The sequence below is a fragment of the Heterodontus francisci genome, chromosome 13 (genome assembly GCF_036365525.1).
Source record: "Heterodontus francisci isolate sHetFra1 chromosome 13, sHetFra1.hap1, whole genome shotgun sequence".
Lineage (NCBI taxonomy): Eukaryota > Metazoa > Chordata > Chondrichthyes > Heterodontiformes > Heterodontidae > Heterodontus > Heterodontus francisci.
The window spans coordinates 85,875,222-86,152,683 of NC_090383.1; the positions used below are offsets into that span (position 1 = coordinate 85,875,222).

Below are 277,462 nucleotides of genomic sequence, written 5' to 3' on the forward strand. Positions count from 1 at the left end.
TATAATAGAGGTACTGGAAACGGTGCAAAAAAGATTTACAGGGATGATACCAGAACTGAGGGGTTATACCCATCAGGAAATATGGAACAGGCTGGGCCTCTTTTCAATGGGAAAAAGGTTGAGGAGTGACCTGATAGAGGTCTGTAAAATTATTTAAGGGTTTAAGAGAAAAAATGTTTCCACTTGCTGGCAAGAGCAGAACGAGGGGCCATAGTTTTTTAGATTTTTTAGATTAGATTAGAGATACAGCACTGAAACAGGCCCTTCGGCCCACCGAGTCTGTGCCGAACATCAACCACCCATTTATACTAATCCTACACTAATCCCATATTCCTACCAAACATCCCCACCTATATTTCCCTACCACCTACCTATACTAGTGACAATTTATAATGGCCAATTTACCTATCAACCTGCAAGTCTTTTGGCTTGTGGGAGGAAACTGGAGCACCCGGAGAAAACCCACGCAGACACAGGGAGAACTTGCAAACTCCACACAGGCAGTACCCGGAATCGAACCCGGGTCCCTGGAGCTGTGAGGCTGCGGTGCTAACCACTGCGCCACTGTGCCGCCCTAGTTATAAGACAGTCAAGAATAAATCGAAAAGGGAATTCGGGAGAAACAAATATTTTTTTTACCCAGTGAGTAGTTATAATGTGAAACTCGGTACCAGAGGAATTGTTGAGGAAAATAGCATAGATGCATTTATTGGGAAGTTAGATAAACATGAGTGAGAAAGGAATAGATGGATAAGTTGCTACGGTTAGATTAAGTAGGATTGGAGGAGCCTCTTATGAAGCGTAAACACTGTACACACAAAGTAATCCTGCGTGTGTAAATGGGTGAGCAAAGCCTTTCAAAAGTAATAACAGACTTTTCTTCTCTTGAAGATTGTCAATGGAAATAAAACCCAACCCCAACCCCCACCGCATGAAACAAAAATTTGTTGGTTAAGGATTGTTAAGCCCATTTTCCAAGCCAACTTACATTGAATATTTCAGAGTTGCACGGCTTGGGCTAGAAGAGGAAGTTGAGCTGTGCACTCACATTCGGAAGTGTGAAAGACAAGCAAATATAACATTTATCCACAGAACTGTCAAAAGTGAATAATACAACAGAGTTTTTATGAGCACAGCACTTGGCTCATCAGACATCAGAAAAACCACAGCGGCCACTGCACAAAGTTTACTTGATGCATTCCATCTAAAAACAGTTGACATAGTTGCCAATATGTTATTGATAGTTGCTACTGACTGTTGTACTTTAGAACAAAAGCAGATTCAGCCCATTAAAAGAATGACAGATTACAATATATATTCCAAATGATGTAATTTACTTTGCGATTGAATGGTTGCGATCCTTATGAGCGTGAGACATTCCTCTGCATATACGGGAGTATTCAATGTATTTTTCCAATGCTATCAAGTACCCCTTGTGATTTGTAAACTTCCAGATTTGGGCGGCGCAGTGGTTTGCACCACAGCCTCACAGCTCCAGCGGCCTGGGTTCAGCTCTGGGTACTGCCTGTGCGGAGTTTGTAAGTTCTCCCTGTGACCACGTGGGTTTCCGCCGGGTGCTCCAGTTTCCTCCCACAGCCAAAGATTTGCAGGTTGATAGGTAAATTGGCCATTATAAATTGCCCCTAGTGTAGGTAGGTGGTAGGAGAATGATGGGGATGTGGTAGGGAATATGGGGTTAATGTAGGATTAGTATAAAATGGGGGGTTGTTGGTCGGCACAGACTCAGTGGGCCGAAGGGCCTGTTTCAGTGCTGTATCTCTATTTTTTTAAAATTTATTTTATTTTTTATTTAAAGATGCTGAGGTGCTTGTCTAAATGAGGGGTAAATGGTTGAATGAGTGTGCTACCTGAGATTCATATGACCCACTTTTTGCATGCGCCACTAACTGAGAAGTGCTTACTAAGATGGTGCCTGCAGTTACTTGTGCAGGTCAAAAAGTGACTGTCACTCAGCTGCTGCTATGCTGCTCCACAGATGGTACTCCTGGATGCAATTCAGACCTAAAGATCTGCTAGAGTACAGGTAGGCATCTACCAGGTCTTTGAATTCTTCCCTGTTTTGCTGTCTTTTTTCCCTAAACAGTTGAAATCCCCATAGTAGCAGTGCAAACATTCATGTAAAATTTGTCTTTGGTTTGCTTTACTGACCCTAGCGCCACTTGTCACTTGTGTTTTTTTAATTATTCGTTCATGGGATTTGGGCATTGCTGGCTAGGTCAGCACTTATTGCCCATCCCTAATTGCCCTTCAGAAGGTAGTGGTGAGTAGCCTTCTTGAACCACTGCAGTCCTTGGGGTGTAGGTACACCAACAGTACAGTTAGGAAGGGAGTTCCAGGATTTTGAACCAGCAACAGTGAAGGATCAACGATATAGTTCCAAGTCAGGATGGTGTGTGGCTTGGAGGGAAACTCGCAGGTGGTGGTGTTCCCATACGTCTGATGCCCTTGTCCTTCTAGGCGGTAGAGGTCACAGGTTTGGAAGGTGCTGTCGAAGGAGCCTTGGTGAGTTGCTGCAGTGCATCTTGTAGATGGTACACACTGCTGCCACTGTGCTTTAGCGGTGAAGGAAGTGAGTGTTGAAGGTGGTGGATGGTGTGCCAATCAAGCGGGCTGCTTTGTCCTAGATGGTGTCAAGCTTCATAGATGTTGTGTTTCTTCCTGCTAAGTCTGAATGAAATTCTGAAACCTTCTTTCATCAATTGAATTATTGTCTTACATAGCTTTTCCTTATTTTGTTAAATTTTATTCAGGAGCATTTTTGAGACCTCCACCCAGATTTGGAGAGTAAAGCTGGATCTGATGTTTATAGTGTCAAAAATTTCCTACTCCCAGTATTCATTGGCCAGTCCCTGAACTGAAATTGCAGCATGTCTCTCAGTTACAGATACACATATCTCAATGAGGTTCACTTTGCAGGAACTATGCTCAGTCACTGCCTTTAAGATTTGTGAAATGTGAAATCCAATGGTTGAAAAAATATTTTTCCATTTTAAACATTTGAAGCTTTTGGTTGTCAAGACATTAAAAGCAACACTTCAAGTGGATGAGGCTACTGGTGCCATTCTTGACTAGCTTTCCAAACTGCATTCATCACCCACCTGCTTAAAAAACTCACTCACAAGTCCCGTTCTTGCAAACTACTACCCCATCCCAACCTCCCTCTCCTCTCCAAAATTCCTGACACTGCTGCAGACTGAGCTGTAGGTAGGAAAAGTGCTCTCCGACAACCCTAGGTGTGTAATGCTTCCTGCTCAGAGCCCTCCTCCTCCCTCTGCAAACAGCTTCTCCTCTCTGCTGTCTCTGCTCCATTTCCCCATGATGCTGCAGTCCAAGATGAACTGCAACTAAAGCCTCTATGACTAAGAGCAAATGGTGCAAATGGAGGCATTTTGAAACCACACCACTCCTTCCAAAGGTCCAGCACCACTCCCTTCTGATAAAGAACTCCTGCCAAGTTTTCCAACAATTATAGTAAGCCCACTAACTCTGCAGTGGCAAAAGGAAAGTCAAAATCACCTCATCTGAAAATTGAATGGTAATGCCTTTAAACAGCACTGGTTGGGAAGATCCAAATGGCAGATAGGGCACCAAATCAGCATTATGATACTGACTAACATCACAATCTTTCCATTCTGCATGCTTCTGGCCAATACAGGAGGCATCCACACCAATGCCCTTCAAAACTGCACTAGAAGTTAGCATGTTATCAGGAGTGGACCTCCTGCCATTTTTTTCATTACCCAGCTTCTGTCCAAATTTTGCAGCCTAAGTGTTTACCCACAAGCTGCCGGGAACAAAAATTGGTCAAGATAAGGGAAAACTTGCAGTTATATTGCACTTTTCATAACCTAAGGCTGCAGCAATCAAAATGCATGCAGCAAGATCCCACAAACAGTATCGAGACAAATGACCAAATAATTGGTCCTTGGTGGTGTCAGATGAAGGATAAATGTGATAAGAACACCAAGAGAACTCCCCATCTCTTCATGGGATCTTTAACAATCACCTTATACAGAAGACTTGGTCTCCATTTCTGAGTTCCCACGAAAGATCATCAACCTGAAATGCTAACTATGTATTTCAGATTTCCAGCAGCTGCAGTATTTGCTTTTGCCTCAGTTTAATGTCTCATTCAAAAGATGGCATCTTCAACAGTGCAGCAATCCCTCTGTACTGTGCTGAAATGCCAGGCGAGATTACGTACTCAATTAACTGGAGAAGGCCTTCAGCACACAACCTTCAGACTCAGAGGCAACAGTGCTGCCACTGTAGTAGTAGTTGAACCCTTAAAGACATTAATCTGAAGCCAGAAAACATACCGAATATGACCTGTATGGATGTTGAATTGAAAAGCTCTCCTAACGCAAATGGTGCCTCACACTTTCACAGTAACAATGGTTTATAGATCCTGAGTATTTTCACTACGTGCTCTGTAAACCAAAATGCCATTTTCAACCAACATCAAGCCTCATTCTTTTCAGAGTTACAGTATATACAGGCTTGGCATAATTAACTATGGCTTCAAAAGGAGTATTGTAACATGGAATTTGGGACTTACAACCTAGAGATTACTGATGAAAGGGGCCAATTGGACAGCTATCAAAAATGGCACCAACCAACCTAACTTTTACAAAAACATTTTTTTTTAATATTCCAATTTCACTTAACTTCGCTTAAGTCTGAGAATGTAGTCTTGAGCACTTTCATTTACACAACCCTATAATGCATGAGGGAGATAGAGACCATATCATCAAATTAGGGAGGATTCAAGTGGGCCAGAACTTGAGAGGATCAGTTTTGTGCTGAGATAGAGTACAAATTCACTGTGCTATAGTGGGATAGAGATGAAAATTTATTCCCACATTACCTTACACATGAATTTCCAATCTGAACTGTGCTGTCAAGATGGCCATAAGAAAAGTGAAACACTTCCCACCAACAGGAATGATTTATATAGAGTTTTCCTCCAAGTACATCTCAGAATAAATAAGTGAGCCCAGTAGCCAGTTTAAGATGAAAAGAAACATTAAAATCTTGAATTTTGATTCCACTAGTACTTCATAATGTATAAAACTGAATCGGCAAATGGTTGGTTCACACTGAGTCATAGTGCATGGAAAAATATCTGCTTGCCAGCCAGTTACGAATGGAGTACCACAACGTTCGATGTTGGGACTGCTGTTGTTGATAATTTTTATATATGATTTAGAGGAAGGAATTGTGTTCAAAGTGCCCAAATTTGCAGACGATTCCAAATTGGGAGCAGTGGCAAATGATAATTATCAATGCAACTAAATCCAAAAGCTCAGTCGCTAGTGAAGAAGTGGCAGGTGCAATTTCATGCTGGGAAACGTAACTTTAGGAGCTATTGCAGTGGAAAGCTTGATGTGGGTAATAAAAATATGCTTGAGGTATCAAAGGAGGAGGAAAAGTCATTAAATAGACCAGCATAATGACCCAGGCTGTCGAAAAAGCAAACAGGATGTTGGTACATAACAAGGGATATAACAGAAAAATCCAGAGACTCATTTTAAAACTGTATTTGGCCCCAGTGAGACCATGTGTGAGTTTTTAAACTCATTCAAAACCCATCCACTTTTAGAGTGGAAATTGAGCCCTATAGTTGCAGTACTGCATGTAATTTTTGTTGCCCGAATACAAACATGACTTTCAGTTATTGGAGTGGGTACAAAGAAGGCCGACACAGTTGATCCCAGAAATTAAGGAAATGACTCATGAAGAAAGCTTGACCACCCTTGGTCTTTTCTCTATTGAAAGGAGAAGACAGAGCGGGGATATGATAGGATGTTTAAAATAATGACAGGTTTAGACAAATTCATTCCAAGTAAGCTTAGACTCATTGTTTTATTATTAATATTATGACACAGAAGGAGCCATTTGGCCCATCAAGTCCATGCCAGCTCTCTGTAGAGCACAACAGTCAGTCCCACTCACCGGCTCTATCCCTGTAGCCCTGCAAGTTTATTTTCCTCAAGTGCCCATCCAATTTTTTTTTTAAATCACAGATTGTCATCCCTGCCTTATACAGAATTTAAGCACAAGGGACCATGATTACAAATTAAGGACAATAAAATGAAATTGGAATTTCAGAAGGCACTTTTTTAACTAAAAGTGTGATAAGGATGTGGAACAAGTTACTGGCATCAGTGATCGAACAAAAAAATGGATTTTTAGGAAAGAACTAGGTAAGTTCTTGTCAACATTCAGGGCAATTAGGAATGCACCAATGGATAGGCGGGCCTTTTGAACAGGAAGTCTTCTCCTGCCTGAAGCTGTTACTATTTTAGTGCAACGGTATCCATCACACCTTGTAACATACAAATGTTTTAAACATTTAAAACTAGCCCCTGTTTTATATTCATAAAAGAGCAAAGAATCACAACTGAATAGGTATGGAACATGTCAAATAAGGAAAATTAACTGTCACTTTCAAAAATACTATTAATCAAATATCAGCAGTCAGCAACAGCTACTAATAGTAGGGCAGCCAATCAAAACACTTTACTGAAAATAATTTCATCCGTTACCTTCAATTCTCACTTTCTAGAATCTTTTATCACAATAAGCTTTATAATCTATAAAATTTTACAAAAAGACTAAATATTTAAAAGTTACCCACATAGTAGGATTTTCTGTTTGCAATGTCTGTAATAATGTTTGCAATGGAGCCTGTGTCCACGGGAGCATAAGCCTTGAATTCATGCAGTTCCCAGATCCTTCATTGTTAGCTCAAGAGATTCATGCCAGTCGACTACAGCTCCCAGCATGCATGTATACATAAAGCAGACTTTTTTTTTAAATGACTGACAGACATTGATAAAACATGTTATGACTTGGTATGTTTAGTTTAGAGATACAGCACTGAAACAGGCCCTTCGGCCCACCGAGTCTGTGCCGACCATCAACCACCCATTTATACTAATCCTGCACTAATCCCATATTCCTACCACATCCCCACCTGTCCCGATATTTCCCTACCACCTACCTATACTAGGGGCAATTTATAATGGCCAATTAACCTATCAACCTGCAAGTCTTTGGCATGTGGGAGGAAACCGGAGCACCCGGAGGAAACCCACGCAGACACAGGGAGATCTTGCAAACTCCACACAGGCAGTACCCAGAATTGAACCCGGGTCACTGGAGCTGTGACCAGGCAATGGAAAACAACTAACAGAGCCAAGACAGGGAAATATTTTTTGAGCTTTGGTGGTTAAAAAAAAAAAGTGTAAAAAGCATGAACTTTTGTACTTTTTGTAAGCTAAGTTTGTGAAAGGGAAAACCATTTTTTCAATGAAATGAAAATCGGGCTGATTCTATAAGTAGCCAGATTACTGCCTCGGCGTTGGGAGATGAAAATTTACCCCGATGTATATATATGAGGGGTTGTCTTTCAAAGCTGCCGTATGTAGTGTTACTGTTCCATAGACAAATCTCTCCCAGTCACTATCCTAATGCTCCCTCAGGAATACAACTCAGGTTTGGTTTTAACTCCTGAAATGCAGGGCTGGATTTAGGTATCCACACTCCCAACACCCGTATTCCTATTAAACCAGATTAACAATTGAACATAACAAAAAATTACATTGGCATTTCTACTTTGCTCTGATCCCCTACATCACACTACTAGTCAAAAGAATCACACAATCACTAAATCCTGATTCAGATGTTATGGTATGTTTCATGGTATAAGATTCCTGTCGTAAAATAGAATAACCTCCGACATGAGATCTACTATTTTGTGATTAAAATTAGAATAAACTCACTCAGTCACCAATACTTATGGGGATTTTTAGCTTGCAAAGTGGAACCAATTAATATATGAAGCACTGCAAGAACTATTAACACGTCACTTGCTTTATTGACATAGTTATCAATTATGAATAAGCTGCTTTAAATATAATTGTTATGATAAGATCCATGTCCACCCCATTCTTAATTACTCATTTGTATATTTCCTGTTTTGGACAAAATTACTACAATGTCAATTTATAGAAATAGCAAAATAAAGCCTGCTTTCCCTGCACTAAAAATTAAAGCACTTAATAAAGTCACTTATTTCCCATAACTTTACTGGCAGACTCAAGGAGCAATATTTGCCTCTAGTACATAATCACAGAAATATTCATCTTTTCTACACTTATATATCAATACAATCTTTCAGAAAATGTATGACGGTGCTTGACAACTGAGGAAGCAAGAAAAAGCTGGAGGTAAGCGTACTTACAAATGATAAAAATAAAAACTGTAGCCTGATAATACTCTTGATCGAAGAAGATAGCAGAATGGTTCACAGAATGAACTACTGAACAGATATTGCTGTAACTTAGAGTAAGTACAGTTTATGGGCATTAAAAAAATTCTTCAGTATTTTTGGTATCCATCAACTAAGCATGTTGTGTGACCAGGGGGCTTTTCGCTGACTGGCTCTCTGCCTCTGTTAGTACCATTCTGAATAAGTTCTTTTGTGAATTTCCCCTCCCAAAGTGCCAGAGCTAAAACTGGAAACTCAGTGACTAAGGGGAAATCCAATGCATGTCCTCAACATCATGCTGTTGATACTCAGATGGTGTGTTGGTGGACTTACTTCTGTCACATCCCGAGTGAAAGGTAAATACTTGATCACTTGCATTGGCTTCAAACATAGTTAACAATAATGAAATTTCAAACTTATACTGAAAAATTTCTGGTTCTGTTTCAGTCCCAGTATGGCTGTTCAATTTTATGTTCCTCTTTTGACTGTGTTTTGTGACACATTGTTTTATTTTTCCTCTCATCCTTCGATCATTGTGTGCTATGTACCATTCTTCAGTCCTGAGGACAGTGTCAGCACTCAATCTTCCCCCTAAACTCTATTAATAAAGAAAATAAAGAATTTGCATTTTCTGTTTCACACCTCAGGACCTCCCAAAGCATTTTACAGCCATGTCTTTTGAACTGCAGTCGCCGTTGTAATGCAGGAAATGTGACAGCCAATTTGCACAATAATGAGGTAATGACCAGATAAGCTTTTTTCCCCAGTCATGTTGGTTGAGGGTTAGGTATTGGCCAGGACACCAGGAAAACTCCCCCGCCCTGCTTCTAAATAGTGCCAGGATATCTTTTACGTCCACCTGAGAGGGCCAAGAAGGCCCTGCATTAACATCTCATCCAAAAGAATGCATGTTGGGAAATGCAGCATTCCCTCCGTATTCCACTGAAATTTCAGCAAAGATTATATACTCACGCCCCTGGGTGGAGCTTAAACTGATGATCTGACCCAGAGGCAAAAGTACAATCATTGAGGCAAGCCTGATCACTGGCTACAACAGTCTGAGCTATTGTAAAAGACCAGAGAGATTCAGGCTTTTCCACTGAAAAGGAGGCATATGAGTGGTGATCTTGTGGAAATACATAAAATAGTCAATGGAATGGAAAAGGTAAGTACTACAGTACTTTAAAATTACAGTTTAAACTAATAAAAGGTAACCAAGACTGCTATCGGGAAGTTGTTCTTCATATAGAAAATTGTCAACACTTGGAAATAATTTCCAGATAGAATGGACGCATTTAAGCAATTAAATACTGCAATGGGAGGACTAGAAGGCACTTCTGGATCAATATTTACCTTGTGATTTCACAACAGTTTAGTTAAGGAAAAGGCGGAAAATCAGTCAGTACGCCAGTAAAGTAAATTCATGTCGACCACAGGCAGGGATGGGATTGGGATCAGCTGTGAAGTCCCAAATGAGTCTGAATCATCTGCTGACAATCATTATTCGAGCTCACAGAAGGATAATAGCCAACTTAGATAACAGAGGGTGGCCATGGACCTTTCTTCCACGAAGATGGAGACAATGCTCAATCATTTCACAAATACATAAATGCCAGGCTTGAACAGGCTACTGCTAGAAAACAGCCTTGGGTGACACTTGCTCACAGTGGGGGACAGCAGGCTTCATTCAGCACTTTCACAGGATGCTTGAGGGGACAATGCATTCGAACACCAATTTGCTAAACTGTTGCGCTCAAGTACGGATTTGTGTCTGTGGAACTTTGGCCAAGCAGGATTCAAGATCTTGGGGAAAGCATGTGCCCCCAGCTCAGCAATTTGAAAATCTTCATCTATATTTCCCTCTGTGGGCTCACTATACCTATCTCTGTACCCTACTCTAGCTGTAGATCAATACCAGGGATTCATCTTCCCGCCTCTCCCTCTACTCCAGCATAGGTGGCAGAAGCTTTGGGTATCACTGCCACATTCCGGAAATCTCTTCCTATATTGCTCTGCCTTGTTAGATCTCTTCCTACCCTGAAAAATGCCCTTAAAACCCAGATCTTCAACCAAACTTTTTGCCATCTCCACTAATTCTTCTTCTGACTGAGTCTTCTCTTTCCCCAACCCTTTTCACTACACTAAAGGCACTATAAAAGTTATTGTTCAGAGAAAAAAATGCAGTTTAGATGCTTTTAAGCATCTAGATCTCATAATTTGTAATGTTTTCATCACAATATTCTTTCAGTATTTTTCAGATAATTTGTTTCTTATTACCTACATCACTGTTTCTAAGAAACTAACTACTGAATCCCATCCTTTTGACTACAACATGCATGGTTCCTTGGGGCTTATAGTCAGTCCATCTGTGCAATTTAGGACTATTTGAAATTCAGTGACACTCCATAAAAACAGTCCCCATCTGATCCCTATAACTGACTATCTTTTGAGAGACGTATCAGACCAAAAATATGTTTTTAATAATTTTGAAAAGCTAAAGTAATATTATGACTTTACAATGCTTATAGGGCTTAAATGGAATGCATGGAATGTGAGCACAAGCCTAGAATATGGAAACTAATCCACACTCACCACTTTGTTTTTTGAGTGTAGGTGGTTTGGTCTGGTCATAGAACCATAGCAGTTTGCAGCACAGAAGGGGACCATTCAGCCCATCATCTCTTGGTCAGCTCTTTGCTGGAGCAATCCAAAACTACTCTTGCTGCCCTGCTCTCTCCCTTTGGTACTGTATCTTCCTCTGCTTCAAAGATTTACCCAACTTTTCAATGATGTCTGTCTCAAGCATTCCCTGTGGCATGCTTCAACAATCTGCTACGTAAAGAAATTTCTCATAACCCCTCACTCTTTTATTGATAATTACCCATGCTTCATGATGAATCAAAACAAAAATTACATTACGGGCATATTGCAGGTTTCACTCTGCATCCAACTCACACTGTATTAGATATGAGTGTTTTTGATGTCATCATTCGGCACAAAAAGAAGTGTGCTCATTCACCTTCAGAGTGCAAAGAATTTGAAGAAAACTGCTGTAATTGTCCCATCATGGTGTACCACGCTGCTTGGCAGTGCGTGAAGTAAATTAGGTGTTGTGATGCATTAAAATATATTGAGCTGAAATAGTGAGATATTGCAATCAATTGTTAACTTATTGGTGCAACCATACATAAGATTACTGTCTACAGTTCTGTCCACCTCAGCACAGAAAGGATATTGCAGCGACAGAAAGGATAAAGGAGAAGGCAACCAGAATGATAATGGGTATTTTGAGACTGGATTATGAGAAGTGATTATGTAAATTGGGCATGTTCTCACTGGAAAAAGTAAAGAGGTGATAGGATTGCTGTTTTAGGATTCTAAAGGCTCTAGGTGACATAAAGCATGACAAACCATTTCACCTTTTTCAAAATTGTCGAACCTGAGGACAAGGCATGTGCTTGAAGGTGGATAAAATTCAAAACTAATCTGCAGAAATATTATGTCAGCGATTAAGTGGTCAATTTCTGGAGACAGTGGAAGCTGATAGTATTGATTCATTCAGATGCAAATCAGGTAAGATTTCCTCCAAAAAATATTTTGGGATGAATTATATAAGTGATTTGAGACATGACATTGTAATTGTCGGATGCTTGGGAGGAAGAGGTGACTTTGGACCTATGGTTCCCAAAGTTTTCGACTACTGGGGTGGGGTGGGGTGGAGTGGGGGTGGGGGGGGTTCCTCTCCTCATGTTTGGGTCTGTTGTAGACAAATTGATAGATTCCCATTATTAGGCAACAACTCCATTATTGTCGTATCATGTGAACTAGATGGTCTTTTTTCATCTTAGTAATTTCTGCATTCGATTAATCCTTAACTAGTGTTTTAAAAAACATTTATTTTCATGGAACAGTTTTTCACTTAAATACTATTATTTCCATCAATTAATACAATTATCCAGAAAAATGTATGCAGTGTACATTTGTCCTCTTTTCTTGAAAAACAATGACCTATTTGTTTTCTTCTCCTGGCTAACAATTCACGAGATAATTGCAATGTGTGATGTTACACAGGTCTGATACACAGGCCAGGAAGGTTGTACATTTGACCCCTGCTGAGTCAAGTGACCTCATCAGGATGGGGTGTGGTATTACAAGTATCCGATATATCCCTGGGCTAAGGAGGCAAAAACTGGCAGGGTTCCTGGTCTTACATGGATCTAGCAATACTTCCTGGAAGTACACAATCAGGCTTGGCTGTGATAACCTCATGGGAGAATCACTCACTATCCAGACTATTAAGAACAACCACTTGGCTGAGGTAGCAGCTGATCGTGAGTGTGCGTGAAAATGTAGCTCAATATGATTCACTAGCTTCAAGAAAAGATTTTTTTTTAAAAGTAGTTTCCCAACAAACTACGATTCATCTTCTGATCAAACAAAACAGCTTCACACACCACTGTGATCAGGAATGGATTCTCAGCAGGGGCAGTATGTCTGACTTGTCCAATCATCAGCACTGCACTGCCCTTCTTTGTTTGTAATCCTTCGATTGTTAGTCCAATACACTGATCCCAGAACAGAATGCTGCAACAGCAACATTATCCAGACACACATGCACATCATTATTGTCAAACTGGATCACAATAAAAAGCAATTTTCATGGCTGTAACAGAATTGGATTTCCCGGTCAACAATAGATTAAAAATAACCTAAAAAAAGTGACATTTTTGCCTGCTCCTTTTTATACCTTTTATTTCCCTTTTATTCCTCCATAGAGTAACTGAAAACATGAACAGTAGTTTGAAATAATTTTATTAAATAGCAGTCATCGCCTCAGACACAATTAAACAATGAATCTAGAAATTAATAATTGCAGAATATGATAAGTAACTTGTTCTCAGTTACTTTTCCCACATCACAAAGAAATTTAAATGCAAAACTCTTCAGTAAACAATGAAACAGACAACATCTAATCTGAGCCCCATTCATTCACTAGATAATTGCAATGTGTGATGTTACACAGGCCTGATACACAGGCCAGGAAGGTTCCACATTTGATCCTTGCTGAGTCAAGTAAGCTCCGTCAGGATGATTTGTGGTATTACAAGTATCTCTGGGCTAAGGAGGCAAAAACTGGCAGGGAGTACTCTAAGCGTGTTCCAAGATAGTATGCTTAACTCTTTCACAGCCTGACAGATGAAGATTTACTGATATCTTCAGATGCTTGCACATAGGGTGGGAACAGAGGTGGACAGGGTCTGAAAGCACCAGTGCCGGCCAGCATGCTGGTTTCCCAACGCTAGAGGCGGCGGTTTCAGGGCCGGCAGGGCTATCCACCCCATGTGGCGGGTAGCCAAGTAGGCTCGTTAAGAGTTTTGTTAAGCCCACTTAAAAAGGCCTACTGGGATTTTTCAGTCGGTCTGTTTCCCGCAGTGGTGGGGGACAGTTTAGGTGCCTGGGTGGGCACCTGGCGGCAGACCAGGGGGCCAGCATTCCAGGCAGGCCTGGAGGTCATCCCTCACAAAAACAAAATACTGCAAATGCTGGAAATCTGAAACAAAAACAGAAAATGCTGGAAATACTCAGATCAGGCAGCATCTGTGGAGAGAAAAAAAGGAGTTAATGTTTCAGGTCTATGTGACCTTTCATTCTGCCCACCACCCTTAATTGGATGGAGAACCTGTCTCGGTGCTAGTTAAGGGGGCACACCTGTCAAAATCCCAAGAAGGACTGCTTCCCCTCCAGGAGTGGGGTCAGGATCTGGAAACAGAACTGGCAGTTTCCCACCCACGGAGGGAAAATCCAGCCCATAATCTTGCAAGGATGATTGTGGCTTCAAAGGGAACGGAGATGCCTGCCAAAAAATTAATTCAAAATGATGAACAAATTCTGTGAAATATAGCAGATGCTAATAATTTTCAGCATATATGCCAAAACTTATGAGTTACTCCACAGGCCGATGATCTCTGAAACTGCTTGAATTTGTTCTTTGTACATTTTGACACTGCCATTGAAATAAATCTCCTTACCTTTCCTAATATCACTATTAATATCTTCCATGCCAGCCACCACTAAGCTTTGACCTGCAAATCTTAGAGCTGTCACTATTTTAAAGGACTGCCCTGCGCCCTCAGTTTCCATTTCCCCTTGGTCCTGAAGAAACATTTTTCAATCCTCTGTGTTTCCCTCGTGAGGAAATGATTTCCTCCATCCTCTGAAACTGCATTTTTTCCTCCTGAAACTGAATTCAACATATCTGGTAATAGACAATATACGGACTAGAATCAGGAAAAATGACCACGAAAGCTTCTCGATTACCGTATATACTCATGGAAAGGTCGAATACGAGACCAATCTTTGAGGCTAAAATTTGTGGAGTTGACTTTTACATATATTTTCGAACTTCTATTCACAAAATAATAGCCACCATGGAGACAAACAGACAGATACTGACATCTAATGGTTGGATCACACTGGTAAGGCTGCTGGGAATCACTGCAATATCGGTGTTATGTGATCAAACCTCAGTGACATCATCATCCATTAGGTGCAATTTGAACATGTCCCATATATGCCAAAACTTATGAGCTACTCCACAGGCTGATGATCTCTGAAATTGCTCCAATTTTTTCTTTTTACATTTTGACACAGCTATTGAAATGAATCTCCTTACCTTTCCTAATATTACTATGACCACCTTACATGCCAGCTATCACAAAGCTTTGACCTGCAAATCCTACATAATCCATCTGGTCTTTGTTGTTCTTCCTTGGTGCCATATTGAAAAAATGTGGGGGTCCTAGCTGAATATTTGGGTCTTTATCCTAGCGCATGATCAGACTGTTCTGTCTGCGCTCTGAAAGTTAAGAGATTTTTTGGCCGAAAGTCATGGGTTGACTTTTACACGAGTACATATATGGCATTTTAAAAACCCAACTGATTCACAAATGTCCTTTAGGGAACAGTACCTTCTGGTCTGGCCTATATCCAAGCCCAGTCCCACATTATGAGGCTGACAGTTAATGCTCTCGGGGCAATTAGCGATGGGCAATAAATGCTGCCTTGCTAGGGTCATCCATACCCTGACAGCAATTTTTTTTTTTTTAAACTCACTGCCTGTCCTGGATAGATGCTGACAGCTCTGGACATGTAGTCCAGCATCAAGCACCCAATTTAGGAAAGTGGGGCGGAGGGGGGGGGGTTGTTGCAAGGGACAAAACAGCAGATGCATTAAAAGGAGTACCCGAAGCCACCTGAAGTGATTTAAAAAATATATATTTACAGTCTGGAGGGTCTCAGGTGGGAATAATAATTGTATTTCACAGGTTAGCATTTTGAAAATGTTCAAGAACAGAATTTTAAATTGTGATATATTTGTGTCTATCACCATAGCTTGATGCTGCCTCTGTTCAATCATCCCCTCACCTAATTTCTACACACATTCACTTCCCAGCAGCAATCACTGGACAGCTTTCAGTGGCAAGACCATAATTGATTTATTTTTCACTCCCTAATCCAGGAATACGGAAATCAATTCCAACAATCCCATCTGAGATCCACTGCAGGTCAAGGACTGAACCAGAGAATTCCTGGTCTGTATTCCCCAGTACTACATCACACACATATACACTGAGATAGCTCCAAGATCACACGCCTGGCAATGGAAATTCAGAACCATCAACCCAATGCAGCAAGCTGAGTAACCCAACTAGGCAGGTCTGCAGTACACCAGAGCACAGTTAATGACTGACTATCCAGTCTGGCTGACTAATGGAACCTGAAAGGACTGAAATTCTTCCCACTTAACTTCAGATAATCCTGCAAACCAATGCCCAAACAGTTAGGTTAATCCTCGTTGGACAAACATCAAGAAGTTGAGCAATGTCCTGGATCAGTAAGCTGCACATTTTCAAATGTTAGACTCCAACAGTACCCAAATGTGTAAGTACATAAGCCTTGGCTCTACCTACTTTCACCTAAGCTCTCTGGACTTGGCTAAATGGTGTGTGCACATTTTATCAGACAAACAGAAATTTTATAGATACAGCTGAGGTTGGGGACTGTTAAATATGGCGTCTCTGTGCATATCCGACACCCAGCTGACCAAATAAAAAACACTGAACAACTGGAGTTCTTTTTGCTTTAAAAGGTTGGAACGCATTATTGGAGCACAGTGGCGCAATGGTTAGCACCGCAGCCTCACAGCTCCAGAGACACGGGTTCAATTCTGGGTACTGCCTGTGTGGAGTTTGCATGTTCTCCCTGTGTCTGCGTGGGTTTTCTCCGGGTGCTCCGGTTTCCTCCCACATGCCAAAGACTTGCAGGTTGGTAGGTAAATTGGCCATTATAAATTGCCCCTAGTATAGGTAGGTGGTAGGGAAATATAGGGACAGGTGGAGATGTGGTAGGAATATGGGATTAGTGTAGGATTAGTATAAATGGGTGGATGATGGTCGGCACAGACGCGGTGGGCCGAAGGGCCTGTTTCAGTGCTGTATTTCTAAAACTAAAACTAAACTAAAACATTATGATGTTAATGCAGTGGAAGAATGGAGTTCATACCCATGCTTCTCTACATGCTAAGGTTGCAACAGTAGATTTATTCTACACAAACATTCAATTAGGAATTTTCTAATTCCTGGAGGATTCTGGAGCAGAATTTGGAGAAGGCCTGGGGGCAGGTCACACCCCTTGTGGGATATGCTACACCAGACACAAAAAATCTCCATGCACAAAAAGAAACAGGAGGGCATTTTTAAAAAAAATTCTTAAAGGGCACAAACTTTATTGAAAAGTGTTTGAGAAACTGAAAAGATTTTCTCATGAAAATGCAGAAAACTTTTCTAGTTTCAAATTGGAGTTAAATAACATTAGGCTTTCCTATGAAGATGCAACGTTTTCTCTTGGAGAGCTGAATTTGACGGGATTTCAACAGCAAGCTTATTAAACTGCAAGCATAAAAATCTAGATTTAAATAAAAATACTTTCAAAGAACCATTCAATACTGTGCACTATTCTTTCTTTTCAACCTTAAATCAGCTGGGACCCATCAATTTACTTTAATTTTCATATTAATGAGATGCTATAGGTAATTCCTTTCAGCGTGACTATCTTGGCAGTCTCTGATATTGGGTCATTTAGTCATTCATCATTCTAAAACAGTGAAGAATAATTCCTGCGTAAGACTGGCAATATCAACCCCAGTCATCTTTTTTCATCTAATTTTGCATTAAGTAATTTAAATGAAGTAGCCAAGTAACATAAAAAGCGTACAGTTAATTCATTAAGTAAAAGAAAACTTTTCAAAATATTTTTTTTTAAATCGAACAGGAAGCTTGGAAGAGCCATCATACCCCAGATAGCTTCCATGGATGCAGTTATCAGTATCAGGTTTGATTAATTCCTCTTCTTTCTACAAACCCCACCCATCCCCAATGCTTGAGCGATGCCGGATATTTTCCCCACTGCCCCCATTCTCTTCCTACCAACAAGTCAAAGTGCTTTCCTTTATAGAAGCAGCAGTTACAGCATGAATGTGGAGGTCAGGATTGATCAAATACAACTTACCAGTAGAAATGACCCCCGATTCAACTTTAAGCACTTTGACGTGGGGCGTAGTATTTTTCCAGGATAATTAGAAAAGATAATTTCGGTCTGGTTGCCCTATCAGCCAGAGAAGGGACCATGCAGTTCAAAGATCTGTTCCTAAAAAAGACAATGACAGAATGAATCTTAAGAATTCAGTTCCCTGCACTGATAATTTAATTTCAAGCAGTTGCGCAGACCTTCACATTAAGAGTTTATATATTAGGCCTTAATCAACAATAAATATGGGACGTCAGCAACACCCCTTGAACCAAATTCTGGTCCATGGCGACACAGCTATTAAGTTAAACAATCTCGGGCCAAACACACTGTAGTTCAAATAATTTTCGCTTTTAATCTGGTGCATGGTCTATTTTCGATAAAGTTCAGTATTGCCTCAGATCGTGTCACCAATGTGCGCTGTGTTTCAAATATAAACTCCAGAAACGAAATTTAGAAGACAACAGATTTTGTAGTGGGGGGGAGCTTAATCGAGGCAGAATTGTTCTAATTTAACACTGAGTTACTAGTGGTCGTTTTGTTTCCGTTATTAGCTGAATACAATTTTTCATAGTGGAAGCCCTGAATGTGTAAATTACAGTTACTTTGCAAAACAATTGAACCACTGCAACTGGGATTTCCATGTTCATGTGATGCATTAGTTTTGTTCTGGAAAAAACCCCCCAGCTTTTGCAAACATACCATCAGGTCGGCGTTCGGAGAAAGCACACTGCGCGATCAATAGCTGAGCAATTTAAGTAAATGATCAGGCGAAACAAACCAGCTTTATTCTATCAACACATTGCACCCCGAAACTCAACCATCCAAGGTCACCAAGCAAAATTACTCAGCTGCTGAACGTTTAGCAGCATCACTCATTCCACTCTGTATAATACTGGGCTTGTTTTCAAGACTTTGGGATGCAGGGAGAAAAAGTGAACTTTGCATTAGTTTAAACAGTTGAGGCCTCTCCACACGATGCACTTACAGCGATCACTTACAGACTGTAAAATCTGATAGTACCCGACTTATGTTCCGCTGCAAATAGAACTCAAGCTCCCTGGAGTATTCTTTCTCCCTTCATGAAACATTGGACCATGACATGTCCCTGTACTACCAAGCTGCAACGTGCATTGTCTTAAGGGTTACATTTTTCGACGCAAGTCAACCAAGGATTAAGAAAGTTTAAAATGATAAAAAGGCATATTCCACGCTTAACGAACGCGCTTTAACCAAATTAACGTAAACATATTCAAGTGCTACGTTGCATGAATACTTAATTAAATAGTTCACTCAGCACTGTTAATGTTGTAAACTACCCTGACGTCCCCTGGCTATGCACAATGCAGACGTACAAGACTAAACATTCACAGTGCATGATCCCGCTGATCACAAACTCTGCTGGCAGCTCTTTTTGGCAATGACACAACTCCTGGCACTTGCATGAACGCTACAGGCCTGCAGATCTATTCCAAGGCATACACGTATGAAAGGATAATAAATCACTTAATGATTGGGCTCTGTTGCCCACTCTTCTGCAATGACCTCGAAGAAAGCGAGTAACCTATGCAGTCCATTGACAAAATTATGCATGCACAAAAGCAATGCAATCATTTAGTTTTAAACAAAGTGCTGAACACTTCTTACCTTGCAGTTTTCAAATACTGACGTCACTCGGAGAGCATACGGTATGCAACTGCACCCATAATCCTGCAATGCCTTTAACAAATTAAAGGGAGCCTGTCACAGAACGGCGAAATCTGTGACATTTAATCAACCTATTCATTGTACATTATTATAATACTTGCTCGGGTTTCAGAGCCGCTGCCACGTTTCTCCGTGTTGTATGAATTACTGAGCACATCCAAGATTGAACTCAGTTAATTACAGTCCATGGAGAGAAATTATGACCACATATTGTCAATTCCGAACTCATACACATGATCATATTAACTTCGTGAGCACAAATGCACGTCAGTTAATCATTTCTATAGCAAAGCGTCATTTATATCCTTTAAGATAAAATACATACCAACTGCTAATGAATTTTATTTTTTGGAAAAACATGAATTATGGCTCAGTTGATAAATGTGCCAATATTTCCTTTGGAACGCTGCAAAGACAATAAAAAGGCTCTGATTTGTGTACAGATAGCTCAGTGTTTTTGGAATAGAATTACAACTGGAGAGTACCAAATAAAAGCATACAATGACAAAGGTTAGGAACTGGGAACAGCAGTAAGCCATTCAAGCCCCTTGAGCCTGTTCGGCCGTTCAATGAAATTATGACTGATCTGTATCTCCATCCACCTGCCTTGGCTCCATCTTTTGGAACCTTGGCTAGCAAATATTTATCAATCTCAGATTGAAAATTATTAAATAAGCGAATAGCTATTGTGTTTTGTAGGAGAATGTTCCACACTTCTACCACCCTTTGTATGAAGAAGTGTTTTGTAACTTCTCTCCTGAATGGCCAAGCTCTAATTTTACCCTTGCGTTAGACGCCCCCAGCAGCAGAAAATGTTTCCATGTACCCTGTCAATTCCTTTCAAAATGCTATAAACTTCAATCAAATCACCACTTAACTTTCTATATTCCAGGGAATACAAGCCTAGTTTATATAAGTTTTCTTCCTAATCTAACCCTTCGAGCACAGGTAACATTCTGGTGAATTCGCACTGCATTCTTTCCAATATTTTCTTTCCTGCCGAGAACTGTACACAGTACTCTAACTGTGGTCTAAGCAGGGGTTTGTATAGCAGTAGCAATATTCCCTCCCCTTTATATTGTAGCCCCCTAGTTATAAAGTCTAATATTACATTATTATTAGTAACTGGCGACTACATTTTAGTGATGTGTGTACACGGACCCTTAAATCTCTTTGGGTAACCACTGTTCTGAAATTTTCACCGTTTAAATAATACCCAGATCTATCCTATTTTTGGTTTAAAATAGAGGACCTCACACATAACTGCATTGAAATTCATCCGATGCAGTTTTGCATACTCACTTATGTGTCAACATCTCCTTTTAATTTTTATGCTTCTCTTTCACTACTTACGTATCACCAATTTTATCTCATCGGCAAAGTTGGATACATGGCTCTCTATTGTGTTAGCTAAGTCATTAATGAATATAATGAATATTTGAGGTCCCCACCACAGATCCTTATGGAAATCCACTAGTCACTTCTGCTATGAAAGTGCTTTTTAAAAATATTTTTGAGGACTCATCTTTTAGAATTGTGGAGATGGATTCCTTGGAGGACTGAAGTGATGCCATAGATGCTGGACTTTGTTTTTTTTTTAAGGGTCACTGGAAGGAATCTATTTAAAAACAAAATTTACTGAATGTCACATGTCTTCAGCTAAGTGAACAACAAGTGCCATCTGACTACGGGAGTTGTGTACAAGAGAAGTGACATGTCAAGATTTATGGTGCTCAAGAGTAGGTTTCATTTTTGAATACTGTTTTGAGTCAGCCTGCTAAAAGAGAAGACCAGTTCATCTTTTCTCCACCTCTTTGAGAAGCTCTGAGAATAAAGTGTAAGAAATAGAGAAACTGAAGCAGCATTTCTCCTAAAAAGCTTCCGGAAGACTTCCTCTTGACATCATCTGAACATACTGCTTCTGAAAAGATCCCAGTGACCCATCTACGTGTACTCGGATGGCAGACTGTATGCCATCTGGAACATAACATATCTTATCCTTTTTCTTCAAGAATTAACAAGTACTTTGGCCAAAGCATCTTTATTTTCCCTTTTACCAGTGTGTGTGTGTATTGGGTATTTAGAAGGGAAGATATATATTTATTGTCATATTTCAAACTGTGTTAAAGCTTTGCATCTTTATTACTAAGTCTTTTTTTATAATTAATAAACAACAAAAGTATTAATTTAAGAAACTTTGTGGGTGGATTTTATTCTGAAACTAAAATAGATAGAGTATATAATTAGCCACATCAGTAACTAGGTACACATTTAAATATATGTTGGGACCTGTGGAGAAGTGGAACTGGAGAAAGACAGTGCACTCCTCCCACCTTGCTTCCTTCCTTCCTATTCACCCATTAATTTCTCCAGTACTTTTTAAAACTAATATTAATTACTTTGAGTTGCTCACTCTCATTAGACAACTTTTCACATTTCCAATATGTTCTTTGTATTTTCTACTGTAAAGACAAACACAAAATATTTGTGTAACATCTCTGCCATTTCTTTATTGACCATTATAATTTCTCCAGTCTGTGCCTGTAATGGATCCACATTTACTTTAATTAATCTCTTCCTTTTTACGTATTTGTAAAAGCTCTCACAATCTGTTTTAATATTTCTTTCTAGTTTACTCTCACATTCTATTTCTTCCTCTTCTTCATTTTCCTGTCATCCATTGCTGATTTTTAAAACCCTTCCCATCCTCAGGTTTACTACCCTTTCAAGCAACATTGTAAGCCTCTTCTTTTAATTTAATACTATCTTTAACTTCTCTAGTTAATCATGTCAGTATCACTTCTTCAGAGGAGCTTTTATTCTTTGAGGGAGCATATATTTGTTGTGAATTTATGAATTATTTAAATAACAACTTATATTTATATAGCACTTTTAATGTAATTAAAATGTCCCAAGGTGCATCACAGGAGTGTTATAAAACAAAATTTGACACCAAGCAGCATGAGGCGATATTAGGGCAGATGACCAAAAGCTTGGGCAAAGAAGTAGATTTTAAGAATCACCTTAAAGGAGGAAAGAGAGATTGAGAGGCAGAGAGGTTTAAGGAGGGAATTCCGGAGCTTAGGGCCCAGCTGGCTGAAATAATGTGTGCCTCAGTCTTGGCAGGTGGGGGGTTTGCCTGACAATACCATCCCCTTCCACTAGCTCATTCCTTTCCACTCCCCCCACTTGAATGGTGTCTGTACTATGATGCCATGATCCATTTGCCCATCCTCCCTGCAGAGCTGGTTCTTATCGACATCAGTAGCAAGTATCTCAAAGCTGTTGGACAATGGCAAAGGCTGAGACTCCTTCACCACTGCATCTGCAGTCCCCTTACCTGTCTGAATTGCAGTAAAATTCTCCTGTCACTCATCACGAACTAAGTCTAAACCATTGCCTAACCTAAGCAGTGCGTCTGCCTCCTGGATCAAAATGTCCAGGTAACTCTCTCCTTGTCTGATGCATCACAATTTGTGTACCTTGGACTCCAGTTCAACAACTCTGAGCCAAATTTCCTCAAGTTGCAGAGACTTACTGCAGATGTGGTTGCCTGGGATCATGCTGTTCTCCACAAACTCCCATCTGCTGTAGATGTGGCACACCATGATCATCTCTGTCTAACCTTGTTTGATATATTTAATTAATTAAAGTTTTATGTAATTAATTCACTTAATTTATTGTTATTCTTTTTAAAAACTAATTCATTTAACTATTTTAAATTATGAATTTTATCAACAGTTATAGGTTCCTAGTTTTAAATACTTAGTGCCTCAAGCTTATAAAACCACTACGTGTTAAAAGGCACAAAGCAGCATCTCTTTCCCCTTCTGCAATGAATTCCTACTCTCACCAAATTCTCAACTTCCGACTCTGTTTACGATGCATTCAGTTAACATGGCAATCTGTGGTTAAACTCTGTACCCAATGTATATAAATGTACTGCACCAGAAATAGCTTTTCCTGACACTTCATCTATTCCTGAACTTAAGTCCTTATTTTTTGGTTGACATCCAATCTCTATCAGCAAGAGTTTACAAAAATGCCTGGACTATGAAGTTTGAACCTTATTCATTAAGAATGCTTTTAGATAGGATTTGGCCACCTAAGTCCTCTTATTGTATGTTTCCTTTTTAGAAGTGACATGTCTGCAAATATATTCTTTTATCCTCTACCAATCATCTCCAGAAACCTCTCTTCCATGCCCTCACCACCATCACCTCTAACATCAATTAGACAAAGAGGACAGGTAAATACATGTTTTGGGTCAGTTCCAGAAAGCCTGCTGAGAAGGACAGGCAGGAAGTAAGCCTGTGTCAGCCATGGCTCAGTTAGGAGCACTCTCACCTCTGAGTCAGAAGCTGCACTCCAGAGACTTCAGTGCAGTACTGAATGCTGCACCGTCAGAGATGCCTTTATTCGGTAAAACGTTAAACCAAGGCCCCATCTCCTCATCAGGTGGACTTAAAAGATCGCAAGGTACAATTCGAAGAAGAGCAGCTGTGTTCTCCCTGGTGTCCCAGCCAATATTTTTCTTTCAACCAACATCACTAAAACAGATTATCTGATCATTATCACAATGCTGTTTGTGGGACCTTACTGGAGCAAGTTTCCTACATTACGACAGCGACTACACTTCAAAAGTTCTTCATTGGCTGTAAAGTGCTTTGGGACATTCTGTGGGTATGAAAGGCATTATATAAAGTCTTTCTTTCTTATCTCCCTTAAGATACACACAAACATCTGCAGATGTGAGATTTTGGCATCCACTTCATATGACAGGGCTTTTACTGTTACAGACCTGGGTCGTGCAAGTGTATAACCAGATATTGGGCAGTGAAGGTGAAGTCTTTTTTGAAATGAGCATAGATCTGCTTATTGGAGAAACCAGTGACATCGAACCAAAATAATTTCTAGAGCTGACTCAAAATTTGTAATTAATGGTTCATTTATTGCTACTCTTGTAAAATTCCATGATCTGTCCAAAATTTCAAAATATTTCAAAGTGTACTGATTTTTTCACAAAGTATGTAATGTATGTAATGTTTTACATACAATTCAAGTTCAGTTTTGAAAATACATACATTGTATTGACTTTCAAATTCAACTGTATGCATACAGTTTGAGGATACTGTAGCTGTTGTTAACCAACACTCATTTCAGCTTATAAATAACAAGGAACAATCTTTGTTCTTGCTTGTAACTTCTGGGAGCTCCAAGCATTTGAAAATCAGTGACTTAGGCAGGCTATTGTATCATGGAAGGCACAATAGCAGATCTAAATCGTGCCAATGCAAGCACACTTTCCAATACAAATCAATGGAATCAGCTATGAAAAACCTGGTAACTGTTTTCTCTTTCAAGCCCATTGGTTTTATGGTCAACTTTATGCTCCTCCCTCATCCCATTGCTATTTTGGCTGAGGTAACCTGGGACCTTCCTGGGCTTTGCGACTCAATAGTATACAGGATAGTGCATATGCCTACTAAATCATCAGGGGATTTAGTATTTACTTTTTTTTTTAAAAAGCTGAGCTATCAGGCTATAATAATCATCATTAAGACCGCTTATTTCCATCTCCAGAACATTGCCCTCTGCTCATCTACTGCTGAAACCCTCATCCATGCCTTTGTTACCTCAAGATTTGACTATTCTAATGCAATCCTGGCTGGCCTCCCATGTTCTATCCTTCGAATACTTGACATTATCCAAAACCTTGCTGTCCATGTTTTGATTCACACCAAGTCTTCTTCACCCATCACCCCTGTGCTTGCTGATCTACAATGGCTTGTGGTTAAGCAATGCCTCAATTTTTAAAAATCTCATTCTCGTTTCCAAATCCCTCCATGGCCTCCCCCTCCTTATGCCTGTAATCTCCTCCAGCTTCACAACCCTTTGAGGTATTTGTGCTCCTCTAATTCTGGCTTCTTGAGCATGCCCGATTTTAATTGCTCCACCATTGGCAGCTATCCCTTCAGCCACCCGGACCCTAAGATCTGGAACTCCCTCCCTAAACTTCTCCACCTCTCCACCCTCCTGTAAGACACTACTTAAAAACCTACCTCTTTGACCTAGCTTTTGGTCATCTGCCCTAATAGCTCCTTATGTGGCTTGGTTTCATATTTTGTTTTATTATGCCCCTGTGAAGTGCCTTGCAACTTGATATTACATTAAAGGAGCTATATAAATACAAGATGTTGCTGTTGTTGTTATTCGAAGTTTGATCCATTGTATCTGTCTTCTGCTGTCACATTTTTTCCATCAGGTGTGAAGACAAAATAGCTTCAACCATCGGCAGGCCCACAATTACTGTTAATAGGCATTCTCTGCTCAGTGAATATGGAATGAAAATTTTCAGCACGGCCATTGTCCTGTTTGGACTTTTTGAGGTCGAGCACAGGACAGCTGGACAGTGCCCCACCTAGTGGTTTGGATCAGGAATGGACCGAATGCCTGGAAATTCAACAATTTACCTTTTGGAACAATGGAACAGGAGGAGATTAGTTAGCCCCTTGAGCCTCATCTACTATTCAATAAGATCAGGGTTGATCAGTGACCTAAGTCCATACAGCCACCCATGCCCCATATCTCTTAACCTTTGGTTAACAGAAATTTATCAATCACAGATTTCAAATTAACCACTGATCCAGAGTTAACTGCTTTTTGCAGAAAAGAGTACCAGCTTCTACCACCCTTTGCATGTAGAGGTGTTTCTGATTCTCAGTCCTGAAAGGCTTGGCTCTAACTTTTAGGCTTTGTCCTAGATATCCCAACCAGCAGAAATTGTTTCTTACTATCTACCCTATCAGTTCCCTTAATATCTTGAGAATTTCGATCAAATCACCCCTTAATCTTCTAATTTCAAGGGACTATAACCCTAGTTTGTGTAATCCTTCCTCATAATTTAATCCTTGGAGTCCAGATATTATTCTAGTAAGTTTACACTGCACTTTCTCTGAGGTCAATGTATTCTTCCTAAGGTGTGGTGCCCAAAACTGAACATAGTATTCAAGGTGTGGGTTTAACCGGGGCTTTGTATAGGTGTAGCACAACTTTTAAACCTCCTGTATTCTAGTCCTCCAGATATAAAGGCCACAATTCCATTCACTTTGTTGATTTCCTTTTACCTGTCTATAGCATTCTACGGTCATGGACCCCGAAGTTTTTTTGGGACTGCACTGCTTCTATCTTTTCACCAGTTAGAAAGTACACTGATCTATCCTTTTTAGGTCCTCACACTTACTTATATTGAAATCAATTTGCCACAGTTTTGCTCATTCACCTGATCTATTACTCTTTCTTTGTAATTTTATGCTTCCATCTACACTACTTACAAGCCTGCCTATGTTTGTGTTAACGGCAAACTTGGATATGTGGCGTTCTATCCCGTCATCTAAATCGTGAATAAATCCAGTGAATTGTTGAGGCCCCAAAACAGATCCATGCAGAACACCACTGGTCACATCCGGCCAATTAGGGTACCTGTTAATTATTGCTACTATCTGTTTCCTGCTGCTCATCCAATCTCCTAACCAGGTCAATAGTTTGTCCTGAATTCCATGAAGTTCAACTTTAGCCAACAGTCTTTTGAGAGACTTCATTGAATGCCATCTGGAAGTCTATATAAATAACACCCATCGACATTCCCCTCTCCACTACTTTAGTCAACTCTTCAAAATAGTTAATTAAGTTCACCAGGCATGACATACCCTTTACAAATCAGCTAAATATTTTCAAGGTGTTCAGTCACTCCCTCCTTAATTATAGATCTAGTAAAGTCATAACAACAGATATTGTGCTAACCGGCCTATAATTCTCTGGTTTCCCTCTCTCAGGAATGGTTTCTGAATCAATAGAACTTTGGAAGATTATAATCAGGGCATCTGCAATGTTCTCACCTACTTCCTTTAAAACCCTAGGATAAAAACAATCTGGTCTTGGGGATTTGTCACTCTTTAGTGCCATTATTTTCTTCATTACTTTTAACTTGCTTACGTTAATTTTGGTAAGTCCCTATCTCTGATTCAGTATTAGATTCCTGAGGAAGTCTGGCATGCTATCCTCTTCCTCTACTGTAAATACTGATGCAAAGTAATTATTTAACATGTTAATCATTTCCTTATTTTCATTTATAATATCACCAGTCAGTTTTTAATTGTTGTTAAAATTGTTTATTTTTCCTAGTATAGTTGTAGAGGTTTTTTGCGGTGATTTTGATATCCCTTGCAAGTTTATTTTCATACCTGCTTTTTGTAGCTCTTACGATATGTTTTGTCACCCTTTGATGTTCTTTGTACCTTTAAACCGGTTCTGTATCACATTAAATTCTTTTTTGAATGCCAACCATTGATCCATTGTTGTTTTACCCATTAACAGATTTGCACAGATCATGGTGGACTGTCTCTGTCTCATCCCATTGAAGCCATCCTTGCCTAATTCTATAACTTCAGTAGCTGTTTCACGTTTCTCCCTTTCAAACAGAACATTGAACTCAATCATACAATGTTTGGTGTTAGATAAATGTTCATACACCATTAGGCTGTTCACTAAATCTGGCTCATTGCTCATTATTAAATCGAATATGGTCTTGCCCCCTTCTTGGTTCTAGGACATATTCTTGCAGAAAACTATCCTGAGCACACTCAAGAAAATCTGCTTTTCCCAATTTATATGGAAGTTAAAATCCCCCAGTAAACCACTCTGGCTTTACTACTTGCTTGTCTAATCTCTGCATTAATACATTCTGTCACATGACAGCTGTTATCAGATACACTACTCGCACTACAGTCTTAATATTTCTTAATTCTATACATATAATCTCATTGCCTGCAGACCTCTCATTATATCCTCTCTTATCATGGAAGTAATTTCACCCTTAATCATTAAAGTTACTCCTCCTCCTCTACCAGATTCCCTATGCTTTCTGTAGACCTTATAACCTGGTATATTCAGTTCCCAATCCTGACCATCTTACAGCCACGTCTCAGTAATGGCTCACACGTCATACTCTCCAAGTTGAATTTGCACCTGCAATTCATTCAATCTGTTCCTTATACTCTGTGTATAACAAACCCTTATTTGGGCCATGCACCTTAACCTGTCTTGCTGCTCAATGTTCATTTTCTCACACATTTCGTATTTCTCTTTCCTGATTTTATTACTTGAAATATCTTAGTTTTCCCTTTACCTGTCATTCCTAATGTCCAATTTCCGACTATTATTCTATTTTCAGCTGTGGCCCAGTGGGTAGCCCTCTAGCCTCTGAGTGAGAAGGTTGTGTGTTCAAGTCCCACTTGAGGACTTGATCACAAAAATCAAGGCTGATACTCCATTGCTATCTTTTGGATGAGATATTAAACCAAGGCCTTGTCTGCCCTCTTAGGTGGATATAAAAGATCCTATGACATTATTTCAAATAAAAACAGGAGAGTTATCCTTCAATCAACATCACAAAGAATAGATTGTCTGGTTGTTATCACATTGCTGTTTGTGGGAGCTTGCTGTGTGCAAATTGGCTGCCACATTTCCTATATTGCAACAGTAACTATACTTCAAAAGCACTTCATTGGCTGTAAAGCACTTTGGAATGTCCTGTGGTCGTGAAAGGTGTCATATAAATGCAAGTACTAATTTCTTTCTTACTTCCTTTTCAATTGTTTTAAAATTATTATTTATATGATGTCATGGAACATTTTTTTCTCCTCTGTTTAAAAACAGTATGCCTTTAAAAACTAAGGGACACAGTGTGCCAGCAGCTGTACCTGTTTCCTAGGCAACAGCAGGAGAGAGAGGAGGTCACATGTTGTAATGTAACTTGTGACTGTGTAAAGATTGGCCAGAACTAGTTTGAACTGGAGATCAGCGAAATGTGCTCTATATTGAAGGAAGAATTTTGTCTGTCTTAGAAAAAGTGCATTGATCTACAGGCTGTATTATTGCCTAAACAGGAAAAAAAAAACACTGGAAAGGAACATTTGCATTGTTGGAGGTAGTAAATTCCTTTTTTAACTTCCAAACTCTAAGAAGTCTCTGCTTCAGGAGTGACTCTGTTGTCCGTTTGTGTTTGCTGGAATTCTCAGTAAAGTTTCTACTGTAAGACTACTAATTTCAAAATCCAAATAGACTTGTTGCTATACTTCTTGTTGAAAGAACTGTGTGACGCCTACTGCAACCGAAGTGCTTTGAACACCTATCCCTTAAAGACTGTTCGTCCAATTCGCCTGGAGACTTCAAGTGGCATCTGATTATTCTACTCTGGGACATCTCACCAACCAGGAATGTAAATCACCAGGACTTACAACCCAGCTAAGAAACATTATTTTAAACCGGTTAACCGTTGATTTCTGAATGTATGCATTAGGGTTAAGAGAAATATGAAGTTATAAGGTCTTTTAGACATAGGGTTATCTCAATTGTCTTCCAGATTTAGTTTATTAATAAATAGTTAATTTGTTGTTGTTTAAAGATACTTGGTTTGGTCTTTTTTATTCTGGGTGGATAATAAAGTGTTTAATTTGGCTAATTTCTGGGAGGTGGGAAAACTTTAATAATATGCTATGACCTGTGGAGTAAAGGGGCTGAATTCAGAGTGCATTACTTCGCTTTGGTCATAACAACGACCTTTTCCACCTGAGCCTCCTGGCATCATTTACTGGTTTAAAGTCCTCGTGGCTGCTCTCTTTACACATTTTGCTTGGACTCTGGTCCTAAGCCCAGTTCATGTGGAGCCCAGCCAAATGGAACAGTTCATTGCTGTCTCAGTATTGGTGCCAGTGTTCCATGAAATGGAAGTTCTTTTTCCCACACCACTCCTCCAGCTATGTGTTCACCACCCTAAGTGCTTATCCTTATTGAAATTTTTGCATTGCTCAGATGATAACCCTTGAGGTCCTGTTTTATAATATAGCTCCTATCTTCTGGGTACACTTTCAACAGGACTGTTAATTGTATATTAACTGTGTTTAATTGTATGCAGGTAGTGGGCATTAACTGGGCATTCACTTGAGCTCACAGTAAATAGACACAGACTAAAAGTGTTTAGTTTGTTAGGTGGTGTAAGCTTGTAAACCTGTAACTCTGTAAATAAATATAAAAGTGTGTAAAGATTGGCTTCAGTTCTATCCTTCATCAACTGCCTTTCTGGAATAGAACATGGTATCAGAGAATGTTGCCTAAAGGTGAAGGTTAGAAGCTAAGAAAATAAAATCCAGACAGAAAACTACAATCCTGGTAGCCATTGTGAAAAATGGCAAAAAGCAAGTGGGAATTGTCTGGGTCTGATTATCCTCCAACGGTCTCGGAGTCTGAACCATATGACCAGTGGAAGAATATTGTGGATAAGTGGACACGGGTTCTGTCGCTACCAAAGAGAAAATAAGGTATGGCCTTGGCATTGTTGCTTCTTACCAGAAATAAAATAAGAAGCAAAGTACTTTGTGAGGCGGATGCCTATGAGTTGGATAGTGATGAAGGTTTGGGCCTTCTATTAGAGCTCTTGGATGAAATTTACAAAAATAAATGATCTGTTAAATGCCTATAAGGCATGGCCAGATTACGATAGATTTCAAAAAACAGATGGTGATTCCATGGCGGAATATATCATGGACTTTAACAGATTGTATAAAAGATTGGCAAAATTAAATTTGGAGATCCTTGGATCAGTACCAGCATTTAAATTTCTGCATTGTTCTAAGATGTTTCATTTGGACAGGCTCCTGGTTCCAACTGGTGTTCAGTTCTCAGAGAGGGAAACCTGTTCGATCAGATGTCTGCTGCCTTCAAAAAATCCCTGGGGAAACAGTCATTTCCTTCAGCCTTCATGGAGCAGATGGGACCTTCCAGAATGTCACAACAAATAGAAGACTCAATGATTGCCAAATTTCAAAATGGTCCAGATATTGAATGCAGTTGTCAATGTAATGGAAGGATTAAAGACAGGCAGAATTAGGATGAAAGTGCCTACAACAGATCTGGCTATTACAGCAGAGGACAGAATTGGAACAGCAATAATTAGCAAAATGAATCCCAGGAATACCCAAAGAACAGTTAACTAGTGCTTCAGATGTGACTCCAAGTATCGCTATGTGGTGAACTGCTCAAAGCGGAGAGGCAGGGTCCTCAAACTGACACATGATGCAGAGGATTCTGAGGAAGAGGATGGAGAAAATGATGAATCTGAACAAATTATACAGGTCACAAGGAGATTTAGTCCTGTGATGAATGTGCTAATCACAGACTTCATAACTGTGGAGCGCTAGGTAGTTATTGCACTTCAACAGTATGTAGAACAGATTAGTTAAAATGTTATCTTGATTCATGAAGTAGTGGGATTGATGCAAGGTTAAGGAATATAAACTTGACGAGGGAGCAGTACTTTCAGGAAATGCGCGATGCCAATATCATCACCCTCTATAAAAACAAAGGTGACCGCGGTGACTGCGACAACTACCGTGGAATCTCCCTGCTCAGCATAGTGGGGAAAGTCTTTGCTCGAGTTGCTCTAAACAGGCTCCAGAAGCTGGCCGAGCACGCCTACCCTGAGGCACAGTGTGGCTTTCGTGCAGAGAGATCGACCGTTGACATGCTGTTCTCCCTTCATCAGATACAGGAGAAATGCCGCGAACAACAGATGCCCCTCTACATTGCTTTCATTGATCTCACCAAAGCCTTTGACCTCGTCAGCAGACATGGTCTCTTCTGACTACTAGAAAAGATTGGATGTCCACAAAAGCTACTAAGTATCATCACCTCATTCCATGACAATATGAAAGGCACAATTCAACATGGCGGCTCCTCATCAGACCCCTTTCCTATCCTGAGTGGCGTGAAACAGGGCTGTGTTCTCGCACCCACACTTTTTGGGATTTTCTTCTCCCTACTGCTTTCACATGCGGTCAAATCTTCTGAAGAAGGAATTTTCTTCCACACATGATCAGGGGGCAGGTTGTTCAACCTTGCCCGTCTAAGAGCGAAGTCCAAAGTACGGAAAGTCCTCATCAGGGAACTCCTCTTTGCTGACGATGCTGCTTTAACATCTCACACTGAAGAGTGCCTGCAGAGTCTCATCAACAGGTTTGCTGCTGCCTGCAATGAATTTGGCCTAACCATCAGCCTCAAGAAAACGAACATCATGGGGCAGGATGTCAGAAATGCTCCATCCATCAATATTGGCGACCACGCTCTGGAAGGGGTTCAAGACTTCACCTACCTAGGCTCAACTATCACCAGTAACCTGTCTCTAGATGCAGAAATCAACAAGCGCATGGGAAAGGCTTCCACTGCTATTTCCAGACTGGCCAAGGGAGTGTGGGAAAATGGCGCACTGACACGGAACACAAAAGTCCGGGTGTATCAAGCCTGTGTCCTCAGTACCTTGCTCTATGGCAGCGAGGCCTGGACAACGTATGTCAGCCAAGAGCGACGTCTCAATTCATTCCATCTTCGCTGCCTCCAGAGAATACTTGGCATCAGGTGGCAGGACCGTATCTCCAACACAGAAGTTCTCGAGGCGGCCAACATCCCCAGCTTATACACACTACTGAGTCAGCGGCGCTTGAGATGGCTTGGCCATGTGAACCGCATGGAAGATGGCAGGATTCCCAAAGACACATTGTACAGCGAGCTCACCACTGGTATCAGACCCACCGGCCGTCCATGTCTCCGCTTTAAAGACGTCTGCAAACGCGACATGAAGTCCTGTGACATTGATCACAAGTCGTGGGAGTCAGTTGCCAGCGTTCGCCAGAGCTGGCGGGCAGCCATAAAGGCGGGGCTAAAGTGTGGCGAGTCGAAGAGACTTAGCAGTTGGCAGGAAAAAAGACAAAAGCGCAAGGGGAGAGCCAACTGTGTAACAGCCCCGACAAACAAATTTTTCTGCAGCACCTGTGGAAGAGCCTGTCACTCTAGAATTGGCCTTTATAGCCACTCCAGGCGCTGCTCCACACATCACTGACCACCTCCAGGCGCTTACCCATTGTCTCTCGAGATAAGGAGGCCAAAGAAGATAAACTTGCTTTAGGTTTGGCGATGACAACACATTGAGGTCACCAGAGAGAGTTATAATTGCATAGAAAATGGCTGGAGTAAGCTATTTTATAAGTGGTGATAGAGTCTCAAGTGAGATATCTGTGCTGTTGAGTAAACCTTCGATCAAAAAGCAACAAATGGAACTTGACATGGAGCATGATAAGGCAATTATTTTTGGAAATTCAGTGGACCTGCAGTTTATCCAGTAAGGATATTATTGTATCACCTAACATGAAGATTCTCATCTGAGTGTTCGACATGTATTAATGGCATCAGGTGATAAGAATTAGTGAGAAAAAATGCAAATTGTCTTAAAGTCACATCAACAATTTTCTCACCCTACTTGCCACTCAATGTACAATTAAAAATCCTGCCAAAAGAAGCAGGTGTGGTTGATGAAGAGTATATGAGGCTAATAGAAGAAATTAGTGAGAAGTGTGCAATCGGCAAAAAATATCACGCCTCGTGACTTTAACAAGCTAGTTGCCATGGATCTAAAGGTATGGAACAAAGACAGAAATATTTTCATTCAACATTTTGTAAACCTTGTGACCAGATTTAGTCTCTCTACAATAATTCATTGTAAGAACAAAAGGGTTATTATAGACAGTATCATGGAAAAATGAATAGAGACAGAACTTAGGACACCAGTGAATTTTCTGACTGATAATGATGGGGAATTTGTCAATGGCGAATTCAGACACATGTTCAGACAGTGTGAAAATATGAACATCGTGGCCATGAATACCGCAGTTGAAGATCCTTTCAGCAATGAATACTGTGAAACAACTCACGTAGTGAAAGAAACATAGAAACATACATAGAAAATAGGAGTAGGCCATTCGGCCCTTCAGGCCTGCTCTGCCATTCAAAAAAGATCATGGCTGATCGTCTAATTCAGTACCCTGTTCCTGCTTTCTCCCCATATCCCTTGATCCCTTTGGCATTAAGAAATATATCTATCTCCTTCTTGAATATATTTAATGACTTGGCCTCCATTACCTTCTGCGGTAGAGAATTCCACAGATTCACTACCCTCTGAGTGAAGAAATTTCTCTTCATCTCGGTTCTAAATGGCATACCCCCGTATCCTGAGACTGTGACCCCTGGTTCTGGACTCCACAGCCATCGGGAACATCCTCCCTGCATCTAGCCTGTCTAGTCCTGTTAGAATTTTATAGGTTTCTATGAGATCCCCTCTCATTCTTCTAAACTCTAGTGAATATGGGCCTAGTCGACCCAATCTCTCCTCATTTGTCAATCCCGCCATCCCAGGAATCAGCCTAGTAAATCTTATTTGCACTCCCTCCATGGCAAGAACATCCTCCTCAGATAAGGAGACTAAAACTGCACACAATACTCCAGATGTGGTCTCACAAAGGCCCTGCATAACTGCAGTAAGACATCCTTGCTCCTATACTCAAATCCTCTTGCAATGAAGGCCAACATACCATTCGCCTTCCTAACTGCTTGCTGCAGCTGAATGCTTGCTTTCAGCGACTACTGTACAAGGACACCCAGGTCTCATTGCACCTCCCCCTTTCCCAATCTATTATCATTCAGATAATAATCTGGCTTTCTGTTTTTACAAACAAAGTGGATAACCTCACATTTATCCACGTTATGCTGCATCTGCCATGCATTTGCCCACTCACCCAATTTGTCCAATTCACATTGCAGCCTCTTTGCATCCTCCTCACAGCTCACAGTCCCCTGCCTCCAGCTTTGTGTCGTTTGTATACTTGGAAATGTTACATTTAGTTCCCTCACCCAAGTCATTAATATATATTGTGAGTAGCTGGGGCCGAAGCACTGATCCCTGCGGTACCCCACTAGTCACTGCCTGCCACCCGGAGAAAGACCTGTTTATTCCTACTCTCTGTTTCCTGTCTGTTAACCAATTCTCAATCCATGCCAGTATATTACCCCCAATCCCATGTGCTTCAATTTTGCACACTAACCTCTTATGTGGGACCTTATGAAAAGCCTTCTGAAAATCCAAATACACCACATCCACTGGTTCTCCTTATCTACTCTACTAGCTACATCCTCAAAAAACTCTAGTCGATTTGTTAGGCATGATTTCCCTTTCGTAAACCCATGCTGACGTTGCCCAATCCCATTTATGCTTTCCAGGTGTTCTGCTATCACATCCTTTATAATACTCTAGCATTTTTCCGACTACTGATGTAGGCTAACTGGTCTGTAGTTCACTGTTTTTTCTCCCCCTCCTTTTTTAAATAGTGGGGTTACATTTGCCACCCTCCAATCTGTAGGAACTGCTCCAGAGTCTATAGAATTTTGGAAGATGACCACCACTGCATCCACTATTTCAGAGCCACTTCCTTTAGTACTCTGGGATGCAGATCAGGCCCTGGGGATTTGTCAGCCTCTAAGCCCATTAATTTCCATAGCACTATTTTTTTTACGAATACTGATTTCCTTCAGTTCCTCCCTCTCATCAGACCCTTGGTTCCCTAACATTTCTGGGAAGTAATTTGGGTCCTCCTTTGTGAAGACAGAACCAAAATATGTATTTAATTGTTCTGCCATTTCTTTGTTCCCCATTATAATTTCCCCCGTTACTAAGTGTAAAGGACGGACATTTGTCTTCACTAATCTTTTTCTCTTCACATATTTATAAAAGCTTTTACAGTCAGTTTTTATGTTGCCCGAAAAGTTTACTCTCATACTCTATTTTCTCCTGGTTAATCAACCTCTTTTTCCTCCTTTGCTGAATTTTAAACTGCTCCCAATCCTCAGACTTGCTGCTTTTTCTGGCAATTTTGTATCCCTCCTCTTTGGATCTAATACTAACCCTAATTTCTTTTGTAAGCCACGGTTGAGCCACCTTTCTGGTTTTATTTTTGCGCCAAACAGGAATGAATAATTGTTGTAATTCATGCACACGTTCTTTAAATATTACCCATTGCCTATCCATCGTCAACCCTTTTAGTAAAGTTCTCCAATCTACTGTAGCCAACTCACACCTCATACCTTCATAGTTTCCTTTATTTAGATTCAGGACCCTAGTTTCGGATTCAACTACTTCACTCTCCATCTTAATGAAGAAGTCTATCATGTTATGGTTGCTCTTCCCCAATGGACCCCGCACAACAAGACTGTTAATTAGTCCTTTCTTATTACATAATACCCAGTCTAGAATAGCATGTTCTCTAGTTGGTTCCTCAACATATTGGTCTAAAAAACCGTCACGTACACACTCCAGGAAATCCTCCTCTACAGTATTATTGCTAATTTAGTTTGGCCAATCTATATGTAGATTAAAGTCACCCATGATTACAGTTGTACCCTTATTGCATGCGTCTCTAATTTCCTGTTTTAATGCCATCCTCTACATCACCACTGCTGTTTGGGGGTTTATATACAACTCCCACCAACGTTTTCTGCCCCTTGGTGTTTCTTAGCTCCACCCATACAGATTCCACATCATGATTTTCCGAGCCAATATCCTTCCCCACTATTGCATTGATTTCCTCCGTTACTAACAATGCTACTCCACCTCCGTTCCCTTTTTGCCTGTCCTTCCTAAATATTGAATACCCCTGGATGTTCAGTTCCCATCCTTGGTCAGCTTGCAGCCATGTCTCCGTAATCGCTATGATATCATAACTGTTTATATCTATTTGCACTGTTAATTCATCTACTTTATTGCGAATGCTCCACGCATTAAGACACAATGCCTTTAGACTTGTCTTTTTAACATGGTTAGTCATCTTAGCTTTATTTTGCACTATGGCCCCATTTGTTTCTCGCCCTTGTTTTCTCTGCCTTCGACTTTTGCTTCTTACCTTTCTGTCTTTCATTTCTATCCTTGTTTCCCTCTCCTCTGTCTCCCTGCTCAGATTCCCATCCCCCTGCCATTCGAGTTTAAACCCTCCCCAGCAGCACTAACAAACAGCCCCCCAAGGAAATTGGTCCCGGTCCTGCCCAGACGCAACCCGTCTAGCTTGTACTGGTCCCACAATCCCCAGAACTGGTCCCAATGTCCCAGGAATCTGAATCCCTCCCCGCTACACCATTTCTCCAGCCATGTATTTATCCGATATATCCTGCTATTTCTGCTCTTGCTCGCACGTGGCACTAGTAGTAATCCTGAGATTACTACCTTTGAGGTCCTATTTTTTAATTTACGTCCTAATTCCCTATATTCAGCTTGTAGGACCTCATCCCTTTTTTTACCTATGTCGTTGGTACCGATATGTACCACGACAACTGGCTGCTCGCCCTCCCCCCTCAGAATGCCCTGCAGCCGCTCAGAGATATCCTTGATCCTAGCACCAGGGAGGCAACATACCATCCTGGAATCTCTTTTGCGGCCGCAGAAACGCCTGTCTGTTCTCCTTACAATTGTATCCCCTATCACGAGAGTCCTGCCACTCTTCTTCCACCCCTCCTGTGCAGTAGAGCCACCCATGGTGCCATGAACTTGGCTCTTGCTGCTTTCTCCTGAGCCATCTCCCCCAACAATACCAAAGCGGTATATCTGTTAGAGAGGGGGAATGGCCACAGGGGACTCCTTTACTACCTGCCTTCCTCTACTCTACCTGGTGGTCACCCATTCCCTTTCTGCCTCTGCAGCATTTGCCTACGGTGTGACCACCTCGCTAAACGTGCTATCCACGACGATCTCAGCATCACAGATGCTCCACAGTGAATCCACCCGCAGCTCCAGCTCTGTAATGCAGGTAGCCAGTAGCTGCAGATGGATACACTTCCTGCATACATGGTTGTCAGGGACATTGGAAGCGTCTCTGAGTTCCCACATAGCACACGAGGAGCATATCACGGGTGCGAGCTCTCCTGCCATGACTTACTAAGATTACTTAGTTACTCCCTTTAATTAAAAAATACTAATTACGCTAGGGGCCTTGTTCTACTCCAAACACTACCCATTACAATCTAAAGTCCTTAATAAATTACACTAATTAAAAAAAACACTTTAGTAGGACTAGCCTTATCATTTATAAGTTAGGTTTTGAGTTTTTTTTAATAAAAAAAGAACTTTCCCCTGATTTTGTAAGCACTAACAGCTTTACTTACCCAACTAATTACCTTACAGATTTCCCATGATGTCACTATGTCTTTTTTTCAACTTTTGAACCTCAGTGCGCGCCAGCACAGAGAAAGCCTGCCGCCGCTCCAGTCTTCAGGTAAGAAAGGGCCTCGAGCACCGCACTCTCTTTTACAGGCACCGCTCCGGATTCGCCTCCTCCCAGGTCCGCCTGCCGCCACTCCGGTCTTCAAATGAAATACTGCATAAAATTTTAGTTGATCAACCAGATTGAAAGTTGACAACTGCCCTGGCATGGATGGTTCATGTAAAAAATTCACTCCAGATGGTTGGGAGAGTATAGTCCCTACTGATTGGTCAATGGGTGAAATCCCAAATTGCCTCCTGTGCTATGCAATCGCCCTCCTGCTCAAGAAGGTACGACAATGTCTACAATTGTTTTCTGCACATATGAATTCTTTACCTGTAGGGAGACAGGCTTTCAACAAGGCTGAGGTCTCAGAGAAAATTCAGAGAGCACTGAGGCATTGTATAAGACCATCTGAGACAAACTTCAATTCAGGAGATTTAGTATACGATGAAAGAGAGGGTCATAGGGGACAGAAAGATCCTGGTAAGGTAGGACATGATGCTAAGACAGTTGTTACAACCAGGTACGAAAGGTATCTAGGGGTCTGTTACTATCTTCACCTGGTCTTATTGTAACAGGGTTTAATTTTAAACATACTGTGTTTCGAGCTCCCCCTTTGTGAATCCTTGTTCACAGCTTTCCAATTATAAGACAAAGAAACCAATTCACACAGGTTTTCTGAGATTTAAAGAAAAAAGATGAAATTTTATTAAAACTTAAACTCTCATATGGTTAACGCTTACAGATACACGACGTGCCCCCACTAGCATGCACACACGATGCACACATGCAAATAGGGACAGAAAAGAGGAGAGGAAAATATAGTAGAGAGGGGTTTGAGGCAATATCAAAAGAGTTTCTTGTTTACTGTGCTTCAAGCTCACTTGATTGTAGGTAGTCTTGCTGTTCGTCGGGGCCCAGTGTTCTTCTTAAACCTTGCTCACATAGGAGACTTTTCTCTCTTTGAGGTTCACATGTTTTCACAAGATTCAGGTCCGTGGGAAAGAGATGGAGGCAGGCAGGACTGGAGAAGAGGCTCTCTTCCAGCCGGGAGCACACGGTTTTCTGAGTTCAAATCCTCTGTTGGAAGTTCAAATTCAAAACCTCCAATAGTCCAATGTGACCAAAACTGGTCTGACCACTTCTGTTTATTGGGCAAGCAATGACTGGGTCCCCATCGTTCCAACATTGTCGCTTATGATGCAAATGTCTTTCCAGTCAGGGGCTTGCAATTTTAAGTTTTAATGTTCATGTGGCAAAATCATGTTTGCCTCAGTCTTGGCAGGTGGGGAGGTTTGACTGACACCTCCACACCCAGGGAATGAAAAGCGATCTGAAGAAAAATGGCGCACTTCATTACAGAGTTTGAGAGAAACATAATATACAGAAAGAAAAACCATGCATTTCTCTCATTCATTTACCAATCATAAAACCTACTAAAAATGATCTGTTCTGGGTGCCAGGGCTGCTTTAATTTTCTCTTTTTTTCTCAGGAGAGTTAGTGGGGGCGGGGGGCGTCTATCCTGAAGGGTTGGCCTACATCCAAGGGTTTTAAAGGAAGTGGCTGCAGAGATAGTGGAGGCATTAGTCGAAATATTCCAGAATTCCGGGAGGGCCCCAGCGGATTGGACAGCCGCTAATGTGACGCCCCTGTTCAAGAAGAGAGGGAGACAAAAAGCAGGAAACTATAGGCCAGACAGCCTAACATCGGTTGTTGGGAAAATGCTAGAGTCTGTTTTTAAGGAAGTCATAGCAGTACATTTAGAAAAGCTTAATGCAATCAAACAGAGCCGACATGGTTTTGTGAAAGGGAAATCATGTTTGACAAATTTGCTACAGTTCTTTGAGGATATAACAAGCAGAGTTGATAAAGAGAAACCGGTAGATGTAGTGTATTTAGATTTCCAGAAGGCATTTGATAAGGTGCCACATAAAAGATTATTGCACAAGATAGGAGCTCAAGGTATTCGGGGTAATGTAATTGGGCATGGATTGAGGATTGGTTAACTCACAGAAGACAGAGAGTTGGGATTAATGGGTCTTTTTCAGGTTGGAAAGACGTAACTAGTGGAGTGGCACAAGGATCAATTCTTGGGCCTCAATTATTTACTATCTATATGAATGACTTGGAGGAGGGGGCAGTGTGTAATATATCCAAATTTGCTGATGATACAAAAATAGGTGGGAGTTCATGTTGTGATGAGGACACAAGGAATCTGCAAGGGGATATAGATAGGTTGAGTGAGTGGGCAAAAACTTGGCAGATGGAGTTTAATGTAGGAAAGTGTGAGATCATGCACTTTGGTAGGAAGAATTAAAAGGCAGACTATTATTTAAATAGAGAGAGACTCCAAAAAGTGCAGCACAGAGGGGTCTGGGTGTTCTTGTGCATGAAACACAAAAAGTTAGCATGCAGGTACAGCAAGTAATTTAGAAGGCAAATGGAATTTTGGCCTTTATTGCTGGGGGTTGGAGTTTAAAAGTAGGGAAGCTTTGTTACAACTGTACAGGGTGTTGGTGAGGCCACACCTGGAGTACTGTGTACAGTTTTGGTCCCGGTATTTAAGAAAGGATATACTGGCATTGGAGGCAGTTCAAAAGAGATTCACTAGGCTGATTCCTGGGATGAAGCGGTTGATTTATCAAGAACGGCTCAACAGGTTAGGCCTTTATTCATTAGAGTTTAGAAGAATGACGGGTGATCTTATTGAAACATACAAGATTCTGAGGGGGCTTGACAGAGTAGATGTTGAGAAGATGTTTCCACTAGTAGAGGAATCTCAAACTAGGGGACATAGTTACAGAATAAGGGGACACTCATTTAAAACTGAGATACGAAGGAATTTCTTCTCTCAGAGGGTAGTGAATGTCTGGAATTCTCTACTCCAGAGAGTTGTGGAGGTTAGATCACTAAAAGTATTAAAAGCGGAGGTAAATAGATTTTTGAAATATGGGGGAGTTGAAGGCTATGAGGAGTTGGGACGAAAGAGGAATTAAGGTCTGGGGGGCAGATCAGCCATAATCCTACAGAATGGCGGGGCAGGTTTGAGGGGCCGAATGGCCTAATCCTGCTCCTATTTCTTATGTTCTTATGAACTCTGAGTCATGCAAAGACTTTTGACCTCAGGGGATGGATGGTTCCCTTTCCTCTGACTGTGGGCGGGAGGAGTCTTTGTTACTCTCCTCTTTGTTCTCTAGGACACTCCTACCTGCAGGTATTTGTGCAGACTTCACTGCATTCTCCTGTGACACTTTGACTAGGTGAGGCATCACTCTCACAGTTTCTCTGCCCACTAGAAGTCGCTGTTTGTCTCTGCAGGTTCCTGTAAATGCTGTTAGCAACTCTGGTGGGGTGCTTCAAGAGTCTGCATTTACATAGGAGGATGTGGGGTCTAACTTTTCACTTTTTTCGGAGTTGGTTGACCGGACGGTAGGGGTTTTCATCTGGGATTCTTCCCAGACTTCCTTTAGCCTGCCCTCTGGGTCACTTTTTCCCCTTCACTTTCTAAACTTTTGCCAGCCGTGTGCTTGCCTGTCCCCCTTTTGTTCTCGGCGGGGGTCCCTTACTGTTCACCAGCCCTCTGCTGGAGGGTCCTCCTAATACCAATACAGGACTGAGTGGTGCAGGTTTCACTGTAGGTTCGGGTTTCCCCTCAACCTGGCACATGTGGCAACTCCTACAGTACTCCACCACATCTTTGTGGAGTTTTGGCCAATCAAATTGCTGTCTTACGCGGGTTTTGGTGTTTCGTATACCAGCATGTACAGCCACTGTAGTCTCGTCGGCTCTTCTTAATATTTCTCCCCGGTACCCCTCTGGGACCACTAACTGGTGAACTACTGTCCACTCCTTGCTCTCAGGTCTGTGAGGAGAACTCCATTTCCTCATCAGTACCTCATTCTTTAAATAGTAGCAGTCAGGGTCTCCCTCTGCTTCAATTTCAGACTGGGATGCCTGTGCTAACTCTTGCAATACTGGGTCAGCTCGCTGAACCTCAACTAGAGAAAATCCATTTAATTCATTCCCTGGGTCACCTAACTTTCCAAAGAAAGTCTCGGACAGGCCGACCTCATGGTCATTTGCCTGTAGTGTCAATGCAGTCTCCTCTGGGGGAGTTGGTTTGATTATAGCCTGATCCACTACACATTCAGGGACTCTGCAGTTGACCGTCTCCTGCCACTGCCCTGTCTCTCAGACCTCCTGTGGTCTTTCTTTCACTACTGGGGGAGCTACCACCTTCACCCCTGCCAGATCATTACCTAGGAGCAGGTCAACCCCATCCACAGGCAAACTAAGGACAATCCCTACAGTCACTGGTCCCGAAACTAGATCGCACTCCAGGTGCACCCCGTGTACAGGTACAGGCATACACTGCCCTCCAATAATATTCACCACCATTCTGGTGTTCACTGCACTCTCTGGGGGAAAGGTCAGGCCTTTTCCCAGTAATAGAGATCTGGTGGCCCCTGTGTCCCTGAGAATCACTATGGGCTTGCATGCCCCACTTCAAATACAAAACCCTGATAACCTTCAGGAATCCTATTAACTTTTCTTGCACTAGCCAAAGTAAGCTTCCTGGGTTGCACTCTTACTGCAGTTAAAGCCACAGCTTGTTCTGTGTTTTCCATCAGGCCCTCATCTTCACTGAGCGGGTGTGCCCTGACTAACCCTACCGGTTTCCCCTTTAGTTTCCAGCAGTCAGCTTTTAAATGCCCGGCCTTATTACAATGGAAGCACACAGATCTCCAGGTCTCACTCTTGCTCACATCACCTTCCTTTTTTGCTGGAGGAACCCCCTGTGTTTCCTGCTTTCCTTTCTCTTCCAGGACTGCCTAGGCAGATAGTACCTTCCCATCCTTTGTCCTTTTCGGATTTGTGGGTGTGATTAGGAAAGGTTCTCCCCGGGAAACCGACTTATAAATTAGAGCAAACTTATAGGCCAGAACGGCTGCTTGCCGGGATCCCTGAATCCGCTGTTCCTCTACATGGGTCATTATTGAGAATGGGAGAGAGTTTTTTTAAATTCCTCTAACAGGATTACTTCGCTGAGAGTTTCATAGCTGAGCTGTATTTTTAAAGCCCTCAGCCACTGGGCAAAAGCCAGCTGCTTTCTTTGTTCAAACTCCAGATAAATTTGATTGGCTTGCTTTTGGAGGGTTCTAAACTTTTGGCAATAGACTTAGGGTACTAATTCATATGCCCCGAGGATCGCAGTTTTAGTCAGTTCATAATTTGATGAACTCTCATCTGGCAACAAGGAATAAACTTCATGGGCTTTTCCGGTTAGTTTGCTTTGCAATAAGACAGACCAGGTCTCAGCTGACCATTGTAGCTGCCTTGCCTGTTTCTCAAAAGACACAAAAAATTCTTCCACATCTTCCTCATTGAATTTTGGAATTAATTGAATGAGTTTTAGCAATCTTGTACCCAGCCCTGAATTCTGCTCCTCCATCTTGGCCATGCTTTCACTAGGGTTACTCTGTCGCCCCCTAGCTAACTCAAGCCATTTCAGCTGTCTCTCTTCGGATTCTTTCTGGAATTTCTTTCTCTCTCTCTCCTGCCTTTCATTCTATTCATGTTCCCTTTGGAAGGCTCCCTCTTTCTCCCTCTCCTACCTCACTCTCTCTTTTTCCTGTCACTCTCTCTCTCTCTTTTCCCTTTCCTCAAATTCAAGTTTCCTTTGTTCCAATTGTATCTTTGCTAACAATACCCTGTCGGATTCTGTTTCTAACACTGCTTCTGTTTCTTCAGATTAAAGGGCAAAAGGTTGGCTAAAGTTTAAACTTCCTAGCCTTGCTACATACTGTGATCCCACACTCCTCAGCTATTTTTCTCAATTCCTCCATAGACAGTGCTTTTAACTTATCCCAAGTTACTTCACCCTGGCTTGGAGAGCTACTCGCTTCAGTTATTTAATCGCACACAACAACAAGAAAACCTGTATTGATTTTTTTGCCCTTTTTGATTGGGAACAATTTGGCTTCCCACTTCCAATTTCACTCGTTCATCTGTGGGTGAAATCCCGGACGAGCCCCCAAATTTCTGTTACAACTAGGTGCGAAAGGCATCTTGGGGTCTGTTACTATCTTCACCTGGTCTTATTGTAACAGGGTTTAATTTTAAACACTGAGTTTCAAGCTCCCCCTTTGTGAATCCCTGTTCACAGCTTTCTAATTATAAGACAAAGAAACCAATTCACACAGGTTTTCTGAGATTTAAAGAAAAAAGATAAAATTTTATTAAAACTTAAACTCTAATATGGTTAATGCCTACATATATACGACGTGCCCCCGCTAGCATGCACACACGATGCACACATGCAAATAGGGAAAGAAAAGAGGAGAGGAAAATATAGTAGAGAGGGGTTTGAGACAATATCAGAAGAGTTTCTTGTTTACTGTGCTTCAAGCTCACTTGATTGTAGGTAGTCTTGCTGTTCGTCGGGGCCCAGTGCTCTTCTTAAACCTTGTTCACGTAGAAGACTTTTCTCGCTTTGAGGTTCACGTGTTTTCACAAGATTCAGTTCCATGGGAAAGAGATGGAGGCAGGCAGGACTGGAGAGGAGGTTCTGTTCCAACCGGGAGCACACGGTTTTCTGAGTTCAAATCCTCTGTTGGAAGTTCAAATTCAAAACCTCCAATAGTCAGTCAGTCATGTGACCAAAACTGATCTGACCACTTCTGTTTATTGGGCAAGCAATGACTGGGTCCCCATTGTTCCAACATTGTTGGTTACTATGCAAATGTCTTTCCAGTCAGGGGCTTGCAATTTTAAGTTTTAATGTTCATGTGGCGAAATCATGTGTGCCTCAGTCTTGGCAGGTGTTGGGGTGGGTGGGGGGGTGCGTTTGCCTGTCACAGTACTTATCAAACATGGCAATCAAACTGTTAAGGTTCATTCCTCATGGTTAATTAGAATTAATTACAAAATCCCAGACTCTGAGCAGCTGATACAAGTAAACAAGGAACCTTGTACCTCAAATGCTTTGTGTTTTGTGATGAAGATCCTGAGGAGCAGAATGCAGTAGATCAAGTGCTGGATAGTGGTAATGTGAGTGATCAAGACAGACATGACAGCTCTATCACATCCACAGGCCAATTATCCAGAGTGGGTACTTGGGTGACGTATATTCCAGTGGGATCAAGTGAATGTAGGGATGTGACAATCGTGGAAAAGCTACTGGGAAGTTTAAATATTGGTTGAATGTTCAGGATAATGGTCAAGAAGTGAGGCCCATGGAGAGGCAGAATGGGATACAAGAGTGGAGAGTAAGAAAGTGCAGTGCAAGTATTTATAGTGAGTTCGGAATTCACTCTTGCATCAGAAAACTATCACATATCGGTTAAAGACCTTCTGATAGTGCAAAACAGCAATCTGACAGTAGTAATCCCGACAGACATAAATGTGCAAGTAGAGGCCATAACTTGAATAGATTACACAATGAAATAAAGGCTACAGAGCAGTCTGGGAACAGATCTAGAAGCCGAGTCCGCATGGTCGTGAAGTTTTGGTTGCTGCCAATAACCTTGGCAATAAACTAATAAGAGAGGCAAAACAAAGGGAGTTAGATAGTTGGAAAGAGTTTGGAGTTTATTCTGAGGGACCAGGTAAGGGTCAACCACCCTTGTCACACAGGTGGATTTGTATTGAAAAAGTCCTTGCAGACAGGACTGTTCAGGTAAGGCTAGTTGCAAGGAGGCCGGCAGCTCTGCAGTACCAGCAGCAGCACTGGGAGCAGTGACCATTGCCGGTACTGCAGGAGGCCCTGCAGTACGAAGACAGGAGGAGACCCTGGCAGAGGTAAGTAGGGTCGGGGTAGGCGGGGCGATTTAGGCAGGCCCCGGTGATGGGATGGGGGGGGTAGCGGCGGGGAATGAAGCTGGTTAGGATGGAGGGGGGGGGGTGAGGGGGGTATCTTTCCGGGAGGGCCAGTGAATGCTGCCGGGGGCTCTGGATTTCCCCCAAAGGAGGGACCCGCTGACCCTGCTAGGAAGGCACCAGGTTTTACCTGGCAGCGTCTCCCTGTGGCAGTGGGCCCCTCCGCCCTCCATTAAATCGAGATGGAGGCGGGAAGACCGTCCTCGGTCTTCCCCGCCCTGCACTAAATTGGAAGGCAGCGGAAAGGTGACGGCACGCCACTCCTCTGTCTTCCGATGAAATTTTATGGGCCCTCCACCTCTGTTCCTGTCCCTAGGAGGCCAATAAAATTCAGCCCAAATGTTTCTAAAACTGACAAAAGAAGAAGAAAATGAAGAAGGAAAACTATGGAAACTCAACAAATGGACCTCTGGCCTGAATGATGCTTCTGGGGTGTGGCATTTTTTTTAGTCAGATTAGTTTTGCTGAAAATAGAATGTGTTCAACTAAAATTAGATACCTGATGGTTTTATTGGTACCATAAAGCAAAACTTTCAGGCATCTTCATGATGCACACTGATGATTTCTTATGGGGTGATACTGTAGAAGGTTTAAACTTACCTTTGTGGGACCAGGAGGAGCATATGATGAGATATACTTTTGTTTGCCCATTTATATTTTAATCCGTGTCATTAGAAAGCCTCATAATGAATGACACCTTTGCTGTTGTGTCATTTTACAATTATCCATTCCCATTTTGCTTTATTGCATTTGTGGCTTTGTAGGTTTGCCTAAGGAAAAGAATTGTTCCTTTTATTGATAATAAGCAGCTTGTTTATAACCTCAGTCCTGCTCACTGAATTGCAGACTTAAAATATAACATAAAAGATATCTTGGGCATCTCATTAATTTTTAATCATGTGTCATGCATTTTGTTTTAACTCATGCAGGAGAGGGCCTTTTAAGAGTGGTAAGTTTGGGAATGCAGTTATTGCATGAGTTCCCCCCTTCTTTCTCATCGACTACTTCGAATTTTGGTTGTCTCCAGCTTTAGAAATGCATCTTCTTTGACTGACATAATAAATCACATTAAATTGCTGCCTTAATGCCAGTTCTTTAAAGATAAAAAGAGGGGTAATCAAGGCAATTATTTGTATGAAACTATTCACATCAAAACATTTTGTCAAAAGAGGGCAGTACATTAATGGAAATCCAAATTGTAACAGGCTTAAATTCAGAGAAACTGAAAATAAATTGCAAAAAGTTTTGTGGTAAATATTTTTCAGATCAGAACTTTGATGAAAGGTCATCAATGTGAAATATTAGCTTGGTTTCTTTCTCCACAGATGTTTCCAAATCTGCTCAGTATTTCCAACATTTTCTGTTTTTATCTCAGATTTCCAGCATCCACAGTATTTTGCTTTGGTACTCTGTTTGATGATTAGATGGAAGAGCAAAGTCAATACCAGTCTACTATCAATACCGATTTTGACTGGTCACCAGAACTTGTGCAACAGTCGCCTGATTTTCACACTCCGACTGTGTCTGCTCACTGCTTTCAGTGAATTGTACCCATGTCCTTCCATTCTATGACACTGCATGCTTATGCTGTACCTTCCAGATAAGCTTACTAATTCATCAGTTTTTTGCAAATTTGGGAGTGTGGGAGAAGGAGAGGTAGATTTAGTTTTCAGTTTAGAGGCAATAAGAAGCTGAGAAAGTATGAAATGATGTAAGATTTTTTGGTCTGCCAAGCCTGATTCTTTCACTGACCAGGGACATCGGTTCGATCATGACTTCACCAAAACCATTTAACCCCTTGAAAAATGTCCTGAAAAAGGTGAATGTTTTAAAATTTTCTTACATTTTATCTTGCCTCTACTGAAGACACTGGGCTAATAATTGATTTGCTTCCGTTTTGGGCAGTGATTGCTGATCAGACCGTGCCTTGCTCTGTTGAGGCAGGCAGCACACAAACTTGGATGTGTTGTTGGATAAAGTTGCTTTGGAAAGGGTTTTGTTGGGGGCTTTCATTGCAGGGTTTTGACCAAGAGGATGCTGTGATGAGACAATACAGATTGACGGTAAGGTGGGGAATTGTGCAGCAATGATGGTGAAGGGATGATGTCCTAAGGGAATCAGAATCTCAGTAGGCACACATGGACAGCTTGTCCGGAGCTGAGGAGTCCCAGATGCTTCCTCCTTGACTCCTCCTCTTCCTGCTTCCAGGGTAGACTCCGTATGCCTGGTGGCAATGGCTGTGCCCTCTTAATAGTGATGTTGTGGAGGACGCAGCAGACCACCATGAACTTAAAGACATATTCTGGCAAATATTTTAGGGCTCCCCGTGTACGGTCCAGGCAGTGGAGCAGTTGCTTGAGAACATCGATGATCTGCTTCACGATGTTCCTCGTGGCAGTATATCTCTTGTTGTAGACCCACATGGCCAGATGGCGGAGGGGAGTCATCATTCATGTGTATCCCTTGTCTCCAAGCAGCCACTCTCTGGTTCTTCATGATGACCCAACAATGGGAACAACAGATGAAAGTGTTGAGGCTACTGCCAGGAGTGGGCATTCACCAACACGATGGTTTGGACATGCTCATGCACTAACTGCATGTTAATGGAGTGGAACGCTTTGTGGTTCCTGTACCTCTCCCTGTTTACATGTGGGACCTGCAGAGCCACATGCGTGCAGCCAATGGCTTTCTGCAACTTTGGAAAACCCATTACCCTCGCAAAGCCACATGCTCGCTCATCCTGCTTCTCTCCAGTGAGACAGAAAACGATGAACTCTCCTATCTTTGCATACAGTCTCCTTACCGCTCGATGCAGTGACAGATGGCAATCTGGGATATGTTTGCAACATTGCCTGCTCCCATCTGGAAGGATCCAGTCGTGCAGAAGTTGGAAGCAATGGTGACCTTGACACCCTGCTTTAAGGCAGTGGGTCATGTTGAAGGAGGTGGCACAGTTCAGTGACCGCCTCCTTAGTGAATCTCAAGCACCTCAGGCATTGCTCCCAGCTGAAGTAAAGGTAGAAGTGCTCCCTTAAAATGCTTTGTGGGTAGGCCCTTCTGTGGAGAGCCCTCCTCCTCCTCTTCCCTCTGCATAGCACTTCTCCTCTCTGCAGCCTCAGCTCTATTTCCCTGTTGTGTTGCAGACCCAGAGGCACTGCAAACACAGCCCTCATAATTGTAACAGCCTTTCTGTGGACAGTTCAATAAACTCCTCTGCCCGCCCTGTCATGATGCAGCAACACTCCTTTTAAATTCCAGCAACTCACCAGAACACCTCCAAAAGCACATCACAGTACTTCCACAAACTTTACAGGAGTAACTGTAAATTAACAGCACCTCACCCACAATTTGGATGGCTGGATCTTAAAATAGCACTCATATTCAGCTGTGAGTGGTTAGCACAAGGTGTTCACTGGACCTGCCATGGTCCAAGTTTGCAGAATGTGCATCAAATCAGCCTGAGAGACTGTTTGACATCACGATCTGCCCACTGCGAAACCTTCTAACATGTGCATAGCACACCCATGCTAGAGCCCTTCCCAGCACTGGGCGCAGTGCGGACCATGTTGGAATTGGTCGGAGGTGCTGTGCCCGTGATCTTGAGGGCCACCAGTGTCCGTAGTGTGGCTTCAATGGTGCTACCAAGCTGAACTTTGCGGCCACTGACTCTTGCAGGAGCGGTGTTAGCCTTGTGTGGTTTGCTTTGGGATCTCTAAATTTTACGAGACAATTATACTAAATACTACCTACTTAATCTGGTACAAATCTGCACACATATGATCGTGAAAAGGCATGTTAGCAATAGGGAATATAAAAATAGTTGACAAAATGATAAGTGATAGATAATATAGAGCAAGTGACATCAAACAGTTATAAAGGCCCTCAGAAACTAACATTTCATACTTTAGCTGCACCAAAGTCTTGTATAATACCTGAGTAACCGAGTGATACTTACACTTTGTGAGAACTGAATTTCATCTTCTTCTCCCACCTCAGCCATGACCCTGGGAGGCGACTGGGTTAAGTGAGAATACGAGTACTGAGGTTTTGTATCTGTAGGTCTGGCATGTTTTCCACTGAAAACAACTTTGATTTTGTGAGTCTCTCATCATAACGTAAAGCCTTCTTACATTTACCTTCTCACCAATGCATCAAAATACTTTTCAAGGCCCAAGCTCCATCCAGCATTCCAAATGTGACTTCAGCAGTGACCTGTATAAGGTTTGAACAACTTGTTTCAAATTATAGTCAAATATCCTTCCGAATATTCCAGATATGCCCTCACCAGTAATCTGCACAATGTTAAAATATCTTGTTTCGACTTATAATCAAATGACCTTGAGATGCATCCTACAATATGATCGGCCACATTGATAATAGTTCCAGAAAGATTAGAACTTACATTATAGTTATGAAAAGGTGATTCATCATAGAATCCTACAACACAGAAAGAGGCCATTCGGCCCATTGTGGCTGTGCCAGTTCCTTGAAAGAGCTAGCCAATCAGTCCCACTGCCTTGCTCTTTCCTCGTAGCCCTACAATTTTCTCCCTTCAAGGATTTATTCAATTCTCTTATGAAAGGTACCATTGAATTTGCTTCCACCACCCTTTCAAGCTGTGCATTCCAGATTATAATAACTTGCAGTGTAAAAAAAAATCCTCATCTCACCTGTGGCTCTTTTGCCAGATACTTAAAACTGTGTCCTCTGGTTACTGACCCTAAGGCATCTGAAAACATTTTCTCCTTATTTACTCTGTCAAAACCATTCATAATTTTGAACGCCTCTTTTAAATCTCTCCTTATCCTTCCCTGTTGTAGGGGAACAATCGCAACTTCTCTATTCTCTCCACATAACTGAAGCCCTTCATCCCTGGTACCATTCCAGTAAATTTCCTCTGTACCATCTCCAAGGCCTTGACATCCTTCTGAAAGTGTATTGCCCAGAATTGGACACCCTACTCCAGCTGAGGTCTAACCAGTGATTTATAATGGTTTAGCACAGCTTTGTTGCTGTTGCACTCTATGCTTTTATTTATCAAGCCAAGCTTCCCATATGATACTTTCACAGCCTTATCAACTTATCCTGCTATATTCAAAGATTTCTCTACATAAACCCCCAGGTTTCTCTCTTCCTGGACCTGCTTTAAAATTGCACCAATTAGTTTATATTGTCTCACCTCATTTTTCCAACCAAAATGTATCACTTCACCCTTCTTCACATTAAATTTCATCTGCCATGTGTCTGCCCATTTCACCAGACTCTATGTCCTCCTGACACCTGTTGCTATCTCCTCACTGTCTCAGTTTCATTAAGTATGACACAAAGCTTGTTGTAATGGATGTTCTTCCATTAATTTTATTTTTAAAAGGTGACCCAACAGTTTCCAGTGTTGGGCAATTTCAGCAAGAAAGGCAGTCCACTGCAATTAATTCCAGTGTTCTTGGGCTAGGGAGGAGAAAAAATGTCAGAGTTCTACTGATAATTCCTACCTAATGAGCCCACATGCTGGAAAGTTCACATGTGTGTATGTCCAAATAGGAGAGAATTTACTGATAAGTGATGTCCTCTTCCATGTAAAATGGCCAGTTAACAACCATTACCTTGACTTGAATGTAAAGAGGAAATGCCAGAATTTTGTTTATGTAATGTTATGGATAGCAAAGAGAAATTTCTTCTATTTTATCTTGCCAATTTTCTTTCCTCTTCACCCCCTCTCCTGTCCACTGCTTCAGGATTATCCTGGGGCTAAGGGCAACACCAACTTCCTTTCCTTCCATGACAGACCAATCATGACCTTAAATGTCAGCTTGGCTCAGTGGTTTTTCATTTATTCACTGGGTGTGGGCATCACTGCAAGATCAGAATTTATTGCTCATCCCTAATTGCCCTTGAGAAGGCAGTGGTGAGCAGCCTTCTTGAATACAAGTGAGAGGCTTGCTCGGCAATTTTAGAGGGAAGTTAAGAGTCAACTACATTACTGTGAGTCTGGAGTCACATATAGGCCAGAGCATGTAAGGACGGCAGATTTTCTTCCCTGAACAAAGAACAAAGAACAGCACAGGAACAGGCCATTCGGCCCTCCAAGCCTGCGCCAATCTTGATGCCTGTCTAAACTAAAACCTTCTGCACTTCTGGGGACCGTATCCCTCTATTCCCATCCTATTCATGTACTTGTCAAGATGCCTCTTAAACGTCGCTATCGTACCTGCTTCCACCACCTCCCCTGGCAGCAAGTTCCAGGCACGCACCACCCTATGTGTAAAGAACTTGCCTCGCACATCCCCTCTAAACTTTGCCCCTCGCACCTTAAACCTATGTCCCCTAGTAACTGACTCTTCCACCCTGGGAAAAAGCTTCTGACTATCCACTCTGTCCATGCCGCTGATAACTTTGTAAACCTCTATCATGTCGCCCCACCACCTCCGTCGTTCCAGTGAAAACAATCCGAGTTTATCCAACCTCTCCTCATAGCTAATGCCCTCCAGACCAGGCAACATCCTGGTAAACCTCTTCTGTACCCTCTCCAAAGCCTCCACGTCCTTCTGGTAGTGTGGCGACCAGAATTGCACGCAATATTCTAACTGTGGCCTAACTGAGGTTCTGTACAGCAGCAGCATGACTTGCCAATTTTTATACTCTATGCCCCGACCGATGAAGGCAAGCATGCCGTATGCCATCTTGACTACCTTATCCACCTGCGTTGCCACTTTCAGCGACCTGTGGACCTGTACACCCAGATCTCTCTGCCTGTCAATAATCCTAAGGGTTCTGCCATTTACTGTATACTTCCCACCTGTATTAGATCTTCCAAAATGCATTACCTCACATTTGTCCGGATTAAATTCCATCTGCCATTTCTCCGCCCAAGTCTCCAACCGATCTATATCCAGCTTTATCCTCTGACAATCCTCATCACTATCCGCATCTCCACCAACCTTTGTGTCGTCCGCAAACTTACTAATCAGACCAGCTACATTTTCCTCCAAATCATTTATATATACTACAAACAGCAAAGGTCCCAGCACTGATCCCTGCGGAACACCGCTAGTCACATCCCTCCATTCAGAAAGGCACCCTTCCACTGCTACCCTGTCTTCTATGACCGACTCAGTTCTGTATCCATCTTGCCAGCTCACCTCTGATCCCGTGTGACTTCACCTTTTGTATCAGTCTGCCATGAGAGACCTTGTCAAAGGCTTTACTGACGTCCATATAGATAACATCCACTGCCCTTCCTTCATCAATCATCTTTGTCACTTCCTCAAAAAACTCAATCAAGTTAGTGAGACACGACCTCTCCTTCACAAAACCATGCTGCCTCTCGCTAATAAGTTCATTTGTTTCCAAATGGGGGTAAATCCTGTCCCGAAGAATCCTCTCTAATAATTTCCCTACCACTGATGTAATGTTCACCGGCCTATAATTTCCTGGATTATCCTTGCTACCCTTCTTAAACAAAGGAACAACATTGGCTATTCTTCAGTCTTCTGGGACCTCACCTGTAGCCAATGAGGATACAAAGATTTCTGTCAAGCCCCCAGCAATGTCTTCCCTTGCCTCCCTCAGTATTCTGGGGTAGATCCCATCAGGCCCTGGGGACTTATCTCCCTTAATGCTTTGCAAGACGCCCAACACCTCCTCCTTTTTGATAACGACATGACCCAGACTATCTACATTCCCTTCCCTAGACTCATCATCCACCAAGTCCTTCTCTTTGGTGAATACTGATGCAAAGTACTCATTTAGTACCTCGCCCATTTCCTCTGGCTCCACACATAGATTCCCTCTTCTGTCCTTGAGTGGGCCAACCCTTTCCCTGGTTACCTTCTTGCTCTTTATATACATAGAAAAAGCCTTGGGATTCTCCTTAATCCTGTTTGCCAATGACTTTTCATGACCCCTTTTAGCCTTCCTGACTCCTTGCTTAAGTTCTTTCCTGCTTTCTTTATATTCCTCAAGGGCTTCGTCTGTTCCCAGCCTTCTAGCCCTTACGAATGCTTCCTTTCTCTTTTTGACTAGGCTCACAATATCCCTCGTTATCCAAAGTTCCCGAAACTTGCCAAACTTATCCTTCTACCTCACAGGAACATGCTGTTTCATGGTTACTATTACTTCAAGCTTTTTATTCCGAGTTGGAGGCACAACTACAGCTTCAACACTGGAAGTCTGGATGAGGCAGTGTCTCACATGTCTCACTCGATGAGCCGCCTCTGCTTTGCAGCTTATTACACAACGAAGGGTATCACTATTGAGACTGGTTCTGCCCTCCTCACTCACACAAGACACTCGCAGGAGGGATTGCACTGTAACCCAAGAGCACTGAGATTCAGATCAACTAACACGACATTGAGGATTCAGTTTTTGTTTTGACATTTCTAAATAGTCCAAGCAATAATTGGCAAATCTTATGCAGAAACAAACAAATATAAACACAGATCCATTAGGAAAGGTGTGATCTATTCGAAAAGCAGTCTGATCAAGACAATGATTTTTTGGTAAATTTAATAAAATGTAAATTGGTCTTTTATCGTTAAAGGGTTAACAAAACACAAGTAAGAAAAAAAATAAATAGTTTTGTCTTAACTTAGCATCCTGATCACTGGTGGTGATAATAGAACAGTATCATTGGCTGAGAACCCATGCCCAAGTAGAGCGGATGTTTGGCCTTGGTGACGATCATTTCCGGTTGGAGAGTTGGGGTCCCGTTTTTCGGCCTAAAATCCAAGATGGCGGCTACTGAATCGGAAGAGGTTCCGTCCATACCGAAGTTTTTAATGGACTGTTCGGCGAAGGACATAGCCTTGGTACGAAATATAATGCAGATTTTGTTAATTTCCCTCTAACTAATACGGTCGGAAACCAGTGTTCACTTTGATTTCCTCCCTAAGGAGCTGTTTTTTCTCAGACGGGGGAAGGTTGTTAAGTAAAGACCTATCCCAGGCCTGCGGCGTTGTTTTCGGATTTGCTGAGACATGGTGTCCGTGGGTCAAGTGAAAGGGTGGTGAAAACATGAGCAGCACTTCGGCTCTTGTGTGGATCTCCACGAAATTCAAGAATTTTTTAAAAATACTTGTTTTACAGCTGAAGGTCCATTCGTGGTGTTAACTTGTCGGGACTCAGCACTTCCTGCTGTCGACGTGAAGTTACAACCTCATCTGAAGCAAATTCTTTGACATCCATTCGAATGATATGTAGCTAATATTTAAATATCCCGAATCCGGAGCTCGAGGAGCAGGTTGATTTCAGGAAATGAGCGTTAGGAGTTAAAATATTCACGAAGAAATACCAGCTGTTATATTTTGTGTTAATTGGCCGCACTCCAAATGTCTGAACGTTACAGAAATTTGGTAGTGTACAAATTGAATCTTATCGCCTCTCGTAAGCATGTACTTCAGTTATGAAGTTGTTTTTATTTTTGAGATACATTTGAATGTGTTTAAAACCTGTCAAATAATTAGGTCTGGTGTCGGTATTCTACAAATGATGGTTCATAGGGTGTCATTTTCCCCAAACTAAAGAAAAATTACAAGTGTCATAGAAATGGAAGACTTCATATCCACAGGATGTGCTAAGTGTTTCATAGTTACTTTTTATGCCAGTCATTTTATGGTAGGTGAAAATAGCAGCCAATTTGGTGCGGTTGTCTGAAGGATAAATGTTGGCCAGCAAATGGGGTTAGTTCCCCTGCTATAAAGAAAAAAAAGAAAAGAATGTGCATTTATATACATGAGGATGTCCAAGTGCTTTGCAGCCAGTTAAGTACTTTAACGGTGTAGTTACTTTTGTAATGTAGGGAAAGGTGGCTGTCAGTTTGCACACAGCACTGAAATACTGAACCAGATAAACAATTTTATTGTTGAGAGATTAATATTAGACAAGACACTGGGGAGAACACGGGTGTCTTTGAGAAGTGCCATGGGATCTTTTATGGCCACCTGAGAGGGTATACAGTTTAAGTCCTCATCTGAAAGAGGGTACCCCTGACCATGCATTCCTTTCTCAGTACTAAAAGTGTTCAATGCTCTGGTGGAACTTGAACTGCCAACCTTCTGACTCAGAGGTAAAAGTGCTACCACTGAGTCAAAGTAGACAGCTTAAGTTTAACTTCTCATTCGAAAGACAGCATTTCTGACCATCAGCAGCGGTACCTTAGTGCAAGACTGCAGATCAGTTTAAGTCAAGGGTGTCGATGTACCGTCTCCGCAACAGTTTAATTTGGCCTGTGGTGTGCTGCGTTTAGGGTCATCAAGTCTGATAGAATAAGAAGTCAATCTCTGGGCATTGCTTCTTAGTCTGGGACTCCTGGGAAATGGGGTGGTTTGAAAGATTGGGTCATTGCGGGTGGGGGGGGGGGTGGGTTTGGTGGTGGTGGGGTGATGCTGGTGGGGGGGGGCGGGGGTGGTGCTGGTGGGAGGGAGGTGTCAGTTGGGAGATTGGAACTCTTGAGAGGAGGGATATAGAATTGTTCAAGGTACTGGGACTCCTGGGGTGGAGGGGGAAATCCACCATGAGTTTGGGATTCCCTGGACAGGAAGGTGAAGGAGAGTCAATTGGGACTTGTGTGGGGGGGCTAGTCAGGATATTGGGACTCCGTGGATGGGATGGAGTTCATTCAGAAGAACAAAGAACCGTACAGCACAGGAACAGGCCATTCGGCCCTCCAAGCCTGCACCGATCTTGATGCCTACCTAAACTAAAACCTTCTGCACTTCCGGGGACCGTATCCCTCTATTCCCATCCTATTCATTTATTTGTCAAGATGCCTCTTCAACGTTGCTATCGTACCTGCCAAATATTGTTATAATTAGCCTTCCCCCAATTTAGCACCTTCACCCGAGGACTATTATGCTTATCCACAAGTACCTTAAAACTTATGGAATTATGGTCACTGTTCCCGAAATGCTCCCCTACTGAAACTTCGACAACCTGGCCAGGCTCATTCCTCAATACCAGGTCCAGTACGACCCCATCCCTAGTTGGACTATCTACATATTGTTTCAAGAAGCCCTCCTGGATACTCCTTACAAATTCTGCTCCATCTTAGCCCCGAGCACTAAGTGAGTTCCTGTCAATATCGGGGAAGTTAAAATCACCCACCACTACAACCCTGTTACCTTTAGATTAGAACTTCTGGGGAGTGGTGGGTGATGGACATGTGGAATTGCAGGAGGTTCAGGATGGTGGTATTGTAGGGCTTAGAGAGTGAGAAGTGGTGAGGAAATGGGTTGGAGCAACGTCAGCAACATAATGAATGGGATTGATGCTTAGACTAAAAAGGTGACTAAAACCTGGGGGCTTTAGTATGGGTAAACAGTGGAAAACTGTTTGCAGTAATGTAGGAATGGGGAACAAGGAGATGAAGACTGGGAATTCTTGCTGCATACAGAGAGCTGCACGTCCCTATTTTACGTTGCAAGCCCCAACGTACGCCGCACAAGTCTGGTTGGAAGAGGAGGGATGCAGCCACATCCCCACTCCCTTGCCTTTTTTCTCGACAGCAAACCCTGGGCCTGATGTCCCCCATCTTGTCTGTCAGTTCCCCGCTTGGGATTTCAGAGTATGCAACATGAGTTTGAGCTTCAATCAGCAGCGAGGGGAACAGCTGAACAATGAGATTTGAGATGAGCGGTCTTGTCTGTGAGGATTGTTTTTCTAAATTACTTACAAATACCACATTTATAATAGTTTGAAGAGTATTTCACTCCATGTATTGTTTTGGTTTTAACTCTTGGGATCAATAGTGAGGTGGACTGAATATCTTTTTTTCAAAAATGCAATGTGAATGGATTTGTTTTTTTTATCTCCTGTAAATATTAATGCTGTATAGCCTACTTTGAAAGTCAAATTAGCTTTTTTTCTGGGTAGTTGCCTTGTTCAGTCTAGGCGTCAACTGTTTTTTGGTGTTGGTGATAAAAATCACTACAGTAATGTAACGCGGTTTTGTACAGTGTGTTGAGTAGCAGCACACTACATTCTTTGGCATTACCCATTTTTGTTTGATTTGGAGGAGGAATAAAATAAGGAAAATGAGAGTTTGTGAAGTAAGACCATCCAGAACAAACTTGAGCTGATATAACTTGGGCTTCGTGGCTCAATAAGCCCACTCTTGGATACAGAATCCAGAGAGAGGGATGGAAGCAGAGACTGCAGATAATTAATATAAAGAATGCTGAAGTTGCACTCTATAGTTTGAAAGAGAAATGCTATTAATTGGGGATTTTTTGGTGATGAACAATTAGGATTACGTAAGCATGCAGGGTCTGACAAAAAGGTGCAACGAAGATGGGATTGGCGGTTGAGATTATTCTGGTGGCGAGTATTTTAATGCCATAAATTTATAAATCTTGGAGAGGCAGATGTGTCCATGCCTAAATCTGTGATTTGCTTCTATTTCCATCATTTAATGAATGGTGATAAATGTTATGCTTTAATTTTAAAATTGAATTAGTTATTTTGCCTTAGCAGAACCCGTGCAACTGATTCACTTGAGAAAAACAGCCAGCTTCAGTGCCTTTGACATGAAAGAAAATTACCTATTTTCAAACAAATATATTTCAAGTTCCTAGAATAGTCTTCAATATAATTTTTGTACTCTCCCTCTTAAACTGTGCAGGTAGTAATGCAGAATGCAGTTGACACCAATTAGGTAAACTACCAGAACATTCATAAATTATGAAATTAATTTCCTATCTCTGCTTGATTTTGTAAGCAACAGGTAATCATTGTGAAAGAATAGAACATTTTCAAACACTGAAGCAAACTATTTTGAGAAATAGTTTAGTTTAGAGATGCAGCACTGAAACAGGCCCTTCGGCCCACCGAGTCTGTGCCGACCATCAACCACCCATTTATTTTAATCCTACACTAACTCCATATTCCTACCACATCCCCACCTGTCCCTATATTTTTCTACCACCTACCTATACTAGGGGCAATTTATAATGGCCAATTTACCTATCAACCTGCAAGTCTTTTGGCATGTGGGAGGAAACCGGAGCACCCGGAGAAAACCCACGCAGACACAGGGAGAACTTGCAAACTCCACACAGGCAGTACCCAGAATTGAACCCGGGTCGCTGGAGCTGTGAGGCTGCGGTGCTAACCACTGCGCCACTGTGCCGCCTTATAAGATAAGTGCAGAGCAAAGTTACATAAAGGTAAATTTTCTGAATTAGCACTATCATTAAAAAGCAGCACGGTTTTCTAATAGCCACGATGTACATACCACTGTGAAGACATGCTGTGTAATTGCCTATGAAATAGCTGTGTCAGCAAAACCATATTCTGAGGGAAAACCTTTGAAGAAAGGCATACTAAAATCTGCCAGAATAGTGCAGTGGAAATTCAAGTGGCATGTCTGCAATTGGTGCCTCAGTCCTCATTTTAATAAGTCATTCCTCCAGAGGCTGCTTGCCCAATATTGGGATCAAATTTGGGCCTGCGGCATTGCTGGTAAGTCCTGTAAAGTGGAGTGGAGGAAAATACAGGAATGCCTAGTGCAGGTGGCAGTGGCCCACAGTCATGGAAAAATGAGTCGGAGCTTGCACAGTTTGTACTCCACCTAGTTTTTCAAGAATTCTGCAGACAGGTCCTGAAGCAGGCATTAGACCCTTCTTTACATTCAGTTGTCAATTTCAGGAGGCCACCAGGATCACCTCAAAATCGTGAGGGCTAATATGGTGGCACAATCTCAGGCCCAGAAACTAGTATATGTTCCAGTTTTGCACTCAAAAAGTGGGCAAAATGTGTACGAATGTCTACCCAAGTGTCGAATGTACCCTGGGCCAAGATGTCAGATCAGACCCAGTGTTTAAAATAAGCTAGTCATCCCCAGCCTAGATTATCTTTTCAAGTTGTGGAGAAGAGGTCACATCTGTAATCTTCCAGATCAGATGAGTACTGTGTATGAGCCAAACTGATATGCTATAAATGTAGCATCACCTTGGAAGTGACACTTGGAAGTTCTAGTGTAAGTCTTGAGCCAGCATCTGACCTGACTCCAGAATAACGTTGTGTCAAGGGAGTTTCTCTAAAGTTTGTTAAGCCCCTCATGAAATGCCACTTGAAATCAAAGATTTGATGTCATTCTTTGTCATGCTGATCTTTGCACCATTTGAATTCCTCCAGTCCAGCTTTCAGTCTGCCCACACCACGTAGTCAACTCAACAACAATATCATCTTATGACCATTGTTATGATCAAGTGAGGAGTGGTGGAAGTGCTTCCTTCTTTTCCCTCCTTGTTTGACCACAACAGGTTTAATTCTTTCTTAAAGTGGATACACTGGCCAGTTCAGTAGGTGTTTAAATTCCTTTCTTGCTGTTATCATAACAAGAACCAGACAGGTTTTCTTGTATTTAATGAAGAGGTTAACTTTTTATTGTACCTAAAATGAACTAATAAAAATAATAAACTGTGCACCAAATTTCACTCGCACACATGCGCAAATAAAGGTAGATTGTTTGGGTTAGAGTACATAGTAAAATGGATTATAAAGTCTGTGGCATTTGATGATGTGGCTGGATTCAGTGGCCCTGAGGCTTTCAGTTTGAAGAGGTAGATGACTGGTTCAGTGGTTCTCTTGGAGACTGCGATGCAGAGGACTTCCTCCAACGGGGTTTCTGATTGTAGCCGGAGTATGCAAAGATGGTCAGTCAACAGGCAGAGTTCCAACCTTGTCGGCTGAGAGAGAGCGAGAGACCCCCACCCTCATCTACACGTGTCAGGAGTCCAGTAGCATCTCCTTGCTGCTGCAGAGAAACACGAGCTTAAAACCACAGATGGGGAGGGGCGTGTCACAAGACAGTCACCCAGTGATTCAAACATGGTTGCAGTGTTTCTTACTAAAAAGAACAGGTAGTTCCCTTAAACCTGCTGGATCTTGGTGTTTGCTGAGATGAGCAGCCATTTCATCTCCACCTCACAGGCCTTGCAATGTAGGATCCGGTGTTGCAAATTTAGTGGCCATCCTAAGCTGCCAAAATCATCCTTCATCAGCTGTTCTCTTAAATTTCTTCAAAAAATATAATTTCAGATCTCCAGTCAGTGGATGAAAGAAAATTATCATTCAACAAAGCAACTTGGTGTGATACCATCGTGATTTATTTCCCTTTGTCCTCATTGACCTGTCCAAGGCATTGACTCAGTTGACCATATCATCCTCCAATGCCTTTGCAATGTGGTTTACCTAAGCAGAATTCTTTGATCAGTTTGATTTGTACATTTTAAGCAATGGTTTCTTGTCCAGCCCCTACACAGTTACCTCATCACTGGCGCACACCGATGTTCAGTCCTTTGTTCTTTTGTTTTCTTCATTTGAATGGGACTCCTTAGTGACATTATCCATCACATGGTGTCAGTTTCCAGCTAAAGGCTGACGATACATGGGTTTACCTCTTCACAACCATCTCTACACTGTCAGATTGATTCTCTGAAATCAAATTAAATCCAAGGCCAGACATTTGTCAAATAGAATTTCAGGCAGACCAAAGCTGTTAATTTGAATATGCCAAGAGGTTCCTAACTTAGTTTCTCCCTGGCTGCTCACTTAGGTTGAATCAGAAAGTTTGCAACTTAGGTGTTCTATTCAGCCCTGAGCTGGTCTGCCAACCCCACATATTGGCCATCACCAAGAGTGCCTGCTTTCACCTCTTTTACATCATGTTGCACCTTTCACCTCACCCCACCACCTCTGTTACAAATATCCACATTCTATTTCCCTCAAGACTCCACTTCTGCAACATGTGCCACTATCCTTCTGAATTCCATGCTACACCAACTTCAGCTTACTGCCTGAACACCTGTCATGCAGTTCATTATTCCTGTCCTTGCTGACCTTTTGGCTTACTGTTTAACACATCAATAGACCTGTTATTTGAATTAAGCAGTATGAAAATAATTGAATTCAGATAACTTATTTATAAATGCTTTTTAAAAAAAGTGTTATATAGATACAAAATGTATAAGTTCACTTGCTATTGAGCCTGACTCTGGAAGGAGAATAAAAGGGGCAGGAGGGTATTTGGGTATGAGGGAGGTAGAAAAGGCAGCCAAGAAAATGACAAGGGAAGGGTAAAAAGAGGGTGACGAGAGTGGGAGAGCTAGTAATGGGGATGATTGGCAGTTGCCGTGCATTCTCCTGGTTACTAAGCAATCACAGTGATAGGGTGGTGAGGAGTGGTGGCCTGGCATTCTTCCAGGTGTTAAGACAACCAATCTCAGCAAGAGGTGGTTGGGTGTGGGATGATTCTGGACAACATTCTTTGTAAATTATAGGATAGCTGACAGTAATGATGAACACCATTGCATGGATCCATTTTCTTTCCTGTTTTGAGGCAAAAGTTCATGGCCTGGAGAGTGTTGATGTGTTCAATATTCTTCAAGTGGAGAAGACTACTTTGGGATGGTATGGGCTACTTCAAGTTCTAAAACCTGAGGGATGGGCTCTGATCATGCATCAAGCATCAAATCTGAAGGAAGTGATGGATGTTGTGCTTGTTTTGAATATGTAACAAATGTTGGCTTACCTTAGAGGGGTGATATGGCAGATGCATCTGGGTATAACTTTTGTTTCAGTTTTTTGCTCATTAGGTGGTGAAGGTAGCTGACAAAAAATTTGTCTTTGCACGGCCAGGTTAGCTTTTAACTTTCTGAAAAGAACTGGGCTATTCATTTTTTTTGTGTAGAGATAGTCAACACCCAGTTGCTTCGAATCATGCTGTCTTGATAATTAAGGAACCAAAAGTTGGATGTTACTCACAGGATCAGTAAGATCATAGATTTAAAACTAGTTAGGAAGAATCATTGCACACTCACTCAGCAATTGGGGAGTTGAGAAGTCAGTTTGGCAGGCCTGTTTCTGATATTGTGTTGAAGATGGCAGTGTGCAGGGCAAGTTATTAAGTGAATCTCACTGTACTTAATGGGTCATTTATGATCCTTAGCTTTACCTCCAATTGCAATGTTGCACCTATTCACAGGTTTTTAACCTACATTATAGATTGAAAAGAAAAGAATACAATTTTTTAAGTGCAAAGAATGACAGAATTATCAGGGGTAGACGTAAAGTATATTGGATATAACTAGTAGTTAGTGCCCATACCAGTACAAAATTTGACCCAAAAAACAAATTTGCATCAGATAAAACTGTTAGGACTGAGGCGGGAAGAGTGCACTGTCCTTCTCTAGTTCCCTTTCTCCACGGGTTACAATATATTTTTTTATTTTATTTAGAGATACAGCACTGAAACAGACCCTTCGGCCCACCGAGTCTGTGCCGACCATCAACCTCCCATTCATACTAATCCTACACTAATCCCATAATCCTACCACATCCCCACATTCCCCTACCACCTACCTATACTAGGGGCAATTTATAATGGCCAATTTACCTATCAACCTGCAAGTCTTTGGCATGTGGGAGGAAACCGGAGTACCCAGCGAAAACCCACGCAGACACATGGAGAGCTTGCAAACTCCACACAGGCAGTACCCAGAATTGAACCTGGGTCGCTGGAGCTGTGAGGCTGCGGTGCTAACCACTGCGCTACTGTGCCGCCCGATTTACCCAATTACTGATATGGCTAATTATATACTCTAATTTTATTTCAGAATAAAATCCAACCAGGTTTCTTTAATAAAGAAATTATAATAAAGACTTATTCAGTAATGACACAAAGCATTAACAGATGGAAATATGAAATTTCCCTTGTAACTTAGCCCAACATATACTGGTTTAAGAAAAAAAAGTCTTTTCTGCAGAGATCTCTTTACAAAGAAAAAATTTGGCCGAATACTTGTTTATTCTTGAAGGAAAACATGTGGAATGATATCCTTTTCTGGTCTCCAAATACGCATAGATGCCGGTCACTGGGATCTTTGGAGCAGTTCTCTTCAGGTGACAGGATTAGTCTGGCTGGCTTTCCAGGAGAAATACAGCATTGGGGTTTCAACTATCTCACACTGGCTTCTGAGAGGTGGAGAAACGATGAACTAGTGTCTTCAGTCGCTGAACACCCCCCACCCCCCCGCCAACTGTCTCAGCGTTATTAAAACAAAAGCAACTCTTGACCACCATAATTCTTGACATGTCACTTCTCTGTAAACTCCCCCTAGTCATCAAGGCTGTTGTTATTTACTTAGCTGAATATATGGGACTTCCATTAAGTGCTTTTTTAAACCAAGTCCCAAAAACGAAGTCCAGCAGCTCCTCAGATTTCCAGACTTTTACACACAAGTCCTCAAAAATAGATTAAAACATGGAAACAGCTTCATAACACTGTATATCTTTTAAAGGTGTATTGGGTCCAAGGACTGTAGGTTAAATATTGGGTTCATATGATTTTTCAGGTCTAACTGAAATCTAATTTATCTATTTAAATGTATAAGCGGCAGACAATATTAAGGGTGTTATAAGCACTGAGTTTCTTGCTAATGATTGCTAATCAGTGAACCCTGCTGGAATGTGTGTTTATATCTAAGGAGACTGATTTAGATGTGATGTCAATATTGTCAAATTGTCTGACCAGGCTCATAAGATATCCTAGAGGGCTTTAATGCCATTATAAAATATGTGAGGCGGTGAATGGAGAAAGTTTAAAAGTAATACTAGGGGTAAAATGGACTTTGAAGTTATAGTAAATGAAGTATAGATCAAGATAAACAGATATTCGAGAACACTGTGGTTCGAGTACTTTCTTTGGCCTCCTTATCTCGAGAGACAATGGGTAAGCGCCTGGAGGTGGTCAGTGGTGTGTGGAGCAGCGCCTGGAGTGGCTATAAAGGCCAATTCTAGAGTGACGGGCTCTTCCACAGGTGCTGCAGAAAAATTTGATTGTCGGGGCTCTTACACAGTTGGCTCTTCCCTTGCGCCTCTGTCTTTTTTCCTGCCAACTGCTAAGTCTCTTCGACTCGCCACACTTTAGCCCCGCCTTTATGGCTGCCCGCCAGCTCTGGCGAAAGTTGGTAACTGACTCCCACGACTTGTGATCATTGTCACAGGACTTCATGTCGCTTTTGCAGACGTCTTTAAAGCGGAGACATGGGCGGCCGATGGGTCTGATACCAGTGGCGAGCTCGCTGTACAGTGTGTCTTTGGGGATCCTGCCATCTTCCATGCGGCTCACATGGCCAAGCCATCTCAAGCGCCGCTGACTCAGTAGTGTGTAAAAGCTGGGGATGTTGGCCGCCTCGAGGACTTCTGTGTTGGAGATACGGTCCTGCCACCTAATGCCAAGTATTCTCCGGAGGCAGCGAAGATGGAATGAATTGAGACGTCGCTCTTGGCTGACATACGTTGTCCAGGCCTCGCTGCCATAGAGCAAGGTACTGAGGACACAGGCTTGATACACTCGGACTTTTGTGTTCCGTGTCAGTGCGCCATTTTCCCACACTCTCTTGGCCAGTCTGGACATAGCAGTGGAAGCCTTTCCCATGCGCTTGTTGATTTCTGCATCTAGAGACAGGTTACTGGTGATAGTTGAGCCTAGGTAGGTGAACTCTTGAACCACTTCCAGAGCGTGGTTGCCAATATTGATGGATGGAGCATTTCTGACGTCCTGCCCCATGATGTTCGTTTTCTTGAGGCTGATGGTTAGGCCAAATTCATTGCAGGCAGCCGCAAACCTGTCGATGAGACTCTGCAGGCACTCTTCAGTGTGAGATGTTAAAGCAGCATCGTCAGCAAAGAGGAGTTCCCTGATGAGGACTTTCCGTACTTTGGACTTCGCTCTTAGACGGGCAAGGTTGAACAACTTGCCCCCTGATCTTGTGTGGAGGAAAATTCCTTCTTCCGAGGACTTGAACGCAGCAGGGAGAAGAAAATCCCGAAAAGTGTAGGTGCGAGAACACAGCCCTGTTTCACGCCACTCAGGATGGGAAAGGGGTCTGATGAGCCACCATGTTGAATTGTGCCTTTCATATTGTCATGGAATGAGGTGATGATACTTAGTAGCTTTGGTGGGTTTGAGTACTATTGATGGAGGTATTGAGTGTAGGACAGTGGTTTTCAAACTGGGGTCTCAATAGACTGCGCTGGGGTTCATGAAATGAATAAGTGCTTACAGAGCAGAGCCCACCTTATGGGTGAGCAACAGCGCAAGGCATTGTGGTCAGGGCTTAAATTTAGATTTGCCACAAAGTAGCAACTTGGAACTGCCAACTGCTGCTTAAGACCCTCAACTCTTTGGTTAAAAGCCCTGCATGGTGAGTCTGCAGCCTCTTGCTTTGGTGCACTGTCACTCCAGTAGATCCACAAATCTGTCATTGGTCCCAGACTGTTCTTCAGCTGGTCTTCCAGTACTTCAGAGCCATTAATTTACCAGACTGCGTAAAACAAATTACATTTGTGTTTTGTGGGACCATATTCTGAAATTACGTCCACTTTTCCCTGAAAAAAAGCATTGGTTCTTATATAGAATGACTTCACGAATGCCATTGTCAAATATCACACAAGGATAGACTGACAGTAGTGAAGGGCAGGCACACCCATCTCACTGATCTGTAAGTAAAGACTTGTTTACTTGGAAGCATTATTGAAATTATTATGCAGCACTTTCATGAGTATTAGGAAGTATTACAAAGGTAGGGAGGTCTGTGATTAATCCATTTGAAAAGAAGTCCTTCAACCATCAAAGTTTGAGACCCACCAGTGTAAAAGGCAAATGGGGAAGTTTAAATCCTGTTTTTTGTACTGTTGCACTGGTTTCTCTGTTCTCCAATTATGTTTGATCAGGAAAAACTAACAGTTTGTTTTCCTATGATACATTAAACTGACACCCTGTTTCAGTTCAGGTGGTCATAAAAGGTCTCATTAAAAAAATTAAAACAGACGCGGGGAGTTTTTCTGGTGCCCACACCAATATTCCCTCTATCAACACCCCCAGAAGTTATTAACTGGCCCTTTATCATATTGTTGTGTATGAAATCTTACTGTGTGTAAATTGGCTGCTGTATTTATATACAAAACACCTATGCCAAGTCCCCCTTTGGCATTGAGAGGCCCCATGAACATAAACAAAATACATGCTTATTTCTCCCCCTCTGTCACCCTGGAGATTAAATGTTTGCGTTTCCAGGCTGTATGTGGCATTTTGGATGAAAAGCACTCTTGCCCATATGGCCTTTTTTTCTGCTACACTTTATGAATTCCTGACACTTGATTGTCTTAGAATTTATTGAAAATCTTTCAGAATACTGGTAAAATTACTTTCTAGGCATTGCTGTTGTACCTGTATATTAATGCTTTTTTCGTTAAGCAGAACCACAAACAAAGGGAGTAGCCATAATGATAGATGTTAACAGTGTTGTATCTTCAGATTATGTTCTAACTTTCAACATGCTACAGAATTGAGATTTGTATGACTGCAAATTATTCTGGTGTATCATCTAAACTCCTCAGGTGTTACTGTTTGTAATTCAGTCTCAATATTCATTTTTCTGCAGTCATTTTCATTCATCTGTACGCTTTATTCCAAAGTCTCTTATCCACCCTTTCATGGTTAGGGTGGAGCAAAATAATAATGAGTGCAAATAATCACTGCTTATTGACTTAACTTTTAGTCAGTGGGATATTTAAGCCAATCAGTAATCTAGATAAATATAAAAATGATCGAAGTATAGCAATGGAGTCCCATGTAGGCCAGACCAGGTGCGGCAGGGTCCTTTTCCATGAAGGACATTAGAGAGTCAGTTGGGTTTTATGTATGACAAAAACAGTTTGTGGCCGTTTTTCTGGCACCAGCCCAAATAAATGATCACATCACATTTATTAAGATTATTATTACCATCTACTGCATTTGGAGCTGATTAACCCTTTTCTGTTAGCTGCAAGTTTGTATGTTGGATAAGGGAGTGAGATCCACTGAAATGCTGATGCATAGCTGTTGTCTCTCTCCAGTTTTATTTGCGGTTTTATTGTTCATTGGTGGCTGTGGTCTGGACCTTAGCCTCATGTTATTTCACTAGTCAATTTGAAGAGTTTGTGCCGATAACAAAATGCAGTATGTATCTTTAATTTAAAAAGTGAATAGTGACAATTCCACTTTGATTAAGGATATGGTAAGCACCAGAGTAGGAAGTGGCAAGAGCTCTTGGAGTCCTTCAGAAACACCATTTCCTTAACCAAAATGGAACTGTGGATTAAGCCAAATTAATTTTGTTCAAACCGCTCAGTTGCACAGCACAATTTTTTTTAAATCATAACTTTCATCAAAATTGCCAATTATGAGAAGCACATTACAGGAGCTGCATATTCTTTACTTAAAAAAAAAAGTTATATATTGCACTTTCACTGGTCACCTTCAAGAGCTCGAGATGATTGATTACTTTAAATTTGTGGGTGCAGCCTTTGAAAGAACCATAAATAATTTGTACTTTAGTACTTCAGAGTTGGAGTAAATTTTTGGTGATGTCAGTTTTCCAGGTTACAGCAAGCTAAAATGGGCTGGTACTGACAATGCAGTCACAAAATATTGAAATTCTTGAATATTGTGGGTTTGGAGACTTCAAAGGGTTGTTCTTAGGGCTGCTACTTCATTGGATATCCAACCCCTTCTCTGAAGCCTGCCCTAAATCTTTACAAGAATAAAGGAGGATCACAAATTGAGAAGAAAATTGATCCACTGAGTCAGTGGCATTTAACTTGGTGGACGGCATCTGCTTCTGAGAAGCAGAGTTGATGAAAACAGCATTGAGTACTTTTGAAGTGTGGTCACTGTGCTAATGTAGGAAACAATAGCCAATTGTCATGCTTCATCTAAGTGGCAGTTAAAACATGGTAACAGTTAATTACTAGCAAAAGTATTCAAATATCTACTTTTACAACAATTAATTAAATCAGTAAATGTTTTTTAAAATAATAACAAGAAATGCTGGAACCACTCAGCAGGTCTGGCAGCATCTGTGAAAAGAGAAGCAGAGTTAACGTTTCGGGTCAGTGACCCTTCCCGTTAACTCTGTTTCTCTTTTCACAGATGCTGCCAGACCTGCTGAGTGGTTCCAGCATTTCTTGTTATTATTTCAGACTTCCAGCATCCGCAGTATTTTGCTTTTATTTTAATGCTTTTTTAAAAGCAGTTTCATTGTTCTTTTGCTATTTGCTTTAAGAGATGTCTAGAACAAAAAAAAGGGAGAAAAGACTCTTTCGTCTATCAAGCCTGCTTTTTTTTTAAATTTACACAATTTATTCTATCCAATTGAATTATTACCCAAGTGAGAATTTTGCAAAATTTCTCTGGCTAAAGAAAATTAACATTTTACAATGTGCCTCCATTATCGAGAGTTGGCCAGTTAAAAAAAAACTTGTGACCAATCCATGATCTCAGGAGGTACAGAAACCATTGTACTGTTGAATATTGTATCATTTTCCTCTGTACACCTTACAACCTTTCTTCATACTCATTTGTTGGCAGCATTTAATGAGTTAATTGACAACAGTACAAACTACTTTTGCCAGTTTTTTAATGCAATTTGAACTGTTAAACCTGACTGTACAGACTTGACTAAAAGGATCATGTAATAGATGTGATTTCCCCCAATTTCCTTTTGAATTTTTTCCTGAACTGATTTGTGCATGAATGTTATTGCAAAGGTGCCATTGACTCAATGTGCAAACTTCAAGCATGCTGTGACAAAGATATGTCTTAGGATATTATTTGTTGCACAAAAAAAGTCTGTAAGCCATTTACTAGAATCACAGCCACAGGTCGGCCCATCTTGTCTGCATTGCCTCTCCGAGTAAGCAATTCAGTGCCATTCCCCTGCCTTCTCCCCATAACCCTGTACATTATTCTTCTTCAGGTAACTGTTCAATTCCCTTTTGAATGCCTTGATTGAACCTGCCTCGGTTGCATGTCTGGCAGTGCATTCCAGATCCTAACCACTTGCTGTGTGAAAGTATTTTTCCTCATGTTGCCATTGCTTATTTTGCCAATTACTTTAACTGTGCCCTCTTGTTCTTGATAGTTTTACAAGTGAAAACAGTTTCTCACCATCTACTCTGTCCAGACCTCATGATTTTGAATACCTTTTGAATGGGCGGCTAGTTTTTTCAGCTGGTGCAGTCATGAAGGGCTGACTGACTTCTTTCTGTGCCATAACTTTATGGTTCTATCAAATCTCCCCTCAGCCTTCTGCAGTCTGTCTTCATAACTGATCCTCATCCCTGGAACCACTCAAATTTTTCCTTAAATGTGGCACCCAGAATGGAATGCAGTACTCCAGCTGAGGCTGAACTAGTGTCTTGTACAAGTTCACCATAACCGCCTTGCTTTTATACTCCTATGTCCCTATTAATAAAGCCTAGGATACTGTGTGCTTTATTGACTGCTCTCAACCTGTCCTGCCACCTTTATTTAATGCCTTATGCACATGTACACCCAGGTCCTCTGTTCCTGCACCACCACCCGCCCCCCCCACCGCTTCATTTTATATTGACTCTATGTTCTTCCTACCAAAATGAATCACTTTACATTTCTCCACCTTGAACTTCATCTGCCACTTGTCTGCCCATTCCACAAGCTTGTCTATGTCCTTTTTCCTCCTCACTGCTCTCCTGCTTCCAAGTTTCGTAAAGTCCACAAATTTTGAAATTGTGCCCTGTACACCAAGGTCTTAGTCTTCAATATCCAGAAGAGCAAGGTTGCCAACACAAATAAAAACAGCATGTGTTGGAAATACTCAGATCAGGCAGCATCTGTGGAGAGAAGCAGAGATACTCTCTGCCTCTCTCCACAGATGCTGCCTGACCGGAGTATTTCCAGCACTTGCTGTTTTTAATTTCAGATTTCCAGCATCTGCAGTTTTGCTTTTATTTTAGGTCCCAATACTGACCCTGGGGAACTCCACTACAAACCTTCCTCCAGCCCAAAAACATCCATCAATTTCGGTTTCCTGTCACTCAGCCAATTTTGTATCCACATTGCTACAGTCCTTTTTATTCCGTGAGCTATAACTTGGCTTACAAGTCTGTTGTGTGGCACTATATCGAATGCCTTTTGAAAGTCCAGGTACACATCAACCCCCTCAGTTACCCCTTCGAAAAATTCCAGCAAGTTAGTTAAACGTGATTGTACCTTTACAAATCCATGCTGGTTTTCATTAATTAACCTGCATTTATCCATGAGGCCATTAATTTTGTCCCGAATTATTGTTTCTAGAAGTTTCCCCACCTCTGAAGTTAAGCTGACTGGCCTGTGGTTGCTGGGCTTATCTTGACATCTTTTTGATGAGGGTTCAATGTTTGCAATTCTCCAGTCCTCTGGCACCACCCAAGTCTAAGGCAGACTGGAAAACTATGGTTAGTGTGTCTGCAATTTCCACTCGACAATTGAAGCCAAATTCTATTTACTAATCAGAATAGTTGGAGCATACACGATAAAATTTAAGACTGCTTGGCAGGTCCCAGAAATTAATAACACTCAACTGCCTCCTCTTAATATTTACCCAATTCTCTTGTAACTTTTTCCAAACTGTCTGCCTCACACCTCTCTGGGTAGTTCATTCCACACATTCACCATTTTCTGCTGTACATCAGTTAACTCAACTCTTCCTTTTAAGCTTGAGCATTTCACTACCTCGAATGCCTAGACATCTTTGTTATAATACAGCAGACGTGTGGTGTATAGTACTCCAAGTATGGTCATACCGGTACCTTGTGTTAGTGGTAGACTCTCGTGTCTGAATTGAAGGTCATGGGTGCATGCCCCACTCCTGGAACTTGAGTAGATAATCTAGACTGACACTTAAGTATAGTGCTGAGGAGATGCTATGCTGTTGGAATTGCCTTTCAGATGAAACATTGGAACTAAAATAATTCATGCCGCTATTCGAGAAGGTTTGGGAAGTTCATTGTGCGTGCTGGCCAGCATTTAACCCTTGATCATTATTGCCAAAGCAGATGAATTGTTTGCAAATTGACTACACAAGTGACATTTCTGGATGTCATGAGTACAAGAAATACGCTAAATAAATACAAGTTTGTTCTTTGTAGACTTATCATCTACTTGCACTGGTCTTCCACAACCAGAGGAAAACAACAGCTTGCGGTAGGGTATTTGAGTGGTCTGAAGTAACTAATTTTGCAAGAGAAGACTACAGTGGTTCAAAAGATGAAAGATGACGGTCAAATGGATAGACAAGAGAAGCAGAGGTTCTCCTTCAAAGCTGAGGAGGACAAGAGGAGAAGAGACAGTAAATAGGAAAAAATTGTTTCTATGTCTGAAGGGTTGATGACCAGAGGGCACAGATTTAGGGTGATTGGCAAAAGAACCAAAAATACTTGGAAAAAAATTGCTGGGACATGGGGAAAGAGCAGATGAGTGGGATAAACTAGATTGCTGTTCGAAAGAGCCAGTGCAGACTCTGGCCAAATAACTGTCCTATACTCTTGTATGATTCATAGTGTCCCTTCAGCTTAGAAAAATGCCTCAAGGCGCTTCAGAGGTGTAATGGGGCAATTACATTCAGAGATCAGATAGCTTTTCTTAATCCTGCCATGCAGCTTGCTGTTGGTTCCTTGAGCTACCCACTAGAGCTCAACTCAAATCCATTGAATATGGAAGAAAAATTGCTTGATTGGCTATGCAACGTGCAACTCAAAGTTCATATGATAAATATTTGTCTCTTCACCCCTGATACTGCTACCTTTGTACACTTCATGTAATTGCTGAGATTAAATTTCACATTTGCTTTTTCGATTGTGAATATATATTTTAAATATCTACTGCCAGAATCAAAATTGACATTGTCTTCTTTCTTAGAGCTGGCTTCAAGCAACAGAATTGACCAGGGATGTGTACCAGCACCTTGCCTATTATGTACCAAAGATTTACTGTAGAGGCTCTAATCCTACTCCACTTCATGAAGAAATGTTAGCTCAGCATATTCTGCTCGGGCCAATGGAATGGTACCTGTGTGGAGAGGATCCTGCAGTGGGAATAACCAAACTTGAAAAGGCTAACAAGTCATCACAGCTTTGTGGGCGTGTTTTTAAAATTGGAGAGCCTACCTACTCTTGCAGGTACAGAAATCCAAACAAGTTAGATACTGTTGAATTCTGCATGTTTATAGTATTGTAGCCAGTATTGGTGATAACCTAAAGTTTTTGAATCATACCACAATAGTGTTTTAATTTTGATTCGGTCAGAATTTTGGAGACAGTGGTTAAGGAATGGCATTTGCCATTCACTATGCTGACAGCTGTTGAGAGTTTGTGTGCTTTTGAATGGAGACTTCTGTAATGTGTTGTCTGATGCAATGCAGAATCCTCGTTACAAGAACACAAGAAATAGGAGCAAGAGTAGGACATATGGCCTATCAAGCATGCTTTGCCATTCAAAATCATGGCTGATCATCCACTTTAGTGCCTTTATTTCCACCCCCCACTCTCCCCATATCCCTTTATGGGATTGGCATTTAGAAATTTGTCAATCTCTGCTTTAAACATACTCAATGACTGAGCTTCCACAGCCCTCTGGGGTGGAGAATTCCAAAGATTCCCAACCCTCTGAGTAAAGAAATTTCTCCTCATCTTGGTCCTAAGTGGCTTCTCCCTTATTTTGAAATTGTGTCCCTTGGTTCTAGACTCCAACCAGGGGAAACATCTTACCTGCATCTACCCTGTCTATCCCTTTAAGTATTTTGTAGGTTTCAATGAGATCACCTCTCATTCTTCAAAACTCGAGAGAATACAGGCCCAGTTTCCCCAATCTCTCTCCATAGGACAGTCTGGTGAACACCTTCTATGGCAATAACATCCTTGCTAAGAGGACAAAAACTGCACACTGTACTCCAGGTGCGGTCTAACCAAGGTTCTATACAATTGAAGCAAGACTTCACTATTCCTATACTCAAATCCTCTTGCAATAAAGGCTAACATACCATTAGCCTTACTAATTGCTTGCTGCACCTGCAGGTTAGCTTTCAGTAACTTATTGACAAGGACATCCAGGTCCCTTTATACATCTACACTTTCTAATCTCTTACCATAGATTTGTTCCTCCTACCAAAGTGGAGAACCTCATTGTTCCGCATTCTATTCCATCTGCCATGTTCTTGCCCACTCACTGTCCAAATTCCCTTGAAGCTACTTTGCATCTTCCTCACAACAGACATTCCCACCGAGTTTTGTGCCACCTGCAATCTTGGAATTACTACATTTGATCCCCATATCCAATATATATGGGGCCTAAGTACTGATACTTGCAGTGCCCCACTCACAGCCTGCCAACACGAGTATGACCCATTTATTCCTACCTGTTAACAATCCTTAATCCATGCCAGTATATTACCTCCTATCACGCGTGCTTTAAATTTGCTAACCAACCTCCTGTGGGGGACTTTGTCAAAAGCTTTCCGAAAATCCAAGTATCTACATCTACCGACTCCCCTTTATCTGTTCTGTTAGTAACATCCTCAAAACATGATTTCCCATTCATAAATCCATGTGAACTATGCCCAATTATCCAAGTGTTCATTTATCACATCCTTCAGAATTGATAACATTTTTCCTGCTACTGATGTAAGGCTAACAGCTCTGTATTTCCCAGTTTTCTCCCTCCTTCCCTCCCTTCTTAACTAGAATGAGGACATTTGCTGCCTTCCAATCTGCACAAACTGCTCCAGAAGCTATAGAATTTTGGACGATCACCAATGCATCCACTATCTCCATAGCTCCCTCTTTCAACACTCTGGAATGTTGGATATCAGGTCCCGGGGCTTAATCTTCAGCCCCATTAATTTCTCCAATACAACCTTCTTACTAATAATTTCCTTCAATTCCTCATTCTCCCTCGTCCCTTGCATCTCTAATTCTGGGAGATTTCTTGTATCTTGCTCAAGAAGACAGACACAACATAATCATTTAGCTTCTCTGCCATTTCGCTATTCTCCATTATAAATTTTCCTGTCTGCCTGTAGTGGATCCACATTTGTCTTAGCCAAATGTTTCCTTTTTACGTACCTATAGAAGCCTTCACAGTCAGTGTGTATTCATATTCTATTCCCCCTTTCAGTTTCTCGGTCCTCCTTTGTTGTATTCTAAAATCCTCCTAATCTTCAAGTTTACTACTTTTCTGGCAATTTTATAGGCTTTTTCTTTTAATCTTATACAATCCTTAACTTCCTTTGTTAGCCACGGTTGATTTTTCTTTTTGGGTTTTTGTTCCTTGAAGGAATGTATAGTTGCTGTAAACTATATTATAATTGTTTGAAGACTATCCGTTGTCTATGCACTGTCATACCTTTTAATGTATTTTTACGATCCACCTCAGCCAATTTGCCCCTCATAACTTCATAATTTCTTTTGTTCAAATTTAACACCCTGGCTTCATACTGAACTACCTCACTTTCAAACATAATGTAAAATTATCATTTAATAGTCACTCATCCCTAAAAGTTCTTTTGCGACAATATTATTAGCCCTTTCTCATTGTGTATTACTAGATCTAAAAGAGCCCGTTCTCTGGTTGGTTCCTCAACATACTGCTCTAGAAAACTATTCCTAACACTCCAGAAACTCATCCTCCGCAGCATTAGTGCTCATTAGGTTTATGCAGTCCATGGATTGCTAAGCGAACAAGTTTTGACTTTTTTTTTCGTTTGGTTTTTCAGTAGATTTATTGGGAATCTAGAATAGTGGGAATGGAGGTAAAGGCAGTTGTATGTTCCTCCTGCAGAATGTGGGAGGTAGGGGTCGCCAAGAGTGTCCCTGCTGACTGCATCTGCGGGAAGTGCACCCAACTCCAGCTCCTCGCAGACCGCGTTAGGGAACTGGAGCTGGAGCTGGATGAACTTCGGATCATTCGGGAGGCGGAGGGGATTATTGACAGGAGTTATAGGGAGGCAGTCACACCTCAGGTAAAAGAAGTAGGTAGATGGGTTACCGTCAGGGGAAGGAAAGGGAACCAGCAGGCAGTGCAGGGATCCCCTGTGGCCGTTTCCCTCAACAACAGGTATACCGTTTTGGATACTGTTGGGGGGGACGACTTACCAGGGGTAAGCAATGGGGTGCAGGTCTCTGGCACAGAGTCTGTCCCTGTTGCTCAGAAGGGAAAAGGGAAGAGGAGCAGAGCATTAGTCATTGGGGACTCCATAGTTAGGGGAACAGATAGGAGGTTCTGTGGGAACGAGAGAGACTCACGGTTGGTGTGTTGCCTCCCAGGTGCCAGGGTACGTGATGTCTCCGATCGTGTTTTTGGGATCCTTAAGGGGGAGGGGGAGCACCCCCAAGTCGTGGTCCACATAGGCACCAACGACATAGGTAGGAAGAGAGATGGGGGTTTAAGGCAGAAATTCAGGGAGCTAGGGTGGAAGCTTAGAGCGAGAACAACCAGAGTTGTTATCTCTGGGTTGTTGCCTGTGCCACGTGCTAGCGAAGAGAGGAATAGGGAGAGAGAGGAGTTGAACACGTGGCTGCAGGGATGGTGTAGGAGGGAGGGTTTTGGTTTCCTGGATAATTGGGGCTCTTTCTGGGGTAGGTGGGACCTCTACAAACAGGATGGTCTTCACCTGAACCAGAGGGGTACCAATATCCTGGGGGGGAGATTTGTTAGTGCTCTTCGGGGGGGTTTAAACTAAATCAGCAGGGGAATGGGAACCTAAATTGTAGTTCCAGTGTACAGGCTGTTGAGAGTAGTGAGGTAGGGGATAAGGTTACAGGGACGCAAGAGGGCACTGGCAAGCAAGAACTTGGTTTAAAGTGTGTCTACTTCAACGCCAGGAGCATCCGGAATAAGGTGGGTGAGCTTGCAGCATGGGTTGGTACCTGGGATCCTGATGTTGTGGCCATTTCAGAGACATGGGTAGAGCAGGGGCAGGAATGGATGTTGCAGGTTCCGGGATTTAGATGTTTCAGTAAGAACAGAGAAGAGGGTAAAAGAGGGGGGGGTGTGGCATTGTTAATCAAGGAAAGTATTACAGCGGCAGAAAGGACGTTTGAGGACTCGTCTACTGAGGTAGTATGGGCCGAGGTTAGAAACAGGAGAGGAGAGGTCACCCTGTTGGGAGTTTTCTATAGACCTCCGAATAGTTCCAGAGATGTAGAGGAAAGGATAGCGAAGATGATTCTCGACAGGAGCGAGAGTAACAGGGTAGTGGTTATGGGGGACTTTAACTTTCCAAATATTGACTGGAAATACTATAGTTCGAGTACTTTAGATGGGTCTGTTTTTGTCCAGTGTGTGCAGGAGGGTTTTCTGACACAGTATGTGGACAGGCCAACCAGGGGCGATGCCACATTGGATTTGGTACTGGGTAATGAACCCGGCCAGGTGTTCGATTTAGATGTAGGTGAGCACTTTGGCGATAGTGATCACAATTCGGTTAGGTTTACCTTAGCGATGGGCAGGGACAGGTATATACCGCAGGGCAAGAATTATAGCTGGGGGAAAGGAAATTATGACGCGATTAGGCAAGATTTAGGATGTGTAGGATGGGGAAGGAAACTGCAGGGGATGGGCACAAACGAAATGTGGAGCTTATTCTAGGAGCAGCTAATGCGTGTCCTTGATAAGTATGTACCTGTCAGGCAGGGAGGAAGTTGTCGAGCGAGGGAGCCGTGGTTTACTCAAGAAGTTGAAGCGCTTGTCAAGAGGAAGAGGGCGGCTTATGTTAGGATGAGACGTGAAGGCTCAGTTAGGGCGCTTGAGAGTTACAAGCTAGCCAGGAAGGATCTAAAGGGAGGGCTAAGAAGAGCAAGGAGAGGACACGAGAAGTCATTGGCGGATAGGATCAAAGAAAACCCTAAGGCTTTCTATAGGTATATCAGGAATAAACGAATGATAAGAGTTAGAACAGGGCCAATCAAGGATAGTAGTGGGAAGTTGTGTGCGGAATCAGAGGAGATAGGGGAAGCGTTAAATGAATATTTTTCGTCAGTATTTACAGTAGAAAAAGAAAATGTTGCCGAGGAGATTACTGAGATACAGCCTACTAGACTAGATGGGATTGAGATTCACAAGGAGGAGGTGTTAGCAATTTTGGAAAGAGTGAAAATAGATAAGTCCCCCGGGCCAGATGGGATTTATCCTAGGATTCTCTGGGAAGCCAGGGAGGAGATTGCAGAGCCGTTGTTGTTGATCTTTAAGTCGTCATTGTCGACAGGAGTAGTGCCGGAGGACTGGAGGATAGCAAATGTTGTCCCCTTGTTCAAGAAGGGGAGTAGAGACAGCCCTGGTAATTATAGACCTGTGAGCCTTACTTCGGTTGTGGGTAAAATGTTGGAAAAGGTTATAAGAGACAGGATTTATAATCATCTTGAAAAGAATAAGTTCATTTGCGATAGTCAGCACGGTTTTGTGAAAGGTAGGTCGTGCCTCACAAACCTTATTGAGTTTTTCGAGAAGGTGACCAAACAGGTGGATGAGGGTAAAGCCGTGGATGTGGTGTATATGGATTTCAGTAAGGCGTTTGATGAGGTTCCCCACGGTAGGCTATTGCAGAAAATACGGAAGTATGGGGTTGAAGGTGATTTAGAGCTTTGGATCAGAAATTGGCTAGCTGAAAGAAGACAGAGGGTGGTGGTTGATGGCAAATGTTCATCCTGGAGTTTAGTTACTAGTGGTGTACCGCAAGGTTCTGTTTTGGGGCCACTGCTGTTTGTCATTTTTATAAACGACCTGGATGAGGGTGTAGAAGGGTGGGTTAGTAAATTTGCGGATGACACGAAGGTCGGTGGAGTTGTGGATAGTGTCGAAGGGTGTTGTAGGGTACAGAGGGACATAGATAGGCTGCAGAGCTGGGCTGAGAGATGGCAAATGGAGTTTAATGCGGAGAAGTGTGAGGTGATTCACTTTGGAAGGAGTAACAGCAATGCAGAGTACTGGGCTAATGGGAAGATTCTTGGTAGTGTAGATGAGCAGAGAGATCTTGGTATCCAGGTACATAAATCCCTGAAAGTTGCTACCCAGGTTAATAGGGCTGTTAAGAAGGCATATGGTGTGTTAGCCTTTATTAGTAGGGGGATCGAGTTTCGGAGCCACGAGGTCATGATGCAGCTGTACAAAACTCTGGTGAGGCCGCACCTGGAGTATTGCGTGCAGTTCTGGTCACCGCATTATAGGAAGGATGTCGAAGCTTTGGAAAGGGTGCAGAGGAGATTTACTAGGATGTTGCCTGGTATGGAAGGAAGGTCTTACGAGGAAAGGCTGAGGGACTTGGGGTTGTTTTCGTTAGAGAGAAGGAGGAGGAGAGGTGACTTAATAGAGACATACAAGATAATCAGAGGGTTAGATAGGGTGGATAGTGAGAGTCTTTTTCCTCGGATGAGGATGGCAAACACGAGGGGACATAGCTTTAAGTTGAGGGGTGAAAGATATAGGACAGATGTCAGAGGTAGTTTCTTTACGCAGAGAGTAGTAGGGGCGTGGAACGCCCTGCCTGCAACAGTAGTAGACTCGCCAACTTTAAGGGCATTTAAGTGGTCATTGGATAGACATATGGATGTAAATGGAATAGTGTAGGTCAGATGATCGGCGCAACATCGAGGGCCGAAGGGCCTGTACTGCGCTGTAATATTCTAATGTGCAGATTGAAGTCACCCATGATTACTGTATTACCTATGCTACATGCTTCTCTAATCTCCTGATTAATACCATGCCCCACACTACCACTACTGTTTGGTGGCCTATAAACAACTCCTACCAATGTTTGTTGTCCCTTGCTGTTTTAGCTCCATCCAAACAGATTCCACATTTTGTTCTTCCAATCAGAGATCCTCCCTTACTAATGTACTGATCCCATCCCTTATCAGTGCAACACCACCTCATTTTCCTTTTTGCCTGTCCTTCCTGAAGGTCAAATATCCTTGAATATTCAGTTCCCAATCTTGGTCACCCTGTAGCCATGTTTTCGTAATGGCAATTAGATCATACCCATTTACCTCTAATGATGCCTTTAAAAAGGGTCTACTTTGTTGTGAATGCTGTGTGCATTCAGCTAGAGTGCCCTTAACTTTGTCTTAGACATTATTCTGCATTCTAAACCTAGTTGATGCTCGCCTTTGTTTCGCCTGCCTTCTAATGTCACTTGCTATTTCTCTGCCCCCTGTTACCAGCTTTACATTTTTCAAATTTGAGCTACGCCTCAGGTTCCCATCCCCGACAAGCTAGTTTAAACCTTCCCCCAACAGCACTAGCATATTTCCCTGTGAGGATATTAGTCCCGGTCCTGTTAAGGTGTAACCCATCCATCTTGTTCGGGTCCCATCTACCCCAGAACTGGTCCAAATGCCTCAGAAATCTGATACCTTCTTCCTATACCAGTTTTCCAGCCATGTGTTCAATCGATCAATCCTCCAATTCCTATGCTCGCTAGCAGGTGGCACTAGGAGTAATACTGAGATTACTGCTTTTGAAGTTCTGCTTTTTAATTTCTCTAACTCCCTAAAATCTGTTTTCAGGGCCTCATCCTTCTTTCTACCCATATCATTGGTACCAAACCCTCTCCCAGAAGTATGTCCTGCAGCTGCTCTGTGGCATCCTCTTGCTCCTAATTCATATGTTTATATAAGCAAGGGGGTGAAAGGTTATTAGGGGTAGGTGGAAATGTGGAGTAATCAGTTCAGTCATGAATTTATTGAATGGCAGAGCAGGCTCAAATGGCCGAGTGGCCTACTCCTAATTCGTATGTTTGTATGTAGACCCTGGCACCAGTGAGGCAACACACCATCCTGGAGTCACATTTACTGCTGCAGAAATGCCCGTCTGATCCCCTGTCAAATGCCCCATCACTATTGCTCTTGCACTCCTCTTCCTCCCCTGCTGTGCAGCTGAGTCACCCATGGTGCAACATACTTGGCTCTGGCTGCACCCCCCTGAGGAACCATCACCCTCACCAATATCCAAAATGGAAAACCAGTTAGCAAGTGAGATCATCTCAGGGGACTCTTGTACTGCCTGCCTGGTTCTCTTAGACTGCCTGGCAGTCACCCATTCCCTCTCTGCCTGCATGCTCCTAACCTGCTGTGTTACCTCCTCCCTAAACATACTATCCACGTAATCCTCAGCCTCACTGATGCACAACAGTGACTCCAGCCACCGCTCAAGTTTCTGCAGCTGGTGACACTTCCTGCAGATGTGTTCGCCTGGAACACATGGTACATCTATGACTTCCCCCATACCACAAGATGTGCATTCCACTTGGCTGAGCTTAACTTGAAAAACTCTATTACAATTAGAATAAGTAGAATAACTTAGCAGTTATTAACAATCAGCTTCTTCCCCTGTACTGAAGTAAGAGCCAGCTACAGTGGTGGGGGAGGGGGGAAGGGCTGAAAAAAAGGTAGAAAAAGAAAGAAAGGAGCATCAAACTCTCATTTTACTCTCTGTGCAGACAAAGCAGCACTGAGGAAGCCCTGCTTTTATACTTTCTGAAAACCAGTTAAGGCAGCTTCCTAAGAAACTAGCTGCAGCTGCTCCCATAGAGCTTATATACTCCTGTTTTAAGGCTGGAATAAAACTCAACTTTTAACTTAAGGAGTAATTTTTAGTTAATTGCTAAGTTAAAGAGAAAACTAGACTTTAGGTAGAAATTAACCCTTAAAACTCCCTCTCAACAGCTCTCCGTGCAGACCAGTGTTATTCTCGATGTTTAATCCCAGGCCACTGTCAGAATCTTGTTTTCTCCAGTGAAATTGCAGTGAAGTGTATTGGCAAGATTGAGATTTTGTTATTGTGTTAAAAACTAGAAACTGCCAGTTTTGGGTTTTGTGCTTCCAAATGTACCTTCAATTACTCCATGGAGGCAAGTCGTTAACAGGGTTGGATTTAGCAATCTCAGCAATGGCACTGACCTTGATGAAAGTTACTCACAAAGATCTAATGATCACTGTGGGGGGATCTTCCCCTTTCCCAATGCCAGTTTGAATCTGGTGCCAAGTCAAGGGGATCTCCAGCCATCCAGCAAGTGATGTCATCAAACAGGGTAAGCAACCAATCATACTGAACTATTCTCAGCAAACTAGGGAATGAAAACACTAAATCCTTTCCCTTTTAACTTTTAAATTTTATAGATAACAAAATAAATGATTGGGTCATGTACACAGGATTAAGGTAGAAGTTAAAATATCAAGCTAAAACAAGTGAAAAATATGTGGAATTTCTTAGCATAATGGAGAAATTGGACGTTGAATAAATATAAAATTCTTTCAGGACCAGTAATTATGAAATTACTACGCTGTTAAAAACCCAGGTACACTTCATTCAACAGATGTAACTTTTTCAAGGGCTTTTACAGTGAGATTAAGAGCGTAAGAGTGGAAGTTCTAGTCGGTTCAGTGATTTCTAATTGCTTTCTGGGGGGGGGACATTAACAGTGCGTACGCTGGGGAAGTGTCGAGTCACTGACAACTTCTGGATTTCAGCATTGTATGGACTCCAGAAATTGCTGTCAATTTCAGGGAGTAATGTCAACAAATGCTGACTATTGCGCCTTCATTACCACAAAATTTGGGCCTCACGGTTAAGTATTGGTGCTTCTATGTTTGCCATTGTTTGTAGTGACAGAAGCAGTTTGAATTGGCAAATTAAGGTTATTGTGCTACATTCAAGAAGATTAGTTTAAATGAGGCTAGTGACCATGTTGCCAGAGTGTTATGTTTTTATTTGTTCACGGGATGTGGGCATCACTGGCAAAGGCAACATTTATTGCCCAACCCTTGAGAGGTGGTGGTAAGCCACCTTCTTGAACTGCTGCATAGTGCTGTTAGGAAGGGAATTCCTGGATTTTGCCACCGTGACAATGAAGAAACGGTGATTTATTTCCAAGTCAGAATGGTGTGTGACTTGGAGGTGGTGATGTTCCCATGCTGTCCTTGTTCTTCTAGGTGATAGAAATTGCAGGTTTGGAAGGTGCTGTCAAAGTAGCCTTGGCATGTTCCGTCGCGCACTCTGCGCCGGTGGCAGAGGGAGTGAATATTTAATGTGGAGAATGGAATGCCAACAAGTGGGCTGCTTTGTCCTGGTTGGTGTTGAGCTCCTTGGGTATTGTTGAGCTGCACGAGGCAAGTGCAGAGTATTCCATCGCACTCCTGTCTTGTGCCTTGCAGATGGTGGACAGGCTTTGGGAAGTCAGGCACAATTCCCAGTCTCTTAACTGTTCTTGCAACCACAGTATTTATGGTCTGGTCAAGTTAAGTTTCTGGCCAATGGTAACCTCCAGCATGTTGATGGTGGGTGATTCAGCAATGGTAATGCTGTTGAATGCATGGCACAATGCTCAGGGGGGCTATCTGCAATATATTTCAACTTGATACACCCACAACACAACTTGCATTCATATAGCATCTTTTAATGTCATAAAATGTCAGAAGGTACTTCACAGGAGCATTATAACACAAAATATAACCGTGAGCTGCATAAGATGATTTTAGGGCAGATGACTAAAAGCATGGTGGAAGAGGTAGGTTTTAATGAGTAAGAGAGGTGGAGAGGTTTAAGGAGGGAATTCCAGTGCTTGGGGCCCAGGCAGCTGAAGTCTGAGCCACCACTGGTGGAGTGATAAAAATCAGGGATGCTAAAGGCCAGAATTAGCGAGTGCATATAGAGCAGATATTTCAGAGAAATGTGGGGCTGCAGGAGGTTACAGAGAGCAGGGAGACCATGGAGGAATTCGTAAACCAGGAGAAGAATATTAAAATCGAGGCGTTGCTTAAACGGCTACCAGCCAATGTCGGTCAGCGAGCACAGGGGCAATGAGTGAATGGGACTTGGTGCGAGTTACAACAGTGGCAGCAGTGTTTGGATGACATCATATTTTCGGAGGGTAGAGCCTAGGTGGCTGGACAGGTGTACGTTGGAATAGTCAAGTCTAGTACGTAACAGTGTTTGTGCAGCTAATCCTGAATTTGCAGTTCGTGATGTTCTAGGTTTTTGACTTGTAGATATCACAACAAAAGAAAATAATATCACTTAATACATTGAACAAGTTGCAGTATAGCTATTCCCAGATTGCATTGCTGGTAGGCCCGATTGTGTTGCTGTTTCCTCAGAGCAATGACCATTGAAATGAGTTGCTCCTCATTGGTCTCTGAAGACAGAAAAATGTTCCATGCCCAATTTGCCTTCTGGGCAGAAATCCCAACATTTAAATGCACTCCTACAGTCAAACCTGAACAGCCTGTGCTTCCATCTTATTGAAGGCTTATATGATTGTGACATTATTGGCATATCTCAAAATTTACTGGTGTGATATAAATTTTGGGTATTTTAATGTGCTATTCCCTCTGGCAACAGTCTTGCTGCACTTTTTAATTCTCAGCTTGAACTTGACATTTTTGTGATGCTCAAAGCTGAATTTGGAATGTGGAGTCTGAGCATGTGGAGCACACAATTGCAAGGTGCATGAGTACCAGTAAACTATAGAGAGATTTTTCTTTTTGTTTATGTACACTTTATTTTAATTATTTTTAGAAAAAACAAGTGGACAAATGTCAAGCTTTACTGAGGGAAATTTGTCATGTCTTAGAAAAGAAAAGCAGTTGGAACCTTTTGTTTTGTATTCCATAAACTGCAGAAAATGAAGAGGAGGATGTGCACAGAAGGAGGACAGGCAGACAGTGAGAGAGTGAGGAAAGAGAGAGAAATTTACCAGACTTTATTCCCCTCGAATTGACTTTGTTTTCACCTGACTTTTCACCATTCCCACGAGGTTATATGACTGCGGGTGGGGAGTTGTATGTATTGTGATGCAGAAGGAGAGAGAGCATGAGCAAGAGGAGTTCATGCATTGTGTTGCATAAAGCATTTCAATTTTATGGGACTAGTCTTTATGACAGACGAGATAGCCAATAGTTCTTGGTCTTTACATCCATAAAAGCACAGGAACCTGGTTGGATCTGAGTGAGACAGTGGTAAAGAGGGTCTCCCTATCTTGCTTGCGGTGACGGGCAGAGTCTAGCTTTAAGAAAATCAGGCTTTTTATTGCTAATGCCGTACGTAAGCTTGTGCTGAGTTAGAGCCTTACATCTTGAATTTCTATTATTAAATATTAATTAATACAGATTTCTGGCCAAGCTCAAGTGCCATGTGGTATTACTTTCCAGAGTGGTTTGCACAAATATAATTTACAGTCGGCACTTGTGATCTCTGATCTTGCTTTCACCTAGAACAGTACAGGTTGCGATTCTAGTGTTTTGGTTCGCTGGTTATCTTGTGACATTAGATTTGATGCCACTGCAGTTGGTTGTGGTAATAAGTTTTACAGTGCCTTCTGCAGTGTAAATTCTTTCCAATTTTGTCTCACGTTTAAAAAAGAATAGATCCGTATATTGTTACAACCAAGGCAAGGTAAAGCACTGTTAATTCAGTCCCACTACTCCACAGGTATTATCATATCAAATAAAGTTTCCCACCTACTGGAAATTAGCCAAATTAAACACAGTATTTATTCCCCAGAATAAAGCACATCAAACCAGGTTTCTTTAAACAACAGTAAATTAACTATTTATTAATAAACCAATTTTAAATCATAATGAGATAAATCTATATGTATGAACAGATTTTATAACTGCTTATTCTTCCTAACCCTCATGCGCGCGTACACATTCAAAAACCAGCAGTTAACTGGTTTTAAAAGATTGTTTTAAGTTAGAACTGTTTCTTGGGAATAATAAAATAACTGGGTTGCAACTTCTGGTAGAATAGTTGTGGATCGCTGAGGTGTCCCAGAGTTGAATAGTCAGATGCCACTCAGTGTTACCACTCTGTGGTGGATAGGCGTTCAAGACAATTCATCTGCAGCAGGCATCACACAGATCTTTCAGCAACAAGTTGTCGCAACAGGTCTATTTAAATTTTAAAGTAGCAGTCCAACAGTAGAAATTTCTCGAGATTTCAGAAGCTTCCAAAAAAAAATTAACTATGCAACAGAATTCACAATTGAGGTAGGGATTTTTCAGAGACTGGAGACTACCTTCAGCAGTGCAGGCTTCCTATCGGCAAAGGAGCCTTTCTCCAGAGCAGTGATTTTCTACAGTGTGTTGCAACTCCTCTTCCTGGGTCTTTTCTCTCTCTTCGGGCATAAGCTGCAACAAGGATTTTAGCTTCCATGCCTTCGATTTGTGACTCCTTCAAAGTTCTTGTAACTTGATGAAGAAATTAGAATTTCCCTTGATACAGGAATTATTTTTTCATGAGAAAGAGTTTCTGGGCTGTCGTCCTACCCCTTCGAGCAGCAAACTGGTCTTTTGATTTCTTTCAGAGACTTCTCTTGCTCTGGACTCCAGAATGGGTTCCAGTCAAAACTCTCTTTCTTGCAAAAGAGAAACTTAAAAACTCCCCAGCAGCCAGTCATGTGACAGTCATTTCTCTCACCTGAGTGGCTTGGAAAAACTGATTGCCTTGCAGTCTGTGCCCCATCGAGTTCAGCATTCACTGTTCTCAGAGAAATCCTTTTCTCAGTTTTAAAGACACACACCTCTTTTTAAACAAACCAAGCACTTGTAACAATATCAATTGCTGTGGTTTCAATCCAATGTTTTTTGTGAAAAGTAGCTAGTTTTATGGTCTTCGCACATGTTTCCAGCAGCATTGAAAGTAAGATCTAAATGTCATCTTGCCACAGTTGGCAGCACTTTCACCTTTGGGTCTGAAGAATTGTAGATTTGAATTCCGCACTGGGAGTTTCAGATTAAAAATCACTCTCGTTCAGTTCTCTGAGATTACTGCATTCTAAGAGATGTCTGTCTGATGAGATATTTAATGTAGGGCTTGTTCCATTAGTTTAAGTAGATAATGCAATGGAATGTATAACATGTGGAAAGCAACAACTTGTCCTGATATCCTGGGCAACATCAGTTCCTCACAAAATATCATCCAAAACAGAATAACTGGTCATCTCATTTCTGTTTATCAGAATTTTGTTATGCTTGCCGATGTAACCGTCACTGCGCTTCAAAATTATTTATTGTATGTGAGGTGCTTTGAAACATCCTGGAAAAATGTGATGAGGTGCTTGCTTAATTGCAAGTCTCTTTTTTTGGTTGGAGCCAGGAAGAGAAGTTTGGCAGGCAAGTTAACCTGTGCAACTGATAATGTTCTCAGAAGTCTGAGAACAGATTGTTGTTCACATTTGTCACATGGGGAATTGTCATGTGCAACAAGAAACCTAAAAAAACAAATGAAAAGAAATTAAAAAGCAGTTGATCAGCTTATCACAACACAACTAATGGACAAGTTATTGCTCTGCTGTTACATTCTTATAGTGCACTTTTTGTGTGAGACTTGAATAGCCATGAAATTGAGATGTATGTGTGACATTGATCACATTCCTGATCTACAGAGTTAACTGCAGTTAATTATCACTTTAAGTTTTCAGTGTGGAACACGTTTGCAAATGTGTTCAAAAGCTAACCTACTGTGAGGAATAAATAGAACGCATTCTGGAGCATTTAATTTGTGTGAAAGATTACGAGACACACATTTAGGTTTTGCAATTTGGCTTTAACCCTGTCCGCTCTGTTTTTCAGTATACAGGGCTCCTTCTGTAGCACAATAACATTAACCAATGTAAAACTGAGCTAGATAAACCAGAAGGTGCCAGGGTTCTTACTACTTGCTGTCTGGTGACTCCTTTTGGAAGTGGTGTCTGTGGGGACATGGGGCAGGAAAATGACCTGTTGCCCCTGTCTAGATTTGTCTGTAAAGAATGGCCACTTATATGAGTTACTGGATGACTACTGATAGCTGTGGAACCAAAGAACAGCATGACTCTAGCTTTGTGGGGGAACAAACCTGAAGATGGCACATCTCATTCGTACTTGGGTTGTTTTATGTTAATATTGCTGGTTCTCTTGTTCTCAAAGATTCCTGCTGTTGTTGCCCACCTGTTTGCTCAATTAGGCATCATTCTTAGTCCAAAGGACAAGAAGGTGTAAAATGTTCCTTCCTTGTTAAAAGAAATAGTAAAGGGGATATGCCAAAAATTATGGTCCACTTATTTTTGTCAGTTATCGATAGCTTTTATGATCCATACATAATCCTGAAATTAGTCAACACTTCGAAAGATGTGGGCTATTCAATGCTGTCATAATACTTGAAAGTTATGATAGTGTGGTGGTAATGGTACAGAACTTGCTTTCCAGCGATTGAGTTCAGATCCCACCATGTGAAATTAAATACAACAAATCTGGTAATAATGGCTGAGCAGCATGAAAAATAACCATTAAAGCTGCTGGTTTGTCATTTAGAAAAATAACTCAATTGGTTGACTAATGTTATTCAGTGAAGGAGCCCATTATCTCTACCTGATGTAGCCAATATGCGACTACAGATCCACAATACATGGTTGACTCATAATGCCTTCTGCAGTGACCTGGAGTCATGTATAGACCAGACCAGGTGAGGATGGTAGATTTCATTCCCTAAAGGGGATTAGTGAACCCGATCAGTTTTTACAACAATCCGGTAATTCCATAGTCACCGTTACTGATACTCGCTTTTTATTCAAATTTATTTTATTAACTGAATTTAAATTCCCCAGGTGCCATGTAGGGATTTCAACTCTCTGGATCATTAGTCCAGGCCTCTGGACTGTCTGGATTGTCTTTCGAAAATCTCCAGATTGTCATAAGTAAGGCTTTGCCAGCGTTGCTCACATTCCGAGGGGGAAGAAAGCAAGTCCACATGAACTTGTATAAAGCCAGTTCTGCATGACGAAGCTTATTGAACTTTTAGAGGAGTACACAATGACAAAGTTAAGGTACTGAAACTAGGAATGGGTAATAAATGCAACTTGTCAGTATTGCTTACATTCCCAAAGCACAAAAAGCAGGGCAAATCCAATCTGACCAATTCCAGCCTAATTCGTCTATTCTCAAAAATCAGCAAAGTGGTGGAAGGTGTCGTCAACAGTGCTGTCAAGCGGCACTTACACAGGAATAACCTGCTCACTGATGCTCAGTTTGAGTTCTACCAGGACCATTTGGCTCCCGACCTCATTGCAGCCTTGGTCCAAACGTGGACAAAAGAGCTGAACTCGAGGTGATGTGAGTGATTGCCCTTGATATCAAGGCAGCATTTGACTGAGTGTGGCATCAAGGAGCCCATGCCAAATTGAAGTCAAAGGGAATCAGGGGAAAACTCTTCACTGGTTGGAGTCATACACAGCGCAAAGAAAGATGGTTGTCGTTGTTGGAGGCCGATCATCTCAGCCCCAGGACGTTGCTACAGGAGTTCCTCAGGGCAGTGTCCTTGGCCCAACCATCTTCAGCTGTTTCATCAATGACCTTCCCTTCCTCATGAGGTCAGAAGTGGGGACGTTCGCTGATGATTGTACAGTGTTCAGTTCTATTTGCAACTCCTCAGTTACTGAAGCAGTCCGTATCCAGAGGCAGCACGACCTGGAAAACATTCAGGCTTCGGCTGATGAGTGACAAGTAACATTGTTGCCACACATGTGCCAGGCAATGTCGATCTCCAACAAGAGAGAATATAACCATCTCCCTTCGACATTCAACGGCATTACCATCGCTGAATCCCTCCACTATCAACATCCTGGGGTGGCAGTTGGGGGGGGTAGGTTACCAGTGACCAGAAACTGAAGTGGAGCAGCCGCAGAAGTACTGTAGGTACCAGAGCAGGTCAGAGGCTGGGAATTATGCGACGTGTAACCCACCTCCTGACTCCACAAAGCCTGTCCACCATCTGCAAGGCACGGGTCAGGAGTGTGATTCAATACTCTCCACTTGCCTAGATGAATGCAACTCCAACAACACTCGGGAAGCTCAACATCATCCAAGACAAAGTAGCCTGCTTGATCAGCACACCATCCACCACCTTCAACATTCACTCCCTCCACGACTGACACACAGTGGCAGCAGTGTGTACTATATGCAAGATGCACTGCAGCATCTTGCCAAGCTTACTTTGACAGCACCTTCCAAACCCATGACCTCTTCCACCAAGAAAGATAAGGGTAGCCAATGTGTGAGAACACCACCACCTGCAAGTTCCCCTCCAAGCCACACACCATCCTAACTTGGAAATATATCGCCGTTCCTTCACTTGCTGGATCAAAATCCTGGAACTCCCTCCCGAACAGCACTGTGAGTGTGTAGCTACACCAGATGCACTGCAGTGGTTCATGAAGCTCACCACCACCTTCTCAAGGGTAATTAGGGATGGGCAACAAATGCTGGCTTTGCTAGCGATGGCCACATTGCATGAAATGAATTTTGAAAAAATTAAATTCCTATTTAGTTGAGGAGAATGAGGTGAGTTGTGTGTATATGAATTTTCAAAAGCCAGTTGTTAAGGTGCCACAGATCAGATTTGATTTAACTGTTTGAGGCACATGGTGTTAAAGGGGATTTCATCTTTCGGCTACAGAATGGCTAGGAACAGAAAGTCAAGAGTGGGGTAAATAGGTGATTTTGGATAGGCAGATTGTGGGGCTTTTTTTTTGATTCATGGATGTCATTTGGACATGGGTTCCAAGAGGCATTATGTTTTTGATGAGCTGGGAGGAAAATTGGAGGAGGGTATAGGCTAATGAAATAGACAGGTGACAGATGCAATTCATTGCAGAGAAGTCTGAAATAATAGATTTGGGAAAAGGAAGTGTACCCTATACAGTAAAATGCTTAGAGTATTGGTTGATCACTGGGTATAAATACGCAGATCTTTAAAAGTGGGAATGCGAATAGAAAAAGCCGTAAGAAGGCAAACTGAATTCTGGCTTTGTGCAAGAGCACTGAATGTAGAAGCAAGGAACGATGCTAAATTTGTACAATATTAGTTAGACCACAGTTGGAGTCTTATGTGGATTTCTAGACATCCATTGTAGGAAGGGCATTAGAACCACAGAAGACCTACAGCAAATCTTTACCAGAACTATATCAGGAAATTAAAAATTATATCTATGAAGAAGGGATTTTTTTTTTTAAAGAATGGACTTTGTTTGTTTAACAGGTCACAGGAGCTTAATCCAGGTTTTCTAGTTGATAAATTTTGAGAGGATAAGTAGTGCAAGATTGTTTCCCTCAACTGGTGAATTGGGGCATAGCCTTGGGATGATCATAGGAAGGATAAGGTCAGAGCCATTTCTTCAGGGGGATATGAACAATGATAGATGGAAAAAGACAGTCTGATCCATCCAGCTTGTCCCACACCATTGCAATACTTTGTGTATCACAATATATAGACACTCCGCCCACCTGAAACCAAGTGATCTCGAGGGAGACGTAAAAAAACAATAAAAGCGCAGAACAATTTGGGGAGAAAAAAGTTCTAGGCGATCAAAGCTCGTCCAGAACATCACTCTAGCCCTGAAGTGTCTACCTTTTGTAAGAGATAATGTTGACCCCAACCAGAAACAAGTCCAGCTCATTCAACATTGGCACCCACTGTTCTCTGGATATTGAAAAGTGGAATGCTTTACCACGAATAACTATTGAGGCAGAAACTATAATCAAGATGTTGAAAGAAACTAGAGAAGTATTTGAAGTTTGAATGTAAAAGGATATTTATAAAGGGCAAAGAAATGTGATTAGAGTAGATAAGTCCAGTTTAGGAACTAGAAATGATACAGGTGTTTTGGGCTGACTAGTTTTCTGTACTGTTATTTCTGTGATTCTATATATTGTTATGAGCGACTGCTCCTGTGAAAGCCCCCAATCAAAATATACGATTCTGATTGTGGTGGGACCAACGCACTGTTAATTCAATCCCATCGCTCCACAGATCGGCAAACATATCATTTAAAACTTTCCAAATTAAAGAAAGACCCAGCCAAATTGTACCATCTATTAGCATCCACCCCCCCCCCCCCCCCCCAACCAAATGAGGCTAACCAAACTAGGTGTCTTTAAATCAACAAATTAACTAATTAGAAAAACTAAATTCTTAAACACATGAAGGTATAAACAACATTTAAAATAGAAAAAATTAGAGTCCTTGCAAATTTACAGTCCAATGTTGCTCAAAGCCCTCGCAGGATGTTGCTTTCCTTCTCCAGCGAATTTCAGCAATTAACGACTTGCAAACACTTTCAACAGAATCAATCTGACTTTAGAGTTTTTGAGGGATAAAGATTGTCAGTCTAACTTCCCTTTCTTCAATTTAAATTACCAGAGATCTCTCTTTTGGCTTGACTTTTTCTTATAATTTTGAGAGATAATAAACAGACTAAAATCCTCTTCCTTCAGTTTCAATGTTTGAGAGCTCTTTTTCAGGTGTCTGAACAGCACAGCTGTCTGCGTCTTCTGTCTGTGTGTTCTGTTAGAACAAACTCTCTTCAACTCATAAGCCAGTTCAAAACTGAATTGTAACAAATGTATCGCATCAGGCTCACTCCCAGTGGCTATATCTATGGTAACAAGAATGCACCCTTTGCATTACAGTCTCCAAATGGCTGTTTCTAAGGCAACGAAAATGCACCTTCCTATAACTCCTAAGGCTTGCCGGCTCTTAAAGCAATACTGATCTTTGGCAAGCCTTGAAGGCAAACCATATATTCCCGAAAGAAAACCTACAGGACCATGACAATATGAGCATTGATGATGAATAATGATGGGCTATTGGACCCCAGGAGCAATAAAGCTGGGCATGATCTTGTTTTCCATTTAATGCTCCCACGCACCTACACTTCCAGCATGCCGACTGGATAGCTTTCTGTAGTGGAAACCAGCTCAGTTTTCCTGTCTAATTTACAGATTTTAAATCAATTGAAGCTCTCAAGTGACAGCCCTGCTAATGTCATGTAATTTAGCACAAGCTGGTGATATAGCCTGGGACCCTTTTGGGGCATACAGCTTAGCTGTACACTCAATAAACTTGCTGAGGCAGTCAATGAAGTAGGTAGGTTATGATATTAACTTGAAAGAGTAATGTGCGACACTTGGGAGGAGATTTGTTAAGCAGTGAGGATTATTGAAGGAGTCATTCAACTTTGGAAAGGTACTTTGGAAAATAGCTAACGTGCCAATAATCAAAAAGGTTAATAAAGACACAAACAACTATGGTGCTATTTGTCTAACCAAGTCTGTATAAAAATAATAGAATGCTGATCAGGAAGAAACCTGAGGAATATCTGGACAAAAGTATCCTGGTTGGAGACATGGGGAGATATAAAGTGTGGTGCCCCAAACATCAAAGTCAAGACCACTGCTGTTTGGAATTTTCATCATTGATTCAGAAGCTTAATCAATTTGGCTCCCTAGTCGGAATCTATCAAACTAGGAAAATAGTGGAAATAACCATGTGAGTTTGGCAAAATATATACATGATAAAAAGAATGGCAAATGAAATTTAAGGTGGGCTAATATAAAGTGTAAAATATAAGAAAAAATTGAAGAATAGGACAGTGTCGAGGCTTGTATGTAAACTGTAGTCACTTGGGCATGGAACTGTACGCCAGTAAGAAGTTGTTGCTTTCCAGAGCAAGAATACAAATATTGGCAAAAATTTATAGTCATTGGGAATTTCTATCTGGTAGGACTGCAGGAAAAGCATTCTTCATGTTGCACAATGACACCTTATTTGACTTTTTAATTAAAAAAAGAAAATCCCCAATTATTGCTGCCTTCCGCTTCCTTCTTAGCTGGGAGACAGGATTGCTGTGTGATCTGTGAATTAATTTCCAGAAGGTATGTTTAAATAATGTGAAGAGACTTGTTCACAATTCTCCTATTGTTCTGGATTGTTCAGCTGAGATTCATTCTGGAAGAAAAGTTTTTATGTAAAAAGCACATGATACCCAAGTATAACATGAACTTTTTGTTCCTTTATTAAAGGGATTGTGCAGTAGATCCAACCTGTGTATTATGCATGGAATGCTTTTTGGCCAGCGTGCACAGAGAGCATCGATACAGGGTAGGTTGTTTTATGTACTCCCACTCTTTTAGTTTTACTTTTCTATTTGTATCAGGTAATGTCGGAAGCAGTGCACTGAAATTTCAGGTGCCCAGTTCAAGCAACTACTTGACAACAAATAGATGTTGAGCTCAAACCCTCCATTGTATCTGAAAATTGTTGATATTAAAATAGAAATGTAGTTTTTCCTTGGTGGCTTAGTAACTTAATGTATCATATGGATAAGTACTAAGCCATCAATGCAGGTTGGATTTCACATTTGATTGCTAATTTGTGCTAATATACCTAATCTCAGCTCAGGTGAATGGACATTATAGCAAATGTAAAAGTGAAATAGAATTACAAATTGTGGAGTCCTGCCACTTAGTGTCTCTGCATACCCATTTGTACCTCACCTCCATTGCTGCTGAAACTTTTGTTAATGTCATTCTCAACTTTTCCATTGCACTTTTTTCTTGCCTCAAACTCCATTCGACAAAACTTCCAAAAAATCCAGAACTCTGCAGATCTTTCCAAGTCTTAAAACGTATTTTTTTCAACCTCGACTTCTGCTGCCTCCTCCAATCCCCTGCTAATTCTGATGGGAAATATGACTCAACTGTGAAGATATTTTACTTTGTTAGAGGTGCTGTCTAAATATTTGTTGGAATAGTACTGAATGTAAAATTAGATTTTGTTGCATTTTGCAGGACAGGCATACTTATTTGATATGCAAACAAGGCTGCTCACATTTTCAAATCTGAAATAATCCAAAATTTTAAATGTGAATAACAAGGTACAAGTTATGTGATCATGGTGCTTCAAGTTGTCCTTGGTGGATATGACTAAGAACTTGAGCTTGTCTGCAGTTGCATAATAGCATTCTTCAGGCACATTTTTTAGCTCCTTTGAATTGCTTTCCTAATCTACATTAACGATGATTTGAATTTTAATATGACTATGCTTGTTTTTGATCTAGATGACTACGTCGGGTGGAGGGGGTTTCTGTGACTGTGGAGACACTGAAGCCTGGAAACAAGGCCCCTATTGTCTGAAACATAAACCTACTGTCTCAGGAGCTATGGAGGAGGTATAATATACTTTCTTGATCAGTTATTTAAAATGATGTTACTTATTTTATCTGTCATTTTAAAAAAAAATCATGCTTAGGATGTGGGCTTTCCTGGCAAGGCCAGCATTTATTAGCTTTCATCCATTAGCTTGCCAGGCCATTTCAGAAGTCAGTTAAGAGTCAACCATGTTGGTCTGGGACTGGAATCACATCGACCAGATCTTGTAAGGATGGCAGATTTCTTTCCCAAAGGGCACTAGTAAACCAGTTGAGTTTTTGTGATAATCCAACAACTTTATGGTCACTTCTACTGATGGCAGCTTTTTATTTGCAGATTTTTTTTTTAAGCAGAATTCAAATTCCCAAACTACCTGGGTGAAATTTGAACTTTTGTATTTGTACTGGAGTATTAGTTTGGGCCCCTGGAAATAGTCCAATAACATAACCTCTACACTACTGTAACTGCTATTTTCACATACTTCCTCATATGTCCTCAGTGTTACTTTTAGAATGTCCTTTGAAATTAACTTTATGCACCAGATTCTGTCTCTGAAATTTACTCTGATGTTTCACTGCTCACACAGTTTATAATGTAATCCTTGTTAGTTTGCAATACTTTTCTCCTCCGATAAAGCAACTTAACTATTGGAAATAGGAAGAAAAATACATTTTCAAAAAGGACTTTTACATCCAAGAGATGTAAATACACTACATATTAGACAAAGGGACAGAGGTGGATTGCATTTATTATGTGAAAGATTTTACATCAAGTTACAGGACAGAATCAGCCCCGTGAAATTGCACAGGCATTAGTTCTTGTGTAGCTATCTCATCTTATTACTTTGCAATTTTCCCATATCCCTTTTTTTCCCCACTGTTTATTTGGTTCTCTTTTAAATTATGTTGCACTCTATCTCAATAGCCACTTGGTTACACAAAGAGAGTGATTAGAACCATTTCTTCTGTCTTCCCTTTCATTCATTTAGTAATAATTCTGAGTCTCTATCCTTATTTTATTGATTCAAATATCAGTAGAAACAATGTTGTGCTACTTAGACTCAAAATCTTGTACAATTTTGACCACCTCTGCTGATGCTCCTTAATTTTCTCTTTCTAGTGAAAATGCCCCAATTTTTCATTCCTGATATTCTTGTGAATTTTGGCTGTTCGCTTTCCATGTTGCTAATATCATTCCTATTGAGGGGTCACTTGAACAGCACACAGTATTTCCAATTGTGGCCAAACCAATGTCTTTTGCAAATTCAACAGTTTTGTCGCTTTTACGTAAAAACAAAATCAAAATTATATTTGGATCTTGATCCCTGCCACACATACTTTTTTAAAGATCTATGCATCTGTTCCTGCACTTGTTAAGAATCTTACCACTAGGCTTTACTTTCCATCATTGCTTTTCCCAAAACATGCTATTTCGCATTTCTCTGCATTGACGTGCATCTAGCAGCTATCTGCTCACTCATTTATCTAATTATGCCCTTCTGCAGTCTTATGAGTAGTTCTTGCAGATTGCCTTATTTTGGTATCAGCAAATTTTGATATTTCTGATGTGCTGATGTCTAAGGTATTTATATAAATGGAATATGAGAGGTTCCAACTCATCCCTGGAGCACTGAATAATCCACATTCCTCCAAGGAGCTGAAGATTCATGTATCACTACTGTTAATCCTCTTGCTCCTAGCCATCTCTAACCATATAGTTTAATTCTCTCCAATATCATGTACCTTAATATTTGTAACCAAAGGTCTTTTGTAAATCTATATATAAGTCCATAAAGACGGGGCTAAAATGTGGCGAGTCGAAGAGACTTAGTAGTTGGCAGGAAAAAAGACAGAGGCGCAAGGGAAGAGCCAACTGTGCAACAGCCCCGACAAACAAATTTCTCTGCAGCACCTGTGGAAAAGCCTGTCACTCTAGAATTGGCCTTTATAGCCACTCCAGGCGCTGCTTCACAAACCACTGACCACCTCCAGGCGCGTATCCATTGTCTCGAGATAAGGAGGCCCAAAAGAAAAAGAATATATAAGTCCACTGATTTCCCTTTCTTTTAGGTATTGTGTTTTTATAAGAAAAATCAATCAGTCAAACATGACTTTCCCATAACAGACACATATGAACATAGGAATTAGGAGCAAGAGTAGGCAATTCGGCATCCTATCGAGTCCCCTCAGGATCTTATATTTCAATAAGATCGCCTCTCATTCTTCTAAATTCCAATGGATACAGGCCTAACCTGTCCAACCCTTCCTCACAAGATAACCCCTTCATCCCAGTTGCGTGAACTTCTCAACTGCTTCTGATGCAATTATATCCTTTCCAATTTTTCTCAATTTTCATCCCATATTATAGACTTTAGAAATCTACATGCAACTGCGGTAAGAGTAATTGGCCTAAAATTTCCTGTTATATCCCCTTCCATTTGTTGAACAGAGCTATAAAGATTGCCATTGTGACACAATTTCCAAATTGACTATGTAGTTATTGCCTTGGCTATCTATTTTCTGTTTTAGTTATTGACCAGTATTTGAGTGGTCTAAGTGTTTTCAGCCTTTTTTTTATTCTTTCATGGCATGTGAGCATTGCTGTTGCCCATCCCTAATTGCCCTTGAGAAGATGCCTTAACAAAACTGGAGTCAGTGGGAATCAAGTAAAACTTTCTGCTGGTTGAAATCATACCTAGTACAAAGGAAGATGGTTGTGGTTGTTGAAAGTCAATCATCACAGTCGCAGGACATTACTGCTGGAGTTCTTCAGGGTAGTGTGCTAGGTCTAATCATCTTCAGCTGCTTCATCAATGACCTTTCCTCCATCATAAGGTCAGAAGTGGGGAGGTTTGCTCATGATTGCACACTGTTCACCCTTCGCAACTCCTCAGATACTGAAGCAGCCCATGCACAGATGCAGCAAACATGGGCTGGTAAGTGGCAGGCAATGACCATCTCAGTCAAGGGAGAATCTAACCATTTCCCCTTGATGTTCAATGGCGTTACCATCACTGAATCCTCCACTATCAACATAATTTGGGGGGTAACCAGTGACCAGAAACTGAACTGGACCAGCCATATAAATGCTGCGGCAAATAACTCACCACCTGTCTCCCCAATGCCTGTCCACCATCTACAAGGCACAAGTCAGGAGTGTGATGGAGTACTCTCCATTTGCTTGAATGAGTGCAGCTCCAACAACAGTGAAGAAACTCAACACCATTCAGGACAAAGCAGCCCACTTGACCCCATCCACCACCTTAAACATTCATTCCTTGCACCACTGACGCAGCATGGCAGCAGTGTGTACCATATACAAGATGCCCTGCAGCAACACGCCAAGGCTGCTTCGACTGCGCCTTCCAAACCCGCAACTTCTACCAGCTAGAAGGAAGGCAGCAGATGCATAGGAACGCCACCACTTGCAAGTTCCCTCAAAGCCACACACCATCCTGGCTTGGAACTATATCGCCATCCCTTCACTGTCGCTGGGTCAAAATCCTGTAAGTCCATTCCAAACACCCCTGTTGGTGTACCTACACCCCAAGACCTGCAGCGGTTCGAGAAGGCAACACATCATCACCTTCTCCAGGGCAATTAGGGATGGGCAATAAATGCTGGCCTAGCCAGCGATACCCACATCCCATGAACAAAATTTTAAAAATGTCTTCTTGAACTGCCGCAGTCCATCTGGCGTAGGTACACACAGTGCTGTTAGGGAGGCAGTTCCAGGTTTTTGACCCAGTGACACCGAAGGAACAGAGGCATAGTTCCAAGTCAGGATGGTGTATGGCTTGGAGGGAAACTTGCAGGTGGTGATGTTCCCATGCATTTACTGGTTTTGTCCTTTTAGGTGGTAGATGTCACAGGTTTGCAAAGTGCTGTCGAACAAGGATTGGTGAGTTGTTGTAGTGTATCTTGTAGATGGTACATACTGCTGCCCCTGTGTGGTGGTGGTAGTGGTGGGAATAAATGTTTAATGTGGTGAATGGGGTTCCAATCAAGCAGGGTGCATTATCCTGGATGGTGTTGGGCTTCCTGAGTTGTTGGAGCTGCATCCATCCAGGCAAGTGGAGAGTATTCCATCACACTCCTGACGTCTGCTTTTGAGATGGTGGAAAGGCTTTGGGGAGTCAGGAGATGAGTTACTTAATGCAGAATTCCCAGTTTTAGTGGCCACAGTATTTATATGGCAACTCCAGTTCAGTTTCTGGTCAATTGTAACCTCCAGAATGTTGATAGTGGGGGATTCAGCGATGGTATACTGTTGAATGTCAAGGGGAGATGGTTGGATTCTCGCTCGTTGGAGATGGTCATTGCCTGACACTTTTGTGTTGCAAGAATGTTTGTAGTTGCTGCTCATCAGCCGAAGCCTGAGTATTGTCCAGGTGTTGCTGCCTCTGAACACTGACAACTTCAGTATCTGAGAAGTCACAAATAGAACTGAACACTGTGCAATCATCAGTGAACATCCAGATTGCTGATCTTATGTTGGAAGGATGGTCATTGATGAAGCAGCTGAAGATGGTTGACCCTAGGACTGTACCTTGAGGAAGTCTTGCGCTAATGTCCTGGGGCTGAGCTGATTGACCTTCAGCAACCACAACCAGCTTCCTTTGCGCTAGGTACGACTCCAAACATTGAAGAGTTTTACCCTGATTCCCATTGACTTCAGTTAGGCTAGGGCTGCTTGATGCCACATCCGGTTAAATGCTGCCTTGATGTCAAGGGCAGTCACACTCGCCTCAGCTCTTAAATTCAGCTTTTTTGGCCATGTTTGGACCAAGGCTTTATTGAGGTCTGGAGACAAGTGGCCCTGGCAGAACCCAAACTGAGCAATGGTGAGCAATTTATTGTCAGCCCAACATTTGTCCTGGTCTTATTAATGTAGGTGGCGTAGATTCATTGTTAAAGTATTATGAATGTGTGAAATTGTAGAATAATCAGTGAGCAACGTCACCCATGGCTTTATGATATTGGTGAAGGACATTGATGAAACAGCTGAGATGTTTTTTTTACCCCCTACCCTCCGAAGGGATTGCAGGAGTGTTCTAGTGCTGGGAGGAACTTTACCTTATAGCTTGATTGGAAACTGATCTCGTCTGTCATTTATGTGAAAGATTAAAATAGTTGCCTCTGCGACACAAATCGGTTGTGAATAAATTGTTTCTACTGCTGAGTTGCAAATCTCTGCATGTTATAATTCATTTTTCTTTGGATTGCTAGTCATCAGGCTTTCTGCTGTTGTATTGTGATTGCGTTAAGCTTTAATTCACCATTATTTTCATAGGATCCACTGGCACATTTATCTGAGGACATGATTGGACGTGCCTATAACATTTTTGCAATTGCATTCAAATATGCTGTAGATATGCTGACATGGGTGGAGGAAGATAGACTACCTTCTGGTTTAGAGCCTCTGTAAGTATGAATAATGAATGTTGACATCGATAATTATGTAGATAAATGGTTGTGAATGATTGCTTTAAAAAAAACTCGGGCGAAAATTTTTGCAATTTTTCTGCATCTCTCCAGTTCCACCACCTTTCCCTGCTTTTGCTTGTTAATTATATAACCTGTGGTGTTACGACTGAGGGATGCACTGTCAATTCAGTCCCATCACTCCACAGGTTGCAGCATATTATTAAAGTTTTCCCACCCAACCGGTAAATAGCCAAATTAAATACTCTAATAACCCCCTGAATAAAACAGACCAAACCAGGTATCTTTAGACAGCAACAAATTAACTATTTATTAAAAAACTAAATCTTAAACACTATTAAGATAAACCTATGTCTAAAGACCTTAAAACTTATTTTAATGTAACTCCCCCATTCTCTCACACACATTCAAAACTAATAGTTAACTGGTTTTAAAAGGGGTATTTTAAAAATTAGCTGTTTCTTAAAAATAAGTAAATAAGTAAGTCCTTGTGGGTTACATTCCTAATGGGTGAGATATTCTAATGTGAATATAATCAACTGCTACTCGAAGTCTTCACACAGATCTGATGAAGTAGTCTCTTTAGTAGATAGGCATTCAGAACACTTCAGCTGCAGCAGGCATCAAGACCACCAGTGAATTCTAGAAAAATACAATCATTCAAGAGAAATTCAATCTTGAAGCAAATACTTTCTGGCTTGGAAGTAAAGAAAAGGAGTTTTCTATCTTCAGCAATACAAATGGTCTATTTATTTTTTTTAAAAAGGCCTTTTTTTCTCAGGCAATTAACGTGGCTTGTAGCTCCTTGTAGAATTTCTACTGAGAATAGACTACTCTCTTTCAGTAGTACGTCTCGCTGGAGAGTCTCTCAAAACTAACTGGTTCAGACCAGTTTCTGCCAGTTTTACACACAGTCAAATTGAAACATTATACCATGTGACACCTCTCTCCTGCAGTGGCTAATTTTGGGAGCCCAGTCTGCCAGTGGAATAAATGCAGAATGCTTCAGACATCATGGTTTTCAATTTTCACTTGAACCCACTTTTCATAAAGACAATTCCAAGGTGTGGTTCCCGAAAACACATCAGTTTTCATATGTACGCTGATGACGCCACCACCTCCCTCGATATCTCCACTGTCGCTAAATTGACTGACATCTACTACTGATGAGCAGAAATTTCCTCCAGTTAAAGTTGAGAAGACTAAAACCATTGTCTTCGGTCCCACTACAAACTCCATTCCCTAGCTGCTGACTCCATCTCTCTCCCTAGCAACTGTCTGAGGGTGAACCAGACTGTTCACAGCCCTTGTGTCATATTTGACCCGGGGGTGAACTTCTGACCACATAACCGCGCTGTCACTAAGATTGCCTATATCCATCTCTGTAATGTCACCTCACTCTGCCCTTCCCTCAGTTCATCTGCTGCTGAAACCCTCATCCATTTCTTTGTTATCTCTAGACTTGACTCCAGTTTGTCAGCTGTGGCTCAGTTGGTAGCACTCTTGCCTCTGAATCATCAGGTCCAAGTTTCATGTTCCACTCCAGGGCTTGAGCACAAAAATCAAGGTTCCTGCTCTAGTGCAGTACTGAGGGAGCACTGCAATGTTGGAGGTGCTGTCTTTTGAATGAGATGTTAAACCATCTGCTTGCTAAGGTGGATGTAAAATATCCCATGACACTATTTCGAAGAAGAGCAGGGGAGTTATCCCCGGTGTCCTGGCCAATATTTATCCCTCAATCAACGTCACAAAAATAGATTATCCGGTCATTTTCACATTGCTGTTTGTGGGAGTTTGTTGTATGTATACTGGCTGCCACTTTTCCTGCATTACAACCGTGACTACACTTCAAAAAGTACTTCATTGGCTGTAAAGTGCTTTGAGACATCCAGTGGTCATGAAAGGCGCTAAATAAATGCAAGTATTTATTTGACAATTCCAACCGACTCCTGGTTGGCCTCCCACATTCTACCTGCCATAAACGTGAAGTCATCCAAAATTCTGCTGCCCTTGTCCTTACTCTCACCAAATCCCATTCCCCATTACTTCTGTGCTCCGTGTCCTGCATTGTCTCCTGGTTAAGCAATGCCTTGATTTTAAAATTCTCATTCTTGTTTTCAGGCCCCTCCTTGGCCTTGCCCTCCTATCTTTGTGAACTCCTCCTGCCCCATAACCCTTTGATATATCTGCACTCCTCTAATTCTGGCTTCTTAAGCACCCCATTTTTATTTGTACCACAAATAGTGGTCATGCCTTCAGCTGCCTTGGCCCAAAGCTCTGGAATTCTCTCCCTAAACTACTTCTCTTGAACACTCTTTTATTCTTTAAGCTGCTCCTTAAAACCTATCCCTTGACTAGGCTTTTGGCCATCTGCGCTAATATTGCCTTACTTTCCAGTGCACCTTTGAAGCACTTTTTGACATTTTATTACGTTAAAGGCACTAAAGAAATAGCAGTTGTTGCCACCAACACCTTGCCCAAATACCCCTCCATGAGCTGAATTTTCAAAATGAGGTCAGGAAACTGACCCCACACCTCAAGTGTGTCGCTAACCAAGGTTAATCCCCTAATTGGGCAGAAGGCGAGCTTGGTGCCCAGTTAAGAATGCCCAGTGTCTGCAGGAGGCGGGAGCTGCCTGCGAAGTCCAAGCGGCAAAGGTGGACGGCAGCCATGATGGGGCCTGCCGCTGTCTTGCCATAGAGAGCAGGCTGCTTCTCTGAGGGCCAGCTGAATAAACAGGTGAGGCAGTGCTTCCAAGATATTAAAATAAGTCTTGTGCTTGGATAGCACAAGATCCCCAGGGGCCCAAAACATTTCATCTTCCAACAATAAAGTTTGCCTTCTGCCTGCTGTGAGCCTGACAGCTGTGCGCTGTTGTGCACCAGACTGGTCGAGCTCACCAGATTCCTAATTGAAAATTTCAGTGCACCCTCCTCCCCCCCACCCCCTCCCCGGCCAAGACCTCTCCTCCTTCATCTTAATGGGCCCTTAATTAGAGGCAAGCAGGTTCCCTATTCTCCCCACTTCCATCCACCCCCACCAACCCCGCCACATTGAAAATTGTTGACGGTCCTGGAGGAATTGGGTTCCAGAAATAACCTCCGAGTTAGCAGTTTTCAAATTGCGTTTGCACCTGGTCCCGACCCCGCCAGCATTTGCAAATCAGCCACTTATGTCACCTGAGCTAATGTTGGTGTGCTTTTCCACTGTGGACAGCATTGCAGCCTAGCCTAATTATTTCCTGACCTAATATTTATCCATAGAATCTTTTTCAGTAGTAATCACTGGATTGCAGTGACGATTTTTTTGATTCGTTTTGTGGAATGTGGGCATTGCTGGCTAGGCCAGCATTTATTGCCCATCCCGAATTTGCCCTTGAACTGAGTGGGCTAGGCCATTTCAGAGGACATTTAAGAATCAAGCGCATTGCTGTGGGTCTGGAGTCACAGGTAAGGACAGCAGATTTCCTTCCCGAAGGACATTAGTAAACCAGATGATTTTTTACAACAATGTTTTTATGGTCATTAGGCTAGCTTTTTAATTCCAGATTTATTAATTGAATTCAAATTTCACCAAGTGCTGTGGTGGGATTCGAACCCATGTTGCCAGAGCATTAGCTTGGACTCTGGATTGCTCGTCCAGTGACATTACCACTATGCCACCACCTTCCCCCATTGGGAATATGAGCAGAACTTAGCCTTTTGAGGGGCCCCACCCCCACCTCCACCTTGATCAGTGTATAGTACTTTTCCTTTCTCAGATTGCACCCCAACTGCTTCCTCAAGCTATTGAATTGTCTGGATGTATGGCCCCCAAGGCAGCATCAGCATCTTCCGGTCACTTATCAAAGTAATCTGTCTTTACTTTTGTGTCCAATCAGTAAATGTTTATAGGCTCTTCTACTATGAAGCTCATGAGAGCTGAGCTTGAACTTCTCGACAAATGACTGAATTCCAGCAGAGGTTTTGTGGATGGCAACAGGAGGTGAAACCTTGGTTGTGGTTTTATAATTTAAACACATGAAGGATCCCATTATTCTTTTCGCATGGGGATCTGATTGGCCTCTGTGCTGTATTTCTCCCAAGCATTTGACATTGGGAAGTTCCAGCACAAAATCACAGGCCCCAAATGAATGTATGGTAACACCAAAAACTGCTCCTCCATCATGGATAGTGTGCAGTTCATAATCACAGCTAGTAACTGTTACCTGCCTCAAAAATTATTTTTGCTTAGTGAGTGTTTTACTCTGTGGGGTAGATTTAGAAGGTCAGTTTTGTGTTATATTATTACTGAAACCACTTGGGCCTTTTGGTGCCCCTTCTTAACTTTGAGATTTGGCTTTCATTTTGGATTACTTGTGTTTTGATCAACAAAGGCCTGAGGGAAATGTTAAATACTTAAGTGATTATTTTCTCTTTAGGGAAAAGGACGATACTTACTATTGTATGTTATTTAATGATGAAGTCCATACTTATGAGCAAGTGATTTACACCTTGCAGAAGGCTGTGAACTGTACACAGAAGGAAGCTGTCAGCTTTGCAACCACTGTGGATAGAGATGTGAGTTATTTTTATAGTATTTCCCGCTTGTAAAACGTATACCTTAAGTTCACCAAAAGCAGTTGCAGTTTGGAAAGTTTTTTTTATTTAAAAAAAAAAGTAGTGTTTAAAATTAATGAACTGCAATTCTGCAACTGTGTTTCAGTTACATAGAAGTGCGAAAAACTCAGTCACGACTGGATGATCCTGTGGCTTCTAATTTCCAAATTGTGTGTAGAATTTGAAGATCTACATTATTGGACTGTTGGTTATGTTTATATTGACTATGATGCATAAATACAAAAAAAACTAGTTTACATTTAATTTCATTTTGGTAGGTAGATTTAGCTGATACTCCTGTTTCAGTAATAGAAGGGCCTATAAATGTATTTTCTCTACTTTTTCTTTGTGTCACGTGTACACCTTACTTAGTAAGTGAACCTTTTCTTGGGTTATTGCCAGTTTCTGAAAATAGCAATCCACCAGAAAGTGCTTGAAAGAGCCCAAGGTGCGATTGTATCTCTTATATGTGAACTGCACCCCGCCCCTTCCTCCCCTCCCCCACCAGCCCCACAGCACCAACAACAAGCAGCATTTTAGAGGCACGCAAGTAAAGTTAGCAACACGCTTACTGGAGAGTTCCAGCTGCAAACCCATTTCCTAACATTAAATAGCAGTGCACCATTGCACCTTCAGAAGCACTATTGCAGAACAGAAAAAAAATCTATGACTGGAATTTTTTTTGGTGTATCTTGTATATATCTTGATTTATTATACTGATGATGTCTCTTGTTTTTGAGTTTCTGTTGGAGTTCAGGTTGTAAAAGTTTTCATTAGTAAAATATTTTTTATTTTTGTGATATTTTCAGGGTCGTAGATCAGTTCGATATGGTGATTTCCAGTTTTGTGAGCAGGCAAAAACAGTAATAGTGGTGAGAATTTTCCTCTCAAAATAAAGTGTACCTGTGTGTTAATAAAAACAAGTAGAGGTGGTTGTGGTTGTGTATTGTTCTGATCTTTAATAGTCTGACACTTTTTTTTTTCAACATTTGATTTGCTCTAGAGGAATACCAGTCGACAAACAAAGCCGCTTAAGGTGCAAGTAATGCATTCATCTGTTGTTGCTCATCAGAACTTTGCCATAAAACTATTAATTTGGCTGAGCCAGGTGATTGGCTACTCAGGTAAACGTTATTAAAAAATTAATTCCAAGTTGATCTTGTGATGTGTAACATTGGGCACTACTTAAAAAGCAATTCAGTTGGGTTAGTTTAATAAATGGTTTGATTTTCTTGAAAATCTCCATTTCATGTCTTGAAAATGATCAGTAGTAACACTTGTTCTATCTTTGAAATTGAAACTATGTTTGTTTTATGAGTAGGAGTTTTGTAATGGAATGTGAATTCTATTTTTGAGAGAAGAATTCATTTTTTGAGCAATTAGATACTGATGCACTCCCCTCCATAGACCACCTAATTCCTTTTTTCTTTTGCTGAAGAAATGAACAGGTTGTTGCCCCGTAGGCACTGGAATGCCTCCCTTCTTTCTCAACGATGGCGAAGTCCAGCACGCAAAAGACCAAGCTTCAAGCATTGGTAAACATCTTCAGGCAGAAGTGACCACTGCATGGTTCCTGTGGAGACAAAGTCCCACCTTCACATTGAGGGTACCCGCCATTGTTGTGTGACACTACCACCGTGCTAAATGGGATAGATTTTCAACAGATCTAGCAACTCAAAACAGGGCATCCATGAGGCGCTGTGGACCATCAGCAGCAGAAGAATTGTAATCAACCACAATCTGTAACCTCATGGCCTGGAATATCTCCCACTCTACCATTACCATCAAGCCGGGTGACCAACCCTGGTTCAATCAAGAGTGCAGGAGGGCATGCCAGGAGCAGCACCAGGCACACCTAAAAATGAGGTGTCAGCCTGGTCAAGCTGCAACACAGGACTACTTGCATGCCAAACAGCAGAAGCAGCATGCAATAGACAGAACTAAGCAATCCCACAACCAACAGATCAGATCTAATGTCATGCTAGGCTCCCACCTACCAATAATGAGGCGCGTTTATTTTGTCATGAACCTTGATTTTAAACTCCTACTGGAGTGAAGAAAGGACTTGTTAAACAGATCAGCCATAGCTGGAAAATACATTTGCATATTAACAGATGGTGATTGGAAGGACAAAGGACCATTCCCTGAAACATTCAACCCACAAAGGACCTTGATCAGGTATTCTGTGTAAGAGGAGCATTCCAGAGATTACTGTAATCCAAGACGTGGTCAGACCAGTTCGTCATATGACTAACCTGCTTGGCAAACTGGGTTTTTTAATTTCCTTCCTAACTCACTCAAATCTGCTTTCAGGACCTCATCCCTCTTCCTACCCATATCATTGGTACCAAAGTGGACCATGACCTCTGGCTGTTTACCCTCCCCCAGAAGTATGTTCTGCAGCTGCTCCGTGTCATCCTCCTGCTCCTAATTCTTGTGTTTATATAAGCAAGGGGGTGGAAGGTTATCGGGGGTTGGTGGAAATGCGGTCTAATCAGCCATGAACTTACTGAATGGCGGAGCAGGCTCGAAGGGCCGAGTGGCCTACTCCTAATTCGTATCTTCGTATGTTTTTCTGTATTGTGCAAACAGTTTGAACTTGGAGAAAGTCTAATTGCTCCTGGATTGAGGAGATCTCTCTCCTGTCCCATCCCATCTCTTTCTCACAAGCCTCTGAATCCACTGAAGACACATGAACCCCAAGAGAGAGAAGTCTCCTACAGCGAACAAGATTTAAGAAGAATACTGGGCCCCAACGAAAAGCAAGATCTACCTACAATCAAGGATGTTACAGTGAGCTTGAAGAACTGTAACAAAAACTCTTCAGATATTGCCTTGAACCTTTCCACTTTATTTTTCTTCTCTATTCTGTCTCTATTGGCATGTGTGTATCGCATATGCATGCTTGCGTGGGGTGTGGCGTGTATCCGTAGGCGTTAACCGAATTAAAGTTAAAGTTCAATAAATTTCAACTTTTCTTCAAACCTAAGAAAGCCTGTTTCTTTGCCTTATAATTGGAAAGCGGTGAACAAGGATTCACCAAGGCCTCACAAACATCCTCATCCTCAACGGTGGGGGAGCCCAGCACATCAATGCAAAAAATAAGGCTGAAGCTGTTGCATCCATCTTCAGCCAGAAGTGCCGATCCATCCCGGCCTCCTCCTGAGGTCCCCCGCATCATAGATGCCAGTCTTCAGCCAATCCGATTCACTCCACGTGATGTCAAGAAACGACTGAAGGCATTGGATACTGCAAAGGCTATGGGCCCTGACAACATTCTGGCAATAGTACTGAAGACTTGTGCTCCAGAACTTGCCTCACCCCGAGCCAAGTTGTTCCAGTACAGCTACAAAACTGGCATTTACCTGGCAATGTGAAAAATTGCCCAGGGTAGGTCCAATGCACAAAAAGCAGGACAAATCCAACCCAGTCATTTACTGGCCTATCAGTTTACTCTCGATCAGAAAAGTGATGGAAGGGATTGTCGACAGTCCTATCAAGCAGCACTTGCTTAGCAATAACCTGCTTAGTGATGCTCAGTTTGGGTTCCGCCAGGGCTACTCCACAGCCATAGATCAAACATGGACAAAAAAGTTGAACTCCAGAGGTGAGGTGAAAGTGCCTTTGACATCAAGGCAGCATTTCACCGAGTATGGCACCAAGGAGCCCAAGCAAAACTGGAGTCAATCGGTATCGGGGAGAATTTTCCACTGGTTGGAGGCATACCTAGCACAAAGGAAGAAAGTTGTGGTCATTGGAGGTCAATCATCTCAGTCCCAGGACATCACTGCAGGAATTCATCAGGGTCATATCCTAGGCCCAACCATCTTCAGCTGCTAAATCAATGACGTTCTCTCCATCATAAGGTCAGAAGTGGGGTTGTTCGCTGTTGATTGCACCATGTTCGGCACCATTCACGAATGCTCAGATACTGAAGCAGCCCATGTCCATAAGCAGCAAGACCTGGACAACATCCAAGCTTGGGCTGATAAGTGGCAAGTAACACTTTCCCAACAAAGTGCCAGGTAAAAACCATCTCAAGCAAGAGAGAATCTAACGATCTCCCCTTGACGTTCAATGGCATTGCCATCACTGAATCCTCCACTAACAACATCCTGGGGGTCACCATTGACCAGAAACTGACCTGGACCAGCCACATAAATGCTGTGGCTACAAGAGCAGGTCAGGCTAGGAATTCTGTGGTGAGTAACTCGCCTCCTGACTCCCCAAAGCCTGTCCACCATCTACAAGGCACAAGTCAGGAGTGTGATGGAATAATCTCCACTTGCCTGGATGGGTGCAGCTCCAACAACACTCAAGAAGCTCGACATCATCCAGGATAAAGCAGCCAGCGTGATTGGCACCCCATCCACCACCTTCAACATTCATTCCCTTCACCACTGCCATACAGTGGCAGCAGTGTTTACCATCTACAAGATGCACTGCAGAAACTCACCAAGGCTCCTTCGACATCACCTTCCCAACTCGCGATCTCTACCACCTAGCAAAACAAGGTGTTGATAAGATAAGGTCACAGAGAATAACTGACCAGAAGGTCATGGAACAGAGGCAAACGGTATTTTAGATTTAGACTTAGAGATACAGCACTGAAACAGGCCCTTCGGCCCACCGAGTCTGTGCCGACATTAACCACCCATTTATACTGATCCCATATTCCTACCACATCCTCACCTGTCCCTATATTCCCCTACCACCTACCTATACTAGGGACAATTTATAATGGCCAATTTACCTATCAACCTGCAAGTCTTCTGGCTGTGGGAGGAAACCGGAGCACCCGGAGGAAACCCACGCAGACACAGGGAGAACTTGCAAACTCCACACAGGCAGTACCCAGAATTGAACCTGGGTCACTGGAGCTGTGAGGCTGCGGTGCTAACCACTGCGCCACTGTGTTAATGGTGTGCTGAAAGACGAAGAGTTAGTACAGAGAGGGTGTGAATAGACTGTAAAGCACAAAGCACTCCAAGCACAAACGTTAAAATTTTAAAAAAAAACAGTGGGTAGGCACAGTAGAAACAAACTAAACACTAAAAAAAACCTAGAATAAAATAACCAAATAAAGAAAAAAGAAAGGAAAAAAAGAAAAATTAAAGAAATTATTGAATTCAATATTCAGTCCAGAAGGCTGTAGCGTGCCTAATCGGTAAATGAGATGCTGTTCCTCGAGCTTGCACTGATGTTCATTGGAACAATGCAGCAATCCCAGGACAGAGATGTGAGCATGAAAGTTTTGGGGAGGGGTGTTGAAATGGCCAGCAACCGGAAGCTCGGCATCATGTTTACGGACTGAGCAGAGGTGTTCCGCAAAGCGGTCACCCAATCTGCGTTTGGTCTCCCCAATGTAGAGGAGACCACATTATGAGCAGTGAATACAGTATACTAAAATGAAAGAAGTAAAGGAAATCGCTGCTTCACCTGAAAGGAGTGTTTGGGGCCTTGGATAGTGAGGAGAGAGGAGGTAAATGGGCAGGTATTACACCTCTTGCGATTGCAGGAGAAGGTGCCGTGGGAAGGGGACGAGGTGGTGGGGGTAATGGAGGAGTGGGACCAGGGTTGCGGAGGGAATGTTCCCTTCGGAATGCTGACCGGGGAAGGGAGGGGAAGATGTCTTTGGTAGTGGCATCGTGCTGGATGTGGCAGAAGTGGCGGAGGATGATCCTTTGGATCTGGAGGCTGATGGGGGGGGAAAGTGAGGACAAGGGGAACCCTGTCGCGGTTTTTGGAGGGAGGGGAAGGGGTGAGGGTAGAGGTGTGGGAAATAGGCCAGACACGGTTGAGGGCCCTGTCAACCACAGTGTGGGGGGGGGAGTCTTCTGTTGAGGAAAAAGGAAGACCTATCAGAAGCCCTGTCGTGGAAGGTAGCATCATCAGAGCAGATGCGTCGGAGACAGAGAAACTGGGAGAATGGAATGGAGTCCATACAGGAGGCAGGGTGTGAAGAAGTGAGTCGAGGTAGCTGTGGGAGTCAGGCTTATAATGAATATTAGTAGACAGCCTATCCACAGATAATTATCCTCAGATAATGAAGCAGTCCATGCAGACATGTAGCAAGACCTGGACAACATTCAAGCTTGGGCTGATAATTGCCATCATACAAGTACCAGGCAATGATTGTCTCCTACAAGAGAGAGTCTAACCACTTCCCCTTTAGTAGTATTACCATCATCTCATTTCCCTCATCAATATCCTAGGGGTCAACATTGTGCAGAAACTTAACTGGACCAGCCACATAAATACTGTGGCTACAAGAGCAAGTCAGAGGCTAGAAATTCTGCAGGGAGTTACTCATCTGACTCCCAAAACAGTTGCAATATTTACAAGGCACAAGTATGAGTGGGATGGAATACTCTCCATTTGTTCGAGCTGCACTCGTTCAGACAACAGTCCAGAAATTAGACACTATCTGGGACAAAACAGCCCGATTGATCAGCATCTAGCTCTCCACTTGAAACATTCAATCCCTCCACCACCAGTGCAGTGCGTATTATTAACAAGATGGACTGCAGCAACTCAACAAAGCTTCCTTGACAGCATCTCCCAAATCCACAGCCTAGAAGGACAAGGACAGCAAGCACATGGGAACATGATCACCTCCAAATTCCACAACAAGTCACACACTATCCTGAGTTGGAGATATATTCCCGTTCCTTCATAGTCATTGGGTCAAAATCCTGAAACTTGCTACGTAACAGCATTGTGTGAGTACCTTCACCACACACACTGCAGTCTTTCAAGAAGGTGACTGACCACCACCTTCTCAAGGCCAATTAGCGATAGGCAATAAATGCTGGCCTTGCCAGGGACACCCATATCCCATGAATGAATAAACCTCTCCGATTAAATGCTACTCTTCTGAATTATACAAAACGTTATACTGTAGCTAGCTCTTGGGAAGTAAGATATTTTAAAGTAGAAGATAGAAATTGATAGTGACTTTCTTCATCAAACTTTATCACTTTTCTTAACCTAACTTAATTCTTTCACATGAGAGAGCAACTCTATCTATTAGTGGACAATTGTTAAAAAAAAAATCCAATGGCACAAACTGGATTAAGATGCAAGCTTGTTTTTTTTTGTTAACTTTGTGACTGGCAAGGCCTTTGCTATTAGTTATGTGGGAAAATCTTGGTCCTTTTTGCTTCATTCATTTAAAAGTGGGACTTCCGTTATGTGACTATGTCCTTACTTTCTCCCTTTTCCCAGTTAGATAATGGAAATGGGCAGATAATCAAAGGTTGGCAAATGTGGGTGCTGAAAGTATGGTACAGTAATGCTGTGGCACAGAAATGGAGAAAAATACAAAGTGAAGCAAGCTCTCAGAAGTTTTGACAGGCCTTCAAGGAAGTGGGTAATGTGAGCACTGATAGTAGTTTTTCATGAATAACTAGAACCCATGAGAACTTGGTCTCACCTTCTGAAAAAAAATCAACTACTCAGAATTGTGTCTTTTGTGAGGCCTCTATTTCCACAGATTTACTTATTTCTGAGAGCTAAAGTAAAACAGAATTTTCCACATGGTTTATTGGGTAAATGAACTGCATTGTGCATTATGAAACAATCAGCTGACAGAAAATACAGTTGGCTTTGGAGGGTTGGTTGTGATGTTCAAGGTCTCAGCTCTTTCAGGAACTGGCCATTTGGGTGAGCAACCAAAGAGATGTCGATACCTTTGAAACCGTCTGAATCCACACCTTCATGAGAGGAATGGATATAAATTGACCAAGGCAGAAAATTGGTTCAATCAAGCACTTGAAAGTGACCTCATCATTGGATGCTGGGTAGCATCAGTTTAACTTGCAACCGTGATTTTTTTATGGTCTATGCCAAAATTCTGGAACACCCTACATAATAGCACTGTGGGAGCACCAGTGGTTCAAGAAGGTGGCCGTCACCACCTTCCTCTAGGGTAACTAAGAATGGGCAATAAGTGCCATCTTTGCCAGTGATGCCCTCATCCCTGGAATGATTTTTTAAAATATTCTTGGAGATTCCAAGTATCCAATGATATGTGGATCAAAATCATTTGATACGTAGATATGCCTACTGTTGCCAGATTAAATTATTGAAATATGTATGAAAAACCCAATTTGTTGTTTACTGCTTCAAAAATACTTTTGTTGGTTCACTATGATTCTTTTATCACGAGGGGAATTGAATACAAAAGTAGGGAGGTTATGCTTCAGCTATACAGTGCCTTGGTGACACCACATCTGGAGTACTGTGTACAGTACTGGTCTCCTTATTTAAGGAAGGCTGTAAATGGGGTGGAGGCAGTCCAGAGAAGGTTTACTAGACGAATACCTGAAATGGGCGGGCTGTCTTAAAAGGAAAAATTGGACAGGCTAGGCTTGTATCCGCTGGAATTCAGAAGAGTAAGAGGCGATTTGATTGAAACGTATAAGATCCCTGAGTGGTCTGGTCAGGGTGGATGTGGGAGAATCTAGAACTAGGGGTCGCCAATTTAAGACAAGAGATGAGGAGAACTGGAGTAGCCACATAAATACCGTAGCTACAAGAGCAGGTCAGAGGCTAGGATTCCTCCTGACTCCCCAAAGCCGGTCCACCATCTGCAACACACGTCAGGAGTGTGATGGAATACTCTCCACTTGCCTGGATGGGTGCAGCTCCAACAACACTCAAGAAGCTCTACGCCATCCAGGACAAAGCAGCCCGCTTGATTGCACCCCATCCACAAACATTCACTCCCTGCACCACTGACGCACAGTGGCAGCAGTGTACCATCTACAAGCTGCACTGCAGCAACACACCAAGGCTCCTTAGACAGCACCTTCCAAACCTGTCACCTCCACCAACTAGAAGGACAAGGGCAGCAAATGTACGGGAACACCACCACCTGCAAGTTCCCCTCCAAACCACACACCATCCTGACTTGGAACTATATCGCCGTTCCTTCACTGTCACTGGGTCAAAATCCTGGAACTCCCTTCCTAACAGCACTGTGGGTGTACCTAACTCACATGGACTGCAGTGGTTCAAGATGGCAGTTCACCACCATCTTCTCGAGGGCAATTAGGAATGGGCAATAAATGCTGGCCTAGCCAGCAATGCCCACATCCCGTGAATGAATAAAAAAAAAAATTCTCAGAGTCGTGAGTCTTTGGAATTCTCTTCCTGAAAAGGCAGTGGAAGCAGAGTCTTTGAATATTTTTAAGGCAGAGGTAGATAGATTCTTGATAAGCAAGGGGGTGGAAGTTTATCGGGGTAGGTGGAGTTGTGGAGTAATCAGTTCAGCCATGAGTGTACTGAATGGCGGATCAGGCTCGGAGGACCAAGTGGCCTACTCCTGCTCCTAATTCGTTTGTTCCTATGTATTTACCAGTGGTTTCATTTAGGCTTTACCTAGAAAGCCAGAATTTTTATGGTGCTATTGGAATGTAAAATTAGTTCAGAAAAAATCTGACCTCGTCTTGCATTTAAACTCAATATGTTGAACCTTGTACCTGAAAGGGGAAGTACTTTCAAGCTGGTACCAAGTGACTGGTGGGCTCTGTGTTGGGCACCACCACACCAGATAGCAACATAACCTTTTCATCTCGTGTTCATATAAACAGCTAGAATTTATTAAAACTTTTTTTTGTCTAATAAAGGTGGATTGAGGCGAATATTGTGTGAAGTAGGATTGCAACAAAGACCAGATGAAGACAATTCTTCCCTTGTTGATAAATTGATGCTCTGTGACTCAAAACTATGGAAAGGTAATATTTGCTTCATAAATTTGAACTTATTTTGAAACATATTGGATGCCGAGTACTACATTATTTCTCATCCCTTTGAAGTTTGTCATAAAGTTCAAGCCTTGGTTTGTGACTACCAATTCTTCTCCTCAAACCTAATAAATGTAGTCATTATATGGTCACTGTTTGCAAGGTGTTCCCTTACAGTTAGATTGTTAACTAATTCTTGCTTTTTACTCATCAGTAAATCTGATAGGATGTATTCTCTTGTTGGTTCTTAAACATATTGCTTCAGAAAATTCCTGAACACATTCTGCAAATTCATTGCTTTTACTACTTGAGCTGTTCTACTTTTCCCTGAATGTTACAGTTTAAAATCTCCCATTATAACTAAGTTGTTTCTGCTGCATGCTTCCCTGATCTCCATGTTCATACAGTTCACCACATCACTATTATTAGGTTTACAGACAGCTCCCACCAGAATCATGCATCCTTCGTCGGTCATTAGTTCAACCAGTGTGTTTTCACTCCCTGATCACCCTTGAAATCCTTTCCACTGCTGGAATTTTGTTAATGTTTCTAAATCTTCCCCAATTTCCCTGTCCTTTCTAAAGATCCTGTTGCCTGCAACATTTAACACCCAGTTATGCCCAGCTTATAGCCAGGTCCCTAATGGGCTGCAACATTATGCCCTTTAACAACAACAACGTGTATTTATATTATGCCTTTAACATAATAACGTCCCAAGTTGTTTGCAAAAACATTTCCAAACAAAATATGGCGCTGAGCCACATGAGATGTTTGGTCAGATGAGGTAGGTTTTAAGGAGTGTCTTAAAGGAGGAAAGCAGGGGAGAGAGGCAGAGCGGGGAGTAGGGAGGAAATTCAAGAGCTTGGGTCCTAGGCAACTGAAGGCACAGCAGTGGAGCAATTAAAATCGGATGCTCATGAAGTCAGAACTGAATTAGTGTAGATTTCTCGGAGGGTTGTGTGGCTGGAGGAGGTTAGAGAGAGAGGGAGGGGTGAGGCCATGGAGGGATTTGAAAACTAGGATGAGAATTTTAAAATCAAGATATTGCTTGATAAGGAGCCAATCTGGGTCAGCTAACACAGGGGTGGTAGCTGAATCGGACTTGGTGTAAGAAAGGACACGGGCAGCAGTGGTTTGGATGACCTCAAGTTAATGGAGGGTAGAATGTGGGAGACCAACCAGAATTGCATTGGAATAGTCAAGTCTAGAAGTAACAAAGACATGAGTGAGGGTTTTCAGCAGCAGATGAGCTGAGGCAGGTGTGAAGTCGGGTGATGTTATGGAGATGGAAATAAGTGGTCTCAGTGACGACACAAATATGTGGTTAGTAGATCATCTCAGGTCAGATATAATGCAAAGGTTGCATACAGACTGGTTTAATCTGAGTGTTGCTAAGGGAGAAGGATGAAGTCGGAAGCTAGGGAATGGCGTTTGGAGCAACGACCAAAGACAATGACTTCAGTCTTGCCAATATTTAATTGGAGGAAATTTCTGCTCATCAGATACTGTATGTTGGATAAGCAATCTGATAATTTAGTAACAGTGGAGGAGTCTTGAGAGATGGTGGTGAGATATAGCTGGGCGTTGTCAGCATACATGTGAAAACAACACTCTGCTTTGGGATGATATTGCTGAGGTATAGCATGTAGATGAGAAATAGGAGGGGACCAAGCATATGTTCTTGGGGGACACCAGAGGTAATGGGAAGAGAAGCCATTGCAAGTGATACTCTGGCTACAATTAGATAGATAGGAATGGAATCAGGTGAGAGCAGTCCCACCCAGCTGGATGACAAGTGAAGAGGCATTGGAGGACAATGGCGTAGTCAACTATGTCAATGACTGCAGAAGCGTAGAGAAGGATGAGGAGGGATAGATAGTTTATCTTTGTCACAATCACATAGGAGTCATTTGTGACCTTGATAGGAGCCATTTCTGTACTGTGGCCGGGTGGAAACCTGATTGGAAGATTTCAAGCATGATGGGCACAGATTTTGGAATGACATGTTGAAGGAGTTGGGAGAGGAAAGGGAGGTTTGGAGATGTGACAGTAGCTTGCAAGGATGGTATGGTCAAGGGTTGGCTTTTTGAGAGGGCTGATGACAGCAGATTTCAAGGAGAAGGGGACAACACGTGAAGAGAGCCAACTGTTGACAATATCGGCCAACGTGGTGGGGTCCGGGGGGCTTTTGGGTGGACACCATGTTACGACCGCAGCAGGAGCAACACAGTCAATTCAGTCCCGTCACTTCACAGTTTGCAGCATATTATTAAACTTTCACACCCATTTGGTAAACAGCCAAAGTAAACACTCCAGTGACTGCAGAATGAAACAGACCAAACTAGGTATCTTTAGACAACAACAAATGAACTATTCAACTAAATCTTAAACACTATTGGGATAAACCTATGTCTAAAGACCTTATGACTTCTTCTTTTAATCTGACTTCCCCAATCTCTCTCTCTCACTCAAAAATAACAGTAGTTGACCGGTTTGAAAAGTGTTTTTAAAAATTAGCTGTCTCAAGAATAAATAACATAATTAAGTTTTTTGTGGATTACATTCTTGGATGAGATTCTGATGTGAAAATAGTCAAAGGTCATTCCAAGTCTTTACGTGGATTTGATGAAAATTGTCTATCAGTAGATAGGCATTCAACTCTTCGGCTGCAGTAGGAATTAAATAGTTCTTTGAATGATGAACACAGCAATACAAATGGTTTCTTGAAAAAGGAGGCTTTTCTTCTTTACTCGGGGAATTAACCTGGCTTGTAGCTCCTTGTAGAAATTCTGCTGAGAGAGAATCAACAGCTCCTTTCTCTTCAGTACTCTTCACTGGAAAGTCTCTCCAAACTGAACTGGTTTCAGCCAGTTTCTGCCAGTTTTACACACAGTTAAGTGGCAATGTTACCATGTGACTGCTCTCTCCTGCTGTTGCCCAGGGTAACAAAAATGTAGCTGTGGCACACTGTGTCTCCAGAACTTTCTGTCCCTTAAAGGTGCACTGTTTTTAACAAAGTCTTAAAGACACACACACTTTTTAATCCAAGGAGAAAAATAATTACGTCCATGACAACAGTTTGGTAGGAATAGGATTGAGGGAGCAAGAGCTGGATCTCATGGACAAGATGAGCTCAGAGAGGGCATGAGGGGTGATAGAGAAACTAGAGAAGGATGCAAGTTCAGTGCTAGGGCGGGGGACGTTTGTCACAGTGGGCTAGTGGAACGGAGGGGCGCAGCAGAGGCAGCTGTTTGGATGGTCTTGAACTTCGTGACAAAGAAGTCCATGAGCTCTTCACACTTAGTTTTGGAGCTGAGGGTGGAGGAGACAGGAGAAAGGGGTTTAAGAAGACTGTTTGCAGTACAGAAAAGAAGTGGAGGGTTATATTTGGATTCCAGGATGATCCTGGAATAGTGAGCAATTGTTAGCAGACGAGAGTAGGACCCAATAATGCTTTATTTAGTCCAGCCAGATTTGGCGGTGGCTGGTTAAACCAGTTGTCCACCATATCCTTTCAAGTCTGCGTCGCTTGGACTTAAGGGAGTGGAGATGAGGGTCGGACTGGCGAATTGGCCAGTGTGAGACACTACATAAAGGTGGCGATGAGGGTGCAGTTGAGCAAATCAGTAGCTGTGGAAATGTTGTGGCGAATGGAGGGCCAAAGGCTAGACAGTTGGAATTTTGAAAGTGCAGTTGTAATTGAATTGGTGGGTAGCTTTTTTTTCCATTGGCGGAGACAGAAGGAGGTAGGGTTAGGGCATGGAAAGGGATTGTGGATGGAGAGTAATACAAGGAAGTGATCAGAGATGGCGTTATCTGTGATAGAGGTGATGAGATTAGCAAGTGCACGTGAGATGGTAAGGTCGGAGAGTTTACTTGGAGGGAGCATAAGAGGGCTGTGAACTCAGGAGAGAGAGCATGATGAGTTGAGAGCGTTACCAAAGTGCCTCTGTGTTTTGTTAAATATATTTTTTGAGGATTAATTTTTGAAAGATTAAAGAAATGTAAAACTTAGGGGTTTTCACAGGGGGTCACGTAAAGGCCACGACTTAGAAAAACAGTCGCTGGAAATGTTTTTTTTCAAAGGGGCATTGAGAGGTCTTGTGAGGAAAACAAGCCTTTTTGGCGAGCCACCTGACTTCCAGGTCAATAAACAACAGAGAACCTTGGACACATGGAGAAGTTGTTTCCAAAGAAGTGACAGGTCAAGATTGATGGGGGTCAAAAGGCTGACCTTTTGTCTGTTTCACTTTTGAATTGTTTTGAGTTGGGGCAAGAAAAAGGGAGAGAACTTCCATGGAGGGAAGAGAAAAGCACCCCTCTGAAAGACCCTGAAAAGTCCACTGTGTCAACTCATCTTGTCTCCTGTCTTTGAAGAAAAGCCTGCTAAATTAATTCTCAATGCCGTCTGTACTTGGAGGTCAGACTGTTTTGGCTTTTTTTTGCCAGTTTTGGAACACAACATATCTCATCTGCTGTTTGATCAAGAATGAGCAAGTATACAGCCCAAATTTTTTTTGTCTGTAATCAAACTCTTAAAAGCAAAACTCCCTTTATTTTTACGGTTAACCAGTGTATGTGTATGTGTGTGTGTATGAGTGAGAGGAGCTAAGGTAAAAACGGAACTTGAATATTTCAATTTGTGTTTATGCTTTGTTTCATCACTGATTAAGACTTGTTTTATAATCTGATAATTTTGTTTTTTATTAAAGAAACCTGGTTGGTGTGCTTTATTCTGGGATAAAATAAGATTCTATAATTGGCCTTGTTGGTAATTGGGAAAAAATGTAAATATGTGTTGTGACCCATGGAGAAATGGAACTAGAATAAATAGTGCACTCCTGCCTCAGTCGTAACAAGATGGAGGTTGAAATTCAAGGATGAGCAGTCATTCAGTTCAGAGGCTGAGGAAAGAAGGTAGTGACGATACCTGTGAGAAAATATTTTATATTATACTTGGATGGGTGGTAGAGAACAAGGATTTTGAATGAGAGGCGAGAGGGGTGGAATGTGGTGAGATGCTCGTAGTAGGAGGAAGTGCCAGAGAATTAGGGGCTCAGGCCGATGTGTGATTTGGTGATGAGCACCACACCACCATCGTGACATTTCTGACAAGGCAAGTGGTGGAAGGTTCAGCCAGAGGGATGGCTTCATTCAGGGGAAAGGTGTCATCACCCCTCAGCTAGGTTTCCATTAAGGCCATAATGTCAATGCAATCATCCACAATAGGTTCGTAGATGGCAAAAGCCTTGTTTACAAGTCTACAGGTGAATGGACATGCTACAGGGAGATGCATAGAGGGGCGGCGAGAGCTGATCCACTGGCAGAGTCAGCAGTGGAAGGGGTGAGTTGAACAGGAAGGTGATTGGCCAGATTAGCCCCAGTGGATAGGCTGGGCTCGTAGTTCTGAATTGATGCTTCAAATTCATCTCTCTTATTTCTTATGCTCTGCGCATTTGTGTATAGAACCCATATTTGAGTAAAAGAAAACAAAGTGCTAGGAATACTCAGCAGGTCAGCAGGAGTTCATATTTCATCTGAAAGGTCATCGCCTGAAACGTTAACTCTGTTTCTCTCTCCACAAATGCTACCAGACCTGAGTATTTCCAGCATTTTGTTTTTATTTCAGACTTCCAGCATCTGCAGTATTTTGCTTATATTTGGGTGACCTTTCCCATTTGCCCTGATGGTGTTTTTATCTCATTGTCTGACTTGATTTTTTTTGCTGATCTTTATATTGCTATTCAGGCCAATTAATATGTTCTTCTTTTTCATTGTTCCTTTTATTACAAGTATTTTTGTGCTGTATATTCTTATAACTTTTTTTGTTCCTTGACTATTGATATTGTCTTTATCTTTTTATGTACTCTGACCTTTGCTTTTAGTCCCACTAGATTTTATCTTTAGTTTACTATTATTTCCACCTCCTCGCCGCCTACTGGTTTAGTCTTTTCTAAGGTCCTCTTTGTTTCAGCTCTTTTCAGGTGGAGTTTGTCTAGCAGTGCAGTTCCTTTATGTCCCAGTACTGGTGCCAGAGTCCCATGAAGTGGAACAATTGCTTTCCACACCAGTCTTCTAGCTATGCATTTACTTTTTCTGACCTATTTATCTCTCTCATTTAGCACATGGCTCATATCGTAGTCTGGAGGCTACAGCCTTGCGGTCCTGCTTTTTCACTTCGCACTTATTTTCTGTATCTCCGTTAGAAGAATTTGCTCTCTGGTCTTCATTGCGTAACTGGTTCCACGGATCGCAACAACTGGTTTTTGCCCTGCCCACCCCCACTTCCCAAGCTAACAACAATGTTTCAGTGTAAAATGGATATATATGAGCTACACAAATTTCCTCAAACAACCAGCACAATGCTGCTCCTAGGCTAAAACTTTCCAGAGATTTTAGGTCTTTTTTTAAAGTTCTACTTTCAGTTAAATTATCTATTGGCTAACTGAGCCACACAGATCAGACAGGTTCTGGATTTGGTTCCCACTCTGCTGTTTTGACCAATTTCAACTTGCACAAAAGTAGCTTCGGTGCCTCCAGGTTCCTGAGAGGAAAATTGGGCAGTGTTTACAGTCCTGATCTTGATAGTGGACTGTTACCTACTGATCCCAGCTGGAAGTCTGTGCATACAAAATGAAGTTAATATCAGGCTCCGCTATGATGCCTCTGAAGTTAATTCATCTGCAACCTCTCCAGTAACAAATTTCATGCATGAATGATGGCCATTTGGGTGAATGAGTACGTGATGCCCTTGGAATCTTACCCAGCAGAGATTTGACTCCTATCCTTTCAGTTTACTCTTTGGATTCCTGTATTGTGCCGTAGATGGACTAGGAGGGTAGAGGATAAATGTATCCATCTTAAATCAACAAAGTTGGTGCGTGATATATGTATGGTCAAAATCAGTTGTAACACAAGTTTGCCAGGTGTCTGACATTCTGGATGAATAGTTTTCCCATTATTACAGTAATATTATGTTTCATGTTTTTTTCCCTTCCTGCTCCCTGAAGAATGATTATATCCCTTTATTCAACAGGAGCGCGAAACATCTATCACCAGTTGTTCATGAGCAGTCTCCTGATGGATCTGAAAAACAAAAAGCTATTTGCGGTTCGATTTGCAAAAGTAAGTACAGTATTGAATTACAAATATATAGTCATCATTTGCATAAGGAAAGCTTTAATCCATTCACACAACTATTTATTATTTGTCGTAATATTGTGTATTTGGTTTTAGTTTGCTCAATATTTTCTTTTGTTAATTTGCGGCATTAATTATTTTCAAATCATAGAAAGTTTACAGCTCAGAAAGAGGCTACTTGGCCCATCGTGTCTGCCTGCTGAAAAACGTTCCACCAATTCTAATCCCACTTTCCAGCATTTGGTCCGTAGCCTTGAAGATTACGGCACTTGAGGTGCATATCGAGATTTCTTTTGAATGAGTTGAGGTTTTCAGCTTCAGCTACCCTTTCAGGCAGTGAGTTCCAAACCCCCACTACCCTCTGGGCGAAAAACCTTTCCTCATCTCCCCTCTAATCTTTCTACCAATTACTTTAAATCTATTCCCCCTCGTCACTGACCTCTCTGCTAAAGTAAATAGACTCTTCACCTCCACTCTATCCAGGCCCCTCACAATTTTGTACATTTCAATCAGATCTCCCCTCAGCCTTCTCTGTTCCAAGGAGAACAACCCCTGCCTATCCAATCTTTCCTCATAGCTGCATTTCTCCAGTCCCAGTAGCATCCTCGTAAATCTCCTCTCTAGTACCCTCTCTAGTGCAATTACATCCTTTCTGTAATGAGGTGATGAGAACTGCACACAGTACTCAAGTTGTGGCCTAACCAGTGAGTTATACAGTTCCCGCATAACTTATATTCTGTACCTCAGCTAGTAAAGGAAAGGATTCCATATGCCTTCTAACCACATTATCGACTGTCCTGCTAACTTCAGGGATCTGTGGACGTTTACTCCAAGGTCCCTCACTTTCTCTACACCTCTCAGTATTTTCCCCTTAATCGTATATTCCTTTGCCTTGTTTGACCTCCCCAGATGGAGGTCACACTTTTCGGGGTTGAATTCCATTTGCCACTTTTCAGCCCATCTGACCAGACCATCGATATCTTCCTGCAATCTACAGCTTATCCTCCTCGCTATCTACCACACGGCCAATCTTTGTGTCATCTGCAAACTTAGAGTCATAGAGTTTTACAGCACAGAAACAGACCCTTCGGTCCAACGCGCCTGCACTGACAATCAAGCACCTGTCCAAAACTAATCCCACTTACCCGTATTTGGCCCGTAGCCTTGTATGTTAGGGGGTTTCAAGTGTTAGTGTAAATATTACTTAAATGTCGTGAGTGTTCCTGCCCTGACCACCCCTTCAGGCAGTGTGTTCCAGGTTCCAACCACCCTCTGGGTGAAAAAATTTTTCCTCAAATCCCCTCTAAACCTCCTGCCCCTTAGCTTAAATCTATGCCCCCTAGTTATTGACCTCTCTGCTAAGGGAAAAAGTTTCTTCCTATCTATCCTATCAATGCCCCTGATAATTTTGTATACCTCAATCGGGTCCCCCCTCAGCCTTCTCTGCTCCAAGGAAAACAACCCCAGCCTATCCAGTCTCTCTTAATAGCTGAAATGCTCCAGCCCAGGCAACATCCTGGTGAATCTCCTCTGCACCCTCTCCATTGCAGTCACATCCTTCCTATAGTGTGGTGACCAGAACTATACACAATACTCCAGCTGCAGCCTAACCGGTGTTTTATACAGCTCCATCATAACCTCTCTGCTCTTATATTCTATGCCTCAGCTAATAAAGGCAAGTATCTCGTATGCCTGCCTAACCACCTTATCTACCTGTGCTGCTGCCTTCAGTGATCTATGGGCAAGCACCCCAAGGTCCCTCTGATCCTTTGTACTTCCTAGGGTCCAACCATCCATTGTATATTCTCTTGCCTTGTTAGTCCTCCCAAAGTGCATCACCTCACACTTCTCAGGATTAAATTCCATTTGCCACTGCTCTGCCCATCTTACCAGCCCATCTATATTTTCCTGTAATCTAAGGCCTTCCTCCTCACTATTTACGACACCACCAATTTTCGTGTTGTCTGAGAACTTAGTGATCATAACTCCTATATTCATGTCTAAATCATTAATGTACACTACAAACAGTAAGGGTCCCAGCACCAATGCCTGCGGTACACCACTGGTCACAGGCCTCCATTCGCAAAAACAACCCTTGACCATCACCCTCTGCCTCCTTCCAGTAAGCCAATTTTGAATCCAATTTGCCAAATTACCCTGGATCCCATGGGCTCTTACTTTCTTAACCAATCTCCCATGCGGGACCTTATCAAAAGCCTTACTGAAGTCCACATAGATGACATTAATTGCTTCACCCTCATCTACCCCTCTAGTCAACTCCTTGAAAAATTCAATGAAATTTGTTAGACACGATCTCCCCCTGACGAAGCCATGCTGACTATCCCTGATCAATCCCTGCCTCTCCAAGTGGAGATTAATCCTGTCTCTCAGAATTTTTTCCAATAATTTCCCTACCACTGACGTTAGACTCACAGGCCTATAATTACCTGGTTTATCCCTGCTACCTTTCTTGAACAATGGTACCACATTCGCTGTCCTCCAGTCCTCTGGCACCTCTCCTATGGCCAGAGAGGATGTGAAAATGTGTCAGAGCCCTAGCTACCTCCTCCCTTGCCTCACATAGCAGCCTGGGATACATCTCATCTGGGCCTGGGGATTTATGAACCTTTAAGCCCTCTAATATCGCTAATACTTCCTCTTTTTCAATGCTAATTTGGTCAAGTATATCACAATCCCCTTACCTGATCACTACACCTACATCGTCCTTCTCCATAGTGCACACATGAAAAGTAATTGTTCAAAACTTCACCAATGTCCTCCGCCTCCACACACATATTGCCTCTTAGATCCCTAATGGGCCCCACTTTTTCCCTGGTTATCCTCTTGCCCCTAACATACTTATAAAATGCCTTGGGATTTTCCTTTATCTTGTCTGCCAGTGATTTTTCATGCCCCCTCATCACTCTCCTCATTAATTTTTAAGTACTCCCTTACACTTTCTATACTCCTCTCGGGCCTCCGCTGTTTTCAGCACTCTGAATCTGTTATACGCCTCCTTTTTTTTTTCCCTTATCCAATCCTCTATATCCCTTGACATCCAGGGTTCCCTGGACTTATTGGACCTACTCTTCGCCTTACTGGAACATGCTGGACCTGAATCCTCGCAACTTCCTTTCTAAATGACTCCCACTGGTCTGATATAGACTCTCCTATAATATGCTCCCAGTTCACTTTGGCCAGATCCTGTTTTATCATATTGAAATCTGCCTTCCCCCAATTCAGTCTTCTTATTTCCGGACCCTCTATGTCCTTTTCCATAACAACCTTTAAATCGTACAGAATTATGGTCACTATCCCCGAAATGCTCCCCCACTGCCACTTCTACCATTTGTCCGGCTTCATTCCCTAGGATTAAGTCCAGTACCGCTCCTCCTCTTGTAGGACTCTCTACGTACTGGCTCAAAAAGCTCTCCTGAATGCACTTGAAGAATTCTGCCCCCTTTAAGCTTTTTGCACTAACACTATTCCCTTTAATATAGGGGAAATTGAAATTCCCTACTATTATTACCTGATTATTTTTGCACATCTCTGAGATTTGCCTTCATATCTGCTCCTCTACCACTGCCTGACTGTTCGGAGGCCTGTAGTACACTCCCAGCCAAGTGATAGCCCCCTTTTTGTTTTTAAGTTCTACCCATATGGCCTCATTAGAGGAACCTTCTAAGATATCATCCCTCCTTACTGCAGTAATTGACTCTTTAATCAACAGTGCAATGCCACCTCCTCTTTTACCCCCTCCCCTATCATGTCTGAAAATTCTATACTCTGGGATATTTCTTGATCATGCCTCCCACATTTACGTCCAAATTGGTAATATATACCACAAAAAGCAGGGGACCCAGTACTGAGCCCTGTGGAACGCCACTGGAAACAGCCCTCCAGTCGCAAAAACACCCGTCAACAATGGCCCTTTGTTTCCTGCCGCTGAGCCAATTTTGTATCCACCTTGCTGCATTTCCCTGGATCCCATGGGCTTTTATTTTTTTAACCAGTCTGCCATGTGACATCTTGTCAAAAGCCTTACTAAAATCCATGTAGACCACATCAACTGCATTACCTTCATCTATCTTCCTTGTTACTTCAAAAAATTCGATCAAGTTGCTCAGACAAGATCTTCCCTTAAATCCATGCTGACTATCCTTGATTAATCTGTGCCTTTGGAAGTGACAGTTTATCCTGTCTCTCAGAATTGATTCTAATTAGTTTGACCACAACTGAGGTTAGACTGACTGGCCTGTAGTTATTCTGTCTATCTTTTGCTCCCTTTTTAAACAGAGGTACAATGTTAGCATTCCTCCAATCCTCTGGCACCACACCTGCATCCAGTGAGGACTGAAAAATGATGATCAGACCCTCTGCTATTTCTTCTCTTGCTTCTTTTAACAGCTTGGGGTACATTTCATCCGGCCCTAGTGATTTATCAAATTTCACTGATGCTAATCCCATTAATGCGTCCTCTCTCCCTATGTTTATCACATCCAATACTTCACACGCCTCTTCCTTAACTACAATATCTGTATTGCCCCCCTCTTTTGTGAAGACAGACGCAAAGTATTTATTAACAACAATACCAACATCTTCCGCCTTTACAAATAGGTTACCTTTTTGGTCTTTTATGGGTCCTACTCTTTCCTTAGTTATCCTCTTCCTCTTAATGTATTGATAAAAACTTCTTTGGGTTCACCTTGATTTTGCTTGCCACTATTTTTTCATGCCCTCTCTTAGCTTTCCTAATTTGCTTTTTGATTTCACCCCTCCACGTCCAATACTCCTCTCGGCTTTCTGTAGTATTGAATTCTCTGTCAGGCATAAGCTTTTTTTTCCTATCTTATCTTAACCACTGCCACTCCTTCCACCTGTCCATCTTAATTTCCTAAAAGTAAGTCTAAAACTGCACCCACTCGTTGGACTTGCTACAGACTGGCCAAAAATGATCTCCTGAATGCACCTCAAGAATTCTTCTCCCTCAATTCCTTTCACACTAAAACTATCCCAGTTAATATTCAGGTAGTTAAAATCCCCTACTATTACTGCCCTATTTTTCTTGCAATTCTGAGATTTGTCTACAAATCTGCTCTTCTACCTCCCTCTGTCTGGGGGTCTATAGTACACTCCCAGCAGTGTGTTTGCCCCTTTTTTGTTCCTTAGCTTTATCCATTTGTTGAACCTTCCAACAAAGCATATCATATCCCTACTTTTGATGTAACTATTGAGTTTTTTTTAACTGTTGAAATAACATTCACTTCCAACAAATGCAGCAAGAAAAATAAGTTATGTATCTTTTCTGATGATAGTAAATACCCGACTAGATGTTTTTACTTCATTTTGCTTTCCTGTTTATGGTAACTTTTTCAAATCTCTTAAAGCTATGAAGTTCTAGTTTCAGAATAAGGATGCTAAAAAACTAATGGTTAAGATGCGTTTAGCATTTGACTTATTTATGATTTAAGTATTTGTACATCAGCTGGCTCAATCAGGTTACAGTTATTATGTTTTGTGTTTCCAGTTTGGTGATTGTGGTAGCATTGCTCCATTTATTATATTCTTCTGTAATTGATTTCTGTTTGAAAATTTATGGCCTTAATCGCAAAAGAATGAAACTAATCCTCTAGTTAGAAATAGCTGCTCTGAAATTCAAGTGTGTAGGGAGTCCAGGTGTTGCACTGGTTCAATGCCCTGTCCTTTCATCTGTCAGACTGAGTTTAAATCCAGCCAGATTGATGGAATGCAAGAACCCTGTCTCTCCTGGCTGTTTGGCTTTTGCAGTCCTATATGAGTCTGATCAGTCCAGTTCTTCAAGGGTCCAACTCAAAGCTCCTGACTATTCTGGGCCAGGTTGGCAGTCTCAGTAGAAGAGAATCTCAAGGGTGCTGTTCTGTTTAATGCTGCACCTAGAGACGCATAGCCTGACTTGTGACTGCTTGATGTTGACTCTCGATCACAAGAGTTGATTAAATATATTGCTTTCCACCATGACATTGCCAGATAAACCTTAACCATGACGCATGCAAAAGTCAACCTGTGCCCTCACACTCATCCAAAAAACACTTCTCTGGATGGCTACATATTTGTTCAATTGACAAGTCTTACTAAGTTTGAAATTGAGACCTGTGAAAAGTAGTGGGAAATGGGATGAATCACTATGCGGAAATAATGCAAGTGATGCATCTCCAATTTCAAGAGTTTGGACTCTCAGTAAATTTGTTTTTGAGTGGGCGAAACTTACTTACTTTGCTCACTTCTAATGAAATCTCTACAGAAGTATGTTTGCCCTCCACCCTTTTAGGCATGTGAAGCTTAATAGTTAGAATTAGAATCAGCATTTAATTCTGAGGCCAGTCTGGACATGACCTGGAGGTGAATTTATCTTGTTGTTTAGAATTACCCGCAGTTGCAGAGAGATTTTATGGAGGATGATCACGAGCGGGTAGTGTCAGTGACTGCTCTATCTGTCCAGCTCTTCACTGTCCCGACTTTGGTGAGTACAGTATGCTTTCATTCAACTCATTTGTCCACCTCCTTGCCTCTTCTCTGCCTTTTCATTAGAACTATGAGAGGTTGCAGACTGAGTATGTGAATGATGACCACGACAGAGAGTTCTCGGTTACCGATCTTTCAGTGCAAATTTTCACAGTACCTTCCTTGGTGAGTAGTAATTCGAATTTGACTGAGGACAATAAGATGTTTTCGTGGCATTACTATGTGAAAATTGATTTTCTGTTGTCATGCAGGCCCCCACCTGCCAAGAATGAAGCATATTAATTTTGTCATATGAACATTGATTTTAAACTTGTTGGGAAGAAGAGAAGGCCTGTTACAAGGGCTGCCAGACACTTAGCTGAAAAACATTTGCATACTAACAGACTGTGCTTGTGCAGACAAAAGGACCATTACCTGACACATTCAACCCACAATGGATTTTGATCAGATTTTGAAGGTATAAGGAAGAGTATTCTAGAGACTGCTAAGATGATTTAGAACATTAATGATTTAGATGAGGGAACTAAATGTAATATCTCCAAATTTGAGGATGACACAAAACTGGGTGGGAGGGTGAGTTGTGAGGAGGATGCAGGGGAGGGTGAGTTGTGAGGAGGGTGCAGAGAGGCTTCAGGGTGATTTGGACAAGTTAACTGAGTGGGCTAATGCATGGCAGATGCAGTATAATGTGGATAAATGTGAGGTTATCCACTTTGGTAGCAAATACAGGAAGGCAGATTATTATCTGAATGGCTATAAACTGAGAGAGGGGAATATGCAGTGAGACCTGGGTGTTCTCGTACACCAGTCGCTGAAGGTAAGCATGCAGGTCCAACAGGCGGTAAAAAAGGCAAATGGTATGTTGGCCTTCATAGCGAGAGGATTCGAGTACAGAAGCAGGGATGTCTTGCTGCAATTATACTGGGCCTTGGTGAGGCCACACCTGGAATATTGTGTGCAGTTTTGGTCTACTTATCTGAGGAAGAACGTTCTTGCTATAGAGGGAGTGCAGCAAAGGTTTACCAGACATCTTCCCGGGATGGTGGGACTGACATATGAGGAGAGATTAAGTCGGTTAGGATTATATTCGCTGGAGTTGAGAAGAGTGAGGGGGGATCTCATAGAAACCTATAAAATTCAAACAGGACTTGACAGGGTAGATGCAGGAAGGATGTTCCCGATGGTGTGTGAGTCCAGAACCAGGGGTCATAGTCTAAGGATACGGGGTAAACCTTTCAGAACTGAGATGAGAAATTTCTCAGTGGTGAGCCTGTGGAATTCGCTACCACAGAAAGCAGTTGAGGCCAAAACGTTGTATGTTTTCAAAAAGGAGTTAGATATAGCTCTTGGGTCTAAAGGGATCAAAGGGTATGGGGCGAAAGCAGGAACAGGTTACTGAGTTGGATGATCAGCCGTGATCATAATGAATGGCGGAGCAGGCTCGAAGGGCCAAATAGCCTACTCCTGCTCCTATTTTTTTTCTATGTTTCTATGATATAATCCACAAAAGCCAGGACTGTTTAAACTAGCTGGTCACATGACTGGCTGGTCCAGGGTTTTTTGAACTAGCCACAGAGTTTTTGAACTGAGGAAAGACTGTTTGCTCCTGGATTGAGAAGACCTCTCCTGTCTGCTCCCATCTCTTTCTCACAAGCCTCTGCACCCACTAAGGACATGTGAACTTCAAGAGAGAAAAGTCTCCTACATCGAACAAGGTTTAAGAAGAATACTGGGCCCAAATGAAAAGCAAGACCTACTTAAAATCAAGGACTTTACAGCGGGCTTGAAGAACAGTAACCAAAACCATCTTGCCTGGAGACCAGAGCGGCGGCAGGCGGACCTGGGAGGAATTGCATCCTGAGCGGGACCTGAAAAGGAGAGAGCGGGACTCGGAGCCCTGACTTACCTGGAGACCAGAGCGGCGGCAGGCTCTCTCACTCTATCTCTGTCTCTCCGCGCTGAGATTCGAAAGAGGAAAAAAACCTTAGTGACATCATGAGAAATCTGCAAGGTGATTGGCTGGGTAAGTAACAGCTGTTAGTGCATTTAAATAGCTTAAAAACAAAAAGGAAAAGTTTTTTTTGAAAACATCTTCCAAACCTACAGTATATGTGATGAGGTGAATACTACTAAAGTGTGTTTTTTGTAAATTAGTGTAATTTATTAAGGACTTTAGATTGTAGTGGGTAGTGTTTGGAGTAGAACAAGGCCCCTACTGTAATTGTTATTTTTAATAGGGAGTAATTAAGTAATCTTACGGTAAGTCATGGCAGGAGAGCTCGCACCTGTGATATGCTCCTCCTGCGCTATGTGGGAAATCAGGGACGCTTCCAGTGTCCCTGACGACCATGTGTGAAGGAAGTGTATCCATCTGCAGCTGCTGGCTACCCGCATTACGGAGTTGGAGCTGCGGGTGGATTCACTGCGGAGTATCCGTGATGCTGAGGACGTCGTGGATACCATGTTTAGTGTGGTGGTCACACCGCAGTTAATTGCTGCACAGGCAGAGAAGGGATGGGTGACCACCAGACAGAGTAGTAGGCGCAGGCAGTTAGTGCAGGAGTCCCCCGTGGCCATCCCCCTCTCAAACAGATATACCGCTTTGGATACTGTTGGGGGAGATGGCCTCCCAGGGGAAAGCAGCAATAGCCAAGTTCTTGGCACCACGGATGGCTCTGCTGCACAGCAGGGAGGGAAAAAAGCTGGGAGAGCCATTGTGATAGGAGAGTCGATTGTAAGGGGAACAGAGAGGCGTTTCTGTGGCCGCAAACTAGACTCCAGGATGGTATGTTGCCTTCCTGGTGCTAGGGTCAAGGATGTCTCGGAGCAGCTGCAGGACATTCTGAAGGGGGAGAGTGAACAGCCAGTGGTTGTGGTACATGTCACTACCAACAACATAAGTAGAAAAAGGGATGAGGTCCTGCAAGATGAATTTAAGGAGTTATTAACTAAGTTTAAAAAGCAGGACCTCAAAGGTAGTAATCTCAGGGTTACTTCCTGTGCTACGTGTTAGTGAGTATAGGAACAGGAGAATAGACCAGATGAATGCTTGGCTAGAGAAATGATGCAGGAGGGAGGGATTTAGATTCCTGGGACATCAGAACCGGTTCTGGGCAAGGTGGGACCTGTACAAGCGGATGGGTTACACCCAGGCAGGACCAGAACCGATTTCCTCGCGAGGCATTTGCTAGTGCTGTTGGGGAGGATTTAAACTAGAACGGCAGGGGAATGGGAACCTGAGTGGGGAGACTGAGGAGGAGGAAGCAAGGATACAAACGAAAGACAGCAAACAAAAAGGCAAAAGGGAAAGGCATAGAAATCGGGCAAGAAACAAATAGGGCAATCGTGTGAAATAATGCTAAGATGACTAAGAATGTTAAAAAGACAAGCCTAAAGGCATTGTGTCTCAATGCGCGAAGTATTCGCAATAAGGTAGGCGAATTAACCGTGCCAATAAATGTAAATGGATACTATATAGTTGCAATTAGGGAGACATGGCTGCAGGGTGCACAAGGATGGGAGCTGAACATCCAAGGGTATTCAATATTTAGGAAAGACAGGCTAAAAGGAAAAGGGGGTGGAGTAGAGCCTTGTTAGTAAAAGAGCAAATCAATACAATAGTGAGAAAGGATATTAGCTCAGAGAATCCTGATGTGCATTCTGTAAGGGTGGAGCTAAGAAACACCAAGGGGAAGAAAACGTTGGTGGGGGTTGTATATATACCCCCAAACAGCAGTGGTGATGTAGAGGATGGCATTAAAACAGGAAATTAGAGACGCATGCAATGAGGGTGCAACTGTAATTATGGGTGATTTTAATCTAATATACATTGGGCAAACCAAATTAGCAATAATACTATAGAGGAGGAATTCCTGGAGTGCATACGTGATGGTTTTTTGGACCAAAACATTGAGGAACCCACTGGAGAACAGGCCATTCTAGACTTTGTATTGTGTAATGAGAAAGGATTAGTTAACAATCTTGTTGTGCAGGGTCCCTTGGGAAAGAGCGACCATAACATCATAGAATTCTTCATTAAGATGGAGAGTGAGAGTTGATTCTGAGACTAGGGTCCTGAATCTAAATAAAGGAAACTATGAAGGTATGAGGTGCGAGTTGGCTATGGTAGATTGGGGAACGTTACTTAAAGGGTTGACAGTGGATAGGCGGTGGCTAGCATTTAAAGAGTACATAGATGAATTACAGCAGTTGTTCATTCCTGTCTGGCGCAAAAATAAAACAGGAAGGGTGGCTCAACCATGGTTTACAAAAGAAATTAGGGATAGTATTGGATCCATGGAGGAGAAATATGGAATGGCCAGAACAAGCAGCAAACCTGAGGATTGGGAGCAGTTTAAAATTCAGCAAAGGAGGCCGAAGGGATTGATTAAGAAGGGGAAAAAAGAGTACGAGAGTACGATAACAGAGAACATAAAAACTGACTGTAAAAGCTTCTATAGATATGTGAAGACAAATGTGGGTCCCTTGCAGTCAGAAACGGGGGAATTTATAATGGGGAGCAAAGAAATGGCAGACCAATTAAATGTATACTTTGGTTCTGTCTTCACAAAGGAGGACACAAATTACCTCCCAGAGATATTGGGGAACATAGGGTCTAGTGAGAAGGAGGAACTGTATGAAATCAGTATTAGTAGGGAAATGGTGTTAGGGAAATTGGGATTGAAGGCTGATAAATCCCCAGGGCCTGATAATCTGCATCCCAGTGTTCTTAAGGAAGTGGCCTTAGAAATAGTAGATGCATTGCTGGTCATTTTGCAAAATTTTATAGACTCTGGAACAGTTCCAACAGATTGGAGGGTAGCTAATGTGACCCCACTATTTAAAAAAGGAAGTAGAGAGAAAACGGGGAATTATAGACCAGTTAGCCTGACATCAGTAGTGGGGAAAATGCTAGAGTCCATTATAAAAGATGTAATAGCAGAGCACTTAGAAAGCAATGACAGGATTGGACAAATTCAACATGGATTTACGAAAGGGAAATCATGCTTGACAAATCTACTGGAATTTTTTGAGGATGTAGCTAGTAGAATAGATAAGGGAGAACCAATGGATGCGGTGTATTTAGACTTTCAGAAGGCTTTCGATAAGGTCCCACAGAAGAGATTAGCTTGCAAAATTAAAGCACATGGAATTGGGGGTAAGGTACTGACTTGGATAGAGAACTGGTTGGCAGACAGGAAACAAAGAGTAGGAATAAGCAGGTCTTTTTCCGAGTGGCAGGCAGTGACTAGTGGGGTACCACAGGGATCAGTGCTAGGACCCCAGCTATTCACAATATATATTAATGATATAGATGAGGGAATTAAACGTAATATATCCAAGTTTGCAGACGACACAAAACTGGGTGGGAGTGTGAGCTGTGAGGAGGATGCAGAGAAGCTCCAGTGTGATTTGGACAGGCTGAGTCAATGGGCAAATACATGGCTGATGCAGGATAATGTGGATAAATTTGAGGTTCTCCACTTCGGTGGCAAAAACAGAAAGGCAGATTATCTGAACGGCGATAGATTGGGAAAGGGGGAGGTGCAGCGAGACCTGGGTGACCTTGTGCACGTCGCTGAAAGTAAGCATGCAGGTGCAGCAGGCAGTTAAGAAAGCAAATGGTATGTTGGCCTTCATAGCAAGAGGATTTGAGTACAGGAGCAAGGATGTCTTACAAGGCCATGGTGAGACCACACCGAGAGTATTGTGTGCAGTTTTGGTCTCCTTATCTGAGTAAGGATGTTCTTGCTATGGAGGGAGTGCAGCGAAGGTTCACCAGACTGATTCCTGGGATGGCAGGGCTGACTTATGAAGAGAGATTGGGTGGATTAGGCTTGTATTCGCTAGAGTGTAGAAGAATGAGAGGGGATCTCATCGAAACCTACAAAATTCTAAAAGGACTGGACAGACTAGATGCAGGAAGGATGTTCCTGATGGCGGGGGAGTCCCAGACCAGGGATCAGAGTCAAAGGATAAGGGGTAAGCCATTTAGGACTGAGATGAGGAGGGATTTCTTCACCCAGCAAGTGGTGAACCTGTGGAATTCTCTACCACAGAAAGCAGTTGAGGCCAAATCATTAAATATATTCAAGAGTGAGATATAGTTTTGGGGCTAAAGGGATCAAGGGATACGGGGAGAAAGTGGGAACAGGGTACTAAGTTTGGATGATCAGCCATGATCGTATTGAATGGCGGTGCAGGGCCGAATGGCCTACTCCTATTTTTCTATGTTCAGATATTGCCTCAAATTGTTCCACTTTATTTCTTCTCTTTTCTGTTTCTACTACATGTGTGTATCGCGTATGCATACTGGCGAGGGCGCGTCACGTATCTGTAGGCATTAACTGAATTAGAGTTTAAGTTTAATAAAGTTCATTTTTTCTTAAAACGTAAGAAATCCCATTCGGCTAGTTTCTTTGCGTTATAATTGGAAGTTAGTGAACAAGGTTTCACCAAGGGGGAGCTTAAAACCCTAGACCCCTTTCACCTGGTCGTAACATTGGTGCTTCTCAGTGGATCAGCACGAGGAACAGTTCTGAGCCATGAAGATCAGAAAGGTTCAAGGTTTACAGTCAGTCTGTAATGTTTGAGCTGCTGTCAGTTGGAGTAGCAGGTTGGACTCCGGATTCCTTAAATGGCGAGGTGGGGAAAGGTGGCAAAGACACTCAGTGCTGGTCATTACTCAATGGCCCCCTGTGTATGGAGACATGGGGCTGAATTTTTCATACCCCTCAAAGCTGCTGGTTGCAGCGCGGGCGCCTGTAAAATTCTGTGGGGAGAGGCCCTCGTCGACCTGCAACATCAAGAAGGGCCCGCCCCAAATTACCGGTGGCAAGGGGAACTAGGTACGGCTCCCCTGGAGCTCATTGGCGGCACCCCAGTTACTGTATGTAAAACGGTACTTACCTCTACTGATTATGCAGCCCGCCGCCTTTCCACGGACACTTCCGGATTTTTCGTGGAACGGGCGGCCGTCATGTGCCGTCCCGTTCACCATCAGAAAAGCCGGCAGGTCATCAGAGGTAGAAGGTTCTGCTACGGAAGGCAGATATTCAGATATTCAGGGGTCTCTGCATTCTGGAAGGGAGGACGGAGGGGGGGATGTTGAGGGTTCCCACTCTGCATACTGGAAAGGCGGGGGAGGGATATTCAGGGGGCTCACTCTGCAGACTGGAAGGGAGCCACTGTGATTCCGCCCTCCATAATAGTTGGCAGCTCTGCCATTGACTGCCTCTGTCATTTGAAGGAACAGTGGCACTTGCATCACCCTGTATGTGGGGAGAGTGCCAGAGATGGTAGGTGTGTGAAGCTTATATGTCTTGTGGGCCAATCACTGCAGCTTGTACAGTCTTTGTGGTCATGCAGTGCCACTCTTAGAGGGAGCGAAGACATTCAAACATACGAATCAGGAGCAGGCCATTCAGCCCTTCGAGCCTGCTTCGCCATTCAATACGTTTCATGGCTGAACTAATTACTCCGTATTTCCACCTACCCCCGACAACCTTCCACCCCCTTGCTTATCAAGAATCTGTCTAACACTACTTTAAAAATATTCAGAGACTCTGCTTCCACCGCCTTTTGAGGAAGAGAATTCCAAAGACTCACGACCCTCAGAGAAAAAGTTTCTCCTCATCTGTTTTCAATGGGCAACCCCTTATTTTTAAACAGTGACCCTTAGTTCAAGATTCTCCCACAAGGGTCAACATCCTTTCAACATACACCCTGTCAAGACCCCTCAGGATCTTGTATACTTCAATCAGGTCACTTCCTACTCTTCTAAATTCCAGCGGAAACAAGCCTAGCCTGTCCAATCTTTCCTCACAAGACAAGCCCGCCCATTCCAGGTATTAGTCTAGTAAACCTTCTCTGTACAGCTTCCAACGCATTTATGTCCTTCCTTAAATAAGGAGACCAATACTGTACACAGTGCTCCAGATGTGGTGTCACCAATGCCCTGTTTTGCTGAAGCATAACCTCCCTACACTTGTGTCCAATTCCCCTCGCGATAAATGATAACATTCTATTAACTTATCTAAATACATGCTGTACCTGCATACTAACCTTTTGCAATTCAAGCACGAGGGCACCCAGATCCCTCTGCATCTCAGAGCTCTGCAATCTTTCACCATTTAAATATTACTTTTTTGTTCTTCCTGCCAAAGTGGACAATTTCCCACTTTCCCACATTATACTTCATTTGCCAGGTCTGTGCCCACTCACTTGACCTATCTATATCCCTTTGTCCTCTTCATTAGTTACTTTCCAACCTATTTTTGTGTCATCAGCAAATTTAGCAACCATACCTTCGGTCCCTTCATCTAAGTCATTTATATGAATTGTAAAAAGTTGAGGTCCCAGCACAGATCCCTGTGGCACATCACTCGTTACATCTTGCCAACCAGAAAATGACCCATATATGCCTACTCTCTGTTTCCTGTTAGCTAGCCAATCTTCTATCCATGCCAATATGTTACCCCCCACACCATGAGCTTTTATGTTCTGCAATAATCTTTGATGTACCTTATCAAATGCCTTCTGGAAATTTAAGTACAATACACCCATCAGTTCCCCTTTATCCACAGCATATGTAACATCCTCAAAGAACTCCAATAAATTGGTTAAACATGATTTCCCTTTCACAAAACAATGTTGACTCTGCCTGATTACCTTGAATTTTTCTAAATGCCCTGCTTTAACATCTTTAATAATAGCTTCTAACATTTGTCCTAAAACAGATGTTAAGCTAACTGATCTGTGGTTTCCTGCTTTCTGTCTCCCTCCCTTTTTGAATAAAGGAGTTACATTTGCTAGACGGGCAATGCCATGCCATACCACATAGCTGCTGCATGAAAGCACTTGATGTACCACTCAACATCAATCACTGCCCTGTCAGGAACCTTCGAAGAATTGAAGGAGCCGAATTGAACTGCAACTTGAAGATGGGAATGTTTCACCCTATATTTATTGATGCGCTTCTTGAGAGGATCCATTTGCGTCACAGGCAAAACCAGCAGGCAGTTGCAGCACACATAGAAGGCCCCCGGTTGTGAGCAGCAGCACCCAAGGAGAGCTCGCCACTACAGATCACAGCGCATCGACAGGTCCCGCATGACATACCTGCAGATGTCAGAATGCCAGTGTCAGAGGCGACTACGGATGTCGAAGAGGCAGTGACATATCTCTATGCCCTGCTGAATGATGACCTGCAGCCCAGGGGCTTTGGGGACGTCCTATGCCTGTGGATCTCAAAGTGACAGCGGCTGTCAATTTATATGCCTCTGCATCATTTCAGGGGTCTACCGGAAACATTTGTGGGGTCACACAGTCAGCAATGCACCATTGCATCAGGGAGGTCACCGATGCCCTATTCTGGAGGGCTGGTGACTATATCCACTTCACGACTGACCCTGAAAGCCAAGCCCAGAGGGCCACCCATTTCGGCTCCATCGCAGGATTCCCACAGGATGCAAGGGGTCATAGATGGTACCCATGTGGCCATCAAGGTTCTCGCTGGTAGACCAGTTGAATATGTCAACTGTAAGGGCTTCCACTATGTGCAGCTCTTATGTTATCACCAGAAACGATTCATGCAAATCTGTGCCCGCTTTCCAGGCAGCTGCCATGATGCCTTCATCCTGCAGCAGTTTCCGTTGCTGTTCACTGAAATGGCTGAGATGGAGGGGTGACTTCTTGCATACATGGCTGTTGACACGGTGAGACGCCCAGCACTGCTGCACAAGAGCGATACAACGGAAGCCACGGAGCTACAAGAGCCTTCATTGAGCAGGTGATGGGCGTGCTGAAAATGTGATTCTGCTGCCTGGATAGATCGGGTGGTGCCCTGCAGTCCAAGCTGGAAAGGGTAGCTCGCATCGTTGCTGTCTGCTCTGCACAACTACACACTCAATAGTGGGGAGACTTTGCAGGATGAGAGACATGAGCAGACTCATCCTCTGACGATGAGGATGCTAAGGACTTAGAGCAGTGAAGGTACATGGGAGGACCGAGAGCATCCAGGCACCGCATGCAGGCGAGCGGCGAGCTAGGGATGCACAGCAGCACCCAATTGATCAAAGGTTATCCACGCCATAGGAACCACCAGGGGCTCTGCATGCCACACAGCACCCTCGTTCACCAGCTGTGCAGCAGTTCGCATCTGCAACATCTTTGCGTCCACCGTTACTGGCAGCAGAATACTGAGCCATTGTCCGTATTACTGCATCCGTGGAGATGCACATGATTGATACTGGCATGGCAATGATATTCCATACGTTGGCAGTTCTGAAAAGCCAATGATGTAATGGGAGGAGCCACGATCGGGACATGCTGGCATACTTCATTCGCACAGTAAATGCAACACACGTGTTCGTGAAGAGGCTTTTGTTTTCGGCTTTTATACATGCAGATCCATTTGTGTCGCGATGCTTTTTGGAAATGCTTGTGGATTCTCCTACATGGTGTCACTTCTGCGCTAGCAGCCTGACTGCAGGAAGGCTGCTGATATGATTGCCCTTTGGCTGTAGTTGACTTTGGCTGTCGTATCCTGTGCGCGCGTTGGCCTAGAGGGCCTCGCTGGCTGGGAGAGTGATCATTCATCCCCTTCCGGCATTGGACCCTTTGACACTGGATGGCCGCTGGGCAACTCACCACTTCTGCCATCTCAAGCCAGGCTGCCTTGTTCAGGTGGGAGGGCATCTTCTTGCCATCGCTGGTGAAAAGGACCTCCCGCCTTGCCCACACAGCCTGGAGAAGAGTGAGCAGGGAAGCTTCGCTGAACTGTGGGGCCACCGTAGAGTCCCCCTCTGCCATCCTCGACTCTTGGTGTGGTCCTTTAAATGCAAAGGTGACTCCACCATTTAACAGCTCTAACTTCTGGCTGCAAGGTTTGTCTTGCACATGTTTGAAAACCAATGCAGGACCAGTGATGAAATCTATGCTGTGTCATGGTTTTTCAGCTATTACACATCGATGCATGTTCACGAGCACTTTGCTTCCGCGGCAGCTGATCATAGTTATTGGTGTAACATTTCTGGTTGGCAATGCAGCAAGAATATGAACATATTTTCCTCTTTTCTTACAAAGATTGCTTAATTGCAGTTACATGTCTTTTCCCATAACAGCAGAGAAATGAATACAGATTCCAAATGCATATTAGTCTGTGGCTTTTCACGGTCAGATGATTTGAAGCATGGCGCCCGAATAAAATTTAGCCTATTGGGTGAGAATAGGATCAGTGTCATTTCCTGTATCCCCAGTCTGTCAATGGGCGTTGGGCTCTCATCAGAAGAATAGCCACTTAGACAAGGTATTGGAGGGTACTGTTTGCTCATGGAAGTATACTCCAGTAATCCTTCGACACCTTGAAGAGGGAAAACTATGGAAGGGGAAAATAAGTTTGCATTCTGATTATTGTTAACCTAAATTCATGGAGAAGACTCGGAGGGCGGCGTTCCGGACCGGTAAGTATAAAAAACTTACCTCGGGGATTCACGGCCTACATTCACGGAGAAGACTCGGAGGGCAGAGTTCTGGACCAGTAAGTATAAAAAAACTTACCTCTGGTAAAAAAAAACTGAAAAGTGACGTCACAGGAAAGCTGTGACCTGATTGGCTGGTAGGGAATATGTACTGAATTTGAAAATAAAACATTGGTAAAAATTGATTAAAACCCTAATTAACTAATTAGTACAGTAACTAAACCAGAGGGAGGAGATTACTGTTTTTAGTTAGCATTTAATATTTATAGTAGAAATCTAGCACTAGGGACCATATAGTTAATTATAACAATTTAGTAAGGATTTAATAAGTATTTATTTTATATTAATTAACTAATTAGTGCTAGAAATGACAGAGGGGTGAAGTGCTTCACCTGTGAGATGTGGGAAGTCCATGATGCTTCCAGCGTTCCGGACGACTACATCTGCAGGAAGTGTACCCAGTTGCAGCTCCTCACAGACCGCATGGATCGGTTGGAGCGGCAACTGGATGCACTTAGGAGCATGCAGGTGGCAGAAAGTGTCATAGACAGGAGTTTTAGAGAAGTGGTTACACCCAAGGTGCAGGCAGATAGATGGGTGACCGCTAGAAGGGGCAGGCAGTCAGTGCAGGAATCCCCTGTGGCTATCCCTCTCTCTAACAAGTATACTATTTTGGATACTGTTGGGGGGGGGGATGGCCTATCGGGAAAACAGCAGCGGCCAGAGCAGTGGCACCACGGCTGGCACTGTTCAGGGAGGGACAAAGCGCAGAAGAGCAATAGTTATAGGGGACTCTATAGTCAGGGGCACAGATAGGCGCTTCTGTGAAAGTGAAAGAGACTCCAGAATGGTATGTTGCCTCCCTGGTGCCAGGGTCGAGGATGTCTCTGAACGGACAGGGGGCATTCTGAAGGGGGAGGGTGAACAGCCAGAGGTTGTGGTACACATCGGTACCAACGACATAGGCAGGAAGAGTGATGAGGTCCTGCAAGGGGAGTTTAGGGAGTTAGGTAGAAAGTTAAAAAAACAGGACCTCCAGGGTTGTAATCTCGGGATTACTCCCTGTGCCACGTGCCAGTGAGACTAGAAATAGGAAGATAGTGCAGCTAAACATGTGGCTGAACAGCTGGTGTAGAAGGGAGGGTTTCAGATATCTGTACCATTGGGATCTCTTCAGCGACAGATGGGACCTGTACAAGAAGGACGGGTTGCATCTAAACTGGAGGGGCACAAATATCCTGGCTGCAAGGTTTGCTAGCGTCACTCGGGAGGGTTTAAACTACTGTGGCAGGGGGGTGGGAACCAGAGCAGTAGGACAGCAAGTGAAATAAATGAAGGGGAACTAGTAAATAAGGCCAGTAAGACTAAGAGGAAGAGCAGGCAGGGAGATGTTGCGGAGAGCAGCGGGACTGGTGGTCTGAAGTGCATTTGTTTCAATGCAAGAAGTATAACAGGTAAGGCAGATGAACTTAGAGCTTGGATTAGTACTTGGAACTATGATGTTGCTATTACAGAGACTTGGTTGAGGGAAGGACAGGATTGGCAGCTGAATGTTCCAGGATTTAGAAGCTTCAGGCGGGATAGAGGGGGATGCAAAAGGGGTGGGGGAGTTGCATTACTGGTTAAGGAGAATATCACAGCTGTACTGCGGGAGGACACCTCGGAGGGGTCATGCAGCGAGGCAATATGGGTGGAGCTCAGGAATAGGAAAGGTGCAGTCACGATGTTGGGGGTTTACTACAGGCCTCCCAACAGCCAGCGGAAGGTAGAGGAGCAAATATGTCGACAGATTTTGGAAAGATATAAAGGTAACAGGGTTGTAGTCGTGGGTGATTTTAACTTCCCCTATATTGACTGGGATTCACTTAGTGCTCGTGGCTTGGATGGGGCAGAATTTGTAAGGAGCATCCAGGAGGACTTCTTGAAATAATACGTAGATAGTCCAACTAGGGATGGGGCCGTACTGGACCTGGTATTGGGGAATGAGCCCGGCCAGGTGATCGAAGTTTCAGTAGGGGAGCATTTCGGGAACAGTGACCATAATTCCATAAGTTTTAAGGTACTTGTGGATAAGGATAAGAGTAGTCCTCGAGTGAAGGTGCTAAATTGGGGGAAGCTAATTATAACAAAATTAGGCAGGAACTGAAGAATTCAGATTGGGGCGGCTGTTTGAGGGTAAATCAACATCTGACATGTGGGAGTCTTTCAAACGTCCGTTGATTAGAATCCAGGACCAACATGTTCCTGTGAGGAAGAAGGATAAGTTTGGCAAGTTTCGGGAACCTTGGATAAAATGGGATATTGTGAGCCTCGTCAAAAAGAAAAAGGAAGCATTCGTAAGGGCTGGAAGGCTAGGAACAGACGAATCCTTTGAGGAATATAAAGACAGTAGGAAGGAACTTAAGCAAGGAGTCAGGAGGGCTAAAAGGGGTTATGAGAAGTCATTGGCAAACAGGATTGAGGAAAATCCCAAGGCTTTTTATACGTATATAAAGAGCAAGAGGGTAACCAGGGAAAGGGTTGGCCCACTCAAGGACAGAGAACGGAATCTATGTGTGGAGCCAGAGGAAATGGGCGAGGTACTAAATGAGTACTTTGCATCAGTATTCACCAAGGAGAAGGACTTGGTGGATGACGAGCCTAGGGAAGGGAGTGTAGATAGTCTCAGTCATCTCATTATCAAAAAGGAGGAGGTGTTGGGTGTCTTGCAAAGCATTAAGGTAGATAAGTCCCCAGGGCCTGATGGGATCTACCCCAGAATACTGAGGGAGGCAAGAGAAGAAATTGCTGGGGCCTTGACAGAAATCTTTGCATCGTCATTGGCTACAGGTGAGGTCCCAGAGGACTGGAGAATAGCCAATGTTGTTCCTTTGTTTAAGAAGGGTAGCAAGGATAATCCAGGAAATTATAGGCCGGTGGTAGGGAAATTATTGTAAAGGATTCTTTGGGACAGGATTTACTCCCATTTGGAAACAAATGGACTTATTAGCGAGAGGCAGCACGGTTTTGTGAAGGGGAGGTCGTGTCTCAATAATTTGATTGAGTTTTTTGAGGAAGTGACAAAGATGATTGATGAAGGAAGGGCAGTGGATGTTATCTATATGGACGTCAGTAAAGCCTTTGACAAGGTCTCTCATGGCAGACTGATACAAAAGGTGAAGTCACACGGGATCAGAGGGGAGCTGGCAAGATGGATACAGAACTGAGTCGGTCATAGAAGACAGAGGGTAGCAGTGGAAGGGTGCTTTTCTGAATGGAGGGATGTGACTAGTGGTGTTCCGCAGGGATTAGTGCTGGGACCTTTGCTGTTTGTAGTATATATAAATGATTTGGAGGAAAATGTAGCTGGTCTGATTAGTAAGTTTGCGGACGACACAAAGGTTGATGGAGTTGCGGACAGTGATGAGGATTATCAGAGGATACAGCAGAATATAGATCGGTTGGAGACTTGGGCGGAGAAATGGCAGATGGAGTTTAATCCGGACAAATGTGAGGTAGTGCATTTTGGAAGGTCTATTGCAGGTGGGAAGTATACAGTAAATGGCAGAACCCTTAGGATTATTGACAGGCAGAGAGATCTGGGTGTACAGGTCCACAGGTCGCTGAAAGTGGCAACGCAGGTGGATAAGGTAGTCAAAAAGGCAAACGGCATGCTTGCCTTCATCGGTCGGGGCATAGAGTATAAAAATAGGCAAGTCATGCTGCTGCTGTACAGAACTTTAGTTAGGCCACACTTAAAATATTGTGTGCAATTCTGGTCGCCACACTACCAGAAGGACGTGGAGGCTTTGGAGAGGGTACAGAAGAGGTTTACCAGGATGTTGCCTGGTCTGGAGGGCATTCGCCATGAGGAGAGGTTGGATAAACTCGGATTGTTTTCACTGGAACGACGGAGGTGGAGGGACGACATGATAGAGGTTTACAAAGGTATAAGCGGCTTGGACAGAGTGGATAGTCAGAAGCTTTTTCCCAGGGTGGAAGAGTCAGTTACTAGGGGACATAGGTTTAAGGTGAGAGGTGATGTGCGAGGCAAGTTCTTTACACAGAGGGTGGTGAGTGCATGGAACTTGTTGCCGGGGGAGGTGGTGGAAGCAGGTACGATAGCGACCGTTTAAGCGGCATCTTGACAAATACATGAATAGGATGGGAATAGAGGGATACGGACCCTGGAAGTGCAGAAGGTTTTAGTTTAGGCAGGCATCAAGATCGGCGCAGGCTTGGAGGGCCGAATGGCCTGTTCCTGTGCTGTACTGTTCTTTGTTCTTTGTTCTAATCTAGTCGCCTAAGCTTCATTGGTAAGCATTCCCTCCCCCACGTTTTTAATGACCTTTTGAACGTATATCCGTTTGATAAACTATTCAGTTATCTCTCCTAAACCTCCTGGAAAGGCTTGGCACCCAATCTTCTGTGAAGCACATTGGAACATTATTTTTCTCCATTGAAGACATGACATCAGTGAATTTTGTTGCATTATTTGCTGCTGCTTGTGAGCTCAGTGCAATGCATCAGTCCCCTAAGGTCTGTAAAACTAAAGCTATTCCTGCATGCAGTGATTTGATTGATCTGTCTCCAGGATGGTAAAAGAATATAAGTCCTGTATTCTTCCTAAAATAAAAGCAAAATACTGTGGATGCTGGAAATCTGAAATAAAAACAAGAAATGCTGGAAATATTCAGCAGGTCTGGCAGCATCTGTGGAGAGAGAAGCAGAGTTAACGTTTCAGGTCAGTGATCCTTCTTTAGAACCTTCTCTCTCCACAGATGCTGCCAGACCTGCTGAGTATTTCTCGTATTTCTTGTTTTTATTCCTGTATTCTTATGCTTAATAACAGTACATGGGTATTAATTTGGAACAGGCTTGAGGGGCTGAATGGGCTATTACTGTTCCTATTCTGTGGATTGCCCCTTTTTACCAATTGGACCACTGTAATGTCTAGCTCAAATATAAAAGTAACTAAAAGCACAGAATGAGACGACCATTGGTACTCAAGCACTTAAACAGACCATGCTCACTTTATTTCTCAATCCATTTGCTTGCTTGAGGATGATTGTACAAGTTTCTTCTTATCCCATTCAGCACAGGTGATTGTGCAACTCTTGAAATGCCATTCTGTATTATTTATCAATGACTATTTTGTGTGTGATGGGAGGCGAAATTTCAATTTTTTGTAGAACCATGGAAAAATTGAGAGACGCACTGATGTAAAATTGAGAGGTTATGATGGAGGAAGTCTGAATGGTACACCAGGTGGTTTAACTGGCCTTTCCCCTCTGGATATTGTAGCAGTAATTACTTGTCCTTTGTTCACTGGAATATGTATTTAAAACTAGGCAAATCAATGGGATTGAAATCTGTCTCTATATGCTATGTGTGTGTCCTTTGTGAATCAAGTTTTCAGTTTTAAGTGGGTATCAACCCGCTGCACAAGTCCCATTTTGGGCCTAATTACTGATGATGCTTGCACAGGGATAGTGATGTAACCAAGGATTCTCCTGCCACATTGTTTAAGACATAATGCAGGAGCATAGTTTTGGTTGTTTTGTAGCTCCTGTAAATGTTTGATTACAAAACGTGTCCCAAAATGTGTTCCCCATTGCTAGCATTTCCACCAGGTTCTGTGTTGTCCAACCTTGTTGCCTTTATAGGGCAGTCATTTGTTAAAGCCATTTTTAACAGTTTCTAGTTAACAAGACTTCTAGTGGAGGTAAATGGAAAATTTTGTGTATAAAATATGTATATTTTTTATGTTACAGCCACTCAAATCAGCCAATATATGTGCAGTGCTTGTGTAGTCCCCTTGTATTTCATGGTCAGGATCACTGAAGACCACTATAGAGCAGAGTTGAATTTGGCGAGATAATCCTGGTTAGAATGACCACCTGGTTATTATGGCCAATCAGGCAGGTCCTGTGGGTGATTGTAATGGATATATTTATTGTACTCGGTTTACAAACCACTGACCACCTCCAGGCGCGTATCCATTGTCTCTCGAGATAAGGAGGCCCAAAAGAAGAAAAAAAAAGAAACTCGGTTTATGGAATTTAAATGATATTTCTAAATGTGTTCACATTATTGTACCATCTGGGTGTCAATTAAAAGTCTGCCAATGTTTCCTATCAAAAATAAATCCTTTTCAGTCCCCATGAATGGTCCCAGGGATGAGGGATTTTAGCTACAAGGTTAGGTTGGAGAAGCTGGGCCTGCTCTCCTTGGAGCAATGGAGAATGAGGGGAGATTTGATCGAGATGTAGAAGATTCTCATCGGCTTGGATCGAGTAGACATAGAAGACTTGTTCCCATTAGCTGATGGTCCAAGGACTAGGGGACACAGATTTAAGGCTTTGGACAAGGGGGGATGTGAGAGAGTATTTTTTTTATGCAGCGGGTGGTAATGACCTGGAACACTCTGCCCACGAGGTGGTGGAAACGGAGCCGATGAATGATTTTAAAAGGAAATTGCATGGGCACTTGACAAAATTACAGGGCTATGTGTTAGAATGGGGAAATGGGACTGATTGGATTGCTCTATAGAGAATGGTCATGGCCTTGATGGGCCAAATTACTTCCTTCTGTGCCCTATGACTCATTATGTCCAGCTCCATACTGGAGGATGCCTGTTCTACTAATCAGCCATGAGACTGTGTCTCTGAGCTAGATTAAATATGAATCTTCCTTCTCACACAAGACTGTTACAGTGCATAATTTTCTTTTCTTCCTCCTATTTCCAACTGTCTATATGGACATAAAATTTAAAAAGAACGGGCCAGGTCATTTCATCAGTGTGCTAAACATTTTTTTTCAAGAATTCTGCTCATTTGATTTGTTTTTTAAAGGAAAAAAATTATTGGATTTAATTTGACTATGTTGAAGTAGGGATTGACTGTCTTCCCCAACAAAACCTATCTTTGTGGGAGTAGTCTTGGGTACAGGTAAAGCAAGAGCACTTCAACTTCGGAATGACAAAGTGAAAGAATTCAGCTGCCACAGAATTTTTGAAGTTTGCAGTTCAGAAGTTGCCATTTTACCAATGACTGTCAGTTCTTTGCAAAACTGCCCTGTTACCTGTGCTTTGCCAATGGCCCTGCACCTTCTTGTCCTCAATGAATTTGTGCACACTCCCATTTCTGTTATTAAAAAAAAAGTCCTGTGTCTGATGCTGTGTTTTATTTCGTCAAGTAGTATGTGCCTTTCTGATTAGAGTAATAGCTATCTTTGGGAATGGGCATGCTCAAACTGTTCTATTACCACCATGTCTGTTACTAAATATGAAATACAAATAAATGTGATTGAAGGTGTTCTGAATATATTTGTAGTACTGAAGTGGTTGAAATAAGTTTCCACCAAATTTAAGCAGCAGTTTATTTGGGTGCTTTATGGAAAATGAGTGTGCTAAAATCTTTTGGTCAATCAAATGAAGTAAGAGAACTATAGTTCCTGATATGCTATGTACGCTTGGAAGCTTTTTTTCACATATGTACGATGTGACATCTTTTATCTAATTTACTTCGATAAAATAGTTGCACTGGGTAAATAAACTAGTATAGTTGGATTTTCTATTTATTACAGAATTTCTGTCAATATGTTAGCATTTTCATCACCATATGGTAACTAAAAGCAATGGGTTCTTAATTCAATGTGCCACCAAACATCTTATTTTATACATGTGTATTTTCTTATTAAAGTTGTGTTATAGTCCTTTTGATATTGGCTCCAAACTGAGTGAACAGATAGGCAATCTGCTCCACTGTTCTAGCATAAGCAACTAAGAAATATACAGAAGCAGTGAAGGATGACCTGCCCTTTGATTTTTCCACTTGTACATGTGGGGCTTCACCTCCACATGTTGCTTTGTTTGGTCCATGTGTTTGAAAAATGTAAATGTGAGAATGCCTGCCAAATCCTAACAATCTGTTATGGTGCATTACAAATGTACTATCTCATCAGGCAATAGATATTGTATTTTTCTCCTGTATTTGCATTTATTGAGGATTTTGATTTATGTTTTTCTGCTCCAAATACTACTTTGAAGGAAGCACAAATTAACATTGTTGTTGATTATAGTATTTCTGTGTTTATATGTCCAGTTTCTCGTCACATTTTGGCTTACAGTTTCCCTTATTTTATATGCTGTTGTGTCACGATTTTTGTTTGGGATGGGGAAGTGGGAAGGGTTAGTGGTGCTTCCTCAACTCATAACTACATGAGGAAACATCACTGCACTATTAAAATTAATATGATTGTATTTCAGGCTCGCATGCTGATAACTGAAGAAAACCTCATGACAACCATAATTCAAACTTTCATGGATCATCTGATGAGACAGCGGGATTCTCATGGCAGGTTTCAGTTTGAAAGGTATACAGCCATACAGGCTTTCAAGTTCAGGAGGGTGCAAAGTCTCATTGGTGATCTTAAGTAAGTGTGAAAATGTAACTTCTAATAAAGTTGTATTCTGTAAAGCTGTCTGGAAGAGCACCTAGTGAATGCCTGCTTCTCTCTGTTCATCATTAAATTTGCAGTGATTGTATATAAGGTATCGAAGAAAGAACTGGTATAATGAAAAATAATTGTTTTCAGTTTGACAGCAACATTACTATAGATCAACTTTTAAAGTGTTGTGATAGAATTAGCAGCTCAACAAAGATATATCTGGTGATGAATTTGTGCAGTGAGATTATGGGAATGAATTTTTCATTAGCAGTCTGTCTGATATTTTGAGTTACTTGTTACAAATCTGGTGAGTCAATTGAAAGAAACATTTTTGGTAGCAATCTGATTCGCTATAAACTTCCTTTAATCTATATTTTACTACAGTGTTATGTTAAGTTGTATAATTGGTACTGTTAATACAAAGTTTGCAATGAAATCAATGTTAGGTTTTTGTAGCATTCTTAAAACTTAAGACGTCAATTTCTATTTATTGATTTATTTTATTTAGAGATACGGCACTGAAACTGGCCCTTCGGCCTACCGAGTCTGTGCCGACCAACAACCACCCATTTATACGAATCCTATATTAATCTCATATTCCCTACTACATCCCCACCATTCTCCTGCCACCTATTCTACATTAGGGACAATTTACAATGGCCAATTTACCTATCAACCTGCAAGTCTTTGGCTGTGGGAGGAAACCGGAGCACCTGGCGGAAACCCAGGCGGTCACAGGGAGAACTTGCAAACTCCGCACAGGCAGTACCCAGAACCGAACCCGGGTCGCTGGAGCTGTGAGGCTGCGGTGCTAACCACTGTGCCGACCGAAAGCTACTGCTTTTAGTTGCCTCTTTTTTTTCTTGTCCACAATTTTTTTCACTGTATCGGACTTGTGAAATTATGCCATTTTGGGACTGGTTTGCATCTATTAATCTCTACATGTTAGCTTACCTCAAATTATTTTATTTAGTCTGAGTGATGTCCTTGCTTGTGTGCCTTTATCTGCAATTTTTGCTAAAGCCCACACTTAGTGATGGATCTGAGGTATACCCAAATCCACAGATTTATAAAAATGTGTGTGCATTAGCTTGGCTCAATGAGGAGGGAGGGGTGGGGGGGAAAGTCTTGTCTTCGAATAGCACGCCAGGATTTGAGCATATAATTTAGGCTGGGAATTCACTGTCGAACTGAGGGTGCAGATTGTTGGAGGTGCTGTTTTTTTGGATGTGAAGTCAAACTGAGGTGATTCGTATTGAGAGAAAAACAGGGCATCCTCCTGGTATCTTGGCCAGTACTCTTCCTTCACAAAAAATTGAACTTAACATGCGTTTTATTTGCTGCGTTGTGTGCCTTTATATGTAGCTGGCTTCTGTATCTGCCTTGAGATCTACAAAAATATAAATAATCTTCTCTGCCTTTTCTTGCTCAATATAGATGAGCTTGTGCTTTGCTCCCAGTTTCCCAACATCGCTTTGATTATCGGGGTGGCACAAATTAATTTGCACTCTGATTTGTCTCTAACCAATTATCTCCTTGAACATCTGGTTGAAAATGCGAGCGTTATATATGTGGAATGTGATTTCATGCTTTGTGATCAAATTAGTGGAAGCATCTTAATTTTTTTGAATCATAAATATTCAACAGATTCTATCAATAAATTCAAGACATTTAGGGTTGAATTTTACACACCCTCTGACGTCTGGGGTTGTGGCGGGGGAGCCCGGAAAATGCTTCCGGGAGAGGCCCGCCTCAACCCCCCACACCGAGAAGGCCCCACTGCATTTTACCAGCGGCGGCGAGGCCTTGGAGCGTTCCCCCCCCCCCCCCCCCAACCCTCGCCTCATGACAGTGGAGCCTTCATTTGCGTAATAAAATTAATTCAAATTCATGTTAATGAACTTAACTGGACCGGGCAACCATTCCACGCCAGTATTTTGGCCGCTGGCCTTAGGAACCCCATTTGGGGAACTGAGGTGAGACACTGGTGGTGGTGGGGGGGGGGAAGACTGTAATTTTCACGTGGGGGAGGCTGGGGGGGGGCGGTGAGCAGAGAAAACTGTTTCCATTGGCTGAGGGGATGGTGAGAAAGGGTTAAAGGGCGAAAATCATAAAGTTAGAGGGTGAAAGGTCGGGTCTGGCAAAAATGGTTTTTCGGGGGGAGGGAGAGGGAAATAAATTTGTTTGATTGTGGGGGGTGGTGGAAGAGGGTCTTTTGATGTGAACTTTATTGATTTTAAATTAAAGGTAATGTTCCCTTTAAAATTCAAATGATCTGTCAGGGCTTGAAGCCCTTTAAAAATGGCGCCTGCGCGTTGACACCGTTACAGGGGACAGAGCACCCACCCCCTTTACGTCTTCGGGGGCGGCTGCTCTGCTGCCTCCATTTACATGAGGCCCCCATGTGAAATATCACGAGGGCTCAGTGATGGCCGCTCCACATGGGCAGACCGCCAACTTCAAAGCGCGCCACCACGATTTGCAGAGCGCTAGTAAATTTCAGGCCATAGTGTCTTCGTTTTGCAGATTGCTGCATTTGTAATTTGTGTAGTGCAGTCTTTTTGCTTGAGTTTATACCCACACTCAATTGGTAGTGTCAAGACAGGAATAATTTTTTCATATTTTTGGCATTGGAATGGAGTACAAGTACCTGTTCTTCGAAATACTTTATTAAAATTCCATTTCTAATAGTGCTTTTTTCTTTACAGGTATGTATTGGTTAGCAAACCCATAGAGTGGACAGACAAACTACGGGAGAAGTTTCTGGAAGGCTTTGAGGTCTTCTTGCAGTTATTAAAACGCATGCAGGTTGGTTCTGAATTTTTACTTCAAAAAAAAAATGTCAGGACATAAACAGGTAATTCATTCCAAATGGAAATAATTTCAACTTAATGTATTATTGCCATTAAATTTTCTTATCACACTTAATTTTTCAGAACAATGCAAAGACAAAAGCATGATTTGTTTTTATGAAGTGCTTTTCCTTAGCTTGCATAGCTTAAATAAATCCAGCTGAACAAGACCACGGAATAACTTTTCAGGTGCATGTAGACCTTCGCACTTTGGTTGTGTTCCTTTCAACAGTAGGAAGGTTCAGGCCAATATGATTGAATTGCCAAGTGCATGTGAAAATGTCATACTGGACACATTTTTGAAAAAAGGTTAATATCCATGGGTCTTGAGAGAATTGGGGCGTTTGTGGAGAGGAAAGAAACTAGCATTAAAAACTGAAAGTCCTATCTTGGGCATGTACAGTAAGGACAATAATTTCTTAATCCAGGTGGAAAAGCTGGATATGTCTTAAATGTGGGAGGTACTTTTTACAGGTTGAAGAGTGGGAACCCAGAACAAAACATAGTAGGAAGGAGTATGAGCAGAGGACTATACCTTCTGTAGTGTTAAGTTACATTTATGATGTTGAGGGACAAATATTTCCTTCTTCAAATATGAACAACTTGCCTGCTCATTTTAAAAATCCAATTTTAATAATGCTGCCTAAAACTCCTTGTAAGAAATATGTTGGAGAATGTTTTTATACCATTGCTCAGATTGAGACAATTTCTTTAATAATTTTAAGTCAGTTTTCCTCACCCTGCATGGTGTTTGAACATGTATGGTTTTGGTGTCCTCAGAACTGGGACCTTCTGTTAATGAGCGAACCCCCAGAACATCAATGGATTGTCTTTTCATCCATCTTGGAGTTATACAGAATGGAGTTTAGCATGTCCTGCTGAGATTACTTGAGTGAAAGGAGGGTGAACTTTCAGGTGCCCAGTATAAGGTCATTAAATTAGCTGAGTTAGAATATCCTTGTTAGTGCAGTATATGAGTTTCCCAACTGAATCTCAAAAGCAACAGCTACTTGTATTTATATAGCATCTTCAACATAAAATGTCCCAAGGTGCTTCGTGGGTGTTAAAAAAAACAAAATGTGACATTAAGCCATATAAGAGGTATTAAGGTGATGACCAAAAGCTTGGTCAAAGCGATTGGTTTTACGGAGCATCTTAAAGGAGGATAATGAGGCAGAGAGGTTTAGGGAAGGAATTCCAGAGCTTAGGACCCAGGCAGCTGAAAGCATGGCCTTCCGTGGTGGAGCAATTAAAATTGAGGATGCCCAAGAGGCCAAAATTATAGGAGCGCAGATATCTCAGAGGGGGCTGGAGATTTCAGAATTAAGAAGGGACAAGGCCTTGAAAGGATTTCCTAATCATTTGGCAGAATCAGACAGAGTGTGAAATAGTCATTTTTTACTTGGGATTTAATGTGAGCAATTGGTGATTACCAGCCCACTTTTAAGGCTGGTGAACTTTAAAGGTATTTCATAAACATATTGACCATTTGGAATTGAGGGCGGTTTTCTTGGCTCTTCTGGACCTCGGTTGGAACTGACATGTTAGCTAATGGTTGAGCAGCACAACAGTTGTGTACATAGTTAACCTTTCCGGCAATCCGTATGCAGAATTCGGTGAAAAGTATGTTTAGAGGGAACACAGATGATCAGTGAACAATGAAATAATTACACTGGGAGATTCTATAAACAAAGGAAGACTTGCATTTATATAGTGCCTTTCACAACCTCCAGACATCCAAAGCATTTGGCAGCCAATTAAGTACTTCTGAAGTGTAGCCGACATCATGCAGGAATAATGACCAAATGATCTATTTTAGTGATGCTTGAATGATAAATATTGGCCAGGGCATCCAGGAAAACTCTCTTGCTCTTGTCGAAATAGTGCCACAGAATCTTTTACATCCACCTGAGAAGGCAGATGGGGCTTCAGTTTAATGTTTCATCCAAAAGATGACATCTGTGTCGGTGCAGCACTCGCTCAATGCTGTATCAGTCTAGATTTTATGCTCAAGTGTCTGGAGTGGGACTTGAGCCCGACAACTTCTGACTCCAAGACAAAAGTGCTTTCAAGCAACAGATTAAACAGATATATGCCACTGAGTTAAATTCAGATCCACATTGGATCATGTTTCTTGGTTGGAATGGCAATTTCTGCACCTTGATACAGTCAGTTTCCATCTGAATGCGTGGCTTTTGAAAGAGATAGGTTTTTGTGGTAAATTATTGCAGTTTAAGCAGTGCTTCTCCTACCCCAAAGTCTCTACAGTGTGAATGGAACAAATTTGTATTTTGTGAAATCAGTCTCAATATCCTGTGTTTTGTGTTGTGTTTAGAGTATCTGCATTTCCTTAGCTGTGGCTTGAATGTCAATTCCATAAATCCTCATCTCTGGATAAGTCTGCCAGTAAATCATAGATTACAAAAGGAGGCTTAATGGATGACCATCTGATCATGTAATATTTGCTGCTTTAGAATTTTGGAGTATGCCTTTGGAGGCATGCATTCTTATGAGATAACATTGCTTATCATGGGAAGACTGACTCCTTGGGCCACTTTGAAACATGCTGGGGACATTTGTGAACTTAGCATCGGCTAATGGCCAAAACAAAGCTTTTGATGTGTCTGGTAAGGATTTGCTTGGTTTCTGAATGTGATGGTCTCCTCATTGAGAAGGACAAGCACTCTCCTCTTGGGCTAATACTGCATAAGGATCCATGTTTATGGATTATGTTGCAATGAAGATGGGAAATAGAATTACCTGCCTTGTAAAATTAATTTTGTTTTATGATTAGAAATATTCTTTCCATTGCATACGTTACACACATTAACTCAGTTTCTTTCTCCACAGATGCTGCTGAGAATTTCTAGCATTTTCTGTTTTAATTTACATTACATGTATTCATCTAACTGGCTGTAGTCTATCCCTTTTGAAACAGTAATTTTGTGATATATTTACTATATTGTTCTGCACATAATAATTGATGCTCAGGAGAGACTCTTTTCCACAGCCACTGATGCCAAAACACTTCAAGGGATGTTTATGTTGTGATTTTCTTGTTGGTTGCATTGGTCTGTTCTAGTGCTGTGTGGATGATGATTCTGTTGGAAGAATGAAGACGACCGTACTGACTTGCTACACAGAGTGGTATATTTTCAAACTTAAATTGATAGAAAAGTATTTTCTGATGTACAAAGGCAATAGAAAGGCAAATTATCATCTAAATGGAGAGAAACTTCAGAGTGCCTTGGTGTCGAGGGATCTGGGTGTCCTTGTGCTTGAATCGCAGAAAACTAGTCTGCAGGTACAGCAGGTAATAAGGAAGGCAAATGGAATTTTGGCATTGCTAAAGGAATAGAGTCCAAAAGTAGGGAAGTGTTGCTGCAACTGTACAAGGCATTACTGAGACCGCACCTGGAGTATTGCACACAGTTTTGGTCCCCTTACTTGAGGGATGAGGTTGCATTGGAGGCAGTTCAGAGGAGGTTCACTGGATTGATTCCAGAGATGAGGGGTTTGTCTTATGAAGAGAGATTGAGCAGATTAGGCCTTTACTCTTGAACATTTAGAAGAATGAGAGGAGATCTAATTGAGGTATACAAGATGATTAAGGGGATTGACAAAGTAGACGTAGAGAGGATGTTTCCTCTGGTGGGGCAATATAGAACGAGAGGTCATTGTTTTAGGATAAGGGGTAGCAGATTTAAAACAGAGATGAGGAAAAATTACTTCTCTCAAAGGGTCGTGAATCTGTGGAATTCACTACCCTGGAGTGCGGTGGATGCCAGGACATTGAGTAAATTGAAGGAGGAGATAGACAGATTTTTAATTCATAAAGGGTTTGAAGTGTTATGGAGAACAGGCAGGGAAGCAGAGTTAAGGCCGAGATGCGATCAGCCACAATCATATTGAATGGCGGAGCAGGCTCGAGGGGCTGAATTGCCTACTCCTGCTCCTAGTTCTTAAGTTATGTTCTTATGTCATAAATAGTTGCAGAGGTGAAGTGCTCCTATCTGTTGCTTTAATTTTTTTTGAATTGATGATAGAGAGAGGTGAAGAAGTACTGTAAGCCAAAGCTTATGAAATGTGGCAAAACAATGTAGAAACTGGTCTGATAAAATATAAGCTTAACAAATTTCTTAAGTTGGCCTCTTGTGCCAGAAATGGTTGCATTTTCCCTGTACAAGACTGAGTCTGAATGTCAGTTAAAACATATAGCAGAACTCACAAATTTCGTGGCTGTTTCTGGGTGCTCAGTATGTCTAACTATGATCATGCATTCTCAGCAGCAAAAAAAAAAGAAAAGCTGATTGTTTTATGTTCAAGATTTTAATAAAAACTTCTATCAAGGGATATGGGGAGCAGGCAAGGAAGTGGAATTGAAGTAGAAGATGAGCCATGATCGTATTAAAGGACGGAGGAGGCTCGAGGGCATGCATTGTCTATTCCTGCTCCTTTTGTGTTCTTCTGAACTGTTTACTTCAAATTGTTGCCCTATCTGATGTCCTGCTACAAACTCTGTTCCCTAGTCACTGAATACATCCCCCTCCCTGGCAAATGCCTGAGACTGAGTTAGAATGTTTGCAACCTTGATGTCATATTTGACTTGAAGTGAGCTTCCAACCATGTATCAAAACTGTTACTGAGACTGCCTATTTCCATCTCTGTAACATCTCCTGACTCTGCCCTGCCACAGTTTACCTGCTGCTAAAACCGTCATCTATACATTTGTTACCAATAGACTTGACTATTTCATTGCACTCCTGGCCAGCTTCCCCACATTCTACCCTCCATAAACTTGAAGTCATCCAAGACTCTGCTGCCCGTGTCCTTAATTGCATCATGTTCCATTTACCTACCGCCCCTGTGCTCGCTGACTGAGATTGGCTCCGGTAAAGCAACACCTCGATTTTAAAATCCTCATCCTTATTTTCAAATCCCTCCGTGGCCTTGCCCTTCCCTATCTCTGTAATCTCGTTCAACCCCCAGATACCTGCGCTCCTCTAATTCTGGCCTCTTGAGCATTCCCGATTTCAGTTGCTTCACTGTTAACAGCCATTCCTTCAGCTGCTTGGGCCCTAAGCTCTTCTGGAATTCTTTCCCTTAACTGTTTCACCTCCCCACCTCTCTTTTTCTCCTTTATGGCACTCCTTAAAACCTACCTCTTTGGCCTAACTTTCAGTCATCTTCCCTAATATCTCCTCATGTGGCTTGGTGCCATATTTTGTTCTATAATGCTCCTGTGAGGCGCCATGAGACATTTTATTACATTAAAGGTGCTGGATAAACGCAAGTTGTGTTTGTTGTCTAATTTACAATCCATTTCACTTAGCTATTTCTTCAAGTCACGAGCTACTTTTATACACTCAATAATTGTTAAATTTTTAACCGGACTTGTTCACATTAACATTTGTGTCTTCCATAAATTTCTTCTTGTCTTTTGCAGGGAATGGATCCAGTAACAAGACAAGTTGGTCAACACATAGAGATGGAACCAGAGTGGGAAGCAGCATTTACATTACAGATGAAGCTCACACACATTATTTCTATGATGCAGGAATGGTGTGCCTCAGATGTAAGTCTCAATTCAGCGTAGTATTTCATCTTGCATAGTGTTGCTCATGGACAACGTCTTTTAAAAGATAATCTTTAACGTTTAAATGGTTGACATCTCTTACTCATAAATTTGAACTCCTTGCTAATTCAGGAGCCCAGGCATTATGTGGCCCAGACCTTGAACTTAGTGTTTACAGTAGTTGAATATTCAAATACAACTTTAAAATGATGATTTCAACTTGATTAAACCTTCAGTTGGTACGGTGCGATAGCTGACTCCTGCTTTTTGGGATGTAATTCTCCAATCTGATTCGTTACTGCAAAGAATTTGGCTGTTAGCGCACTGTTAGGATAAACCAATCTGAAAACCTACACTCGGGCAGATATACATAGAGAAAAGTAATTTGGTTTGAACCATTATTTATGGAACAGGAGAAATTGGATAGGCTTTTATTCCCAAGTCAAACTTCTGCTTTGTACGTTTCTGTAAGAAAACTAACCTAGTCAAATACACAACTTCATCTCATAAGTTTAGGTTTCCATGTCAAATTTTAGTTTTATCAGTACTGCACAAATTTTGCAAAACGAACAAGTGAAATGTTGTTTAAAGTTTTTTTTTCGATGTATAATGCCTAAGTTACACAGTATTGTTTTTGCTCTAGTAAAGTTGAGACTTATTTTTTATTTATGTGGAATACTTGTTTGAAGACTGAAGCATACTACATGGTTTAAAGTACATGAACAGATGCTTAATGCTGTTAGAATTATTTAGAAGTTATAACCTGGAAACGAGCCATTCGGCCCAACCCCTCACAGTTGGTGTTTATCCTCTATACACGTCGTAATTTGAATCCCTTGTGCCTGCCCTGTTCCCGTATCCCTTTATTCCTTTTTCCCTTTATTTACTTATCTAACAAATTCTTAAACGTGACGTGGTCTTTGCTTCAATCATTAGGGCATTCCATAGCGTCACAATCCTCTGGATAACCATTTCTGCTGCTCACTATCCTAAATCTCTTGCATTAATCTTGTATCTATGTCCCCTCATTCTCGATCCCTGAATCGCTAGAAACAGCCTTCAGTATTAGATGTGGTATTTTCATCAGGTGCTTACTGCACTTTCTACTTTCGCCTTACATTTATATGAAACAAATTTAATTTATTGTTATGCACAAAACTAATTCTGCCTCTATCTGCCTATATACAAGATTGCAGTGTAATATGGTCAATACCTTAACCCTCCAAAGCTGTACCAAATCCATCTGAATTCTTCTATGAAGTTCTCTTTTCTGCATTCTTCCAGTTAGCGTTTTTCATTGTGCTTATCCAGTTGACATAGCATTGACAAATAGAACATTTTTTTCTGTTCTCACGAGCCATTTCCAGTATTGAGTACTGCAAGCTTAGATATGATACAGTTGTAATTCCATTCTGACAAGTCTGGAATAAATGCATATGGATTTTGCTCATTAGATGAAAATTTTGGGAAATTATATTGCAATGCACTTTTTTTTTTTAAGATCACACACAGGATCTACTAAGTTTCTATCCTGAATCATTTAATTTTGCACTTCAAAATCAAACAATTGATGCTGGCCCACTGGTGTCAACCTTCACAATGTTGTTTCACTGATTACAATAGGATGCTTCCACTGAAACATATACTCCAAAAATTATAGTAATTTTGTTTGCAGGAAAACAAATGTTAAAGGAAACAATTGTTAGCAAATGTACTTAATTCCGATATGGCTAGATATAGGATGGGGATATCTGCAGAAGTTGCAATGTGTAAAATACTGTAAGCACTTTGTCAACAATGATATGTAGGGCATCTTCTCGGTGTTTTTTCCATTGCAGGTTCCAATCTATTCACAATTAGCCGATTATGATTTTGATAACTTTTCTTATCACAACTGAAATTAATTTTTCAGCACTATTTTGTAATCCTTGCGAAACTCCCGTTAGAGTCTCTGCTTCTAAGAGATACTGTTTAAATGAAACTGAAGTCTTCACAATTCAGTTCATCAGTATATCTGTGATCTGTGTTTAATATTTTGTTAAACTAATCTTGTTTCATTTCCTTTTTATTCCAGGAAAGGGTTCTTATTGAAGCCTACCGGAAGTGTTTGATTGTTTTATTACAATGTCAGAGTGGGCCATGTGATGGTGAACAGCCTATCACTTTGAGTATGTGTGGGCATACATTGGACAGTGTACAGTATCGTGTTTCTCAGCATCAAGTCAGTATCCATTTGCCAGTTTCCCGTTTGTTTTCAGGTAATTATGCACGCACTTTTAAAAAGGAGAGGATAAAATTGAAATAAAAGAAAATGCTGGAAATATTCAGGTCAGGGAGCATCTGTGGAGAGCGAAGTAGAGTTAAGGTATCAGGTCATTGACCTTTCATTCTGCCTAACATATTTTAAAAAGCTAGGGCCTGGGTGAGACCTCCTTTAATTGCTCAGACACAGATCCATCAAAGAATGAATTCTATAGCCTGTTAAAAAGTGAAGTTTCCTTCTAGACTGCTAATATCAGTTTCAGGAGAGATATTTCATTCACCTAGCAACTCGAGCTAGGTGAGTGATTAAATTAAATAAATGGCGCAAAGACAGGTGTAGGAAACTATTAACATTTAGAAACTGATGAACTGAAAAGATTTCTGGTGTGTTCCTTTTACAAGAAATGCTTATTCATGATATAGGACAGGAAGCCATAATTAGAAGTGTGTTCAATGGGGAATGGATAACTGGTCATTGTTAGCACGAATATTAGAATGGGCAAATTGCATCTTGCTAATTGCCGAGTTTCTATGTGGTCAGACTATATAGCTTCGCATTAACAAAATGGTGGACCCAAGGCAGTTGAAATGCCAAGAAATCTTTTTAAAAATCTACCTGTGTTAGTTGGAAGAGAGTCAGCCACAAGGGAGCAGTTGAGATCCTTCAGAAACGTCAGTTTCTTGCATCAAAAGCCTTTCAGATTGTTTTACTGACTGATCTCAGAAACAGCAAAGTTAGGAGCCTCAACTTGAGACCTATTGTTCACCACCAGTGTCCAGCATCATTCAATATCCAGATTTTTCCAGGCCTTATTTATTCAATTTAGCTAAGGTTCATAGGAAACACCTGAACATGCAAAATATCAGTTTTCAAACTGTTATTAGCAGGGCCTATGCCTTAAAGGCACGGTTAATCAATCCTGCAGTCTTCAGAATTATTTGTAGCCCAACCAATAGATGGCTTCTTTGCTGTCCACTCTTTTTATTTTATTAGTTCAGGAATAAATAATCAAAATGCCCCCTACTAAGCATGGATCCCTATCGATTACGTACAGCAAGTTAGCGCAGCCAAACTTGTTCATGCAGAGTTTGTTCGTAATCCAAGGCCAAACTGGGACATCCTCAGCACCGTTGGTCCTTAGCCATTTCCTTCGTCATGGCAGGAGTTTGCTCCCCCTTCAGGATATTCTCTTGACTCCTTCCTGGAGTTTTGGCGACTGATGATAGTCCTGATTTGGTGTCATTTATGTTTCTCCCACTCTTCGCCACATTCCATTCTGCACATGCACTCTTTGCAGCTGCTCGTTGGAACCTCACAGATCTCCTATAGAAGCCAGTTACACAGAGCACTGCAAATATAGCCTCATCACTATCAGTAGGTGTATTTTTCTCAATTATGCTAATTTGACTGATTCCATCTATTCCAATTTTACCCCATTACATTTATTGGGTGAAGAGAAAGTGGGGAGAGTGATGAGGGTTTTACAAGAATAAGTTAACAGAAAACAGCGCTGGGCGTATTTTATATCTGAATTGTGTAAGAGCTAGATTTTGTTCTTCCTGGGCTTTCAGTAAGCCAAGTCGAACCCTGTCTTCAAATATTGGCCTTGGTAGTCTTGTAGATAATGGATAGGCTTTAAGTTGTCAGAAAGTGTGGCACTCGTCACAGTGTACCCAGCATCTGCCTGCTCTTTTGGTCACGATGGTGATATGCTGGTTCAGTTCAACTTCTGGCCAGTTGTGACCTCCAGGATGTGGATCTTGTTGGGGCATTTGGCAATGCAGGTGTCATTGAAGTTCAAGAGGATGTGTCTGAGCTTTCTGTCGATCGTGATGGTCATTATGCAGCATTATTTAATATGGCGGGTATGTTATCTGCCTTATGTCTTTGATAATATTTGGATGTTGAGGCTTCTTCTTTGAGGTCCTCTTGCATTGATGGCTTGCAGCTGTGAGGACTGGCCCCTGACCAGCATCAACAACTTCTATTTTTTCTTGCACCGTCAACATTGCAAAATGTCTCCAAGGTGCTTGACGAGATTGTTATCAATAAAGACATTTTTGGCACCAAGTCATAAGATGATATCAGGGCCGATGACCAAAAGCTTGTTCAAAGGGGTAGGTTTTGAGGAGCATCTTGAAAGAGGAGAGAGACGTAGGAACCTGGGAGCACGAGTCGGCCATTCGTTTCTTCGAGCCTGCTCCGCCATTCGATAAGATCATTGCTGATCTGATTGTGGTCTCAACTGCACTTTGCTGTCTGCCCCCCATAACCCTTGACTCCCTTGCCTATCAAGAATCAATCTAACTCAGCCTTGAATAAATTCAATGACCCAGCCTCCACTGTTTTCTGGGGAGGAGAGTTCCACAGACTAATGACCCTCAGAGAAAGATTTTCTCCTCATCTCCATCTTAAAAGGGAGACCTCTTATTTTTAAATAGTGTTTCCTAGTGCTAATCTCCCCCACAAGAGGTAACATCCTCCCAGTGTCTGGCCTATCAAGTCCCTTCAGGATCTTGAATTTTTCACCATTCGTTCTTCCAAACGCCAGTAGGTAAAGGCCCAACCTGTTCAGCCTTTCTTCAAAAGATATGTCCTTCATCCCAAGAAAGAGTCAAGTGAACCTTCTCTGAACTGCCTCTAATGCAATTATATCTTTTGTCAAATAAGGAGGCCAAAACTGTACACAGTACTCCAGATGTGGTCTCACCAAGGCCCTGTATAGTGCAGTAAAACTTTCCTACTTTTATATTCCATTCCCCTTGCCATAAATGCCAACATTCCATTTGTCTTCCTAATCACTTGTACCTGCATAGTAACCTTTTGAGATTCATGTACCAGGGCACCTGGATCCCTCTGTAGCACTGAGTTCTGCATCTCTCTCCATTTAACCAGTATACTGCTTTTCTGTTCTTCCTGTCAAAGTGGACAAGTTCACATTTTCCCACATTATACGCCATTTATCAAATTTTTTTCCCACTCATTTAACCTATCTATATCCCTTTGTAGATTTTTTTACCTGCTCCTTGATTACCTACTTTCCTTCGTGTCATAGGCAAATTTAGCTACTATACATTTGGTCCCCCAAGTCTTTTATATAGATTGTTAATAGTTGACCTGTTTAACCCATCATTTGAGTCCTCTAACTTCCCAAAGGAGGTTTCAGATAACCAGACAGTAGGGTCATCTGTCTGCAATGCCAGTTCAGCCTCCTCTGATGGAGCTGGTTTGGCCATGAACTGGGTCACCACACAGTCAAGAAAAATGCTAGGCACCTTTTCCTGTAACTGCTCTGTCTCCCTGACTTCTTTTGATCTCTCTAAAACCACTGGGGAAGCTGCCACCTTCGTCCCTGCCAGTTCATTACCCAGGAGCAGGTCGACCCCGTTCACAGGTAAACTAGGGACAATCCCCACAGTTACTGGTTCTGAAACAAGGTTGCACTCTAGGTGTACCCGGTATAAAGGTATGGGCATATACTTTCCTCCGATACCCTTTACTAGCACTCTAGCATTCAGTGTACTCTTAGGGGGAAAGGTCATGCGTTTTCCCAGGAGAAGGGATTGGGTGGCCCCTTTATTCTTAAGTATGACTATGGGCTTATGCGCCTCACTCGAGGGGTATAGGGTCACTTTTCCTCTAGACACCAAGTCCTGGTAACTCTCGGGGATTTTATTAAGTTTTCCCGCACTCTCTGGTAGGTTACTGGGTTTTACTGCTGCGCTAAAGCCACAGCCTGGGTCTGCTGTGCTTTCTATCAGGGCCCTTTTTTCTGCACTGGTCTGGTGTACTCTGACTAAATCTATGGGTTTTCCCCATAAGTTCCAGCAGTCAGCTTGTGAATAAGTGTATAATCATTGCTACCTGCCTGGCTCTTGGAACCTTTTGTTCCTCCACGTGGTTTCTTATGAAATGGGGAAGCGAGCTTTAGAGCTCCTTGAGGAGAATCACCTCTCTGAGGTTTTCATTGTGTCATGCAGGCCCCCACCTGCCAAGAATGAGGCACATATATTTCGCCACATGGATATTAAATTTTATTATTGTTGCTGGGAAGAAAAGAAGGCCTATCACAAGGGGTTGCCAAGCCACTGACTGGAAAGACATTTTTGCATACTCGCAGACAGTGCTGGAACGAAGGGACCAGTCCCTGCTCCCCAATACACAACCAGACGTGGTCAGACCAGTTTCGTCACATGACTAACTGGCTGTTGGGAGTTCTTTAAATTTGAACTTGTCACAGAGTTTGAAACTAGCAGGAAAGCTCTTGACTCCTGAACTGAGAACATCTCTCTTCTGTCCACTCTCATCTCTTTCGCACGGAATTGAAGACGCATGAATTCCAACAGAGAAAAGTCTCCAACGGTGAACAAGGTTTAAGAAGAATACTGGGCCCCAATGAAAAGCAAGACTACCTACAATCAAAGATTCTACAGCAAGCTTCAAGCACAGTAACAAACCCTCTTCGGAGATTGCCTCAAACGACTTTATTTTTCTTCTCTCTGCTGTCTCTGTTTGCATGTGCGTATCTGGGGCGCAGCGTGTATCCGTAAGCGTTAACCGAATTAGCGTTCAAGTTTTAATAAATTTCACTTTTCTTCTTTAAACCTAAGAAAGCCTGTTTGTGCTCATTTCTTGGTCTTACAATTGGAAAGTGGTGAACGAGGATTCACCAAGGGGGAGCTCAAAACACAGTGTGTTTAAAAATTAAAACCCTGTTAAAATAAGACCAGGTGAAGGCTTAGAAAGACCCCGAGATACCTCTCTCGCCTGGTCGTAACAATAGGTAGACTCAAGTTGTTTAACCCTTTCAAACTTGATACAAGTTTATCCCAGCTGCTTTCAGAGAGTTTGGAAGTTTTGTCGGTACGCCTCCGGTACTAGCTCATGCGCCCAGGATAGCATTTTTAGCCATCTCATAATCTGATGAACACTCATCAGGCAACAGTGAATAAACCTCATGGGCTTATCCTGTTAGTTTGCTTTGTAGTAAGTGTCCAGCTGTCTCCTGGCCACTTCAACTGTTTTGCAAGCTTTTAAAAACAGATGAAAAATGCTTCCACATCCTCCTCATTGAACTTTGGTATCAACTGGGAGAACTTTAAGAGCTCAGCACCCGGTCCTGAGCTTGGAGTAACTCCCTTACTAGTGGTGCTTTCACTGGGTACATTGGGTCTTCCCCTATTCAGTTCGAACTGTTTAACTCCCTTTGGAAAGCTCTTTCTTTTTCCCGTTCCTCCCTTTCTTTTTCCCGTTCCTCCCTTTCTTTTTCCCGTTCCTCCCTTTCTTTTTCCCGTTCCTCCCTTTCTTTTTCCCGTTCCTCCCTTTCTTTTTCCCGTTCCTCCCTTTCTTTTTCCCGTTCCTCCCTTTCTTTTTCCCGTTCCTCCCTTTCTTTTTCCCGTTCCTCCCTTTCTTTTTCCCGTTCCTCCCTTTCTTTTTCCCGTTCCTCCCTTTCTTTTTCCCGTTCCTCCCTTTCTTTTTCCCGTTCCTCCCTTTCTTTTTCCCGTTCCTCCCTTTCTTTTTCCCGTTCCTCCCTTTCTTTTTCCCGTTCCTCCCTTTCTTTTTCCCGTTCCTCCCTTTCTTTTTCCCGTTCCTCCCTTTCTTTTTCCCGTTCCTCCCTTTCTTTTTCCCGTTCCTCCCTTTCTTTTTCCCGTTCCTCCCTTTCTTTTTCCCGTTCCTCCCTTTCTTTTTCCCGTTCCTCCCTTTCTTTTTCCCGTTCCTGGAATTCTCTCGCTGTCTCTCATTCCGAATGGATCGTTCCCTCCTCGACACCCTGGTCCGCACCTTCCCATGCAATCACAGGAGGTGTAATAGCTCCTCTACATTGGGGAGACCAAACGCAGATTGGGTGACTGCTTTGCAGGGCACCTCCGCTCAGCATGACCCTGAGCTTCCGGTTGCTTGCCATTTCAACACACCGCCCTGCTCTCATGCCCACATATCTGTCCTGGGCTTGCTGCAGTGATTCAGTGAACATCAATGCAAACTCGAGGGACAGCATCTCATTTACTGATTCGGCACGCTACAGCCTACCAGACTGAAAAATTGAGTTCAATCATTTCAGAGCATGACAGGCCCCCCTTTTTATTTTAAATTTTTTTTTCTTTTTTCTCATTTTTATTTTATTTTAGTTTCTTAATTTTTTTTACCTTGCGCATGCCCACGTTTTTTTTCATGTTTGTGCTTTTGTCCAGGGCTATTCATCTTTCTGTCTATTAACACCCTCTCTGCACTAAGGCTTTGTCTTTCAGCACACCAGTAACATGTCCTTTGCCTTTGCTCCATGACCACCTTGTCAGTTATTCTCTGTGACCCTCTGTCCTATTAACACCTTTCCTTTTGTTCTCTCTTGCCCCACCCTTGCTTTATTTGCTTAAAACCTATTACATTTCTAACCTTTGCCAGTTCTGAAAAGGGTCACTGACCTGAAACGTTAACTCTGCTTCTCTCTCCACAGATGCTGCCAGACCTGCTGAGTATTTCCAGCATTTCTTGTTTTTATTTCAGATTTCCAGCATCTGTAGTATTTTTGTTTTCTCCTGGTTCCAGTGTCAGTATTAAAATGGCTGGCCACAAGTTTTAGGATTTCGGATTTCCTAGTTTTTGGGCGGAAAGTAATCTCTAACTGCCCAGCTACATTCCTCAACTCTTCAAATAGGGCTTTTAACCTGACCCAAAATACTTCACTCTCTTCTAGGAAGGTCCTGGCCTTGAATGTGGACATTTTAGTACTCTAGCACTGAAAACCACAAGAAAACCTGTATTGAAGTTTTTAAATTATTGCTAGGGATCAATTTGTTTTCCCACCTCCAATTTCCCATTTGTCTTTGGATTTGGTCCCAGACGTGAGCCTCCAAATGTTTGTTGCAGTCAAGTGAGGAGGGGTTGAAGGGCTTCCCTCTTTTCCCCCTTCTTGTTAGACCACAACAGGTTTAATTAATTCTTAAGGTGGATGTACTGGCCAATTCAGTAGGTGTTTGATTACTTACTTGCTATGCTCATAACAAGAATCAATTGGACAGATTTTCATGCGTTTAACCAAGAGGTTAGCTTTATTGTACCTAATAAAGTTGGTATTGAACTAATAAAAATAATAAACAACGCACCAACTTTCACACTCAAGCTAGAGGTTCACACACGCAAACACAAATAGGTTACAGAGGGGGAAAGGTGGATTGGTTGAGTTAGAGTCCATCATAAAAGCTGTATATCTGTGGCGATTGGTGATTTGGCTGGCTTCTAGCTGAATTCAGTGATCCTGAGGCTTTTAGTTTGAAGAGGTAGCTGAATGGTGCGGTGAGTGTCTTGGAGATAGCAATGCGGAGTGTTTCCTTCAACTGGGTTTCTGATTGTAGCCAGAGTATGCAACGAAGGTCAGTCAACAGCAGGATTTGAAAGCTTTCAAGCTGGAATGGAGAGAGAGGGATCCCCACTTAGGGTCTTCCCATGTCAGAGTCCAGTTGCTACTCCAGCTTAAAACTACAGATGGGGAGGGGCTTGTCACATGACAGTCACTCAGTGATTCAAACATAGCCGTTGGCAGTATTTCCCTGCTTGCTGAAAGAACAGGTAGTTCCTTTAAACGTCCTGGGTCTTGGTTCTTGCTGGGAAATGCACGGACATTTTGTCTCCCTCCTCACAGTTCTTTGCAATGGAGAATACAGTGTAGCAAACTAGGTGAACATCTTAAGCTGAAAGGATGATTTTGCTGGCAGCTTGTCTCTTTAAAAATGTCTTTGGAGATCTGAATTTATATATTTTCAATCAGTCAATTAAAGAAAATTATCATTCATCAAAACACATTGGCGTAACAGAAATCCAAGTATACCACGGCGACAGGTTCCCTTTTATCCACCTTGCTTATTAGTTCCTCAAAGGGCTCTAATAAATTAGTGAAACATGATTTCCCTTTCACAAAACCATGTTGACTTTGTCTGATCCCATTATGATTTTCTAAGTATCCTGCTATAACCACCATAATAATGGATTCTTGAAATTTCCCTATGACAGATGTTAAGGTAACTGGCCACAGTTTCCTGCTTTCTATCTCCCTCCTTTCCTGAATAAAGGTGTTACATTTGTATTTTGCAATCTGCTGGGACTCTTAAAGAAGCTAAGCAATTTTGGAAGATTATAATCAATGCCTCTACTATCTCTGCAGCCACTTCTTTTAAGACCCTAGGATCCACCCAGTCTAATCCCACCTTCCAGCATTTGGTCCGTAGCCCTACAGATTACGACACTTGAGGTGCATCTCGGGAGTTGAGGGTTTCTACCTCTACTGCCCTTTCAGGCAGTGAGTTACAGATCCCCACCACCCTCTGGGTAAAAAACGTTTTCTCATCTACCCTCTAAATCTATTCCCCCTAGTCACTGACCTCTCTGCTAAGGTGAACATGCCCTTCATCTCCACTCTATCCAGGCCTCTCAAAATTTTGTATATTTCAATCAGATCTCCCCTCAGCTTTTTCCAAGGAGAACGACCCCAGCCTATCCAATCTTTCCTCATAGCTGCATTTTTCTAGTCCTGGCAACATCCTCGTAAATCTCCTCTGTACCCTCTCTAGTGCAATTACATCTTTTCTGTAATGAGGGGACCAGAACTGCGCACAATACTCGAGGTGTGGTCCAACAATAATTTATACAGTTCCAGCATAGCATCCCTGCCCTTATATTCTATACCTCCACTAATAAAGGAAAGGATTCCATGTCCCTTCTTAACCATCTTATTGACCTGTTCTACCTTCAGGGATCTGTGGACATTCACTCCAAGGTCCCTCACTTCCCCTACACTAAGTATTTTCCTATTAATCTTGTATTCCTTTGCCTTGTTTGACCTCCCCAAATGCATCGCCTCACACTTCTCCGGGTTGAATGCCATTTGCCACTTTTCTGCCCATCTGACCAGTCCATTGATATCTTTCTGCAGCCTACAGCTATCCTCCTCGCTATCTACCACATGACCAATCTTTTTGTCACCTGCAAACTTCTTGATCATGCCCCCCACATTTACATCCAAATCATTAATATATGCCACTAAAAGCAAGGGACCCGGTACTGAGCCCTGCGGTACGCTGCTGGAAACAGTCCTCCAGTCACAAAAACACCCATCAGCCATTACCCTTTGTTTCCTGCCACTGAGCCAATTTCGTATCCACCTTGGTACATTTCCCTGGATCCCATGGGCTTTTTTTTTTAACCAGTCTGCCATGTGGGACCTTGTCGAAAGCCTTGCTAAAATCCATGTAGACCACACCAACTGTACCACCCTCATCTATCCTCGATAGTACTTCAAAGTCTCTCAGAATAGATTCCAATAATTTGCCCACGACTGTGGTTAGACTGACTGGCCTATAATTATTCAGTCTATTTGTCACTGCCTTTTAAGCAGAGGTACCTGTTGGCAGTTCTCCAATCCTCTGGCACCACACCTATATCCATTGAGGACTGGAAAATGATGGTCAGACCTTCCACTAGTTCTTGCTTCTTTTAACAGCCTGGGGTACATTTTATCCGGCCCTGTTGATTTATCAACTTTCAAGGATGCTAATCCCATTAATACTTCATCTCTCCCTATGTTTGGGCAGAAAAATGGCAGATGGAGTTCAATCAGGGCAAATGCGAGGTGATGCATTTTGGAAGATCCAATTCAAGAGTGAACTATACAGTAAATGGAAAAGTCCTGGGGAAAATTAATGTACAGAGAGATTTGGGTGTTCAGGTCCATTGTTCCCTGAAGGTGGCAACACAGGTCAATAGGGTGGTCAAGAAGGCATACGGCATGCTTTCCTTCATCGGACGGGGTATTGAGTACAAGAGTTGGCAGGTCATGTTACAGTTGTATAAGACTTTGGGTCGGCCACATTTGGAATACTGCGTGCAGTTCTGGTCGCCACATTACCAAAAGGATGTGGATGCTTTGGAGAGGGTGCAGAGGAGGTTCACCAGGATGTTGCCTGGTATGGAGGGCGCTAGCTATGAAGAGAGGTTGAGCAGATTAGGATTATTTTCATTAGAAAGACGGAGGTTGAGGGGGGACCTGATTGAGGTGTACAAAATCATGAGAGGTATAGACAGGGTGGATAGCAAGAAGCTTTTTCCCAGAGTGGGGGATTCAATTACTAGGGGTCACGAGTTCAAAGTGCGAGGGGAAAAGTTTAGGGGGGATATGCGTGGAAAGTTCTTTACGCAGAGGGTGGTGGGTGCATGGAACGCGTTGCCAGCGGAGGTGGTAGATGCGGGCACGATAGCGTCTTTTAAGATGTATCTGGACAGATACATGAATGGGCAGGAAGCAAAGAGATACAGACCCTAAGAAAATAGGCGACATGTTTAGATAGAGGATCTGGATCGGCGCAGGCTTGGAGGGCCAAAGGGGCTGTTCCTGTGCTGTAATTTTCTTTGTTCTTTGTTTATCACATGCAATACATCACACCCCTTTTCCTTTACTACAATATCTGCATCATCCCCCTCGTTTGTGAAGACAGATGCAAAGTATTCATTAAGAACAATACCAACATCTTCTGCTCCTACACATATGTTACCTTTTTGGTCTTTTACGGGCCCTACTGTTTCCTTAGTTATCCTCTTACTCTGAATGTATTGATAAAACATCTTTGGGTTCAACTTGATTCTGCTTGCCAATATTCTTTCAGTCTCCCTCTTAGCTTTCCTAATCTTTTTGATTTCACTCCTCCACTTTCTATACCCCTCTCAGCTTTCTGTAGTATTGAGTTCTTGTGTCAGAGATAAGCTTTCCTTTTCTGCGTTATCTTACCCTCTAAGCTCCTTGACATCCTTGGGGCTCAGGAGTTGGCCATCCCACCCTTTTTTCTTTGTGGGAGCATGCTTACTCTGAACCGCTTGAATCTCCCCTTTGAATATCTCCCACTGACACTGTTTTGCCTTTTAAGTAGCTGTTTCCAGTCCACTTTTGCTAAATCAATCCTCGGTTTAGTAAAATTGGCCTTTCCCCAATTGATAACTCTAGCTGCTGTTCTTTCCTTGTCCTTTTCCATAATTATGTTAGAACTGACTGAATTATGATCACTACCACCAAAATGCTGTCCCACCGCTACCCTTTCCACCTGCCCATCTTCCTAAAACTGCGTCCTCTCTTCTTGGACTTGCTACATACTGGCCAAAAAAGTTCTCCTGAATGCACCTCAAGAATTCTGCTCCCTCAATTCCTTTCCCAATAAAACTATCCCAGTTAATATTGGGGTAATTAAAATCTCCCATTACTGCCCTATTGTTCTTGTACTTGTCAGAGATTTTCCTACATATCTGCTTTCTATCTCCCTCTGACTGTTTGGTGGTATAGTACATTCCTAGCCCCTTTTTTGTTCCTTAGCTCAAACCATATGGCCTCATTTGATGAACCTTCTAACATATCCCTCCTCACAGCTGTAATTGTTTCTTTTACCAAAATTGTCACTCCCCCTCCTTTCTTATCCCCCTCCCTATCGCATCTGAAAACCCTGTAACCAGAAACGTTGAGCTGTCATTCCTGACCCTCCTTAAGCCATGTTTTTGTAATAGCTGATATTATACTGCCATGTGTCCCTGTGCCCTCAGCGCATCTGCTTTATTTGCTATACTTAAGTTAAAATAGATACCCTTGAGCACTGCCAAACTTTTATTTTCTAACCTTTTGTTTCCTCTGTCTTCCAGACTCATCCATTAATTTTCTGCCTTCCATTTTCATTTCTGATTTTGTCCCAACTGAGTCTTATCTCCGGTCTCCACCCCCCCTGCCAAATTAGTTTAAACCCTCCCCAACAGCACTTGCAAAATGTCCTGCAAGGAACTCAGTCTCAGCTCTGTTCAGGTGCAACCCGTCCAGTCTGTACAGGCCCCAGCTCCCCCAGAGCCGGTCCCAAGAATCTAAAGCCTTCCCTCCTGCACCATCTTTCCAGCCATGCATTCATCTGTCTTATCCTTCTATTTCTGCACTCACTTGTGCATGGCACTGGGACTAATCCAGAGATTACTACTTTTGAGGTCCTGCTTGCTAATTTCTTACCTAGCTCCCTACATTCTGACTGACTTTCTGCCTATGTCATTGATTCCGATGTGGACCACGACTGCTGGCTGTTCACCTTCCCCCTTCAGGATGCTCTGCAGCCGCTCAATGACATCCTTGACCCTGGCACCAGGGAGACAACACACCATCCTGGATTCACATCTGCGGCCACAGAAATGCCTGTCTGTTCCACTGACTATTGAATCACCTATCACTATGGCTCTTCCAGTCTTCCCTGCACCCTACTGTGCAGCTGAGCCACTGGTGGTGCCATGGACCTAGCTCTGGCTGCACTCCTCAGATCAACCATCACTCATCAGTATTCAGAACTGCTTACCTGTTGGAGAGTGAGATGCACTCAAGGGTCTCCTGCACTACCTGCCTGGTTCTTTTTGACTACCTGACGGTCACCCATTCGCTCTCTGCCTGCATACTCTTAAGCTGCGGGGTGACCACATCTGTAAACGTGCTATGCATGTAGCTCTCACCCTCATGAATGCACCGAAGTGTCACCAGCTGTTGCTCAAGTTCCAAAACCCATAGCTCAAGCTGCTGCAACTGATGACACTTGCTGCACAAATGGTTATCCAGGATATGGGAAGCATCCTAGAGCTCCCTCATAGCACAAGAGGTGCACTCTCGAGGTTGAAGCAACCCTGCTATTCCTTTACTTATTCGATGACCATTTGCTACTGCTGAAAAAAAAGTAATGTTACTAATACTAAAACACCTTATAACTATTTATGAAACCTTACTACTACTGATAAATCCTACTACTAATCAATACAGTTCATTAGTTAAAATTAACTTTGATATCTGGGAGACTAGAATACAAGGGGGTTAGAAGTAATTCTGCATCTTTACAAAGCCCTAGTTTAGTTAAATCACAGCCGGACAATTGTGTTCAGTTTTGGGCACCACACCTTAGGAACAATGTGTTGGCCTTGGAGGGAGTGCAGTGCAGATTTAGTAGAATGATAGCAGGACTCCAAGGAGGGAGGGATTACAAAAGATAAGGTGGTGTATTCCCTTGAATTTAGAAGGTTTAAGGTGTGATTTGATTGAAGTTTTCAAAATATAAAGGGGAACTTTTGGGTTATGAAGAGAGAAATTATTTCTGCTGGTTTGGAGAGTCTAGGACAAAGGGACATAGCCTAAAAGTTAGACCCAGACCTTTCAGAGTGAAGTTAGGAAACAGACAAAGCAGGCTTGAGGGGGCTAAATGGTCTGCTCTTCCTATGTTCTGTGACTTTTCCTATGTTCCATGAAAGAGCTTTTAACTTGAGACGGTTTGAAACACACAAGACAGTGTCTTACTTCCTTTTTTCATGAATCATGAAAAATCCAGGATTTGTTTCATTGATGTGCGACCCCAACATGTTTCTGTCAATATTAGTTACTTAAATAGAAACCGAAAATGTTGGAAATTCTCAGCAGGTCAGGCAGCAACTGTGGAGAGAGAAACAGAATTTAAGTTTCAGGTCGATGATCTTTCATCAGAACTGGAAAAAGTTCTAAATGCAACAGGTTTTTAAGCAAGTGCAGAAGTGAGGAAAGGGGAGCAAAGAACAAGAGGGAAGGTGTGGAATAGTGTCTAAGGCAGGAGAAATTAAATGTCAAAAGGAATGATGGTGAAAGCCATAGAGGGTGGTAATGGGACAATAAAAAAAAATGGGCCTAGAGGAGCTGAAAATGGCATAAGGAAAATCATTGCCATCATCTGCTGTCGAAAAAAAAAATGGGCGCAATGGTTATGATCTGAAATTGTTGAACTGAATATTGTCTGGAAGGCTGTAAAGTGCCTAATCGAAAGATGTTTGTGTTCCTCAAGCTTCCGTTGAGCGTCATTAGAACAGTGTAGGAACTCGACATCAGAATAAGAATGGGACGGGGAATTAAAATGAGCTGTGAATGCAATATACTAAGCAGAAAAGTACACGTAAATCCTGGATGGTGAGAAGTAAGGAGGCAAAAGGGTAAATTGTTCCATGTCCTCTGGGGGGGTGTTGGGGGTTATTGAAGAGTTGACGAGGATTTTTATTTATTTATTCGTTGAGGGGATGTGGGCATCGCTGGATATGCCAGCATTTATTGCCCATCCCTAATTGCATTTGAGAAGGTGGTGGTGAGCTGCCGCCTTGAACCGCTGCGGTCCTTGGGGTATAGGTATGCCAACAGTGCTATTAGGAAGTCAGTTCCAGGATGTTGACCCAGCGACAGTGAAGGAATGGCGATATAGTTCCAAGTCAGGATGCTGTGTGACTTGGAGCGGAACTTGCAGGTGGTGGTGTTCCCATGTATCTGCTGCCCTTGTCCTTCTAGGTGGTAGAGGTTGTGGGTTTGGAAAGTGCTGTTGAAGGAGGCTTGGTGAGTTGCTGCAGTGCATCTTGTAAGTGGTACACACTGTTGCCACTGTGCATCGGTGGTGGATGGGGTGCCAAAGAAGGAACAGTCCCTTCAGAATGCTGAAAGGCAAGGGCAGCATTGTGCTGCAGGTGGCAGAGGATGATCCGTTGAATATGGAAACTCGTGGGGTGGAAGGTGAGGTCGGGGAAAGAACAAGTTGAGAGCAGAAGTGCGGGAAATGGGATAGACACAATCCAGGGCCTTGTCACCCAAGCTGGAGGGGAGTCCTCAGTTGAGGAAAAAGGAAGGCATATCGGAAGCACTAGTAACATAAGTAACAATGGCAGGACAGATCTTGTGTTGCAGCTGTGGAATGTGGGATCTCCTGGAAGCAAATGCGATCCAGGATACAGTCTGCAGTAAGTGTAAGCAGCTAGAGAAATTCCAGATCAGGGTTATTGATCTGGAAGCTGAACTGCAGACACTGTGCAACATCAGGGAGGGGGAGCGATACCTGGACACTTTGTACCAGAAGGCGGTCACACCCCTTAAATTACAGTCGTCTGTTTTGGCCAGCAGTGAGGAACAGGAAGGTGTGACCGTGAGTGAGGCAGGTAAAAGGACTGAGCAGACAGTCGTGGAGGAGCCTCAGCCTTTGCAATTGTCAAGCAGGTTTGATGTGTTTGTAACCTGTGTAGACGCAATCAAGGGTTGTAGGGTGGATGAGCAGGCTGGCCATGGCACCGCGGTAAGCCGTTCAAGCGAGGAGAGCAAAAAGAGTAGTAGTGGTAGTTGGGGAAAGTATAGTGAGGGGGATTGACATTGTTCTCTGCGGCAAAGAGTGAGAGTCTAGAAGGCTGTGTTGCCTGCTCGGTGCCAGGGTTCAGGACATCTGTTCAGGGCTGGAGAGGAACTTGCAGGGGGAGGATCCAGTCTTCGTGGTCCATGTAGGTACCAACGACATAGCCAGGACAAGAAAAGAGTTTCTGCGTAGTCAGTATGAGGAGCTAGGTACCTAATTAAAAAGCAGAACCTCTGGATTATTATCTGAACCACGTGCAAATTGGCATAGGGTAAATCAGATTAGGGAAATTAATGCGTGGCTCAAAGACTGGTGTGGTAGAAGTGGGTTCCGGTTCGTGGGGCACTGGCACCAGTACTGAGGGAAGTGGGGCCTGTATCATTGCGACGGTCTTCACCTGAACCGTACTGGGACCAGTGTTCTAGCGAGCTGCATAACTAGGGAAGTAAAGAAGGTTTTAAACTAAATAGTAGGGGCATGGGTTCAAATTTGGGAAGATGTGGTAAATCTAAGAGTAGAGACCAGGCAAGAGAGAAAGGTATTAATATGGGAAATGATAGACTGTGACAGGAAGGGACAGTGTGCAAGAGGGCATGAAAGCAGAGCTAGCTAAAGCGAACTGACAAAGTAGCTTAAAGGATAGGTCAATAGAGATGCAGTGGCTGACATTTAAGGGCATATTGCAGAATGCACAGAATAGATAAGCACCAACAAGAGTGAAAAATTCCAAGAGGAGGACCCACCATCCATGGTTAACTAAAAAAATTAAACATGGTATCAGAATTCAAAAGAAAGCAGATAATTGCGCAAAGATGGGTGGCAGGTCAGAAGATTGGACAGAATGTAAAAAAAACAGCAAAGAATGACTAAATGGTTAATAAGGAGGAACAAATTAGAGTACGAGAGAAAGCTAGCTAGAAATATAAAACAGATAGTAAGAGTTTCTGTAGATATTTTAAAAAGAGTTAACAAAGTGAGTCTGGGGAATTAATGATGGAAAATAAGTAGATGGCAGATGAATTGAACAGGTATTTTGCATCGGTCTTCACTATTGAGGATGCAAGTAACATCCCAGAAATAGCTGTAAATCAGGAAATGGAAGAAACTCAAGAAAATTACAACCAACTGGGAAGTGGTACTGAGCAAATTGTTGGAGCTGCGGGCTGACAAGTCTCTGGGTACTGATGGACTTCATCCTGGGGTGTTAAAAGAAGTAGCTCATGAGATAGTTGATGCGTGGTTTTAGTTTTCCAAAATTCCCTAGATTCGGGGAAGATTCCATTCGATTGAAAATTAGCAAATGTAACTCCTTTATTCAAAAAGGGAGGGAGACAGAAAGCAGGGAACTACAGGCCAGTTATCTTAACATCTGTCATAATGAAAATGTTAGCTGCTATTAAAGACATTCTAGCAGTGCACTTAGAAAAATTCATGGTAATCAGGCAGAGTCAATATGATTTTGTGAAAGGGAAATCATGTTTAACCAATTTATTGGAGTTCTTTGAAGCAGTAACGTGCTGTGGATAAAGGGGAACCGGTGGATGTACTGTACTTAGATTTGCAGACGGCACTTGATAAGGTGTGCCACAGCAAAGGTTATTGCGGAAGATAAAAACTCATGGTGTAGGGGTTAACATATTGGCATGGATAGAAGATTGGCTAGCTAACAGGAAACCGAAAGTAGGCATAAATGGGTCATTTTCTGGTTGGCAAGGTGTAACGAGTGATGCGCCACAGGGATCAGTGCTGAGGCCTCAACTTCTTACAGTTTATATAAATGACTTGGATGAAGAGACCAAAGCTATGATTACTAAATTTGCTGATGACACAAAGATAGGTCAGAAAATAAATTGTGAAGAGGACATGAGGCTACGAAGGGATATAGATAGGTTAAGTGAGTGGGCAAAGATCTGGCAAATGGAGTATAATGTGGGAAAATGTGAAATTGTCCACTTTGGCAGGAAGAATAAAAAGGAGCATATTATCTAAATGGTGAGAGATTGCAGAGCTCTGAGATGCAGAGGGATCCAGGTGTCCTAGTGCATGAATCACAAACGGTTAATATGCAGGTACAATACATACTTAGGAAAGCTAATAGAATGTTATTGTTTATTGCGAGGAGAATTGAATACAAAAGTAGGGAGATAATGCTTTGGTTATACAGGGCATTGGTGAGAGCACCTCTGAAGTGCTGTGCACAGTATTGGTCTCCTTGTTTAAGAAATGCGTTGGAGGCAGTTCAGAGAAGGTTTACTGGACTAATACCTGGAATGGGCGGGTTGTCTTATAAGGAAAGGTTGGGCAGGCTAGGCTTGTATCTGCTAGAGTTCAGAAGAGTAAGAGATGACTTGATTGAAACATATAAGATCCTTGGGAGTCTTGAAAGGGAAAGGATGTTTTCTCTTGTGGGGGAGTCTAGGGGAACTAGGGGTCACTGTTTAAAAGTAAGGGGTCGCCCATTTAAGACAGGTGAGGAGAATTTTTTCTCTCAAGGTTGAGAGTCTTTGGAACTCTCTTCCTCAAAAGGCAGTGGGAGCAGAGTCCTTAAGTATTTTTAAGGCAGAGGTAGATAGATTCCCTACTAAGCCAGCGGCGCCGGAGATGGCTTGGCATGCGAGCCGCATGGAAGATGACAGGATCCCAAGGACACTTTGTACAGCGATCGCCAGAGCTGGCGGGCAACCATAAAGGCGGGGCTAAAGCGTAGCGAGTCGAAGAGACTTTGCAGTTGGCAGGAAAAAAGACAGAAGCGCAAGGAGAGAGCCAACTGTGTAACAGCCCCGACAACCAATTTTATCTGCAGCACCTGTGGAAGAGTCTGTCACTCTAATATTGGCCTTTATAGCCACTCCAGGCGCTGCTTCACAAACCACTGACCACCTCCAGGCACTTACCCATTGCCTTTCGAGACAAGGAGGCCAAAGATAAGAGATTCTTGATAAGTAAGGGGGTGAAAGGTTATCAGCCATAGGCAGGAATGTGGAATTGAGGTTACAATCAGATCAGCCATGATCTTGTTGAATGGCAGAGCAGGCTCGAGGGGCCGAGTGGCCTACTCCTGCTCCTAATTCGTATGTTTGTATGTGTAGAAGGTGACGTCATCAGATCAGATGCATCAGAGATGGAGGAACTAGGAGAATGAAAGAATTCTGACAGGAATTGGGGTGGGAGGAAATGCAATCAAGATAGTTGTGGTGGTCAGTTGGTTTATAGTAGATATTGATCGACAACCTATCCTCAGAAATGGAACAATATAAGTCTAGGAAGGGAAGCAAAGAGTTGGAGATGGACCATGTGGAGCTGAAGGGTGGAGGAAAGTGAAAATTGGAAGCAAAGATGATGAAATATTCTAGTTTGGACATGAGCAGGAAGCGGCACCACTCGAGTAATTATTGTGCTGGAAAAAGTGAGGGAGGGGACCTGAGTAGGATTGGAACCAAGAATGTTCCACATATCCCATGAAAAGGCAAGTATGGCTAGGACACTCCTGGGTTCCCACAGCAACACCTTTTTAATTGGAGGATGTGAGTGGAGTCAAAAGAGAAGTTATTCAGTGTGAGAACTAGTTCAGCCAGGCAGAGGAGAGGGGTGGTAGATGGGGACTGGTTGGGCCTCTGTTCAAGGAAGAGGCAGAGTGCCTTTAGGTCATGCATTTGGGGGATGGAGGTGTAGAGGGACTGGGCATCCATGGTGCAAAGGAGAAGGTTAAGACCTGGAAACTGTTCAAGTGGCAGAGACTAGGAAGAGCTGTGAATGCAAGTGGGAAGAGACTGGACAAGGGGAGAAAAAATGGAGTTGTGTTCGGAAGAGATCAGTTTCGTGACTAAGTACACGCTGAAACGACAGGTCTACTTGACTGCAAATGCTTATCAAGTCTTGCAGCATCTGTGAAAAGAGGAATGGTGTTAATGTTTCGGGTCACTGACCTTTCCTCAGAACTGACAGTCCTGTTTGTGGACCTTGGGAAGGAGGTGGAAGCATGTGCTGGATTGGGGGACTGAGAGATTGGAGACAGTTGAGGGAAGATCTCCAGATGACATGAGGTCACTGACATTCTGGGAAGCGATGGCTTGATGAGTGGTGGGGTTATGTTCTTGGGGGTATTAGGAGGAGGTGTCAAAAAGTTTGCGTTTAGCCTCCGGAAGTAGAGGACAGTTCACCAAATAACAGGGCCACCCTTGTATGCAGATTTAGTTACTTGCTAGTTTGATTGTTTTTAGTTATTTGTCACATCTGTAGAAACTAAAATGGATCCCTCTATTTTGTTCTATTTTAATTTATTTCTGACGCAAACCCTGAAGAACTATAATCCAGGATTACTTCGCTTTTTCATTTCAGGTCTGCATGTGCTTTTAAGCAAAACTGAAGTGGCTTACAGGTTTCCAGAGTTATTGCCCCTTGTGAGTATAATGTGTATCTATTTTGATATTTTTTCGAGTGATCATATTTAAACTGGCTGGGGATAGATTCCATCAAAACCAAGTCTACACCCAAAGCATTAATCAATCATTTCAGAGCTGTTCAGACCAGCTGTCTGTTTCCAGCATTTGCAACTTGATCTTTTTAATCCTTTTAAACTGATTGCTTCAAGTAGCATGATCACACTCTTGCTTAAAATGTTTCTCTGGGCTAAACTAAATAAATACTTAATATTAGCATGTTCTTCAACTTTAAAAATAAGGTGGTCCATTTCCAATCATTTAAATTTCATTTCATAAGCAACTATGCTGCCTGTCTGGATCTTCTAATACATTAGTTATGTATTTTTTTTGCTAAGAGTGATGTTTGAAAATGTAGTAATGATGGATGTGCAGTCCATGCTTCTCTGATGAGCACTGCACCAGGTACTCGCTCTATAAAACTCACTGGGAGAATTGCTGACTAGCAATTAGGAGCAGGACCCCTTGCCAAAACAACTTTTCCTTTCTCCCTTCCCTTCACCTCGAACACAAGGGTGCTCAGGGCAATTGTAATGTCTTACTGCTGCTGTTGAGATTAATTATTTTCGTACAAGCTGGGTTTCACATTGTGAATCTGCTCAGTCGGTAATCGTTAGCTACTCACAATGGCAACCACCTATGGGGGAGTTGTTTAGATGTTTCTTTTAGCTCTTATTTTCATATGTACATGACAGAATTTTGTGTCTGAGTCAGCTACACAAAAATGGCAGTGCAAACTTTCAAGGTTGTAATTCTAGTTTGAAATTTGTCAGTCTTGAAATGCATTCTGACTTTTTAGCAACTGTCTATTAATTTTAGACTGCCAGCGATAAACATACAACAGTATGACAGCTATTACAGTATGTGTGGGACTCAAGTAAATTTTTGAGCTTAGCTGTTCATCATGAGCTGTGAGCTGCTTGATACAATGTTGTGAAATGTATTCCACCTCGGGAGAGGGAAGGAAAAGCTGGGGACTGTACTGTTCTGCAGCTGTCCTTATCCTGTTGCCAGCATAGCAACAAGATTGAAGGTAGTCAGTGGTAAGTTCTCCACTCAAATCATTCCACCTTCCAGAAGATGCCATGAGTGTGATGGTGCGAAGCAGCTATCAAGAAACCAAACCTACAAAATGCACGCCTAAACAAACAAATTACGGCCTTTTCATTTCATGTCTTGTAATGAGACTTAGCCACTAAGAAGTGGAAGACTTTTGCCTGCAATTCTTATAAGGGCGGCACAGTGGCGCAGTGGTTAGCACCGCAGCCTCACAACTCCAGGGACCCGGGTTCGATTCCGGGTACTGCCTGTGTGGAGTTTGCAAGTTCTCCCTGTGTCTGCGTGGGTTTTCTCCGGGTGCTCCGGTTTCCTCCCACAAGCCAAAAGACTTGCAGGTTGATAGGTAAATTGGCCATTATAAATTGTCACTAGTATAGGTAGGTGGTAGGGAAATATAGGGACAGGTGGGGATGTTTGGTAGGAATATGGGATTAGTGTAGGATTAGTATAAATGGGTGGTTGATGTTCGGCACAGACTCGGTGGGCCGAAGGGCCTGTTTCAGTGCTGTATCTCTAATCTAATCTAATCATAAATATCCTTAGATTTTGTGTACTAAATTTCTCTGAGAGTGTGACTTGAATTCACTCAGTGTTACATGTCTCAGTACTTTGAAGTAAGGAATTACACTTGCTTGAGGCTGTAAAAGATCTTGAATGACACGGAAAGAATTTAGTTTTTATGATGCTTTAAGTTTTGTGCAATGCCCTAGCACAGGTTCAACACCAAAGCTGGTTTTCATGTATAGACAAACTACAACCCTACAAAGCTGGATTCTCTTTCCTTTGCTAATGCCCATTGTAATGCATTTGTTTTGTTTTACTTTAATCAGCAGGAATCTGTAAAGCTTATTCTTCAGCTGTCAGCTAATACTTGCTCATTTGTTTGTACTTCAGTAGCTGACCTTTTTTTAAATCAATTGTCCACAGAGTGAACTGAGCCCACCATTATTAATAGAACATCCTCTTCACTGCATGGTGCTGTGTGCACAAGTACATGCTGGAATGTGGAGGAGAAATGGATTTTCCCTAGTTAATCAGGTAAGTGTCAATCATAACATTATTTAGATTGTATTTGGCAGTAACATAGTACAGAATATTTTGCAATCAGACTCTGTAATGAGTACTTATATGTCAGTTCCACAAACTTAAGCATGCTTCAACTTTTATACCTAGCTGATTTGATAAATACAGTTATACTAAGGTCACAAATGTACTTGCCATATCAGGCTATTTGCATAATTGTTACTTTAAAAATAAAGACTTGGCTGTTTTCCAGGATTGTTACAGTAACAAAGTTTTCTTAGATCTCAATGAAAAAATGCTCTAAATTGAGAGTTGAGATTTGTTATAAAATCTAGTAATGGTTAAGTGTTGCATAATCTTTTTTGAACACTTTACATTTGAAGCATATCCTGCATCATGGGGTACTTGATATTATTCAATCCTAAATTTATTCTCCCTGCAAATTTCACAACTAAAACCACCTTGGTAGCCTCCATTGATGCATTATTACCACAAACTTATTGAGATGTTACACTAGTGCATCTAAGTTTATATTTTATAGAAATAAAATAACTATTCTGAAAGTTTGCAAGTTGATATGAGTGAGATTGTCCAAAACTGGCTAGTCACTTTGTTGCAGATAAGTTAATTAGTCTTCCCTGTGCATTTTTAATCATGGAATATGCTGGCATTTTATTGCCCATTGCTGGTTTCCCTTGAGAAGGTGCTGGGTCGGTTGCCTTAAACCTCAGTCAATGTGAATGAATGTACTCCCACAATGCAAATAATGAGTTCCACAATTTTGATTCAGGGCCTGTGCAGGATAACAGTTTGGAGTGTGTTGCAGAGCACTGATGTTTTGAGGGCTCAAATTGATTATAGCTGTAGAGATTTGCATTTTGGACTGCTATTTTTGAGAGGGGCTCAAATTCAAATATATTTAGCTCTCTTGCTGCGTCTGACTGAACGAAATTAAATTCTTATGATTTGAACTAGTGTTATCAGGATTTTTTATTGCAAGTTTTAAGTCAAGGGTGTAGAAATTATCGTTGACTTGTAATGCCACTAAATTATGGAAGAGAAAGTGGGCAGCCTTTTGTAATGAAAGCAAAATACTGCGGATGCTGGAAATCTGAAACAAAAACAAGAAATGTTGGATTCACTCAGCAGGTCTGGCAGCATCTGTGGAAAGAGAAGCAGAGTTAACGTTTCGGGTCAGTGACCCTTCTTCGGAACTGAGTTCCGAAGAAGGGTCACTGTCCCGAAACGTTAACTCTGCTTCTCTTTCCACAGATGCTGCCAGACCTGCTGAGTGAATTCAGCATTTCTTGTTTTTGTTTCAGCCTTTTGTAATGTGTCACCAAGATATTTGCTACTTTATGTATTAAGTGTTGTGTTTTCTAAAAATGAACATGTGGGTAATTTATTTCTAAGAAGCCGCTAACTTCATCCCTGTCCTTGGCAAAAGTCTGACGCGGAACCAGACTTTTCGCAACCTTGGTGTCATATTTGACCCTGAGATGAGTTTCTGACCACATATCTGCGCCATCATTAACACCACTTATTTCCATCTCTATAATATCACCTGCCTTAGTTCATCTGCTACTGAAACCCTCATCCATGCCTGGGTTACGTCCAGACTTCACCATTCCAATGCACTCCTGGTTAGCATCGCATTTTCTACTCTCTGTAAACTTGAGGTCATCCAAAACTGCTGTCTGTGTCCTAACTGCACCAAGTCCCGTTCACCCATCGCCCCTTCGCTCACAGACCTACATTGCTCCCGGTGAAACAACACCTTGATTTTCAAGTTCTTATCTCTGTTTTCAAATCTCTCAAGGCCTTGCCCCTTCTTATCTCTAGTCTCATCCCCACAAGCAACTAAGAGATCTGTACTCCTCCTATTACGTGAGTGTGGCAGAAGCAGATTCAATTGAGGCCTACTAAAGAGAACTGGATGATTATCTGAAGTGAAAAGTTTTTCCAGGGCTAAGGGGAAAAGGCAGGAGAGTGGGACTAGCTGAGCTGCTCTTGCAGAGAGCTAGCACAGACACGATGAGCTGAATGGCTTCCTGCGCTATAACCATTCTAGAATTGTATTCTATAATTCAGAATGTGATGAAAATTTATGTATTGAATTTCTCGTCTTTTTAATTCTTCAAGTTTTATTTAGGTTTCTCCCAAAAGCCTGAATTATATATAGTTGGGAGAATATGATTTCTCTTGCCTACCTGTGCTGTTTCTGTTCCTTTCATTACCTCTATTTCTTTCACTTCTGCTTCTCTTTTCTTGCCTCTTTGCTTCTTTCTTTGTGACCTCCTTGCTTTTCTTTGTCTTTTTCCTCTTTCCTTTCAGTGGAGATGAGAATGTGCATATATTCGGAGCTGTAGCATCACCACTGGCAGGATGGTGCAGTTATAATGTGACAAGTTTACATCGGCAGTTTCCATGATGAATATGGGCATAGAAATATGTTGTGGGAAAAGTTGACTGTGTACATGAAAGATTTTTTAATATTTTATAGGTATGACTGAGAGAAAGAAGTAGTTCATTTCCTAAATCAAGAACCAAATGCTTTTAATTTTGATACAGATATAGAAATGCTGCTGTTGCACTCGAACCAGAAAGCTGCCAAACATTTTGTGTTTTTTTTTTCTCTCCTCCAGATATATTATTATCACAATGTGAAATGCAGAGTTGAAATGTATGATAAAGACTTAATAATGCTCCAGGTAAGAGCCTTCATCCCAGCTGATGTATTGACAGTTACTGAGCAAAGATGACGAGAATAAGGTTTCAAACAGTTATGCTTTGAGGTGAAATTTTAGGTCTTGTATAGTTCCTAGGAAATAATTTAGGTTTTCTTTGTAGCTTTAAATGGAATGAACTTTTTTAAATTTGTGATTCATGACTTTGTAGTTGGCACTAACTTCCTGAATTACTGAGATGGTTTGTACCAACTAGCAATATTTAAGCCACTTTTTCTGACCTGTAAAGGATGGATTGAGTACTTTAGCTTGCTGGTGGTCAAATTTCTAATGGCAAGATGGATCCTGTTTATTGTGCTGTTGCCAGAGCCATCTTTTCAAACCATTTCTCTACCTGATATAACACTGATGCCAGAAACTAGATATTTTCTCATCTACTGTTCTAGTTTATTGCCAACAGGAAAAACTACGTTTGACAGCAGTCTAAATGCAGCATTAATTCCCATTTATTCTGTGGTACTGTTGCATATTAATGCATTTGATTTTCACTGTACATGGATAACAGGTCGGAGAACAAAATTAATTGATGTTATAAAACTGTCAAAAATGCTTTGATGCATTTTGTTTTTTTCAGGCAGGGGCATCTATGATGGATCCAAACCATTTTCTCATGATTATGCTTTGTCGATTTGAGCTATACCACATATTTAATAGTCCTGACTATGGCAAGAGGTTTAGTTCTGAACACACCAACAAGGTAAAGGAGGAAATGCTTGTTTTCCAAAAGAATGATGTATTTCTTTCTGTCTTCTAAATTTGTTTCAAGTGTAAAAGTAGGATTGAGACTGTTTCCCTTTAGGAATTTGCAGTGTTATAATGGAAGTTTATAAATGAGGCTATTAATCGTTTTGTATTTTCTACAAATTTTACATTTCCAGGATGTTCTACAACAAAACAATACTCTAATCGAGGAAATGCTTCACCTGATCATGATGGTAGTTGGTAAGGCACTGTCACTTTTTTATGGATTACTACTTTGTCAAATTTGGCATCATTTGTCACTCTGACTAATCAACCTAACATCATTAATGACAGGAGAGGTAATCTGAAGATGCCCACAGGCTGATCTGATAAGATGGTGTTAGTGGACGTTGAACAGAAGGCTTACTTGCTTACTCTGTTCGGAAATAGTATCTGATGTGAAATAGGTCAAGAGGGTTGGGGTGGAGAAAGAGAATTATTTTAACACATGGCATTAAAGTATGTGTTTCTCATGACAATGTTAGCCATTTTAACTTGCATTATTTTATCTTTGGGGCTCAGGAGAGCGATATACTGCTGGCGTGGGTCAGGTGTCTGCTGAGGATGAACTCAAGCGTGAAATTGTTCATCAGCTATGTATAAGACCAATGGCACACAGTGAGCTGGTTAAAGCATTGCCTGAAGATGTGAGTATATTGTTTGTGCAGTAATTGATAACTTCTTGCTTCATTCTGGAATGATATTGAGATCAGTGGGAAAAACATTCCATTATCTTGGTGCTTAACAGTGCCACTGGCACCATCCCATAAACAACTCCTGCCCTAGGTTTTGATTTTTGTTTCCTACCAGTTTTCGTTCTGAATTCTTGCTTTTCATCACATTTACGCTGGAGCTTAAAGTTCTGCATATTCAACTGTAGAGACAGCAGCAAATCCGCCATATCCTGTTAGCTGATATTCCACATTTAGACATATTCAGCAGGGCCACAGTATACCATTCAGGAGCCCAGGTCTGTTGCTCCTGTTCTGTGCCAGAAGACACACCAGGTGTTTCTTCCCACCACTACCTTGATTGAAATTGTCTAGTTCACCACAGACCAAGGATTTTAGGTTTCTATACCATCATGCCACACCATTTGTTCTATAGGCTATCCATTTAGCGTACTATTATCGAAATATTTCAAAAATATATATATCGTAGGAATGTAGATAACCTAAGGTGAGAGCATTCGAGGCATGGACTTGTTTTTTTTTTAAGGTATCAGAAATGAAGCTGTGCACGTTAGGATATTCTTTACTCAATATTTATAACATATTTACCTGCTAGTCCTATTTTTGTTTATTTCCTGATGGAGTGATCAGTTCTACAAATGGTACATATTCTGCTGATTCTTTTTCTTCTTAGGAGAACAAAGAAACTGGAATGGAAAAGGTTATCGAATCTGTAGCTTCTTTCAAGTAAGTATGGAACTCCGTGTGAAATAACTGCATTAGTTGGATAGACCTTGCCTGTCTGCTAGCATGTTAATTCCTTTATCTTTCCATCACAGGAAGCCAGGTTTAACAGGAAGAGGGCTTTATGAACTAAAACCTGAATGCAGCAAGGAATTTAATGTTTTCTTCTACCATTATTCTAGGGCTGATCAATCTAAGGTAAACCGTAAATTAAACAAAAATTAAGGTTGGTTGTAGAGTATACATGCATCTATACTTCCAACTATTACACACTAATTGATAGTGTTAAGTTGTGTCGTCTAAGCATTGTATTAACTGTTATATTCCTGCTCTGGATTTGTAGAGGGGAAAATACATGAATTATTAAAACCTGTAGTTCACAACATAAGGTATTCCCCTGTTTTAATTCATGCACCCCATCCTCCTCTCAGAATCAAAGAAAATATTTTTCTGGCATTTTTAAGCTTTTGTAACTTAATTTTTTGTTAAGTGTCTCTTTCTCTGAAAACTGAGCACTTTTGGTCCCATCAATGATGAGACTCAGCTGGTCAATTATAAACAAGCATCTTTTCTGCTCTTGGGTATCGGTCACGAAGTGATTTGAGATGTGAAGTTCTTTGTCTCAAATGTTTTGGGAAGTAAAAGGATATAAATTTGCATTGGTCACTTTGGAACTGTGTGCAGGCATTTCCTGTCACTTATTTTAGCTATTTATATGGTGAATCCTGGGGACTAAGAGGAAATGAGCATAAATTTTAAAATATGTAGTAGCAGTAGAAAAATTGGCAAGAAGTGCTCAACATGAAGAATACCTTTTTCCTTTTATGCCACAGAACCTCTCCCTCACCCCTTGCTGCACCTCCTACTTTCTCTGTTTCCTCCACTCTTTCCCTCGACATTCTGTGTCTAGTTATCCCACCGTTTTCTAATCTGTGACTTGAATAACGAACTTGTTGATTTATTGGACTGGATTTAAAGGGCCCCCTAGACTGGCTAGGAGGGAGGGTCTGAGGCCCCATAGAATTGCACCGGGGGCTGGAGGACCTGTCAACTTCCCATCGCACTGCAATTTAGTCAGGGGTCGGATAGGCAGATGACAGCCTTCCCGCCTAGAGACCAATTGAGGCTCTTAAGAGGCCTATTATCAGCCACTTAAGGACCTCTTCCTGCTGCTGCTGGTATTAAGCCAGAAGGGGTGTGGGGGGAGAGTTATGGGCGTCCGCCACGTGGGGAGGTAGCCCAGTAAAATGAGGCAACCTCCCTGTAGGCTTTGAGGCGGGCGGGGGGATGCCTCCTCCGTGGTCAATCTGTGGCCCCCATCAGAAAACAACCCACCCCCTGGACCACACCCCCTGCACTTATCGCTTCCCCCATCACTGGGGCCTGCTGGACGGCTCCAACAGCCCCACCTCATTTACCTAGGATCCAGGTCTCCAGCACTGGGTCCAGTTCCCAGTCCTCCTGCAGTACTAGCAGTGGTCACTGCTCCTGGTGGCACCGCTGGCCCTTTGATTGGCCGGCAGCTCTGTGAGGCTGGATCCCCATCTTAAAGGGACGGGAATCTTGGCACTGGGCAGTTAATTGCCCAGGTGGCGTTAAATACAGCCAGCGGGGCTCCGAATGGCCGAGGTGGGGTTCCCACCACCTTTTCGGCCCAATGCTGGATGCCCTGCCGGCTGCACTAAGCTCAGTCCATTATGTGCAGTGCCATGACCGTTGGACTAATATTTTTGAATTTGTGTCTCAAAGCTACTTGTGAAACGCCTTATCAAACAACTTCTGGAAATCTATACACAGTACATTTACTGCATTTCTTTTTTCAAGTTTTCACATTTTCTTTAAGTTATAAGGTTATATTTTGTGAGGCTTCGAAAAAACTTTTTAAAATGTATTCTGTTTCGCAAACCAATGTGACAACTAAAAATTGTTTCATATTAATGTGTTATAATTTTCTTCAGGCTGAAGAAGCTCAAAGAAAGTTAAGGAAGCAGAATGGAGAAGACACAGGTATGTTAGAAATTCTTCACTTCTCTATCCCAAATTGAGTATTTTAGTCCCATATTGAGCTTATTTTTATTTGCATTGGGAGATGGTCTGCTCTCATAACATTGTTGATACGGAAGTTATTCTGGCTCCATGAGTCCTTTATTTTTGTTTTTCTTTGGTTGTGCATTACCTTTATTCACTTTCTTCTTTGTGAGCATCAGTGAATATGTATTAGATGCACTACCAACTTGAATATTCCACGTTCTTTACAATAGATCATACTAGTATTGAGAGATGTAGACAGGTATACTTGGTTTGTTTTCAGATTAATTTATCATTTTGCAAATTACACACCTGTTCGAGTTACAGGTATAACCCACAGGGTGTAACGATTTTCAATTATGTGTACGGACATGTACTTGCATAGGTATTGTTCGCTTCAGTCAAAAGATATGGTCAGTTGGAAGGATCTAGGAGAAACAGCTGATCATCCCCTAGTTATATGAATTGGGATATTGAATGCATCATTAGTTTGCTGAATTGTGCCTCCAGACATTGATGTTCCCTTGGCTGTGCCCAGTGTTAGAGCATTTTTGTGTGTGGAGGCTGGGTTAGCTAGTTACTTTGTTTATTTGGGAGACAGGACACAGTGAAAATCACCATTCACAATTATATTTGACGGAAGAAATAGAGCTTGCTGAAAAAAGTATGTTGTAAATTCTTGGGATTTTCTGTCCAGGACTCAGTGGATTTGTTCCTTCTGTGCAAACTGAAAAGCGTATAGCCCCCAGATAGTCTCCAGTTTGAGCTGAGAACGTTTGTCAACATGGATGCTGAGATTGTGAATCATCTCCAAAAATGGAGAATTAAGTTTGAATACTTTTATATGTTAAATGAAAGAAGTTTACACAATATTGAGTCTTGACACAATGATATTCATGAAACTATTCTTTGTTTTAGCTCTTCCACCTCCTGTCCTTCCTCATTTTTGTCCCCTGTTTGCCAGTCTGGTAAACATCCTTCAGTCAGATGTTTACTTGTATATCTTGAGAACAGTGTTACAGTGGGTTGTGGAACCAAATGGACATGCTTGGACTGAGAGCATGTTACAGAGGGTAAGTTTTTCCAATGTCTTTGCATTCTGAAGTTGGATATGTTCGTTGTTCAGAATTTATCCTGTAATCTCTTCACAGCTAAAATAAGCTCTTATTTTGTTTGGCCTTTCTGTTTTGAGGTTAGAGAATGGAGGTAAATCATTTGGTGTTTACTGATCTTTACTTAAATGGTTAGACTTCCTGAATTAAAACATCAGGAAAGACATTGGAGCAGGCACAATTACACAGCAATAAGAGCTGGACAACATGATCAGAATGGAGGGAAGAGTTCGGAATTTTTTACAACAACACTTTAGAAAGATTTTCATGCTAATAACTGACTTTGGCACTTTCTCATCTGTTGGGAGTTTATTGCCCTGACATGCAAAATGGCAGTCCCTATTAATTTGCCATCTTTGATGTTAGTATCATTATCATTAAATATAAAAGCTATAAGATCATAAATATCTGTTTTTCTCACCATCTTAACTTTTCCAGGGTGCAGTTGCACTGCCAGTTTAACCTTGATGCCCAGTTATTTTCACTTTGCACCAACAGAAAAGTAGCTGTAAAGCTTGAGTTGGGGCCCAATTTGAATCCAGAGCAAGTTGGAATGATACTATTTGGAGAAATTGTATTTGGTGCTCCTGTTCCCTTCAAAACCTATTGAGTGGATTCCCAGGTTTTAGAGAAAATGTGTGGTGTATGTGTCCCATTTCACCCCCACGTGCTTAAATTGTGAGTGGAAGTTGAGTTAGGCTGTTCAATACTTAGACATGTTGATGTTTTGACATGCTTGGTTTCTGAAGGACCAAGTCAGAAGGACACTGTCAGAGTCCAGGCACGTATGGTTGATTTCACTGGAAATGGACCAGCCTACTTGGAGTGGGGCGTAATCTTACAATTCGAGCTAGGCCAGTTAAGAGTGAAATTAAAAAGCATTTTTCACACTGAGGAGTGGAAATCTGCGCACACTGCCACAAAATGCTGTATAATTGAATTTTTCAAGATTTGAGATTGATAGAAAAAGCAGGTAAATGGAATTGAGCCGTGATCAAATAGAATGACGTAACAAGTTTGAGGACTGACTTCTGTTTCTATGTTTCTACCAGTACTTCTGTGCCGTTTGCATGCTGGTACTAATTTAAATTTAATACAAAAATTGTAGTTTGAGAATATAACCTTGTACTTAAGCTTATGAACTTTTTGTTAGAAATAGGCTTTTCAGATTTTCTTGGATGTCAAATTCACCAGTTGTTTATATTTTTTTTAAACTGTAGGATTGTTTGATGTAATTACATTAGGAAAGTTGTATAAATTTATCTTCATTTACTATAAGATAAATTCACAGGTCAGACTACTTGATATGAAATTCTGTCAATGCCACCAGCTAAGAGTTGTTAGAAGGTACCTGAAGTGCTTTGCTTTCTTCTGTCCTTTTAGAAAAATGCTTGGTCTTTGCTTGGCACTTACTGTGTTGGCATCGCTGAGATTGAGAAACCTGTGGAATTATGCGCGTGACACCACATCCTGCCACTTTGCCATACTGGCACATTATGCTATGGCACCGAAAACCATTTCCTTAAATATTCAAAGCCCAATTATTTTGGTTGCCTTTTATATAGATGAATTTCATTTTATCATAATCCTGTTCACATAGGTTTTGCACTTGATTGGAATGGCTTTACGTGAAGAGAAACAACAAATAGAAAGTGCAAGTGCAGACAGTGATTTTACTTTTAACTTCACATCAAAAGTTTCACGTATGTATCAGTTCTGTGAAAAATTCTGTAGATTGGTAAGTCAAGAAATGCAGAAGTGAAAAAGGTGTCATTCATTTACTTTGTCCCCTCGTTTATTTTCTCTTTCTTACCCAGGTTCACATCTCTCCACTCCCTGCTGATGAAAATTATTATAATTTCTTGTTCAACCCCATTTCTGAATTAGTATTCACGCAGATGAAAGTGTTATTCTTTTGCTAAATTTACATTGCGTCATCTCCAATTAATAATTGTGTGTTCTCTTTTGGTTTAACACGGGGTATTTTTCTGGATCTGCTTTTATCAGTTCATTGCTTTAAAGCTTGGATCATATTCTTTTCTACTTGTGATGAGAATACATTTTTCACCTTTAGCGCCCATTTCAGCTGAGACCTGAAAATCCTGGGGGTTTTTTTTGTCGTCCTTCTCGATCTTTTCCACTCCTTTTATATTGCTTTTTAAGAACATGGACTATTTGTGGTCTGCAGAAGCTAGAAAGGAGTTTATCTAACCTTGATTTTAGCAATGTTTCTCAAGTGACAGGCAATGTTTTCTTGTCAGCACCAAAGAAGTGAACTGCAAGTTTTATTATCAGAATAATTTAAACAGTTTTATTAAGATTATCAGGTGATGTTATGCAAATGCTTGTGTTATTTGCATATTGTCATAGTAATTTACTTTGGAACTATTTGACAGGGCCTGGGGAGGCTCCAGAAAACGCACCTAGTATTTTGGCGATGCTGGAAACTTTGCAAAATTCTCCCCATTTGGAGGTTTATAAGGACATGATCAAATGGATACTTAAGGTATGTTCCAGTGGTGCTAATCGGTTACGTTTCTTTGTTCTGGCTGGTCTTGTTCAAAGTTATTAGAATGCAGACTTGTACAGTAGAAGATATATCTTACAGTAGGAAGCCTTGACCCTTAAATAAGCACTCCTATTTTGCTATATGCAGTCATTCTCTCTCTCCTCTCCCTCCCTCCCTCTCTCTCTTTCTTTCCCCCTCTGCTTCTGTCTCTGTCTCTTTCTGTGTGTGAGAGAAGTTGTACCTTTTTTTTCATTCCTTTATTTGCGAGCATTGCTGGTCAGGCCAGCATTTATTGCCCATCCTAATTGCACCTTCTATTGTGCACTAATGGAGTGTAATTATGCTACTTCTTGTGCACCTATAAGATTTTTTCAGGTGCACACTGATGCAAAATTGGCAATGTAATGTCAGAGTTGGGTCCCAATCTGATTGGAATGCCATTAAGCCAAGAAATGAGAACACTCTCTGTTGCGATCTTGCACTGCTTGAGTTTGTTATTATGTGGGTATTACACTAATCCAATGTGCAATTGAATTTCAAATAGCTGCCAGTAGATTAAACAGTGATCATTTGTATTTAGGGTCTGGGTTTCTATTCATCCCAGATTTATCGAATGAAAGTTTGCTCTTTTCCTTGCGGGAAGGATCTTCTGTGAAGTGATCTTGCAAAATCTCATCCCAGTTTCTAGTCTGGATGGGCCCCTAAAACAAACTGTTACAGGATGGCTTGTGTGAGGAAATAGAAAAAATGTTACTCTAGTTTAAGCTGAGATCCATTGTTGGGGCAGAGTTCAAGGAGCTTCTTTCTGGCTGTGTACTGTTGCTCTACAGCTTAACTGGATTGCTTGATGCTAACACTGCTAACAGCAGTAATGTCCGGCAGGGGGGGAAACCATTGCTTGCAAATTCCCCTAAAGTCACACACCATCCTGATGGACATATACTACAGTTTCTTCATTGTTGCTGCCTGGGCAATAAATGCAGCTTTGCCCAAACCCTGAGAACAAATGAAAGGAAAACGGGATACCTTTGATAGAAAGATTTCCATTCTCCAAAACTAAAATCTGCTGCCTTTGAGTGCATGTTTCATGCAGTCACCTCTCATTTTTCGAAGTTCCATAGGGTATAGGCCCATTCTACTCCATCTCTGCTCCAAGGACAACCCTCTCATCCTAGTAATCAACTAAGTGAACCTCTGTTGCACTCGCTCTAAGGCAAGTGTATCCTTCCTTAGATATGGCAACCAAAACTGTACACAGTTTCCAAATGTGGTCTTGCCAAAGCCCTGTACAGTTGCATCAAAACTTCCTTACTGTTGTACTCCAAATCCCTTGCAATAAAGGCCAACATACAATTTGCCTTCTTGCTTGCCTTACCTGCTTGGTTACTTTGTGTTCCTTGTACAAGGACACCCAAATCCCCCTGACTACCAAGGTTTAATAGTTTTTCACTATTCAAAAAATATTCATTTTTTTCTATTCCTACCAAAGTGAATAACCTCATATTTCCCCACATTCTACTCCATCTACCATCTTCTTGCCCCACTCATTTATCTATATCCCTTTGCAGATGCTTTGTAAAATAGAGTTCAAAGCTAAGAAATATATAAAAAATAAAAACTGTGAATTGATTCTTATTGATATTTGCAATTCCTGAATAGTAGAGATTTCTGTGGCTATTGTACAATCTAAGGAATTTATGCATTAAATCAAGGAGACACCAGCAAATTGAACTCTGTTTCCTATTTAACATATTCCAAGATCTCTTGCAAACTTTTGAGGAAAAATGTTCCATTTTGCAAAGAGATTAGTCCCATGCTTTCAAGTACCATATAAAAATGAATAACTCTTTTTTAAAAATTGATTTGTTACCCATTGCTAGAGAAAATCTGAATTACTTTTAATGCGTAATCTAGGAATGAGTTATCAAGTGTACCCCACACACTGCTCTTTACTGATGGTGTGTCATCTTTGCACAGAGATCAAGAGTGTGTATTAAGTGGTGTAATGGGTTGGAACACTATTATAATTTGTAGTGCACTCTGAAATGAATGCATGGGCCAACAGTAAAAATTATTAAATTCGAATGTTTTGCAGACGCCATAAATAAAAGTAAGAAAATTGGCCGTAAGGATGCTCTTCTGCGGCAGTGGCTAAGATGTTGTAGGGTACGGAGCTTTGTTGTCGCTGGAATCAATTGGTGCTGCTGAATAACTAAAGTGGGGGAGAAAATGTTATCACTTTTCGAGACACTTACTTCAATGAGTACAGAAACTTGCAATGGAGAGTTAAAACTAAATAACAGTTGTACCTGCCTAAGTTTCCTTTGGTAGCAGACGTATATTTTACTTCAGCTGCTTATATTAATATCTGTCTCTCTCACTTGAATATACTTTATGTGCCAGTTTCAATGGCCAATTCATGACATTGGCATGAAAAGATAAGATTTAATTCTGAAAGGGGTCAAATGTATTTTGGTAAACTAATTTCAATTCATTTTTAACTGAACTGTTTAACTGGAAGCCTCGAAATGTTAACACCAATGTTCTTTATCTGTGATTTGCATAATTTTATGAAACCTGTAAGGAAATATTTGTGTTAATGTAACAGTAATAAAATGGATTGTTAATTTATATACAATTCTGAAGACTGATTTTTGTTTTAAAGCTTTTTGGAGTTATTAAAAAGATGAGAGAACGGAATAATTCGGCTCCTGTTGTCGAAACAGAAGGGCATGGTGTGGAAGAGGTACAATAATAGAATGAACATAAGACCATTTTTAAAAATTTCTGTTGCTGATAGTAAATGCATGGCTTCGAACAGTCATATATTTAAATTTTAAGAGCACTGAGATATTTTTCAAAATGTGTGCTTAGTGCAAAAATATTGTACTACTTTAAAACTATTAAAAATATTTGAGACTTTAGGTGGTCCAAGACAATTTTCCTAATTTGTAGTATGTTGTGTGAATAATAGGATCTGGTTTAAGTTTTTTCTTTAAGTTAATATTTGACAGGAAGACACAATTTAGGGTTTTTAATTTTTTGTTTTTTTTTCCTCTTCCTTCTCCCCTCTTCTACTCCGCTAAAGGCATTGGCTCAATCTTGTGGTGGGGTCTCAGTACCACTGACAGCCCCCACTATCTCACCTAAATAATATTCATTTATTTGTATTTGAGCTTTGATCATGCATGGCATCAGCAAGCTGTTAATTTGCAGGAGTTACTGCAACCTCACCTGATATCCACATAAATGCCTTTAGAGCAGTATTTACTAGATAGCAGACAGGAGCAGGACCCCTGATGGTCTGTCCTCAGTAACCCAAGATTGTGAAGCTAATAGCGTCCCAGTACTGACATCAGCTAATTGAGCAGAAATCATAAGTGATTTTGAGACCTTCCCGGTATTCATGGCTGACCTGTTCCTCGATAAGCTGACTAAACCATTGAAGGGAGTGTGATTAAAATATTAATTAATAAAATTGCGTCATTGCAAGTTTATTGTAATCTGTATTATTGATGAGCATTTTTAGATGTATTCAATATAATTGCTTTTAAATCTGTTAAATTTGTAATTTGTGTACTTAAAAATGCAAACAGTGAAAAGGCATTGAATTAATTGGCTTGATAATAACTAGCTGTTTGACAATCTAACCAAATCATTTTCAGAAATCTTTAAGAATGTTTAACATGCTTTCTGTGAACCTTTATCTTCTTGCTCTCCCTCCACCCCCCCCCCCCCCTCCATTTTCCTTGGAGATTTAAATAATTAAACTATAAAACGAGGTACAGGTTTTGCATGAAGTCCTACTGTTAACTGTCCTTTTTGTAGTGTTTGCGAGATAAAGATAAAGCAGATCGGAAGCGGAAAGCTGAAATTGCCCGGCTGCGTAGGGAGAAGATAATGGCCCAGATGTCAGAAATGCAGAGGCATTTTATAGATGAAAATAGGGAGTTGTTTCAACAGACATTAGAAGAACTAGAAGCTTCATCTTCCACCACACCTGACAACAGGTAAAAGGAGAGGGTCTTTATGTACAGCTGTTATAGGTCAGACGTACACCTATTACTATATAAGTCTTCGTAACGTCAAAAGGAAAACTGTATTTTTGCCTATATTCTGTCACATTCTCTTTGATGACTTAGTGTCAGCATGCTAAATGAGAGCTCCAAATCTCAAATGTTTCACGAGGCAAATTATGAGACAAGAAAGTGGTAAGGAAAATAAAATGTTGTCACTTTGGGGTACTCTTGTGCATCTCCATGTGGCATTTTCAGAGTGCCATTGACACAGATCTGTGAGTCAGTTGCCTCTTATCCTCGACCAGGGAACGGTGTATCTTAAAACCAAGAATAGTTGGAGAAAAAAAGTGAGTCATTCTGAAATATAGTCATTCTTACTTTACCTAATTTTTGCATGCAACTGTAATGTGCTGTTATACTGAGGAAAATAACACCTGATGACGTTCATGAGCCAAGTCAATTTACCTCAACGAAAAATATTATTCATCCAGTGAAACATGGTTCCATAGTTCCTTTTCTTCTGATGTCAGTGCACTAAGAAACCCTTTTCTCTCTAAGTAACAGTGACATTTCTGCAACTCATTCGCTCCTTCACCTCCACTTTTGCCCTAATTTCCATTAAAACCATTGCTCTCCCTGGTGCAGTCCTCATCTCTGTTCCGTTACATCCAATGGACGCCGATTTAATGGCTTACGGAGGACAATTTATTGACAAGTGCATCACCAGATCTGGTGTAAAGCACTATCGGGTCCTACTCCTCTTGCCCAAACTGCTCACTATTCCAGGGTCATCCTGGAATGCAAAGATTAGGCCCAACTTCTCTTTTCCATGACAAACTGTCGTCTTAAGCCCCTTTCCCTTGTCTCCTCCATTCTCACCTCCAACAGCAAGTGTGAGAACCTCATGGACTTCTAATTCACTAAAATTGAGACCATCTGTTCAGCTGCCTCTGCTGCTTCCCTTCCTTTCCCTAGACAAACTTCCCCTAAGGTTTCCCTGCCCTAACTCATTTTTGTCTAGTTTGTCTCCTATCTTGACTCCTCTCCTCTCCGAGCTCATCTTGCCCATGAGATCCATCTCCTGCTCCCTTGATCCTTTTCACACTAAACTGCTAATCACCTAACCTTCCTGGCCACCATGTTACCTGATAATTGTTAGTGGTTCACCCCTTCAGGTACTGTTCCCCCTTCCCTTCAAATCTGCCATCATCACCACCTCCAAATTATAATCCACCCTTGTCCTTCTGCCTTTGCAAATTCCGAGCCCAATTGTGACCTCCCTTTCTCTCCAAACTGCTTGACCATGTCGCCTCCCAAATCCGTGCTCCTCTTTCCTGCAACTCCACATTTGAACCCCTCCAATGACGTTTCCGGCACTGACTTTGCACTAAAATTACCCTGATCAAAGTCACACATGACATCCTATGTGACTGTGACTGTGGTAAACTATTCCTTCTCATTATTCTTGACCTGTCTTCAGCTTTTGACACAGTTGAGCACACCATCCTCCTCCAGCATCATCTCTGTTGTCTAGCTGAGTGGGACTGCCTGGTTGTAACTAGATATCTAACTAAAAGTGGGTTGAATGGGTTGCAGATAAGGATGCAGTCAATGACCAAATAATATTTGAAAAACAATGTTTCAGGTGCTGCTGGGATCATGTACGTTCCATCTGTAGAATGTGAGTCGTCATAATTGAGCAGGTTGGGTTGAATTCTTATTCATTGGATATCAGGCACAAGATTAAATTAAGTCCCTTGCGTGCCTCTTTCTTATTTATGATGTTTGGTATACCCTAAATTCAACCTGCAACAAAATCACTCACTGGGCACATACGTATCTGATGTACCCATCAACTTGACGAGAGATGGTGTTGAAAGCCACGGATATGTGTTGACGAAAATGGTGATTCTGCAGGCTACTGCTTATGAAAAGGAAAAGAACAAGGTCATGAAACAATTTGCTATAATTTCTCACTCATAAATGACTAGCATATCCATTTCAACACTCCCCCCTGCTCTCATGCTCACATCTCTGTCCTAGGATTGCTACAGTGTTCCAGTGAACATCAACCCAGGCTCGAGGAGCAGCATCGCATTTACCGATTAGGCACACTACAGGGCCGGACTGAACATTGAGTTCAATAATTTCAGAGCATAACTGGCCCCCCATTTTACTTTTATTTTTAGTTATTTTTTTTCTTTTTTAATAGTTTTTTTGTTTTTATTTTATTTTATTTCATAGTTTGTTCAGTTTGCTTACCCACTGTTTTTTTCATGTTTGTACTTGCGACTGTTCAATTTTCAGTCCGTTAACACCCTATCTGTACTAATGCTTTGTCTTTCAACACACCATTAACATATTGTTTGCCTTTGCTCCACGACCTTCTGGTCAGCTATTCTGTGACCTTGTCCTATCTACACCTTCTCCTTTGTTGTCTCTTGCCCCACCTCTGCTTTACTTGCTTATAACCTTTCACATTTCTAATATGTGCCAGTTCTGGAGAAGGGTCACTGACCTGAAACGTTAACTCTGCTTCTTTCTCCACAGATGCTGCCAGACCTACTGACTACTTCCAGAAGTTTCTGTTTTTATTTCAGATTTCCAGCATCCGCAGCATTTTGCTTTTATATTAAAGTGAAGATCAATCTCAAGCAATTTGCCTGATGATATATTCCATATGCTAGAACAAGGGATAAAGATTTTTTCTTAAGTTTCAGACGGATGTATCTAATTTTCAAGCTATACATAAAAAAAGAGTTGCATTTATATCGTGCCTTTCATGACCTCAGGATGTCTCAAAGCACTTTACAGCCAATTGAGTACTTTTTGAAGTGTACTGTTGTAATGTAGTACAATTGCTTCACCTCAGTGACTACTATTCATCAATCTGAGTATCCTATAAAATGTGTTTTTATATGTTGCTAATTTTTTCCTGTTTTATCTCTAGCCCTATAGTTCCTGATGCAGCATTAATTGCTTTAGGTCCCAGACAAACAAGAGCTTTTGAGAAGAAGCAAGTTGTTACATGCATTTTGTGCCAGGAGGAACAGGAGATTAGGATGAACAACAAAGCAATGGTCTTGGCATCCTTTGTTCAGAGGTCAACAGTCTTGTCCAAAAACAGAACAAGAACCATTCAGGATCCAGGTGAATTTTCATATTGGTGTTTCTAACGCTGCTAGCTTTCATTGTAACAAAAAAAGTTCTTAAATTAACTAAATTACGTGATACAATTGCTATGAAGTGGGACCTCAGTAATTTTGTTTTATATTTTTCTTTGCAAGGCTGGAAAAATTGACATATTAGCATTGTTATAACAGTATTGGCTCATAAATATATATATTTTATTTATATATAATATATATATATGATACCAAACCACCATTCATACTGATCTGCAAATGTATATTTTAGTACTATATTATACTATGGTAAGTGGCATAATATAGCCTCTTGACTCTTTTTAGGTGGAGCTGGGCAGCAATGATTAGAAATTGCGTGTACTGGAAAATATTCTTGCTCCACTTTGAGTTGAATAAATGCTTACATTTTTTTTTTATTCAATGTGTGTTTTTTATTCTCATCAGAAAACTATGACCCATTGTTCATGCCGCCAGATTTGGCCTGTGGCACTCATATAGGTAGCTGTGGACACATCATGCACGCCCACTGTTGGCAGAGGTTAGTCTTGATAACAAATATAGATCCCTTTACCAATGCATAAGTTGCTAATCTTGTCTGTTCTACAGTTATTTTTCTGTAAATGATATGGGAGCAAATTATGAGAAATGAGCAGTCAGCCGCCAGACTGAAGTCTTTATTGGCCCTTGTTTATTGTTGCTTCTTTATAAGGATTATACTTGGGCAGCAAGGTAATTAATCTATTCTAACTATAAAAATATTGTTTAAACATACTGCATATAACCTGCTGATGCCGTATAATTGTGCACCACAGCACAATAAGATTTGCTTTGCCTTCTAACTTAGGCTTACACTCAGTTCTTGAGCTATTATAAACCATATTACCACTAGTTAGGAACACTGTGTTGCTCCTAATCAGTAATAGTGTTTAAATGTTCAGAGACTAAGGTAGTATGTATGGGTATATTTAGTAGCATCCTGCTGTAGTGTTAGGTTTCTGCCCTTGTATATGCTATGTAGGCTTTCAGGTACAAAAGTAAGTACAGTTTGCTAATCTTCTACAGCTCCATCTGACATCCTGATATTCTCTTGAAATTGTGGACCTGTGGAACTTTCAGCACTGAAAGTAGTTATTTATTTTTCACACGAGCATTAAGCAAAATATTTACGTTCAGAGTTCAAATTCAAGAGACCACCTAATTGTAACAAACTGCTACTGTATGCAGTTTGTTACATCGACTTTGTGTTTATATGAAGAATTGTCAGATTAAATATTGTTCTTACCTTCCAGCTACTTTGATGCAGTTCAAGCAAAAGAACAGCGCAGACAGCAGAGGTTAAGGTTGCACACAAGCTATGATGTGGAGAATGGAGAATTTCTTTGTCCGTTGTGCGAATGTTTGAGCAACACTGTTATTCCTTTGCTTCCTTCACCCAGGAGCCCACTGAACAGGTTAGTTTGCTGTCTTATCTAAGACAATAGGCTATTGGTCTCTTTCCTAGCTCCCTAAAATCTGCTTTCAGGACCTCATCCCTCTTCCTACCTATGTTGGTACCAATGTGAACCACGACTTCTGGCTGTTGACTCTCCCCCAGAACGTCCTGCAGCCACTCTCTGAGATCCTTGACCCTGGCACCAGGGTGACAAAATACCATTCTGGAGTCACGTCTCCGGCCGCAGAAACACCTATCTGTTCCCCTAACTGATGAATCACAACCACTATTACACTTCTACTCTTTCTCCACTCCTGTGCAAATGATCCACCTGTGGTTCTGCACTCCTCTGAGGAACCGTCATCCTCACCAGCATCCAAAATGGAAAACCGGTTAGCAAGTGAGATTGTTTCAGGGGATTCTTGTACTACCTGCCTGTTTCTCTTAGACTGCCTGGTGGTCACCTATTTACCCCTCTGCCTGCGTGCTCCTAACCTGCAGTGTGACCACCTCCCTAAACATGTTATCAATGTAGTTCTCTGCTTCTTGGATGCACCACCGTGGCTGCAGTTGCCGCTCGAGTTCTGAAACCCGGAGCTCAAGTTTCTGCTGCTGGTGACACTTCCTGCAGACATGTCTGTCTTATACGCATGGTGCGACTTCCCACGTGCCACATGATGCACATTCTACTTGGCTGAGCTGCCCTGCTGTGTCTTAACTTGACAAACTTTTTTCAAGTAGAATACTTACCAGTTCATCACTAATAAATTGCTTCCCCTGTACTGAACTAAGAACCAAATACTGGAGCGTTAAAAAGGTAGAAAAAGAAAGGAGCACCTCCTTCCCTCCTTCACCCAACTCCCTCCTTCACCCAACTCCCTCCTTCACCCAACTCCCTCCTTCACCCAACTCCCTCCTTCACCCAACTCCCTCCTTCACCCAACTCCCTCCTTCACCCAACTCCCTCCTTCACCCAGCTCCCTCCTTCACCCAGCTCCCTCCTTCACCCAGCTCCCTCCTTCACCCAGCTCCCTCCTTCACCCAGCTCCCTCCTTCACCCAGCTCCCTCCTTCACCCAGCTCCCTCCTTCACCCAGCTCCCTCCTTCACCCAGCTCCCTCCTTCACCCAGCTCCCTCCTTCACCCAGCTCCCTCCTTCACCCAGCTCCCTCCTTCACCCAGCTCCCTCCTGCACCCAACTCCCTCCTTCACCCACTATGCCAATCTGCACTCATTCATAAATTGGAGTCCAATTGTAACAAAGTTCAATTTTTTTTTTAATTTAGAAACTTTTCGGGAGGAAATCTTCCTGTGGTGCAGGCCTGAATGTTCTTTGTCTTGAAAAGGATGAAGTGTTGCAGGCTTCTTGTGGTTAAGCCTCAATCCAAAGTCATTGGTGGAAATTCTGATTCACTTTCGCAGATGGGGAGTTCCAAGTTCACCTTGCAATTTCTCTGCTGTAGTAGTTAAAAAATGTTATCAGCAGGGCTCCTGCTGAGCTGGAACCCCCTAGCAGTTCTGGCTGGAAAAGGCCTTCTCTGACTGTTCTCCCTCTCTCTCCCCAGAGAGATACCTTTTAAGGTAGAAACTTGTCAGGTTGGGGTTTTGGTGAGGTGACTAAGGGCTGTCTCCCCTGGGTGATTCATAGTGTTCCAGGATATGGAAACCATTGTTATATGACGATGTCTGAATGTAGTCCATTCTACTAAAGTGGTGTTATTGTCTTAGTCTTGGCAGTGGAGTCAGTCAGTCTGTATAAGTCTTTGTTAGCTCCAGTCCGACAGATAGGAGTTGTTCACATTGAAATGGAAAACAGTCCATTCCATGCTTTTATCCCAAAGCTATTTCAAATGTGGTTAATGAGTTTCATCTTCAACAGACAGTCATGTTTATTGACCATACAGGAGGGGTCACCTGAACTGTACTTCATTTTGTCTCTAGCACAAATGTGTCCATTTTTTGTAGTTCAGTTGAACAGTTGACTTTTATTTCATAATTCCTACAGTTCATTTCATTTTTCATCACTGTTCCCTCTGCAAATGAAATTCTGTAGTTTATTTGTTTTTTTAAAACTGCAGCTTAAATCATGCTGCTGGCTTGATGCATTTATCCACCTTGCTTCATTCACATATTGTAGTGACTTGGTTACAAACTAATTGCGCTTATGTTAAATGTTATCTGCTCTCTCATGATCCTGCCACCTAAATAAACCACATTTCTTATGAATTTTGTTGCATTGTTCCTCATTATTTGCTTTTCCTCCTACTTTTGACATCATCTACAAGTTGAGATTTTACTTATCCTTCTCAGAGTGAGTTTGCAAGTTCTCCCTGTGTTTTCGTGGGTTTTCTCCGGGTGCTCCGGTTTCCTCCCACAAGCCAAAAGACTTGCAGGTTGATAGGTAAATTGGCCATTATAAATTGTCACTAGTATAGGTAGGTGGTAGGGAAATATAAAAACAGGTGGGGATGTTTGGTAGGAATATGGGATTAGTGTAGGATTAGTATAAATGGGTGGTTGATGGTCGGCACAGACTCGGTGGGCCGAAGGGCCTGTTTCAGTGCTGTATCTCTAATCTAATCTAATCTAAAATCAATACATTGTGTGCATTTATTCTCCATCACACTTTGTCGCACTATAAATCTCAAGTATAAAGAATCAGAGAAAGAACCTACTAAAAACCCGTTTCTTTGACCACGTCTATGTTAAAGACGCTAAATAACTGCAAATTCATTTTTGAAAAGAGCATTTGAGTTACATGTATGCATAAAGAGGGATAGTTACATCAATAATTTTTAGTTTATAATTCAAAACAATATTTGTACGTAAAAAAAATTATATTTAGCTACAGCGGGTAAGGAAGTGTTCATTTTTTTCAAATAATTTTGAAATAAACGAGCATGGGTCTTAGAATTTGTTTGTAGTACAGTTTGATGCTTTATTTGTAACCGCAGAAACAAGATGCAGGTAGAAAGGGAGAGGCAGCTGCATATTTTTGTTCTGAATATGCAGAATCAATAACAGCCATTGTTCACGGAGCAGATTTGGTTGTATCCAATTGCAATGGATAAGGCAACCATTATCTTCCAGGATCCAATCAAGAAAATACTTGCTTGTGACTCTAGACAGAATTCTTCCAATTTCTTTCATTTAAGTTCTGCATCCTTACCTTGTTTACACAGCAGCCATCCCCTTAGAGCAAAATAACCTCAGTCTACCACTCCTTGCTTTCCCACACCTTCCAATCCCCATTTTCTCCATCACTTCTAAATCTTCAATAATATAAAAGCAAAATACTGCAGGTGTTGGAAATCGGAAATAAAAACCAAGTGCTGGAATTACTCAGCAGGTCAGGCAGCATCTGTGGAGAGAGAGCAGAGTTCATGTTTCAGGTCTGTGACCTTCCATCAGAACCGGCAAAAGTTAGACCAGAATTGGGTTTTAAGCAAGTGAAGGGAGGTGTGGTTTGGTGGGCAAGAGAACAAAAGGGAAGGTGTGTGATGGGGCGGAGGGCAGGAAAGTAGAGGTGTGCAAAGGAAACCCGACCCAAGTCTGAATGCTGGACCTGGAAGCCTGACCCGACCGGAACCTGACGCATGCCATCGGGATCGGGTCGGGTAGCAGGCCTATACCCATGTACTGATGTAAAGGCCTGCGACCTGACCCCGACGGGTCCTGACGACGTGTCGGGTTCAGGTTGGTCTTCCGGGTCTGGAATTCAGGCTCGCGTCGGGTTTCCTTTGCATACCTCTACAGGAGAGATTAAATAACAAAGCTGTCCTGGGACAAAGGCCAAGAGCGTGTTAATGCTTGTGGTGAAAGGCAAGGCATTAGTCCAAAGAGAGTGTTAGTGGCAGAGTAATGAGCAACTCTGTCCACATGAATAAACAGGCGCATGGTTATAAACTAAAATAATAAAAAAATTTACAAGGCCAGTAATTTCTGTAATTGATACTGAGATCGTTTATAGAGAACTTCTGCAAGTAAAGCGTAAAATGGTGCCTTCTCCAACTTATAAGAGATATCCTGAGGGTTGAGATTTCTAAACTGAATCTTGTTTTTTTTTTTAAAAAAGAGATTGTTGATGTATGGGAGTTTTTTTTTACAAAATGCACTGGTTGAATTTTATATTTGCGTCAGTAGAAAAACATTACTGGAGCAGAACATCAGTGGCTTTTGTTTGAGGAAACACAAGCAAGGCTTGTGTACCATTTTCATTAAACCTGTATTTTTCTTTTCAAGTGATAATTCAAGGAACTGTACAGGCATTCCTGTTCTATCCCGTTGGCTAAAATGTACGTTGCAACAGTTGAATGTCCTGAAGAAAATCCAGGAAAGGCAAACTGTACCTGGTAAGTACTAGAAAAAAAAATCAGTTCTGTACTTAATTTTTGTTAGCTGTCATTTGTTATGCATCCAATATAATGACAATAGAAGTAAAAGAAAAATGCCTTATTTCAGAATGCTGTATTACTATGATTATTAGGAAAATCTTTCATAGTGAAGGTAATTTAAAACTCTGGGTCTGTGATACTGTATTGGACAGTCAAAATTGTTGAATATTTATTGGTAAAAAGGTTGATAATCCATACAAATTTTCTATAGACCTTTCAAGATGAAATTGTTATTGGAGAAGTAGAGTATAAGTAAACTTCTTCAAAATGTCTCCTTAACTCCTTCCGCATGCTCATCTCAAAAGACTGTTTTCATTACGAACCATAACTTAATTTTACTCTCCATAAACTAGAGGTCATCCAAAACACTGCTGCCCATGTCTTAACTCACACCAAGTCCTGTCGCCTATCACCCCTGTGCTCACTTAACTACATTGGCTCCCTGTCTAGCAACATCTTGATTTTAAAATTCTCATCCTTGTTTTCAAATCACTCCATGGCCTTGCCCCTCCCTAACTCTCTAATCTCCTCCAGCCTCATAACCCTCTGAGATATCTACGTTCCTCTAATTCTGGCTCTTAAGCATCCCCGATTTTGTTCACTCTACCATTGCTGCTCGTGCCTTCAGTTGCCTAGGCCCTAAGCTCTGCAATACCCTCCTTACAACTTTCTGTCTCTCTACCTTGCTTTCCTCCTTTAAGACACTCCCTAAAATATATCTGTTTGACCAAGCTTTTGGTTTTCTGACCTAATATCTGCTTATGTGGCTCAGCGTCATGTTTTATAATGCTCCTGTGACACACCTTGGGATGATTTATTACTTTAAAGGTGCTATATAATTATAAGCTATTGTGTGTAGTGAACGTGATATAGCATGCCTCAGGACTAACAATTTATCTTTTTAATGCTGGGTTATACTCAATAGTATTGGATGCTCACCATATACCCTGAATTCTTTGATAGGCTGCCATTCAGACTAAACTACAATTAGTCTCATAGAGTTATACAGCACAGAAACATGCCTTTCAGCCATTGTGTCTGTGCCGGCCATCAAGCACCTAACTATTCAAATCCCATTTTCCCGCACTTGGCCTGTAGCCTTGTATGCTATGGCGTTTCAAGTGCTCATCTAAATTCTCTTTAAATGTTGTGAGGGTTCCTGCTTCTACCACCTCTTCAGGCACTGCGTTCCAGATTCCAGCCAACCTCTGGGTGAAATAAATTTTCCTCAAATCCCCTCTAAACCTCCTGCCCCTTACCTTAAATCTATGCCCCCTGGTTATTGACCCCTCTGCTAAGGCAAAATGTTTTTCCTATCTAACCTGTCAGTGCCCCTCATAGTTTTGTCTATTTCAATCATATCTCCCCTCAGCTTTCTCTGCTCTAAGGAAAATGATCCTAGCCTTGTCAGTCCCTCTTCATAGCCGAAATGCTCCAGCCCTGGCAACATTCTGGTGAATCTCCTCTGCACCTTCTCCATTGCAATCACATCCTTCCTATAGTGTGATGCCCAGAACTGTACACAGTACTCCAACTGTGGCCTAACTAGTGTTTTATACAGCTCTATCATAACCTCCCTGCTCTAATATTCTGTGCCTCAGCTAATAAAGGCAAGTATCCCATATGCCTTCCTAACCACCTTATCTGCCTGTGCTGCTGCTTTCAGTGATCTATGGACAAGTGCACCAAGGTACCTCTGACCCTCTGTACTTCCTAGGGTCCTACCATCCATTGTATATTCCCTTGCCTTGTTAGTCCTCCCAAAAGGCATCACCTCTCACTTCTCAGGATTAAATTCCGTATGCCACAGCTCTGCACATTGTACCAGCCCATCTATATCGTCCTGTAATCTAAGGCTTTCCACCAATTTTCGTGTCATCTGCAAACTTACTGATCATACCTCCTGTATTCACATCTAAATCATTAATGTACACTACAAACAGCAAGGGACCCAGCACCGATCCCTGTGGTACACCACTGGCTTCCACTTGCAAAAACAACCCTCAACCATTACCTTCTGCCTCCTGCCACGAAGCCAATTTTGGATCCAGTTTGCCAAATTGCCCTAGATCCCATGGGCTCTTACCTTCTTAACCAATCTCCTATGCGGGACCTTACTCAAGTCCATGTAGACTACTTCAACTGCTTTACCCTCGTCTACACATCTAGTCACCGCCTCGAAAAATTCAATCAAGTTAGTTAGACACGATCTCCCCCTGACAAAGCCATGCTGACTATCCCTGATTAATGTCTGCCTCTCCAAGTGGAGATTAATCCTGTCCCTCAGAAATTTTTCCAATAGTTTCCCAACCACTGATATTCTTTCATTGGAGAAACATACTAGTTTAACTCTCACCCAAACATTAAACTGCCTTAATTTGAGCAGTGTTTATTAAAATGCTGTGCTCTGAAACAACTTGAAGTTAAGTGTGATGTCAGGAGAATCTTGTTAAAAGACCTGAAAAACTTCATTGCTCTTGCATTAGCTGCTGTCATTCAGCACTGTGGAAGTGAATTGTGTGTGTTCTAAACAGCAGACTAACTCATGTAACACAAAAGCAAAATACTGTGGATGCTAGAAATCTGAAATAAAAACCAAGTGCTGGAAATACTCAGCAGGTCAGGCAGCATCTGTGGAGAGAGAAGCAGAGTTAACGTTTCAAGTCAATGACCTATCATCAGAACTCGCTACTTAGAACTCAGGCTAACTAATATACTGCTGTTTTGTATATAATTTGTAAAATTCCAATTGTCATTTTCAAAACTTGAATATTAGTATACACGTTCAATTTCTCTTCTATTCTGTCCAGTTACGTTATACAAATCCTCCCCTACAAATATTAAACTCTTCTGTAAACTTTCTATTATTCTATTACTGGAAGGTGGGTTTAGAATGGGTGGAATGTTTTTTGCCAGGCACAGACAGGATGGGCCAAGTGGCCTCTTTGTGTGCCGTAAACTTGCTAAAAACAGAAAATTCTGGAAACAGTCAACAGATCAGGCAAAAATTAAACTGTTGATGTTTAATTTGATCAGTTCTAACTTCAATGACTTCTGTAATGACATTGCAGTTTTTTTTATATGTTGGGGCTGTGCTAGAATTAGCTTTTTCTATAAAGAAAATAGAAGTTTTGCCCGTTTAATTTTAGTTTGGAGCTCTTCCTTGATTTGAATTTTTAGAGTTTCAAATGTGCTCCATTGTATGAGCAAGTGACTAGTTTATAAATTTACTAAATGAAATAGATTGACAGGAGTTCGAATTGAAATACTATTGTATGCTAACATTTTAGTTTTGTAATTTGACATTTTGTAGACAGCTTTATGCCATCTTGTATCCACTTCGAGGGCTGGCCAAAACATTTCCATGACCACCATTGATGGTCCATGATCAGACATCAGTGAGGCAAGCCAGTTAGTACAAGTCTTCTGTCCCCTTGACATGAAGTGTTTGCCCTTTTTCATGGTAAACAGTAGACTCCAAATCTCAAATCATTAAATGATTGGCAAATATCTAAAAGGGCGGCGCAGTGGTTAGCACCGCAGCCTCACAGCTCCAGCGACCCGGGTTCAATTCTGGGTACTGCCTGTGTGGAGTTTGCAAGTTCTCCCTGTGTCTGCGTGGGTTTCCTCCGGGTGCTCCGGTTTCCTCCCACATGCCAAAGACTTGCAGGTTCATAGGTTAATTGGCTATTATAAATTGCCCCTAGTATAGGTAGGTGGTAGGGAAATATATAGGGACAGGTGGGGATGTGGTAGGAATATGGGATTAGTATAAATGGGTGGTTGATGGTCGGCACAGACTCGGGCCGAAGGACCTGTTTCAGTGCTGTGTCTCTAAAAAAAAAAAAGCTAATCTGCCCATCAGTGCAAGTGCTTAAGTGATCCTGCTTAACTTGAGAAATAAGTCTAAACACATGTTTTACAGAAAGCATGTCTTAAAATTAAGAAAAGGGTTATTGTAAAAGTGCTTTTCTTAATTCTTTCAATTGTACTCTAAATTTTTATTTAAGTTGAATTTTGTACCAATAGTACTAGTGATTTTCTATACATGCATTCATTCATAAATACTTTTATGTTTAAAATTAGGCCTTTTTGAACATTTTAAATATCTACAGTCTTAGTCACAGTTTATCCATATTCTGTTTTTTTTTCCAGATAACCTCTCTAATGCTAATCTCGAAGGAATGGAAATCCCTGAAGGATTTCGACCTGATGTAAAACCAAAGTATGTATTTTGATCATTAAACAGTTCTAAAATGTTTCAGCGTAGCTTTATTTTTCTTTGGCTTCACTGTTGGTTGTGAAATGGAATATTAAAAAAACATCATTAATGATTTCAAATGCAGTATTCTGTTTGGGAAATTAAAACTTTAAAATTAATCGCAGTCTTTTTGCCCTTGGCAAACATTATTCGATCATGTGTGTATTGGCGTCCTTTCCAGCCACAGATACCTCTTAGTGTATCTCAGACATAATGATGACACTGGACAGTTGATTTCCGAGCAAACATATCCACTGTATGGTGGATACAGCAGCTCTGTTGAATTCACCCATTTGGTGCAACATGAATTATTAAGCTCCTTGCTCATTTAAGTTCACTTGGCCAGGTATGAAGGCCTGCCAATTGTTCCAAAGAACCATTTCCTTACTTTATGTTGTCTGTTATGCTGTTGGTTGGTTGAGACAGATTTTTGTAGCTTAAATGTTTTTTGCAGTGGTGCTTTATTTCTTTTTTCAGGAATCCTTACTCGGATAGCATTAAGGAGATGCTTACAACCTTGGCTACAGCAACTTACAAAGTGGGTCTCAAGGTTCATCCCAATGAGCAGGACCCACGGGTGCCTATCATGTGCCGGGGGAGCTGTGCATACACAATACAAGCGATAGGTGAGTCACAGTGAATGCAGGGCTGTGTATGTACTTTCAGGATATTTACTTAAATGCTATATTAACATTAAAATTAAGTAAAATAATTTTTAAAAAGCAGATGTGTTTGCTTCGTAAACTATTGTCTGAGTGGTAGCATTAAAACTTAGTTGAATTTATTGTCCAAAATTATCAATCATTGTGTTCTATTTGACCAAAAGGTGCACCATTTTATATAGACACCTGAAATTTATCAATGTTGAATAAGACTGCAGTATGCTTTTAGAACTGTTTTATATTTACCTTTCCAGAGCGTTTCCTGGCAGATGAAGAAAAGCCACTGTTTGGTCATCTGCCCTGCAGGCAGGTAGGAATGATTAAGATGTACTAACTTTGCATATAACTATAAAAGACTGTTGCAAAAACATAAATCAAAATCTGAAAATAGGATTGCAGTGGAAAATTAAAACAGTTATTGAAATATATTCAGGAAGAATGTTCATTAAAAGCAGCGAAGACTAATTTGTTGACTACTGGAGAAACTTTATTGTACAGAATGTGTAAAGAGCTTAGTCTCAGCCACTAAATTACTTTGTTTGTGATCTTTTTAAAATTGCTATTTGTAATTCTGTTGGTGTAAAGAATTAAGATCGTTAACGGTTGGAAAATATTGCAAAATGCAATCAATACAAAAGTTGTTCCAGAAATTATGCATGTTACTGTTGTAATTCTAACGCTACCACCACTGCTGTCATTTATTGGCTGCGAAGTACTTTTGCATGTCCAGAGATCATGACAGCAGCTACGTAAATGCAAATTCTTGCTTTATATGACGTATTTTCAGTTGTTTTCTGCAGCTATAATTGTGTCTTGTAGGATGACTGTCTAAAGGCATTAACCCGATTTGCCGCATCACACTGGACTGTGAGTTCTCTGTCTGTGGTTCAGAAACAATATGCTCGACTGTTATCAGGTTTGTGTGTTGTGTAGTTTGAGTACTTGATTGTAATTTTATACAACTCTAATTATAACTGTAAAAGTCCTTCTTAAAAGTCAAGTTGCCAGGTTTGATATTAAACTAACATAGATTAAAATGGTGATTTTAATCATTTGTTGTGTAGTATTTGGCCTCAGATAAAACTGTTTATTTTTTTTTCCTTGCTCAGTTCTGATACCTGATGATGATAAAACTCAGATTCCTCCATCCATTCTTGATGTTGACATGTTCCATTTATTAGTAGGTGATCAATCTATCTTGCTCTTTTAATGTTCTCTCACCTTTGTGATGATGTTCAACTTGTTCAGTAAGAGAATGCTCGATAAGTAAACAATTTTGGGTTAGCTTCTTGGGTTTGCTGTAAAATTGTGTACAAGTGGCACTATCCATTCCCTTTTTCATATTTTCTAAGGTAATTTACAGTTTCTTTAAAAGTTAAACTGTAAACTGACTGTAACTGCATCAGATTTCAATTTTGTATAACAAAACATCAATCACTTTAGTTCATAACATTTCAGAAAACAAAACAAGGTTTTTCTGTAATCTGAAGTCAGGAGAATATGAAGGGTTTTATAGATTCTCACTAATATTGAAACGTAAAGTAATATCCTAAATTATTAGTGACAGATCTTTTATGTTCCCACAAGTACAATTCCCTTAACAAAATCTATAATCTCAAAAGTTTTACCGTCCTGTTGTTTTTCCCATTTTTCCTCACAACCTTATTTTTCTGATAGATCTTGAATTGAATTAGTCATCCAGCTTGTATTGTCTATTTAGCCCATGTTAACCAGAAGAACGTTTGAAGTGAGAGAGAGCAACATAGTTTTGGCAGCAAACGTGTGTGACAATTGTGTACTTAAGTAATTGACTTTAAAGGTTTCCATTGAAGTGCTTAAATTGGTTGTTTTGTTATTATAATCCACTGCTCAAGCCATTAGATTCTTAATGGTTTGGTAGAGCCATATAAGAGTGCTGGAGTCATTATGGCACAGAAGGAGGCCATTAAGCCCATCGAATCTATACCGAGCTTTCGAGCAATCCCGTCAGTCCCATTCTCCCGCTCTATCCCCTTAGCCCTGCAAGTTTATTTCCCTCAAGTGCCTGTCCATTAAATCTTTGTTCCCTTGTTCTTGTCCCATCATGTTGGAGTCATGTTTATACTTTGGTGACTTCCCATTGTACAGGCAACTGCCTCTAGAAGATTTTTGTGTTAAATATTATGTTAAACTTTGTTGTTCAAAATTCTATCTCATTTTTCCATCTTTCCTTATCAAATGAAGTGTTTCCGTAGTATTTTTTGTAACTGGCCAGTGCAATATGACAGGCCTGTTGTTCTTCCTACAGGTGAGCCTCGTGCTTTCTTTCCCAGCTCTGCATTGTCATGATTTCACAGGAGTTAGCTTAGCTGTTGGTCACCTTCACCTCTTGCATCTGGTTACCATGGCACACATTGTACAGATTTTGCTTACGTCTTCAACAGGTAATTTGTAAAGCATTCTAACTTTAAAAAGAATGAAAACTGATTTGGGTTATTAAAAAAACAAATAACATTGGGAAAATCTGTATGATGGTTAAATGTAACAGGTACTATTTACATAAGAAACAAGAAATAGGAGCAAGGGTAGGACATTCAGCCCTTCAAGCCTGCTCCCCATTCAATACGATCATGGCTGATCTTTCACCTCAATTCCACCTTCCCGCGCTATCCCGATATCTCTTAATTCCCTCATTCAAAAATCTATTGATCTCTGTCTTGAATATGTTCAATGACTGAGCATGCACAGCTCTCTGGAGTTGAGGATTCCAAAAATCCACAACCCTTCAAGTGAAGAAATTTCTCTATCTCAGTCCAGTCTGAGACTTTGACTCTTAGTTCTGGACTCTCCAACCAGGGAAACCTTCTTCCAGCATCTACCCTATCAAACCTCTTAAGAATTTTATCTGTTTCAATGAGATCACCTCTCATTCTTCTCTAAATTCCAGGGAATATAGTCTACTCAATCTCTCTTCATAGGACAGCCCCTCATCCAAGGGATCAGACTAGTGAACCTTCCTTGCACTCCTTGTAAGGCTAGTATATCCTTCCTTAGGTAAGCAGACCAAAACTATACATAGTACTCCAGGGTGTGGTCTCACCAAGGCCCTATACAATTGCAGTAAAGCTTTCTCACTTTTGTACTCTAATCCCTTTGTAATAAATGCTGACATACTATTTGCTTTCCTAATTTCTTCTTGTACCTGCATGTTAACTTTCTGTGATTCATGTACAAGGACACCTTGTCCTGCTAAATATCAACATTTCCCATTCTCTCTCCATTTAAAAAAAATTCAACTTTTCAATTTTTCCTTCCAAAGTGGATAGCTTCCTATTTCTCAACATTGTATTCCATCCGTCATGTTCTTGCCCACACTGTTAACCTGTCTGCATCCTCCTCACAGCTTACTTTCCCACCTGACTTTGTATTGTCAGCATACTTGGACACATTACATTCAGTCTCCTCAACTAAGGGCTGAATTTTTTGGGCCCCCTAGGGACAGGAATGGAGGTGGGGGGAGAGGCCCATAAAATTGCATCAGAAGGCAGGGAGCGGAGTGCCCTTCGCCTTCCCGAAGCATTCCAATTTAGTCTGGGGCAGGCAAGGCCAAGAACGGCCCTCCTGTCCCAGGCCAATTGAGGCTCTTTAAGGGCCTCTTCCCACCTCCACCTCAATTTTATTGAAGGCCGAAAGACCTGCTGCTGCTGGGAGATGTCACCAGGTAAAACCTAGCTGCCTCCTAGTAGGGTCCGGAGAGTGGGTCCCTCCTTTGAGGGCAATCCAGAGTCTCTATAGGGGCCCCCAGCGGTTGTTGACCACCACCCCCCGGGAAGATACACCCTCACCAACCCCACCTCATCACCAGGGCCTGGCTAAATGGCCCCAGTGATCCCGTGGTCATCTTTATCCTCGATACTGCAGGGCTTCCTGCAGTGCCAGCAGTGGCCAGTGCTCCCAGTGGCACTACCTGTACTGCTGAGCTGCCAGCCTTCCAATTGGCCGGCAGCTGTTGGAGGCGGGAGCTCATCCCTTAAAGTAATGGCGTCCCAGATGGCCAGCAGTTAATTGCCTCCCCACCATGAAATAGCAGCAGGGGTCTAACGGAGGGCCGAGCCAGGGTCTCTTTCTCCCCACACACCCACCTTCCAGCCTGCCGCCAGGACCCCCGTTGCCAGATATATATTGTAAATAGCTGAGGCCCAAGCACTGATCCTTGCGGTATCCCACAAGTTACAGCATACCAATTTGAAATGACCCTTTTATTCTTGCTCTGTTTTCTGTCCATTAACCAATTCTCAGGTGCATGATAATATATTACCCAAAGTCTGTCATATTACTACTTTTTGGGAGCTAGATAAATCTAGTTTAATTAAATTGTTACCTTTGAAATTATATTTGATATACCAGCGAAACTTCATTTTTGCATGTTTAAATGAGTATTTTGACTCCAGTGGTTTACTACTTCCAGAGGAAAATAGTATGGACCAGGAGAGTGCTGATGGAGATGAAGAGGCTGCTGCCTTAACAGTTTATGACAAACTCAGGCAATACTCAGGAAGGTAAGATAAAAATCAAGTAATCAGTGGATTTTAGAGGTTTAAAGAAAAATGGGAATTCTGCAATTTGAAATGGGAAAAGCACTGCAGATTAGACTGGCAAGAGAAAAGATGTTTTGAATGAAATTTTCATCGGGCCTTTGTCTTCCTGAATAAGCGTTTGTACATATTAATTTTGTTCTTAATTTTTTTAAACTTTGCTGTCTAATAAAAGTTTTTTTGCTAGCTGGTAATACAGTGAGCAAGAGTTCAAGTCCCACCATAGCAGCTTGAGGATTTGAATTCAATTTTAAAAACAATCAATTTGTAAAATAAAAGGCTGGTACCAGTAAAATTGATCATGCAGCTGTTGTAAAAGTCTGACTGCTTTACTAATATCCTTAAGAGAAGGAAACCTACCATCCTTACCCAGTCTGGCCTGTGTGTGACGCCAGTCCCATGCCAACATGGGTGACTTTTAACTGCATAGCAAGCCACTCAGTTCTTTCAAACTGCTAGAAAAGAACAAAACTGGACTGAATTGTCTACCACTACAGTCTGAAACCTCCTTGCTCAGCATATCCCATCACTAACCAGCCAGATGACCAACTCTGATTCAATGAATTATGAAGTTACAACACAGGGCTACATACATGCTAAACAGTGAAAGCAGAATGATGTAGACAGGCTCAGTGACTCCACCACTTGAAGATCAGGTCAAAGCTCTGAAGTCTTGCCACATCAAGTCACAAATGGTGATGGACACTCAAGCACCTAAAAGGAGGAGGAGGCTTCATGAACATCTCCACCCTTAATTATGGTGGAATCCAGCATATGAGTTTGCAACCATCTTCAGCCATTGATCAGTAGATGACCCTTGTTGGCCTCCTCCTTAGATGCCTACCATCACAGCTGCCATTCTTCAGTCAATTTGATTCACTCCATGTAACATCAAGAAACAGCTGAATGCACTGGACACAGCAAAGACTCCATGCCCCGACAATAACTTGGCTGAGTACTGTAGCTCCCAAGCTAGCCATGCCTTTAAGCTGTTCCAGTACAGCTGCAACTTTGGTTTTTACTTGACAATGTGGACAATTTAACCAGATATCTTCTGTCCACGGCAAGTCAAATCCAACCCAGCCAATTACTGCCCCATCAGCCTACTCCCATTCATTAAGAGTGATGGAAAGAATCGGCAACAGTACTAACAAGCGGCACTCATTCACTAATAGCCTATTCACCAATAGCCTGCTCACTAATGCAGCTAGTTCTGGAGCACAGGTCTTCAGGACTACAGCCTGGTTATTGCCAGGGCCTGTAGCCTTTGTGTCCATTGTGCTCAGTTTGGATTCTGCCAGGACCACTTGGCTTCAGACCTCATTACAACCTTGGTTTAAACATAGACACGAGCTCAATTCCAGAGGTGAAATGAGTGTGGGCTGCCTTCACAACACCAACAATAACTTGTATTTATACAGCGCCTTTAACTTGGTAAAGTGTCCCAAGGTGCTTCACAGGACTGTTATCAAACAAAGTTTGGCACTGAAGGAGATATTAGGGCAGATGTAGTTTTAAGGAGCATCTTAAAGGAGGAAAGAGAAGTAGAGATATTTAGAGGGGGAATTCCAGAGCTTAGGGCCTTGACAGCTGAAGGCACAGCTACCAGTGGCAGAGCAGTTAAAACCAGGGATGCTGAAACAGTCAGAATTCGAGGAGCACAGATATCTTGGAGGTTGTGGGATTGGAGGAGATCACAGAGATGGGGAGGGACAAAGCCATGTAGGGATTTGAAAAGAAGGATGAGAATTTTAAATTTGAGGCGTTGCTTAGCAAAGAGCCAATGTAGGTCAGTGAGCACAGGGTCATGGGGAAACGGGACTTGGTGCAAGTTAGCAAAGTTTTGAATGACCAAGTTTTTTTTTTATTCATTCATGGGATGTGGGCGTCGCTGGCCAGGCCAGGATTTATTGCCCATCCCTAATTGCCCTTGAGAAGGTGGTGGTGAGCTGCCTTCTTGAACCGCTGCAGTCCATGTGGGGTAGGTACATCCACAGTGCTGTTAGGAAGGGAGTTCCAGGATTTTGACCCAACGACAGTGAAGGAACGGCGATATAGTTCCAAGTCAGGATGGTGTGTGACTTGGAGGGGAACTTGCAGGTGGTGGTGTTCCCATGCATTTGCTGCCCTTGTCCTTCTAATTGGTAGAGGTTGCGGGTTTGGAAGGTGCTGTCCAAGGAGCCTTGGTGCATTGCTGCAGTGCATCTTGTAGATGGTACACACTGCTGCCACTGTGGAGGTGGGACAGGACGTACCCGGGGATGGTGATGGCAGTGTCTGGGGCATTGTCTGTAAGGTATGATTCCGTGAGTATGACTATATCAGGCTGTTGCTTGACTAGTCTGTGGGACAGCTCTCCCAACTTTGGCACAAGCCCCCAGATGTTAGTAAGGAGGACTTTGCAGGGTCGACAGGGCTGGGTTTGCCATTGTCGTTTCCGGTGCCTAGGTCGATGCCGTGTGGTCCGTCCGGTTTCATTCCTTTTTATTGACTTTGTAGCGGTTAGATACAACTGAGTGGCTTGCTAGGCCATTTCAGAGGGCATGCAAGAGTCAACCACATTGCTGTGGGTCTGTAGTCACATGTAGGCCAGACCAGGTGAGGACAGCAGATTTCCTTCCCTAGAGGACATTAGTGAACCAGATGGGTTTTTACAACAATCGACAATGGTTTCATGGCCATCATTAGACTAGCTTTTAATTCCAGATTTATTAATTAAATTCAAATTCCACCTTCTGCTGTTGTGGGATTCGAACCCATGTCCCCAGAGCAATACCCTGGGTCTCTGGGTTACTAGTCCAGTGATAATACCACTACGCCACCGCCTACCCGTAAGCTTAACGAGCCTAGTATTAAAGCAGCATTTGACTGAGTGTGATACCAGGGTGTACTAGTAAAACTAGTCACTGGGGATTGAAGAAAAACTCTCCAGTGGCTGTAGTTATACCTAGCACGAAGGAAGATGGTTGTGGTTGTTGGAAGCCAATCATCTCAGCCCCAGGACATCACAGCAGGAGCTCCTCAGGGCAGATTCCTAAGCCTAACCATCTTTAACGTTTTATCAATGGCCTTTCTTCCATCATAAGGTCAGAAGTGGGACTGCTTGCCAGTAATTGTGCAGTGTTCAGCTCCATTCACAATTCTTCTTCAATTAATGAATGTTTCATGCCCACACACAAGAAGACCCGGACAAACTAAGTGGCAAGTAATGTTAGCACTATGCAAGTGTCGGACAGTGACCATCTTCTACAATAAGAGAACATAACTACCTCCCCTTGACATTCAATGGCATTACAGTTGCAGCATTCCTTACCACCAACATCCTGAGGGTTACTATTAACTAGTAAATGAACTGGACCAGCCAAACAAATGCCATTGCTACTCAAGCAAGTCAGAGACTGGGTATTCTGCAACAAGTGGCTCACCCTCTGTCTCCCCAAGGCCTCTTTCCACTTGCCTGGATGCGTGCAGCTCTAACCATACTCAAGAAGCTTGACACGATCCAGAGCAAAGCAATCCAGTTGATAGACACTCAATCCACAGGCTTAAACATTCACTCCCTCCAGTGTATCTTGGCTGCTGTGTGTACAACTTACAAGATGCACTGCAATAAGTCTCCAAAGATTTTTCAGCAGCATTTCTCAGAACTGCGACCTCCTCCATCTGGAAAGACCAGGGCAGCAGGTTCATGGGGAAACTCTAAGTTTCCCTCCAACATCCTGACTTGGACATATATTGACATTTCTTCATTGTTGATGGATCAAAACTTGGACCTCCCTATCTAACAGTGTTGTTGGAGCACCTTCAGCCCATGGACTGAAACTATTCAAGAAAAAGAACCGAGGGAAATTAGGGATGGGCAATAAATGTCAGCCTTATTAGTGACCTCCACGTTCCAAAAATGAGGGAAAAATACATGCTAGAAAAAGGTATGCCTTTGCATACCACACATGCAACCTAAACATTCATTTTAAAAGTCAGCTCTTTGTTTTTATTTACAAGTGCCAGAGCTATTATTTATTGAGCGTGTAACTATTTCACTTTGACCAGTAGCAGAACTCTAATTTACATTCTTCAAACCAAATGAATTCATTACTAAAGCAAATTTACAGCAATGAATGAGCCCAAAGTCTAGTTTTAAAAATTTTGTATACAATTCCTATTGCACTTTTTTTCTCGCACTTTCCCTCTCATTTCATACAAGCAGTTTGTTAGTGCATGTACTCTTCCAAGTGTTAGAACTGACACTTTGTATCAGGAGGTATGATTGCTTATGGCTTGTTGACAGAGGCGTGGAGTTTTCTGACCCAGTGAAGTGCTCCATCTAGTGGCTTAGACAAGAAAATAAGCAAAATTCACTTTACTGGGAGCCTTGAATGAAAGGAATCCCTGACACTGACCAGCTGGATATTCTACTTTAGGTCTGCAAAATCTGAAATATGATTTCAAAAACAACTGAAGAACATAAGTTGAAACATGCAAAATGTTACAATTAAATAGGGTTAGATTTGTTATAATGTTGAATGATTGTTGAAATAATGTTAGATTTAGTGAAGATTTATTGTCATCTAACTTACTGTGTGCTTTTGGCTTGTAATTTAGCATAGCTGATAGTTATCATTCATCCTTTAGTTATTTAATGACAAATAAGAAAATAATTTAATGGAATGCTCATGATAGTTCATTGGTTTGAGTGCTGAGTTAAATGAACTTGGCCAAAATGGTAATGGAGCCCCTGCAGTTGGTCTTATGTTTTTCTGGGCTCAGGAGAGGGAAACAACCCTGGATTCCTGCATGTGATCACTATCCAGTGATCCCTTTGTGGAAGTGCATATGGGTGGTCCCATTGGGATGGCTCAGCATCATCACGATATTTTGCCATCACTCAGCACCCAGACTTGTGTTGTGAAGGATGATCATTTGGACAAACTATTGGAGGGCTACATTGCCTGTGGAACATGAAAATAAATGGAAGAAAACATTATCATGGACCCTTGACAATTAATGGAAAAATCTGTCTCTTACGTAAACTAATTGAATTTGCTTCAAATAGTTTGCAAACAGTAATTTGCTATTACTGGTTTGAGCCAGAGAGTCATAGCCATAGAGAGATACAGCACTGAAACAGGCCCTTCGACCCACAGAGTCTGTGCCAACCATCAACCACCCATTTATATTAATCCCATATTCCCTACCACATCCCCCCCACCTTCCCCTACCATCTGTCTACACTAGGGGCAATTTACAGTGGCCAATTTACCTATCGACCTGCAAGTCTTTGGCTGTGGGAGGAAACCGGAGCACCCGCAGAAACCCACGCGGTCACAGGGAGAACTTGCAAACTCCGCACAGGCAGCACCCAGAACCGAACCCGGGTCACTGGAACTGTGAGGCTGTGGTGCTAACCACTTGCGCCACTGTGCCACCAGAATTGATTTTTTTTAAAGAACATTTGGGAAGGCAGATGTTCTTAAAAACAGATTTCAATATAACTTAACAAAAGCCACTCTACTAAATTGAGGCTAGATTGAGTCATCGCAACAATTGGTAAATTAACCCTGAATTGAGATTTAAGTACAGTGTGCGGTATTGGGTCTTTATGAAGCGATACATATTACTAAATTACTCTTCGGTCAAAATGCATTTCTTGGAGTTAATAAAAAAATTGACGTTTCTCTGTTTTCTCCTGTAGTGCCTTGAATTCAATGACCTCAGGTTGGCATCTGTGGCAATATATCAAGACTGGAATAATTCCCTATCTACGATGTTCTGCTTTATTCTTCCACTATCTCAATAGTGTTCCAGTACCGGTTGAACTACAAGGTAATTTATTTCTGAATACAAAATTGAATGTTAAAATAGTTTGCTTCAACTTTTGAACTTGGAGACCTAGCTTTTCATCCACATGTTAAAACGTGTTTTCCACCTTTTCTAGGATAAGCGCTGCAGAAGTATTTTGCAAATAAAACCCACAATAAGCACTATATCTATTTTCCAAAGCTTTTATTCTGTGCTGTGAAAGCTGAACATAATGCTAAATCACAGACAGAAGAACTTTAATCCTTTATTGTAATTTATACAGTTTGTTTATTTATTCGTGCCAAAACCATGTTTGTATGTTATATCTGTTCTATTCCAAACACTGGGCTAAAACTACTAAAAGTGTAGCATTTTGTAGGCTAAGTGAAGCTTTAATGATACTCCGATGTCAATGAAGTGTATATTCTGAAATATTTTTATAAGTTATGTGTGCTCAGAGGAGTTCAACAATGACCCTGTTTCTATTCATTTTCAGAGAATGGACCACACCACTTTGAATTGTTGTGCCACTATCTTTCCCTCCCAACAAATCTAATGAGTCTTTTCCAAACTGAGAGTGATACAATTGAGCCATTAATACAAAGGTAAAATTCAGAATGTTGTATTTTCTTTTGCTGATGTACAAGAAATGCTTGCTTATACATTGCATAAACAATATGGTTCTTGATGCTGAAAGAAATGTTGTGTGATTGTGTTTTAGTTAAGGAAAGACTATTCACCATTCTGAAACTTGAATTTATGTGTATAATTACTTAAACTTTTTAAGTAACACTGGAAAAATTCTTTCAAAAATGTTGCCTGCTTTCTATTTTGAAAAGTGATTTAGATTGCTGTTTTTCAGCAAAAAATGATCACACTTAGCTCTAAAAGTAATCCACTGTTAGGCAGTTGCAGTGATTATTTGCATATATTAATACTGTGATTGTTGAAACTAACCTACCTGTACAAAAACTTGAAATTGTAGATGGTGTGGAGTTGCAGAAGTTCAGAGCTTTGTGAAGGGGGAGCGAACAGCTATTAGGTAGGCTTAAACCTTGTAGTTTTGTCATCATTTATTTGCCATATTGATTATACCTATTCTAATTTAAGTTTCTCTTCCCCTCTCCATACTCCTGTTCTAGCTATCCTAGGGAGCCAAACAAATTGATAGACCTTCCTGATGATTACAGTTGCCTCATAAACCGGGCGTCTTGTTTTACGTGAGTACAAAAACATCTTTAAATTTCATTTCTTTACATCGAACAGTGATCCGTTATAAACTGAATCATGGATTTTCGAACTTGATTTTATTAAACTTAAAATCGTGCAGCTTTATTTTAGTCATGTTTGTGAGCAAGGTTAAAGGGAACTAGTTGTGTGTACATTTCAACTTTTGAGCCTCAAAATCAGTATACTTGTTTGTAGCTGAATGAACCATCTCAAGTATATTTTGAGCCTTAATTTGCCCATCTCTATGTAATGTACACATATTTAAGAGCATGCCAGGGACAGCACCTGGTGTACCTAAAAATGAGATGTCAACCTGGTGAAGCTATAACTCAGGACTACATACTTACTAAAAAGTGGAAGCAGCATGATACAGACAACTAAGCGATCCTACAACCAACAAATGAAATCAAAGCTCTGCAATCCTGCCACGCCCTGTCATGAATGTTGATAGACAATTAAACAACCAACGGCAGGCGGAGGCTCCATGAACACAAGAAATAGGAGAAGTAGACAATATGGTCCATCGAGCCTGCTCTGCCATTCATTACGATCATGGCTGATCTTGGGCTTCAATTCCACTTTCCTGCCGGCTCCCCATATCCCTTGATTCCCTATGAGACCAAAAATCTCTCTATCCCAGCCTTAAATGAATTCAATGATGGAGCATCCACAGCTCTCTGGGTTAGAGAATTCCAAAGATTCACAACCCTTTGAATGTGGTAATTTCTGCTCATCTCAGTCCTGAATGATTGGCCCCTTATCCTGAGACTGTGCCCCTGCGTTCTAGATTCCTCGACCAGTGGAAACAATCTCTCAGCTTCTACCCTATCAAGCCCTTTCAGAATCTTGTATGTCTCAATTAGATCAGCTCTCATTCTTCTAAACTCCAGAGAATATAGGCCCAATTTACTCAGCCTCACATCAAAGGACAACCCCCTCATTCCAGGGACCAAATTAGTAAATCTTCGCTGCACAGTCTCCAGTGCAAGTATATCCTTTCTTAAATGTGGAGACCAAAACTGCACACAGTATTCCAGGTGCTGTCTCGCCAAAGCCTTGCACAATTTTAGTAAGATTACTTTATTCCTGTACTCCAATCCCCTTGCAATAAAGGTTAACATGCCATTTGCCTTCCTAATAGCCTGCTACACCTGCATGTTAACTTTGTGCGTTCCTTGTACAAGTACCCACAAGTCTCTCTGAATATCAACATTTACCAGTTTCACACCTTTTTTTAAAAAAAAATTCTGCTTTTCTATTTTTACGACCAAAGTGAACAACTTCACACTTCCCTACATTATACTCCATTTGCCATCTTGTTGCCCACTCATTTAACCTGTCTACATCTCTTTGCAGCCTTTCTATGTCCTCCCCACATCTTATCTTTGCACCTTTGTGTCATCAGCAAATTTAGATACATTACTCTCTGTCTTTTCATCCAAGTCATTAATAAAGAGTGTAAATAGCTGAAGCCCCAGCACTGATCGTTTCAGCAGCCCACTATTCACTGCCTACCAACTTGAAAATGTCCCATTTATGGCCTCCCTAGCCAACCTGCCACCCTCCCTGGCCTCAGTGATAGTAGAACCCAGCAAGTGAGTGCAAAGAAAAAACAGGCTTCAGCATTTTCACCAATCTTCAGCCAGAAGTGCAATATGGCTGATCTATCTGAGGTCCCCACCATCACAGAAGCCATTCTTCAGCCAATTCGGTTCCGTCCACGTGATATCAATAAACAGCTGAGCACACTCAATACAGAAAAGGCTATGGGCTTTGACAACATCTGGCTGCATTGCTGAAGACTAGTACTCCAGAACTGGCCGTGCCACTAGCCAAGCTATTCCAATAATAGCATCTACCCAACAAAGTGGAAAATTGCCCAGGTATGTCCTGTCCACAAAGAAGTAGGACAACTCCAATCCAGCCATTTATTGCACCCATTAATCCATTTTCAATCATCAGCAAAATGATGGAAGGGATCGTTGACACTGCTATCGAACAGCTACTGATCGATGCTGAGTTTGGGTTCCACTAGGATTACTCATTACAGCCTTGGTTCAATCATGTACAAATGAGCTGAATTCCAGAGGTGAGAGTGACTGCCCTTGACAATCGAGGCAGCATTTGACAGAATGTGGCAGCAAGAAGTTCCAGTAAAATTGATGTCAATGGAAATCAGGAGGAAAGCTCTCCACTGGCTAGAGTCATACCTTGCAGAAAGGAAGATGGTTGTGGTTGTTGGAGGCCAATCATCTCAGCTGCAGAACATTGCTGCAGGAGTTCCTCAGGGCAGTGTCCTCGGCCAACCACCTTTAGCTGCTTCATCAATGACCAAGCATTAAGCAAGAAATAACTGGAGCTTGTAGCAAAGGCATTGTAATAATTGTGGCGATTTGAATCTTCATATAGCCTGGACAATCAAATTGACAAAGGCAGTCTGGAAGATGAATTTTTACAATGCTTTTGCGATAGTTTCCTGGAGCAATACGTTTTGGAGCCAACTAGGGATAAAGCTATTTTAGATCTAGTACTGTGCAGTGAGGTAGGTTAATTAGAAATCTCAATAAAAGATCGTCTGAGGAAAAGTGATCATAATATAATTGAATTCTATATTAATTTTGAAAACAACATACTCCAGTCTCAAACAAGAATTTTTAACTTAAAGCCAATTACATAGGTATGAGGGGAGAGCTGGCTAAAGTTGATTGGGTCGATAGACTAAAAGGTGTGGCTGTAAATAAGTAATGGGAAACATTTAAAGAAACAATTCAAACTGTTCAACAAGGGGCTAATAAAAGTGAGGAGCTTAAGATGACTAATATCAGCAGAGAAAGAGTATTGGAGAAACTTAAGGGACTAAAAGCTGGCAAATCTCCAGAACCTGATGGCCTTCATCCAAGAATTCTAAAAGAGGTAGCTGCAGAAACTGAAAGTAATGTATCTAAGTTTGTTGATGATACAAAGCTAGGTGGGAATGTAAGCTGTGACACAAAGACTGCAAAGAGATATAGACAGGTTATGTGAATAGGCAACAATGTGACAAATGGAGTAGCATGTGGGTAAGTGTGAAGTAATTCACTTTGGTAGTAAGAATAGAAAAGCAAAATATTTTTTGAAAGGTATGAAATTTTTAAATGTTGATGACCAGTGAGACTTGGGTGTACTTGTACAACAAACACAAACTTAACATGCAGCTACAGCAAGCATTTAGGAAGGCAAATGATATGTGGGCCTTTATTACTAGGGGGTTGTAATACAAGAATAAGCAAGTCTTGGTACAATTGAACAGGTCTCTGGTGAGATCGCACCTGGAGTGCAGTTTTGGTCTCCATATTTAAGGAAGGATACACTCGCATTGGAGGCAGTACAGCGAATGTTCACTAGATTGGCTCCTATGATGAGAGGCTGAGTGAATTGGGCCTATACTGTCTGGAGTTTAGATGAATGAGAGGTGATCTCATTGAAAAACATACAAGATTCTGAAGGGGCTTGACCGGATAGACACTGAGAGGTTGTTTCTCTTGACTGGGGAATGTAGAACGTGGGGTCAATGCCTCAGGATAAGGGGTTGATCATTTAAGACTGAGATGAGGAGAAACTTCTTCATTCAAAGGGTTGTGAATCTTTGGAATTCTCTACCCCAGAGAGTTGTGGACACTTCGTCATTGAGGATATTTAAGGCTGAGGGAGACAGATTTTTGGCGTTTCAAGGAATCAAGGGATATGGGGAGTTGGCAGGAAAGTAGAGTTAAGGTAGAAGATCAGCCATGATCGTATTGAATGGTGGAGCAGAATCGAGGAGCCATATGATCCACTCCTGGCCCTGTTCCTTATGACCTTCCTTGCCTCATAAGGTCAGAAATGGGGATGTTCAGTGACTATGCGCATTTTTCAGTTCCCTCTGCAAGATAATGAAGCAATCCATGCCCACATGCAGCAAGACGTGGACAACATTCAGGCTTCGGCTGATAAGTGGTAAGTAACATTTGCACCACACAAGTGCCAGGGTATGACTATCTCCACCAAGAGAGAATCTAGCCACCTCCCCATGACATTCAATGACATTACTATCATTGAATCTTCCACCATTGACATCTTGGAAGTGACCAGAAACTTAACTGGACCAGACACGTAAATACTGTAGGTACAAGAGTAGGTCAGAGTCTGCAGCGATTAACTCACTCCGTGACTCCCCAGAGCCTTCCCACCATCTAAAGGGCACAATTTAAGAGTGTGGTGGAATACTCCCCACTTGCCTGGATGAGTTGAGCTCCACCAACACTCAAGAAGCTCGACACCATCCAGGACAAAGCTGCTTGATTAGCACTCCATGTACCACCTTAAACATTCACTCCTTCCACCTGCAGTGCAGCATGGCAGCAGTGTGCACCACCTACAAGATGTACTGCAGCAACTTGTCAAAGCTTCTTTGATAGCACTCCTCCAACACGTGACATCTACCACCTAGAACAACAAGGGCAACAGGTGAAAGGGAAGAGGTACCTGGACATATACCTGAAGTGCTATAACCCGCAAGGCTACAGACCAGGTGCTGGAAGGTGGGATTAGATTGGGCAGCTAGTTTTTTTTTCAGCCGGCACAGACATGCTGGGCTGAATGGCTTCCTTCTGTGCCGTAACTTTTCTATGGTTCTGTCACCACTTGCATGTTCCTCTCCAAGTCCTCCTTCATCGTTGGATCAAAATCCTGAAACTCCCTACCAACAGCTCTGTGGAAATAACTTCACTACCCTGACTGCAACTGTTCAAGACAGCAGCTCACCACCACCTTCCCGAGGGCAATTAGGGATGGACAATAAATGCTGGCGTTGTTGCCAGTGACACCTACATTCTGTGAAAGGATTTTTAATAAAAATCCACCTCTTAATTTCTTGTTATGGATCTGAATCTTAACAAAATCTCACATCATTGTATTATATGTGATGTTGATTGGGTATTTTGTTTGTCGCAAGGGATTAAAAAAAGGTTGTGATGTTGTGAAACTATGAATTACAAGCAGTCTGTGCAGCTGTGATAAACAACTTATTTGCCACTGAAGGTGGGGTTTCCCAAAATAATACCAGACATGAAACATTTCTCCTGGACTGATGGGATACATCCATTTTTTTTTTAAACAAGTTGCATTTTGCTTTAGCTTCTATCATACAGTTTTTTTTTGTAAACTAAGATTCACATTTAGCTAGTAGTGAATTGGTTATGAGCTGTACAGGTTTTCTATGAGATGCAGTACAACATTTGTTCTATTTTCAGTGAGCTTTAATCTGTAAACTATGAAGTGCCATCCAAAATGCCACTGAAATATATAGCATGCCCAGAATAAGCATTGATCGTAACTCGTGAGAAAATAGCACAGAAGTTAAAAGTCTCAATGGAAAGAAGTTTGAAAATGCTTCCTTTTTTTTAACCAGGAAGGGAGAGGTTGGAGTGAAGAAAAATGTAATATCCCAGGAGAAAGCGAGGGACTTCACTTTAAAAAAAAAACTCTTAAAAATGCAAACATCTGCAACTGTTACAGTTCTCACCCCTTACATAATTCAAGTTGATCACAGGCAGCCATGTATATCGGGCAAATAGCATTAAGCATTTCCCAGTACTACAAGAGTCGATTCCAAAGGTGCTGCTTATGACATGTTAAGTGTGCTGGCTATTTTGGGCAGTTTAGTAATAACTTTGCATCTCATTATCATATTTGTATTTAAAACCTTCCATAGATCATTGTCTGTTTTGCGTTTACAATCTAACAATCACCTGTTCTGAACTAGATTCCCACCCATGGCTCATTTATCAGAAACTGCTGCCAAGATTTCAGAAGTTCTGTCCCTTCTGCATTTTACCAACTCCTGATTCTTCAATTGGTAATTTGGGACCATTGGGAAACCCTTGTTTTAAATCCCAGGCAAACAATCTGTAAAATTTTGTTCATAATCGTGGAATGGATTTGGAACCAGTCAGCCATTTTCTTCCTTCCCACTTTCCATTCTCGGTGTCTCTAAAAGGCAATATACCATCCAAGGCTTGTAGCAGGCTAATTGTGATAATACCAACGTGCCTGCTATAAACAGTGGGAACTAATACCAAGCAGTTTGACAGTATATCAGGAAGTTATAAAAAGACACAAACAGACAATTCCCTTTGCAGAGGGAAAATAACATTTCACACTCCGTCAAAATTGCAATGTTAAGTGAATTTCTATTTCACCTTTTTCTTTATAATATGAAATAGATGTCCGAAATCGGGTGGGGATAAAAGTCGAGCACCAACTCTCTGCTTGGTGTGTGGTGGAATGCTGTGTTCTCAGAGCTACTGCTGTCAGACAGAGCTGGAAGGAGAAGATGTTGGGGCTTGCACTGCTCATACCTATACTTGTGGGTGTGGAGTTGGAATCTTCCTACGGTGAGTTAAAACCTTGAAATCTGATTGCTTGTAACCCTTTACTTCCATCTTAGCTAGGTCCACAAGTAACAATCATGTCAAGGTATGAATCATTGTAATCATGACGGGGAGTTAACTCAGAATTGAGCATGTCAGGCAACCAGGGAGTGGAGCATTAAAGTCCTTTGCTCCAGAATAGCACTTTGAATACTTGGCTGACTTTTAGCTCTAGTATCCCAAATGCCAGGGTTTTGCTAATTCTGGGTCTGACAGCTAAATTATAATGGGCATCTGATTACTTTATTTTTGATTAAGAGGGAGAGGAGAGAGAAACTGGTCCCTTAATCCAGTGCCTTGGAAAATGAGAGTGTGAATTATGTACAGTTTACACAGAACACCGCTATAGTTGTTATGTATTTTCAGAGTTCGAGAAAGTCAGGTGTTGTTCCTGGCTGGAAAGACAAAAGGATGTTTTTATCCACCACCCTATCTTGATGATTATGGAGAGACAGATCAGGGACTGAGGTAAAAAGTTATAATATTTTGTATTATAAATATGGACAGTGCAGTTCAATGAAAGAACATGCAAACGTTGAGATTTTAGATTAAATCTTCCACAGATTCCCTGCAGACATTTGTTATGTGGCTGTTTTGCTTTGTTTGTATAAATGTTATTCCCTGTGATTTATTTAGTTTTGGCTACCTGTTTTCTGATCATAATGCCAGAAAAATGATTTTCTTTCTTAATTTATGTGCCCCTTTGCATGGATTGCTGTGATCTTATAAGTCACCAGATATGGCTGTATTGGATGGTGGAAGTTCTTGCCTGTTCTGAGAAGTTAGTTTCAGTGGTATTTAACATGGTACACATGCTGAATAATATCTTGTGGAATAGTTTATCAATTTATGGATTTTTCCACACAAGCTTCAGTGTGAATGAATTTGCTAATACTTTTATTGAATCTTGGTTGCTATTGATTATAGCTACTCATCCCTTGGACCTTGTGCTTGTCTTTTTTTCTTGTAGCAAAAAAGGTTGATGTATAAAGATAAATGTTTGACAATGGTAAGTTTATTTGAATTACATTTTTCAGACGAGGAAACCCCCTTCATCTCTGCAAAGAACGGTACAGGAAGCTGCAGAAACTGTGGCAGCAACATAGCATCACAGAGGAGATTGGCCATGCTCAAGAAGCAAATCAGACACTTGTTGGCATTGACTGGCAGCACTTGTGATTAGTTTCTAATAGAACTGTAAACACTCGGCACATCCTGAAGCAAAAAAAATCCTCTTGCGGGAAGTCAGAGGATCAGGTTAAATGAAATAAACCTCAGGCTACCCATTTTGGAACACTTGCTCCTGAATTACAGTAATTTAAAAAAAAAAGTCACATAACTGTTCACCTGTCATTAAGAAAATGTGGAATGCATGTTAAGTGCATATTTTAAAGAGATGGTATTCGCTTTATTTGCACTTGAAATCTTCTCCACAGAGATGGAACATTTTGGGGTGATAAAGCCCACATCTTCAAAGTAGCTGATTTTTTTGGAATCAGAATTATTTATCAGGTTTTGGACTAATACAATATGGACATCCAAAGTGTGTTTCTGTGCTCTATAGTTAGTGATGTCTGATGAACAGTTTTGGGTCAAATGTGTAAAAGATTGCTGGTCTTCGGTTGGAAACATTTTTTAAATTCTTGCGTTCCCTCTCTTTCTGTCTTGCTTCCTTTAGTAGTTTAACTCACTTTGCACCGATTTGTGAATGTGCTTTCTTAAGGTGTGCATCTGGTTTCAGTCAACTAATCTGAAATTGAGTACAGTGGTCACTAGTACAGGAAAAATTTAACTCAACTGACAGAGCAGTTTATCACTGTTTTATTTGTGTTAAAAATCTTACTATTTGTGCTTTATAAGAAAATATATTGTAAAATGCATTTAAAGGATATATAAACCTATTTTATAACTTGCAGTTTATTATAAAGTTATTTTTTAAAAAACGCAGCCACATGATGCAAACAGTGGCTGTAATCAGGGCAGTTAACTTGGTGATTTTTTTCAAAAGCAAGAATTAACAAGAAGTTGATTCTTGAAATATATTGTTAATAGGAATGACGGTAGGCAAAGATGAAATGCTTCCAGTTTTATTGTTTTATCTTCGCTTATCTGAAGTATTCTGTTATCAAATATTCACTTAAGAATTGATTGAGTTCTGACTTGCTCATCAGAGTCATCGGAATAATCTGCTTGCTAACATCTACCATGCAAAACTCAACGATTCTGTTCTTTGGCTGGAGTTGATGGATTATTTCAGGCATTGTTTTGTAGAAGCTTGTACAGAAAAAAATCTCTGAAACCATATGAAAATGGGTAGTATTATTTAATTCATATTATTTTAGGCAAAATAGTCTGCAAAGTACACTTGAGCAATTTGCCCCACAGTCATCATCAATCCATGGTATTTTCTGTTTCTGTTGAGGCTGTGGTAAAGGAGCTAATAGAGTATGTTAATACCTTTAACAACTATGTTTGGTCACAGAATGTGGGTTCGATTCAGTTCTTCTTGCCTGTACACTGTGAATTCCTATGTGGTACTAAGGCAGATAAATTTCAGTGGACAGACTTACCTGATTAAAATTAATTTTGCATACAGCAGCAGCAACACATTTTGTGACCACCTTTGCTAAACTTCAGTGGGATCTTTTTGTCCTGTTAGCAGCTACAGTAATGGGTTATAAAATACTCCATGTACTACTTTCAATAAAATTCTTGCCTGTAAATTTTGATGCTTAAAGGGTAAGCAAAATGATCAGAAATAGGAGGATCTTCATGTGTATTACTACTTTGGATTGTGTGGAGGTGGTTAGGATTCTAACAAACATCCTTCCTGTCCAGGATGACGACAGAGCAGCCATTATATGGGATTGTTTGACTTGTGCTACAATAATTTTTCTTAATTTTTTATGAATGAAGTGAAAATCCTGAGTTGCAGTGAACCTAAATAAAGAGGGAAAGTAATACTGTCATTTAAAAGGGAACCACTGATCTTCATGGTATGATGGAATATTTCGGCACAAAACGTAGTTAATTGTGAATGATTTTCAACGATTCTGTTTATAACTGTCCAAAATTAAATGAGGAAAAAAAAATACAATTTTGGACTTGTAATAATTGAAACTTGTATGAATAAAGATCAAGAAAAAATACAAAAAATTATTTTATGGCATTTTAACTAACTTCAGTGATAAATTTATCAATTTAGAAAAATTATTCCTGAAGGAACATAGCTTTCCAACATGTCTGTTGGGCAAGTTTTTATTTGTTTAATACTGTTTTCAGTTAAATTCAGTGCTGATATCTTTATTTTGTAGCTATAATACTGGTCCCAGATCTTCTCCTCAATCCTGATTATGTTCATTTCAGAAGATAGGTACAGATGAGAAAAACCATTCAGCTCATTTATCCAGAAAGATCCTACTGTTCTAACATCACAGCATCCAATTGTATCTCAAATGAGTTTAGTGTTTTTGTAAGCTCTACTCTAACCAGAAATCCATTCAATTATGTTGGTTGCTCTGTATGGACTTCCTGACATCAAATTTGCTTCTCATTAGTTTGAGCATGAGCCCCTAAATCCTACTTTCATGGTTTAGTTTGAAATAGTGTTCTGGAGTTATCCTTTCAATACCAATTGTCTAATATTTCCTCTCAATTAACTTCTAATATTGAAAAGCTCAGTCTTTGCTTATAACTCAGTCTGCTGATACTAAAAACCACTCTTGTGGCTTTCTCTGCATTGCCTTGAGGCTTGAATGGCTCCCTTATGTCTTGGTAGCTAATGGCCTTTATGTTGTTGAGAATCAACTCTGGATCCTCCTGTAATTTTTTTTTCATTGCAAGTAGCACTGCAAGGTCTTGGCTTGTTCTACGATGATTTTAGAAAGTGGCCATTTTTGTTTTTTCCTGCTATTATGTATAATAACTTGAGATGTGCATTACTTTATCAGTCAAAATTTGTATCCATACGTTGACTAAATTGGAATATTTTACAATGCTTGAAATCAAGCACTGTATTAAAATGTTAAACTCTTAACTTGGAGAAGTACCATGTAAATTTAGCACACCTCTTAAGTTTTACTTAACCAGGTTGAAATTTTTAGAGCATAATTATGCCATTTCATTCTCTAGCAACATTACTGTTCCACCCGACCTAAATCTTACTGTTCTCTGAGTAATACTTGTAATATATTCCCTTGTTGGAAAAGATTTTTCATGCTACTTGTACCCCATGTTTGCTGTATTAATGTTAACAAACAAAGCTTAGTATTATTTCCATGTAAACAACAGCAAGTTACAAAATAATTCTGTGTTTAACAGAACCCATGTGCAGTACTGCATCTTTTGAAAATGGAAAATTCATTTTTGGAGATTTTTCTATTTTGCCTAGTATCAAGGAAGGAAGAACTTTTTTAATGCCTAAATAAACATGAAAATTCGCAGATGCTGCAATTTGAATATAACATTAGGATATGCTTGGTCTTACAGATAATTTTGTTTTCAGTTGACTTAAATACAATTTGTTGCAAAAGTGAGACCGTTCTGTTTTCCCACTGTTGGCTGACCCTGTTACGGATATCGATGAAAAGACTGACATAGCTGAATGAACTCATAATCTTTAGTTTTAAACTAATGTACAGATTGCTCTGAAGCAGAGAGCACACCCACTTCTTTTCCTTTTACTCGTCCTGTTAATACCTTAAATTAACCACATTCTATTGTATTGTGCAATTTTCCTCTCATGAAACCATTTAGCATGTATTTACATTCACTGTAGAAATGTTTATAATACAGGAATCCTTTCGGTATTTGGGAGAATACTTGTAATAAATGAGCTGTTAATATATGTTGAATTCATGTATAATTGGTACTATGTACTATATGTAAAAAGCTCAAGATTCAAAATAAATGCTTTAGGTGTTGAAAGGTTTGTTCCTCCTTCATTGTTCCTCCTTCATAATGCATGTCGTGCCAAATAAGTATTTGTCACAAAACATTTTTGATCTTTCCAGAGATCATTTAAGCTATACAGTCGAGACTTTTTAAGATCATTCAGGTGTGGTTCATTTTCTCTGCTTTTTTAGGCTGGGTGGTGAAGAAAAATCAGGTCAGGGATCCCATTCCTGATCACTAGCCAATGAATCCTGTTTAAAGTATGCATGTATAGAAATTGAGTGATCATTATTCTTGATTGTGATGCCTCATGTTCAAATGGATGCCCATGACAATTTAAACCAGGTACTGCAGGGATTGCTTTTGTGGTTTGGTACGGGTTTACACCGACTGCTCCTAGCTCAGCAATTCTTTCAGGGGAGTCACTGAGTAAAGATTGGATTGTTTGCCGCAGGGACATTTAGAAAATCAGTTGGCAGGTCATCCTAGTTTCCTCTCCACACGGTTTAGGTTTGCCAACTCTTGTTTGACATAATCCTGGAGGCTTGATCAGGTGGCGTCTATTTGTATGACATCTGATCACATGACACTTGTCCACCATTTGCAAATGTTATTGTAAAAATTGGATCTTTTGCAGTTGCCTATGCCCGTGGTTTTGTACCAGTTGTATTAGGAACAAGGGTAGGCCTAGCTCTAATTTTAAGATTGTTTCCTTGTTCTAGATTTCTTCACCAAAGGAACTAATTTCGTTGCATCTACCCTATCAAATCCTTTAATCATTCTAACCCCTCGATGAGCCCACCCCTCAACTTTCTAAACTCAGAAATGCAAGCCAAGTTTATGCAACAGGATCTCACAATTTAACCCTTTAAGCCCTGGTAGTATGCTGAAACTGCTGCGTCCTCGACAAGGCAAACATATTTTTCCAGAAGTTTGACACCCAAAACTGAATACAGTGCTCTAGAATGGCCGCTGAAGAATGAGAACCAGAAGGCTGCCAGCGAGCAGGCAAAGCAAGTGCACATGTTTGAAGCTCTAATGATCTGGGAAAGAGTTATTGGGAGACATGGAGACAAAGCTCCAGGAGGAAATGTATGTACATCTCTCTGGAATTCCGAAGGAACACGAAAGTTGACATGACCAATCAATATTGATGTAATCAGAAGAGAGGAGAGGATGTAATAGAGAATGGGAGGTTGAGGTGAGGCAGAGGCCTTTTTGTTGGATGCATTCAAGGATTGTGTCAGATGTCCCACTGAGAAATTGGAGGGAGATGAGAAAGAAGTGAGAGGACATGGAATTGTGCCTGAGGGGAGATTTGCATGTGGGGAAGGGGAGAAGCAGCAGAGGCAATTGATTAGGTTGTTTTAATCTTACTGATTAAGGAATCCATAAACTCTTTGCATTTGTTGGAGGTGAGGCTGGAAGCAGCAGAGGAGAGGGATTAAGGAGACAGTTGGTAGTGGAGAAGAGAAGTTATCTTTGCTTTCCAGGAAAGTCGTGGAGAAGTGGACAGTTTTCAGAGGTGAGTGAGGCTTGATATGTGTACCTAGTGTATTGTAGCCAAATTTGTGGATGATACAAAGACAGATAAAGCAAGTTGTGAGGAAGACACAAAGGGCTGAATTTTACCTGCCAATCGACGTTGTGGCGGGGGGAGCCGCCGTGATCCACGAAGGCCCTGCCGCAGATTACCGCTGGTGGCGAGGCCTCAGTGTAGCCCACCTGCCGCCTGGTGGCGGGGCCTTCATTTAAGTATTACAATTAGTTAAAATAACATACAGATGAACCTACCTGGTTCCGGTGGCCGCCACCCGCCGATATTATGGGCGCCGGCCGCAACTCGCACGCTTTCAGAACTCCAACTGAGGCAAGACGCTGGTGGGGATGGGGGAGCACTGATATTATCAGGGCGGGGGCTGGGGGAGCAGGAATAACACATCTTATTGGTTGTGGAGATGGTGGGAAGGGATTGAAGGGCAAATGTTGAGGTTGGGGGGGAAAGTTCAGGTTGGGAATAAAGTTCCTTTTGATACTGCCCCAAAAACAAACATTGTGGGGTGGGGTGGAGGGAGGGCCTCCAGTATTTAATTTTTTGGACACAATGCTGGACAATATCACTTTAAATATTAACATTTTTCCTAAGGGCTTGCAAGCCTTAAAAATGGCACCTGCGTGGTGGTGCCGGACGCCGTTGCCAGGGACGCAGTGGCTGCCCTTGATGAAGTAGAGGGGGCAGCCGTTCTGCCCCGTCCATTAAATAAGCCCCCGCATGTAATATCGCGGGGGTTTGGACGGTGCATCTGTGCGGGATGCACGCCGCCATCAGAGAGCGATGCCTCAAACTGCGGCGCACTCGTAAAATTCAGCCCAAAGTGTCTATAAGAGATATAGATCGGTTAAGTGAGTGGGCAAAAATTTGGCAGATGGAATATAATGTGGGAAAATGAGGTTGTCCACTTTTGCAGGAAGACTAGAAAAGCTGAATATTATTTACATGGAGAGAGACTACAGAATGCTGCAGTACAGAGGGACCTGGGTATCCTTGTACATGAATCACAAAATGTTAGCATGCAGGCACAGCAAGTAATTAGGAAGGCAAATGGAATGTTGGCATTTATTGCAAATGGAATGGAGTATAAAAATAGGGAACTCGGTACAACTGTGCAGGACATTGGTGAGACCACAACTAGAGTGCTGCTCTAGTTTTGGCCTCCTTACTTGAGGAGTGATATACTTGCATTGGAAGCAGTTCAGAGAAGGTTCACTAGGCTGATTCCGAGAATGAAGGGGTTGTCTTGTGAGGAAAAGTTGACCAGGTTGGACCTATATGCATTGGAGTTTAGACGAATGAGAGGTGATCTTACTGAAACACTAGATTCTGAGAGGGCTTGACAGGTTTGATGCTGAGAAGATGTTCCCCCTCATGGGGAAATCTAGAACTGGGGGCACAGTTTCAAAATAAGGGGTCTGCCTTTTAAGACCGAGATTGGGAGGAATTTCTTTGAGGGTCATTAATCTTTGGAATTTTCTTCTCCAGAGAGCAGTGGAGGCTGGATCATTGAATTTCTTCAAGGCTGAGTTAGACATCAAGGAATATGGGGGCTGGCAGGAAAGTGTAGTTAAGGCTATAATCAGATCAACCATGATCTCATTGGAGGAACAGGCTCGAAGAGCAGAATGGCCTACTCCTGCTCCCATTTCATATGATCTTAACATGTGATCTGCCAGATCTGTTGATGGATGGCGGAATCAGTTGTACATCACATACAATCTAGTATGCACCTCTTGGACTTGAGGGAGCAACAATGTGGGGTTTACTGGGGAACAAACAGAATGGAACAAAGTAAAAGGTTTACTGCAGTTAAGGGCATTAAAGGTGGTGGTGAGGGAGTGAGTTATAATTAATGGCTTTTGTGGTTCCATAAGGAGGGAAGGAATTAAAGTACATTTGTTTAATGGCGAAGAAGCATTAGAAACTTTCTGGGTTTCTGGAACCCAGCATTGAGGGAAATGAATGTATTTAATACCCAAAGTTACTTTAGGGAAATAGTTTAGCTCTTTTGGAATGAAGTAATTTTATGGTTAAATCTACTCTTCCTTAAGTTAAACTGTTGGATTCATTCAAATGAAGGAGAGTCTGAAATTGCCAACAAAATATTCTGTGTATGCTGTTGAGTAACTATTTCTTCAAATATATTTTGTGATTGGAATCTCTCAATTGTGGGGCTATTTATTATGTTTCTTAAGAATGGGAAGTTCATTCCTAAATAGTTTGGTGTTCAGTTTAAAGAATCTTTCTCTAAGTTTCACACATATAGGCTGAGATGAATAAATTGAAACTAAACCTTGTTTGTACTTTCTCAAATTTTTCCCCAGCTCCACACCTATTTTATATTCCTTTGCTTGCATCTGAAGGTGATGACTCCTGCTGAGGCATATTTCCATTGATTATGGGCATTGTTGATTTTGGGAGGCATAGGAATGGAGCCTGATTGTGTCCTCAGCTGACAGCCATGCTGGATAGCTATCAAGAGCTGGAATGTTGGCTCCCATTTCCCCTTTGCATTACGGGGACACTGAAGCCAAATAGAGAACATTTGGAAAGTTAACAGACCTGAAACATTAACTTTGTTTTCTCTCTATGCATGCTGCCTGACCTGAGTATTTCCAGCATTTTCTGTTTGTATTTTTATGAAAGAACACATACATTTGCAAAAATAATTTAGCACAGAACCTTGAATAAGCTTGACTTTTCTGATGGTGTGTACATTTAACTGCTGGGTCATTGAGAGAACCTTGGATTTACCCTCCAAAGCAGCTCCCCCAAATTGCCAGAGCACTTTTTTTTAAAGTAGCATTTAATCAGCGAAACAATTTTTAAATTACTTTTAAAGAAAATTCTAAGTAACTTTTTTTTAGAAAAATGATGATGTGGTGCTGAGACATTTCTGTTATGTGGCCTATGAAAAAATTCTTAGATTATAGCAAGCTTTATTCACAGGAGAGGAAGAGGCCATTTGGCACATCCTGCCTGTGCCAGTTCTTTGAAAGTGACATCCAGTTGGTCTACTCACCTGCTCTTTACCCATTGCGCTGCAAGATTTTCTTTAAGTATATATCAAATTGCCTTTTGAAAATTACTGCTTTCTCTACCCTTTAAGGCAGTGCATTCCAGATCATGACTGCGTAAAAAAAATTCTCTTCATCCCTCCTCTGGTTCTTTTGCGAATTATCGTAAATCAGTGTCCTCTGGTTACCTTCCCACAAGTAGAAACAGAGTAAATAAGGAGAAACTATCAAAAATCCCTCATAATTTTGAACACCTCTATTAGGTCTCTCCCCTTGACCATCCCTGCTCTAAGGAGAATAACCTTAGCATCTCTAGTTGCTCCACATAACTGAAGTCCCTTGTCCTTTACTGGCCCAGATCTGTCAAACTGTCAAGGAGTGAGCTTACTGTATTTCTATAATGCCTGTATAGCTTGCAGCTGCAATTTGTAATATCCTGAAATTTAAGATGATTATCTTATTAGCTTTTAATCCTATTTACCCCACCTTGAAGTAACATTCGAGGGCATCAGAACTCAGGTACAGAAAGTATATGAAAATTCCGTGGCATTAATAAAATGTTTTATTTTTGTGGACTGCTAATTACAGTTTATAATTAGCATAGGTTGTATTTTGTCACTAATAAAGGCATCTTTTATGTCAAAATTTTATCAGCAGTTTTTACAAAATTTCACCCTCCATCCTGGGGATTCACTTTCACTCGTATTTAATTGCATTATAAAATCCATGTTTTGTGTATTTGGAGGTATTGACCTTGTCCTTTCCAAATACTTTTCTCAGTTAGATACATAAACTTGCACTATAGACTGTAAGGCACTACAAATTTATCCACTTTGGTGTTAAGTACTTGAACAGTCTCTCCAATGTATAAAATACATGGTGTGTGTCACTGAGTTACTTATACTACAACAGTTATAGTTTTGATTCCTGGGCTGCACTGAGTTAGTTGCTCAACTGCAGTAGGATGAGAATGCTGCAACTACCCTCATTTTTTGTGCTACAAAGCAAAAACTAATTGGGCCGTTCTCACATGATCTTTCTCTATTCACCTCTGCTGAAAATACATGTGGATGCCAGTCAAGATAGGGTAAGGTTTTGCTGTGATTGTGCCAAAGATTGAATAACCTCCTAACACTCAGGATCAAGTTCACACCACAAAAATGCCATTCAGACAAAGTTTAGCAGGGCTATTGCTCCCATGGAGTTCCTTAGCATAAGTTCTCTTAAGTAGAGATAAAATTGAAGTAGTATTATTAGAAAAGCAACTTAGAGGAGAAAAGCTTTAGGGACTTGCATAGCTTCCTCATTCAGCCTTTTTGTTTTCATAGGTGCTCCTTTTGTGAGATGAAATAACCACAGTAGTTATTGTTAAAATCGTAATATATCTTCTATTCATTCTCTGGCTAGTATTTTCACAACAGAGATACAGAAAAGTGGAAAAGAAAGCTGTTGTTTAAAGATTAGTGGCTTTTTGTTGAGTTAAGCTGATCCATGAAGGATATTGAATGGATATCAGTGTTCTATTGACTATTATTGACTCAAAGGATTGGCCATGGACAAAAGGACCAACTATGAAGAGGTCCTTTTTAATCTCGCAAAGACTGCACAATTCCATCTCAGGCTGTGGTATACATGAAAAAAATGTTATTTCAGTAACTGTTAAAATTGTTCCTTTATTTTACAAGAAAAATTTATTATGGAACTCCCAATTTGTCGAGCGAAAGTTGCAGAGGCAGATCACATTGTTTTAGTCTCCCACTGAATGGATTACAGCATGTGTTAATTTCCCCTTTGTTAATGGAAACCTATTAGTTTGTTGCCTTTGTATTGTCATGGAACCATAGAAAAGTTACAGCACAGAAAGAGGCCATTCAGCCTATCGTGGCTGCACCGGCTGAAAAAACTAACCCCACAATCTAATCCCACCTTCCAGCACCTGGTCTGTAGCCTTGCAGGTTACAGCACTTCAGGTGCAGGTCCAGCTATCTTTTAAATGAGTTGAAGGTTTCTGCCTCCACCACCGTTCCTGGCAGTGAATTCCAGACACCCACCACCCTCTGGGTGACAAAGTTTTTCCTTATGTCCCCTTTTATCCTTCTACCAATCACTTTAAATCTGTGCCCCCTGGTAATTGATCTCTACGCTAGGGGAAACGTGTCCTTCCTGTCTATTCTATCTAGGACCCTCAAACTTTTTTACACCTTAATTAAGTCACCCCTCAGCCTTCTCTGTTGAAAGGAAAACAACCCTAGCCTATCCAATCTTTCCTCATGGCTGCAGTTTTCAAGTCCTGGCAACATTCTTGTAAATCTCTTCTGTACTCTCTCTCCAGAGCAATTATGTCCTTCCTGTAATGTGGTGACCAGAACTGTACACAATAATCCAGTTGTGGCCTAACCAGTGTTTTATACAGTTCCAGCATTACATCCCTGCTTTCGTATTCTATACCACGGCCAATAAAGGAAAGCATTCCATATGCCTTCTTCACTTTATCTACCTGTCCTGCCACCTTCAAGGACCTGTGGACATGCGCTCCAAGGCCTCTCACTTCCTCTGCCCCTCTCAATATCCTCCCATTTATTGTGTATCCCTTGCTTTGTTTACCCTCCCCAAATGCATTACCTCATACTTCTCCAGATTGAATTCTATTTGCCACTTGTCATGAATAAGCCTGGCTGATAAACCATTCACGAGTTATTGCTGGACCTCCATATGGAAGTAAAAACATACAAAAACAATCAGTGATCTGTTTATAGCATTCTTGGGTGTTTCCATCCACTCCTCCTCACCCCACACACTCTCTTTTTGTTGGTGTTTAATGATACTTCACTGCTCTACAGTAATATAAAAATATTTATCAAATTTGGGCCACCATAAATGTTAACAGCTCTTTTTAAAGAAAACACTAACGCCATTAAAAACATCCATTTTTTTTTTGTTGACAAAATACTATTTAGAAAAATTGATTTGACAACCAACTGTGACTGCTGTTAAGTGCAGATTATTTTAGGCAATGAAAAGAAGTGAATGTTCAAAAACTGAGTGTTTTGCAGCTTGCAAAATATGTGCATTATTTTCAGTTGTGGCATTTTTAAATTAATTACATATGCAAAATCCAGAGGTAGTATTAATTAATCTATTCTTTGTTCTCAATATATTTTCTGAATTTCTCAAATGTTATTTTCTTATGGTTCTGCCTCCATTTTAGAGCAGAAAGTATGCCTTAGTTCTCAGTTAGACTTGACCTGAGAGAGTTGATGTTCAGCCTGGGCCAAATTGGGAAAACCCATGCAATATCATTACAACTTAAATCTCTGCTACTGAAGCTAGCTGCCTATTTAATATTCATGGGAGGGCCTCTCAACATTTAACTCATTCTACCTATTTAATCTAAAATTTATTTACTAGACTATTGATATGTAGGCCAAGTTTGTTCATGTACTCGCAATCACTGCATTAAAAAAATAAAACGTGTTAAGCATTTTTGAGACGTTTTGACAATGTGATCAGATGCTACATTAATAGAAGTCTTTATCTTCAAATTAGGTGCCAATGTTCAAATACAAGCTTGCAACTATCTTGTTTTCCAGTCACACTCCCTTATTCAAAGATACCTATCTATCCTTGCTGTAAAATTAGCAGCACATACTGAACCCCCTCATGTAATGTCATGGGAAAGCATTTATGCAACAAAAAATGTAATGAAAATTAGCCATTTACTTAAAGTGCTGAGAGTTTAGTTTAGTTTAGAGATACAGCACTGAAACAGGCCCTTCGGCCCACCGAGTCTGTGCCGACCATCAATCTCCCATTTATACTAATCCTACACTAATCCTATCACATCCCCACCTGTCCCTATATATTTCCCTACCACCTACCTATACTAGGGGCAATTTATAATGGCCAATTAACCTATCAACCTGCAAGTCTTTGGCATGTGGGAGGAAACCGGAGCACCCGGAGGAAACCCACGCAGACACAGGGAGAACTTGCAAACTCCGCACAGGCAGTACCCAGAATCGAACCCAGGTCCCTGGAGCTGTGAGGCTTTGGTGCTAACCACTGCACCACTGTGAAGAGCCAGGAACAAGCCTCTCTCCTGAAAGCTTAATTTCATCTAACTTATTAGAACAGCTCCTCTTTATAGATCTTGAGTGCAAGTCTTTCACAAAATGTTAATTTATAGTATGTGCAGACATCAAGAAATGTTCGGGAAGTAATTTCCAAATCAAGAGTAGTTATTATTTGTGTATGTTTATTTTTTCTGAAAAGGATTGTGTTTTAACACTGAACTTTTCAACCCCTCAAAATATGTCACTGCTTCCAAATTAAATAAAATACAACACTTTGTTCATTTAATTTGAATATCCAGTCAGGATTCAACATCCTGAAACATAAACTCTGAAAAGCATAAAAATACTAAAACTTTTGACTCACATCCAGGAAATCTAAGATAAATGTTTGTAGCTGGCATCAATTACAGTGGCGCAGTGGTTAGCACTACAGCCTCACAGCTCCAGTGACCCGGGTTCGATTCTGGGTACTGCCTGTGTGGAGTTTGCAAGTTCTCCCTGTGACCGCGTGGGTTTTCGCCGGGTGCTCCGGTTTCCTCCCACAGCCAAAGACTTGCAAGTTGATAGGTTAATTGGCCATTATAAATTGCCCCTAGTATAGGTAGGTGGTAGGGGGATATAGGGAAGGTGGGGATGTGGTAGGAATATGGGATTAGTGTAGGATTAGTATAAATGGGTGGTTGATGGTGGGCACAGACTCGGTGGGCCGAAGGGTCTGTTTCAGTGCTGTATCTCTAAATAAATAAAAATAAATAAAAACCTTTGCACTGGGGCCTCACCATAAGAATGGGGTTCCTTGCTTTAGAAGGAACATCTGAAGAGCTGAGAAGGAGCATTTACAGTGGTCAATCTGTGCCTATTGCTAGATCGATTGAGGGGTAACGTCAATTGTAATTATAAAAATATTCATGTCCTGTACTGTCCTAATATTTTAATTGAAGCAATGTCCATCCATCACTAAGATTGAGTACTTTCCTCTGCTGAAACCCTTATCCATACTTCTGTTACCTTACAGCTCAACTTCACCATCTCATCGCTATACTAACTCTAACTTGTGAAAAATTCTAATGCCCACACTAAGTTCTGCTTGTCTATCACTGCTGTCCTCCAACTTCCAATGGCTTCCTGTTTCCCAATGCACTGAATTCAACATCCTAGTGTGGTTTTACCAATGTCTTTATGGCCTTGCCCCACATTACTTCTACAACATCTTAAACTAAGCATACTAGAATTTCAAATTCAGTACATCAGGAAACAATTGGAAATTGGAGATAGTTGGGCACAACTTAGTGTGGGCAGCAGAGTTTTGCACAAGTTAGAGTTTGTGTAGCGATTAGTTTTGCACGCTGGTGAATAAAGTTAAGCTTTAAGGTAACAGAGGTATGGATAAGTGTTTTAGCAGGAGAAAGTATTCAATCTTAGTGATGGATGGACATATCCTGAATTAGAAGATTGGGAGCCTTTAACTATGGCTTGCTGTGTATCCTCTCTCTCCTTCTAACACCTCTCACTTGGTGGTAGAGCTTCCAGACATCCAAGTGCCCAACTCAAACTCGCTCACTAAACCTCTTTTCCTTGAACGTTTGGTCAGAATGCATCTTTTTTACTGTGCTGATTCTTCCATTCACTGTTCCATCTGTTTCTTTGTGAAGTGTCTTGAGATGTTTCATTTCTCTTCAGGATATTCTGCTAGTGCAAGTGGCTGTTGCTAGTTTAGGATGGAGTTGTGGGAAAAATTTACAACAGTAGGATAATGGTTATGTTACTGGACTAGTAAATCAGTGGCCTGGACTAATGATTCGGAGACATGAGTACAAATCCCACCATGGCAGCTAAGGAATTTAAAATCATTTAATTAAAGTCTGTAATTAAAAGCTAGTAACAATGATGGTGTCCATGTAACTGCCAATTGTCATTAAAAACTCCTCTGGTACATCTGATGTCCTTCAGGGAAGGAAATCTGCTTTCTTTACTTGGTCTGGCCTATATGTGACTCCAGACCCACAGCAATGTGGTTGAACCTTGGATGCCCTCTGAAATAGCCTAGCAAGCCATTCAGTTGTCAATAGGTAGCTCAACACCATCCTCTCGAATGCAATTATGGATGCAGCAATAAATGCTAGTGTTGCCAGTCATACCCATATCCCAAGAATGAATTTTTTTTGAAGTAAAAGGAAGAATAGGAGAGACTTGGTGTTTTTAATCATTCTCGACAATTTTCTGCGGACTATTTTGAGAGAATAGAATATGGCAGTATCTGGGACAATGATTAGCCTTTCTTTTTTCTCATATTTACCTCTCATTTCTGTGTGTATTTAGATGTCATGATAAATTAGTTGTCTCTCCTTTGAAAAGAATTACCAAAGTTGATCCTATAAACTGGTGTTAAGCATACTTAGGACTTTTATCCTTGAAGCTGCTGTGGACAGTTGCCTGTCAAACTGCTAACACAGAAACATTTCAAATAATCACAAAGGGCTTTGCTTTACGAGCCTTCCTTTGAAACTGTTCCAAATTCCATTACATCTTCAAAAAGATTTCAGACTGTTTGAATTGAACTACTACACAGAAATGTTTCAGCTAGTATCTTGTAGGCAATTTAAATACATTTAGAGTTTATCCTAAATACAACTAAAATTTTGGCAGCAACAGCAAAACTATTTATAAAAATAACATTTAATGAACAAAGCATACCAAGGTTTAGTTTCAATTGGATGTGAATACAAGTAATTGCTGTACAAAATCATGAAAAATTACTCTGCTTATACACGTATTTGTCGTATAGTCAATTTGTTTTTTTAACTGCATCTCCTATCCAACTGAATAGCTGAAAACAAATGTTGATAAGACTTAACTACAGGTCAGGCAGGGATTTCCTCTTATTCATGAAGTTAATTTCAGAAAATATTGGGAAACACCATATTGACCATGTTTAAATCATATGTTTTCTGAAATCTGAGCCAACCTTCTTCATAGATTTCCCATCCATGTTGTTTGCTTTGAATAGAGAATATTTTAGTTATATCTATAAGTTGTTTTTTCACATTTATTGGATTTTGTTTTGGATTTCTAAGGTAAAGTTATTAAAATACATAATCTTAATGGACAATCTTCACTTAATGAAAAAATGTCCTTCTTTCTTGGAAGATGCTTTTAATATTGAACCCTATTTTGTAACAGCATATATACTATATAACTTCACATAGCATTTGAGCTACATTAAAGATGGCAGGAGTATTTTAAATAAGTACCATTGTTACAAATCCTCATTTCCAGATTCAGACACAATACACTGGTTATATTTACCACTTTATATTGTACAAAGCATGGAAGAAGACTCCTGCTAACTGCATAGTACATAAATAGAATTAATTTAACATAATTTAAGTTGACAATCCAGGTGTAAATAGATGGGTTACACAAATACAAAATACAGGAGAATAAAATCCTTATTAGCGTACATGCTTTATATATTATACAATAAAGGGAATTATTTATCTTTTGTATTCCATTTTCATTTCCTTCCGAGTCCAAATTGCTTTTTCTCCCTCCCTTCCCGTTCCCCCCCCCTCCCCCCCCCCCCCCACCCACCCCTCCAAGTTGTTTCTCAGTCTCTTCAGCTGACTGTGGTGACAGTCGCAGTTGTGCCCTCTTCCTTTTTCCCCTCTTCAGCAGTAGCTACCTGATTGAACTTACCCAGCTCTTTAATGCTTTCCAGCAGAGATTTAAATGTTTCCTTCAGGCCTTTCTCCATTAACCAACCCTCACTCTCACACTCTGGATCCTCAGGGTTTGCAATGCTATCCAGGGCTGTGTGCAAATATTGGACCCCAACCATCACAGCCACCTAAAATACAGGTAAAGAACATAGAGCCAGTTACTCAAATCAGCGGCTTTCACGCACAGGAAATACTATATTCAAGTATACAAATTGGTTTATTCATAGAAAGTACTCTGCCAATGAACTTTACAAATTATTATTGCTGCAAATTGAAAATGTCGCTTTTGAAATGAATTAACTCTTATTGTCGCCTCATTGCCATTTGTCTAATGGCCAACTATCCTCCTTGGGTAAGCTATGCTCTGTGATTTTTGTTGGTTCCAAGATGACATGCCTGCTGGTAGAAGAATGGAATCCTGTATTCTGATACCTGAGCCAGACATGCCCTTTGTAATTCTGGGCAATGTTGATGATTGACCAGACAGCCTGGTGGAGTAGATTTGTCACTGGGTGTTGGAATTCTCACTTGGCTCTGGATGATTCTGAAAATCGGTGCCTTAACAGGTCGTTCTGGTTGGGCATGTAGCAGGAAACTTACCAATGTTCTTTGCTGGCTTATTTATTTAGAGATACAGCACTGAAACAGGCCCTTCGGCCCACCAAGTCTGTGCCAACCATCAACCACCCATTTATATTAATCCTACATTAATCCCATATTCCTACCACATCCCCACCTTCCCTCAATTCCCCTACCACCTACCTATACTAGGGGCAATTTACAATGGCCAATTTACCTATCAACCTGCAAGTCTTTGGTTGTGGGAGGAAACCGGAGCACCCGGAGAAAACCCACGCAGTCACAGGGAGAACTTGCAAACTCCGCACAGGCAGTACCCAGAATTGAACCCGGGTCGCTGGAGCTGTGAGGCTGCTGTGCTGACCACTGCACCACCTGAAGCTAGATCAACATTAGCAGTACCTCTGAACACACTTGAGGGTTCCCTAAGGTTTTGACTGTTACTAATCTTTTCCTACATTCTCTGGATTTAGCTGAAGTGGGTATGTAGAGAGTATGCATTCCATACTGTGCAAAAAGGCTACCATTATGAGTTTATCAGTAACTTGGTTGCCGATGTCTAAGCATAGTGATGGATTTCCAGACTTGTTGGAATCCCAGATGACCAAAAAAGGCTCATTTTATATTAATCAATTGAATTTGAGTCTCTCTGTCTTGTGGAATTGATTGCTGACGTGTGAGTCTTAAGCCATTCATGCTATTTTCCATCTGGCCTCCACATAGTTGAGGGTGCACAGTCCTTTTTGTTTTATGGGTTACCCGATCCATTACAACAATGCTCTGTGTTACTGACTTGCAAAACACATTGAAGCTGTTCCGAGTGCTAATGTCCTTGTTATGGAACAATCACACTAACGGATTCAACTGGTCAAGTTCCCCGACCTGTCCACTGCTTGCAATTATGTCACAATGTGATTTTGCAGGTCTGCCCTGAACCATCCTCCAAAAGCCGGCACAGAAACCAGAAGAAGGGAACCGTATAATTACATGAGTATTGAATTTAGGTTGCTTTGGTGCCAAACTCCCTGAACCCAGAATGTAATAAATACACTGTTTTATTAACTTAGTTTATGACCATTTCTAAACTTCATGTTATAATGCATGTCAACACTGCACCAAGCTTTTCAAAATTTAGATCAAACATCTGACCCACCATGGTCTCCCCGAGGAGAAATTTCAAGCTCTGAAATGAGTAAAGAATATACACGCAACTCATCATTTCACCACATGAACATTCAGTTTTAAAAAAACTTTGTATAACTGAAGTATAGAATTCATGGCCAGGCCTCTTGAAGGATAAGTCTATTCTAGTAAATTGTTCAACATTATAAAAGTTGCTGATGTACTTAATTTACCCATTATAACTGAAGTGAATGATTGATTGGTTAGAGTCAGAATCTAGGCACAGACTTTGGTTAAGAATTTCTTCCTGCTACTCTCACTGCATCTCCCCCCACCATCCCCACCCCCCACCTCCTGCCACCACAACAACTTCCATTAAGGCACCATGACTCTCTCTCCCATTACCATTGTTCCTATTCATGATGGTACAGAAGGAGAAAATTAGGTGCAAAATGCTTAATCCAAGACTGATTCCAATTAACAGTGCTGAAGTACACAGCAAAGAAAGACTTGCATTTATATAGCACCTTTTACAACCTCTGGAAAACGCAAAGCACTTTGCAGCCAATTAAATACTGTTTGACGTGTAGTCACTTGTAATGTGGGAAACATGACAACCAGTTTGCAGACAGTGAGGTCCTACAAACAGTAATATAACAACGGCAGGTAATTGGTTTTAGTGGTTCTGGTAGAGGTCTAGATAATGGCTAGGACATGGAGAACTAATACAAAAGCAAAATACTGCGCATGCTGAAAATCAGAAATAAAAACAGAAAATGCTGGAAATACTCAGCAGGACTGGCAGCATCTGTGGAGAGAGAAACAGCTAACATTTCAAGTTGATAACATTTCATCAGAATGATTTCTGATGAAAGGTCATCAACCTGAACCATTAACTCAGTACTGCGCTGAGTTGTCAGGCTAGATTATGTCTTCAAGTCTGAGGTGGGACTTCAGGCTGGCACCACTTAAAGGTCACAAAAGCTTGAATCTATAAAGATGTAATCCATCCTAAACCAATAACTGTAGTGCAATGAATACAGGGTCAAGGTTTATTTTACTATTACATCTTAGCACTTGCTTATACTGACTAAAGGCAGGATAAACCCACCTTATCCTAGTTTAGATTACTTTATAAACATATTCCTATACCTGTTGTTTTCAAGTAGTAGAATATATGCTTAGAAACTCTGTTTTTGTAATCGACCCAATAAGATCACTCACCAAAGCACAACTGTAAATAAAATTGAATAGTTTACCTGATTACATTTAGAAAGCAGCTGGTTAAAATATTGACTAAAATACAGGATGCTTAGGGACTTTAGCCAGATCTAGAATTCACCCTGGCCCAAAAGGATATTGCACCAGCGATCTACTAAAATGTAATTAATTCAACTCCTGTATTGTTTTGGAGATGGGAGACAATAAATACCGCATATACCCCACAAATAACTCTACCTGACAACACCATTGCTTTAGCAAGTATGTTTGCTATTTGTGATGCCAACTCAGTTTTGTTTTAGTTCTTTTGCACAAAAGTATCAACAATTCATTACATAGCTGTAGATAAACAACAACTACTAATTATCAATGTGCAAATCTGGACTTGGTGCAAAAGTAATTCACAATGCTTAATGATAAAAACAGAAAATGCTGGAAATATTCAGCAGGTCAGGTAGCATCTGTGGAGAAAGGAACAGATTAAGTCTTTCTCCACAGATGCTGCCTGAGCTGAGTCTTTCCAGCATTTTCTGTTTTTATTTCAGATTTTTAGTATCCACACTGTTTCTTTTGCACAACTTATTGCTGTTGGCTGTATTTTATTAAGGGGCAGCGCAGTGGTTAGCATCACAGCTCCAGCGACCCGGGTTCAATTCCGGGTACTGCCTGTGTGGAGTTTGCAAGTTCTCCCTGTGTCTGCGTGGGTTTCCTCCGGGTGCTCCGGTTTCCTCCCACATGCCAAAGACTTGCAGGTTGGTAGGTAAATTGGCCATTAGAAATTGCCCCTAGTATAGGTAGGTGGTAGGGAAAATATAGGGACAGGTGGGGATGTGGTAGGAATATGGGATTAGTGTAGGATTAGTATAAATGGGTGGTTGATGGTTGGCACAGACTTGGTGGGCCGAAGGGCCTGTTTCAGTGCTGTATCTCTAAACTAAACTAAACATTAAATATAGTCCTGTTTGTATTAATCCTGGAGATATATTACTTATTACATTCATTGTATACAAACAATTTAACGGTTACTATCAAAGCTATGTTATCCACTTAAATCAACATGTAAAACTTTGTAAGTTCTAAACTGGTCGTTTGTAGTCTGTCCATCTGCTAATCATCAGAACAAGAAGCTTGTTTTTGCTCTTGGACTGGAGATATGTTTAAAATCTGTGCTGAATCTGAGAAGCAACATTTAATTTTTCTTCAACGTTCTGATTATAAAGCCGTATGTATACATTATATAGAGAAGGAGCCGACTTCATCTGTTACGCTGGGATGGAAAGGCAGAAGCAAAACACTAAGATACATACATTCATGTTCATTTTTCTGCCTTTTAGAAAGGGTGCTCCCCACAGAAGATTATAGTTCTGCCGTGTTAACATTCATAAAGATGCACAATAACTGTGGCTGTCCTAATTGCTGCCTGATAGACATCTTAGCAGCTAAGCAAAAACTTTTACCGTTTAATACAAGAATCATTTGACAAGAACATTCTCCCTTGTAAGGTTTACAATCCGGTTCTAGTTTTTAAGCTTGTGTTAAGAATTGGTCCTCTTACCTCTAGTATCCAAACGAATAAGACCAGTGCTCCCATTGACTGCATCATGTTAGTGTAATAGTTGAGTAGTGCTTGCTTGCAACCCCCAGTCCACAGGTTCAGCTCTTCGGTCTGGAATTCGTAGCTATAATGGGCTGAATTGTTGGTGATCTGCTGCTGGATACAGGGTCGAGGGGAGCCCGGATTGCAGCAACTGAATGGCACCCCGTCCGTCAGATACTTTCCGTCAACATTGCTCTTAACACGGCTGTAGGGGTGAGAGGTGAGAGTGTTTAGGGTTCAAAATTCAACTAGCGCAGAAGGACCGTGGCCAATGCATCTTATATCCCCATTTCGTTCCTAGTGATAAAACTCCAAATAAAAAAGACACGAGTTCAGGCTGAGTAAGATATATCTTACCTGCACATTTCAAATACACATCTCATTTCCCATCACCTCCCCGCCGCGTTGTACCTGCTCTACTTACTCTTTCACCTCCTTGGAGCTGAAGTCCAGGTATCTGTTGCTGATCCACTGGATTTCAAACCAGTCTCGGAAGCCATTGTTTCCACAGCAGCGAAACTCGATCTGAAGCTGGTCGATGGTTTTCTTCATGAAGCACCTGCCTGGAGTGTCGGTGTCTCGGTAATATTTCATCCCGTTCTTCAGCCCCTTGGCCAGAGTATCCTCCAGATAAATCTTCATCAGAAAACACAACACCACGGTGATGAAGGTCAGGAAAGTGAAAACCAAACAGGAGGCCAGGTAGAACTTGAGGAAAGATTTCCATCGGGAGTATTTAGCCGGATCGAGGGAATCATAACAAAACTTGCCTCCAAAACAGTTGATGGCGCACGCTAGGACCCCGACCAGGATCAGGGAATTGGGAACCAAGTGGCTCTCCTCATTATCCATCACCTCGCTTCGTTTCCTAAGCTCGATCTTAAGGAACAAACCCATTCCAAAGATAATGATTCCTGCCAGTACACAAAACCAGTTCAGGAGCCATAGCCCCTGCGCTAACTTGACGCGTTTCTGCACGTTGAACTTAATTTTCAGAATGACCATTTTTCTATCACTCTGAAGTCGATGTGAAGATTGGCTTTTGGATAATTCAGTAAGATTTGGGCACGGGTGCAGAAAGGGCAGGAGACAGTCCGCTTGAGATTAACTCAACCTTGTGTCCCTCCATACTGACCACCCTAAAAGCAAATCTACAAGTGATACAAGGACCCTATGGAAACTGTGCTCTTCAATGTGCCAAGCCAGAGGGGAAAAAATAGTCGGCGTCTAAACCTCGCGTTGGCGGTCCTTTCCCCAGCAAAGGAGATGGCTCTTCCAGAATCCACTAGAGAAAATCTGAGACTGCAAGACGTCACCTTAAAACCAGTAATAGGTTTTATCTCTAATCATTTAGAGAAAGCTCTGCCCCAGATGAGCGATTGAAATTAATCCGCATTGTTACCATGTAATTGCTTTGCCCTCAAGTTGTCAGTGATTGTGCCTTTACCAAGAAGTTTCATTGCATTTGAAACGTCGGGTCATGGTGTTTACTAAAAAAAAAATTAGCTGGGAATAACTGTGGATGGCGACCGTTGCATTTGGAATTTGTTTTCGATTATTTATTATAGAATTAATATTATGCTGTGTTGTCCAATCTTTATGTGCATCATGTTTACTCATGTAAAATATAATGAAAGAAAAAGCAAAAAAAAGTTTCAACTTAATAAGCTAAGTAAGCTTAAATATAGGTCATTACTCTTGCATGAACATTGAATTAAAATATAAATTGATCAACACCAGTCGAGTGCTTTTAAGGCTGTGTCCCAGATAAAGTTCTGCAGGAAACGTTATGTTTAAAGGAGTTTTATATTTGGCTAAACATTCAGCAGATGTTGACTTCTCAGACCTTGTACCTCAGATTTTTATTTTTAGTTTCCGCTCCTCTCTGTGATGCACAACAATTTGCATTTATATAGTAAGTCGTCCCAAGGCAGAGTGGAATATAATTCCACAGGAATTAACAGACAGCAGAACACTCAATATTTATATGGTGTTATCTCTCTTTCCCTCAATACAATACATAAAAATACTGCAATGAACATCACTCCCTATCTGTCTTAGGATTCTTTTAACCTCTAACCAAGCCTTATTTCCAAAGATCATGTCTTGGGCAGAGTCACTTAAAGAATTTTTGAGATTATAGGCACCAAAATCATGTAGGGCCTATCCACATCACCTACTCAACAACCCTCCCCACCATCCATTAACATACAAAGATGTCGAAATAGGCCAGTAGAATGATTACACACTGCATTAATAATACATTAGAATATGCTACTTAAATGAAACCCAACCCCTTGGTGGGGCCCTACGTTTTGCTGGAGCCCCAAGACTCCAATGTATGGTGCCATAGACCATGCATTAATCTGCCCCCGGCCTTGGGCTGAGATTGGATCTGAGGCTGCAGGCCCCAGGTGAGATGCATAGTGCCAGCCAGGTCTCTGGTAGTGAAGGACAGATATTACCTCACCTGACAAAGTAACGGACATACCCTATCTGGAAGCCTTTTACTATCTTATCCAAGCTGGTGAGCCCCAAATGGTGAATTGCCTCCCTTGTGCCAGGGTAAGGAATGTTGTAGAGTTGGTGCAGAAGTTCTTGGAGAAAGAGGGGCATTAGCTATAAGTTGTGGTTCATATCTGAAACAACTATTTAAAAAAGAATAGAATTCAGGTCTTGCAAAATGAGTTCCATAAGTTAGGAAGTAGATTAAGAAGAAGAACCTCAAAGGAGTAAAATCAAATTTTACCAGTGTCATTTACTAGACTGTACTGAATGATCTGATTTTGGGAAGGTAAATGCATTACTACAGACATCATATAGGATTGAAGAATTCAAATTCCTGGGCATTAGGACCAGCAAAGGCTGTGGACTCTGACAACATCCTGGCTGTAGTACTGAAGACTTGTGCTCCAGAACTAGCCATGCCCCTAGTCAAGCTGTTCCAGTACAGGTGCAACACTGGTCTCTACCCAACAATGTGGAAAATTGCCCAAGCATATCCTGTCCACAAAAAGCAGGACAATCTCAATCCGGCTAATTACTGCCCATCAGTCTACTCTCAATCATCAGCAAAGTGATGGAAAGTGTCATTGACAGTGCTATCAAGCGGTATTTAGTCAGCAATAATCTGCTCGCCAATGCTCAGTTTGGCTTCTTCCAGGGCCACTCAGCTCCAGACTTCATTACAGCCTTGGTCCAAACTTGGACAAAAGAGCTGAATTCCAGAGGTGAGTTGAGAGTGATTGCCCTTGATATCAAGGTAGCATTTGATTTAGTATGGAATCAAGGAGCCCTAGAAAAATTGAAGTCAATGGGAATCAGGGGAAAACTTCACTAGCTGGGGTCATACCAAGCACAAAGGAAGATGGTTGTCATTGTTGGAGGCCAATCATCTCAGCCCAGGAAATTGTGGAGGGAGTTCCTCAGGGCACTGTCCTCGGCACAACCATCTTCAGCTGCTTCATCAATGACTTTCCCTCCAACATAAGGTCAGAAGTGGAGATGTTTGCTGATGATTGCATAGTGTTCAATACCATTCACAACTCCTTAGATACTGAAACATGCAGCAAGACTTGGAAAACATTCAGGCTTGGACTGATAAGTGGCAAGTAACATTTGTGTCACACAGTGCCAGGCAATGTTGATCTCCAACAAGAGAGAATCTAACCATCTCCTCTTGACGTTCAACAGCATTACCATCACTGAATCCTCCACCATCAACATCCTGGGTGTTATCATGGACCAGAAATTTAACTGGACCACCCACATAAATACTGTGGCTAAAAGAGGTCAGAGGCTGGGAGGCTGAGAATAACTCATCTCCTGACTCCCTAAAGCCTGTCCACCATCTACAAGGCACAAGTCAGGTGTGTGATGGATTACTCTCCACTTAAGTGCAGCTCCAACACATACAAGAAGCTGGACACCATCCAGAACAAAGCAGCCCACTGGATTGGCACCCCATTCATACCTTGAACATTCACTCCCTCCACCATTGGCACACAATGACAGCAGTGTGTACTATCTACAAGATGCACTGCAGCAACTCACCAAGGCTCCTTGGACAGCACCTTCCAAACCTGCAACCTCTACTACCTAGAAGGACAAGGACAGCATGCGCATGGGAACACCACCATCTGCAAGTTCCCCTCCAAGTCACACACCATCCTGACTTGGAACTATATTGCTGCTCCTTCACTGTCGCTAGGTCAAAATCTTGGAACTCCCTTCTTAACAGCACTGTGGGTGTACCTGCACCACATGGAATGCAATGGTTCAAAGGCAATTAGGAATGGGCAATAAATGCTGGTCTTGCCAGCAATGCTCACATCGCATGAATGATTAAAAGAAGTTCTGAGGCAGGTGTGAGGTCATCCAAAGGAGTAGCATACATCTGAACAGAGCATACAATAATTCTCTGTGGGGAAAGTGGAAAAACAAGGGAGAAAGTAAGCAGGTTGGAATAGAAAGTAAGTTCCAGTTGTATCGGTAATAGATAGAAAGATTCAAAGTGTTAAACAGAATTGGACAGGACAATAAAAGAAAAAAAGTACGCGGGATAGAAAAAAAATTGCAAATTAAAGGACTTCAAATTAAATATGTATATCAAGGCACAGCATATAAGAAACAAAGGGGCTAATTTTACAGACCCCCCCGACGTCGGGGGTCATGGTGTGGGGGGCCAGAAAATGCCTCCCGGAGAGGCCCACCATGGGCCTCAATGCTGGGAAGGCCCGGCCCCATTTTGCTGGCGATGGTGAGGCCTCATGGTGGCCAGCTGCCTCTTGATGACAGGAGCAGAATTTAAATATTTAAAAACATGCAAATTAAAGATTGAATCAATTACCCGCTCCCGCTGTCCGTCCTGTTCCGTTATTGGTGCCAGTGGCCGGCACTACCGCACCTTCGGGTCTCCGTCTGGAGATCCGATGTGGGACACTGGTGGGGAGGCTGGAGCAGCTAAGTATTTCAGTGCAGGAGGGGCGGGGAGTGGGGTCAAAGCAATCTGATTGAGGTAGGGGATGGTGGGAGGAGGTTGAAGTGAAAAGTTCATAAACTTTGGAGGGGGAAGGTCAGGTACACTATTTAAGTATTTTTGTGTGGGAGAAGGCAAGGAATGAACTGTATGGGGGGGGGGTTGGGAGAGGGGCTAGAAACATTAATTTATTTTTGAAATAAAATTTAAAAGACCTATATCGTTAAATATTTAAACAAAATCGAAGGGCTCGACGTCCTTTAAAAATGGCATCGGTGCCTGCGCAATGGCACCTGATGCAGTTGCCGGGGATGGACTACTCGCCCTCTCCACATCATCAGGGGGTGGTCCACCCCGGCGATTTAAATGAGTCTCCTGCTGAATATCGCAGCCGCTCCACGAAGCTGGGCCTGCATGTGTGGCCTGCCATTGTTTACGTCTGCTGCTGTGACATACATTTCAGCCCAAAGTGGGCAACTAGAATTATTTATTGAAATAATAAATCATGGAATACATGAAGCAGTTAGAACATGGTTGCAACTGCATCAAGACTGACCATCAGAATATTGGATATAAAACATCAAAAGGGATATGGAAGGAAGAAAGGGAGGAATGGTGCTCATCACATCAAATAATTAGATGTAAGGATTTAAATTTGAATGTGTCCAAACAGAATCCCTTGGGATTGAGCTGGTGAATAGCAAATAATTGGTCATCTTACTCGGAGTAAAACAGTGAAAAGGAATTGAGGAAGAAACTTGTAAATGTGAGTTATGTATTAAGAGTAGAGTTACACCTGGAGGGAGATTTTAATTATCCAAATGTAGGCTGTGGAGTTTCCAGATTTTGACTCGGCAATGATGGAGGAACAGTGATATATTTCCAAGTCAGGATGGTGTATGACATGGAGGCAAACTTGGTGGCCATGGTATTTCCGTGCGTCGACTGACATTGTCCTTCTTAGAACATAAGAAATTAATGCAGGAGTAAGCCATTTGGCCCTTCGCACCTGCTCCACCATTCAACAAGATCATGGCTCAACTCCATCTTTCCCCACTATCCCCAGATCTCTTAATACCCAAAACTCTATTGCCCTCTGTCATGAACATTCTCAATGACAGAGCATCCGCAGCTCTCTAGGGTAGAGAAATTCACAACTCTTTGAGTGAAGCAGTTTCTCCTCATCTCAGTCCTCATTGGCTGACTCCTTATTCTGAGATTGTGACTCTGTTCTTTAGATTCTCCATCTGGGGGAAACATTTTCTCAGCATCTATCCTATCAAGCCCCTTAAGAATTTTATGTTTTAATTAGATCACCTCTCATTCTTCTAAACTCCAGGGAATAAAGGCCTGGTCTACTAAATCTCTCCTCAGGACAATCCCCTCATCCCAGGAGCCAGTCTAGTGAACCTTTGCTGTACTTCCTTTAGGGCAAAGATGTCCTTCGTTCAGTAAGGAGAACAGAACTGCACACAGTACTCTAGATGTGGCCTTACCAATGCTCTGTATAATTGTAGTGAAACTCCTTTAACTGTTATATTCCAATCACTTTGTAACAAAAGCTAACATAACATTTGCCTTCCTAATTGGTGTTAGTTGGTGGTGGTTGCAGGTTTTGGAGGTAGTGCATCTTCTAAATGATACTGCAGTAACGTTGTGCTGGTGGTGGAGGAAATTAACATTTAAAGTGGTGGATGGGTGCTGATCAAGCAGAATGCTTTGTACTGGATGGTGTGAAGCTTTTTTCAAATGATTTTGGAGCTTCACTCATCCAGACAAGTGGGGAGTATTGCATCACACTCCTGGACTGGTGCCTTGTCTATGGTGGAAAGGCTTTGGGTAGTCATGTGGTGTATCACTTGTCACAGAGTATCCAGGCCTGAGGTTAACTTTCCTGTAATCTTCCCTCTTGCTGTGGGGTTATTGTTGTATGTTTACTGTATCTCCAAAACCATGTAATTGAGATCAGACTCTGGAAGGAGCAAATGCAACCTCTGTTCTATTACTGCAATGTTGCTGCTTCTCACTGAAACTGATTTTTTTTTAACCAAAATATTTCCAATTTGTTTTTAGCTGGAAATGAAACATTTCATGTTACTTCTGCAGCTAATAGTAACATTGTTAGCTAGGTTTCATTTGGTCCATGTTTGGAGCACATACTAAAGAATCCTTTGAAAATAGTACTTGTTGATTGGCTGCCCGCCTCGTGGAGTGGGCTGTCAATCCTGCTACCAACCCATCTGTCGGAAATTCCCCCAGAGACGGGAATGCATCGGGACCTGTCCCAACTCTCCCCTATTTTCCTCGCTCCCCAACCCTGTTTCAATGGGATCTGGAAAATCTAGCCCAAATGTTACAAAAGCTGATTTATAATGAAGTCACACTTCATAAATCTAACATTTCTATTGTCTTTCAAATAACATTTTTGACATTTTGTAAGTTATTGGGTGAAGATGTAATTTTTGTGCATTTATAAATACCCAGTAACCTTTTACTTCATTACCAAGTGTTACGATCAGGTGAGGAGGGTTACAAGGCTCCCATTTTGTCCTTCCTCTTATTTGACTGCAACAGGGTTATTCCTTTTTAAACAGTGGATGTGCTTACTACTTCAGTGAGTATTCTATCTTTGTTGTGATTGTAAAAGAACCAATTAGACAGGTTTTCTTGAGTTTAACAAGAGATGAGTTGATTATACTTAACAATTTAAACCCGATCTAAATAAAATAATAAAATTACGCTACACATTCACACACACACACACACACAAGAATCCCACACACACAAATAGATTAGTGTGTTGTGGAGCAGATTTTGTGGTTGGATTAGAGTCTAGAATAAATAAAAATTAATACACAGTCTGTGGGGTTGGATAATTCAGTTGTCTTCCGCTGAAGTTGTGTTCTTGAAGTCTTTGGCCAGTAAATGTGCAGTTTGTGACTGGCCCACCTGGTTCAGGCTTTTCTTGTAGGCAGGATTGTAGGTGACTTTCTTCCCCCAGTGTCTTTGTCTTGGATCCAGCAACCAGCAGCTAAGCTTCGCACGCCCCCACCAGGCCTTCTCGAAAGGGAGGGGGAGAGAAAGACAGCCCTTCTGGCTTCTGCCCAGAATGAGTCACTGGCTTGTCTGCTTTTTCCAAGGGAAACTCCCAGCTTTCACAGAGATGGACAGTCACATGACTGCCTCAGTGTATTGTCTGGAACCTTCTAATGAGTTTCAAATTTAGGAATTTCAATCCCTCAGGCTTCAGGATGTTAATATAAAAGCAAAATACTATGGATGCTGGAAATCTGAAATAAAAACTAGAAATGCTGGAATCACTCAGCAGGTCTGGCAGCATCTGTGGAAAGAGAAGCAGAGTTAATGTTTCGGGTCAGTGACCCTTCATCGGAACTGACAAATATTAGAAAAATCACAGGTTATAAGCAAGTGAGGTGGGGGTGGGGCAAGAGATAACAAAGGAGGTCTAGATTGGACCAGGCCACATAGCTGACCAAAAGGTCACGGAGCAAAGGCAAACAATATGTTAATGGTGTGTTGAAAGACAAAGCATTAGTACAGATTAGGTGTAAATACACTGAATATTGAACAGCAGCAAGTGCAAACCTGAAAAAAAAGTGGGTAAGCAAACTGAACAAAGATGAAATGAAATAAATGCAAAAAAAAGATTGTTAAAAAAGAATGTTAAAAAAAAAGAAAAAAATAACTAAAAATGAAAGTAAAATGGGGGGCTGTTATGCTCTGAAATTATTGAACTCAATGTTCAGTCCGGCAGGCTGTAGTGTGCCTAATCGGTAAATGAGATGCTGTTCCTCGAGCTTGCGGAACATCTCCGCTCAGTCCGCAAGCAGGACCCTGAGCTTCCAGTTGCTTGCCATTTCAACACTCCCCCCTGCTCACATTTCTGTCCTGGGACTGCTGCAGTGTTCCAGTGAATATCAACGCAAGCTCGAGGAACAGCATCTCATTTACCGATTAGGCACACTACAGCCTGCCGGACTGAACATTAAGTTCAATAATTTCAGAGCATGACAGCCCCCCATTTTACTTTCATTTTTAGTAATTTTTATTTCTTCCTTTTTTTTTAAACATTCTTTTTTACATTTTTTTACAATCTTTTTTTTTGCATTTATTTCATTTCATCTTTGTTTGTTCAGTTTGCTTACCCACTGATATTTTTTTAAGTTTTGCACTTGCTGCTGTTCAATATTCAGTGTATTTACACCTAATCTGTACTAATGCTTTGTCTTTCAACACACCATTAACATATTGTTTGCCTTTGCTCCGTGACCTTTTGGTCGGCTATGTGGCCTGGTCCAATCTAGACCTCCTTTGTTATCTCTTGCCCCACCCCCACCTCACTTGCTTATAACCTGTGACTTTTCTAATATTTGTCAGTTCTGATGAAGGGTCACTGATCTGAAACATTAACTCTGCTTCTCTTTCCACAGATGCTGCTAGACCTGCTGAGTGATTCCAGCATTTCTAGTTTTTATTTCAGGATGTTAATGCTTACACCTGGAGGAATTGGCCCTTTCAAGGTTAATGTCTCAGGATGGCTTTGAATGTCCTTCTAATGAAGGCAATCTCCTTTCGTTCACTCAATAGAGCAAGCCACTGTTCTGGGTACAGGCTCATCAGACCTGTCTCTCTTGTTGGGGGCTTTGGAATGTGCAAGGTTTTCAAATGCAAATTGTGGTGGCCATCTCGGCTGCAGCTTTTTTAAAAAGTTGACTGTAGAATTCCAGCTCTTTCTGTTTCATTAAAAGCTTAATGTAGGTTTCCAATCAATGAATTAAAAAATCCTTCTTCGGCATTTCTTGCCACCAACTATTAAAAAGCAATCTGGATGGGAAATAAATGGGTACTCCCTCAAATTCAAGTCAACTGGATAAAGTAAATGGATAAAATCCTAAGTTTTATTTAATCGACTGTCATAATGAATAGTTTTTAATTAGAAATGATAGATGTGCGTAATTTTCTTTATCTTTTCTTCTTCCCAAGTAAGGCCCCATTCAATCAACCTGCAACATCTTTGCAGACAGCCGATGTCACTCTTCAAGGTGATAAGTTCAAATTGAGAAACGCTATCAGTACCTTTTTTCCCCTTTCTAGGACGCCTAAACAAATTTAGCAAACAGCTGCTGAGGAAGCCAAAGTGTGAAAAGTCAAGTATGAAAAATGTATTCTCGCATCTATTGCTCAAGAGACTCTCAGCAATGCATTGTTACAGATTGTATGAGTTCAGAAATAGATCGAAACCAAGACTACGCAGTAGAATGAGTTTGAAAGACAGTAAAAAGCACAGTTTCTGCTTAAAGAGATTTTAAACTTTCCTACACATTAGCTAATACTTTAGAATAATATCTGAATTGCTGTTGAATGTAAAAAGGTTCTATGTTAACCCACATGATGAATTTACTCCTCTTTTAGTCCTGGGTCACTAACAAATTAACTCATCCATCCACATCCTCTTTGAGTTTGATGTGAGAAAACAGATCAAAGATTGTCAGGCACATCAAGGGGATGTTTACCATTTGACTGGCTGAAAAAAACTGCATTTTGGAGCTGACTTAAGTTAGATACCTATTTCAAAGTGGAATCAGCCAGAAAGGCAGAAAAGAAAATGAAGGACAAAATTTAGATAGGTGAAAACGAGACAATATAATTAAGGAAAATGGTCATAATGGCTTTTACATCATACAGTTTAAGTGTTTAGCTATCGTAATGTAGGATTATTGTACTGATAATACTGGCTGTGGAGGAGCTTTATAGGGTGAAATTAATGTTCCCCACCCAACCAAAATTTCAGTGCAGTAGGTGAAAACTCACAAAACTGATAGTCAGACAGCTTCCCTGAAGTTGCCAACAGTCTAAACTGGAATGGGGTAGAAATTCATTCACACTGGTAAGGCAAAGTTTACTGGGCATGGGTAACATGGGGCCATGTACAAAAACAGGTAGTCCTGATCGATATTGGGTCTTATTTTACTAACTCTGATGAGAAATGAAAAATAGTCTGAGATGAATTTCAGGCCACTACGATGTCACTAAAAGTTTTCAGCTAGGGCTGGAGGAAGGCGATCGGAATACAGCTGAGCAAAGGTTGCCAGCAGCCCAACCATTGCTCCTTCTCTTGGCTCTACATGAAACCAATTTCATTGTTAAATTTAATAGGCTTTGATGGCTTCCTTTTAAGTACCATGGTTAGACTGCTGCAGAACTGGAAATATTAGTCAGAGCTTGCATGGTGCAAGTGGTGCCCAATATTTGGCTGCTTATTAGGCTATTGGCAGAAACGCCTCTAGAACACCAACATAGTGTTGGACGTGCTTTTGCTGCCTTTTAGGCAGAGATTGACCTCCTACACTGGTTCTGTGCCTTGTTTTCTTTCTGCAAGACAGATACAATGCAGTTCAATTTCAACCCTTGTACATTTGAGTCTGCAAGGGATGATTTCAGATTTAAGTAACTATTAACCCTATATAAAAATCAAAAGCAAGCGGATTAAAGATGGTCAAAAACACCAAATGACAGAAGGCTTTTTAATTTCATCCATTACTGTTATGCATTCTAAAATTAGTTTAAATTCTTTCAGAACTATATTTCAACAGTATAACTAACATTTGCCAATAGGAACTCGAACATTAAGAACAAAATGTTGACAGTTACATTGAATGTAACATCTCATATGGAAGATTCTTCACAACAGGACATGAACATGCAAACATGTACAAGTTGAGCCTCAACACATACTAATTACTGTTCTACAAATAAATAGGACCAAAAATTAAATAAGTTGACTTCCTTTCTATCCAGATTTATTTTGCTTATATTCAAGTATAGGTGGAGCTGCAATTAAGTCACGACATCCTGGGATTGCTCAGTAAACACTGACTTAAGGCACATAGGAATTTCGTCCCAATCAGTTATTCGAGATTCTTCAGCCAAAATACTCCAGTTAGGGGAATGATCAGACGCGAGCCAGTTGAAATCATCAATAATGTTCCAGTTGTTTTTCGCTCTGTCTAAACCTGCCAGCTCAAAATCCTTCTCAATACCTTCGTACTTCCAGTTAAATGGAGCAAAGGAAACTCCAGTACAATCTTCTACGATGGCTCTGCTGGTCACATGCAAATACACATTTGCATCCCTAGTATTATGGGTTCGCAGTTGCTGACAGGCGACGGCAAAAGTGCAGCCGACGGACTGGTCAATAAACACTGAGGTAGAGACAGGTCCACACAACACCTTGGAATTGGCGACATTCTTGACATGCAGTGTATTGGGTGAGCCCAGCAACTTCACCACGCAGTTGGACAACCTGGTCAACAACACGTCTTTCCCAGTGATCTCGTCCGCCCGCAGGACCAGCATCTGAGAGTCAGCGTCCGAAAAGCCGCAGAGGTTTTCCTCGATCACTATGGGGTCGTTCGGTTTCTTATCGGACGGGGAATCGGCGGGTTTGGTTTCTTTGGGGCCGGCGCCTTCCTTTTTGCGGGATTTGAAAGCGAATTTCTTTTTGGGTAGACAGCCCTCCCTCTTCTCCACCACCGCTCCCTGTAACTTCTGCACGGCGTCCTGGGCCTGGCGTAGCTCGTAGGCAGACAAGAACATCATGCTGTCGTTCACGAACTTCTGCAGCTGCTGCATCTTCAGCGCGATCTCCTCGAAGCGGACGGTCAGCGCGTTTCTGTCGGTGCCTTCGCAGCTTTCCAGCAGCGCCTCGATCTCCGCCTTCTCTTCCGAAAAAGCCGTGGTGAAGAAGTTGGCCTTCTCTTCCTTCACACTGGTCACATCTTTCGCTAGTTTCCTCCTCTCTACCCCCTGCTGCCGCTCCTGGTCTCTGCGCTGCAGGATCTCCACCATCTTCTCTTTCCGACGGTCATATTCTGGGATTTCTTCCGTTAAATTCTCCCCATTCTCACTCTCCCCCACCAGCGCCATCTTGAACCGTTGCTAACGGATTATTCAGTAACGAGCCACTTTATTGGTCCCATCTCAGGCTGGTGCACCCTTGTATCAGACATTCTGATTGGGTAATATCTTAATTCAGAGGGTGATGGATGTGGTTCTACAGATCAGATGATGCCATTTTTTTTTCATTCTTACACAGGATGTGGGCGTCTTTGGCAAGGGAAGCATTTGTTGCCCATTCCTAATTGCCTTTGACAACTGAGTGACTTGCTAGGTCATTTCAAAGGGCAGTTAAGAGTCAACCACATTGCTGTGGGTCTGGACTTACATGTAGGTCAGACCAGGTAAGGACGGCAGATTTCCTTCCCTAAAGGACATTAATTCTTTTTTAACGACAATCAATGATAGTTTCATGACACCACTACTAAGACTAACTTGCAATTCCAGCAGTTAATTGAATTTAAATTCCACCAGCTGGTGGTGGGATTTGAACCCATGTCCTCAGGGCATTAGTGGGCCTCTGGATTACTAGTTCAGTGACATTACCATTATGGCACCGCCTCCTCATCTGACCAAAAGGGACATTTTATAAGCCTATGATTTGACCTGTAGGGGTGCCACCAAAATGGAACATAAAATAGATGTAATAAGTGCCTTTGGGAACCACCAGTTCAATAACCAATCTGTTTAATGGTCATTGGAGCAAGGGAATACAAATAACAATTAAATTATATCATGTGTCCAAAATACAATCCATACCCTGTGGTGCCCACCGGTCATGGAACCAAGCATGTTTACAACAGGCAGTGGGTGTGCTCATTTCAGTGTTTTATTTACAATACAGTGATGCTATAATTTCAATAGAGTCATGGAATGATATAACACAGAAGGAGGCCACTCAGCCCATCGTACAATGAAAGAGCAATCTAATTAGTCTCACCAACCCCCCGCTCTTTCCCCATTACACTACAATTTTTCCACTTCAAATACTTATCTAATTCCTTTTTGAAAGTTATTATTGAATCTGCTTCTACCACCCTTTCAGATAATGCATTCCAGACCTTTACATCTCGCTGCATAAAAAAGTTGTTTTTCTCATGTCACCCTCATATCCTGTCATGGTTGCTTTGCCAATTACCTTAAATCTGCATCCTCTAGTTACTGACCCTTCTGCCACTGGAAACAGTTTCTCTTTATTTATTCTGTTAAAACCATACATGATTTTGAGCAGCACTATCAAATCTCCCCTTACCCTTCTCTGCTATATTTATGAGAATTTAAAATTGAGGCATTGCTTGACTGGGAGTCAGTGTAGGTCAGCAAGCACAAGAGTGATGGGTGAATGGGACTTAGTGCTAGTTGGGACACGGGCAGCAGAGTTTTGGATGACCTCAAGTTAATGGAGGGTAGAATGTGGGAGGCTGGCCAGGTGTGTGTTGGAATAGTCAAGACTAGAGGTAAAAAAAAGGCATGGATGAGGGTTTTAGCAGATGCGCTGAGGCAGGGGCGGAGCCGGGCGATGTTATGGAGGCTGAAATAGGTGGTCAACTCAGCTTGGGGTCAGATAGGACATCGGGATTGCCAACAGTTCAGCCTCACAGAGTTGCCAGAGATGGAGTTGGTAGCTAAGGAATGGGGTTTATGGCAGGGATCAAAGACAATGGCTTCAGTCTTCCCAAGGTTTAGTTGGAGGAAATTGCTGCTGATCCAGTACTTACAAGCAGTGATAATTTGGCGACAGTGGAGGAGTCATGAGAGGTGGTGGAGAGATAGAGCTGAGTGTCATCCATATACATGTGAAAACTAACACTGTGTTTTTGGATAATGCCACCAAAGAGCAGCAAGTAGATAAGAAAAAGGAGGGGGCTAAGGTTAGATCCTTGGGAGACACCAGAGGTAACAGTGCAGGAGCAAGAGAAGCCATTACAAATGATACTCTGGTTATGATTAGACAGATAAGAATGGAACCAGGCGAGTGCAGTCAAAATGACAAAACTATGATAGACTTTAGGTGAAGTGACCAGAAGAACAGTTGAGGTAAGGTTTGAGGAGGCTTTTCAAGGAGGCTAGAGAGGTAGTAAGGTAAGCAGCATTCCAGAGCACAGGCGCAAGGTGCCTGAAGGCTCTACTGCTGATGGTGGGATTGAGGAGGTAACACACAGTATACCAGAGTTAGAAGAAAGGAAGGTATGTGCTGGAACATAGGGATGTAGCACATTGCAGAGGTGAGACTATGATTAAATTTGAAAATACAAGTGAGGAACAGGAATCTAATGCAGTTAAGCCAGAGCAAGATGATGGCTATGTTAATTTCATGTGAGATGCCTCCATCACGCTCTTCTTTGAGCCTCTGCAGGTCTGTGCTGCCTTGTTTGCTTCTGCTATTGCTTCCCCTGGTGTGGCAGCCTCAATGGAAATCCCAGCAACATTCTCATCTTTCCCAGTACTCCTGAAGCCACTTAAGTGGCAGAATATAGAGGCATCCAAGAATCAACACTCCAAAGCTACTTATTATTAAAGACTTTGCTAACCCAGCCAAGGTATGACTCCAAAGTCCAGAGCAGTCAATAATGACCACCCAGAGATTTACATTAACGGAGGTAGGGATTTCTTCTTCAGTCTGCTTCCTTAGAGTCTCTGTCATTTTTTTCTGTATGGGCTTAAAGTGATTGAATCAAATGCTCCCTGGCACCAATTTCTTAAAGGGATCCTAATACAAGTACAGACCCCTATTTAATTAGTTTAATGATCTCAGCGTTCATTGCAGGTGGCCACCAGGTAATGCCTAACAAGTGTCTCATCCAATATGTAGTGGTTATAGGGGCGGCGCAGTGGTTAGCACCGCAGCCTCACAGCTCCAGCGACCCGGGTTCGATTCCGGGTACTGCCTGTGTGGAGTTTGCAAGTTCTCCCTGTGTCTGCGTGGGTTTTCTCCGGGTGCTCCGGTTTCCTCCCACAAGCCAAAAAGACTTGCAGGTTGATAGGTAAATTGGCCATTATAAATTGTCACTTGTATAGGTAGGTGGTAGGGAAATATAGGGACAGGTGGGGATGTTTGGTAGGAATATGGGATTAGTGTAGGATTAGTATAAATGGGTGGTTGATGTTCGGCACAGACTCGGTGGGCCGAAGGGCCTGTTTCAGTGCTGTATATCTAATCTAATCTAATTACTGAATTAATAATAGAGAATGTGAGTTCAAATCCCACGATAGCAGTTTGAGAGTTTGAATTCAGTTTTAAAAATCTACAAATTAAAAGTTGAATCAATAAAAGTGACCATGATACTATTAGATTATCAATCAATATTGTTCACTATTGTACTTTAGGGAAGGAAATCTTCTGTCTTTGCCTGGTCTGGCCATTTTGTGACTCCAGCCCCACCCTACTGTGGTTCACTCTTAACTGGCCTAGCAAATCACCCAGTTCAGAGCAGCTCGGGATGGGTAATAAATGCTAGCCATGGCAACCATACCCACATCCCAAGAATGAATGGAATAAGTATTGTGACAACTACACCTCATGTCCACTTGTGGTACGGGACATCCCACCACAAATTTTATATATGGATTGCTAATTTAGTGCCTGAAAATTAGACGAAACACAATTGCATTTCTACACCTAATGGTCTGGAAACAGACACTAGGATTGCAGAGCTATTATGTTTGATAATACTGACTGTATGTCAGAGGCTAAATTAATAATAAAGTACCAAACATTAAAATTCTTTAATTCAAAATCTGTTTTATACTTAAAAAACTCAAAAATTTTTATGAACTGAGAAAACGTACAGAATAATCAAAAAGGTAGCATACTCATAATAGTTTAAGCCCATTGTTTAACGGTTAATGTCAAGTGGAACTATGCCTATAAAGTAATCACGTCATGGTTTAGATTAGATTAGAGATACAGCACTGAAACAGGCCCTTCGGCCCACCGAGTCTGTGCCGACCATCAACCACCCAGTTATACTAATCCTACACTAATCCCATATTCCTACCAAACATCCCCACCTGACCCTTTGTTTCCCTACCACCTACCTATACTAGTGACAATTTATAAAGGCCAATTTACCTACCAACCTGCAAGTCTTTTGGCTTGTGGGAGGAAACCGGAGCACCCGGAGAAAACCCACGCAGACACAGGGAGAACTTGCAAACTTCACACAGGCAGTACCCAGAATCGAACCCAGGTCCCTGGAGCTGTGAGGCTGCGGTGCTAACCACTGTGCCGCCCTAGATATCCTTCAATATTTAATGCCCAAACCTGAAGAGCCACACGTAAGACAGAGATCGTATAAGTTGTGCCTTCTTAAGACTCATCAGCAAGGTTGGCACCAGTAGAATATTCCTGATAATTTGAAGTTTGTTTTGCATAAAAAAATTATTATCCACTCATTTGAAAGCATATCAATGAAACTGGAGTAGAGGTTTGATGAAAATAAGTAATTTTTTAAAAATCAGATAATTCAAATAAGAAATGTTAAATTGAATAGATTGTAAAAAATGTTTTTTGGTATTTTTATCAGCTCCTCCTATATTCCAAAAGACTATAGATAACTATAGATAGACTATAGATATGGGCGGCGCAGTGGTTAGCACCGCAGCCTCACAGCTCCAGCGACCCGGGTTCGATTCTGGGTACTGCCTGTGTGGAGTTTGCAAGTTCTCCCTGTGACTGCGTGGGTTTTCTCCGGGTGCTCCGGTTTCCTTCCACAGCCAAAGACTTGCAAAATGATAGGTAAATTGGCCATTATAAATTGACCCTAGTATAGGTAGGCGGTAGGGGAATTGAGGGAAGGTGGGGATGTGAGAGGGTAATGGGATTAATGTAGGATTAGTATAAATAGGTGGTTGATGGTCGGTACGAACTCGGTGGGCCGAAGGGCCTGTTTCAGTGCTGTATCTCTAAAATAAAAATAACATTTTACAATGTAACTGCATACAGGGATGTTATCTGGATGATCGGATTAGGACAGATAATGCAGAACAACTATAAACTTAAAATTGTTTTTCAGCTATTCGATTACTATGGCATTCAAGTTTTCTTTCTAAGTTTTCTTTCATGCAACGCTTCTTCTGAGATGAGATTTACTGCTGATTCTGAAGATCTCCAACATGTTGCAATAAAGCCAGTGCTATCTTGGAAGCATCTTCACGTGAAAATATGAGATCAGTCGTTCCTTGGGCGAATAAATTTAGAGGTAAAAGTTCACTTTGAATTTAAGTATAACTTGTCTTTCAAACAACTTGCTTTGGAATCAAAATACTTTGTGTAAGGGCTGTGTTTCTGTAGTTATAACAGCCAATCGTTATGATTCTACCAAAATGGTCATTCTGGTGGTAGGTGTCTCACCTTATGGACAGGGTGCTATAATTTAGCATGTTTTTAAAGGGGCTGCAGAAAGACTAGTAGCATATGTATGTTGGCCATTGACCTCTGCGGAAAGAGATAGGAAAGACAGCATCAGCTATCATAATTGGTCAACGTAAGTATTACTAATATCTGTTGATATGCTCATGTAAAGTGCAGCGATTAAAAATACAAGATGGCCATTAGCAATTGCCCCTAGTATAGGTAGGTGGTAGGGAAATATAGGGACAGGTGGGGATGTGGTAGGAATATGGAATTAGTGTAGGATTAGTATAAATGGGTGGTTGATGGTCGGCACAGACTCGGTGGGCCGAAGGGCCTGTTTCAGTGCTGTATCTCTAAACTAAACTAAACTAAACTCAATGTGAAGAGTTAAATTGTCTTTTCTTTTTAAAAATGTGGACAATGTGCTTCAAAATGGCCACCAAAAGCCAAGATCTGACCTTGTACATTCAAACAGTTTTACTATCTAGAAAGGACGGAAGGATACATTCCAAAGCTAACAGGTGTCAATTACACCCATCATGAACCTATCAAGAGACATTTTTGAATTGAGTGGGTTCTTCTGAAACAAAGAAGATGTGAAGTAGCCACATCCTGGGCCATTGTTGGTCACCACATGGAGAAAGATCTATGTCTCCCAACAGAGGCAAGATGCGGGAGACCTTTAGCTTAAAATGTAGTTTTCTGGGGAGAGAGAGAGAGTGAGGAAGACCCAGGATAAAACATAATGAAAGCTTATCCAACTGAGAGCTGGGGGAAAAAATCCAGCAAGCCAAAAAGGTGATCTGCTGTGAATTCTACACTTTAACTTGTGTAGCAGAGAACTGGAAGTGATCGCCTGTCTACAAACTGAAATTTCAACCAACAGAGAAATCTACAAACCAACACAGGCCTACAACTTAAGAGAAGTTGATCTCCGAGGTGGGAATCACTTTCAAGCAAAAATAAAGAAACCTGAACTGGTGAAGAGTCCAGCTAACTATTTTAAACTTACCCCGGAACCAGAAGAAAGCGTGGAAACTGAGTTGGAAAAGGTACCCCTAGCTAGAATACAGTTGCAGATGAAAAGAGAAGAAGGAAAAGGGGAAAGAAGGGGAAAGGGAAAGCAGTGGTGTAGTGGCAATGTCACTGGACTAGTAGTCCAGAGGTCCAGGCTAGTCCTCTGGGGACATGGGTTTCAGTCCCACCACAGCAGATGGTGAAATTTGAATTCAATTAATAAATCTGGAATTTAAAAAAAGCTAGTCTAACAGTGACCATGAAACCATTGTTGATTGTTGTAAAAACCCATCTGGTTCACTAATGTCCTTCAGGGAAGGAAATCTGCCATCCTTACCTGGTTTGGCCTACATGTGACTCCAGACCCACAGCAATGTGGTTGACTCTTAAATGACCTCTGAAATGGCCTAGTGAGCCACTCAGTTCAAGGGCAATTAGGGATGGGCAATAAACCACATCCCATGAACAAATAAAAAACAATACAGTTGTAGTTGAGAGGAGATGCAGTTTCAGAAGGAAAAAGAGGAAAGAGAATTACAGTTGAAAATAGAGGGAACACAATTGCAGAGGAGAAGCGAGGAAGCAGTGAGAAAACTTACAGAGATCCCATCCAAGGGCAGAACAAATACCACGGAATGGGTAAAAGGGCTTACTGGCAAATGCTTAAAGGTTCCTTTAGTTAAAGATGTAAGTTGGTCACCAGGGTAGTGACAGTCGGGGTCAATACGAGTTTACCAATGCAGAGGTTGACCTATGCTGGCAATGACTTAGCAAGAAGCAGAGTATTGTATCCAGAGTAGTCCATGGAGACTGGAGAAACTGAGGGGAACAAACAAAACTCTGCACAGCTGCACACGGCAGAGGAAGTCCCAAAAATCACATGGGACAATTGGGTCAGTAACGATTAAAGAGGCTAAAGGAAAGCCAGTAGAATTTAAACAGGCCAAGATAGAGCCAGTGGAATTTAAAGAGGCCAAGAAAGAACCAGAAGAATTTAAAGGAGCTGAGATAAAAGCAGCAAAGGTTAAAGGAAAAGCACCAGAGATATGCTTCGCCAAAACCTTCTTTAAAGATTTAAATAGGGACAAGGAAAGTTCCCAAACAGGCAAGCCATGCGTGAGGGAGATGCCTCACCTAGCTGAAGTGCCACAGGGGAGTACAGCAGAAGCTGGACAACCACCTGCGAGCAGTACTGTCCCAGAGGACATGGGGCAGATTAGGGAAAAAACCCATCCCCAAAGTAAAGGGAAAAGGGAAGGTAAAATGCCCTCGGGTAAATAACATCTGTGAAAGCCAGCAGAAAGAAGTGAGGTCATTGTGGATGTGCCCACTGAAAAATCAAAGGGTCGGGTTCTAAATCCAGAGCTAACCGAACCCAGCAAAACCGATTCAGAACTCACCAAGGACAAAGTGCAGGCGGAGAACCCAGACGCCTCACAGGAACTAAAACCATAATTTATCATCCACTGTCACCCTAAAGTTAAGAATTATCAATGTTACAGAACCTGAACTATTAAGCTCATGTGTTGTGGAAACAGCAGTTAAGGGGTTAAAGCCAGTACAGACAGTGGAATTTGCAAACAACCCAGAAAAATGCAATAACGGAAATTTGCATATTACAAGCCTTGAAACAGAAAAGGTGTCTCTCCCAAAGTCGTCTTCTTCTTTGGCCTCCTTGTCTCGGGAGACAATGGGTAAGTGCCTGGAGGTGGTCAGTGGTTTGTGGAGCAAACCCAAAGTACTGCAAACAAATGCTAGAGAACTCCAACCCTGCTTAGGCACCACATAGCTGGGATTTAAAAGTGGGAAATGGATTTTTAAAAAGACACCAAACGTTCGAAACAGAAGCTTTACTGGGGTAAATCTACAATGCCCAAAAACGAAATTCAATTATAACTGTGCCTCATCCAAAGAAAGGATGATGTAAAACTCAAACAAGAAATGGCTGTTACAGACAATGCCAGCTATAGCAGTTGTGAGATTGAGGTGTGGCTGTCATGTGTGCAGTGGTGCGACTCCGATAACCTTCCTACTTTCTTTCTTTCTAAACCTAAAAATCAAACAATATAAAAATGAAATCCAGGGAATTTCATTTTTCCCTTTTCGGGGAGGTGTTAGGCTCACTTAAGGTGCAGCGATTGAAAATACAAGAACTCAACCTGAAGAGTTATAAAAATTGACTTTTCTTTTTAAAAAGTGGACATTGTGCTTCAAAATGGCTGCCGAAGGTCAAAAGACCTGGCCTTGTTTATTCACACTTACTGTTTGGCAAGAACAGAAGGATACATTCCAAATTTAAGAAGTGTTAATTACACCCATCCTGAACCCATCAAGAGACATTTTTGAATTGAATGAGTTAATGTGAAACAAAGAAGGTGTGAAGTAGCCACATCCTGGGCCATTGTCGGTCACCACAGGAAGAAAGATCTATGTCTCCCGACAGAGGCAAGATGTGACAGACTTTTAGCTTAAAATGTAGCTCTCTGGAGAGAGAGGGGGGGAGCCCCAGGTCAAAAGATCATGAAAGCTTGTCCAACTGAGAGCTGGGACAAAACTCCAGCAAGCCAAAAAGGTGCCCTGCTGTGAATTCTACACTTTAACTTGTGCAGCAGGGAACTGGAAGTGATTGCCTGTTTTCAGACTGAAATTTCAACCAACAGAGAGATCTACAAACAATTTCAGCCTGCAACTTTAAAGAGAAATTGACCTCCAAAAAGATTCAACAGGTTTACTGTGAACCCCGAAAACCTACCTCACTGCAAACCACTTACGTCTTTTCCTTTCTGTCTCTTCTTGTGTGTGTGCGTGTGAGTCAATGCATGTGGGTACGGTTGCAAGAATTTTGGGATAAGGCATATTACTCAATAATTAATCTTAGGTTTTCTTGTAGGTTTAAAACAGGTCGCTGTCTGTTTATTTGACAAATAAAACACAACGGCGTTAAAACCCTCAACAAAAACATTTGCTTTGTCATTTGGGAGTTAAACAGTGGGGACCACTCACACCCCTCACCACGGGCCGTAACAGTGTATAGCAGGAAGCCAGTAATTATAGGCCACGGGTTATATATATATATATATATATACACACGCACATGAGCCAAAAAGAGGGATTCTAGTCTAGCTGCTTCTAGACTGCAAAGAGAGCTTATTATTGTGATATCAAGTGTAACTCCAACAAGCAAAATGCTAATGTTTTATATCTAAAGGGTACAAAATCTGACAGCACAGTACCACATTTACTGCCCTTTTGATATGCAAAAGGAAGTTTAGTTTAGTTTAGAGATACAGCACTGAAACAGGCCCTTCGGCCCACCGAGTCTGTGCCGACCATCAACCACCCATTTATACTAATCCTACCCCAATTCCATATTCCTACCACATCCCCACCTGTCCCTATATTTCCCTACCACCTACCTATACTAGGGGCAATTTATAATGGCCAATTAACCTATCACCCTGCAAGTCTTTGGCATGTGGGAGGAAACCGGAGCACCCGGAGGAAACCCACGCAGACACAGGGAGAACTTGCAAACTCCACACAGGCAGTACGCAGAATTGAACCCGGGTCGCTGGAGCTATGAGGCTGCGGTGCTAACCACTGCGCCACTTATAAAACCTTTCAGTAACATCAAGTACAAACCTGTGAATCCACACCTAAAGAAATATGTTCATCACAAAGCTTGCATTTCACATTGTAAAACTTGACTGATGAGAATGATCTGATAGTTGGGATGGAACTATTACAGGAAAAAGAATAAGATAACTCTGGACGAAGGCTATTTGGCATGAAGGATTCCAGTCAATTAGCACTTTAATGTCAAGATCAAGTATTGCATGCTTCTAATGAAAACCATATTAGTGTTGTACACATGAAAGCCCTCACCAAGATGCATGGTGATCAAATATCAAACTGTGCTAGTCATTGGGTTTGGCTTTCAAAGGATTGATATTGATTGTTATTCCATTTATGAATCAGAATTTTCTTATTACTACCAAATCTCCAATGTATTGATTGAGTAGCCTAGGATCTGGTTATTACGTTTATGTGAATGCTCTATCCAAGTAACACTAGTATGTCATCCAAAACTACCAGTGCTACTATGAATGTACTGAGAGTTTTTTTTTCATCTCATTGTTCACCAGCAGAACCAACTTTAGGTAATGGTCTTTGCCTTAAATCCCAAAAATATGCCAGATTTCTACAGCGTAACAGGATATAGCACATCTTACCATTCCAGTTGGAATGGAGGGGCAGAAATCTTTGACATAGAATCATAGTAATTTACAGCACAGAAGGAGGCCATTTAGCCCATTGTGCCTGTGGGTAATTAGCCATCCAGCCTAATCCTACTTTCCAGCTCTTGGTCTGTAGCTTTGTAGGTTATGGCATTTCAAGTGCATATCCAAGTACTTTTTAAATGTTATGAGGGTTTCTGCCTCTCCAACCTTTCAGGCAGTGAGTTCCAGATCCTGACCACTGGGTGAAAAAAAAATTCCCTTGAATCCCGTCTGAATCTTCTACAGTCTTCTTCAATCGATGCCCCTGGTTATGGACCCCTCAACCAAGGGGAATAGGGCCTTCCTATCCACTCTATCTAGATCCCTCATCATTTTATACACTTCAATTAGGCCTTCCATCAGCTTCCTGTTGTTTACTAGATCATTTAAATAAGACAGAGTGAGACACAATTATTCTCAAGATGTTCTCTCTTATACCTTTTCAAACACATCAAACTGTACCAACAAATGCATGCCTACTGAATTGTTGGGTAAACAACTGTGTATCTGATAGAATATAATGCGGCTAACGTTCAAAAACAGACCACACTTCCATATTAAATGGCCATTTTTGGAAAATTGTAATCCAGTTTTAAACTTCTGGAATACTAGGTCCCTGAATTAATAACTAAAAGAGTTGGGTATACCATTTTCAGATTCAGCAGAAAATTTGGAAAAGAGTCATTGCTGAGATCCTGGATTAGTCAGGAAGAAGTTTATAGATCACCCGAGGGTTCTTAATCATCAGGAAAACCTGTCAGATGTATAATTTCTAGTCCATGCCCCAGATAATTCACTAGGCAAGACCATAACTGAAAAAAGTCTACAAACTAAAGCCAGTTGAAAAATCATTTATGCCAGGTGATGCATGCATTCTAGTTCAACTTCCACAAGTACGCAAGAACACAAGAAATAGGAGCAGAAGTAGACCATATGGACCATCAAACCTGCTCCACCATTCAGTATGATCATGGCTGATCTTGGACTTCAATTCCACTTTCCTGTCTGCTCCCCCTATCTCTTGACTCCCTGCGAGACCAAAATCTATCTATCCAAGCCTTAAATGTATTCAATGATGGAGCATCCACAACCCTCTGGGGTAGAGAATTCCAAAGATTCACAACCCTTTGAGTGTAGTAATTTATCCTCATCTCAGTCCTGAATGATCGGCCCCTTAACGTGAGACTGAGCGTTCTAGATTTCTTGACCAGTGGAAACAATCTCTCAGCTTCTACCCTATCAAGCCCTTTCAGAACCTTATATGTCTCAACTAGATCGCCTCTCATTCTTCTAAACTCCAGAGAATATGGGCCCAATTTACTCAGCATCTCATCATAGGGCGGCACAGTGACGCAGTGGTTAGCACCGCAGCCTCACAGCTCCAGCGACCCGGGTTCAGTTTTGGGTACTGCCTGTGCGGAGTTTGTAAGTTCTCCCTGTGACCGCGTGGGTTTCCGCCGGGTGCTCCGGTTTCCTCCCACAGCCAAAGACTTGCAGGTTGATTGGTAAATTGGCCATTGTAAATTGCCCCTAGTATAGGTAGGAGGTAGGAGAATGGTGGGGATGTGGTAGGGAATATGGGATTAATGTGGGATTAGTATAAATGGGTGGTTGTTGGTTGGCACAGACTTGGTGGGCCGAAGGGCTGTATCTATAAATAAATAAAAATAACTAATCCCCTCATCCCAGGGACCAATTTAGTAAATTTTCACTGCACAGCCTCCAGTGCAAGTATATCCTTTCTAAAACTGCAGTGTTCCAGGTGTGGTCTGACCAAAGCCATTACAATTTTAGTAAGACTTCTTTATTCCTGTACTCCAATCCCCTTGCAATAAAAGCCAACATGCCATTTGCCTTCCTAATAGCCTGCTGCACCTGCATGTTAACTTTGAGCATTCCTTGTACTAATACAGCCAGGTCTCTGAACATCAACACTTACCAGTTTCACACCTTTTAAAAAATATTCTGCTTTTCTATTTTTACAACCAAAGTGAACAACTTCACACTTTCCTACATTATACTCCATTTGCCATCTTGTTGCCCACTCACTTGATCTGTCTATATCTCTTTACAGCTTCTCTATGTCCTCCCCACAGCTTACCTTTCCACTGAGCCTTGTATCATCAGCAAACTTAGATACATTACTCTCTGTCTCTTCATCCAAGTCATTAATATAGAGTGTAAATAGCTGAGGCCCAGCACTGATCCTTGCAGAACCCCACGATTCACTGCCTGCCAACTTGAAAATGCTCCATTTATGCCCACTCTCTGCTTCCTATCTGTTAACCAATCCTCTATCGATGCTAATATATTACCCCAACACCTTGAGACCTCATCTTGCCTATTAAATTTTTTGTGGCACCTTATCGAATGCCTTTTGGAAATCGAGATATACTACATCTACTGGTTCCCCTTTATCAACCCTACTAGTTACATCCTCAAAACATTCTAATAAATTTATCAAACAGGATTTCCCTTTAGTAAAACCATGCTGACTTGTCCTAATCATACTTTGCTTTTCCAAGTGCATTGTTAAGACTTGTTGAATAATATTTTCCAGCATCTTCCCAATGACTGATGTTAGGCTAATTGGCCTTTTGTTCCATTTTCTCTCTACCTCCCTTCTTGAAAAGCAGTGTAACATTTGCCAACTTCCAATATGACGGGACCATTCCTGAATCTAAGGAATTCTGGAAAATCATAGCTTGCACAACCACCATCTCTGCATCTATCTCTTTTAGAACCCTAGGGTGTTGGCCATCTGGTCCCGGGGACTTGTCAGATTTTAGTCCCTCAAGTTTCTCCAATACTTTTTCTCAGCTGATATCAATTTCCTTAATTTCCTCACTCTTTTTAGCCCCGAGGTTACTACCTATTTCTGGTATGGAACTTGTGGCTTCTACTGTGAAGACAGACACAAAATATTTGTTCAGTGCCTCTGCCATTTTCTCATTCCCTATGATGATTTCTCCTGTTTCTGCCTCTATGGGAACAACATCTACTTTAGCTACTCTCTGCCTTTTTATGTACTTATAAAAGCTCCTACAACCTGTTTTTATATTGTTGGCTAGTTTACTCTCATTTTATTTTTTCCCTTATCAACTTTTTGGTGGCCCTTTGCTGGTTTCTAAAACAATCCCAATCCTCAGACTTGCTGCTATTTTTTGCAACATTGTAAGCCTCTTCTTTTAGTCCAATACTATCCTTACCTTCAGAGTGAGCCACGGATGGGTCTTTCTTGACAAGTTTTTGTTTTTCAACAGAATGTACTTTTGTTGAACCCTTTGAATTGTTTCTTCAAATATTTCCCACTGTTCATTTACCGCCATACCTTTTAGTCTATTTTCCCAATTAACCTAAGCCGGTTCTCCCCTCATACCTTCGTAATTGGCTTCATTTAAGATTCTTGTTTGTGATTGAAATGTGTCACTTTCAAACTTAACATGAAGTTCATTGGTATTATGATCACTATTTCCCAGTGGATCTTTTACTACGACACTGCTAATTAACCCTATTTCATTATACAATACAAGAACTAAAATAGCTTTATCCTTAGTAGGTTCTACAACGTATTGCTCTGAGAAACTGTCACAAAAACATTCTACAAATTAATCTTCTGGACCACTGTTGCCAATTTGATTATCCCAGTCTATATGCAGATTAAAGTCCCCCATAATTAATACATTTCCTTTGTTACAAGCTCTAATAATTTCCCATTTAACATTCTGTCTAATAACTACTCTCTCCAGTGTTTTCTATTCCTAATTTCCACCCAAACTGATTCTACTTCATGATCTTCTGAGGCCAGATCCCTTCTTAATAATGTCCTTATGTCTTCCTTTACTATCAGGGCTAGCCTTCCTCCTTTGCCATTCTGTCTGTCTCTCTGAAATATATACGTACCCTGGCATTTCATTTCCCAACCTTGATCTCCTTGTAACCATGTCTCAGTAATGGCACTTAGATCTAGATCATTTACCTCTATTCATGCCACTAGTTCATCTATCTTATGACAGATGCTTTGTGCATTCAGATAAAGGAACTTTAATTTCATTTTTTAAATCTCTATTCCCTGCAATGACCTTATTTGCCAATGTACATTTTTTGTTAAACTCTCTGTTCCTTCCTGTCCCATTCTGTTGGAATTTACCCACATCACTATCCTGCTCCGATGCCCTGACCCCTCTCTTTGGATTTCTAAATTTCCCTTTAAAGGGCTGAAATAAAATCACCATCATATCTCAAATAACAGAGATATCCATAGTAACAAAGATTTAAGTTGTTACTCATTACAAGTACAGATTTTAAACATGATTGGGCACAGATAATTTGTGTAATATGCCTTGCTTCGTGAAAATGATATGACTGTTACTATATCTCTTTTATAAA

The 277,462-nt window shown here is 41.6% G+C and overlaps 4 protein-coding genes across 9 annotated transcripts in view; 1 reads left to right on the forward strand and 3 right to left on the reverse strand.

Annotated features, from left to right (window-relative positions):
- Positions 1 to 19,561, reverse strand: part of LOC137376473 (transcriptional-regulating factor 1-like) — a 281,859-nt gene extending 262,298 nt beyond the window's left edge. For all 5 annotated transcript variants that reach the window (XM_068045121.1, XM_068045115.1, XM_068045119.1 and 2 more), the window contains exons 1-2: positions 19,529 to 19,561; positions 17,864 to 18,001 (exon numbers count right to left, since the gene is read on the reverse strand). The gene's annotated coding sequence lies outside the window, so the exon portion shown is untranslated. The remainder of the gene's footprint in view (positions 1 to 17,863; positions 18,002 to 19,528) is intronic.
- A 35,808-nt stretch (positions 19,562 to 55,369) lies between these two features.
- Positions 55,370 to 232,675, forward strand: ubr2 (ubiquitin protein ligase E3 component n-recognin 2). 2 transcript variants are annotated; one of them, XM_068045124.1, is made up of 47 exons: positions 55,370 to 55,464; positions 73,416 to 73,675; positions 94,382 to 94,460; positions 95,419 to 95,529; positions 100,802 to 100,932; positions 105,374 to 105,512; positions 106,361 to 106,423; positions 106,555 to 106,675; positions 115,184 to 115,291; positions 122,337 to 122,425; positions 128,841 to 128,939; positions 148,670 to 148,836; positions 151,560 to 151,659; positions 157,150 to 157,278; positions 159,353 to 159,536; positions 179,050 to 179,111; positions 181,137 to 181,247; positions 183,878 to 183,943; positions 184,554 to 184,676; positions 184,858 to 184,921; positions 185,243 to 185,367; positions 186,086 to 186,138; positions 186,231 to 186,333; positions 188,094 to 188,142; positions 189,082 to 189,236; positions 190,876 to 190,978; positions 191,672 to 191,781; positions 194,450 to 194,530; positions 195,613 to 195,794; positions 198,754 to 198,953; positions 199,394 to 199,487; positions 200,239 to 200,400; positions 204,623 to 204,732; positions 208,930 to 208,999; positions 209,513 to 209,661; positions 209,952 to 210,007; positions 210,517 to 210,613; positions 210,807 to 210,877; positions 211,985 to 212,120; positions 214,145 to 214,235; positions 219,964 to 220,094; positions 220,567 to 220,675; positions 221,056 to 221,112; positions 221,213 to 221,290; positions 227,543 to 227,713; positions 228,116 to 228,217; positions 228,787 to 232,675. In XM_068045124.1, exons 1-47 carry the CDS (start codon positions 55,387 to 55,389, stop codon positions 228,926 to 228,928), a joined length of 5,271 nt encoding a protein of 1,756 aa, XP_067901225.1. In that variant the 5' UTR covers positions 55,370 to 55,386; the 3' UTR covers positions 228,929 to 232,675. The 2 variants fall into 2 exon arrangements, with proteins under 2 accessions (XP_067901225.1, XP_067901224.1); XM_068045123.1 differs by lacking the exon at positions 128,841 to 128,939 and adding an exon at positions 129,008 to 129,106.
- Positions 232,676 to 244,886: 12,211 nt separating this feature from the next.
- On the reverse strand, positions 244,887 to 250,530 carry prph2a (peripherin 2a (retinal degeneration, slow)). The gene is made up of 3 exons (XM_068045132.1): positions 249,950 to 250,530; positions 249,484 to 249,730; positions 244,887 to 245,134 (listed from the first exon to the last, which is right to left on the reverse strand). Exons 1-3 carry the CDS (start codon positions 250,528 to 250,530, stop codon positions 244,904 to 244,906), a joined length of 1,059 nt encoding a protein of 352 aa, XP_067901233.1. The 3' UTR covers positions 244,887 to 244,903.
- Positions 250,531 to 261,034: 10,504 nt separating this feature from the next.
- tbcc (tubulin folding cofactor C) lies at positions 261,035 to 262,579 on the reverse strand. Its single transcript, XM_068045131.1, has one exon. It carries the CDS (start codon positions 262,448 to 262,450, stop codon positions 261,362 to 261,364), a length of 1,089 nt encoding a protein of 362 aa, XP_067901232.1. The 5' UTR covers positions 262,451 to 262,579; the 3' UTR covers positions 261,035 to 261,361.
- Positions 262,580 to 277,462: the final 14,883 nt, after the last annotated feature.

Coding starts and splice junctions, on each gene's coding strand:
- tbcc (XM_068045131.1), bottom strand. CDS start 262,450: ATGGCGCTGGTGGGGGAGAGTGAGAATGGGGAGAATTTAACGGAAGAA.
- ubr2 (XM_068045124.1), top strand. CDS start 55,387: ATGGCGGCTACTGAATCGGAAGAGGTTCCGTCCATACCGAAGTTTTTA. Junction 209,000..209,512: donor CGACCTGATGTAAAACCAAA/GTATGTATTTTG, acceptor TTCTTTTTTCAG/GAATCCTTACTCGGATAGCA. Junction 228,218..228,786: donor GAGACAGATCAGGGACTGAG/GTAAAAAGTTAT, acceptor TACATTTTTCAG/ACGAGGAAACCCCCTTCATC.
- prph2a (XM_068045132.1), bottom strand. CDS start 250,530: ATGGTCATTCTGAAAATTAAGTTCAACGTGCAGAAACGCGTCAAGTTA. Junction 249,731..249,949: donor AGCTCCAAGGAGGTGAAAGA/GTAAGTAGAGCA, acceptor TCACCCCTACAG/CCGTGTTAAGAGCAATGTTG. Junction 245,135..249,483: donor TATTCGTTTGGATACTAGAG/GTAAGAGGACCA, acceptor CCTGTATTTTAG/GTGGCTGTGATGGTTGGGGT.